General features: G+C 45.6%; 1 protein-coding gene across 1 annotated transcript; it reads right to left on the bottom strand.

The window, feature by feature from the left end:
* Positions 1 to 56044: 56044 nt before the first annotated feature.
* Positions 56045 to 285745, bottom strand: atp10b (ATPase phospholipid transporting 10B). Its single transcript, XM_070877209.1, has 22 exons — positions 285465 to 285745; positions 283214 to 283408; positions 226546 to 226750; positions 225149 to 225234; positions 221880 to 221986; positions 217526 to 217657; positions 215469 to 215596; positions 213638 to 213890; positions 212828 to 213069; positions 163670 to 163855; positions 160885 to 161488; positions 138644 to 138738; positions 124822 to 124948; positions 106656 to 106840; positions 76856 to 77171; positions 70859 to 70935; positions 68150 to 68275; positions 65687 to 65887; positions 63550 to 63630; positions 63343 to 63447; positions 57668 to 57855; positions 56045 to 56213 (listed from the first exon to the last, which is right to left on the bottom strand). Exons 1-22 carry the CDS (start codon positions 285743 to 285745, stop codon positions 56045 to 56047), a joined length of 4089 nt encoding a protein of 1362 aa, XP_070733310.1.
* Positions 285746 to 288358: the final 2613 nt, after the last annotated feature.

Below are 288358 nucleotides of genomic sequence, written 5' to 3'. Positions count from 1 at the left end.
ATTTTGCTTTTCCAAATGTCCTGCTACTGCTTCTTTAATAATGGACTCCAACATTTTCCCAACCACAGATGTTAGGCTAACTGGTCTATAGTTTCCTGCTTTTTGTCTGCCTCCTTTTTTTAAATAGGGGCGTTACATTTGCAGTTTTCCAATTTGCTGAGACCTCTCCAGAATCCAGGGAATTTTGGCAAATTACAACCAATGCATCGCATCCACTATCCATGCCGGTACTTCTCTTAAAACCCTCAGAGGCAAGCCATCAGGTCTAGAGGATTTATCTGCCTTTAGTCCCATTATTTTACTGAGTACCACCTCCTTAGTGATTGTGATTGTGTTAAATTCCTCCCCCCCTATAGCCCCTTGACTATCCACTGTTGGAATATTGTTGGTGTCCTCTACCATAAAAACTGATACAAAATATTTGTTCAAAGTTTCTGCCATTTCCATGTTCCCCATTACTAATTCCCTAGTTTCGTCCTCTAAGGGACGAACATCTACTTTAGCCACTCTTTCCTTTTTTATGGGCTCAAGTTTCGGACCCCCGCTAGAACGGCGCACATCGGAGAGGCCCGCCTAATTTGTGGAGCAGAAAATATGCCAAATACTTATCTCGCGGATCATATCCAGTTCAGCGCAGCACAGCAGGAGTTGCTGGGGGCGGGGCAAAGGCTTTGTGAGCAAGAACTGCCGGCGGGGTGGCGGGGCTTGGGCCCAGCATCATTTTGAGTGCCGGCAACGTTGCGCATATGCGTTGGAGCGTGCGCGCGTGCGCAATGGCACACAAACATTGGCAATCGGTTATCTTTAAAGGTACATGCAGAAGAGTGATTTTTGGTTTTGTGGAGCTGTGCAAAGCCTTCTGACTGATTTTTTGTGCCTGAAGGAGTGCTATTGGCAGTACTGTGGAAGAAATCAGTTGCTGGAATCAGTGAGTGCTGTTTGTTGCTGCTAAACTTCCAGAACAAGTGCTGCATAGGTGCACGCAAAATAAGGACTGTGTGTTTTGAAAAATCATTGAGTGTTGATTCAATCCAGCAATGGAACAACGTCCACCAAGAATGAAGAATTTCTTGCATGAGGAAGTGGAGACACTAGTGAATGTCATTGAGCAGAGATGGCAGGAGCTGAATACCAGCAACAGAGGTCGCACAAAAGTGCCACCCAAAGAAATGAAGAAACGCTGGAACCTAGTTGCAGAAGATTACTGTGCAGAGGTGCATACCAGGAGAGTTGGAAGCCAGTGTAAAAAGAAATGGCACTACCTTAGTCAAGTAGTTAGTGTAAGTAATATTTTCATTTTTCAATGGAATCTAAATTGTAAATGTGACCATCTGTATATGTCCCACCCTGCAGAAAGACGCATTCTGTAAAAAGTTATATTTTAATCTTTGCAGAAGAAATTGGCCCACAGTAAAAGGAAAAGAACTCGAACAGGAGGAGGCATGGTAAATCTGCATCCACTGACACCCTTGGAACAGAGGGTCGCTGCTTTGATGAGTCTTACATGGAGAAAAGCAGGGAGAGAGTAAGTCTTGAACATGCATTGTGGCCCTTCAAATCAACCTGCTGCCTGGCCTGCTATGTGTGAGAGTACTCATGCCACCCATCCTGCCCCCTCCTGTGCTGCTAACCATTTGACTGTTCTGATATATTTTGCAGAAGATGATGCCAATCCTGAAGATTCTGAACATACAGAAGAAGAACCAGAAGAACCAGATGCGAACAATCCAGATCAAGGGTGGCTGCAGGGGTTGACTGAAATATCTTCAGGGGAGACTTTAAAACTTAATATTTATGAGCCCACATCAACAGACATCAGTGTTTCAAACCCTTGCATAGGTTCTGATCCCACATTCTATGGTTTCACAGATTCCGATGTTGTGGGTCCAAATGGTGCTGGTGGTGTAATGCAGCAGTTTACACCTACTGCCCCAGCCTGCGCCTCCCACTGGAGTGGTGCCGCGAGGCAGACCCAGGCAGAGGAGAAGGAGAATCGAAACACGCTCTCCTGCGTGTGACAGATGCGGCCAGGTTGTGGCATTGGGTGTGGAGAGCAATGACCTTACCCGATCACTCGTGGGCAGCGTCAGTGCAGTGGGTGAAGAGGTGAGAAATAGCAGTAATGACACGGAAAATGAGGGAGGGAATGTCAGAGGAAGTGCAAGTGACAGCACAGGCCATCAGGGAGGTCATGCAAGTGACGGCACAGGCTGTTAGGCAGAGCCTGGGTGAGGTAGTTGCTGCAAAAAGAGTACACAGCCCGGCCAATCAAATGACACCCCCATGAAGAAGTGAACATTCACTGAGATGTGGATGAGAGATGGTTGCAGCCTTTCTTTGCTGCTTTTGTTCTTATTCTTGATGTAACTGTAGTAACTATTTTCAAATTGAAATTGTTTTCTAAGTTTTGTAACTTTACAACTTATAAGTGATTTTAGGATTTTTAAGTGATCTTATAGTGTAAATGCTCTCACATTTTGTAAGTTATTTAATTTTGCACCTAAAAAGTGATCTTGAAGTTTCAGTGATCTGAAGAGTGTAAGATTTTTCACATTGAAATTCTTTTGCAACTTTTGTAACTTTACAAGTTTATAAGTGATCTTAAAGTTTTTAAGTGATCTTAAAGAGTCATATTAAAGCAAAGTTTCATACAAGAAATATTTTATTACACTAACGTTAACTTTTCAATAAAATATTTTTACATTAGAACTGAATCATGTTCCATTAACACAACACAACATAGGAACAACTCCAAAAAATAAACATGTCCATGTGGAACAGTTGTCGCTGAGCCCTCAGGCATCAGTAATTGAAGCGTTCATGGATGAGCTGCTGGCGCAGGACTTGAGCAATCGTTAAAGGAGCACGATGGACCGCCCTCCTCCGACCTCGTGCTCCGGCATCAGGCACTTGCATGCTTTCCTGATCGTCATCATCATCCTCATCCTGCTCTTCCAAATTGCTATCATCAGGCACTCTCCCCTCATGGGGGTCTTCTGGTTCCACTACCAGCTCCTGCTGCCTCATGATGGCTAAGTTATGGAGCATGCAGCACGCAACAGTGAAGTGACTGTCAATCTGAGGAGAGTATTGCAAGTGGCCTCCGGAATGGTCCAGGCATCGGAAATGCTGTTTCAAGATGCCAATGGTCCGCTCTATGATTCTGTGCGTCGCAATGTGCGACATGTTGTATTGATGGTCAGCTTCCGTTTGTGTAACGCGTAGGGGCGTCATGAGCCAGGTGTCCAGGCCTTACCCTTTGTCTCCCAGTAGCCAGCTCTGCCCTCTGGCTGCTGCTGAAACATATCAGATATAATGCTGTCACATAGGATGAACGGATCATGCGCACTGCCAGGGTATCTTGCATCGACTGACATGATGCGCTGGTGGTCGCACACAAGCTGCACATTAATGGCGTGGAAACCTTTTCTATTCCTGTACTGCTCGGTATCCTGCACAGGTTCTCGCAAGGCGATGTGGGTACAATCAATGCAGCCCTGTACCTTTGGGAAGCCAGCAATCCTGGAGGAGCCCACAGCCCTGTCATGCATTGCTTGGCCGGTCATTGGGAACTTGATGAAGTCATTCCTCGGCATATACAGTGCAGCCGTGACCTGGTAAACGCAGGCATGTATTGGACGTTAAGAGATGGCGCACACATCTCCAGTTGTAGCTTGAAACGATCCCGAGGCATAGAAGGAAAGTGTAGCTGTAACCTTCACTTCAACGGACAAGGCAGTCGGCGTTCTGCTTCTCGGCTATAAATCTGCTCTCAGCATATCACAGATCTCAACGACAACTTCTCTGCGGAAACGCAGCCTCTTGACACAATCAGCCTCGCTCATGTCCAGGTACGAGCGCCTGGTTCGATATTGTTGATGTGGGTAAGGTCTCCTGCCCATCAGCCTACGGGCTATGACGTTCCTGGTGCGGTGAGCTCTAATCAATTCTCTCCTATGCAGCGAATTGATGGAGAACCATTGCATAATCCGTGGTGTTGATAATGCAGCACCCATCCTAGTAACTCCCCCTTTTGAAAAAAAAACTGTTCTAAAACAAAACTATTCTAACTAACTAGAATTGGAGCAAACTAAATGCCAAGAATTGCAATTTGAAGATACTCCATACTAAACTAATTGCTCCTAGCTAAAACTTGAGCCTTATATACCTATTGAAACTCTTGCTATATGTTTTTATATTTCATGCTCGTTTACTTTCATAGTCTATCTTGTCTTTCTTAATCATTTTTTTAGTCATTCTTTGCTGGCTTTTAAAAGCTTCCCAATCTTCTGTCCTCCCACTAGTTGTGGCCACTTTGTATGCCCTTGTTTTTAATTGGATACCGTCCTTTATTTCTTTAGTTAGCCACGGATGGCTATCTTTTCTTTTACACCCTTTTCTCCTCACTGGAATATATTTTTCTTGAGAGTTGTGAAATAAGGTATGCAAACTTGGCAGGAGTACTCTGCTGGGGTTTTTGCAAGTATCTCTAGTTCCTGGAATGATCAATAAAAAAGCCAGCATCTGGGATAAATATCTAGTGATGGAGAAAGGGTGTAATGAAGCAGATTTCTTCTGATTTATACTACGCAGACAGTAAGTGAAAGTTGTAGACTTCCATACTGTAGCATCTTTATAGAAAGATGATACTAAATTATAATTTCAATATAGGTTTATATATTGGATTGGATTATCTATTGAATTATTAGGAGGAAAAACAATAAATTAGCAATAACATTATTTAAGAAAACAAACTACTTCTCACTTAAGAGTAGAAAAAATTCAAGCATATCATAGAGTTATGGAATGGTTGCAGCACAGAAGGAGGCCATTTGGCCTGTGTCGGCTCTCTGCAAGGGCACTTCATCTAGTCCCGCTCCCCCACCCTTTCCCCATAGCCCTGCAACTTTTTGTGTAAATGTCATCATTTACATATACAAGTAAAACTTTGCCAATTTTTGGCAAAAATAATAAAGTAAATATCACATTAATGTCATGTTAATGGCCTGAAACTCCGATGTCCCAGGTCCATACAAAGTTCCTACAGACCCGGGAAGGTATCGGAAAAGCTGGTTTTCAGCGCACAATCCGCATGCGCTGAAAACCGGCTTTTCCCACCTGTCAAGTTTCTGGCTTGACAGATCTCGTGCATATCGAGAGCGAGGACACTTGCAGGGCAAGATTTCGATATTTATGAATATCTTGCCCTGCAAATGTCCTTTAAAATCTTGCACCTGAAAAAGCAGGCATATAGCCTACTTTTACAGACGCGTGTTTAAAAATACATAAAAACATTAAAATTAAATTAAATAAATACATATGAAAACATACTTTATTGTTAAAAACCCTCCCCACTATGGTAAGTTTATTTTAAGGCATCTTTAAAAAAGTCAGGAAAATATTATTTTTTTTATAAGAACTTTAATTTAAATGATTTCCTTAAAATATGTTGTATACTTTTCTATTTTTTATTGATTTTTTGTGTGTTTTCAGGGGGGGGGGGTTCTCATTCATAATAATGGGAACTCCAACTTACGGAGTTCCCATTATTATGAATGAGAAAATACTGTACCTTGATTGGCTGCCCAGAGCCATGTGATTACAGCTCCAGCCCTGCGCACGTCCCAACGTACACGCGCTCCGATGCGTAAATGTGAAGGCCTCAGGCTCGGAAGTGCGAGCGGGCGCAGCAGCAACAGGTAAGTGCGCAATTTTTTAATCTTTTTTCTTTAATTTGCCCATGGAAAAACCTCTAGCGGAATTTCAGGCCCATTATCTTCTTAAAGGATAGTCCGAGACATTTTGTCAAGATTACACAGAGGTGAATGAAAGTCACAATTTTTTCCAGGGCTGTAAATCACACAGATATTTGCAGCATCACAGCTTCCTTTGGAGGCATTTGAGTTAAGATTTGCGAAAGGCGCTTCTTGAAATGGAGGCTGCCTGACCTCATCTCTTTAATTTACAATTTTTCTTATTCATGACTGGTGCTACATACAATTTCAAACACTTTGCCAACATTTTAAAAGAATAGATTGCATATTTGGCCTCTTTTGGTGCTAAATTATTAACTTCCGCGTAATTTATATGTTGCATTTGATTGAGTGGCTGCAAGCTCATCTTTTATTTTCAAAATGGCGAAACGTTAGAAATAAACAGTGCTGAAAATTTCTCCAGCAATACAATTACAATTTTGGGAACAAAAAAAGCCTCTGAAAATGTAACCTACATGCTATTACTATGGTGACACTATCTCTATACAATGAAACCTTTTACTTTTACTAGCATCAGTTTATGGCATCACAGTGAATGACATGTGGTTATTTAAAAAAGAGAACTTGCAAGTTGGCATTTCCCTGGGGGCCCCTTTTAAGGAATGAATGCAGAATACACAGTATATGAATTCAAACACAATATGGCTTTATTCATTGGTTATAAAAACACTTCAGTGAGATTAGCTGTAAGGGACATCGGTTTCCATGCTCCAGTGCCAGCTGCATGGAATGCCCTTGGATTTTTCAGAAAAGGTTGTAGGGCCTTTTTATCATTCATAAAGTGCATTTTCACTTCGAATGTTGTGTTTTATTCATGTCAGCTGTTTTCAACAGAACAGTCAGAAAGTGCTTTGAATAAGAATGACAGTGTCCATTCAAATTAACTAGTTACACAGCTGGCTACACCTGAAAATGTGCTATGAAAGCATAAGTTACAAATAATTAATCAGACTGCTCAAATCTCTTCATCAGCCATGATCTTAGTGAACGGTGGAGCAGGTTTAAGGGGCCAATTGGCCTCCTCCTAATTCTTATGTTATGTTGTTATCAAGACCAAGAAAGTAACATTACACCTCACGTAATGAGAGAACGTGTTAATTTCTGCGCTTCCAGCATGAAAAGTCATATTTGAAACTGCACCACATTCATTCCCAGTTCTAGTGAGGTGCTGCAGGATGCATTGCCAGGCTCGACCTCCTGCCTCACAGGTTAATGGAGCGGCTGCCGGCAGATGACTAAATAGCTGGAGTCTGGACAGGGGAAGGCAGAGGCTGTGGCAGAGGCTAGATCTTGGGGGGGATGGGGAGGGCAGGGTGCAACTCGTCCGGTTAACCATGAACATCACCCACCTCCTCTCCCGAGGGGGGAACTGGGCCTTACCTAGAAGTTGCGGCCATACTATCTCCAGGTGAGTTGCTCGAACTACCCCCATGGGCTGCTGTCTGTCTCCAGGTGCGTCCTTCACTTACGTGCACTGCTTCATAAGGCCTCACCTTTTTTTAAACATCATGCTGCTGCTGATAGCTTCCAATTGCTGCCCACTTTCCAGTGACCACACAATACTGCCTGCACACTGTGGGCTGTGCCGATTTGAGAATGGGTGCCAACATATTTCGTTAGTGCAAAAAAATGGATTACTTTTGCGGACTCCTTGAAATCATCTCGCTGACTCCTCGGGGGGCACGGACTTCTGGTTGAGAACCTCTGTCAATTGCCGCCTGCCTGTATCATATATTAGAATGTTGTAGCTGCTGCAGGGTTAACCTGGTTCTGAATTTCCATCTTGGAGGCACCCCAACCCTGTTTACTTCATCCCAAGATGTACATTCACTAGTAGGTCATTAGGCAACTGACAAATGCAGATTTGACCCTTTGCAGGTTCAGCAACTCACAAGTGCCACGCACTGCACCATAGCTCATCGTAAAATGTGAGAATGCATTGCTACCATCATCATCATGGGCAATTCCTCGGAATCGAGGAAGACTTGCTTCCATTCTAAAAATGAATCCTTAGGTGGATGAACAGTCCAATACGAGAACTATAGTCCCTGTCACAGTTGGGACAGATAATCGTTGAGGGAAAGGGTGGGTGGGACTGGTTTGCCGCATGCTCTTTCCACTGCCTGCGCTTGGTTTCTGCATGCTCGCGGCAATGAGACTCGAGGCACTCAGTGCCCTCCCGGATGCACTTCCTCCACTTAGGGTGGTCTTTGGCCAGACTCCCAGATGTCAGTGGGGATATTGCACTTTATCAGGGAGGCTTTGAGGGTGTCCTTATAAAGTTTCCTCTGCCCACCTTTGGCTCATTTGCCGTGAAATAGTTCCAAGTAGAGCGCTTGCTTTGGGAGTCTCGTGGCTGGCATGCGAACAATGTGGCCTGCCCAGCGGAGCTGATCAAGTGTGGTCAGTGCTTCAATGCTGGGAATGTTGGCCTGGTCGAGGACGCTAAAGCTGGTGCATCTGTCTTCCCAGGGGATTTGTAAGGTCTTGCGGAGACATCATCGGTGGTATTTCGCCGGCGACTTGAGGTGTCTACTGTACATGGTCCATGGCTCTGAACCATACAGGAGGGCAGGTGTTACTACAGCCCTGTAGACCATGAGCTTGGTGGCAGATTTGAGGGCCTAGTTTTCAAACACTCATTTCCTCAACTGGGCGAAGGTTGCACTGGTGTACTGGAGACAGCGTTGAATCTTGTCGTCAATGCCTGTTCTTGTTGATAAGAGGCTCCCGAGGTTTGGGAAATGGTCCACGTTGTCCAGGGTTGCACCATGGATCTAGATGACTGGGGGGGCAGTGCTGTGCAGGGAGGTCAAGCTGGTGGAGGACCTTTGTCTTACGGATGTTTAGCGTAAGGCCCATGCTTTCGTACGCCTCAGTAAATACATTGACTATGACTTGGAATTCAGCCTCTATGTGCGCAGACACAGGCATCGTCCGCAATGAGTGCATTGCAACCATCCTCCTGACCACAATATGGACATATACCAAAGCCCATTGAATGACAGTTCCACCAGTTGGAGGTATGGAGGTTCAGCAGCAACTGTTTGCTTCTCTGCAACCAAATCATGGCAGGCACTGAGAAATGGATATATATTGAGGTTGATTTTAGTGTCCATACTGCTGCCTGAATGAGATCAGGTAACAGAATAGACTGGGAATCCAACCTGGAATCTTTCTGGTCTGTATAGCAGAGCTACTCATCTATTAAGCTTAGACAACACTTATCTTGGTACTTTTCCTGTTTGACTGACCTTGCTTTTGGTCCAATTTTTGATTTTCACTTTTTTTTTCAAAGCATGTGTCTCGAATGATTAGAATTTTTCTTTGTTCTGAAACTGGAGCATTTCCCTCTCTGCACCTTATCCCTTTTAACACTATGGGGGCAAAATTCGATAGCGCCACATTTGGGGCGTTAACTTTTAAAACTTTGAAAAGCCAGGCGCAAACAATTGCTAACTTCTGCTGAATTGGGCTTTATTGCCCCAGGAAGGAAGGGAGGCAGTAAATGGGGTGGTAAATGAGGCACTAAATACCTTAGTGGGGCGCTGTAGCGGCACTAATGGTAGAGTGCTACCCAATGTCAGGTGACTTGTATTCAGCAATCATTCTTCAATCCTTCACACTGGCTGTTTGCAGCTCTTAAAGGGGAGGTGATATCAAGCTGCACCTGCTCATTTTCAGCATTGCTGCATTTGAGGGTAACCTGTGAGCTACTGAAACAACTTTTGGGGATGGCTGCTGGAAATCTTGTTGCAAGGGAGAGGGGGCTAGGTGCTTCAATTATGTGGCATTTGAGGCATTGGTGAGGGCAGTGGAGAGAAAGGGATGTGCTGTTCCCCACATCTGGAAGGAGGCTATTGCCACAGGTCTTCAGGGCAATTTGGGGAGAAGTGGCTGAGGAGGTGTTGGCCATCAGTGTAATCGATCGAACCCTGCCACAGTGTCGGAAGAAGTTCAATGACCTCAGTCGAAAGGTCAAGGTGAGTACGTGCTTCCACACCTACATACCTGCCTCTGAACCTCTGTCTGTGCACACTGTGCAAACCACCACTTCACCACCATACATGTAGTTCCAACATTGTTCGCATGCCAGACACCCACAACAGCAACCCCCCCTCCCCCCACCCCACCATCACACACTCTCACACACATATACACACACACACACACACACACACAATCTCTCTACCGCACTCCCAGCCCCAAGTCAGCCAGTCCTGATATCCCCTTGCTCAGTACCTGTACCATCCAATTTAACGTAACCTCTTCTTGTCCATCAAAATCCATTATCTGGCATAGGCCAGGTCCCAAGGGTGCCGGATAAGAGGTTCAACCTGTATACATGTTTTTTGTTCAAAGTTACAACCGAAAATATTGAAGAACTGATTCCTTACTTTATTCAAATATTTGTTTACCATCATGAAAAATACCTGTAAACATGGGTCCATTAGAGGCAGAGACAGGAGAAATTTGAATGGACAATTAGGAAATGGCAGAGACATTGAAAACAGATAAGAAGTATTTGTTTAATGTACAAGACACAAAAACATTCTGGAAATAATGGGGAACCAAGGGTCTAGAGAGAATGATGAACTTAAAAAAAATCAGTATAAGTAAAGACATAGTACTGGAGAAATTAATGTAACAAAGTGGCGACAAATCCCCTGGACTTTACGTCCTGCATCCTCGAGTTTAATAGAGGTAGCTGCAGAGATAGTGGATGCACTAGTATTAATCTTCCAGAATTCCCTAGCTTCTACAACAATCCCCAAGGATTGGAACGTAGCAAACATAAGCCCGCTATTTAAGAAAGAAGGAAGAGAAAAAACTGAGAACTTATAGGCCAGTTATCTTGACATCAGTAGTAGGCAAACTGCTAGAATCTATTATTCAGGACATATCAGGCCACTTAGAAAATTGTAATATGATTTGACAGAGGCTACATGGTTTTATGAAAGGGAAATTGTGTTTTTTGAAGATGTAACTAATAGGATGGATAAGGGGGAACCAATGGATGTAATGTATTTGGCTTTTTAAAAAGCATTCGATAAGGTGCCACACAAGAGGCTATTACACAAAATTAAGGCATAATATATTAGCATGGATTGAGAATTGGTTAATGGACAGAAATCAGAGAGTAGGTATAAAATTGAGTTTTTCAGGTTGGCAAGCTATAACTAGTGGGGTATCACAATTTTCAGTGCTTGGGCTTCAGTTATTTACAATTTCTATTAATGACTTAGATGAAGGGACTGAGTGTAACGTATCCAAGTTTGCTGACGATATAAAGTTAGGTGGGAAAGTAAGCTGTGAGGAGGGTGCAAAGAAGCTGGAGCGAGATATAGACAGGTTGACTGAACAGGCAAGAACATGGCAAATGGAATACAATATGGCAAAGTGTGAAGTTATCCAATTTGGTAGGAAAAACAAAAAAAAAACAGAATGCACTCAGAGGGACATAGGTGTCCTTGTACATGAATTACAGAAAGTTAATGTTGTGTATGGAGAAAGAGTCAGACTGAACACTGAGCTCAAAGAAAAGTGTGACCTTAGTCTTTTATTGCAGGTCTCCACAGTGCCTCTCCAACCTGTGAAGCCTTCTTAACTACCTGTGCTGCCAAGGGATTATGGGATCCCTTGGGACTCCGGGGAATGAGCCCTCTAGTGGTTGTACAGAGTAAATACAAGTCCACATATATAACAACATTTCCCCCCCCAAAGTCAATAGTGCAACTATTTACAATGTAAGTCGATCTAGGGTCATTCTTGCCCTGGTTGATCGTCTCGGTATGAAAGCTGGTGCTGTTGAATCATTTGTTGGGCCCTCGCTGGGCTGCTGTGCAGCTGGCCTTGCTGGGCTGCCTGGTATGTTGGGCCCTGCAGGGCTGCTGTGGATGATGGGTTCTGCTTCGTGGTCAACCGTGGTGTCAGTTGCCACTGGTGAGTGTGTTGGGGGATCAAAAAAGGTAGGGTTCAAGGTGGGTTGCTCAGGGTAGTCCGTGAATCTGAGTTTAATTTGGTCCAAGTGTTTCTGGTGAATGAGTCCATTTGAAAGTTTGACCCGAAATACCCTGATCCCCTCTTTGGCCACAACAGTGCCGGGAAGTCACTTGGGACCTCGTCCATAATTTAATACAAATACAGGATCATTGACTTCAATCTCGCATGCCACATTTGCGCTATCACGGTATGCACTTTGTTGAAGCTGCCTGCTCGCCACTTGTTCATGTAGATCAGGGTGAACTAACGAGAGCCTTGTCTTAAGTGCTCTTTTAATGAGCAATTCAGCAGGTGGGATCCCAGTGAGTGAGTGTGGTCTCGTGCGGTAGCTAAGCAGATAGGTGAGTCTGCAGTGAGCCTTCAGTTAACCTCTTCAAGCCTTGCTTGATGGTTTGCACTGCTCTCTCTGCCTGACCATTGGACGCTGGATTGAACTGGGCAGAAGTGACATGTTTGATCCCATTACGGCTCATGAATTCAGCACTGGTAAAACATGGCCCGTTGTCGCTCACCAAGATATCGGCTAAGCCGTGAGTGGCAAACATGGCCCGCAGGCGTTCAGCGGTAGCAGCGGACGTGCTAGCCGACATTATCCCACATTCAATCCACTTGGAGTATGTGTCTACAACCACAAGGAACATTTTACCCAAGAACGGGCCTGCATAGTCGACGTGTACCCCAGACCATGGTTTGGAGGGCCAAGACCATAAACTTAGCGGCGCCTCCCTGGGTACATTGCTTAACTGCGAGAATGCATTACATCTGTGAATGCAAGACTCTAAGTCCACAGCGATCTGGGCCACCATACGTGGGATCTGGTTATCGCTTTCATCATTACGATGCCTGGGTGCATACTGTGGAGGTTATTGATGAAGGTGTCTCTGCCCTTCTTGGGGACCACTACTCGATTGCCCCACAGAAGGCAGTCTGCCTGTATAGACATTTCATCTTTGCGCTGCTGGAATAGCTTTATCTCTTCCTGCATTTCCACTGTGACACTGGACCAGCTCTCGTGAAGCACACAGCTTTTGACTAGAGATAATAAGGGGTCCTGGCTTGTCCAGGTTTTGATCTGCCGGGCAGTGACGGGTGATTGCTCACTCTCAAATGTTTCCATAACCACGGCTAGATCTGCGGGCTGCGCCATTTCCACTCCCATGGTGGGCAATGGCAGCCTACTGAGAGCATCGGCGCAGTTTTCTGTGCCTGGCCTGTGGCGGATGGCGTAGTTGTATGCGGACGTGAGCGCCCATCTCTGGATGCGGGCCGATGCATTGGTATTTATCCCTTTACACTCGGAAAACAGGGATATAAGTGGCTTATAGTCCGTTTCCAATTCGATTTTTAACCCAAACAGGTATTGATGCATTTTCTTTATCCCACAGACACACGCTAACGCTTCTTTCTCAATCATGCTGTACGCTCTCTTGGCCTTAGATAGGCTCCTGGATACATAAGCAACTGGTTGCAGTTTCCCGAAATCATTAGCTTGTTGCAATACACACCTGACACCATATGACGATGCATCACATGCTAGTGCCAAACGCTTACATGGATCATACAACACAAGCAATTTGTTTGAGCATAACAGTTTTCTCGCTTTTACAAAGGTATTTTCTTGGCTTTTGCCCCAAACCCATTCACTCCCTGATATGTCCTTACTATACAGTATAAATGCACACGAGGCCCATGCTTGAGAGAAGGTCAGTCTGTGACCTGTCCTTTATTCCTTAGCACTCAAGTGATGAAGGTGGGTGGAGCTTCCCCTTTTATACCTGAAGATCCAGGTTAGGAGTGTCTCCCACCTAGTGGTCAGTGTTCTCACGGTGTATAACTTAGGTCAGATTATACATGGGTTACAATGCTGGTTGAATACATGACATCACCTCCCCCCCCAAAGTATTATTGGGATCACAGGTTGAGTCTCTCTGGTGGTTTACGCTCCCTTGTAGAGCGCCTGAGTTGGGGCTCTGGTTGTTGGGCGCTGGCCTGAGTGTCTGCTGTTTGCGGTGCCTCAGGCCTGTCCGGACTTCCCACAGTGACTGGGCTCTCCTCCCTTTGGTTGCGGTGTTCGGTCACTTGTGGTGGAGTGAACTCTATATCGTGTTCTTCCTCTGCTTCTTCTATGGAGTTGCTGAACCTCCTTTTTGTTTGATCCACATGTTTGCGGCAGATTTGTCCATTGGTAAGTTTAACTACCAGAATCCTATTTCCCTCTTTGGCAACCACAGTGCCTGCGAGCCATTTGGGCCCTGCAGCGTAGTTGAGGACAAAAACAGGATCATTTACATCAATACATCGCGCCCTCGCATTCCTGTCATGGTAGTCATATTGTGACTGGCGCCTGCTCTCGACAATTTCTTTCATGGTGGGGTGTATAAGGGATAACTGGGTTTTGAGCGTCCTTTTCATTAGTAGCTTTGCGGGTGGAACCCCTGTGAGCGAGTGTGGTCGGGATCTATAGGCCAACAGGAAGCGTGATAAGCGGGTTTGTAGGGAACCCCCTTGGATTCTGAGCATCCCCTGTTTGATTATCTGCACTGCTCATTCTGCCTGGCCGTTTGAGGCCAGCTTGAACGGTGCCATTCTGACATGGTTAATTCCATTGCCTGCCATGAAGTCCAGGAATTCAGTGCTTGTGAAGCACGGGCCATTGTCGCTGATCAAGATGTCCGGTAGACCGTGGGCGGCGAACATTGCCCGTAGACTTTCTACCATGGCAGAGGATGTGCTTGAATTTAAAATGTCACACTCGATCCATTTGGAGTAGGCGTCTACTACAACCAAAAACATTTTCCCCATGAAAGGACCTGCGTAGTCCACATGGATGCGTGACCAAGGCTTGGCGGGCCATGGCCAGGGGCTAAGGGGGGCTTCCCTGGGCGCATTGCCCAGCTTGGCACACGTGTTGCACCTGCGAACACAAAGTTCCAGATCTGCATCTATCCCTGGCCACCAAACGTGTGACCTGGCAATTGCCTTCATCGTGACAATGCCCGGGTGCCCATTGTGGAGTTCTCTGATGAACACCTCTCTGCCCAGCTGGGGCATGACTACGCGGTTTCCCCACAGTAGGCAATCGGCCTGAATCGAGAGTTCATCCTTGCGCCTGTGAAATGGTTTAAATTTCTCAGGGCATGCCCTGTACGTGGCTGCCCAGTCCCCATTCAAGACACATTTCTTGACTAGAGAAAATAGCGGGTCTCTATTTGTCCAGACTTTAATCTGACGGGCTGTCACGGGTGAGCCTTCACTTCCGAAAGCTTCAACAGCCATGACCATCTCAGCAGCATGCTCGGTAGCTCCCTCAGTGGTGGCTAGTGGGAGCCTGCCGAGTGCATCGGTGCAGTTTTCGGTGCCCGGTCTGTGCCGAATTGTGTAGTCATAGGCGTCTAACATGAGTGCCCACCTCTGTATGCGGGCCGATGCGTTTGCATTTATGGCCTTGTTGTCGGCCAAAAGGGACGTTAGGGGTTTGTGATCTGTCTCCAGCTCAAATTTCCTGCCAAACAGGTACTGGTGCATTTTCTTTACCGCAAATACACATGCGAGTGCCTCCTTGTCTACCATCCCATAGCTCCTTTCTGCCTGGGACAGACTTCTGGAGGCATAAGCTACCGGCTGTAACTGACCCTTGGCATTGACATGCTGCAACACACACCCGACACCATAGGACGACGCATCGCACGTTAACACAAGTTTCTTACATGGGTCATATAGCGTTAACAGATTGTTGGAACATAACAAATTGCGTGCTCTATTAAAAGCCCTTTCCTGGCTGTCCCCCCAGACCCATTCACGACCTTTGCGTCGGAGAACGTGTAGCGGCTCTAGCAGCGTGCTCAATTTGGGAAGAAAGTTACCAAAATAGTTCAGGAGCCCCAGGAACGAACGCAGCTCCGTCGTGTTACGGGGTCTGGGTGCTCTCTAGATTGCTTCGCAGTAGGGCTGATCCCGTCTGCTGCCTACCCTCATCCCCAGGAATTCTACCTCTGGAGCTAGGAAGATGCACTTCGCCTTTTTCAGGCTCAGACCTACCCGGTCCAGTCTGCGTAGCACCTCCTCCAGGTTGTGGAGGTGTTCTTCAGTATCGTAACCTGTAATGAGGATGTCGTCCTGAAAAACCACCGTTCCTGGAATCGACTTGAGGAGGCTTTCCATATTTCGTTGGAAGATCGCGGCGGCCGAGCGAATCCCGAACGGACATCTGTTGTACTCAAACAACCCCTTGTGTGTCGTGATGGTGGTCAGCTTCTTCGACTCACTCGCCAGCTCCTGGGTCATGTAAGCTGAGATCAGGTCCAATTTTGAAAAATGTTTGCCACCGGATAGCGTCGCAAAGAGGTCCTCCGCTCTCGGTAGCGGGTACTGGTCTTGGAGTGACACCCGATTGATGGTGGCCTTGTAATCGCCACATATCCTGACCGACCCATCCGCCTTGAGCACCGGCACAATCGGGCTCGCCCAGTCACTGAATTCGACTGCCGAGATGATGCCTTCCGTCAGCAGGCGGTCCAATTCGCCTTCTATCTTTTCCCGCATCACGTACGGCACCGCTCTGGCCTTGTGGTGTACTGGCCTGGCGTCCGGGTTTATGTGAATCACTACCTTGGCCCCCATGAAAGTGCCAATGCCAGGTTGAAATAATGAGTCAAATTTGTCCAGGATCTGTGAGCATGATACTCGCTCCACAGAGGAAATTGCATTGACATCACTCCATTTCCAGTTCATGACAGCAATCCAACTCCTCCCCAGTAGTGCGGGATCGTCTCCTGGGACAATCCAGAGTGGCAGTCTGTTCTCCGAATCTTTCTGGGTCACGACTACCGTGGCGCTGCCAAGCACCGGAATGATCTGCTTTGTGTAAGTCCGTAGCTGTGCGTCAATCGGCGATAATTTTGGCCTCCTGGCCTTGGATGCCCACAACTTTTCGAACTGTTTGATACCCATCGGGGACTGGCTGGCACCCGTGTCTTACTCCATTGATACTGGGATGCCATTGAGGAGCACTTTCATCCTTATCGGTGGCGTCCTGGTGTATGAACTGTATACGTGCTCCACACGAACTCGCTGAACTTCAGCTTCCAGCGATTTCCCCCAGTGTCCATTTCTGCAATTTCTGCAGGTATTTTGCTCATCTCTGCAAACTCCGGCTGAGTGTGTGCCTCCACGCCTCCAGCATGAGTTGCAGTTTGAAATAAAAGGTCCCTTGCCAGTCGATCGTCCCTGACTGCCCCTGTTATTGTCCTTGAGTGCACCATTAACAGGTGTTAATGGCCCCATTACTGGCCGCATTGTCCCTTGCAATGGCATGAATCGCTGTTCAGCTTGCCATTGTCTCTGTCGAACTCCCCCTCTGGGTTCGACTGCATGTTGGGGCATGCCTGACTGCCCTTGTCTGCCTGGAGAACCGTGTGCTGCTTTAACAATGTTGAATCTCTGTCCCAACCATTCCTTAACACAGTACCTCTCGTCTGTTCTGCTAGTGGCCATGCTCGTGTGGTTTAAATCCCAGTTTCTTGTCACCATTGATACGTCCTTACTATACAGTATAAATGCACACGAGGCCCATGCTTGAGAGGTCAGTCTGTGACCTGTCCTTTATTCCTTAGCACTCAAGTGATGAAGGTGGGTGGAGCTTCCCCTTTTATACCTGAAGATCCAGGTTAGGAGTGTCTCCCACCTAGTGGTCAGTGTTCTCATGGTGTACAACTTAGGTCAGATTATACATGGGTTACAATGCTGGTTGAATACATGACACTCCCTTTTCGTAGTAAGACATGTAGTGGTTCTAGCAGGGTGCTGAGACCCGGTAAGAAGTTACCAAAGTAGTTCAAGAGTCCCAGAAATGACCGCAGCTCCGTCACGTTCTGTGGCCTTGGTGCGTTCTCGATTGCCTCCGTCTTCGCGTTGGTGGGTCTGCTGCCGTCCGCCGCAATCCTCCTTCCCAGGAACTCCACTTCAGGCGCCAGGAAAACGCACTTCGAGTGTTTTAACCTGAGCCTCACACGGTTGATCGACGAAGAACCTCCTCCAGGTTCTGTAGGTGCTCGACTGTGTCCCGACCTGTGACCAAGATGTTGTCCTGGAAGACCATGGTGTGCGGGACCGACTTCAGTAGACTTTCCATGTTTCTCTGGAATATCGCCGCCGCTGATCGGATTCCAAACAAACATCTGTTATAAATAAAAAGACCTTTATGCTTGTTGATGCAGGTGAGGGCCTTCGATGATTCCTCCAGTTCCTGCATCATATAGGCTGAAGTCAGATCCAGCTTCGTGAACATCTTTCCTCCCGCCAGCGTTGCAAAGAGGTTGTCAGCTTTTTGTAGTGGGTATTGGTCCTGCAAGGAGAAATGATTGACAGTTACTTTGTAATCGCCACAGATTCTGATGGTGCAATATTTGATCTTCATGAGGCCATACGTTGGTGTCCCACAGACGGTGAGGAGGATCGCTCTACATTTGGCAGCGCTCTCTTCCCCTTCTAGCTCATTGGCCACGAAGTATTGGTCGAGACGCTCCACAAAAGTTTCCCAATCATCTCCCTCTGAAAATTTCTCCAGGATGCCCACTGTTCTCTGCATCTTTGGGTTCGCTATCTGTATCTCGGCGCCAATTGTTGTGTATGGAGAAAGAGTCAGACTGAACACTGAGCTCAAAGTAAAGTGTGACCGTAGTCTTTTATTATGTTAGTTTACAGTATTCAGTCTATCGAGTTATTACAGACATAACAAATATATTATGTGACAAAATCAAAACCAGGTGGAATAAAGCATAAATATTGGATATTGTACCGAAAATCTGAATTCTTTACTTTTCACAGAAATCATATTTAACAATGCTTCCCAAAAAGTACAGTACATTTATTCCACTCATTGCTGTTTGAGGGACCTTTGTGTGCAAATTAGCTGCCACATTTCCCTACAATACAACAGTGACTACACTTTAAAAGTACTTCATTGGCTGTAAAGTGCACTGGGACTTCCTGAGGCCTTAAAAGGTATGATATAAATACAAAGTTGTTGTTTTTTTCTTTCACATTTTATAATCAGTATAACTATCTTTGGTTAATTAAAGAAGCTGCATACTTAACTTAAGCTTAACTCAGGCATCATTGGAATGCTGGCCTTTAGGCACGTTCTAGTAGCAGATTACATTTTCTTTACCAAAATGTGGAACTTGTTTTTAAATAAAAACATGGGTTCCTGTCAGCCGACATGAAATGCACAGTAAGTCAAGCTACCTATTTGGAGTCCTGACTCTGAAATGGCTGTCTTTGCAATGTTAACCAGAGATGCGGAAATAGATTTTTTTTTCAGAATGTATCCAGCTTGTCCCATGCTTTCTTAATTTAAAGACGTCTATTACATTGCCCCGAAATCTGTGCTGTTCCAACAAATAAAAAAATCAATTTCTCAAGTCTTTCTTTGTATTTGTATTTCCTCATGCCAGGCAAAATTCTGGTGAATCTGTACCCCCTCAAACTTCAATATCCTTCCCATAGTCTGGAGCAAAATACTGCACATAGTACTCTACTGGAGATTTTTAGGTTTTACATAGACTTATCATTACCACTTGACTTTCATATTCCATAGTTCAAGATGAAGTGTAGGATTTTATCAGCTGTTTTTTTATTTTAAAAAGCAGCCTGATTAACCGGAAATGCTGCCTTTAATGTTCTGTAAACTTATGGAATGAAAGTCACCTCCTTCTATCAGCTGTTGGGTCCTATTGGGGGGTGGGGGCAGGGGGTTGCGGAGCACCACCTCTCAGGAAGGACCAGTTGACGCCCAAACACAAATTTAGTACCAAAGTCACAATGTTATCTTTACATGGTTTTGGGGGTAGCATGATGTACTCTCTGGATTCACAAACAAGATGTCATGTATCTTACATTATTATATATAACTGTATCCTAACATGCTATACATGACTGTAATAAGATATGACCTGTAACCACCAGCATACCTTACCACCAGGGGTGTACTTGCAAGAGACAGGTATATAAGGACAGGTCTCAGGCAAGTGCAGCATTCCAGAGCTGTGAAATAAAGGTGCAGGTCCAGAGTGACCTTGACTTCACTACATGCCTCGTGTGAATCTGTACTGAGGGGACAGGACTTTACACAAGACAAGTTGTTTAAGAATGTTTTCTTAAGTTCCCAACACCAAAGTGTCTTTCATTCCTGGCTCTATGGCTGTATGCCATGTATTTCAATGGCAGGCAAGCATTGGCAGTATTATCCATAGACTGAGTCCTACCTACCAACCAACCCTAGCAACTGTGGGAACGTATGCATTGCCTCTCTCCAATCACTTCCCTGTTTCCGTTCATCAGATTCAACTTGCCTCAAACTCTCGGAAGTCTACTTCATCCACTCAGGTGCAAATGACCATGGGAGACTCTGAATTCCTTTCTCAGCCCACTTATGTGTGATCAAGCCAACAAGGTATAGATTCTTCACCACAGGGCGGAGGTATGGATTCTTCACCCAGCTTATTGCAAATACTTCCAGGTCACATGGGTTTTGAATTGCCATCATTCCTCAATACGATAGGCCACATTAAGGTTGGTTTCCAAAGTATCATACATTAGAAGTGACAATCACTTGTTCTGAAGTTTTTCAATGTCTATCTCTCAATGTGTAAATCAACACTTTAATATTTTTAAATACGTTTCAATTGCTATCAATTTTGCAGAGAGCATCACTTCCAACCATTCCCCAATATTGACAGCTGTGACTACGAGGCTTTATGAATTGTGAAAGGGTCAAATGACCAACTTTTGGAATTGAACCACCATTTTTCTAGGTTCAGACAGCATCGAAGCACTGACCATACTCGACCAGCTTCGTTGGGTGGGCCACATCATCCACATGCCCGACACGAGACTCCCAAAGCAAGCGCTCTACTCGGAACTCCTGCATGGCAAGCGAGCCCCAAGTGGGCAGAGGAAATGTTTCAAGGACACCCTCAAAGCCTCCTTGATAAAGTGCAACATCCCCACCGACACCTGGGAATCCCTGGCCCAAGACCGCCCTAAGTGGAGGAAGAGCATCCGGGAGAGGGCTGAGCACCTTGAGTCTTGTCGCCGAGAGCATGCAGAAACCATGCAGAAGGAAGGAGCGTGCGGCAAACCAGACTCCCCACCCACCCTTTACTTCAACCACTGTCTGTGTAGTGTATGTAGGCACCTTTAGTAATGACTCCACGAGGCAGGGTACGATACTCCAAACTGTGTAGACCGTAGTCCTTTATTTGCAGCTCCTCGAGTGAGGGCACCAAGCTCTGAGCTCCTTTATATATTGGGTTACCTGCAGTGTGCAGGTAACCCTTAGGTCTCCAACAACAGCACCCTCTGGTGTACAGGTAAGGTGTGTACAGTGTAAGGGTACATTCAGTGTTGCATAACAGTGTTACAGACATCACACAGTAAACAGGCATGCATGTACAATAACCTGTCCCACCTGTGACAGAGACTGTAATTCCCGTATTGGACTGTACAGTCACTTGAGAACTCACTTTTCGAGTGGAAGCAAGCCTTCCTCGATTTCAAGGGACTGCCTATGATGATGATAAGGTTCAGACAGACATTGAGGCCCTGATATTTACTCGGGGCCTGGAAGCGAGTAGGGCAGAGGTATTTCGGATGGGAAACCCAGAAAGAAGGGATTCCCGCAAGTCCTGCCGGAATTAATCACAGGACATCTTTTAAGCTGTTCCAACAGGTTTCCCGCCCGCCAGCCAGTCAGGTTAATAGGCTGATTGTCTGTTGTGCAGAATGCAGCTGGGGAGCAGATGTCAGATAAGCCTAACATTGTGGGGGAAGGGACAGTCTGATATCACAGGGGCGGCCGGACATTTGCAGGGAGAGGTCGGACATCAGGAGGGGTTAGCTTGTTGGGTCTTGGGGAAATCACTCCTCCTCCTCCTGGCCCACAAGCAGTGCAATAAAGGCAGTTAGCACATGGTCCCAGCACTTCTCGCCTCCTTTTACCTGTTGGGATTCCCGAGGCTCGGGAACGCTGGCCTCCTTGATTTATTATAAATCAAAATTCAGTTACAATGAAAGCACGCAGCCTCCTTAAATGATTTTAGTGACCAACCCACCTCCCGAGATAGAGTTGGGTTTGAGATTACCTCCTCACCTGCCCACTACTTACCCGTCCTTGGGGTGAAAATTTCCCCCTGGAAGTTCTGCTTCATTTACATGCTGGTTCCATCCACTCAGTATCCGGTTTACATTGACTGGTGGGACTCCGATTTTTATGCCCAGAAAACAGCCAAATCCCTGTTTCAACAATGAAATTCTCAATGGCTAATTATAAGGCCATGGGAGCAGAGGTGGTTGCAGCAGGAAACATCCATTCATGCCAGCTGTCATTTTAACTGCAATGTATTCGGCAAGCTTGGGGCCATCCATCACAGGGAGATGGGCCTAATTAATATTTAAATGTCAGTGTTCAATGATATTATTAGGTCGACGCAATTATAACTGCTGATGGCAGCAGTGGGGACCAGTGCCAGAGCTACTAGTGACAGCTGATGGCCAGAAGAGGCCCAGGGAAGTTTACATTTTTAATTATTTGAAGGTTTCCTTAAGAGTCAGGAAGAGCAGGAGTGCTCCTCTGAGCCCCATAAGGAAACCTTAGGCCCCTGCCTCCCCACCTCAAGCATTTCACCCTCCAACCGCGATCGCCTTAGAAATGTCTCCTCACCACTTTGGTTAATGTTGGTGACCCTTGGGTCCTTAGCGGAGGCTTCCTGCCATGAAAAATTCCACTCCCGCCCACCAGCCATTCCTGCTGGATTTGACTTGGAAGACGATAATGAGACCATGGAGTTAATATGGCCTGGGCCTCACGTCGGTGCTATCTTGAGCACTTTCTGCCCACCCAGGCTCCCATGCATTGCACTCGCACTGGGGATCTTTAATCCAGGCTTAAATGTTTAGGCAGTATGAACAATTTGTACTGTCCAACCAAGTAAAATAATTGCAAATAGGCCCCTACTATGGGCATATTTTACATGTGCTTTGACATCGCAGTGGAGTTACACGCCATGTGACACTACTGTGTACCAACACAACTTGCAGTGCAAGTGCACCCTGAATCTTCACCAATGTAGTTAAAAGGAGAATTTAATTTCAATAGCTTTTGAAATGACAAATGATTTGGTTGTTGAAACAGATCTGATATAATCTAGTTTTAAACAGAAATGTTGAACAGCACAATTGCATTTTGCATCCAAGGATGGTCTTGGTTTAGTTCATAAAATACCATGATGATATTGCCAGAATCCTCCAAAAGGGAACTGTAATGTATGCAGCTATGAGTATGCTCACAGGTTTGTAGAGCTGTTGCATTGTGAGTGGCTTAGCCAGTCAGGTGATGTTCACAAGTCTCAATAAAATCCCAGTCAGTTCGGTCTAGGTCATCCACCATGAGGTATGTTGTTCTGAGCCTAGTGGATGAATTGGTAATGTGTAGTGTAATTGTTAAAACTTTGGTATTAAGAACTAGTTGGTGTATTAACAATGTGTTGCTATGAACTCTTAAGCAAAGAACCCATGAAGCAAATACATTACAGGAACATTTAAATCACATTATCACACAACAGTTCAGAGAGTTCCATGACTGCCAAGCGGGAGTGCTTGGACGTAAACAAAAGTTGCACAGGCAATATTAAGATTAGTTACAAACAGCACTCTTTGTTTTTATAATTTTGCTTCTCGAATTAAGTTATTAACTTATGAATAAGTTGGCAATGTTAATTGCCTGTTCCCTAATTCTAAATTACCGACAGTGAATGGTAGGAGAGAAATCAGTTAAGAGTTCCCACACCAGTCTTCAAAAAAAGTCGGAAAACTCTCAAATGGCAAAATAATAATGCACTGTGTAAAAGAGGAAAATGAAATCTGGACAAAATAGTTTGTCCATTTGTCAGTCCAACTTGCTGTTCTTACAGTGGAGGCGTGCAGAATTCTAAGCATTATCTGATAAAGACGCCATCCTCATCACAATGTTAAGAAAAAAGTGATGGCTTCAAAATGAATTACCATGACTTGCAGCATGCACAGGGACTGATTGAGAGAGAAGGGGACAGAGTGATGCACTAGGTTTATAGCACTCTCCGAAACACCGCTGGTATCTGGGTTTGAATCGAGACTGAATCAGCATAATGTTCCTACATGAAATGAGTTTTGATGATCTAATCATGTTCCTTGTGGGATATAAACTCTCAGTACAAAAATTGTGCACAATTCAGCATAAATTGACATTTCATTCAAAAAGGGATGGTGTGGAAAGACTGTTTTCCTGATCTAAGGCCAGGGTTATTTCCCAGTAAAACCATCATCATCATTATCATCATCATAGGCAGTCCCTCGGAATCGAGGAAGACTTGCTTCCACTCTAAAAATGAGTCCTTAGGTGGCTGAACAGTCCAATACGAGAGTCACAGTCTCTGTCACAGGTGGGACAGATAGTCGTTGAGGGAAAGGATGGGTGGGACTGGTTTGCCGCACGCTCTTTCCGCTGCCTGCGCTTGATTTCTGCATGCTTTCGGCGATGAGACTCGAGTTACTCAGCGCCCTCCCAGATGCACTTCCTCCACTTAGGGCAGTCTTTTGCCAGAGACTCCCAGGTGTCGGTGGCGATGTTGCACTTTATCAGGGAGGCTTTGAGGGTGTCCTTGTAACGTTTCCTCTGCCCACTTTTGGCTTGCTTGCTGTGAGGGAGTTCCAAGTAGAGTGCTTGCTTTGGGAGCCTTGTGTCTAAAAAAGGGGACAAGTCCGACTGCGGAAACTACAGAGGAATCTCCCTGCTATTAGCCACTGGGAAATTCGTCATTAGAGTCCTCCTCGACCGTCTTTTCCCTGTGGCTGAGGAGCTCCTCTCGGAGTCAAAGTGCGGCTTTCGTCCCCTACGGGGCACAACGGACATGATTTTTACAGCGCGACAGCTGCAGGAAAAATGTAGGGAACAGCACCAGCCCTTATACAGGCAACTCTCAATTATCCGGGGTGCTCGGGGATCGGGCTATTCTGGGTAAACGATTTTGTCGCTAGGGCGAGTGCATGTACTTGCCAAGAATGTTTGGGTCCCAAATTTATATAGTAATTTGATGCTTTTCTGCTTCTGTGCACTCCAGGTCCAAGTTAATTTGATTGCTCTACAAGGATTCCTTTATGGTCGAGACAGCATTAAACTTTATTATAAAATAAAGCCCTTCCTCTGTGTGTAGTGATAATGCTGTGTGTCAGTGCAGGACTGTGTGGGGTGGGTTTAATGGTCGTGTGCAGCTGTACATGGGAGAGAATCACAATTTTTAAAAGTGCCTTTGCAGCGGGTTCTCTGTTAGATCCGTGTACGGATAATCGAGAGTTGCCTGTATATGGCCTTCTTCGACCTTACAAAGACTTTTGACTGTCAACCGCGAGGGTCTTTGGAGCATCCTCCTCCGTTTCGGAGCCCCCAAAAGTTCATCACCATCCTCCGCATGCAGGCCGTGATCCTTACCAACGGATCCATTACAGACTCAATCCAAATCCGGACCGGGATCAAACAGGGCTGTGTCATCGCCCCAACCCTCTTCTCAATCTTCCTCGCTGCCATGCTCCAACTCACAGTCAACAAGCTCCCTGCTGGAGTGGAACTAAACTACAGAACCAGTGGGAACCGGTTCAACCTTCGTCGACTCCAGGCCAGGTCCAAGACCACCCCAATGTCTGTTGTCGAGCTGCAGTACTCGGATGATGCCTGCGTCTGCGCACATACAGAGGCTGAACTCCAAGTCATAGTTAACGTATTTACTGAGGCATACAAAAGTAAAACCACCTAGTGCAACACAATACCAACATTCAAAAGAGTATGAGAGAAGATCATATAAAGCAAATGATAGTAATGATTAGTTAATGCCATGCTCAGGTTTTAAAAGCCTATAAATAAGGGAAATAGCAAAAGTGCAAGACATTTCACAGTTTTGAGTTCTTAGGAAAGAATGTGATGGAATAGATGGTGCAATTAATGAATTTCTACAAAGTGTCAATTCTCCAAGGACGAAAATTATGCAAGACAATGTTTTTGTAGTTCAAAAGATACAAGCAAGTTTGGAGTAGCTATGACAATAATTGCATCAATAAAATAAAGAAAGCCAAAGGTTGAGAGAAAGAGATCGAAAGAGTGGGAAGAGGTTGGAAACTAGAGGGGAGAATAAGATTATACAATAAGCCTATTCTTCAATCTTATCCAAGAGTGCAAGACAAGTGATTAAAACATATTCCCCTGAATCAGTATACAAGACTTGTTGCTGAGGAGAAGAATTTCCAAGTATTCCCCTAAGTTTCTCTACCGTCATCCAACTGGGTGGGACTGCACTCAACTGGTTCCATTCTTTTCTAATCATAGCCAGAGAACCACCTGCAACAGCTTCTCTTCCATTCCCGCATGATTACCTCTGGTGTCCTCCAAGGATCTATTCTTGGCCCCCTCCTAATTCTCATCTTCAGATGATGTCACCCCTTGGCAACATCATCTGAAAACACAGGTCAGTTTCCATATGTGCACTGACAACACCCAGCTCTACCTCACCACCTCTTCTCTCGACCTCTCCTCAGTCTCTAAATTATCAGACTGCTTGTCCAACATCTAGTACTGGATGAGCAGAAACTTTCTCCTGTTAATTATCAGGAAGATTGAAGCTATTGTCTTCAGTCCCTGCCACAAACTCTGTTCACTTGCCACTGACTCCATCCCTCTCCCTGGCTTCTGTCTGAGGCTGAACCAGACTGTTAGCAACTTTGGTGTCATATTTGACCCCGAAATGAGCATCCGACCACATATCCGCGCCATAACTAAGACCGCATTTTTCTACCACCTCTGCCGTTACCACCTCTACATGTGACTATTCCGAAGCACTTCTGGCTGGCCTGCCACATTCTACCCTATGTAAACTTGAGGTCATCCAAAACTTGGTTTCCCATGTCCTAACTCATACCAAGTCCTGTTCACCCATCACCCCTGTGCTCGCTGACCTACATTGGCTCCGAGAATCATAGAAATTTACACCACAGAAGGAGGACATTCAGCCCATCGTGTCCATGCTGGCCGACAAAGAGATGTCCAGCCTAATCCCACTTAAGCAATGCCTCAATTTTAAAATTCTTACCCTTGTTTTCAAATCCCTCCATGGCCTCACCTCTCCCTATCTCTATAATCTCCTCCAGCCCCACAACCCCTGCCTTCCCAGAGATATCTGCACTCTTCTAATTCTGTCATCAAGAGCATCCCTTGTTTTATTCACTCATCCATTGGTGGCCATGCCTTCAACTGCCTAGGCCCTGAGCTCTGGAATTCTTTGCCCAAACCTCTCCACCTCTCTTTCCTCCTTAAAGACACTCCTTAAAACCTACTTCTTTGACCATGCTTTTGGTCATCTGCCCTAATTTCTCCTTACGTGGCTTGGTGTCAAACCTTTTGTCTTAGAACACTCCTGGGAAGTGTCTCGGAACATTTTACTAGGTTAAAGGTGCAATTTAATACAAGTTGTTATTGTAGCTTGCTCTTCCAAAACTGTAATAGAAGATTATAGAGAGAAGCCAAATGGCACATACTTTCAGCAATAAAAATAATAGTGCATGGTGGGGGTGGTGGGGGTGGTCGGGGTGGCCTTTAGGAAGGAGAAGGAAACAAAAAGTTTTTCAACAAAAATTATTCTGTGGATTTTGGTGTTACCTGCAAGGTTGCCTCGAATACACATCCCTAATTCCCCCGAGGTGGTGATAGCGGGCTGCCTTCTTCTTGAACTGCTGCTGTCCTTACAGTAAATGTGCTAGGTAGGGAATTGCAGGATTTTGACCCACTTGATGATGAAGAAACAGCAATATGTCTATCTGGTACGGTAAGCATAGCTGTTGTTATGTTACTGGACTAATGATCTGGAGATGTGAGTTCAAATCCCACCATGGCAGCTGGGGAATTTATATTCAATTAAATAAATAAATCTGGAATAAAAAATTAGTACCTGTAAAGGTGACCATGAAACTTGTAAAAACCCATCTGGTTCACTAATGTCTTTTAGGGAAGGAAATCTGCCCTCCTTGCCCGGTCTGGCCTATATATGACTCTAGACCCAAAGCATTGTGGTTGACTCTTAACTGCCCTCTGAAATAGCCGAGCAAGCCACTCAGTTTGTACCAAACTGCTACGAAAAACAAGAATAATAAAACTGGAGGGACTACCCGGCTTCGATCGAGGCACCGACTTCGGATACGACGACATACCCAGCACTGTCGACTCTGCAAAGTCCTCCCCTCTAGCAAAGAATCATAGAATGGTTATAGCGTGGAAGGACATTCGGTCCATCGAATGTCTCTAAGAGCACCTCAGCTAGTCTCACTCCCCAGCTCTTTCCCCATAGCCCTTTGTTAGAAATAGCCAAGTTACGGCTATCTCTGGGCACCCTAATAATCCGGAACAACTGCAAACCAATATGGTTGAGTATATTCTATTTAATCAGTGTTTAAGACGGAATATAACACTAGTTATACAGCAAAAACATACGACTGTGACAAGCAGCTGATAACGGACAGATGGCTGGCGCACGTGAGCAGTTCTCTGGCTTGCAGTCTCTGTTCCTCTCGTCTAGAGCCTCCTTTGGTAAGTATGGGATCACTCTCAAAGAGTGTTCGTCTAGCCCGACTTCTGGTTCTTCCCTCCACCATGTGTGGGAATAAGCCCTCAGGGTGTTATTATTATTCTCTTTTTAAGGGTAGGCCTGGAACAGGATATTGACAATAACTTTTGGCCTATAGAGCTTCCCCTAAAAACTCAGTACCCAATGGAGATTTGGGTTCTTTGTCTCTATCCTTGAATCAAAGCCCTCCTCTAAAGGGGTCTCATGATCTCAGACAATTTGTCTTGCTGTATAAGCTTTTTGAAGATTCTTCCTTTGGAATTTGTGTCTTATCTCCCTGATCCAAACTTCCCTGGTACAATTGATCCAAGGCTTGGCCTTGTACCCTTTTAATCATGAGGCCCAAGCCAGAGCTGTCTCACTTCAACCGGACGTCATTGATATCCCAACTCCCATTCCTTCTATTCTATATTTTTTATACTAATTAACATTTAATTATCTTCAAAAGCAGTTCTGTTAAACAAACTCCAAATTCTACCATTGCATTATAATATGGTTATTAGCAATAATGGAAAAAACAGGTTGGCCTTCATTGGCCAAATTAAAGACTAAGGACTAGATTTTCCACTTTTTTTGCATGCTTTAACGCCCAGTTAACGTCCATTTTACCACTGAAATTACGTATAACGCCCAGATATCGCCCATTTAGCAACAAAATGGAAACTGACGGGCATTTTTCAGACACTTATCGCCAAGAGTTACTTTCCCCATGTGCGTAACGCCGGGAAATAACAATACCGCCCGCCCACTTTTTTTGGGTGGAATCATCAGAATGGGTGAAATCAACGCCCATAATATCACCGAGTGTTAGTTTCCGCATGGAATTAATGCCGAGATTCAATAATACCGACTGTCCACTTTTTTTTGTTGTAAAGATTACATTTGCCGAAACTAATGCCCAGGAGATCACCCAGCGTCACTTTCACCACCTCACACACATCGCCCACAATATCGCTCGCCCAAAACACCGATCCGAAAAAGTGGAACTGTTCTGAACTAATCAGAGTGGTGTGGCTGCCATTTTTTAAATCGCAGATCGCTTCATTCAAAAGGCTGCTTCAACTTCGGGAGAGTTTGGATTGACTCTGGAGTTCTTCTCAGGTGAAGTGACCATCTCAACAGACATATTTTTCAGAATTCGGATTATTGGGGGTTTACAGTAGATGTATTTTAGTGAGGAAACCATTGCTTCTGATCAATCAATATTATACTTTCATTGCAATGGGGCCAGCCATTTCTCAGCCTGCATCGATTAATACGCAGATGCTGCAGAGTGCAGATGGCTCAATGTGTTCCATCATTATGTGCCCAATTTAAAACGTGCAAGACTGAGGAGGGGGCCAGACCATAAACACCCCACACGTACAGGGAAAAGAGGTCTTACCTCGACGTGTCCTAGCACTTCTGCCTTTGGAGACTGCGCTTCCACAAGCTGGTGATCAATGAAATATGTGAGCTTATCAGGTCACATATACAGACTGCCATCAGGACATCAGTGTCGGTCAAGGTCAAGGTCACCGCAGCACTGTATTTCTATGCATCTGGTTCCTTTTGGGCCTCCGCGGTCGAGATTTCCCCTCTGTCTCACCATGCCACCCATCGCTGCATTAGACAGGTCACAGAAGCTCTGTACGCGCGAAGGATGGACTTTATCAGCTTCCCCATGACCATGGAGGCTCAGATTGACAGGGCTAGAGCATTGTACCGCGTTCCCCAGGGTGCAGAGAGCAATACAGTGCACTCACATCGCCATGCGGGCACCTTCTCAGTACCCAGAGCTTTTTCGTAACAGAAAAGGATTTCACTCCCTGAAGGTCCAACTAATTGTTGACCACAATCACGCAATGGTGTAAACTTTAACTCACGTCGCTTCACTTCAAGGTCTGCAGATGCTTGCGTGGGTGTCCGGGGGTGCTTTCCCACGAGTGATGTTGCTGGGGACTGGTAGCCCCCCCACCCGTTCGCCTCTGCACGGACGTCAATGTCGAGAGCTTCTTCTGTAAAAGGTGACATGAGATCATTGCGTGATATCATTGCTCGGTACTGTCACAGAGACTGATAACACATAACCGACAGATGTAATCATGATTATGATGATAATTATCATTCTTTACCTAAAGACGTGCACCATGACCGTAGGCTTTGACTACCACATTCCTGGTAAAAGTGAAAGACTTCACATCTGCTGATAGTCACTCGTGACTGTTACAAATCCAATTATATAGATACATAAGTACATGTAAATAAATGTAATACTTACTCTTGCGGATCTCACAAGGTGGTTCCATCATTTGCGGCATTAGTTGTCCTCACGCATCTCGTTTGTCGCCGACGAGACCACCTCTTATCTCAGCCCATATCTTCTGGTAGGCCTTTGGGGCAGGCTTCCCACGCCCTCCCTGTGTCAAATCACCCCAGCGTAACTCGACCTCCTGAAGGAGGGAGGCATTTGCGTCGTCCGAGAACCTCCTCGCTCTTTTGCGCCCTCCAATGTGCTCCTCTCCCAGCTCACTGCTCTCGCCAGTATCTGTCTCCACAGCGTGCTGTGATGCCTCCTCCTCTCCCTCCATTATAGGCCAAATTTGGGCAAATATCTGGCTAGTAACAGCTAATTTTTGTTTCCCTATTTGCTCAAAAGCCTCCCTCCTTCCTCCCGGAGCAGCCACACTACACTCACACACACTTTCAGTCCCTCTCAGCTCCCTCTCTCTCTGTCTCCTCTTCTGCGCATATCATGATGAACCTTGACTTCCTGAATCGCGGGAATCAAACATTGCCATGCCGTTGCTAAGGACGGCGACACTTTACGGCAGAAGGTCAGAGAGATTTAACGCTACCGCCCATTTCAGATCGCTCGTGATAAATGCTCAATTTCAAAAATGGAGACTAGGGGCTTTGAGAATGGGTGAGAAGCCAGCGATCTGAAAACTCATTTTTACCGCCCAAGCCAGAAATACTGCCCATTTTTGGGCGATCTGCACAAAAGTGTAAAATCTAGCCCTAAGTCTAAATCCTAAACTTACAGATGACAGGCAAGGCCATATCATGCTGTGGACCCCCATTTGGAATGTTATGCATCCTCCAATCTAATATATTAAAAACACTGTATCAATTCTAGTGCATGTCTTCCTAGGAAAACAAAACTTAAGCAGTCCCGGATAAAACATAATTTATACATTAATACTTCATTTGTCTCGAGCTGAAACATCCAATCATTTAAACACAGTATTATTAGCCTTACCATTTTGTTCACATAACTATATACATTTTGGACATCCCTGATATCTAACACCTGTAAATTCTTCTCTTTCAGGTACTTATCTAACTCCCTTTTGAAAGTAGTGATTGAATCTGCCACCACCAACCCTTCAGGCAGTGCATTCTAGATCTTAACCACTCGCTGTGTAAAAAAGTTTTTTCTTGTGTCGTCTTTGGTTCTTTTGCCAATCACCTTAAATCAATGTCCTCTGGTTCTCGACGCTTCTGCCAATCAGAACAGTTTTTCTCTATCTATTCTGTCTAGACCCCTCATGATTTTGAGCACTTCTATCAAATCTCCTCTCAATCGTTTGTGCTCTAAGAAGAGCAATTGCAGCTTCTCCAGTCTATTCATGTAACTGAAGTCCTTCCTCCCTGGAATCATTCTCGTAATGCACCCTCTCTAAGACCTTCACATCCTTTCTCAAGTACAGTGCCCAAAATTAGACACAATACTCTAGTTGAGGCCGAACCAGTCTTTTATACGGACGGGGGGGGGGGGTGTTGTCATAGTTTCCATGCTTTTGTACTCTATACCTCTATTCATGAAGCCCAGGATCCCACAAGCTTTTTTAACTACTTTGTCAACATGCTCTGGTACCTTCAATGATTTGTGCACATATACCTCTGTTTCTCTGTCGATGCACCCCCTTTGGGATTGTACCCTTTAGTTTATATTTCCTCTCCTCATTCTTTCTGCCAAAATGTATCACTTCACACTTTACTGCGTTAAATTTAATCCGTCACGTGTCCGGCCATTCCACCAGCGTGTCTATGTCCGCTTGAAGTCATTCTTCTCACCATTCACTATACTTCAAAGTTTTGTGTCATCTGCAAATTTTGAAATTGTGCTTGTAACACCCACATCCAAGTCATTAATATACATCAAAAAAAGCTGTGGTCCTAGTCCCGACCTCTGCGGAACACCACTGTATGGGCTAGATTTTCCATTATTTTTGCATGCACACCGCCCACTTAACGTCCATTTTAATGCTGAAATGAAGTGTAATGCCCATATATCGCCCATTTAGCCACAAAATGGAAAGTAACGCCCATTTCTTGGCCAGTTATCGCCGAGCATTACTTTCGGCATGTATGTAACGGTGATAAAAAATACCGCCCATTCACTTTTTTTGGGCAGAAAGATCAGAATGGGCAAAACCAACGCTCATAATATCGGCCAGCATTACTTTCAGCACATAATTAACGCCGAGATTTAATAATACCGCCGGCCACTGTTTTTTGTCGTAAAGATCACATTTGCCAAAACTAACGCCCAGAAAATCGCCCAGCGTTACTTTCAGCACCTCGCACACATCTCGCCGAAAAAACCACTGTGGAAAAAGTTGAACTGACCTGAACTAATCACAGTGGTATGGACGGCATTTTCTAAATCGCAGGTTGCATCATTTAAAAGGCTGCTCTGCTTCAACTTCGGGGAGTTTGGATGTACGCTGGTGGTCTTTTAAGGTGATGCGAACATCTGAACAAACATCTTTTCATACTGCGGATGATTGGAATTTACTTTAGGTGTCTTAGTGGGGACATTTATTGTTTGTGAACAATCGGTGTAATACTGATAGCTATTGGAATGGGGCCTGTTATTTCTCAGCCTGTCTTGATGACTACGCACATGCTGCAGACTAGAGATGGCAGAAGGTACATTCGACAGCATTATGTGCACAATGTAAGACCTGCCAGACTGATGAGGAGGACCAGACCTAACACCCCCCTGCACTTACAGGGAGAAGCAGTCTTACCTCAACTTGTCCGAAATCACCTGCCTTAGGGGATTGCGCTACCACGAGGAGGTTAGCAGTGAGATATTCCAGCTCTTCGGGGGAGATGTGCAGCCTGCCAGCACCAGCAGGATCACACTATCCTTCAAGGTCAAGGTCACCGTGGCACTTTCGTTCTACGCGTCGGATTAGTTTCAGGCCTCAGCTGGCGACATTTGCGCTATATCTCAGCATCCCACACATTGCTGCATTAGTCAGGTCACTGAAGCCCTTTACACAGGCAGGATGGACTTTAGCAGCTTCCCAAAACAAGGGAGGCTCAGACTGAGAGGGCTTTAGGATTCTGCCGAATTGCCAACTTCCCCAAGGTGCAGGGAGCAATAGACAGTACGCACATCGCGATGCAGGCAGCTTTTCAGGATGCAGAGGTTTTTAGGAATCGCAAGGGATTCCACTCCCTGAATGTGCAACTTGTTGTCGACCACCAGCAAATTATTGTGGCAGTGAATGCCAAATTTTCAGGCAGCATCCATGATGCTCATATCCTGCGTGAGAGCGCTGTATCTGACATGTTTACCAGTCAGCCACAAGATCAATGCTGGATGCTTGGTGACAAAGGATATGGGCTCACCACCTGGCTGATGAACCCCTGTGTAACACCCACACAGAAGTCGAGAAGCGATACAACAAGGGCCGCAGATCTACTCGCAATATCGTCGAGAAAACCATTGGAGTGCTTAAGCAGCGCTTTAGATGCCTGGACCTCAGGAGATGAGCTCCAATACCACCCCCCCGAGCAGGTAGCTCAATTCGTGGTGGTGCGCTCCATGCTTCACAACTTTAGGAGGCAACAAGAATTGCCAGAAGGAACTGACAATCCACCTCAGGAGAGAGAGGAAGTGGACGCTGACCTCGGGCCAGACAATCAGGCTGAAACTGAAACCATGCCCTGCCCCCCTCTAGGTATTGGAGCTCACCTCCTGAGTGGCCCAGGCATCTAAAGCGCTGCTTAAGCACTCCAATGGTTTTCTCGATGATATTGCAAGTAGATCTGCAGCTTTCGTTGTATCGCTTCTCGGATTCGGTGTGGGTGTCACGCAGGAAAGGGCCCGTGGTGGCTACATAGCTGCAAGACACTTATGTCAGCAGCTCATAAATGAGCGCTTTGCTTGAAAGAACGTTGTTGTTATGTATTTAACCCTTGGCAACCTGTATCTTACTACCACCAGAGGGCCTACCTGTTGGGAGCACTGTATATAAGCAGGCCACCCAAGAAGTACCTGCACTCTGGAGTCTAATTAAAGGAGCTAAGGTCACACTTACTCACTGCTTATGGTACTCAGTTTCATTCTTTATCATGAGTGTAAAAATTGGCGACGAGATTATGAACAACCGCATGAAAATGCAAAGAACAGTTGATATCCTGGAGAAGTTCTCAGAAGGGGACGATTGGGAGGCTTTCATGGAGAGACTCGGCCAATACTTCGTGGCCAACAAGCTGGAAGGGGACGAGAACGCTGCCAAACGAAGGGCGATCCTCCTCACCATCTGTGGGGCAACAACCTATGGCCTCATGATGAATCTTTAGTTCCGGTAAAAGCAACAACCAAATCTTATGAAGGTTTGCGTACACTAAGGAAAGTGTTTTGATGGCGAGGTATCGGTTCTACATGTGTCAACGGTCAGAGGGCCAGGAAGTGGCGAGCTATGTCGCCTAACTAAGGCGCCTTGTAGGACATTGCGAATTTGATGGATTCCTTGAACAAATGCTAAGAGACTTTTTTGTGCTTGGCATCGGCCATGAGGTAATCCTTCGCAAACTATTGACTGTTGAAACAGCGAATCTGAGCAAAGCCATAACTATAGCCAGGCATTTATGTCCACCAGCGATAACACCAAACAAATTTCGCAGCATAGAGAGGTTTCGGCCAATACTGTGCACAAAGTAATGTCGTTTTCGAGCAGGAATATACATGGCAGAATGTACACGCCGGCTGCTGCACGCCCACAGATGACCCAAAGTCCGCCATCAATCATTAATGCAAGGCAATTAACATCTTGTTGGCATTGTGGAGGTGATCATCGGGCCCATCAATGCCGCTTCAAGCACTATACGTGCAATGGCTGCAGAACAATGGGACACCTCCAGCGAATGTACAGGTGAGCTGCAAACCCTGCAAAGCACCATGTTGCAGAGGAAGATCGATCAATGGTGGATCAGGCTGAACTTGAGACTCGAACCGAGGAGGCAGAAGTGTACAGGGTACACACCTTCACCACGAAATGTCCACCAATAATGTTAAAAGTTGAACTGAACGGAATTCCAGTATCCATTGAACTGGACATGAGTGTGAGTCAGTCCATAATGAGCAAAAAGGCCTTCGGTAGGGTGCAACAAGGCATACAGGCCCAAGCTCAGCCCCATTCACACCAAGCTAAGAACTTACATCAAAGAACTGATCCCTGTAATTGGCAGTGCAGAGGTCAAAGTCTCCTATGATGGAGCAGTGCACGAACTCCCAATATGGATCGTGCCAGGGGATGGCCCCACACTGTTCGGCAGAAGCTGGCTGGGAAAAATCCGCTGGAACTGGGACGACATCCGAGCGCTTTCATCCATCGACGATGCCTCATGTGCCCAGGTTCTGAGCAGATTTCCATTGTTGTTCGAGTCAGGCATTGGAAGTTTCTCGGGAGTGAAAGTGCAGATCCATTTGGTTCCTGATACACGATCCAACCACCACAAGGCATGGGCGGTACCGTATATGATGCGAGAGAAAATGGAGATTGAGCTGGACAGGCTGCAGCAAGAAGGCATCATCTTGGTGGAATTCAACAAGTAGCCAGTCCGATTGGCCCAGTACTCAAAGGTGACGGCACGGTCAGAATTTGTGGGGACTATACAGTAACGATTAACCGTTTTTCGCTACAGGACCAGTACCAGCTACCCAAGATAGACGACCTATTTGCGACCCTAGCTGGAGGAAAGACATTCACCAAGTTGGACCTGACCTTGGCCGACATGACGCAGGAGCTAGAGGAATCTTCGAAAGGCCTCACCTGCAACAACACGCACAAAGATCTGTTCATCTATATCAGATGCCCGTTCGGGATTCGGTCTGCCGTAGCAATTTTCCAACGGAACATGGAGAGCCTGCTAAAGTCAGTTCCTTGCACCGTTGTTTTCCAGGCCGACATACTGGTCACAGGTCGGGATACCATCGAACAATTGAAGAATCTGGAAAAGGTTCTAAGTCGGCTAGATCGCGTAGGACTCAGGTTGAAACGCTCGAAGTGTGTTTTCCTGGTGCCAGAGGTCGAGTTCTTGGGAAGAAGAATCGGAGCAGATGGCATCAGACCCACCGAACGTAACGGAGCTGCGATCGTTCCTGGGACTCCTTAACTATTTCGGTAATTTCCTACCCGGGTTAAGCACTTTGCTAGAACTCCTACATGTGCTACTGCACAAGGGAGACAACTGGGTATGGGGGAATTCACAAGAGGCTGCCTTTGAGAAACCCAGAAATCTGTTATGTTCAAACAAACTGCTTGTTCTGTATAACCCATGTAAACGATTAGTGCTAGCTTGCGATGCATTGTCATATGGGATCGGATATCTGTTACAACAGGCTAACAAATCGGAGATTTTGCAACAGGTCGCTTAAGCATTCAGGAGTCTGTCAAAGGCTGAAAGAGCCTACAGCATGATTGAAAAAGAAGCTCTGGCGTGCATTTATGGGGTGAAAAAATACACCAGTTTTGTTTGGTCTCAAGTTTGAGCTTGAAACTGACCATAAGCCGCTCATATCGCTATTCTCAGAGAGCAAAGGGATTAACACCAATGCCTCTGCTTGCATTCAAAGATGGCTGCTCACGCTGTCGGCATACAACTATGTAATCCGCACAGACTGGGCACAGAGAACTGCGCTGATGCTCTCGGTCGGCTACCATTGCTCACCACTGGGGTGGAAATGGCACAGGCTGCAGACTTGCTCATGGTGATGGATGCATTCGAAAATGAAAAGTCATCCGTTACGGGGTCTGCCAGATCAGGACCTGGACCAGCTAGGGTCCTTTACTGTCCCTGGTAAAAAAAAATCTGTGTCCTCCATGGGAGCTGGTCCAGCATCCCAGCTGAGATGCAGGAAGAGATTAAGCCGTTCCACAGGCGCAAAGACAAAATGTACTTGCAGGCGGACTCTCTTTTGTGAGGTAATTGCATGGTCTTGCCCAAGAAAGGCAGAGAAACGTTCATCCGTGACCTACACAGCACCCGCCCAGGCATTGTAATGATGAAAGCCATAGCCAGATTTAGAGTCATGCATGCGCCAGTGCAACACTTACTCTCAACTGAGCAATGTACCCAGAGAGGCACCGCTAAGTTTGTGGTCGTGGCCCTCCAAACCGTTGTCTAGGATCCACATTGACTGTGCGGGCCCATTTCTAGGCAAAATGTTCTTGGTTGTCGTGGTTGCTTATTCAAAATGGATTGAATGTGTAATAATGTCTGTAAGCACGTCCACCGCCACCATTGAAAGCCTACGAGCCATGTTTGCCACATACGGCCTGCCTGATATCCTAGTCAGCGACAATGAACCGTGTTTCACCAGTGCTGAATTCAAGGAATTCATGACGCGCAATGGGATCAAGCACGTCACATCTGCCCCGTTCAAGCCCGCATCCAACGGCCAGGCAGAACGGGCAGTTCGGACTATCAAGCAAAGCTTGAAACGCGTGTCGGAAGGCTCCCTGCAAACCTGACTGTCCCGAGTTCTGCTCAGCTACCGCACCAGACCCAACTCGCTCACCAGGGTTCCCCCAGCCAAGCTGCTCATGAAAAGGGCGCTCAAAACAAGGCTCTCTCTTGTACACCCTGATCTCCATGATCACGTCAAGGGCAGGCGGCATCAACAAAGTATGTACCATGATCGCGCAAATTTGTCACACGATATTGAGGTCAAGGATCCTGTGTTTGTACTCAATTATGGACGTGGTCCCAAATAGCTCACCGGCATGGTCATAGCCAAAGAAGGGAATTGGGTGTTTCAGGTCAAATTGGCCAATGGACTAACGTGCCGAAAGCATTTGGACTAAATCAAATTGCAGTTCACTAACAGCTACAAGCAACCTGAAGAAGACACCACCAACTTCAACCCTCCAACACACACACAAGTGGCAACTGACATCATGATTGACCACGAAGCCGAACTCACCATCCCCAGCAGCCCGGCAATGCCGGCTGTCCAGCAAAGAACCAACCAACTCATCCACACCTGCATTTGTACCAAGACGATTGATAAGGGAGCGAAAAGCCCCAGATCGTCTCCCCTTGTAAATAAGTATACTATTGACTTTACGAGGGAGTGATGCTATGTATTTAACCCTTGGCCACCTGTATCACACCACCATCAGAGGGCCTACCTTTTGGAGTCCCAAGGGATCCCAGCATCCCTTGGGAGCACTGTATATAAGCAGGCCACCCACAAGGTATCTGCACTCTGGAGTCTAATTAAAGGAGCTAAGGTCACACTTACTCATTGCTTATGGTACTGTTTCATTCTTTATCATGAGCGTAACAGTTGTTATTTACAAAGCTGCAACACTGCTGGGTGTGCAGGTCATACCTCGATGGTGTGCATCACCTTGGTGACAGTTAAAATTTAAGTTGATTCAAGTTAAGTGTAATTATACACTTTCGTTTTAAGGAATCACCAGTGTGTAATGGTGCAGCTATCTGAGACAATGCGTAACAAGGTTATATTAAATAAAAAACATTTAATCTGACCATTTGTCTGAAATCATGAGTATAACTGTAAAAAACACCCCACCCCACAACAAATTTATAACAGTTACATCATTACAATGGTCCCCATTTCCAACAAAACAGAACACAAATGCAAACCAACAAGGTAGCCCCCTCGCCCCTAACCCTCCCGCTAAAATAGTACCAGCAACCTAAAAATATGCCCCAGACAACATCTGTGGCTATGCACCTCACTTTCCTTCACTCCCCGCTTCTCCTCCCCACCTCTACCCCTTCCCCCCCTGACTCCAAGCCGCCTGGCCAAGGAGCTCCTCAGGCGCTGCTTCATTGTGGAGGGATGACGGCAGAACCGCTGCTTGGACGCATACGGGAGAGGACAATCCCGAATGTGCTCCGAGCCAGAAGCAAGATCTTCCTCCTGGATCTCGTGTCGTTGGCAATGGGGTGTGGCACCTCTCTTTCTGTCTCTTCTTCTGCGCATGTAATGATGACCCATGACCTCCTGAAATGTGGGAAATGACCGTTGTCATGCCGTTGCTATGGTCAGCGACACTTTACGACAGAAGATCAAAAAATTTTAACGCTAATGCTTATTTCAGATCGCTCGCAGTAATGCCCATTTAAAAAAATGGAAAGTTAGGGTTTTGGAAATGGGCTATAATCTCAAAACCCATTTTTACCGCCCACGCTGGAACTAATGCCCATTTTTGGCCGATTTGCACAAAAGTGGAAAGTCTAGCCCTATACCTTTCTCCAGTCTGAAAAACAACTGTTCACCACTACTCTCTGTTCCCTGTCACATAGCCAATTTTGGATCTATGCTGGCAATGTTCCTTTTATTCCATGGGCTTCAACTTTGCTGGCAAGCCTATTATGTCGCATTTTATCGAACACCTTTTAGAAATCCATGTACATGTCAACTGCATTGCCCTCTTCAATTCTCTCTGGTACCTCATCAATAAACACAATCAAGTTAGTTAAACGCGATTTGCCTTTAACAGATCCATGCTGGCTTTCCTTAATTAATCCACACTTGTCCAAGTGACTGTTAATTTTGTCCCTGATTATTGTTTCTAAAAGCTGTTAAACTGAACGATGTTAAAATGACCGGTTCATAGTTGCTGTGTTTATCTTTATATCCTTTTTTGTACAATGGTATAACATTTGCAATTCTCCAGTCTTCTGGCACCATCCCTGTTTCTAAGGAGGATTGGAAGATTATGGCCTGTACATCTGCGATTTCTCTTCACTTCCCTCAGCATCCTAGGTTGCATTCCATTCGGTCCTGGTGACTTATCTACTTTAAGTACAGCCAGCCTTTCCAGTACCTCGTTTTTATCAATTCTTATCCCATCCAGTATCTCCTCTACCTCCTCCTTTAGTATGTCTATGGCAGCATCTTCTTCCTTGATGAAGGCAGATGCAAAGTACTAATTTAGTACCTCAGCCATACACTCTGCCTCCATGCGTAGCTCTCCTTTTTGGTCCTTAATCGGCCCTACCTCTTACTACCTGTTTACTATTTATATGCCTATAGAAGACTTTTGGATTAACTTTTACGTTAGCTGTCATTCTATTCTTATACCCTCTCTTTGCCCCTCTTATTTTCTTTTTCACTTCTCCTCTGAACGTTCCATGTTTAGCCTGATTCTCAGATGAATTCTTAACTTGACATCATATGCACTCTTTTTCTTCTTCATCTCACTTTCTATCTCTTTCGTCATCCAGGAAGCTCTGACTTTAGTTACCATAACTTTCCCCCTAGTGGGAATATGCCTCAACTGTACCCTAGTATCTGGGAACTAAATTGGGAGAGGTGTCCCACAGACGAGTCAAGCAACAGCCTGACAGTCATTCACACAGAATCATAACTTTCAATGTCCCAGGATCCTCCATCACTATCCTAATGGCAGGAAAGACCCAACCGAGGTGGCAGCACAGTGGTGTACAGTCAGAGGGAGTGGATCGGAGTGTCCTCAACGTTGACCCTGATCCCAATGAAATCTCATGGCTTCAGGTCAAACATGGGCAAGGAAACCTGCTGCTGATTACCACCTTCTGCCCTCCTACTGTTGATGAATGCCACTTGGAAGAAGCACTGAAGGTAGCAAGTGCACAGAATGTACTCTGAGTGGGGGACTTCAACATCCATCACCAAGAATGGTTTGGTAGCACCACTACTCACCGAGCTTGCTGAGTCCTGAAGGACATAGCTGCCATAGCCTGTGGCAGGTAGTGAGAGAACCAACACGAGAGAAAAATCTACATGACCTCGTTCTCACCAATCTACCTGTTGCAGATTCATGACTGTATTGGTAACAGTGGCCACAGCACAGTCCTTGTGGAGACAAAGTCATCTCTTCTCACTGAGGACACTCTCCATTGTGTTGTGTGGCACTACCACTGTGCTAAATGGTTCAGAACAGATCTAGTAGCTCAAAACATGAGGCGCTGTGGACCATTACCAGCAGCAGAACTGTATCCACCACAAGCTGTAAACTCATGGTCCGGCATATCCCTCACTCTACCGGTAGCATCAAGCCAGATGACCAACCCTTGTTCAATGAGGAGTATAGAAGAGCAAGCCAGGAACAGCAGCAGGCATACTAAAAATTAGGTGCCAATCTGGGGAAGCTGCAACACAGGACTACATGCATGTTAAACAAAGGAAGCAGCAGACTATGGACAGAGCTAAGCGAACCTGCAACTAACGGATCAGATCAAAGCTCGACAATCTTGCCACAACCAGTTGTGAGTGGTGGTGGATAATTAAACAATTAACTGGAGGCAGCGGCTCCATGAACATCCACATTCTCAATGATGGCAGAGCCCAGCGCGTGAGTGCAAAAGACAAGGCTGAAGCATTTGAAACCATCTTCAGCCAGAATTGCCGAATGGATGATCCATCTCGGCCTTTTCCTGAGGTCACCATTTCACAGAAGCCAGTCTTCAGCCAATTCAATTCACTTCATGTGGTGTCAAGGAACAGCTGAACGCACCGGATGCAGCAAAGGCTATGGGCCCAGACAACATCCCGGCTGTCGTGCTGAAGACTTCTGCTGCAGAACTAGCCGTGCCTCTAGCCAAGCTGTTTCAGTAGACCTGCAACACTGACATCGATCCGACAATGTGGAAAACTGCCCAGTATTTCCTGTGCACAAAAAGCAGGACAGTTCCAATCCGGCCAATTACCGCCCCAGCAGTCTACACTCAGTCATCAGCAAAGTGATGGAAGGTATCGTAGACATGCTATCAACCGGCACTTACTCAACAATACCCTGCTTACCGAAGCTCAGTTTGAGTTCCACCAGGATCACTCCCGACCTCATTACATGCTTGGTCCAAACATGGACTAAAAAGCTAAATTCCAGAGGTGAGGTGAGGCAAGAGTGACTGCCCTTGATATCAAGGCAGTATTTGACCGAGTATGGCATCAAGGAGCTCTAATAAAATTGAAGTCAATGGGAATTGGGGGAAGATTCTCCAATGGCTGGAGTCATATGTAGCACCAAGCAAGGTGGTTGTTTGAGGACAATTATCTCTGCCCTCGGACATCACTGCAGAAGTTCCTCAGAGCAGTGTCCTAGGTCCAACCATCTTCAGCTGCTTCATCAATTACCTTCCTTCCATCATAAGGTCAGAAGTGGGGATGTTCACTTATGATTGCACAGTGGTCAGTTCCATTTACAACTTCTCAGATAATGAAGCAGTTCATGCCCTCAAGCAGCAAGACCTGGTTGACATTCAGGCTTGGGGTGCAAAGTGACAATTAACATTTGCACCACACAAGTGGCAACCAATGACTATCTCCAAAAAAAAAGAGAATCTAACCACCACCCCTTGACATTCAATGGCAATAACATGGCTGAATTTACCACCATCAACATCCTGGGGGTCACTGTCATGTATTCAACTGTCATTGTAACCCATGTATAAGCTGACCTAAGTTGTATACCTTGAGAACACTGACCACAAGGGGCGAACATGTGGGGGACACTCCTAACCTGGACTTTCCGGTATAAAAGGGGAAGCTCCACCCACCGTCTGCCTCTTGAGGTCTTGGTAATAAAGGTAACTGGTCACAGATTGATCTTTTCTCAAGTATGGACCTCGTGTGCATTTATACTGTATAGTAAGGACATATTACTGGCGACGAGAAACTGGGATTTAAACCACGCGAGCATGGCCACTAGCAGCACAGAAGAGAGGTACTGTGTTGGTGATGATTGGGACAACTTTATTGGGAGACTACAGCAAACTTTTGTCACTAAGGAATGGTTGGGACAGGTTCGGCCGACAAACGCAGGGCTCATCTCCTGATGGTTTGTGGATCCAGAATGTACTCCCTGATGAAGGACCTTCTAGCGCCAGAGAAGCCGGCGGACAAGACGTTCGAAGAGCTCAGTAAGTTGATCGGGGAACACCTTAAACCGGCGAGCAGCATGCACCTGGCGAGACACCGGTTTTACATGCACCAGCAGCGAGAAGGGCAAAGTGTTCCAGACTTTGTGGCAGATCTCAGGCGACTGGCGAGCCTATGTAAGTTCCCAGATGCATGCAGAGTGGAGATGCTGCGAGACTTTTTTATTGAGGGCATTGGGCATGTTGGGGTTTTCAGGAAACTGATTGAGACCAAAGACTTGACCTTGGAAGTGGCGGCTATGATAGCCCAGATAATTATCTCAGGGGAGGAAGAGACCAGAATGATTTATGGCAAAAGATTTGGGTCAAATGCGGCAAACGACCAGGGAGTCAACATTGTTAGTGCGGCACACAGTTCTCTAGGCAGACAAGGGCAATCGGACATGTCCCAGCATGCAGTCGAACACACAGGGGGAATTCAACAGAGACAATCGCCAGCTGAACGGCGATTCATGCTATCGCAATGGCCAATGCGGCCAGTAATGGGGCCATCAACACGTTAATGGTGCGTTTAAGGACAGTTACAGAGACAGTCAGAGACAATTGACTGGTAATGGAACTTTTGTTTCCAACAATGGGGCCTCCAGCTCATGCTGGAGGTGTGGAGGCAAACACCCAGCCAGAGCTTGCAGGTTTCAGCAATATACCTGCAGAAACTGCAACGTCAGTGGTCACTTGGCGTGTATGTGCAGGACGCCTGCAGCCAGGTTGATGTACGAGGAGGACGGGCCCGATGTAAGCCCGACGAGGCCAAATGAATACTGGGGGAAATCGCTGGAAGCTGAAGTTCAGCGAGTTCATGTGGAGCACATATACAGTTCATATACCAGGACGCCACCGATAATGATGAAAGTGCTCCTCAATGGCATCCCAGTATTAATGGAGCTAGACATGGGGGCCAGCCAGTCCCTGATGAGTATCAAACAGTTCGAAAGGTTGTGGGTGTCCAAGGCCAGGAGGCCAAAATTATTGCCAATTGACGCACTGCTACGGACATATACAAAGAAGATCATTCCAGTGCTAGGCAGCTCCATGGTAGTCGTGACCCACAAAGATTCGGAGAACAGGTTGCCACTCTGGATTATCCCGGGGGATGGTCCCGCACTACTGGGGAGGAGTTAGCTTGCTGTCATGTACTGGAAATGGGGCGATGTCAATGCAATTTCTTCTGTGGAGCAAATATCATGCACACAGGTCCTGAACAAATTTGACTCATTATTTCAACCCGGCATCGGCACTTTCATGGGGACCAAGGTAGTGATTCACATAAACCCGGACACCAGGCCAGTACACCACAAGGCCAGAGCGGTGCCTTACGTGATGCGGGAAAAGATAGAATGCGAATTGGATCGCCTGCTGAGGGAAGGCATCATCTCGCCAGTCGAATTCAGTGACTGGGCGAGCCCGATCGTGCTGGTGCTCAAGGTAGAAGAGTCGGTCAGGATATGTGGTGATTACAAGGCCACCATCAATCGGGTGTCACTCCAAGACCAGTACCCGCTACCGAGAGCGGAGGACCTCTTTGCGACGCTATCCGGTGGCAAACATTTTTCAAGATTGTACCTGACCTCAGCTTACATGACCCAGGAGCTGGCGAGTGAGTCGAAGAAGCTGACCACCATCACAACACACAAGGGGTTGTTTGAGTATAACAGATGTCCGCTCAGGATTCGTTTGGCCACCGTAATCTTTCAGCGAAATATGGAAAATCTCCTCAAGTCGATTCCAAGGACGGTGGTTTTTCAAGACAACATCCCCATCACGGGTTGCAATACTAAAGAACACCTCCACAACCTGGAGAAGGTGCTGCGCACACTGGACCGGGTAGGGTTGCAACTGAAAAAGGCGAAGTGCATCTTCTTAGCTCCAGAGGTAGAATTCCTGGGGAGGAGGGTAGCAGCAGACGGGATCAGACCCACTGCATCCAATATGGAAGCGATCCAGAGAGCACCCAGATCCCGTAACATGACAGAGATGCGTTCATTCCTGGGGCTCCTGAACTATTTTGGCAACTTTCTTCCCAAATTGAGCACGCTGTTCGAGCCACTACACGCGCTCCTACGCAAAGATCACGATTGGGTTTGAGGAGACAGCCAGGAAAGGGCTTTTGATAGAGCACGCAATTTGTTATGCTCCAACAAACTGTTAACGTTATATGACCCATGTAAGAAACTAGTTTTAACGTGTGATGCATCGTCCTATGTGGTCGGGTATGTGTTGCAGCATGTGAATGCCAATGATCAGTTACAGCCAGTAGCTTATGCCTCCAGAAGTCTGTTCCAGGCAGAAAGGGGCTACGGGATGGTAGAAAAGGAAGCGCTAGCATGTGTATATGCAGTAAAAAAAAATGCACCAGTACCTGTTTGGCAGGAAATTTCAGCTGGAGACAGATCACAAACCCCTAACGTCCCTTTTGGCCGACAACAAGGCCATAAATGCGAATGCATCGGCCCGCATACAGAGGTGGGCACTTACGTTAGCTGCCTATGACTACACAATTCGGCACAGACCGGGCACTGAAAACTGTTCCGATGCATGCAGTAGGCTACCACTAGCCACCAATGAGGCATCAGCTGAGCATGCTGCTGAGATGGTCATGGCTGTTGAAGCTTTCGAAAGCGAAGGCTCACCTGTGACAGCCCGTCAGATTAAAGTCTGGACAAATAAAGACCCGCTACTGTCTTTAGTCAAGAAATGTGTCCTGAATGAGGACTGGGCAGCCACGTACGGAGTTTAAACCGTTTCATAGGCGCAAGGATGAACTCTCGATTCAGGTCAATTGCTTACTGTGGGGAAACCGAGTAGTCATGCCCCAGATGGGCAGAGAGGTGTTTATCAGAGAACTTTACAGGGAAGCCCCCCTTCGCCCCTGGTCCTGGCCCGCCAAGCCATGGTCATGCATCCATGTGAAATACGCAGGTCCTTTCATGGGAAAATTTTTTTTGATTGTAGCAGACGCCTTCTCCAAATGGATTGAGTGTGCCATTTTAAATTCAAGCACATGCTCTGCCACGGTGGAAAGTCTACGGGCAATGTTCACTGCCCATGGTCTACCGGATATCTTGGTCAGCGACAATGGCCCATGCTTCACAAGCACTGAATTCCAGGACTTCATGGCAGGCAATGAAATCAACCATTTCAGAATGTCACCGTTCAAGCCGGCCTCAAATGGCCAGGCAGAACGAGCAGTGCAGATAATCAAAAAGGGGATGCTCAGAATACAAGGGGGTTCCCTACAAAGCCGCTTATCACGCCTCCTGTTGGCCAATAGATCCCGACCACACTTGCTTACAGGGGTTCCACTCGCAGAGCTGCTAATGAAAAGGATGCTCAAAACCAGGTTATCCCTTATACACCCTGCTATGAAAGAAATTGTTGAGAGCAGGCATCAGTCACAATGTGACTACCATGACAGGAATGCGAGGGCATGATGTATTGATGTCCATGACCCTGTTTTTGTCCTTAATTATGCTACAGGGTCCAAATGGCTTGCAGGCACTGTGATTGCCAAAGAGGGAAATACAGTTTTGGTAATGAAATTTACCAATGGACAAATCTGTCGCAAACACGTGGATCAAACTAAAAGGAGGTTCAGCAATCCCATAGAAGAAGCAGAGGAAGAACACGATGTAGAGTTTACTCTACCACAGGTGACTGAACACCGGAACCAAGTGGAGGAGAGCCCAGTCACTGTGGGCAGTCCGGACAGGCTTGAGGCACCGCAAACAGCAGACACTCAGGCCAGCGCCCAAAAACCGGAGTCCCAACTCAGGTGCTCTGCAAGGGAGACTTAACCTGTGATCCCAATAAGACTTTGGGGGGGAGGTGATGTCATGTATTCAACTATCATTATAACCCATGCATAAGCTGACCTAAGTTGTCTACCTTGAGAACACTGACCACAGGGGCGAACTTGTGGGAGACATTCCTAACCTGGACTTTCCGGTGTAAAAGGGGAAGCTCCGCCCACCGTCTGCCTCTTGAGGTCTTGGTAATAAAGGTAACTGGTCACAGAGTGATTTTTTCTCAAGTATGGGCCACGTGTGCATTTATACTATATAGTAAGGACATATTAGTCACCATTGACCAGAAATTTAACTAGACAAGCCACAAAAATACTGTGACTATAAGAGTATCTCACCTCCTGACTCCCCAAAGTCTTTCCACCAACTATAAGGCAAAATTCAGGAGTGTGATGGAATGCTCTCCGCTTGCCTGGATGAGTGCAGCTCCAACAACACTCAAGTAGTTTGACACCATCCAGGACAAAGCAGCCCGCTCGATTGGCACCCCATCCACTTCATTAAACATTCACTCCCTCCACCACCGACGCACCGTGGCTGCAGTGTGTACCATTTACAAGATGCATTGCAGCAACTCACCAAGGCTTCTTCGGCAGCACCTCCCAAACCTGCAAACCTTTACCAGCTAGAAGGACAAGGGCAGCAGGTGCATGGGAACACCATCAGCGACAAGCTCCCCTCCAAGTCACACACCACCCTGACTTGGAAATATATTGGCATCCTTCATCGTTGCTCGGTCAAAATCCTGGAACTCACTCCATAATCGCACTGTGGGAGTACCCTCACCACATGGATTGCAGTGGTTCAAGGCGGCGACTCACCACCACCTTCTCAAGGGTAATTAGGGATGGGCAATAAATGCTGGCCTTGCCAGCAATTTCCACATCTCAGGAACGAATAAAATAGGTCAGAATAGGGTATGACTTGGAGAGAAACATAGATGTGGAATTTTTTTTCTCTTTAAAAAAAAAAAGTGCATTTTACCCCATTTTTGGACAAATGTTCTCCTTTTCAATAGCAGCTTGTTGGGAAGTAAACAGTTAATTTAAGAATGTAAGAACATCCTAATCACCGAATGGTAAATTGCCATCATATTTTTGGTTATTTTTTGTGCTGATGAAAGTGAAGGACACGAGTTTTGTAAAATGAAACACTGTCACATTTCAGGCACACTGCACGGGGTTAATTTTAACCAAACTCATTGGGTGGGAAACTTCTGAGATCAGGTGGAACACCCCAGCCAATGTTACTTTCCACTAACTTCAACAGAGTGTGAAATCAGGCCGAGTGTAAAACCACCATTCCACCTGTTTCAATCAGTTTCTCGACAGGCGGGTTAGATTAAATTTATACCCAGAGTGTCAGATTAAACACCCCTCGTTCAGCCAGCTGTACAAAAAATCTTTCTCTACTTTGCCCCAAAAATGTGTTTTCGTTCCAAGTTTTAATTCCTAGTACACCTGTGTAATATTTCCATTTCCTACACAAGCCATTTTATAGGCCATATGAGTGAAACCATCAAAACTCTGCTTTGGGTCTACACCTATTGGGAAACAAGTCAAATTATCCAAAAAACCCTTTTCATGTAGAACCTTACAGAAAACATTAAGGACACAGTCATGCTATCAATTGAGGATGAATTAGACCCGAGTGATGTCAGTGGAGGCTCTTATGGCTTTCATCAAATCTGGTTCTTGAAGCCTAGCCAACTCAGTCATTTTTGTACTTATATTTCTTATTTACTGGTTTACCCTTTCCAAAATTGTTGCCAGGAGATATAGAAAGGAACATTTTTAACCACTGTTGTTTCAATGTTGGCCAATAAATCCTAAGTCAGAACAGCAACATTTGTTACTATGAGCAATTTGAGATATATAATGGGAAACACAGATTTAAGTTTTATGCTTGGTCTTCGAAGTATCATGATACTTATTTGTATGTACAAAGGTAAAAGCTTGAACACCCCTGTGCTAACCCACCATACCATCTCTCTCCGGGCAACTGAAAGTTCTTGTTTGTTTGGGGGTAAAATTCAACTTTGGTAGGGGTGCAAAATGAACAATTCAGATTGGCCTCCCATGGTACATACCGCTTCATTTCCCTTTCCATTGGAGAAAAAGCAACTATCAAAAGAAGTAGCTTTGTATTTCTATGTTGAAACTAAATATTAAATCATATGTTATCAGTAAAAAGTCAATATACACTATTGTTATCCAAAGTTCACTTTTATAAAAAATAAAAATTACATTTCACATAAATCCAGTCTTTCCATTGTTAGCAAAATAATGAAAACAGTTAATGACTTGGCTTTTCGTATTCCACCTTTAATTGTGAATTGCCCAAGTCTGATTTACCCAAAAGGTGCTGTGGGTGTAGTTTTACCCTGACAACAGCCTTAAAGCACTTCTTGTATCCTGAAAGCTACTAGAATGTTAGGCCCCAAATTTCCCCAGCCGCTTAGAGCAAGGTATCTCGATGTGGTGCGCCGACTTCCTGGAGGAGAAAAAGCACCAAAAATCTACCGTAATTTGGCCGCTCCCTCGTCATCCGGATCCATTGGTGTTGCGTAGAAGAGTGGGGGGGGGGGGGGGGAGGGGGGCAGAGCTTCCATCGCGCTTGTTCAGCGCGGCCGGCAGGGGAGGCGGGGCTTGGGCCCAGCATGTCATGCAGTGCCGGCAGGGGCACGCATGACTGTTTCAGTGTGCGCACATGCGTAATGGCTGCTTCAGTCTGCGCATATGCGCAGTGTAACAGGAAGTTTGGCAATCGGCCAATTAAAGGGAGAGCGTCCTCAGAATAAGTGGCTATGGAGCATATATAAAGGTGAGGTCTAAATATTGATTTTTGTGTGGCTGAGGGAATGGAAAGGAGTGCTGGATAGGTGTAAGAGAGGTGTAAGTGTGATCTTTGAACATTACCTTTGAGTTTGAGTCCAATAGACGAATGGCGCAAGAGCGTGCAAGAAGAATCAAGAATTTCCTCCATGAGGAAGTGGAGAAATTAGTACCGGTTATTGAGGAGAAATGGCTGGAGCTGGATATCAGCAAGAGTGGTCTGTCAAAGGTCTCCCCCAAGGAAATGAGGAAAAGATAGAACCAAGTTGCCGAAGAATTCTCCGCTGGGGTCAACACTGCAAGATCTGGAAGCCAGTCCAAGAAGAAATGGCAGGACATTGGTCAAGTAGTGAGTGTAAGTAATATCTTCATCTTTAAATTGAATTGCTATGGAAAATGTGACATTCTGTATGTGTCCCACCCATCAGAAGCGCACTATGTCTGACAATTTATACCTTCACCTTTGCAGAAGAAATTGGCCCACAACAAGAGGGAGAGAACTAGAACAGAGGAGGTCCACAAAATCTGCACCAACTGACACCCCTGGAACAGAGGGTTGCTGCCTTGCTGACTCGCACTGGCAGAAAAAGAATAAGCTCTGCTCAAGCTGGACCCACACGCGAGGGTGAGGGTGAGTCATTAAAATGCATAGTGGCTCTTCAGATCAACCTGCTGACTGGCCTGCTACACGTGAAACTACTCATGCCACCCATTCTGCCCCCTCCTGTGCTGCTAACCATTTGACCGTTGTGTTGTCTTTTGCAGAAGACAACGATACTCCTCAAGATCCTGAGCATGCAGATGCGTGCGCTCCAGAACACGGCGGGTGGGGGGAGGATGGGTCCATGGAAATATGTGTTCAGGAGAATGCTGACCGCGATATTGATCAGGACATATCACAGGCATCACACAGCCAGAACCTTCCATTAGTTCTTCTGCAACCTTTCATGGGTTCACACCTTCCGAGGTCGCGGGTCTGAGTGGCGGTCGGGAAATGCATCTTGGGACACCCAGTGCCCCACCGTCCCAACCTGCGCCTCGCACTTGAGGCGTGCAACTAGGTAGACCCACAGCGAGGGGAAGGAGAAGCCGTCCAGTCTCTCCTGAGAGGCAGCCCTCAGCAGAAGTTAATCTGTTTTTTTCATTGGGTGAGGAGACCAATGCCCTCACAAGATCATCTTGGCGGCCATCAGTGGGGTGCGTGATGAAGTTGCCACACTATCGGGTGAAATCTCTGCACTAAGACGGGAAGTCAGGGCGGGCATTTCAGAGGGTGTGCAGACGATGGCAGATCCCATGAGGGAGCTGGTTTCTGCAATAAGGGCACAAAGGCCGGAGACTCAAATTTCACTCCCACTTCACTCCACGCACCAGCCGCCGGTCAGACCCAAGTCGGGCCCCCAACACCCACCACCACCATCACCGATCCTATAAGGAAGTGCACTTTCCCCAAGTGTTGGGTGAGGGATGGGTGCAGACTTTCTTTCCTGCTGTGGCTGTTGTTGTTGTTGTTGTTGTTTGTATCGTTGAAGTGCACTGTAAAATTCACAATACAAGATATTTTGCATCAAAACTGAATCATCCTCCATTAGGACCACGCAAAATTTAGGGTCAACTGTGAAAAGTAAAAATCCCTCACCCCTACAGTCATGCGTGTCTGCCACCCCTAGCCCTGCAGGAGGGCTAGCCAGTGTGTTCTGCAGTCGGCAAGGTAGGACTGCTCTATTTTCTGTAGCTGATTTATCTTTCATTTATTTGTGGTAATGTTGTGCAGCTGTTGTGCTGAAGGTGTTGTAATGTCGTAAAGGTCTTCAGAGCTTTGGAATCCTCTAACTCACCTCCACCACCCCCCCGCCCCCGCCATCTCTGGCTACCTGCACTGATTTCTTAAATGTAAGTAAGGTTTTTCTATGCCTACAAAAGTGGCCACATACACTGGCCTAAGTTAGTTTTGAGTAACTTTCAGCTGGCCAAATTTGCTTCTATGGCCAAAATAGGCATAAGTGGCTAGTCATGCCCCCTTTTGGAGAAAAAAAACTAAACTAAAAAAAAAACTGAACTAACTGACTTACACTGGAGTAAGTTAAATGGGGAAATTTGCGATTTTTAAGTTACTCCAAAAAAACCTACTTGCTCCAAAAAAAGCGGGGCAACTCCTGGGGAAATTTGAGCCCATAATGTTGGATCCAACACCTGGAAGCAAGGAGTTAGAGTGTTGAATGATTACTGTTAGGCTGCATATGAAACAAGCTGGAATATTTAATAAATATAAAAGTCTAATGCAAAATATCAAAGGTATTAAAATACCTGTTTTGGATTGATAATAATAGACCCAGGTTCGGGATCTGGATGAATAAGAGACAAGACAAATGAAGTAAAGAATAAAACACCATTTACTGAGAGAAAAGAAACATAATAATACAGTTTACGAAGAAAAGAGAAGTATAATAAGATGCAATAAGATGCCTTCAGCCCGTCGGGAACTCCACAACGACGGCTGGTCTGGAGCCTTGGGGGTCCTGGCATCGCTCGCGAATCACGGTCCAAGGTGAAGTTCGAAGAGCTACAGGACAGTGCCGCTCCTTTATACTATTAAACAAACATACTATTGAACAAAACATGGGTGCATGTGGCTCATGGCCAACTCCTAATCTGTAAGGCCCAAGCTGCCTGTCCACAAAGCATGAGATCGCGAGGTGCAGACCGTCTCATAACAAGCTGGTGTGCGTCCCAAGGTCGCTTCCCTTTCTCTCTAGAGCAACAACATTCGACAGGGCATGGGCCCGAGACACACTAAGTGTCTAAATATCATAATTAACAGTATGTGATTAACCCCATACAATACAATACCCAAGAACAGTGTCCAATGCAGAGAACCGACTGCATCTCCAACTTTCCCGTTATTTAGAACAAGGTTGTTAATCAATCTGTATAAACAATATTTCTCTACTCCAGATCTTTTAAAGAGATAAAGTGTGGTCATTTCTGATGTTGCCTTACCTATTAAGTAAAATTAACCAACAGTCATTCTAACTTTATTGTGAAAGGATTCAACAGATTACATTCCCTGCAGCAGGTAGCTATGAGAGGCTTCTCATTTAATGAGTTTTGTGCACAAAGTGAGGAACATTGGCAGTGTGAGCGGGAACATTTTCCCCATTTTGGACATCCAGTGTCACTATGAAACATTTTCAGATCAGGTATAGCACTGTTAGATGTGGAGTAACGCTCTCTCTGCATTGGTCCAAGAATAAGTCTCAGCTCAAACTTTTGTGCAGCATTCCATACTGCACCAGTATGACATTTTCCAGTTTATTGCATCGATCTAATGGCCTGGATCAGATTGCTCATTAATACTGAAATACTTGCAGTTTTGTGGTGCAAACCCATGCTCACTAAGAACTGGATAAACACTGCCCACATTTATTTCATGTGATTCCTTACTGTCCCCACATCGTGGGGACTTTTATCCAATTTATCTGGGCTGGATTTGAACCCAGATGACAAAGGCGAGAATGCTAAACACCGGTTCTGTTTTTCTTGTAACCATGGCATTGCATAGGTGAGACATTGAGATCTTCCCATACCACTTCTTCAACTTCTCAGTGTTACAGCAATTGTATTTTCTGGACTAGATGACTCATTTAAACAGCAGCGATAGTTACAGAATAAGCTTGTACCATTTGTGCAAAGCAGGTTTAGGCCTGCTGAACCATGTGTGAGCTGAATCAACTTATAGACCCCGAAGAGTCAAAAAAAAAGACTCATTAACAGACAGGCAGATTGAACCTTAGCCGAGGGTGAAATTCGCTTTGGACAGTTGTGCAAAATGGGCAATAGCGCATCGGCATTGACGTCAATGGAAAAGAAAATCGGAGTGTAAACAAGGCAGGCGATTCGCAATTGCTCATTTTGATTAACGAATTTCACTCGCATTGTGCCTAAACACTTGGCCGAACATTTCCATTCATGCAAAAAGAACAGGATCCACTCTTTTGTCTTTTAAAATAGACACATTCTGCAGGGATGTACATGGACCATGTATTGCTCTTTCAGAAACATTCCCCAGTATCTCCTGCAAATGGGGACATCTTAGCCTTTAATAAGTGACTGGAAGTGTTGTTCTGTGGCCAAGCTGCTGTCTGTTTTGAAAGCTACTAACTCACCAACATTCCCAGTTTCCGTAGCTGGTTATTAGAATCACTGAATTTTAAGAATGCAGATTCCACTAGAAAATAACGTATTTTTCGGTACTGTGCAAATATACAGCTTGTTTTGTCTTTCAATGTCTACAAAATAAATTACACAATTTAAGCAAGGTACATTCTTCACACAAATAAAAACAAGAGCTCTGCTTCCTTGAGAATTGTGTTTCTTCATTTACCGCTGGACCAATGACTGTACTCGGCTGCACAGGTTTGTTGTGAATGCATGGTTTGATTTTTGAACTTTCTTCCAGTCTGATTTGCAAACACTATTATTTTCCAATTCCAGGAGTAATGTGCAGGAATCTGAAGCACAATTACCAGTTTACCTGTCTTTATCTTTTTAGAAAAGGTTAAATAAAGAACGAAAAAAAAGTACTTTGTGAAGGTTAGCAGCTCCAGACCAGCTATGATGCTGGTCACTGCTGATCCCGAGTGATACCAACAATAACCGTGAGCACCCCAGCAGTGTTACTGAATTTGGAAGGGAACTCCTAACATCGACTGATATAGCTGACAGCAGTTAATCAAAACATGGAGCAATAGATGGGAGGAGAGAAGACAAATACTCTTATGGAAAGGAGAGTCTTGAATATCTAAAGTTGACCTTGTTCAAAGCATTTAGTCATGAAGCTTTTGTAAACATCAAACTCTCAACAAACAAATATATTTAATATCTTATTAACTGAATGATTCTGATTATTGGGTTTTATTATACACTTTATTCCCAAGCTCTTACTAAGTTAATACACAAATACTCAATTGTGTTGTGTAGTGGGTTAAATAAAAACATATTTTTCTCTCTGCTTGGAAAATCATACAAATTTACATATTTAAGATCAGCCATGATCTTATTAAATGGCAGAACATGCTCGAGGGGCCAAATGGTCTACTCCTATTTTTGCGTTCTAACTAATGGACTGTCATGAAGAGAAACAAATGCTAATAGGACAAACATTGGTAGATTGACATTTAAGCTCATATTGTCTCCTTAACATGACCAGGGAGCTTGAACAATTCTTCAGATAGTGAATACTCATCTTTCATCGGCTGGACATCAATGTGGGTTACACAATATCAGCAATGATAAATGCTCTGGAGCTCTCCTAGATATCCTTTCTCAAAGTTCACAAACTAAACTGTCTGTTCAAACTGTTATTACAGTGATAGTTGATAAATGGCTAGGTCTTTCAAAACTTTGCACAAGCACTGCAGTTTTTTGTTCAGTTAACACAGAAGTCTGTTTACCAAAGAAGTCTTTGAGCTTTTAAGGCTTTTAGGGGAGAGTTGTTTTTAATCAGTATTTAATACTGACTGATAGGAGATAGAATTTCTCTTGTTTCTGAAGCTGATCATGATTGGGTAGCTTCACTAGAGTACTCATCAATTCCATTTTGTGTCCTATTTTCCTGTGACGATGACTCCTGAATATCACATACTGTTGATGGAACTCTGTATTTTTGCTATCCCCACTGGGCCAGAAGAAATAAATTGAGGATCATGATTACTTGCCATAGTACAAGGATGGTCAACATCTTCCATTGGTCATTGATCTCCAGAGTCTGTTAAAGATGAGGTATCGTTTGTTGAGATGTCAAGGGCTTTCCAATCTTTGATGGCTTGAATGCGTTGCTCTTCGTCCAGTTTGTCTAGTTGCCGAGCTTTGAGAACACGTGATGCAAACAATGTGCCTTGCAGACTACGAAATAAATACCTGATAATATAAATAAAGGCATGAAAACTATTTCTGATACTTGCAACAGGTTAAAATAAAAACTACCAAAAAATGGTTCAGGTTTAATTGAAATGCTGTAAAGTCATAAAGTTTATACCATCAAAGTAACATATTTTTTCCATTATCAATGGAAGTTATGTTTGCTAATATAAAACTGTATAATTTTAACCCTCAAAAACAGGTGGGTTTGGGCCAGTGAGAGGTTAAAAAATAAAAAATCTGAAACAGGAACCCAACCTGCCTCAAACCTGCTCACTTCCAGTTTTAATGGAGGTAAGACAAGGGGTAGGTGACCAACCCACTTACAGGAACCTCGTCCATTGCTGAAACCTTTTAAAGGAGGCTGTGAGCTTTTATTTATTTAATATACTATTTTTTTTATTTTTTATTTTTTTAAACAATGTTTCTATTTTTAACTCAGCCGACTAGGTTTTCTGCTGGGCCTCGGGAAATCTGTCAGCTAGGTCTGGATCCATCAGGTAAGTGCCTTTACAGCACTACTTGTGAGTCAGGAGTAGTAGGAATGTTTTCTCCAGGCCCAACAAGCTTACCTGTGAAAACCACCTACACCTCCATGATTTCCCCACCCCCCACCCCGCTGAAAGTTCCCTATCATTAAACTCCCCTCTTTGATCACTGATCCTCAATCTCACCCCGAATCTCCCCCTGCAACCCCCCACCAACTCTGACTCTCCCTAAACCCCCATATCCCTGATCTCCCTCGTCTCCCCCACTCCGTGATCATCAATCCCCCGCACGACCCCCGACTCATCCCCACTCCATTTATCCCCCAGAATCTCCAGCTCTCTCCACCCTTATTCTCTTCCCCGACCTCTGCCACCCCCACGATCTCTCCCTGACATCCCTGTGATCACCCCGACCCCTGCAACCATGCTCTAGCACCACACCTTCCAACCACCTAAGATTTCTCCCCAACATCCCTGTGATCACATCTGACCCATTGTACCACACTCTAATACCACCCCTCACACTGCGCGCCCCCCCCCCCCCCCCACCCCACGCCACCACCCCACACGATCTCTACAACCAACAACCACTAAACATACTTGATCCTCGCCGGCAGCTTTTACTGGACAACTTCAATCAGGCAGACTTCGGGGCGGAGAATTTTTTTTAAATAAAAACAAGCCACTCCTCCTTCCCATGCTCCATAAGCCCGCCCCAATGAATATCAGGGCCTTAGAGTAGCTGGGATGGTTTGCAATTGCTCTTTCTATTCTATAATTGGACTTTCTATTCAATTATAAATAGCAATTTACATGTTCAGTCAGTAGGGGTGAATTTCAACTCGAATGGAGAGAAAAATCAGGCAGTGAGTATAACAGACGACCAATCCACTACCACTCATTTTTCCCCTGCTGAAATTGAATGTCATCCTCCAAGTCATTCTAAAATAACAAATATTAGATTACCTTGGTAACAGGGCTATGATTGGTGTGATGAGACAGATGAGGTAGAAGAGTGGATCAGTCATCTGATGTTGCATTATCCAGTAAGGATTTGACGGATGGTTGCAGGTCACACAGTTGGCACTGTAAACGAGTGTAACCAAAAAGTAGAGAGCAATGCTCCCAATCATTGAAACCCAGTGCAGCAGGGTCTGTCAGAGAAAAATTAAAAACTGTAAGACATAAACTAGTTTAGAAGATCTAACATGGCCACTGATTGTTCTGACCATTGTTTCTGGAGAATGCCCATTCCCTCAGATACAAAGGTCAGCAAAATGGGGCAGAGTATCATATCACTGTCTTTCTGCCCTGTAATGTTGCCCTAGAATTTCTGAAGATTTCCTGAAGTGGTTCTGGAGGGCACTCAGTGAAATGTGATGAGATGGTCTGGCCCCTGGACACTTACCTGACCAACCTCATTGAAATTTTTGAAGAGGTAACAGAGAGAGTAGACAATGGTAATGCAGTAGATTCAATTTATCTAGATTTTCAAAAGGCCTTCAAAAATGTACCCCATAATGGACTGAAGAACAAGATCAGAGAATGCGGATTCAGAGGACAAGTAGCAGAGTGGATAGCTAGCTGGCTTCAATACAGAAAGGAGAGAGTAGGGGTAAAGGGTAGGCATTCACAGTGGCAGAAGGTGGGTAGTGGTGTTCCACAAGGATCAGAGCTGGGACCGCTGTTCTTCACTGTTATGTATGTTAATTTTACCAATATTTAAGACTTGCCACCAGGGGGCACACCTGTGGGAGATCTAAGGGTCACCTGTGCACCCTGGGCAAGCAGGTATAAAAGGTAACCTACCATGCTACTTCCTCATTCTGGAGACACATTAAAGAGACCAAGGTCACATTAGTTTGAGTTTATAATACAGTCTTGTGGAATTATTCTGAACATAACATTCACAATTTACATTAATGATTTAGACATTGGAATCAAAAACACAATTTCTAAATTTGCAGCTGACACCAAATTGGTTGGGGGGGGGGGGGGGGTGCGGGGGGAACTGGTCAATACTGAAGAGAACTGCAACAAATTACAGGAGGACATTAATAAACCTGCAGAATGGGCATATAATTGGCAAATGAAGTTTAACATAGATAAATGTGAGCTATTACATTTTGGTAGGAGGAATAGGGAGGTTACTTATTACTTGGAGGGTGCGAGTCTAGGTGGGGTAGAGGAACAAAGGGATCTTGGAGTACAAATACATAAATCACTAAAGGTTGTGACACAGGTTAGCAATGCCATAAAAAAAGCAAACCAAGCGCTAGGGTTTATTTCTAGAGATATAGAATTGAATAGTAGTGAAGTTATGCTAAACCTGTATCAAACCTTGGTTGGACCACACTTAGTTCTGCGTACAGTTCTGGTCGCCATATTATAAAAGGATATAGAAGCACTGGAGAGGGTGCGGAGTAGATTTACAATGATGATATAAGAAATGCAAGGTATACATATCAGGAAAGGATGAACAGGCTGGGTCTCTTTTCTCTTGAAAAAAGAAGGCTGAGGGGTGACCTAAGTCAGGTCTTTAAAATTATGAAAGGTTTTGACAGAGTGGATACAGAGTGAGTGTTACCACTTGGGGGGAAGAGCACAACTAGAGGCCATCAATATAAGATATAGTCACCAAGAAATCCAATAGGGAATTCAGAAGAAACTTCTTTACCCAAAGAGTGGTGAGAATGTGGAACTCGCTACCACAGGGAGTGGTTGAAGTGAATAGTGTAGATGCATTTAAGGGGAGGCTAGAAAAGCATATGAGGAAGAAAGGAATAGAGGGTCATGCTGATAGATTTAGATGAGGAAAGACAGGAGGAGGCTTGAGTGGAGCATAAATGCTGGCATGGACTGGTTGGGCCGAATGACCTGTTCCTGTTCCATATATCCTATGAAATCCAATTGGTCCACAAATGTCCAGTGCCAGACCAAAATCATCGGAACAAGTGTTTTCTTTTAATTTTAACATCCTTGTATGATGTCTGGATGCAATTGAACCTTCTGGGTATTGATCTCAATCAGCAGCCAAGAAGGCCCTGATCATGGAGGCCCGACGTGTTTCAATTTGCTGTTTTACGAGTACAAAGCCCAGCCACTGGTGGGCCTATGCCTGATGTGCCACTTGTCCAGGACAGGAAATACTGGCACTCCTGGGCCTAGACAGGAGTAATGCACTTCGGGTGTTCTGTTTCTGTCAACACCACACAGGGTGGGGGCAGGAAAAGAATTGGTCCCACTGACAGAGAGCAGTGGTTCAGCAGCTATTAATGAAAATATAGTTTTGCCTTTTTAAATTTTGCAGAATTAATGTTTTCTCTGTTCATTTCAACACTATTTTCATATTTGCAAAGATTTTTGGGACAACATACGGGACAAAACATTAAAAATAAATATGTTATTCTTCACACGACTTGCATATCAATATGTAATATATAAACACGCATTTTTAAATTGTAACCTATCCCCCTTCCTTTTGAAACCATCTTGGGTTAGGAAGGTAGCATTCCTACAGATTACATCAATGGCAGCTGGCAGAAAACTGACAGGATCAGATTGGGTGAAGTCAATGGAAATTAAAATCGGGCAGAGTCTAATCTTTTTCTCTTCACATATCTATAGATACGTGAAGAGAAAAAGATTAGTGAAAACAAACATAGGTCCCTTGCAGTCAGATTCAGGTGAATTTATAATGGGGAACAAGGAAATGGCGGGCCAGTTAAACAAATACTTTGGTTCTGTTTTCACAAAGGAAGACACAAATAACCTTCCAGAAATACGGGGGGACCGAGGCTCTAGTGAGAAGGAGGAACTGAAGGATATCCTTATAAAACGGAAAATTGTGTTAGGGAAATTGATGGGATTGAAGCCCGATAAATCCCCAGGGCTCGATAGTCTGTATTCCAGAGTACTTAAGGAAGTGGCTATAGAAATGGTGGATGCATTGGTGATCATTTTCCAACAGTCTATCGACTCTGGATCAGTTCCTATGGACTGGAGGGTAGCTAATGTAACACCACTGTTTAAAAAAGGAGGGAGAGAGAAAACGAGTAATTATAGACTGGTTAGCCTGACATCAGTAGTGGGGAAAATGTTGGAATCAATTATTAAGGATGAAATAGCAGTGCATTTGGAAAACAGTGAGAGGATCGGTCCAAGTCAGCATGGATTTATGAAAGGGAAATCATGCTTGACAAATCTTCTGGAATTTTTTGAGAATGTAACTAGGAGAGTGGACAAGGGAGAACCAGTGGATGTGGTGTATTTGGACTTTCAAAAGGCTTTTGACAAGGTCCCACACAAGAGATTGGTGTGCAAAATCAAAGCACATGATATTGGGGGTAATGTACTGACGTGTATAGAAAACTGGTTGGCAGACAGGAAGCATAGAGTCGGGATAAACGGGTCCTTTTCAGAATGTCAGGCAGTGACCAGTAGGGTGCCGCAGGGTTCAGTGCTGGGACCCCAGCTATTTACAATATACATTAATGATTTAGATGAAGGAATTGAGCAGATGACACTAAACTGGGTGGCGGTATGAGCTGTGACGAGGACGCTAAGAGGCTGCAGGGTGACTTGGACCGGTTAGGTGAGTGGGCAAATGCGTGGCAGACTTTGGGGGCAAAAACACGAAGGCAGATCATTATCTGAATGGCAGCAGATTAGGAAAGGGGGAGGTGCAACGAGACTTGGGTGTCATGGTTCATCAGTCATTGAAAGTTGGCATGCAGGTACAGCAGGCGGTGAAGGCGGCAAATGGTATATTGGCCTTCATAGCTCGGGGATTTGAGTATAGGAGCAGGGAGGTCTCACTGCAGTTGTACAGGGCCTTGGTGAGGCCTCACCTGGAATATTGCATTGAGTTTTGGTCTCCTAATATGAGGATGGACGTTCTTGCTATTGAGGGAGTGCAGCGAAGGTTCACCAGACTGATTCCCGGGGTGGCGGGACTGACATATGAGGAGAGACTAGATCAACTTGGCCTTTATACATTGGAGTTTAGAAGGATGAGAGGGAATCTCATCGAAACTTATAAGATTCTGACCGGACTGGACAGGTTAGATGCGGGAAGAATGTTCCCGATGAAGGGGAAATCCAGAACCAGGGGACACAGTCTTAGGATAAGGGGTAGGCCATTTAGGACTGAGATGAGAAGAAACTTCTTCACTCAGAGAGTTGATAACCTGTGGAATTCCCTGCGGCAGAGAGTTGTTGATGCCAGTTCATTGGATATATTTAAGAGGAAGTTAGATATGGCCCTTACGGCTTAAGGGATCAAGGGGTAATGGAGAGAAAGCAGGAAAGGGGTCCTGAGGGAATGATAAGCCATGATCTTATTGAATGGTGGTGCAGGCTCGAGGGGCTGAATGGCCTACTCCTGCACCTATTTTCTATGTTTCTATGTTTCTAAAATGGATGATCGATCCAATCCTGTTAGCTTCTGGCCGGGTTGGTTAGGTTTAAATTATCCTCCAATGATATCTCAGCGCTGACTCACCAAATTCTTACTAGATCTCTTCATCCTATAATTGACAGATTTAAAATCTAAGCTCAGTGTTCCCTAATAACTAGTTCTTGATTTGTTGGCATTCACTCTTTTCAACCCAGGTGATGATCTGCAATATGCGTCTTCAGCTAGGTTTCTCAAATATACAACCCGCCATCACTTCGAGTGGGAAGGGATTGGCTTCACTCCCCACTTCACTCTTTTAGTCTATATTTCCTTTTTTTAAAATTCCTTAATGGGACCTGGCATCGCTGGCAAGGCCAGCATTTATTGCCCATCCCTAATTGCCCTTGAGAAGCTGATAAGAGACAACTGAATGGCTTGTTATGCCATTTCAGAGGGCAGTTAAGAGTCAACGACATTGCTGTGGGTCTGGAGTTTCATATAGGCCAGACTGAGTAAGGACGACAGATTTCCTCCCCTGAAGGACATTAGTGAAACAGATGGGTTTTTACAACAATCCAGTAGTTTCATGTCACGATTACTGATACTGATTCATTTAATTAACTGAATTTAAGTTCCCAGCTGGCATGGTGGGATTTGAACTCATGTCTCCAGACCACTAGTCCAGACCTCTGGATTACAATCCAGTAACATAACCACTGTGTTAGCGTTCCCCGACCATTCTTCTTAGATGATCCAACACATCAGATAAACTCACCCCATAGGAAATCCTGAGGTTTAGTAACATTTTAAGGCAGCACACTGTGCCATTATAACTAGCACACAAATTCTACTGCATTGCACATTTTATTTTAAAAAACTAACAGTGGTCATCTTCATTAGCCTATTCAATACAGCCTATTGCTAAAACCTGTTTAGGGGTCACAATAGTTAAAGTAGTTTAACATTCATTTGTTGTTTTGCTTCTTTAAAGACAGTAATACCAACAAATGGAGGATCACGTCTGTAAACCCACAATCTACCACTCCCATGGCACAAGGTAGTCAGCATTCCAACTCATTGCACTACCTCCATTCAGCTTGCCTACTCTAGTCCATACCTTGTTATATTACCACTGTTAACTGCTGTCATTATATCATAGAAGGGAGTTTTAGTGGAATATAACACTGCATTTAGTCACTGTCATATAGACTTTATAGCATGTATTTCAGAGGTCTGTACTTACCCAGGTTTTGCTTTCGATTGCTAGATGTGCTAGGATTGTGAAGAGGGACAGAGTGTTCATGGGTGTTCCAAACGAGAAGACATCAATATTTGAACCTTGATAAGTCTTAAAAAAATGATTAAAGTTTAAAAAAAACATGGTTTCCAGTGAAGGGAAAGTATAAACCTGATCAAGGTTAGCACGGAGTAGGCTGGCAGCCGTACTTACAAAGTATGGAACAAAGAAGCAGACAAGACTTTGATAAAAGGCATCCAACATGGTGATCCAAAAAGTGCTGAGATTGTAGGCCTGAAGAGGAGGTACAAAAACAACATTTTGATTGGTTGCTAGAAAGTTTCTACACGTTTATAAGCATCTCATGCTATTTGGTGATAATCAAGAACCAAAACGTTTTTTGGTGACATTGACAGTCTCCCCCACCCTACCCCCATGTATTTGTAAACATCCTTTCAACACATCTTAGCCAAGAAACTAATCAGTTAACATGCTCCAATGCACCTCTGGAAAAAAAACACTGAAGGAAGTTGGCAAGTGTATAAGAATGTTCTGAGGCAACTTTCCCTCGGATATTCTTTATCTATTTGTGAAGAGTCTGATATGCCATTCCATTTCAAAGCTCACTTCAAGTGCCATAACCTACAAAGCTATGGACCAAGAGCTGGGAAGTTAGATTAGGTTGCACAGTTCTTGGTCGGCCGTCACGGTCACGATGGGCTGAAATGGCCTCCTTCTGTGCTGTAAATTTCTATGATTTTATGATTCATCAAGACTCCAAAATTCTCCATCACCCAAATGCCCAATTAAGTACAAATTTCTAATAAAAACAAAATGACAATTAATTTGAATAATTGTTGACAGTTCCGGTGAAGGAGTTAATAACAGCCTCTCGGGTAAAGAATATATAGTTTAAACATTTAAAAGTTAAACTACAGGATGACTGAATCTAACTATCTATCATTTCACAATCTACACTTTGACAGATTGCACTCGTATTTATAAAACCCAATTCAGTTGTCTCAGTTAGAAACAGCTCAGGGACAGAGGAAACCAGCAGAAAAGTAGGCAGGAAGTCGGGGGGCTGGGGCGCAGGTAAGATTTAAATGAGGCCCAAGAGTTAAAATACCCCAGGCCTAATTTCTGGAGCAGTTGGTGAGTTTCTAACTCACACCACTACTCACACCCAAAATTGGCCCGAAATTAAAATTGGGACAGAATTTTTCGGTAACTGTTTAATGACATGAAACCTCTTGGTTTCCTTCTCTTCTAAAATACATGCAGGTATATGAATGTTATCTATCTAATCGTAGCTAGAAAATGTCCTGCAATGGCTTCTCCTGCATCGTTATCTCTGGTGTCCCCCAAGGATCTATCCTTGGCCCCCTCCTATTTCTCATCTATCTGCTGCCTCTTGCTGATATCATCCGAAAACATGGAGTCCGTTTCCACATATACGCTGACGACATCCAGCTCTACCTCTCCACCACTTCTCTCGATCCCTCCACAGTCTCTAAATTTTCAGACTGCTTGTCCAACATCCAGTACTGGATGAGCAGAAAATGTCTCCAACTAAATATTGGGAAGACCGAAGCCAGTGTCTTTGGTCCCCGCCACAAACTCCATTCCCGAGCCACCAACTCCATCCCTCTTCCGAGCATCTGTCTGAGGCTGAACCAGCCTGTACGCAACCTTGGTGTCATATTTGACCCTGAAATGAGCTTCCGACCACATATTCACCGCATAACTAAAACCCCTTATTTCCATCTCCGTAACATTGCCTGTCTCCGCCCCTATTCTCAGCTCATCTGCTGTTGAAACCCTTATCCATGCCTTTGTTACCTCTAGACTTGACTACTCCAACGCACTCCTGGCTGGCCTCTCATATTCTACCCTACGTAAACTTGAGGTCATGCAAAACTTGGCAGCCCATGTCCTAACTCGCACCAAGTCCCGTTCACCCATCAGCCCTGTGCTCGCTGACCTGCAATGGATCCCGGTTATGTAACAATTAGATTTCAAAATTCTTATCCTTGTTTATAAATCCCTCAAATGCTGCTCTCTTGAGCATTCCTCATTATAATCGCTCAACCATCAGTGGTCGTGTCTGCAGCTGCATAGGCCCTAAGCTCTCAAACTCCCTCCCTAAACCTCTCCGCCTCTCTACCTCTTTTTCCTCCTGCTAGATGCTCCTTAAAACCTACCTCTTTGACCAAGCCCTGCCCTAATGTCTCCTTATTTGGCTTGGTGTCAAATTTTTGGTCTTATAATACACCTGTGAAGCACCTTGGGATGTTTCACTTTACATTAAAGGGGCTATATAAATACAGGTTGTTGTTGTTAACTTTACCCCAGACTGTTGACCACTTCTGTACAGTTCAGGGAGCTCCAAAAGCATTTCTGCAGAAACGTCTTTATCCAGAATTCCACATATTAATGGAGGAAGGGAGGTGAAGAAAAGGTTGAAGAAAATCATCAGCCAATAGTCAATCATAGATGACCCAGTAAAGCCGCAGAAGAACTGGTACCAGAACAGTAGATTCACATAGGCCTGTGGATAAGAAAATGGGGAATAGGATCAGAATACAAACATCCCTGAGATCCTGGCTCAAAACTACTAGAGTTACAAAATGTAATTTTATGGGAAATAGGGGAAAGTGAAAAACAGCTTAACATTAGTGCTCAGTGAGGGAAAGCAATACTCAAAATAGAATATTGCCAAGTTTTTAAGGCATAAAATCCAAGTATCACAGTCTCCATCAAGATTCAAGATAAGATGCAAGGTGAAATCCTCATTATTCTATCCCAATAATTTCCCTTCAATCCAACATCTACACACTTTTTTGTATCATTCTACCATTTCTATTACTAACACCGTGTCCACCTTTCTACAATTGTTCCAGCAGTTCCTGAACTGTGTCACATTCTATAACAGCAAAATACTGCGGTTGCTGGAAATCTGAAATAAAAACAGAAAATGCTGGAAATACTCAACAGATCAGGCAGCATCTGTGGAGAGAGAAACAGAGTAACATATCAGGTCAATGGCATTTCATCAGAACTGGAACAAGTTGGAGATGTAACAGATTTTAAGCAAATGCAGGGGCAAGGAAAGGTGGGATGGGAGTAAAGAACAAAAGGGAAGGTATGTGATAGGGTGGAAGGTAGGAGTAATTCAATGACAAAAGGGATGGACCTCTGCCCCTATTTTTTTTTTACATGGCAGTTGTTGATGATTCTGCCATTCCCATTTAACACTTCCTGTGGACTCATCTTTTGTTTGTTTACATGTCCCATTACCATCTCCTTTTGCTTTGTACTATCATACCTTTTGTTCAGCTTAATGATATAAGCAGCCCAATTATTGTGTTAGCACAGAATGCAAGATGATTCTGAAAGGACCACAACATGGTAAGTCTGGCACCTGTCGAGCTAAAAGTCAAAGTCCTTTGAGTCTATGGAGCGCGAGAGTCTATGGAGCATCCTCCTCTGTTTCGGATGCCCCCAAAAATTCATCACCATCCTCTGCCTGCTCCACAACGACATGCAGGCCATGATCCTTACCACCGGTTTCATCACAGACCCAATCCATGTCCGGACCGGGGTCAAACAGGCTGCGTCATCGCCTCAACCCCCTTCTCAATCTTCCTTGCCGCCATGTTCCACCTCTCAGGAAACAAGCTCCCCGCTGGAGTGGAACTAAACTACAGAACCAGTGGGAACCTGTTCAACCTTCGCTGTCTCCAGGCCAGGTCCAAGACCACCCCAACCTCTGTCGTCGAGCTACAGTACGCGGACGACACCTGCGTCTGCACACATACAGAGGCTTAACTCCAGGATATAGTCGACATATTTACTGAGGCGTACAGAAGCATGAACCTTATGCTAAGCATCCGTAAGACAAAGGTGCTCCACCAGCCTGTCCTCGCCGCACAGCACTGCCCCCCAGTCATAAAGATCCAGGGCGCGGCCCTGGACAACGTGGACCACTTCCCATATCTCAGGAGCCTCCTATCAACAAGAGCAGGCATTGACGACGAGATCCAACACTGCCTTCAGTGCGCCAGTGAAGCCTTCGGCCGCCTGAGGAAAAGAGTGTTTGAAGACCAGACCCTCAAAACTGCCACTAAGCTCATGGTCGACAGGGCTGTAGTAATACCCGCCCTCCTGTATAGCTCAGAGGCGTGGACCATGTACAGTAGACACCTCAAGACGCTGGAGAAATACCACCAACAATGTCTCCGCAAGATCCTACAAATCCCCTGGGAGGACAGACGCACCAACATTAGCGTCCTCGACCAGGCCAACATCCCGAGCATTGAAACACTGATCATACTTGATCAGCTCCGTTGGGCAGGCCACATTGTTCGCATGCCAGACACGAGACTCCCAAAGCAAGTACTCTCCTCGGAACTCCTTCACGGCAAACGAACCAAAGGTGGGCAATGGAAACGTTACAAGGACACCCTCAAAGCCTCCCTGATAAAGTGCAACATCCCCACTGACACCTGGGAGTCCCTGGCCAAAAACTGCCCAAAGTGGAGGAAGTGCATCCGGGAGGGCGCTGAGCACCTCGAGTCTCATCGCCGAAAGCATGCAGAAATCAAGCACAGGCAGCGGAAAGAACGTGCGGCAAACCTGTCCCACCCACCCTTTCCCTCAACGACTATCTGCCCCACCCAGATTCTGTGGCTTTCGTATTGGACTGTTCAGCCACCTAAGAACTCATTTTAAGAGTGGAAGCAAGTCTTCCTTGATTCCGAGGCACTGCCTATTATGATGATGGAGCTAAAAGTTCATTTTGTCCACTTACCACATTCTTGTAAAAGAAGTAAATGATCATGTTGGCCAATCGAGTGTAGCACCAGTGACCATGTACTAGCAGCAGCTTTTTTAGGTGCTTAAAGTGAGAGATCGCAAAATCACTAGCCATCACAGCCTACGAACACAAAAGATTATACAAGTGAAAACTTTATATATTACATAAAATATACAGCCCAAAAACAGGCCATTTGGCCCAACCAGTCCATGCCAGCGTTTATGCTCCACTCGAGCCTCCTCCATCTTTCCTCATGTAAATCTATCAGCATAACCCTCTGGGCCCATGTTTTGGCTTCAGTTGCTCCTGATTTTTTGGAGCAACTGGTGTAGAACGGAGTATCTTAGAAATTCAAATTCTCGGCATTTAGTTTGCTCCAGTTCTAGTCAATTAGAACAGTTTCACTTTGGAACAGAATTTTTTTTTCAAAAGGGGGTGTGTCCGGCTACTTACGCCTGTTTTCAAAGTTTCGGCAGTGAAAACTTACTCCAAACTAACTTAGAATGGAGTAAGTGAAGATTTTTGTACGCTCGAAAAAACCTTGTCTACACTTTAGAAAATCAGGCGTAGGTTACAAATCAGGCGTAGGGAATGGTGGGAGGGGGAGGGTTTAAAGGGAAGTTTACAAACATTAAACACTTCAGTTTTACAAATAAAGAGCCATCATCAATAATAAATGATAAAAACATCGATAAATCAACCAATAAATCAATCAAAAAAAATAAATAAGAAATAATTTTTTTTTTTAAATCAACAGAATAAAACATTTTCTACTTACCGACTGCAGCACCGGGAGCCCTCCAACAGTGTGCTGGGATGGCCCCCAGTGTGTCTCTGTCAGTGTCTCTATCTCTCTGTCTGTCTGTGTGTGTCTCACTCTCTGTCTGTCAGTGTCTGTGTTTCTCACAGCGAGGGGAGGGGGTAGAGGGAGAGAGGGGGGGCAGGGGGAGGGGAGGGGGAGAAGGGGGAGGGAAGGGGGAAGGGGGAGAAGGGGGAGGGAAGAGGGAAAGAGGAGGAGGAGGAGAAAGTGGAGTGAGGAGGAGAAAGTGGGGGGAGGAGGAGGGGGGGATGAGGAGAAGGGGGGAAAGAGGAGGAGAAGGGGGGGAAAGAGGAGGAGATGGGGGGAGAGGGGAAAGGGAAAAGGGGGGAGGAGAAGGGGGGGAGGATAAGGGCGGGAAAGGAAGGGGGAAAGGAGAAGGGGGAAAGGAGAAGGGGGAAAGGAGAAGGGGGGAAAGGAGAAGGGGGGAAGGAGAGGGGGGGGGAAAGGAGAAGGGGGGAGGAGAAGGGGGGGGAGGAGAAGGGGGGGGAGGAGAAGGGGGGGAAGGAGAAGGAGAATGGGGGGGGAGGAGAAGGTGGGGGGGAGGAAGGAGAAGGTGGGGGGGGAGGCTGAAAGGGCCGGGCCCAAGACTTCGGGCAGGGCCCGTCCCCAGCACCAGATTTACAGGTAGGTGGCGTTGGGTCGGGTCAGGATCGGGAGCACGGGTCCGGTCTGGGTCGGGGGTGGTGGGGGGGCAGGATGGAGGTCGGGTTGGTTCGGGTAGGGAGGGAGCGCGGGTCGGTTCGTGTCGGGGGCGGGGGGAGGGAGGTCAGGTTGGGTCGGGAGCGCAGGTCTGGTCGGGGGGGTGGTGGGAGGGAGGTCAGTTCAGTTCGGGTCGGGGGAGAGGGAGGTCAGGTCGGGGTGGGGGGAGCGCGGGTCGGTTCGGGTCCGGTCCGGGGTGGGGGGGGGAAGCGGGAGTCAAGTCGGGTCGGGAGGAAGCAGGAGCTGGGCGTGGGAGGAGCCTTATGCACGCAGCCCCAGTGAGGCCATTCGGCCAGGGCTAGGGGGCTGCATCCTTCCAGCCCCTCCCACACAGTTTTGGGCGCCTCCCACACAGTTTTGGGCGCCTGGAGCTACTGCACATGCGCGCCCACTGTTGCGCGCATGTGCAGAGGTCCCGGCACTGTTTTCAGCGCAGGGGCCTAGCTCTGCCCCCCACAGCTCGTGCTGCGCCGCGCCGAGGGCCAGAGGACCAGCAGGGAGCCGGAGAATCTGGAAGTTTTTTTAGACGCACTTTGTGGCGCGAAAAACGGACGTCCAGGTCACGACGCGGCCCGAAACTTGGGCCCTCTATTCCTTTCTCCCTCAGATGCGTATTGATCCACCCATTAATGCATCGATACTGTTCGCCTCAACCACTCGCTGTGATAGCAAGTTCCACATTCTCACCATTCTCTTGGTAAAGAAGTTTCTTCTCAATTCCCATTTGATTTCTTGATGATTATCTTATATTGATGGCCTCCGGTTTTGCTCTTCCCCATGAGTGGAAACACTCTCTGTGTCTACGCTATCAAAATCTTTCATAATTTTAAAGACCTCTATTAGATCACCCCTCACCCTTCTCTTTTCAAGAGAAAAGAGGCCCAACCTCTTTATCCTTTCCTGATGGGTATAACCTCATACTTCTGATATCATCCTTGTAAATCTGTTTTGCACCCTCTCTATATCCTTATTATAATATGGTGACCAGAACTGTACACAGTACTCCAAGTGTATTTAAAGCAGGACAGCTCAGCATGAATGCACATATCAGTTTAAGTGGGATTTCATACCATGCTATGGAGGTGGAAGAATAGTACGCTAACTCATTGTACCACCCAGTCTTCCAGTCGTATCCATTCTTTATTTGATTAGCACAGGAAGTTAGGTTTCAGTAAGTACTGTACCTGCATTCCTTCTTGACCAGAGATTCCAATGCCCACATCAGCAGCCTGGATCATACTGACATCATTGGCCCCATCACCTGGAAGATAAAGTATATTGTTGCATGTTTTAACATGCCCTTCATCAGTTATGCACAGATTGATCACAAACAAGATTTTGCCGTTGCCCTGTGTCTCCTTTAAATACAAGCTAAGTAATGTATGGCAAATAGTGCAACTATGAAAGTACAGAGATAACAGGAACAGACCAGTTGGTCCATGAGTCCATCTCATACTGTCATGGTGCATTTAAGCATCATTATTCCCAACACGCCAACCCAGCAATAGCCATGGAATCACTTGGAAAAAGCAAAAAAGCCAATTCAGGGGGAAAAGATAATCTGGGAAATTCTTCTCCAACCCCCAAAGGCGATCAGACGAGTTCGAAGACATCACAGTGACCGTAAAATATCACCCAATATTCCACCTACCTTTTATATGCTGTGATATCAGTCAAGCCAGAAACCCATCCAGCTACCTTTGAGTGCTTGCAGAGAATCTGTGCACATTGCATGAGCAGCCAACTTGTTCTAATGGTAACTGACTCGCTGGGAAAACAAATATCTCCTGAGATCTAAACCAGTTCTATGCTTACACAACTTAATATATCAAATAATCCACCCTCATGGATTGTCTAGTCCCTTCATTATGTTCAAGACCTCAATTAAATCTTCCCGAGGTCGACACTTTTCTAGAGTAAAGACCTAGCTGTCCACGACTATGATGGTATACAAGCTATAATATTTCCTGTAAAATTTAATTAAGTCATTCACAATATCAATCCTTGTCAAATCATGTGATTCAATCACATTAGCCTTAAGTATGAGCCCATCATGGAATAACATGCTTAGTCGTGTGTTCCAAGGCAGTAACACATCTCAGATCAATATTGGTAAACTTTTATGTTGTGACATGATTTCTACCCCTTGAACTGTTATTGTCTTGTAATATTGCAGACTGTGTACAAGAGGACCAATACTGACAACGACCCTGCACTTTCAGTACTTCCTATAACAGGCAAGAACTCAGGTCTACTATAAGGCAAAAATCCTGCAAGAGGGATTGTGTTTTACATACCTTTTTTTGCTGGGTTACATGATTTAGCATAATATTAGAATATTTGTCATGATACAGCTTGCTTAGTATTCCAACATGACATGAATAAACATGGGGTAGGATGACTTCGCACACAATTAATTTCTGATCTTGATTGTAATAATGGGAGTGAGGGGCTCCTAGTGTGGGGGTGGGAAAACAAACATTTCATGGACTCTTTTCATGTTGATTAGCAAGAGATATCAAGCAGTAGCCCAGGAGCAGGTCAGTGAGCAATAGGGCATATCTATAAAAATCAAGAAGTAAAATGTAATTTTTGGGTAAATATTGCACCTTCATATTATCGTTAACGTTCATAAACAGTGGGAAGCACAGAGGGTTAAACTCTGGCTTATAATCTAGATATATGGCATGAAATATTCCGCTGCTGTTACATGGAGCAGCATAAACTCAGCTTCAACTGGGCACTGGTCCAGAATGCCAATCTATTCCCAATTCACCACTAAATGACAATCTCACTCACAGAGGCCAGAACGATTGCTGGTGTGCGAAGTGGAACAATTTATACCAGTGCAGTAAGGATGCTTCCTTGACAGGGCTAAAACATGTATTGGGGCTGAGTAGGAAGAGCTTTACTCAACAGCGTGTTGTGCTTTAATGGACTTTGGAGCACTCGATACTAATATAGGGAGCACTCGATATTAATATCGGGAGCATTCGATTCTAATATCGGGAGCACTCGATTCTAATATCAGGAGCACTCGATTCCAATATCATGCGAGAAAATGAAGAAGAGGTCCTAATCCATAGCTATGACACCCTTCACACTGATGAGCACAACAAACTCCAAAATGAGATAAATATATGTTTTTAAATTGACAAAAAAACCTCCAATATATTTTGACTCATGAATTTTAGCAAACGTGAATTAATGATTTAGATGAAGGAATTGAGTGTAATATTTCCAAGTTTGCGGATGACACTAAACTGGGTGGCAGTGTGAGCTGTGAGGAGAACGCTAAGAGGCTGCAGGGTGACTTGGACAGGTTAGGTGAGTGGGCAAATACATGGCAGATGCAGCATAATGTGGATAAATGTGAGGTTATCCATTTTGGGGGCAAAAACACAAAGGCAGAATATTATCTGGATGGCGGCAGATTAGGAAAAGGGGAGATGCAATGAGACCTGGGTGTCATGGTTCATCAGTCACTAAAAGTGGGCATGCAGGTACAGCAGGCGGTGAAGAAGGCAAATGGTATGTTGGCCTTCATAGCTAGGGGATTTGAATATAGGAGCAGGGAAGTCTTACTGCAGTTGTTCAGAGCAGTGTGGCCTCACCTGGAATATTGTGTACAGTTTTCGTCTCCTAATCTGAGGAAGGACGTTCTTGCTATTGAGGGAGTGCAGCGAAGGTTCACCAGACTGATTCCAGGGATGGCAGGACTGTTATATGAGGAGAGACTGGATCAACTGGGCCTTTAGAAGGATGAGAGGGAATCTCATAGAAACGTATAAGATTCTGACGGGACTGGACAGGTTAGGTACGGGAAGAATGTTCCCGATGTTGGGGAAGTCCAGAACCAGGGGACATAGTCTTAGGATAAGGGGTAGGCCATTTAGGACTGAGCTGAGGAGAAACTTCTTCACTCAGAAAGTTGTTAACCTATGGAATTCCCTGCCGCAGAGAGTTGTTGATGCCAGTTCATTGGATATATTCAAGAGGGAGTTAGATATGGCTCTTACGGCTAAGGGGATCAAGGGGTATGGAGAGAAAGCAGGAAAGGGGTAATGAGGGAATGATCAGCCATGATCATATTGAATGGCGGTGCAGGCTCAAAGGGTCGAATGGCCTATTCCTGCACTTATTTTCTATGTTTCTATGTTTCCACCACAACCACAGGGGAGGCATTGTGGAAATGTCATCACTGGAAAAGCCTTACATCGGCAGTTCATAATTGAACGCTTTGCTTGAAGAGTGCACGGCACATTTGACCATTGCCTGGCCATTCTATCCAACTATGTTGACTATTCCCCCTCTTATTCTGCAAATCATACACTACACAGGAATGGTTAAGGTGAACAAAAACATTTATTCAATATTGTAAACTTTGTAACCTTAATTGTGAAACTTTAATAAAATAACATAAATGAGCTGCATCAAGCAGTGTGATCATTCAACAGCAACATTATGAACAACATAAATTGGAACAAAATAATAAAATATAAAATATAGGATGCATCCAGCATCAACAATATATTGCAGCAATCCCTGCCCCACTATTTTTTACCACCGTCTTTTCCCCCTTTTCCCCTTCACCTCCCTTGCTTGCTGCTCCCAACCCAAATGTTATCACGATAGCTTGCAGCAACTTTGCCAGAGCGTTGCTGTGTTGGGGAGAGAGACAATGGAGATGCCGCCTGGAGACACACTGGACCAGCTCCTGGAGTGGAAGGACCAGCTTCTGACTGGCTAGCCTCTTCATTGGCGTTGCCAGTAACTGGTGGTTTGAGGTTGGATGTCACATTTGGAAACACAGAGAGTATGGTGGGAGGGTTTATGGACTGCCCAAGCTGAAGCAAAGCTTGTGCCTGTGATGCACCATATTCTGCAAGGCTACGTGCCACACTCTCCGGGACTCCAGTGTCACTGCTGGAGGCCACCAGCCTCGTGTGGGCACTGATGGCCTCGCACATTTCATGGCTCGCACCGACAATCTGTGACCCTACCTCCGTAATGGTCGCAGTGAGAGTCTCGATGGTCACTGGAATCCTACCCAAGACATCAAGGAGCTGACGGGTGAGGTGGATGCTCTCCCTGGGCATTCCCACCATGTCCAGTTCCACGTCTGCCTGTCTGTCAGCAGACCAACTTTGCCGACTCACCCTCCGGAGAGATTGCATATGGGATTCGATCCTAGAACTGCGTTGCTGCACTCCACTAGCCCTAGGAGCCTTGGTGTTGTCAAACCCCGAGAAGGTTACATCGTCGTTCTCAGACGAGGGGAGTGCCAGTGGTAAAAGTGGGGTGGATTGCATCTGCGCCTGAGTGGGCTGATCGGAAAACTAGTCCTCCTCTTCTTCCTCTTCCTCCACATGATGGCCTGACGCAGATGGGTGCCTTGAGGAATGCTGCGCCTATGTCTGGTCATCTAGAAGTAGAAAGCAACAGACGATTGGTTAGCAGCAGAGAAGGGGGCAGGCTGACATGAGGAAGGTCACATTGCACAGGTTCATTTGAAGGATTGCCACTACTCCATTATATCTAGTCCAGAGACACTGCATGACATTGCCCGAACCCTAGGCAGAGACACGGCATGACATTGCCCAACCCTAGACCAGAGACACCATAACATTGCACCAACCCAGCCCAGGGAGCGTGCAGGACTTACCTTCATTTTCCGAGTGGGGTATCAGTGCCCCCAGTGACAGTTGCCCGACCTGAGATGCCGATGAGGTCTACCACTCATTCTTCAATGTCAGAGAGTGGCAGGGTCTGAGGCGGACCGCCACCTGTCCGCACCTACTCGCGCCGGTTATGTGACTTCTTTGCCTGCAAAGATGAAAATAAGAATGGTTACAAGCGGGTCCATCTGTTCTTGTGGCACACACAGATAGCCACCAAAGTACTTATACCATAATGCCTGAATATAATACTGTCCTCTGTTTAATGACCTTGGAAGTTGCACGTGGTTCATCGAAGTGCAGGGACATCTTATGAAATCTCAGAAAGCAATCTTAAAAATGTGTAAAGATCATTCATGGTAAACAGGGTGCCAAACTAAGCCTATCTTTGTGTCATGCATTTTACGAGGCAACCCACAGAGTGCTGAGAGACAACAACAGCATGAGAACACCCACAGGCTGCTGACAGGCACCAAAAGCATGAGAACAAATAGTGTGTCAGATTTATAATTGAAGTAATGAAGGAGTGTATGAATTGTACTCACTCGAACGACCCTCGAAAGATCATTGAACTTTTTTCGGCACTGTTTCTCACTCCTGACCACTGTGTCTGAGGCAGAGACCTCAGCGATTTCCCTCCAAATGCATTGGAAAATGGATGGCAGTGGTCTTGATCCACCCCTACGAAGTAACTTCTTCCATTTTCTTGCCACAGCCCACACTCGAGCTTTGTTATACTCCTGGCTCAATTGCCTGGCACGCTGTCTTGCTTCCTCGTCCTCCACCATGATAATCCAAATTTAAAATGGCTGATTCAGCAGCGGGTGTACTGCGCATGCATGCTGCCATGCCCTGCATTAGCGTTGGTGATCAGACAGCAGACCAGAAGCGCGGGAAGAAAGAAAAAATAATTGCGCATGCGCAGAGTGGCCGTTTTTTTAGCGCCGGAACTTTCGGCTCTGGTGCACAAATTCTGTGGTGCAACACCAGAGTTAGTGCCAACGCTCCTTGTGAACTTTCATTTGGCGATAGTTGCGTGCTCTGGCGCTGACGCTAACCTGGCTCTAAATTTTTGATTTCACCACGAATTTTGCCTGGAAACGGGCATAAACACAAAAAACTGAAAATCCAGTCCGTAGAATGTTGGGAATCAGAGTTCAAGCTCACAATGGTTAGTATAATATTAAGTCTTGAATACTGATCACCCGAGGTAGAAATCCACACACTTCATTACTGAAGATCCTGCATTACCCAGAGAGCGACTGATTGCTAGTTTTGGCCAGATTGGCCTTATGAGAAATTTCTTGTGCATGTGATCTGATGCAATCTTAAAGCATAGTTGGGCTGAAGTTACCAAAGGATTTGGGGAGTGGAAGGGGAGGGTGGTGGGGAGAAAATATTGGCATCTAATTGTATTAAGAAAAACCCAAGTCTCAAATAACTAGTCAAGAATGAGAAGTTCTTTTCCACATATTTAAAGAATAATAGAAAAAGGATATATACCTATTGCTAGTGTCATGACCTTCAGATGATCTCGGACCAGCTTGATTACCATGCTTTTCTGCAGAGGAGTGGAACGGCAACACAGCACAGATTGGCAACACTTCGCCAGATCTAGGAACTTCTTCTGTAGGTTCCCACAGAAGATCACATTCAATGTGTTTCCGTCAATCACCAGACCAAAGCTGGGCTTAGTGGTGGGTTTGAATGCAGAGGAAACGGGTGCAAAGTTCACAGTTAATTTGGAAGTAGTGCGATTTACTCCATTGCACTCTCTCACTTCTTTCAAGATGCAATCCAGCAAAGATTCACAGGTTTCCTGTTAAATAAAAAAAAATTTAAAATTACGGTTTAGAAAATAGATATTTTTTTAAATAAGCTACAGCCAGGGATCACTCCAACTATCTGTTCATGTCTAACACTGTACAGGACATGCCTATAATATATTTACTATGAAATATAAAATCTGCCAGATTTTCACAAATAAGGATGAGACAGCCAAGCTCAGTTCAGCTTTCAATTTCAGTTTAAAAAATGTTATGGAACTCTCAAGTAGACTTCATATGCGTGATCCTAATTGCAATTTAATTTTGTAAAGGAGGCCGAGCAACGATTTCTACATATAACTGGAGTATTTAAAAAAAAGACAATTAGATAGCAGCATGCTTTCCAAAAGCTGATAGGATTTCTGCCCAGCTTCATCTCTGCCCCTCCCTATAGTTGGTTACAAAGCAGCAATGAGAGAGTTGTTAGCATTTCAGCTGAATATCCTCCCAGAACAATGCACACAGACTTAATAAAGGCAAGAAAATTATGAAAAATATCAGAACAAAAATGAATGCATGAATGTACACCCTCAGACTAACAATTGTGGGCTCGGAATCTCCATGAGGAGAGTTGCGCCTCTGTGAGACGGGTTGTGCCCATTGATGGTCTGCAGAGTTTTGTGGTCAGCTCATTTGCATATCCAATGGAGGAGTCATTAGTGTACATCATGTATGAAATGGGAGTAGTGTGCTGAGGCGTTTGGATATTAAAGCACAATTTAAAAAACATCAGTTCTAATTGAAGATTGCAAACCATCAGTTATCATGAATTTCTTCCTTGAAGAGGTTAGGCAGGGTCAAATCTTTTAAGGATGAAGGCGCCATGACAAACTCCAGCATATCACATGTTGACAACATGAAAACAACATAACATGTTATGAATAATCTCTACATTCAGGGAGTGGAAGCTGTGGTGTCCTTATACCTTACTATAGAATCACACAAGGCATGTACTGCAGACAAAGTCACTACGTGACCTGAATCTTTATTCCCAGGACCAAGAAGTGATGACCCTGCGTGGGACCTCCCTTTATATACCTGGATGACCAGGTGAGGAGTGTCTCCCACAAGTTCACCCCCTGTGGTCAAGGTGTGCATTACTCAGGTGTATACAGTGTACAGTGTTGTTACATAAGGGTTACAGTTATGTGAAGGTTACAAACATGACATCACCTCCCCCCAATGTCTTTGGGTCAAAGATTGAGTCTTTCAGGCGGTCGACGCTCTCTCGTGGAGCGCCGCAGTTGGGGCTCTGGTGGTTGGGCCTTGGCATGCGTCTCTGTCGCCTGAGGTGATTCCAGCCTGTCCGGGCTGGCCGCAGGGACTGTGCATGCAGGTGAATGTCCTTGTTGCTCGTTCACTGGCAGTGGTGTGGGTGACATCTCATGATCTTCCTCAGGTTCCTCAGTGTCCATGCTGAACCTTTTCTTTACTTGGTCCAGATGTTTGCGGCATATCTGCCCATTGTTAAGTCTGACCACTATGACCCTATTCCCCTCTTTGCCAATTACAGTACCCTCAAGCCACTTGGGTCCCAAAGCATGATTGAGAACGAATACAGGGTCATCGATTTCTATGCATCTCTCCACTGAGTTGCGATCATGGCACTCGATTTGGGACTGGCGCTTGCCCTCAACAATGTCTGACAGGGCTGGATGAATGAGGGACAGCCGCGTTTTAAGCATGCGTTTCATGAGTAGTCCCGCGGGTGGGACTCCCGTGAGCGAATGCAGCCGGGACCTATAGGCTAGCAGGAGGCGCGATAGGTGGTACTGAAGGGAGGGTCCTTGAATCCTGAGCATGCCCTGTTTTATGATTTGAACCCCACGTTCCGCCTGGCCATTGGAAGCCGGCTTGAACGGTGCTGTCCTGACGTGTTTGATACCATTACCCGACATGAACTCCTGGAATTTATAGCTAGTGAATCAGGGGCCGTTGTCGCTAACCAGGATGTCCGGCAAGCCGTGGGTCGCAAAGACCATACACAGACACTCCACGGTGGTAGATGTCGTGCACAAATTCAATATGATGCACTCGATCCATTTCGATTATGCATCGACAATTATCAGGAACATTTTTCCCACGAACGGGCCCGCGTAGTCTACGTGAATACGTGACCATGGCCTGGTGGGCCAGGGCCACGGGCTGAGTGAGGCCTCCCTGGGGGCATTTCCCAGCTGAGCACACGTCGTGCACCTGCGAACCCAGTGTTCCAGGTCTGAGTCAATTCCCGGCCACCATACACGTGACCGGGCAATGGCCTTCATTAGCACGATGCCTGGGTGCTCGCTGTGGAGTTCCCTGATGAATGCTTCCCTTCCTTTTTGGGGCAATGACTACCCGGCTGCCCCATAGCGGGCAGTCAGCTTGGATGGAGAGCTCGTCCATCCGTCTGTGAAACGGCCTGGCCTCCTCGGGGCACGCTCCGTGTGCGGGTGCCCAATCCCCGGCCAGGACACATTTCTTTATCAGGGAGAGGAGGGGATCTCTGTTGGTCCAGATTTTGATCTGGTGGGCTGTGATGGGGGAGCCTGCGGTGTTGAAAGCCTCAACGGCCATGACCATCTCCGTGCTTTGCTCCGACGCCCCCTCGGTGGTCGCCAGTGGGAGTCTGCTGAGCGCGTCAGCGCAATTTTCGGTGCCTGGCTGGTGCCGTATGGTGTAGTCATACGCAGCCAGCATGAGGGCCCACCGCTCTATACGAGCTGACGCATTGGCATTGACAGTCTTGCTGTCGGACAACAGGGATGTTAACGGTTTGTGGTCCGTTTCTAACTCGAACCTTCTGCCAAAAAGGTACTGGTGCATCTTTTTCACCCCGTAGACACATGCAAAGTGCTTCCTTTTCAACCATCCCATATCCCCGTTCTGCCTGGGAGGGCGACCTGGAGGCATAAGCCACAGGTTGGAGTTGGCCCTCATCATTACTCTGCTGCAACACGCACCCAATCCCATAGGATGATGCATCACACGTTAAAACCAGTTTCTTACAGGGGTTGTACAAGGTCAACAGCTTGTTAGAACAAAGCAGATTCCGTGTCTGATTGAAAGCCTGTTCTTGACAGTCCTCCCAAAACCACTCACAACGCTTAGGCAGGAGCAAGTGCAGCGACTCCAACAATGTACTTAAGTTCGGCAGAAAGTTCCCGAAGTAGTTCAATAGTCCCAGAAATGACCGCAACGCTGATGTGTTGCCGGGCCTGGGCGCACGACGGATCGCCTCCGTTTTGGATTTGGTAGGCCGGATCCCATCTGCGGCAACCCTCCTACCCAAACACTCGACCTCTGGGGCCAAAAACACACACTTGGACTTCTTTAGTCACAAGCCTACCCGGTCCAGTCGGCGTAGCACCTCCTCCAGGTTGTGGAGGTGTTCCTCGATGTCTCGACCCGTGATTAGAATGTCATCTTGGAATACGATTGTTCTAGGGATGGATTTAAGCAAGCTTTCCATGTTCCTCTGGAAGATGGAGGCCGCTGAACGAATGCCAAATGGACACCTGTTGTAAACGAATAGCCCCTTGTGTGTAGTGATGGTGGTCAGAAGCTTGGATTCATCAGCCAGTTCCTGAGTCATGTAGGCTGAAGTGAGGTCCAACTTGGTGAACAGCTTGCCACCTGCCAGCGTGGCAAAAAGATCCTCCGCTCTCGGAAGCGGGTATTGGTCCTGTAGTGACACTTGGTTGATGGTGGCCTTGTAGTCGCCACAAATCCTGACCAAGCCATCCACTTTAAGGACAGGAATGATGGGGCTTGTCCCATCACTGAATTCAACAGGCGAAATTATGCCCTCTCTAAGCAGCCTGTCCAACTCACTCTCAATTCTCTCACGCATCACATATGGCATGGCTCTGGCTTTGTGGTGCACTGGTCTGGCGTCTGGGGTGATGCGTATCACTACTTTTGTGCCCTTAAAAGTCCCGACACCTGGTTGAAAAAGTGGCTCGAATTTCAGTAGGACCTGTGAGCATGAACTTCGCTCCACAGATGAAATGGCGTGCACATCCAGTTCATCTCGGCTAACCAGCTCCTCCCCAAGAACGCAGGACCATTCCCCGGGACAATCCAGAGTGGCAGCCGGTTCTCCAATCCAGTGTGTGACACCAAGTTTGCACTGCCTAGTACTGGGATGATCTCTCTGGTGTACATTCATAACTGCGTGTCAATGCGTTCCAGTTTGGGCATGTTAGCTTTGAGTGGCCATAGTTTTTCAAATTGTTGGGCACTCATAAGTGACTGGCTGGCTCCTGTGTCCAGCTCCATGCATACCGGGATGCTATTTAATAGAACTTGCATCATCATAGGTGGCGTTTTGGTATACGAACTGTGGACATCTGCCACATGAACCCGCTGGACTTCAGCGTCCATAGCTTTACCCCAAGCATCACCCTGCCTTGCAGACCCCTCGTCTAGTTCCTCTGCCTCATAAACTAGCCTCGCTACGGGTTTTCTGCACATTTTGGCCAAATGTCCACTGAAGTTACAGTTTCTGCAGATAAATTGCTGAAACCTACTGGTTCTCGCAGCACGTTTGCCACCGCACCTCCAGCACGAGCTGAGATTGTTGTGAACAAAGGAACTGTTAACAGGCATTCCTCTTTGATTGTCTCTTTGATTACTCCTGAGCACTCTGTTGTTGAGTGTCAATGGTCCCATCCCAGAACACATTGTCCCTTGTGATAGCGTGAATTGCCGATCCCCCTGCCATTGTCTCTGTTGCTGGCCCACCCTAGAGCCTGTTGCTACCTGGGCGGTGTCGAATTGCCCTTGCCTGCCTGCAGGATTCTGAATCTCGTTTACAATGTTAACTCCCTGGTCCATCGCCATGTTGGAACCAGAGCTGCATGAGTAAATTATCTTTGTCTCCTCTTCCCCTGCCATGAAGGTCTGAGCTATCAATGTTGCCCTTTCCAAAGTCAAGTCTCAATAAGCTTCCTGAAAATCCCGGCATGGCCAATGCCATCAATGAAGAAATCCCTTAACATCTCCCCCCTGCAGGTGTCTGTGAACTTACAGAGGCTGGCCAAAAGCCGAAGGTCCGCAACGAAGTCCGATATGCTTTGTCCCTCCCGACACCGGTGTGTGTAAAACCGGTGCCGGGCCATGTGTTTACTGCTCGCCGGTTTGAGATGCTCACCTATCAGAGTGCTAAGCTCTTCAAAGGACTTGTTCGCCGGCTTCTCGGGCGCGAGCAGGTCTTTCATCAGCGCATATGTCTTGGATCCACAACTGGTCAGTAGATGCGCCCTCCGCTTGCCAGCTGCTTCCTCTCCCAGCCAGTCCTTCGTGACAAAGCTCTGCTGGAGCCTCTCAACAAAATCGTCCCAGTCCTCACCAACACAGTACCGTTCCTCTGTGCTACCGGTGGCCATCCTCGTGGGTCGTTGATTCCCGTTTCTCGTCGCCAAATGTAGTGTCCTTACACCTTATTATAGAATCTCACAAGGCATGTACTGCAGACAAAGTCACTACTTGACCTGAACCTTTATTCCCAGGACCACGAAGTGCTGACCCTGCATGGGACCTCCCTTTATATACCTGGATGACCAGGTGAGGAGTGTCTCCCACAAGTTCACCCCCTGTGGTCAAGGTGTGCATTACTCAGGGCTATACAGTGTACAGTGTTGTTACATAAGGGTTACAGTTATGTGAAGGTTACAAACATGACAGAAGCCTTTCCTGTTGAAGAAGTGGAGGGAACTGTCTGTAGGAGCTTAGAAAGCATCATGGATGCTATCAATTGCATCCTGGACCTTGGGACAGCCGGATCCCCATAAAAGTGAATGGTTGTATTTCACTGCTGCCTTGTTGTGAAATCAAACTGGATGAATTCTCCAGCTCTCCTCTAAAATGCATCAGACACCCAATGAATGTATGCCTATTCTGCAGCCTGGCTGATATTATAGAGATCCCCTGGGGCTGACTCAGATATTCCAGTGTCATAAAATCTGATTGCCATTACAGAGACATGGTTTGCAAGGTGACCAAGGATGGGAACTGAACATTCAGGGCGATTTGCCATTTTGTAAGGATAGGCAGAAAGGAAAAGGAGGTGAGATCAGTACAGTAGTGAAAAATGATATTGGCTCAGAAGGTCAAGATGTAGAATCAGTTTGGGTGGAGACAAGAAATAATAAGGGCAGGAAGTCACTGGTGGGAGTGGCTTACAGGCCCCCAAACAGTAGCTACACTGTAGGACAGAGTATAAATCAATAAATATTAGAGGTTTGTAAGAAAGCTACAGCAATAATCATGGGCGATTTTAATCTTCATATTGATTGGAAAAATCAATTTGGCAAAGGTAGCCTGGAGGAAGAGTTCATAGAGTGTACGTAGGATGGTTTCTTGGAACAATACGTTGTGGAAACAACTAATGAGCAGACTATTTTAGATCTGGTAATGTGTAACGAGTCTGGATTCATTAATGATCGTGTAGTGAAGGAACCTCTTGGGAAGAGTGATCATAGCATGGTAGAATTTCAAATTCAGTTTGAGGGTTAGAAAGCTAGGTCTCAAACTAGTGTCCTGAACTTAAATAAAGGCAATTGCAGAGGTATGAAGGCAGATTCGTTAAAGCGGATTGGGAAAATATATTAAAGGATAAGATTGCAGAAAATCAGTGGGAAATATTTAAGAAGATATTTCATAACTCTCAGCAAAGATTTATTCCAGTGAGAAAAAAAGATGGTAAGAGAAGGATGAAACATCCCTGGCTAACTAAGGAAGTAGAGGATGGTATCAAATTGAAAGCAAAGGCAAACAATGCTGCAAAGAACAGTGGAAGGCCAGAGGATTGGGAAATTTTCAGAAACCAGCAAAGGATGACTAACAAAATGATAGAGAAGATAGCTTATGAGAGTAAACTAGCAAGAATGATAAAAACAGACAGTAAGAGCTTCTACAGGTATATAAAAAGCAAGTGAATAGCTAAAGTAAATGTTGGTCCCTTAGAGAATGAGACTAGGGAATTAATAATGGGAAATAGAGAAATGGTGGAGATTTTGAACAAATATTTTGCATTGGTCTTCAAGGTAGAAGCATCCCAATAATTGATAATCAAGGGGCTATTGGGGTTGGTGGGGGGGGACTTAAAACAATCACTTTCACAAGAGAAAAAGTACTAGGCAAACTAATGGGATTAAAGGTGGACAAGTCCCCTGGACATGATGGCCTGCATCCTAGGGTCTTAAAAAAGGTGGCTGTAGTGATAGTGGATGCATTGGTTGTAATCTAACAAAATTCCCTGGATTTTGGAAAGGTTCCAGCGGACTGGAAAACGGCAAATGTAACGCCCCTATTTAAGAAAGGAGGAAGACAGAAAGCAGGAAACTATCGACCAGTTAGCCTGTCATTGGGAAAATGCTGGAGTACATCATTAAGGAAGTAATAACTGGACATTTAGAAAATCATAATGCAGTCAAGCAGAGTCAGCATGGTTTTATGAAAGGGAAATCATGTTTGACAAATTTGCTCGAGTTCTTTGATGATGTAACGAGCAGCGTGGATAACGGGAAACCAGTCGATGTGGTGTATTTGGATTTCTAGAAAGAATTCGATAAAGTGCCACATAAAAGGATACTGCACAAGATAAGAGCTCATGGTGTTGGGCGTAATATATTAGTGTGGATAGAGGATTGGCTAACTAACAGAAAACAGAGAGTCAGGATAAATGGGTCATTTTCAAGTTGGCAAGCTGTAACTAGTGGGGTGCCACTGGGATCAGTGCCGGGGCGTCAACTATTTACACGTTATATTTGCTGATAATACAAAGATAGCTGGGAAAAGCAAGTTGTGAGGAGGATGCAAAGAATCTACAAAGGGATGTAGATAGGCTAAGTGAATGGGCAAAAATTTGGCAGATGGAGTATAATGTGGGAAAATGTGAGGTTATCCACTTAGGTAGGAAAAACAAAAAAGCTTATTATTATTTAAATGGGGAGAGATTACAAAGTGCGGTGGTACAGAGGGACCTGGGAGTCCTTGTACATGAAAGACAAAAAGTTAGCATGCTGGTACAGCAAGTAATTAGGAAGGTAAATAGATGTTGGCCTTTATTGCAAAGGGGATGGAGTATAAAAGTAGGGAAGTCCTGGAGTACGGCGTACAGTTTTGGTCTCTTTATTTAAGGAAGGATATACTTATACTAGAGGCAGTTCAGAAAAGGTTCATGAGGTTGATTCTTGAGATAAAGGGATTGTCTTATGAAGAAAGGTTGAGCCTATACTCATTGGAGTTTAGAAGACTTAGAGGTGATCTTATTGAAACATATAGGATTCTGAGGGGACTTGATAGGGTAGATGCAGAGAGGATGTTTCCCCTCGTGGGGAAATCTAGAACTAGAGGGCATACTTTTTAGAATAAGGGGTCGCCCATTTAAAATGGATATGAGGAGGAATTTCTTTTCTCAGAGGGTCGTGAATCTTCGGAATTCTCTACCCCAGAGAATGTGGAGGCTGGGACATTGAATTTATTTTAGGTGGAGATAAACAGATTTTTGAAAGATAAGGGAATCAAGGGTTATGGGGAGTGGGTGGGAAAGTGGAGTTGAGGCCAGGATCAGATCAGCCATGATCTTATTAAATGGCGGAGCAGACTCGAGTGGCTAAATGGCCTACTCCTGCTCCTAGTTCTTATGTTCTTATGTATAAAAGTTGAGTACGGTCATTACCTTCATAGCCACAGAGATTGCAGTGCAGGCAGATGAGAGTGGCTGCAAATCTTTATGCAGCAGCTGGCAGAGCTCCCCTATTACCGCTTTGGTGAAGCGCTCTCTTCTAATTCACATGCCTTCACTAAAAGGTCCTCATCGGACTTGCATTCCCTGCACAATTTTTTTGAGGAGGGTATTATCTGGTGCGACGCATCCTCTTAAGTTATGTCTCCAAACTCAGCTACTCTAAACCAATATGTAAAAAAGCCAGCAAGTGAGGATTCGCTATTGGATCTAGTAATGGGGAATGAACAAGAGCAGATCAGAGTAGTAAAAGTTGGGAAACATCTTGGCAATAGTGACCATAATATAATAAGCTTTAAGATGATAATTGAGAAGAAAATAAGTATGACGAAAACCAGGATAATAGATTGGACAAAAGCTGATTTTGAGGGGCTGAGAATAGAACTTGGGGAAATAAAATGGGCAACAATATTGGCAAAAAAATGAAGGGCAGCAATAGGCAACATTTAAAACAGTTTTCAACAGAGTGCAGGAACAATATATTCTGCTAAAAGGAAAGAACAAACTAAACACTAATGAGACTCCATGGATGAATAAAGCCACAGGGAACAATTGAGGGTAAGGAAAGAGGCATATGTTAAGTTCACAGACAGCAGGGGAGTTCATTATAAGGGAGGAAATGAAAAAATGAGGAGAGAAGTCTAAAATACAATTAGGCAGGCAAAGAGGAACGTTGAAATTCATTTATTTAGGAACATAAAACAAAATGGTAAAATATTTTGCAGGCATAGCAATAAAAAAGGTTGGGATGGGAACAGGGCCATTAAGGGATAGACAGGATAATACCATCGGTAACGATAGAGAGATGACAGAAATATTAAATCATTATTTTGCTTCAATATTTACCAGGAGACAGAACAGGTGGACATGACGTTGGATGATGAGATTGATAATGAGATCAGTGCATTTAAAATAAAAAGAGGAATATATTAAAGGGGATATCTTAAATAAACTATTCCAAATCAGGATACAATCCTTGTCCAGAGGAATTGCATCCACGCATTTTAAAAGAAACTGGGGAAGAGATAGCATAGGCATTATTACACATATTTAATGATTCATTAGAAAAAGATGTAGTGCCAGAGGACTGGGCTGGCTAATGCAATACTTATATTTAAGAAGAGTGATAGAACATGTCCAGGGAATTCTAGACTAGTCAGATTAACATCAGTGTGAGGAAAAATAATGGAATCACTACTAAAGGAGAAAATAGAAGTGTTGTGTATCTGTAAAGCATACACTCCCATGTTCCGCCACCAGGGAGCTCATTCCCTGATGTCCCAAGAGATCCCAGCATCCCTTGGGAGCACTGTATACAAGCCGGTCACTGTAACTGAGGTCACTGTTACTTTAACCTCCCTGTGTGCGGCCTCATCTGTGTTAAGAACACAACAACTGGCGACGAGAATACGAATCCAACGCAAAGATGCAGCAAACTTTGGGCATCCTGGAGAAGATCTCAGAGGGTGAGGACTGGGAAGCCTATGTCGAATGGCTAGACCAGTACTTTGTAGCCAACAAACTGGATGGAGAAGGAAGCGCTGCAAAAAGGAGAGTGGTCCTCCTCACAGTCTGCGGAGCACCGACCTACAGCCTCATGAAGAATCTTCTGGCTTCGGTGAAACCCACAGATAAGTCATATGAGGAGCTGTGTAGACTGGTTCTGGAGCATCTTAACCCGAGGGAGAGTGTGCAGATGGCGAGCTATCGGTTCTACACGTGCCAGCGATCTGAAGGTCAGGAAGTGGTGAACTACGTCGCCGAGCGAAGGCGACTTGCAGGACAATGTGAGTTTGATGGCTACCTGGAGCAGATGCTCAGAGACTTTTTTGTACTGGGCATTGGCCACGAGACCATTCTCCGAAAACTTTTGACTGTAGAGATACCGACCCTCAGTAAGGCCATTGCGATAGCACAGGCGTTTAAGTCCACCAGTGATAACACTAAACAAATCTCTCAGCACACAAGTGCTAGCAATATTCATAAATTAACTGGAACTGTGTTTGTGAGCAGAAATGTACAGGGCAGAACCCACGAGTCTGCAACTGCCAGCAGGCCTCAGGTGACCCAGATGACTCAGACTCCCCAACAAAGGATGAATGCAAGGCAATTCACACATTGTTGGCGTTGTGGAGGCTTCCATTCAGCCTATTCATGCCGCTTCAAAGGGTATGTTTGCAAGAGCTGTGCAACAATGGGGCACCTCCAACGAGCTTTCAAACGAGCTGCTAGCTCTGCAAAACCTGCTAACCACCACGTGGCAGAGGAAGATCGGTCCATGGTGAATCAAAGCAATTTTGAGCCTCAGAGAGAGGAGGCAGATGCTGAAGTACACCGGGTGCACACATTTTTGATGAAATGTCCACCTATAATGCTAAATGTAAAATTGAATGGCTTACCTGTAGCCATAGAACTGGACACTGGCGCTAGCCAATCCATCAGGAGTAAAAAGATGTTTGAGAGACTGTGGTGCAACAAGACACACAGAACAGCCCTGAGCCCCATCCACACGAAACTGAGAACGTACACCAAAGAGCTTATCACTGTCCTGGGCAGCGCCATGGTCAAGGTCACCTACGAGGGCATGGTGCACGAACTGCCACTCTGGATTGTCCCAGGTGATGGCCCCACACTGCTTGGAAGGAGCTGGCTGGGCAAAATCCGCTGGAACTGGGATGATATCCGAGCGCTATCATATGTCGATGAGGCCTCATGTACCCAGGTTCTTAACAAATTTCCTTCCTTTTTTGAGCCAGGCATTGGAAACTTTTCTGGGGCGAAGGTGCGGATCTACTTGGTCCAAGAGGCATGACCCATTCACCACAAGGAGCAAGCGGTACCTCACATGATGAGGGAGAGAGTGGAAATCAAGCTGGACAGGCTGCAATGTGAGGGCATCATCTCCCCAGTGGAATTCAGTGAGTGGGCCAGCCAGATTGTTCCAGTACTCAAAAGCGATGGCACGGTCAGGATTTGCGGCGATTATAAAATATCTATTAATCGTTTCTTGCGACAGGACCAATACCCGCTACCTAAGGCAGACGACCTATTTGCGACGCTGGCAGGAGGCGAGATGTTCACCAAGCTCGACCTGACTTTGGCCGACATAACACAGGAGCTGGAAGAGTCTTCGAAGGGCCTCACCTGCATCAACACGCACAAGGGACTGTTCATCTACAATAGATGCCAGTTTGGAATTCGGTCGGCTGTAGCAATCTTCCAGAGAAACATGGAAAGCCGACTCAAGTCGGTACCACACACGGTGGTCTTTCAGGACGACATATTGGTCATGGGTCAGGACACCGTCGAGCACCTACAAAACCTGGATGAGGTCCTCCAGCAACTGGATCGCATAGGGCTGTGGCTGAAGTGGTCAAAATGCATCTTCATGGCAACAGAAGTGGAGTTTTTGGGGAGAAAGATTGCGGCAGATGGCATTCGGCCCACAGACGCCAAGACAGAGGCTATCAGGAACGCGCCCAGGCCACAGAACGTCACGGAGTTGCGGTCGTTCCTGGGACTCCTCAACTATTTTGGTAACTTCCTATCGGGGTTAAGCACCCTTTTAGAGCTCCGACATGTGTTATTGCTTAAAGGTGAGAACTGGGCATGCGGAAATAAGCCAAGTAATTGCTTTTGAGAAAGCAGAAACATTTTATGCTCTAACAAGCTGCTTGTGTTGTATAACCCGTGTAAAGGACTCGTGCTAGCATGTGACGCATCGTCATACGGAGTCGGGTGTGTATTACAACAAGGTAACATTGCGGGGAAGTTGCAACCTGTCGCCTATGCTTCCAGGAGCTTTTCTAAGGCCGAGAGGGCCTATAGCATGATTGAGAAAGAGGCATTAGCGTGTGTGTTCGGGGTAAAGAAAATGCATCAGTACCTGTCTGGCCTCAAATTTGAGCTGGAAACCGATCACAAGCCCTCACATCCCTGTTCGCTGAAAACAAGAGGATAAATACTAATGCCTCAACCCGCATACAAAGGTGGGCACTCACGCTATCAGCGTATAACTATACCATCCGCCACAGGCCAGGCACCGAGCACTGTGCGGATGCTCTCAGTCGGCTACTATTGCCCACCACAGGGGTGGAAATGGCGCAGCCTGCAAACTTGTTGATGGTGGCGCAGCCCGCAGACTTGTTGATGGTCATGGAAGCGTTTGAAAATGATAAATCACCAGTCACGGCCCGCCAGATAAGGACTTGGACCAGACAAGATCCTCTGCTGTCACTGGTAAAAAAACTGTGCACTGCATGGGAGCTGGGCCAGCATCCCCGTTGAAATGCAAGAGCCAATCAAGCAGTTCCAGCAGCGAAAGGACAAGCTGTCGATTCAGGCAGACTACCTGTTGTGGGGTAACCGCAGAGCTACCAAAAAAGGGCAGGGAGACGTTCATCTCGGATCTCCACAGCATACACCCGGGTATAGTAATGATGAAAGTGATAGCCAGATCCCACGTGTGGTGGCCCGGTATCGACTCTGACTTAGAGTCCTGTGTATGACAATACAGCGTATGTGCTCAGTTGAGCAACGCGCCCAGAGAGGCGCCACTAAGTTTGTGGTCCTGGCCCTCCAGACCATGGTCGAGGATCCACGTCGACTATGCGGGCCCGTTTCTTGGTTAAAATGTTCCTGGTGGTGGTGGATACTTTTTCAAAATGGATTGAATGTGAAATAATGTCGGTAAGCACCACCACCGCCACCATTGAAAGCCTGAGGGCCATGTTTGCCATCAACGGTCTGCCTGACATACTGGTCAGTGACAACGGGCCATGTTTCACCAGTGCCGAATTTAAAGAATTCATGACCCGTAATGGGATCAAACATGTCACCTCAGCCCCGTTTAAACCAGCCTCAAATGTGCAGGCAGAGCGGGCAGTACAAACCATCAAACAAAGCCTTAAATGAGTCATGGAAGGCTCACTCCAAACCCGCCTGTCCCAAGTACTGCTCAGCTACCGCATGAGACCCCACTCGCTCACAGGGGTGCCCCGGCTGAGCTACTCATGAGAAGGACACTTAAAACCAGACTCTCGCTGGTTCACCCCAACTTGCATGATCAGGTAGAGAGCAGGCAGCAGCAACAAAATGTAAACGATAGTCGCGCCACTGTGTCATGGGAAATTGATCTGAATGACCCTGTGTATGTGCTAAACTATGGACATGGTCCCAAGTGGATCAGAGGCATGGTGATAGCTAAAGAAGGGAATTAGGTGTTAGTAGTCAAACTAGACATTAGACAAATTTGCAGAAAGCACCTGGACCAAACGAGGATACGGTTCACAGACTGCCCTGAACCCACTGCCTGCTCTCTTGACCCTATTCCCACTAAACTACTGACCACTCAAGTTCCTTTTTTAGCTCCCATGTTAGCCGACATTGTAAATGATTCTGTCTGCTCAGATACTGTGCCCCTCTCCTTCAAAAGTGCAGTCATCGCCCCTCTCCTCAAAAAAATAACCCTTGACCCTACTGTGCTTGCTAGCTACTGCCCCATCTCCAACCTCCCTTTCCTCTTCAGTCCTTGAATGTGTTTTGTTGCCTCCCAAATCCTTGATCATCTTTCCCAGAAATCCATGTTTGAATCCCTTCAATCTGGTTTTCGCCCCTGCCACAGTACCGAAACAGCTCTCATAAAAGTCACAAATTACATTCTTTGCGACTGTGACAAAGGCAAACTATCCCTCCTCATCCTCCTGGACCTGTCTGCAACCTTCGGCACAGTTGACCACTCCATCTTCCTCCAACGCCTCTCTGCCATCATCCAGCTGGGTGGGGCTGCACTCGCCTGGTTCCATTCTTATCTATCTAATCGTAACCAGAAAATCTCCTGCAATGGCTTCTCTTCACACTCGTGCATCATTACCTCTGGTGTCCCTCAACGATCAATCCTTGGCCCCCTCCTATTTATCATTTATATACTGCCCCTTGCCGATATCTTCCGAAAACACGGAGTCAGTTTCCACATGTACGCTGATGACACCTAGCTCTACCTTTTCACCACTTCTCACAACTCCTGCTTGGTATCTTAATTGTCAGATTGCTTGTCCGACATCCAGTACTGGATGAACAGAAATTTTCTCCAATTAAATATTGGGAAGATGGAAGCCATTATCTCTGGTCCCCGCCACAAACTGTGTTCCTTAGCTACTGACTCCATCCCTCTCCCTGTCTGAGGCTAAACCAGACTGTTCGTAACCTAGGCATCAAATTTGACCCTGAAGTGAGCTTCCAGCCACATATCCATGGCATAACTAAAACCGCCTATTTCCACCTCCGTAACATAGCCCACCTTCGCCCCTGCCTCAGCTCTTCTGCTGTTGAAACCCTCTTTGTTTCCTTTGTTACCTCTAGACTTGACTACTCTAATGTACTCCCTACATTCTACACTACGTAAATTTGAGATCATCCAAAACTCGACAGCCCGTGTCCGAACTAGCATCAAGTCACGATCATCCATCACCCTTGTGCTCGCTAACCTACATTGGCTCCCGGTTAAGCAATGCCTCGATTTCAAAATTCTCATCATTGTTTACAAATCCCTCCATGGCCTCACCCCTCCCTATCTCTGTAATCTCTTTCAGCTTCACAACCCCATGAGATGTCTGCGCTCCTCAAATTCTGCCCTCTTGAGTATCCCTGATTATAACTGCTCAACCATTGGTGGCCATGTCTTCCACTACTTGGGCCCTCTGTCCCCAAACCACTCCATCTCTCTATCTCTTTTTCTTTCATTAGATGCTCCTTAAAACCCACCTCTATCACCAATCTTTTGGTCATCTGCTGTAATTTCTTCTTCTGTGGCTCAGTGTCAAATTTATCTGTTTTGTCTTATATCACTGCTGTGAAGCAACTTGGGATGTTTTGCTACGTTAAAGGTGCTATATAAGTAAAGATTGTTGTTGTTGTTTCCTTAAAAGGCTAATAGTGGTAAAGGACTGCCTATGCCCTATATTTGCCCTGCTCCAGTTAAGTTCCACATTTGACCCTGAAGTCGGGATAAACGGGTCCTTTTCAGAATGGTAGGCAGTGACTAGTGGGGTGCTGTAGGACTCAGTGCTGGGACCCCAGCTACTTACAATATACATCAATGATTTAGATGAAGGAATTGAGAGTAATATCTCCAAGTTTTCAGATGACACTAAGCTGCGTGGCGGTGTGAGCTGTGAGGTGGATGTTAAGAGGCTGCAGGGTGACTTGGACAGGTTAGGTGAGTGGGCAAATGCATGGCAGATGCAGTATAATGTGGATAAATGTGAGGTTATCCACTTTGGGGGCAAAAACATGAATATTATCTGAATGGCGGCTGATTAAGAAAAGGGGAGGTGCAACGAGACCTGGGTGTCATGGTACATCAGTCATTGAAGGTTGGCATGGAGGTGCAGCAGGTGGTGAAGGCGGCAAATGGTATGTTGGCCTTCTTAGCTAGGGGATTTGAGTATAGGAGCAGGGAGGTCTTACTGCAGCTGTACAGGGCCTTGGTGAGGCCTCATCTGGAATATTGTGTTCAGCTTTGGTCTCCTAATCTGAGGAAGGACATTCTTGCTATTGAGGGAGTGCAGTGAAGGTTCACCAGACTGATTCCAGGGATGGCAGGACTGACATATCAGGAGAGACTGGATCGACTGGGCCTGTATTCACTGGAGTTTAGAAGAATGAGAGCAGATCTCATAGAAACATATCAAATTCTGATGGGACTGGACAGGTTAGATGCAGGAAGAATGTTCCCGATGTTGGGGGAGTCCAGAACCAGGGGTCTGCCATTAAGGATAAGGGGTAAGCCATTTAGGACCGAGATGAGGAGGAACCTTCTTCACTCAGAGAATTATGAACCTGTGGAATTCTCTACCGCAGAGAGTTGTTGATGCCACTTTGTTAGATATATTCAAGAGGGAGTTAGATATGGCCCGTATGGCTAAAAGGAATCAAGGGGTATGGAGAGAAAGCAGGAAAGGGGTACTGAGGTGAATGATCAGCCATTATCTTATTGAATGGTGGTGCAGGCTCGAAGGGCCGAATGGCCTACTCCTGCACCTATTTTCTATGTTTCTATGTTTCTATGTTTCCACATCATCGTGCCACAAAATCTACTTTAAAAGTCAATGTATCTCCGAGAAACAAATATAATTTGCTGCTACCGTTTAAAGTTCGAGCTCCAAAGTTTTCAAATACATTTCCCCACACTGGTTTGACATTTACGAGAAACCAGGAGCCACAAATTAATCTGTAATACAGAGTGGAAAGGAAAGGTTAGAGAAATGCCAAACACTTATTTGCAAATGTCAACAATTTTTAGGTTAGAAATGACTGTTTTTTTAAAACAGGAAATGGTTGTCTGCTGCACATGCATGGTAATCTGTCACTATTTATTTCTTTGAAAGAAACAGATTTGATGGAAACAAAGATTTGGATATGTCTTCATTTGATGCAACTTCCTGCCAATCAGAAATGTGTTTTCTACGACTAATGCGGGCGGAGAGGAAGAAATTTTTGGCTCAGAGAAAGGATAGATCGGAATGAAGAAAAAATCAGACCACTTCATCCTGACATCCCAGGGTCAAACTCCCCAGGTAAAATTAGCTACAGGTCACGGATCCCTTCTACACTCTAAGTGTCATATTGATGTCCTTTCTGCAAGATGTTACATGAGTTCCAGCAGGCTAGGAACCTGAAATCATCTTGTGTATTATAGAGATGAAAGAAGCACAATTGCTCCACATAACCTTGGTATCATTTGTGTTCCTTAAGCACAGCTCAGTCCATTTTTATTTAAAACCACAGAATGGCCCATATTTACGGGGAGTAGCGGCTGGGAAACCCGGAAATGCAGGTAACGCGGAAGTCCTGGCGAATTTAACAGTAAAACCTGATTTGAATCCTTTTTCTCGGTTTCCTGGCCAGCAGCCAGCCAGGTTGAAAGACTGCATTGAAGGCAACAGCTGGGGAGCGGAGAGGAGGGAGCGAGGGAGAGTGAGTGATCACCGTGGTGGGATGGGGTCTTTGGATCGCGGGCCAGGGGATGATTGCGGGTTGATCTGGAGATCGGCTGACCGCTCCGATGATCCAATGCCTCCCCCCACCCCTCATCTCCAGGTCGACCTGCCCCTCCACAACCCGTCTCAGTCAACCCGAATGTAGGCATATTCGCGGCAGATCGGGTCGAGTTAGATTTCAGAATTGAAACCGGGGGTGCAGCTAACATTTCCCCCAATGATTCCAGTAATATCTTAGGGTCCGAGGCTATTTAAATTAATCCTGAATAAAAGGAAGGTGTAATATTATGATTAAAACTACTGGATACAAGAAAATGATTAAGTTCCAGATTTGGGCCCAGGCCTATCATTTGTACAAACTACCTTCCTAAATTCGTGTGGCATTTCATTTCCCACAGATTGTCCAGTTTGATTTTGAATTATGGGCTGTTCGTCGCCATGAGCTCTCTCTCTCCCATTCCCTTTAGGAGACCAGCCAAACTCATTTTTCATCCTAGTGTCTTCTACCGTGAAGACCGATTTAAATATTTGTTCAAAGTCTCTGCCATTTCCCTTTTTTCCATTATTAAATCCCCAGTCTCATCCTCTAAAGGACCAATGTTTACTTTAGCTACTCTCTTCATTTTTATATACCTATAGAAGCTCTTACAGTCTGTTTTTATATTTTTTGCTGGTTTATTCTCATAAGCTATCTTCCCTCACTATCATTTTTTTTTAATCGACCTTTGTTGGTTGCTGAAAATTTCCCAATCATCTTGCCTTCCTTTATTCTTTGAAACATTGTATGCCTTTGTTTTCAATTTGATACCCTCCTTTACTTCCTTAGTTAGCCATGGATGGTTCATCCTTCTCTTAGAGTCTTTCTTTCTCACTGGAATATATCCTTGCTGAGAGTTATGAAATATCTCCTTAAATGTTTGTCACTGCTTTTCTACCGTCTTACCCTTTAATCCATTTTTCCAGTCAACTTTAGCCAACTCTGCCTTCATACCTTTGTAATTGCCTTTATTTAAGTTAAGGACACTAGTTTGAGATCTAGCTTTCTCACCCTCAAACTAACTTTCATTTACAAAAACTCCCAGATCCCTCTGTACATGTGCATAGCAGCTCTTGGACTGCACTGATTTTTTTCAGGCTTGGATTAATTGAAAATAAAACCCTGCATCACTATGTATAATGTTTCTAACCAGGTTGTTGAGATGCCTTACGATGCTTCACCCAATTCATCACTTTTGAAGTACTGCGACTATTATGGATCTGCACGGTTTCCTATGGATTTACTTACTGACAGGTTGTGAGACCCGATACCAGCTCAGGGGCTCCCTTGCTGAGTGTGCAGAGACCTCAAATTATATCATCCAACAACATGGATGGGCGGCTTTTCTGGAATATTTTTAACTTGCATAAATTGATGAAAGCAGTGGTGGCTGGGGGGGCGGGGAGGGGGAGAGAAGAAAATATATTTTACATGGAAAACACTCCATTTTTCCTGCCCATGTACATGTTTAAACATGGAGGAACACAGGCACATGAGTATTGCTACAAAGTGTGTAATAATACAGGATATATTCTAAGAATTACACAAAGTAATTTTCTTTTTTTCTATATCTTTCACAATTTTAGAAAATTAGAATTTTGCAAGAATAATTTTCCCAGATATTACCTAAAGGAACAGGCTGCAATCTTTGAAAGCTGAATAGGTCAAAGTTTAATAATATCAAAAATGCGAAAGGAACAGCAATATGAAACAATTACTGATTAGTGTGCACAAAAATAACAAGCTTCTGTATTATATTAAAGAAATAAAGAACTTAAATTTATATTGTGCCTTTCATGGCCTCAGTACATCCCAAAGCACTTTACAGCCAACAAAGTACTTATTGAAGTGTAGTCACTGTTGCAATGTTAGGAAACGCAGCAGCTAATTTGTATACAGAAAGCTCCCAGATACAGCAATGAGATAAATGACCAGATAATCTGTTTTTACTGATGTTTGTGGAGGGACAAATGTTGGCCAGGACACAGGGGCTCTCCTACTCTTCTTTAAAATAGTGTTATATGATCTTTTACATCCACCTGAGAGGGAAGATGATGCCTCAATTTAATGTCTCATCCGAAAGACAGCACCTCTGACAGTGCAGCACTCCTTCAGTACTGCACTGAAGTGTCAGCCGAGATTTTTGTGCTCCAGACTCAAGTGGGACTTGAGCCCATGACCAACTGAGCCACAGCTGACAGTAAGATTTGTTTTATATCCCCGTGTAATCTAAAAGTATTATGAAGAAAAATACTTGTGTTCAAAGCTTCAATGTGTAGTCATTTTGTTTTACAAAATTATCATTTGTTAGGGAACAGATACATCTGCCAAGCTGATTGTTGCTTTCAGGAGGTCCATAAGTGAATGTTGGTCAGGTTGGCAGTTTTCTGATCTGATTAAAGGTTTAGTTATGCAAGGGACCATTGATCTGATTTTTATTGAGCGTGTTCACTGATAGTCTTTTAATGCTGGGCAAAACATCAAAGTTTGTACAGTATGAAACATCAGAAGGTGTGCTTCAATTAAGAGGAGCTTACATAGCTTCTCAGGTACTTTGTAAGCACACGTTGGCATACATTACAACCAGAATGCTACAGTGCTGGCAGTTTTAGACTACATTTAATTTGCATCACTGTTGATGAAGGCAGCCTCGAGTACTGCTGCAGAGCTACAAAAAAGAGATTTGCACGCCTTTCATGACCTCTGAACATCCCAAAGTGCGTTTCAGCTAATGAAGTACTTTTGAAGTTTAGTCACTGTCATACAAGGTAAATGACAGAGTGAGTCCAAGACCCACGTGAGGAGGATTTTTTTTTCTCCCTTGATACCTTGAACCTCAGCAGGAATACAAAACTTCTTATTAAGCTTCAGACTGCTATCTTTCCTAAGGGCTGTCAACAGACTGAGTGTTCAGACCTTGCCCAGGTGATATTTCAACATCAGAAAATAAATCCGTGAATTATGACTTCCAAAGAACTGTGTATGTTCAATTGTTTGTCTGTTGCTCCAGCACTCTAAAATTCACCTCACAATCTGCATGGAATTGATTCCACAGTACTGGCAGCCTCAGGCATTTATGATATAAAACTGCTTCTGATTGATCCGCAATAATACAGAACAGACATTTTGGAATCAAGATTTCACTCAGATTCACACAACCCTACCTATGGAACTCAGGAAAGCTGGCAAAAGCTGACAGTCTCAAAAAGCTGTCAACACAAGAATCAATGTACACGGCTTTGAATTAAGGTTTATGATCAAGTAAAATTTGTCTGACTGTCTGAATTTTCTTGTTGCTGCTCTGAATTTTGAAACTTGGGAGAAACTAGGAGAAAATTTGTACAGTTGGATATTTTTGAAGTCTATTAATTACAGCCAGTTAACATCTTTTCCATTAACATCTGGAGAGAAGGGGAGAAAACAATGGGAAGGGGAGAACAAATCATCTTGTTTGTTAACATTGAGCCAAGATTCATTTATGCTGAATATTTTAAGCAATTTGAACTTATAAATATTACAAAGAGTGATATAGTGAAACAGCTGTGGTGCAAATAACAGGACACAGATGGTTGGGATAATGAAGTTAACTGAAAAAAAGGAAGTTGGAATAGAACATAAACAGGGGCCAAAATGAAATTATAAGAAGTGTTGATTAAAACAATTCTGTTCAATATTTTGTGTGGGAAATGAATACATTATATTTAATAACATTCTAAAATAATTTTGATCCTGTTCATTTGAGGCATGTTGAGACATATCTGAGCAATAGACCTCCAGTTTTGTCTCATTTCTACTAGAGTACATAAAGAAAGAAAAAAAGACTTGCATTTATATAGTGGCTTTCATGACCACCGGACGTCTCAAAGCGCTTTACAGACAATGAAGTACTTTTAGAGTGTAGTCACTGTTGTAATGTGGAAAACACGGCAGCCAACTTGCGCACAGCAAACTCCCACAAACAGTATTGTGCTAATGACCAGATAATCTGTTTCTTGTTATGTGGATTGAGGGATAAATATTGGCCAGGACACCAGGGATAACTCCCCTGCTCTTCTTCGAAATAGTGCCATGGGATTTTTTATGTCCACCTAAGAGGGCAGACGGGGCCTCGGTTTAACATCCCATCCAAAAGACGGCACCTCCGACAGTGCAGCACTCTCTCAGCACTGCACTGGTGTGTCAGCTTAGATTTATATGCTCAAGTTCCTGGAGTGGCACTTGAACCCACAACCTTCGGAATCAGAGATGAGTGTACTATCTACTGAGCCACAGTTGGCACAAAGCTGCAAAAGCTATATGCAGCAGTTTCTGGGGCTTAAACCAGGCCTCTGCTGGTCATCCCCCCCTCCACCCCCGCCACCCCACACACACCCCAGCTACACAAGAAGCATAAAGAATGCTGCTATTCATATAATCATAGAATGATATAGCACAGAAGGAGGTCACTTGGTCCATCAAACCTGTACCAGCTTTTTGAAAGAGCTATCCAAGTAGTCCCACTCCCCTGCTCTTTTCCCTATAAGCCCTGCAAATGCTTCTCTTTTCTTCCTTTTTAAAATTTATTATTGAATCTGCTTCCACCACCCTTTCAGGCAATTTATTCCAGATCATAACAATTCAATGAAAAAAAGTTGATTCCTCAGGTCCTTTTGCCAATGCCTTAAATTTGTGTCCTCTGGTTACCAATCCTTCTGCCACTGGAAATGGTTTCTCCTTATACACTCTACCAAAACCCTTGATTTTGAACACCTCTATCAAATCTCCCCTTAACCTTATCTGCTCTAACAACCTCAGTTTCTCTAGTCTCTCCACGCAAGTGAAGTTTTTCATCCCTGGTACCATTCTAGTAAATCTCCTCTGCACTCTCTCTAAGGCTTTAACATCCTTCCTAAAGTGTGGTACCCACAGAATATTCCAGCTGTGGCCTAACCAGTGTTTTATAAAGGTTCAGTATAACTTCCTTATTTTTGTACTCTATGCCTCTATCTATAAAGCCAAGAATACTGTATGGCTGTTTAACAGCCTTCTCAACCTTTAAAATTGTACCATTTAGTTCATATTTCCTCTCCTCATTCTTCCTATCAAAATTAATCACTTCACACTTCTCTGCATTAAATTTAATCTGCCATGTCTGCCCATTTTACCAATCTGTATGTCCTCCTGAAGTCTGTTACTATCCTCCTCATAATTTGCTACATTTCTGAGTTTTATATAATTTGCGTACTTTGAAATGATGCCCTGTATACTCACGTCCAGGTCATTAATATCAATCAAAAACAGCAGTCCTAATACTGATCCCTGGGGGACACCATTGTGCCCTTCACTACACTTTCTGCTTTATGTCCCTCAGCCAATTTCGTATCCACACAGCCACTGTCCCTTTAATTCCATAGGTTTCAATTTTGATAACAAGTCTATTTTGTGGTACTTTTATCAAACATCTTTTGAAAGTCCATATGCACAACAACATCAACTGCACTACCTTCATCAACCTTTTCTGTTACTTCATCAAATAACTAGTGCATCACAACATTCTGTGGGGAAATTTGATACCTTAGCGCCTCCAGTTAGTGCCTGGCATGGGGCAGTGGTGAGGCGAATCCAGCAATGCACGGCAAATCCGGCCTTCCTTCCCTCCCATAGCACCAGCGTTACAAGTTAGCACCAGGGATTTCAGCACCAGGCAGATCATGACATCAGCGATGGCATGTACAGTACAACCGAGGCTGAATCAACTATTTTACATTTGGATTTTGATGACGGAGGACAACGATTCTAGACAGCATGCCAGGTGATTCAGACACAAGACTAATGAAGCTCTAGTGGGGACTGTGGAAAGAAGATGGCAGGAGTTGCATCTTAGGGCTGGATCCAGACAACTGCCATCCATATTTAAAAGTATCTGGAGGCAAATCGCTGAGGAGGTCTCTGCCTCAGACACTGTGGTGCAGACTGGCACACAGTGCAGAAAGAAATGTAATGATCTGACAAGGGTGGTCAGAGCGAATAAAATTTTAATTCATGCACTCCTTCATTACTTGAATTATAAATTTGACACTTTATTTGTTCTCATGCTGTTGGTGTCTGTCAGCACTCTGTGGATTGCCTCCTAAAATGCATGACACATAGGTAGGCTCAATTCGGCACCGTATCTGCCATGAATGATCGTTACACATTTTTAAGATTGCTTTCTGAGATCTCATAAGATTGCCTCCCACTTCGATGTCCTCCTGATGAACCACGTGCAGCTTCCAAGGTCATTAAAGAGAGGACTCTATTACATTCAGACATTATGGTGTGTGCTTTGGTGGCTATCTGTGCCACGGTGGCTATCTGTGCCACAAGAGCAGATGAAACCTCTTGTAACCATTCCCATTTTCATTCTTGCAGGCAAAGAAGTCGCATAATCGCTGCGAGCAAGTGCAGACAGGTGGCGGTCCGCATCAGACCCTGCCACTCACCGACATCGAGGAGAGACTGGCAGGCCTCATCGGCATCACAGGCCAGGCAGCTGCCAATGGGGGCGCTGACCCCCACTCGGATACTGAGGGTAAGTCCTGCATACTCCCTGGAATAGGTTGGGGCAATGTCATGCAGTGTCTGTGGACTAGGGGTGGGACAATGTCATGCAGCATCTCTAGACTAGATATAATGGAGTAGCAGCGGTCCTTCAAATGAGCCTGTGCTATGCGACCTTCCTCATGCCACCGTGCCTCTCCCCTTCTGCTAACTACTCATCTGTTGCTTTCTACTTCCAGATGACCAGACACAGACGGCACATCCCTCAAGGAACCACTCCACATCAAGCCATCATCTGGAGGCGGAGGAAGAGGAGTATACGGATGAGCTGATTCCTGCTCCACATCCGAAGCAGCTTCATTCCACCCCTGTTCCACCACCGGCACTCAGCTCCTCTGAAGACGACATGTTCTCGGGGTTCAATGACTCTGCGGCTCCTGGGACCAGAGGCATACAGCAACGCAGTGCTGAGGTTGAATCCCGTATTCCATCTCTCTGGAGGGTGAGTCGGCAAAGTCAGTCTGCTGACAGACAGACAGACCTGGAACTGGACATGGTGGGAATGTCCAGGGAGTATATCCAGGTCAGCCGTCTGCTCCTTGATGTCTTGGGTAGGATCCTGGTGAGTATTGACAGTCTGAAAGCAACCATTATCGAGGTAGGTTCACAGATTGTTGGTGCGAGCCATGATACCAGCGAGGCCATCAATGCCCACACAAGGCAGGAGGCCTCCAGCAGTAACAGTGGAGTCCTGGAGAGTGTGGCATGAAGCCTTGCAGAATATGGCACATCACAGGCACAGGCTCTGGTTCAGCTTTGGCAGGTGATGCAGTCCATGCCTGCCGCGATACTCTCTGTGTTCCGTACTGTCACCCCAAACCACCTGTGGCTGCTGATGAAGAGGCTAGCCAGTCAGAAGCCGGACCTTCCACACTATGAGCTCTTCCAGTGCATCCCCAGATGGCATCTCCATGGTCTCTCCCTTAAAACACAGCAGGGTAGCCTTGCTGCACGCCATCTTGGTGCCACTTTGAGCAGTAGAAGCAGGCAAGGGAGGGTGGTAAGGGGAAGGGGGGCAAAAGATGGTGGGAAAAAATAGTGGGGCAGGATTGCTGTATTATGTTGTTGAAGCTGGATGCATCATATGTTTTATGTATGTTAAAGTTTCACATTGGATTTTATTGTTAATGTTGTTGAGTGATCACATTGCTGGATGCAGCTTATTTTATTTACATCTCAAAATAAAGGTTTAAGTTTGCAATGTTACAATGTTTAATAAAGGTTACAAAGTTTACAATGTTACAATATTTAATAAAATTTTGGTTTACCTTAACCATTCCTGTGTAGTGTCATTTGCAGAATAAGAGGAAGAATAGTCAACATGGTGGGATAGAGTGGCCAGGCAACGTTCAAACGGCCGTTCATTCTTCAAGCAAAGAGTTTAATTATGAGCTGCCAACGTAAGGCTTTTGCAGCAGTGAAATCTCCAAAAGGCCTCCCCTGTGGTTGTGGTTGCGATGATGGCATGGGTTCCTCACCAGGCTCCTCTTCCTCCTCCTCTGCCCCCCGCCCCCCCCATTTTTCCTGGAGTGGTTCTGCAATCACCATTGGCAATTCCTGCCCCTCATGATGGCTAAGTTGTGTAGCAGGTAGCACAACACAATGAACTCGGAGACGTTGAGGGGAATATTGTAAGCTGCCTCCAGAGTAGTCCAGGCATTGGAAGCTGCTTGAGCACTCCAAATGTCTGTTCGACGATGTTGCGTGTGGCTATATGGGTCTCATTATAGCAATGCTCGGCTTCTGTCCGAGGGTTCTGGAGGGAGGTCATGAACCAGGAGGCGAGTCCGTAACCTTTGTCTCTGAGCATCGAGCTCTGGCCTTGTGGTTGACGCTGGAATATGCATGAGACACTGCTCTCACGCAAGATGAAAGCATCATTAACGCTCCCTGGATATTGGGCATTTGACGGCCATGATGTGCTGAGTACGATCGCGGACGATATGTACTTCATGGAGTAGAATCCCTTTCGGTTTTGGAAAACTTCTGAATTCTCGAAAGGTGCTCGCAGGGCGATGTGTGTACAGTGAAGGGTGCCCCGAGCCTTGGGGAAGCCAGCAAATTGTCCAAAATCTACAGTCCTCTCATTTTGGGTCTCCCTGATCATTGGGAAGTTTAAGAAGTCCATCCTGTGTTCGTACAGTGCAGCAGTCACCTGGCGAATGCAGCAGTGTGTAGTATGCTACGAGATGGAGCATATGTCCCCCGCTGATGCCTGAAATGAGCCAGAGGCACCTTCACCTTGACGGGCAGGGCAGTCCTGTTGCTGCTGGTAGGCTGTTTGAGCTGGCATATCTCTGTGACCAGCTCCTTTCGGAAACGTAGCCTTCTAACGCACTGTGCCTCAGAGAGCTGGAGGTATGAGCAATGTTCCCTGTAAATGATGGGGGTAAGGCCTCCTCCCCATAATCTGCGACCTATTTGATTATGTTGCAAATGATCAACAATAAGTTGCCTTCCAGCTTGAAGCCGTATGAATATAGCAGCCAGGATTACTGTCTCCCGACATGGCATGGCCCCCATAAACTTCACAATCAAAAGTATGCAGTAACGTAGCGTTCTTCTCCCAATCCTTTTAATCACTCACAACTCCAACTTTTTCCTCCGTTTTCAAGATGGTGCCATTAGCGCCTGGCGCGCCCTGGGTCCGACCTTTTTTTCTTGGCGGGTTCTTGGACAGGCGCTAAATTGGGCGAAATGCTTGAAAGTTCTGCCCAGGGCGCTAGCGCAGTGATGCAGGAAGATTTACGTTATCAAAACAGCGGCTGTGCGGGGGGTAAATTTTAGGGCCACCGCAATCCCATTGCCGAAAGTTCTGCCTGGGCGCAAAATCTTGCGCACCTCATTTTTCACCCCCAAAAAATCATTTTTGCGCCTGCCGAGGTGCTAAATGGGGCGCAAATCAATCAAAAATCCAGGCCTTAATTTTGCTTAAGGTGTGAGTCATTAGCACCTGCTGCTAAATCTCAAACTTTTCTAAAGTTACCGCCCATTCTTGGGCTATAATGAATTTCTCCCTGTCAATCAAAAAAAGTAGTCAATACCATCAACAAAAAAAATCAAAATTCCTTCAAATATTGCTTTTCCTGTCCATGGAATTTTCTGTCAGGTTACTTTGTTGCCTCAAACTTTGTCCTTTCTATGCAGAAATGTAAATGAAAGTTAGTCTCCACTGATGGCTAGGCGATAAATAGCTGATCCATACAAACCGGCCCTGAAATTCCGGTCGGAAGCTTCCCGCAGGCAATTGCTTCTGACCGGAGAATTTTCCAAAAGTACCTGGCGGTCCGGGAGGAGCATGGGATTCCGGCGGGGAGGCCTTTTTTTCCCCACGCTGTGAAGCATGCTCCCGTCCTCGAGGTTCCCACGCAGAAGTTGCAGTCACGTGTTCAACCAATCAGGTACAGTATTCTCAATTAATATCAATGAGAACTCCATATCTACAAGTTCTCATTGTTATTAATTGAGAAAAAAAACAAACACAATACGCCAATTAAAAAATAAAAAAACATAGCTCACGTAATTAAAATTAATTGAAATGAAAGTTAATAAATATCTTAGAGAAAATTTTTTTTCCAAGTTTTTAAATTTTTTTTAAAAATTATAGTTTAAAATAAATTTAACGTAGTGGGCACAGTTTTTAAAAATAAAATGTGTATTTTTAATTTTATTTTTTATGTTTTAAGTGTGTTTTAAGACTCTTACGCCTGTAAAAGTAGGCTATGTGCCTGCTTTGATCAGGCGCAAGAGTTTTGAGGACATTTACTGGGCAAGATATGGGTAAATACCGCAATCTTGCCCTTGTAAATGTCCTCGCTCCCGATATGCGTGAGATCTGTCAAGTGAAAAGCTGGTTTTCAGCGCATGCGCATTGTGCGCTGAAAATCGGCTTTTCCAAGGCCTTCCTAGATGCGTAGATACTCCATTCGGAGTCGCGGAGGCCGGAATTTCTGGGTGATTTAGTCCAATTTAGCTGGTGTTAGGTGGGCAGGAATATGGGGTGCTATCATTGGCATCAGTGCCCGAGTTAAGATTGGAACAATTAGCCCCTGATTGTGCGGTGTGCAGATGTAGCTGTCAAGTGAGGACAGCATCAGGCTCGACTGAAATGCCTTTCACAATTGATACACTTGCTCAAATTGATGATCCAGGATCAAATGTGCAGAATGCTACTTAGGTGAGTTATCAGAAGGTATGTAATGCCCTTAGAACTTTATCCCAGTAAACAGTGGTGGTGGAGTGATAGAAAGAGAATTTGTGGACAAGGAGAAGTTTTAAAAATAGAGTTAACCATTGATTACAGCAACATGTTGTGACTTGCCCGACAGCATCTCAGCACAATTTTCTCTGAATCTTTTTGTGCTCACAGGGATTATCAGGTTTAAGTTCATGAAACATCTGTCCTTGCTGTTCTCTCTGCCTACATCCTGCTATACCATCAAACATCCCCTCCCCAAAATGAAAACACGCCTAGTGACGAGTGCCAGATTAAACTATGAACATGAAATTGTAAAGTCCAATACCACAAATCCACACGAGGCACATTCTATGGACAAGGTCACTGCATGACCTGAACCTTTATTCACAGGAACAAGAAGTGATGACCCTGCGTGGGACCTCCCTTTATATACCTGGGTGACCAGGTGAGGAGTGTCTCCCACAAGTTCACCCCCTGTGGTCAAGGTGTGCATTTCTTACGTATATACAGTATTGCAGTCTTGTTACATAAAGGTTACATACATGACAGAAGTGATCCTATTTGGATCAGTTCGGAATCTGGAAATACGTAAATTTGGTTCAATTCAGATACTTCAGCTTTGGAAGATGCTCTCTATTTTGAAAATAAACCTTTCTAATTGCAGCAAAGCCCTCGGTTTTCAATATCCCATTAAGCTTTCCTCTTGTGGTTATGAGATCACCAGGATGCCTCATGTTGTTGCCTTCTTACACATTGCTTATTAACTTTTTTAATTTGTTCGAAACATTTATATATAAAAAAGCCCAAAGGACTAAGGAAGTGAGTCTGAAAGAGAATCACAACCACTAAACCTCTCTACATCATTTCGATCTATGAGGAATTTTCATACTTCAATTTAGTAGAAATAATGTAATTATTCCTTGCACTCACCTGGTTTTCACTATTTAGAGTGAAGATAAAGTCCTTTGAATTCAGAAGCTTACACGCATAGGCAATATTAACAGCAGTTTCCTGTTTATCTCCTGTTAGGACCCAGGTCAATATGCCAGCTTCACGAAGAGCTTCAATGGTGTCTGGCACTCCATCTTGCAGATGATCCTCGATACCTGTTGCACCTTTCATTACAAAAATAAATAAACTACATATTACAAAAGTTTTCTGTTCAACTGGACCTGGCAAGTAAAACAGTTAATGCAGGATTTTTAGTATTAATAAAATTTCGGGTCTCATCCAGCAACTAATTAATTATATTGCATACTAAAGAAAGAAAAGACTTGCATTTATATAGCACATTCCACAACCTCATGATGTCACAAACTGCTTTGCAGCCAATAAAGTACTTCCTTTTTTCATACAATCATAGAAATTTACAGCACAGAAGGAGGCCATTTCAGCCCATCATGTCCGTGCCGGCCAACAATAGGCTATCCAGTCTAATCCCACTTTCTAGCTCTAGATCTGTAGCCCTGCAGGTTACAGCACTTCAAGTGCACATCCAAGTACCTTTTAAATGTGATGAGGGTTTCTGCCTCTACCACCCTTTCAGGCAGCGAGCTCCAGACCTCCACAACACTCTGGGTGAAGAAATTTCCCCTCAAATACCTTCTAAACCTTCTACCAATTACATTAAATTTATGCCCCCTGGTTGTTGGCCCTTCTGCTAAGGGAAATAGGCCCTTTCTATCCACTATATCTAGGCCCCTCATAATTTTATACACCTCAATGAGGTTTCCCCTCAGCCTCCTCTGTTCCAAGGAAAACGAACCCAGTCTATCCAATCTGTCCTCATAGCTAAGATTCTCCACTCCCGGCAACATCCTCGTAAATCTCCTCTGTAGCCTCTCCAGTGCAATCACATCCTTCCTGTAATGCGGTGACCAGAACTGCATGCAGTACTCTAGCTGTGGCCTAACTAGTGTTTAAAAACGGTTCAAGCATAACTCCCCTGCTCTGGTATTCTATGCCTTGGCTAATAAAGTTAAGTCTTATAACCACATTATCTACCTGGCCTGCTACCTTCAAGGATTTGTGGACATGCATTCCAAGTTCCCTTTGTTCCTCCACACTTCTCAGTGGCCAACCATTTAATGTGCATTCCCTTTCCTCGTCAGCCCTCCCTTATTGTTTTTGAGCTGATGGATAGCCTTTTCTACCTCATGCAGGGCTGGGTTTTTGCTGAGATGTAGTCGAGGACACTCCTGTCAAAGGCAGGGTCTCGATTAAGGAGATCTTTGAAGTTCTCCTTCCAGTTGACACTGACTGCCTCGGTGTCCTTAATGAGTGTCTCCCGGTTTTTGGCCAGCAGTGGGATGGGGCCTTGCATGCTTGGGGCGTAGGTGGACTTAACTACGGTGAAGAACCCTCGCATGTCATGACCTACTAGTCGGGAGCCTACTATCAGCAAGGGCAGACATCGACGACGAGGTCCAGTGTGCCAGCGCCGCCTTCGGTCGCCTGAGGAAGAGAGTGTTTGAAGACCAGGACCTCAAATCTGGCACCAAGCTTATGGTCTACAGGGCAGTAGTAATACCCACCCTCCTATATGGATCAGAGACGTGGACCATATTCAATAGACACCTCAAAGCGCTGGAGAAGTACCACCAGTGCTGCCTCCGCAAGATCACTGGGAGAATAGACGCACCAATGGCAGTGTTCTTGATCAGGCCAACATCCCCAGCATCGAAGCACTGACCACACTCGACCAGCTCCGTTGGGTGGGCCACATTGCCCGCATGCCCGACACGAGACTCCTAAAGCAAGCGCTCTACTTGGAACTCCTACACGGCAAGCGAGCCCCAGGTGGGCAGAGGAAACATTTCAAGGACAACCTCAAAGCTTCCTTGATAAAGTGCAACATCCCCACTGGCACCTGGGAATCCCTGGCTTAAGACCGCCGTAAGTGGAGCAAGAGCGCTGAGCACCTTGAGTCTCATTGCCGAGAGCATGCACAACCCAAGCGTAGACAGCAGAAGGAGCATGCAGCAAACCAGACTCCCCACTCACACTCCCTTTCCTTCAACCACTGTCTGTCCCACCTGTGATAGAGACTGTCATTCCTGTATTGGACTGTACAGTCACCTGAGAACTCACTTTTAGAGTGGAAGCAAGTCTTCCTCGATTTCGAGGGACTGCCTATGATGATAGCCTTCCCCAAATGCATTACCTCACATTCTCCGAATTGAATTTCATTTGCCACTGTTCTGCCCATCTGACCAGTTGATTGAAATCTTCCTGCAGTCTACAGCTTTCTTCTTCATTGTCAACACAGCCGATTTTAGTATCATCTGCAAACTTCTTAATCATACCCCCTATATTCAAGTCTAGATCATTGATGTATACCACAAAAAGCAAGGGATCTAGTACTGAGCCCTGCATAACCCCATTGGAAACAGCCTTCTAATCACAAAAAAATCCATCAACCATTACGATTTACCTCATGCCTCTGAACCAATTTTGGATCCAATGGACATTTATTTTGTGACCAGTCTGCCATATGGGACCCGATCAAAAGCCTTGATAAAATCCATTTACAGTACATTAAATGCACTACCCTCATCGACCCTCCTTGTTACCTCCTCAAAAAATACATTCATGTTAGTCAGACACGACCTTCCTTTAACAAATCCACGCTGACTGTCCTTGATTAATCCGTGTCTTTCTAAATGAAGATTTATCCTGTCCTTCAGAATTCTTTCCAATAATTTTCCCACCACTGAGGTTAGGCTGACTAGTCTGTAATTATGCAGTCTATCCCTTTCTCCCTTCTTAAACAAAGATACCACATTAGCAGTCCTCTAGTACCACACCTGAAGCCAGAGAGGATTGGAAAATGATGATCAAAGCCTCTGCTATTTCCTCTTTTGCTTCACTTAACAGCCTGGGATACATTTCATCCGGGCCTGGGGACTTATCTACTTTCAAAGCTGCTAAACCCCTTAACACTTCTGTCATGTATCTCACATTACTGTATATAACTGTATCTTACCATGCTATACATGACTATAACTGGATATGACCTGTAACAATAAGCATACCATACCACCAGGGGTGCACTTGCAGGAGACACTCCATACCTGTCCCACTGATGTATATAAAGGGAAGTCTCAGGCAAGTGCAGCACTGGAGAGCTGGAATTAAAGTTGCAGGTCCTGAGTGACCTTGACGTTAGCATATGTCTGGTGTAAGTCAGTACTTTAGAGTCAGGACTTAACAGTGGCGACAAGTTACGGGATCACAGAATCCACAGAATGGCTACCAACAGCTCAGATGAGAAATACAATGCTGGAGACAATTGGGATGACTTTATAGAAAGGCTCCAGCAAAGCTTTGTGACCAAAGACTGGCTGGGCAATGATAAGGCAGGCAAGAGAAGAGCCCATCTCTTGACCAGCTGTGGTTCGAAAACATACACTTTAATGAAATACCTGCTGGCACCCGAAAAACCAGCAAGCAAGTAATTTGTGGAGTTGAGCACACTGGTGAGAGACCACCTGAAGCCAGCGAGCAGCCTACACATGGTCAGACACAGGTTCTACAACTACAGATGCTGTGTGGGCCAAAGCATACCCGACTTCGTGGCGGAACTTCGGAGGCTGGCTAGTTTATGTGAGTTCCCCAATGAACTAAGGAGAGAAGTACTGAGAGACTTTTTTTATTGAAGGAATAGGCCACGCAGGCATATTCCGAAAGCTTATAGAGACTAAAAACTTGACTCTAGAGGCAGCAGCACTGGTTGCACAGACGTTCTTGGCAGGCGAAGAAAAAACGAGGCTGATCTATACTTCGGGTATGACAACCAACGAGGCATCGGAACAAGGAGTTCACATTGTGAAACAAATCGCTACCCCCACACACAGACAAAGGCAGGAGAACAGGCCTTCAACAGCAGACAGTGGCGCCAGAAGCCATCAAAATCAAGGGCCACATGAACGGCCGATCACACCTCATCAATCCACAATGCGAGCAATCAACAACGGAGATCAGCCAGACGCAGCTCATCCTTCGGAAACAATGGAAACGGTCTGTGTTGGAGATGTGGGGGAAGGCACTTAGCCAGTGTGTGTCGATTTCAGCATGCCATTTGCAGAAACTGCAACTACACAGGGCATCTGGCTCGCATGTGCAGAAAAACAGCAGCTCGGCTGGTATACGAATCGAAAGGGTCGGAAAGTGGACCAGAAGACGGTTGGAACAGTGCACGGGACACCAAGGTACAGCGGGTTAACACGATCAATGTCCACTCTTCTTACACCAAGACGCCTCCAATTATGATGAAGGTTCTACTCAACGGGATACCCGTCAACATGGAACTGGACATGGGGGCCAGTCAATCCCTCATGAGCGTTCAACAATTTGAACAGCTGTGGCCGCACAAAAGCAACAGACCAAAACTCACAAAGATCGACACCAAACTAAGGACCTATACTAAAGAAATCGTCCCAGTCTCAGTCACACAAAGGGATGGTGCACCGACCTATTGGGGAGAAGCTGGCTAGCAGAATTTATTTGGAAATGGGATGATGTTCACGCCATGTCTTCAGAGGAACAGACCTCCTGCTCAACAGTTCTAAACCGTTTTGAACATCTCGTTTAGCCAGGTGTGGGCACCTTCAAAGGGGCTAAAGTTAGAATCTGCATCACTCAGAATGCCAGACCGGTCCATCACAAGGCTAGAGCTGTGCCTTATGTGATGGGGGAAAAGATTGAAAGCGAACTGGACCGGCTTCTACGGGAAAGCATAATTTCTCCCGTGGAATTCAGTAACTGGGCAAGCCCCATTGTCCCCGTCATGAAGCCTGATGGATCCGTGCGAATCTGTGGGGATTACAAGTCTACCACAAACAGAGTCTCCCTACAGGACCAATACCCACTGCCCAGAGCGGAGGACCTATTTGCCACGGTGGCTGGAGGAAAACTTTTCTCGAAACTTGATCTCACATTTGCGTATATGACGCAAGAACTGACCCAAGAGTCTAAGCTACTCACCACCATCAACACACATCGAGGCCTTTTTGTGTACAATCGATGCCCATTCAGCATCAGGTCAGCAGCTGCTATATTCCAGCGCAACATGGAAAGTCTGCTCAAGTCCATCCCGGGGATGGTTGTGTTTCAAGATGACATACTCATCACGAGCAGGGACACCGACTCTCATCTCCGCAATCTTGAGGAAGTACTAAGTCGATTGGATCGGATAGGCCTAAGAGTTAAGAAATCTAAGTGTCTGTTTCTCGCGCCTAAGGTTGAATTTTTGGGCAGAAGGATTGCCGCTGATGGAATCCGCCCAACTGAATCCAAAACCGAAGTGATTCGCCTCGCACCCAGGCCCCGAATGTCTTGGAACTGCGTGCCTTTCTCGGGCTACTCAATTACTTTGGGAACTTTATGTAGAACTTGAGCATGCTGCTGGAGCCTCTCCACGTGCTATTCAGAAAGGGGTGCGATTGGTTTTGGGGGACGCCCAAGAACACGCCTTCAATAAGGCACGCAACCTTCTATGTTCCAAGCCTTTTTTGACCCAGGTAAAAAGTTACTCCTTACGTGTGATGCATCAGCGTACGGGGTCAGGTGTGTTTTACAGCATGTCAATGATGCGGGTAAATTGCAGCCCGTTGTTTATTCCTCCAGGTCACTTTCACGGGCGGAGCGCGGGTACGGTATGGTTGAGAAGGAGGCGCTCGCGTGCATGTACGGTGTCAAAAAGATGCACCAATAACTTTTCGGGGCCAAGTTTGCGTTAGAAACCGACCACAAACCCCTCACATCCCTACTATCCGAGTGCAAGGCAATCAACGCCAATGCCTTGGCGCGCATTCAGCGGTGGGCACTCATGCTGGCGGCTTACGACTACACGATAAGGCACAGACCAGGCACAGACAGCTGTGCCCACGCGCTTAGCAGGCTACCCCTGGCGACCACAGGACTGTGAGATGGTCATGGCAATCAATGCCTTTGAATCCACAGGTTCGCCCATGACGGCTCGCCAAATCAGAGCCTGGACGACGAGCGACCCTACGTTATCTCTAGTTAAAAGATGCGTTTTAACCGGTGACTGGGCAGAGGCTCGCGATGCCTGCCCCGAGGAGGTCAAACCCTTCCATAGGCGCATGCATGAACTCTCACTACAGGCAGACTGCCTGAAGTGGGGCAGCCGAGTAGTTATGCCCTCACGAGGCAGGGAGGCGTTTGTTCGGGAGCTCCATCGCGAGCACCCGGGGATCGTCCTTAAGAAGGCCATAGCCAGATTTCATGTCAATGCCAGGCCACCAGACGCGGACTTGGAGCTCTGTGTCCGTCGGTGCACCATTTGTGCCCAACTCAGTAATGCCCCAGGGAGGCCCCCCTCAGCCCCTGGCCCTGGCCCACCAAACCGTGGTCGCGGGTGCATGTAGACTATGCGGGCCCATTCATGGGTAAAATGTTCCTCGTAGTCGTTGATGCATTTTCAAAATGGATCGAGTGCACCATTTTAAATTCGAGCACCACCTCCACCACTGTGGAGAGCCTTAGAACATGTTTGCAACGCACGGCATTCCTGACATATTGGTCAGTGATAATGATCCATGCTTCACCAGTGCAGAATTTCACGATTTTATAGTTGACCATGGTATAAATCACGTTAAGACGACACCTTTCAAGCCAGCCTCCAATGGCCAGGCGGAGCGAGCAGTGCAGATCATTAAACAAAGCATGCTCAGAATCCAAGGTCCCATGCTGCAGAGCTGCCTGTCGTGACTGCTGCTGGCATACAGATCTCGTCCGCATTCGTTGACTGGGGTTCCCCCCGTGCAACTACTAATGAAACGAACCTTAAAGACCAGGCTCTCATTAATCCTCCCAGACATGCATCAAATTGTTGAGGCTAAGCGTCAAAAGCTAACTGAGTAACATGACCGAAATTCGAGGGGGAGGTGGAATGAGATAGGGGACAAGGTGTTTGTGCTAAACTATGGCCGGGGTCCCAAATGGCTTGCAGAGACAGTAACAGACAAAGAGGGAAACAGGCTACTGGTTGTACAAATGGACAATGGCCAAACCTGCCGGAGGCATGCAGACCAAGTAAAAAGTAGATTCACTGATAACACTGAAGAACCAGAGGCAGACTACAATGTGGAAATCACACCACACCTGGTGGACAGGCAGGTGGAACAACCTGAGGAAAGGGCAGTCTCAACAGACAGCCCAGGCGAGATACCAGCAATCACACCGAACGAAACAGACAGCCCAGGCGAGATACCAGCAATCACACCGAACGAAAAACAGGCACCAAGGCAAACAACTGAACCATAACTAAGATGCTCCATGCGAGAGCGCAGACCACCCGAGACACTGAATCTATAAAGGCAATAAAACCTTGGGGGAGGGTGATGTCATGTATCTCACAATACTGTATATAACTGTATCTTACCATGCTGTACATGACTGTAACTGGATATGACCTGTAACAATAAGCATACCTTACCACCAGGGGTGCACTTGCAGGAGGCACTCCATACCTGTCCCACTGTGGTATATAAAGGGAAGTCTCAGGCAAGTGCAGCACTGGAGAGCTGCAATTAAAGGTGCAGGTCCTGAGTGACCTTGACTTCAGCATGTGTCTCGTGTAAGTCAGTACATTAGAGTCAGGACTTAACAACTTCCTCTCTCACTATGTTTATTTAATCTAATATTTCACACTCCTCCTTCCCGATAGCAATGTCTGCATCGCCCCTTTCTTTTGTGAAAACAGATGTAAAGTATTCATTAAGAACCATAACCACATCTCCCGCTCCACACACAGATTACCCTCATGGTCTCTAATAGGCCCTAAATTTTCTTTAGTTATCCTCTTGCTCTTAATATATTTATAAAACATCTTTGGGTTTTCCTTGCTTTTACTTGCCAATAAATTTCCATGCTCTCTCTTTGCTTTCCTAATATCCTTTTTAATTTCACCCCTGCACTTTCTATACTCCTCTAGAGATTCTGCAGTATTTAGCTCGCGTTATCTGTCATAATCTTCCTTTTTTTTATTCTACCCTGTATGTCCCTCGACATCTAAGAGGCTCTAGATTTGTTAGTCCCACCCTTTTTCTTTAAGGGCACAAATTCGGTCTGAACCCTTTGGATCTCCTTCTTGAATGCCTCCCACTGCTCTGACACTGTTTTATCTTCAAGTAGATGTTTCCAGTCCACGGCTAAATTATCTCTCAGTTTAGCAAAATTGGCTTTCCCCCAATTTAGAACTTTAATTCCTGATCTATCCTTGTCCTTTTCCATAACTATCTCAAATCTGACTGAATTATGGTCACTAGCACCTAAATGCTCTCCCACTGATAGCCCTTCCACCTACCCAGCTTCATCCTCTAAAACTAAATCCAAAACCACTCCCTACCATGTTGGGCTTGCTACATACTGGCTAAAATGGTTCTCCTGAATGCATTTTAGGAATTCTGCACCCTTTATACCATTCACACTAATTTTGTCCCAGTTAATATTAGGAGAGTTGAAATCCCCTACTAATACTGCCCTATAGTTTTTGGACTTCCAGAAATTTGCCTATATATTTGCTCTTCTATCTACCTCTCACTGTTTGGGGGTCTATAGTACACTGCCACCCCTTTTTTGTTGTTCAGTTTGACCCATATGGCCTTGTTTGATGTCCCCTCTAACATATCATCCCTCCTCACAGCTGTCATAGTTTCTTTAATCAATACCGCGACCACCGCTCCTTTTTACCCTTCCCTCTATCCCGTCTGAAAATCCTGTAACAAGGAATATTGAGCTGTCATACCTGCCCCTCGTTGAGCCATGGCTCTGTAATAGCTATAAAATCGTATACCCAATTGTCAATCTGTGCTCTCAACTCATCTGCCTTATTCGGTATACTCCTTTTATTGAAGTATATACCATTTAGTACAGCCAAACTTCCTTGTTAACTACTTTCTAGCCCTTGTTTCCTCTGTCCTTCAAATTCACTTTCTTCATTTTTGCTGGAAACTTCCCTCCCTACTGAACCTATTCTCAGGTTCCCATCTCCCTGCCAGGCTAGTTTAAACCCTCCCCAATAGCACTAGCAAACCCCTCACCCCCCCGCCCGGCAAAGATATTGGTCCCAGCTCTGTTGAGGTGCAACCTGTCCGGCTTGTACAGGTCCCACCTTCCCCAAAAGTGGTCCCAATACCTCAGGAATCTAAAGCCCTCCCTCCTGCACCATCTCTCCAGCCACGCATTTACCTGTTCTATCCTTCTATTTTTGTACTCACCAACTCGTGGCACCGGGAGTAATCCGGAGATTACTATATTTTTTCAATGTGTAGTCACTGTTGTATAGTAATACTAAAAGATGTAATGTGCACTCTAATGGATGGATCACAACTTTTCACTTTGAATTGGGCAAAGGGGAGGTAAAGGAACTGGCTGTGCCATCAAGGCCAGTGGAAGCTTTAAAGTCCTTTTAAAAGATGAATACCGAAGTCTATTGTTAAAAGTTCAGATTTTCAGTATGTCCTTCAAAACAAACTAAGTGGAACTTCCTGCTGGCAGCAACCAGCAATGGTGTATCACGGTTTTCAAAAATTGGTGAATGATAGGAAAAAAGACTTGCATTTATACAGCATGGACTCAAGATGTTCCAAAACGCTTTATAAATTAATATTTTTGAAGTGTAGTCACAGTTGTAATGTAGGAAACATAGGAGCCAATCTATGCACAGCAAGGTCCCACAAACAGCAATTAAATAAATGACCAGATAACCTGTTTTAGGTGTTGGTTTAGGAATAACTGTTGGCCAGAATACCAAGAGAATGGTCCTGCTCTAATTCAAATAGTGCCACAGTATGTTTTGCGCCCACCTGAGGGGGAAGACGGGGCCTCGGATTAACGTCTCATCCAAAAGATGGCACTTCTGACAGTGTAGCACTTTCTCAGTACTGCACTTAAGTGTTAGCCCAGATTTTGTACTCAAGTCTCTGGAGTGGGATTTGAACCCACAGCATTCTGACTCAGAGGCGAGTGCGCTATCACTCAAGGCTGACACGTCAACAGCATAGATAATGCCAGATTTTCACTTCCTGCCCTCTCTGGTACTAGAAGTAAGGAACTATTACAAATCAATTTTTGGAGTGGTGCAGTTGACTGAACTTGCTATTCACACCCCACTTTTTCTCTTCCTATGGTGCTGTAGCTCATGGCAACGATAAGTGGCTCACACCAACTGCTTGGAAGGTTTCTGCCCTCTGCACTTCACTATTGTCAGTTAGAGCCAAAATAAATGCTCAGCATAATTGCTACAATCTGATGGATGGATATTTATAGATTTAAATTTGGGAGATACTGCTGATAATTTGTCAAGGGCATAGTTAACTGCCACCGTACTGTTGTTTGAGATCCATCTCATTACCTCCCCAAAAGCTCATGTCTTCAAGTACTGTAAATCAATTCTCATCAGATTTGAATAGACACATTGCTGAGCTGATTAGGTCACAAACCAGCTGTGTCTAACTATATGCATCTAGTTTATAGGAATTTCCTAATCCTTGTGTATTCATGAAAAAAATCAGAATGGTGGGTGCTGGCAACTAAGTCTGCAAATGTCACATTCCAGGACTCATTCTTCAAAACAGCACAAAGATGATTTCATCAGAAACACAACTACAAAGTTAATTCTGTTTAAATTAAATGTGGCATTTTTTGAATGGATGATGAACAAGGTCAGAGAATGCAGGGTCAGGGGGAAAGTAGCAGAATGGATAACTAGCTGGCTTCAAGACAGAAAGCAGAGAGTAGGGGTAAAAGGTAGCTAGTCACAGCAACAGAGGGCCCAAGTTTCGGCCTCAGTTGCTCCTGATATTTTGGAGCAAATGGCGTAGAACGGAGTATCTTCGAAATTCAAATTATCGGCATTTAGTTTGCTCCAGTTCTAGTCAGTTAGAACAGTTTCACTTCGTGTCGGGAGCGGGGGGAGGGAGGTCAGGTTGGGTCGGGTCCGGTCCGGGGGGGGTGGGGGGTATGGGGGAAAGAGGGGAAGCGGGAGTCGGGTCGGTGTCAGGGGCGGGGGAAGCGGGAGTCGAGTCAGGTCGGGAGGGAAGCGGGAGTCGAGTCGGGTCGGGAGGAAGCAGGAGCTGGGCGTGGGAGACAGCCTCATGCACGCAGCCCCAGTGAGGCCAATCGGCCAGGGCTAAGGGCTGCGTGCTTCGGGCCCCTCCCACACAGTTTTGGGCGCCTGGAGCTACTGCACATGCACGCCCACTGTAGCGCGCATGTGCAGAGGTCCCGGCACTGTTTTCAGCGCAGGGACCTAGCTCCGCCCCCTATAGCTCGTGCTGCGCTGCGCTGCGCCCGGCTCCAGAGGACCAGCAGGGAGCCGGAGAATCTGTAAGTTTTTTTTTGCCGCACTTTGTGGCACGAAAAACGGGCGTCCAGGTCGGGGCTGCGCCGTTCTAGGCGCGGCCCGAAACTTGGGCCCAAAAGGTGGTCAGTGGTGTTCGACAAGGATCAGTGCTGGGACCACTGTTGTTCACAATTTATATTGATAATTTAGACTTTGGAATCAAAAACACAATTTTAAAATTTGTGCGGGGGTGGATAGTCAATACTGAGGAGGACTGCAACAAATTACAGGAGGACATTAATAAACTTGCAGAATGGGCATATAATTGGCAAATCAAATTCAACACAGATAAATATGAGCTATTACATTTTGGTAAGAGTATAGGGAGGTCATGAGTTTAGGTGCGGTAGAAGAACAAAGCGATCTCGGAGTACAAATACACAAATCACTAAAAGTTGCGACACAGGTTAGCAAGGCCATTAACATAGCAAACTAAGCACCAGGGTTTTTATATAGCGATATAGAATTGAAAAGTAGTGAGGTTATATTAAAACAGCATAATAAGATCATAAGAACATAAGAAATAGGAGCAGGAGTAGGCCATTTGGCCACTCGAGCCTGCTCCGCCATTTAATAAGATCATGGCTGATCTGATCTTAGCCTAAACTCCACTTCCCTGCCCGCTCCCCATAACCCTTGACTCCCTTATCATTCAAAAATCTTTCTATCTCCACCTTAAATATATTCAATGACCCAGCCTCCACAGCTCTCTGGGGAAGAGAATTCGAAAGATTCACGACCCTCAGAGAAGATTTCTGTTTTAATTGGGTGACCTCTTATTCTGAAATTATGGTCCCTAGTTCTAGATTCCCCCACGAGGAGAAACATACTCTCTGCATCTACCCATTCAAGCCCCTTCAAAATCTTATACGTTTCAATAAGATCCCCTCTCTTTCTTCTAAACTCCAATGAGTTTAGGCCCAACCTGTTCAACCTTTCTTCATAAGACAAACCCTTCATCTCAGGAATCAACCTTGTGAACCTTCTCTGAACTGCCTCCAATGCAAATATATCCCTCCTTAAATAAGGATACCAAAATTGTACACAGTATCCGAGGTGTGGTCTCACCATTGCCCTGTACAGTTGTAGCAGGACTTCCCTACTTTTATACTCTATCCCCCTTACAATAAAGGCCGTCCTTGTTACTTGATGTACCTGCATGTTAACTTTTTGTGTTTCATGTACAAGGTCCCCCAGGTCCCGCAGTACCTCAGCATTTTGTAATCTCTCCCCATTTAAATAATAATTTGCTCTATTATGTTTCTGACCAAAGTGTATAACCTCACATTTCCCCACATTATATTCCATCTGCCAGATTTTTGCCCACTCACTTAGCCTATCTATACCCCTTTGCAGATTCTTTGTGTCCCCTAGACAATTTGCTTTCCTACCTATTTTTGTATCACCAGAGAATTTGGCTACATTACACTCGGTCCCTTCATCCAGATCATTGATATAGATTGTAAATAGTTGAGGCCCCAGCACCAATCCCAGTGGCACCCCACTAGTTACAGTTTGCCAACCTGAAAATGACCCACTTATCCCGACTCTCTGTTTTCTGTTAGTTAGCCAATCCTCTATCCATGCTAAGATATTACCCCCAACCCCGTGAACTTTTATCTTGTGCTGTAACCTTTCATGTGGCGCCTGATTGAATGCCTTCTGGAAATCCAAATACACATCTACAGGTTCCCCTTTATCGACCCTGCTTGTTACATCCTCAAAACACTCCAGAAAATGTGTCAAACAGGATTTCCCTTTCATAAAACCATGCTGCCTCTGTTTTACTGTATTATGATTTCTAAATGTCTTGCTACCACTTCCTTAATAATAGATTCCAGCATTTTCCAAATGACAGATGTTAGGCTAACTGGACTATACTTTCCTGTCTCCCTCCTTTCTTAAATAGGGGCATTATATTTGCGGTTTTCCAGTCCGCTGGGACCTCTACAGAATCCAGGGAATTTTGGTAGATTATAACCAATGCATCCACTATCTCTGCAGCCAATTCTTTTAAGATCCTAGGATGCAGGCCATCAGGTCCAGGGGACTTGTCGACCTTTGGGCCCATTAGTTTGACTAGTACTTTTTCTCTAGTGATAGTGATTATTTTAAGCTCCCCCCTCCCAATAGCACCTTGATTTTCAATTAATGGGATGCTTTTAGTGTTTTCTACCATGAAAACTGATACAAAATATTTGTTCAAAGTCTCTTCCATTTCCCTGTTTCCTATTATTAATTTCCAAGTTTCATCCTCTAAGGGACCAACATTTACTTTAACTACTCTCTTCCTTTTTATATACTTATAGAAGCTCTTACTGTCTGTTTTTATATGTCTTGCTAATTTACTCTCGTAAGCTATTTTCTCTCTCTTAATTATATTTTTAGTTTCCTTTGCTGATTTCTACAAATTTCCCAATCCTTTGGCCTTCCTCTATTCTTTACAACATTGTATGCCTTTATTTTCAATTTGATACCATCCTTTACTTTCTTAGATAACCATGGATGGTTCAGCACCCTCACCCTCACTATTAAGTTTAAAGCCCTATCTACAGCCCTACTTAATCGATCCGCCAGAACACTGGTCCCAGCCTGGTTCAAATGAAGACCGTCCCAACAGAACCCTCTTACCCCAGTATTGGTGCCAGTGCCCTAAGAACCAAAACCAATTTCTCCCACACCAATCTTTGAATCATCTCTCTAATCTGATTTACTCTATGCAAATTTGCTCGTTGCTCAGTTAGCAATCCAGAGATTATTACCTTTGTGGTTCTGCTTTTTAATTTAACCCCTCGCTGCTATTACTCCCTCAGCAGAACCTCTTTCTTTGTCCTACCTACATCGTTGGTACCTACGTGGACCAAGACAACTGAATTTTTCCCCTCCCATTCCAAGTTCCTCTCCAGCCCAGAGGAGATGTCCTTAACCCTGGCACCGGGCAGGATACTCAGCCTTCTATATTAATGATTTGGATGAAGGGACCAAATGTAATGTTGCCAAATTTACTGATGATGCAAAGATGGGTGGGAAAGCAAATAGGTGAGGATACAAAAAATCTGCAAAGGGATACAGACAGGCTAAGTGAGTGGACAAAAAATTGGCAGATGGAGTATAATGGGGGAAAATGTGAGGTTATCCACTTTGGCAGAAATAATACAAAAAGCAAATTATAATTTAAATGGAGAACAATTGCGAAGTGCTGCAGTACAGAGAGACCTGTGGACGCTTACTCTAAACGGATTGAATGTATAATGATGTCATCATGTACGTCCACTGCCACCACTGAAAGCCTCCGGGCCATGTTCGCCCGACGTTCTTGTTAGTGACAATGGACCATGTTTCATCAACTCAGAATTCAACGAGTTCATGATCCGCAATGGCATCAAGGATGTCAGGTCTGCCCTGGTTATGCCCGCATTCAATGGTCAAGCGGAACGGGCAGTCCAAACGATCAAGCAGAGCTTGAAATGTGTGATGGACGGTTCCCTGTAGACCCGGTTACCTTAGGTTCTGCTCAGCTATTGGACGTGACTCCACTCATTTACCGGGGTTCCCCCTGCAGAATTGTTAATGAAGAGAGCACTCAAAACCAGGCTCTCCTTAGTCCACCCAGATCTCAGTGATCATGTAGAAACCCGGCGTCACCGGCATAACATGTACCACGATTACGCGGCTGTATTGAGTGACATTGAGGTTAATGACCCGGTGTTTGTTCTTAATTACGGACATGGTCCCAAATGGGTTGCTGACACTGTTTTAGCCGAGGGGAATAGAGTGTTTGTTGTCAAACTTCTGAATGGACAAACGTGCAGAAAGCATTTGGATCAGACCAAACTGCAATTCACTGACAACCAAGAACAGTTTGAAGAGGACATTACCATCATTGATCCATCAACACACACCCAACCAGCAATCAACCTCGCTGTCAACCATGAGGTTGAACCCACCATGCCCGACAGTCCGATCAGACCAGCCGCGCGGCAGTGCAGCAATGATCCGACCAACTCACCCATGCCAGGACTTCAACTCAGGCGATCAACCCGGGAACGTAGAGCCCCAGATCGCCTCAACTTGTAAATAACTTGTATCTAAGACTTTTGGGGGGGAAGTGATGTTATGTGTGTAAACCTTACTAGTGTGTAAAACTTTCCACCAGGGGGCACACCTGTTGGAGACCCAAGAGTCACCTGCACACCCCGAGCAAGCAGGTATAAAAGGCAGTCTACCATGATGCTTCCTCACTCTGGAGTTACATTAAAGAGACCAAGGTCACAACAGTTTGAGCTTACAGTATACAGTCTTGTCGAGTTATTCTGAACATAACATTTATGTTCTTTGGGACTCATGCTCTCGGCTGCAGAGAACAGTATCTCTCCCCCTAACTATACTGTCCCCTACCACTACAACATTTCTTTTTACTCCCCCAACATGAATGGCCCCCTGAACCACGGTGCTGTGGTCAGTTTGCTCATCCTCCCTGCAGTCCCTGCCCTCGTCCACACAGGGAACTAGAGCCTCAAATCTGTTGGACAAGATAAAGGGATGAGGCTCCTCAGTCACTACATTCTGGATCCCCACTCGTAGTCACACCATCCTGTCCCTGACCATGGACCAAATTTGAATTATTTAACTTATGGTGTGCAACTCTCTGCTGGAACACCACGTCCAGGTAACTCTCCCCCTCCCTGATGTTTTGAAGTGCCTAAAGCGCAGACTCCAGCTCATCAACTTGGAGCCGAAGTTCCTTGAGCAACCAACACTGAACCTTGGTTAGACCACACTGTGTACTGTTCTGATTACCATATTATAAAAAGGATATAGAGGCACTGGAGAGGGGGCAGAAAAGATTTACAAAAATGATACCAGAAATGCGAGGGTATACATATCAGGAAAGGATGAACAGGCTGGGTCTCTTTTCTCTTGAAATAAGGCAGCTGATGGGTGAGCTCAGAGAGATTTTTAAAATTATAGAGTGGATACAGAGCAAATATTTCCACTTGTGGGGAAGAGCATAATTAGCGGCCATCAATATAAGATAATCACCAAGAAATCTGATAGGGAATTCAGAAGAAACTTCTTTACCCAAAGAGTGGTGAGAATGTGGAACTCGCTACCACAGGGAGTGATTGCAGCGAATAGTATAGAGGCATTTAAAGGGAGGCTAGACAAGCATATGAGGGAGAAGGGAATAGAGGGTTATGCTGATAGATTTAGATGAGGAAAGACCAGGAGGAAGCTCGAGTGCTGCATAAACGGCAGCATGGATTGGTTGGGTCGAATGGCCTGTTGCTATGCCATATATCCTATGTAATCCAAGTGATATCCCAAAATATTCAATTGCCATTTCATTATTTGAACGAGATTATGTAGAATTCAGCATCTGGTTTAAAATGGTTGTATATTTTTTTTCTGGAAGACTAGGCGCTCTTTTTAGAGGATAAAGGGGATACAGATTGGAGGCTAATCTCATTGAGAAGGATATTAGTTCTCTCAATCAGCCAATGGTCACTGTTATTGAAACTGAAGAAGGGATACTGGTAGAAGTACATTTGAGATTGGGCTAACCCATCTAGTTGGTACAACGAAGAAGAAATTTTATCCAATCTGGCAGTCACTGGTGCTGACACCTCAAACACCACAGTTCACTTAATTTTTGTAAAGGCATGAAATTAAAAAAAAACACTTGAATAGTATTTCAGCACTGATTAATTTAGGACTTGACTGCTTTACTACTGAGTAATCTTGATGTTAAGTGAAACTAAAGAACAAAACAACTGGATTTACAATGTCTAATAAAGTGATGAGACAAATGTCTGCTACATCCATTCCTCATAGGAACATATTAGGGAAGAATGCATTCTTAGGACCACTGAAAATTTGCATTAGAACTTAACAAATTCTGTGACATGCTGCAATAAATCAAAAGAGTTCGCAATGCACTCATCCTAAGTTTTGTTAGATGAACGGGTTTCTATTTTCAGGAATAAGTTTATTCCACTGAAGTTTACAAAATAACATAAGAAATAGGAGTAGGAGTAGGCCATTTGGCCCCTCGAGCCTACTCCGCCATTCAATAAGATCATGGCTGATCTGATCTTGCGCTCAGCTCCACTTCCCTGTCCACTCCCCATAACCCTTCATTCCCTTATTGCTCAAAAATCTGTCTATCTCCACCTTACATATATTCAATGACCCAGCCTCCACAGCTCTCTGGGGCAGAGAATTCCATAGATTTACAACCCTCAGAAGAAATTTCTCCTCAGCTTTAAATGGACAGCTCTTATTCTGAGACTATGCCCCCTGGTTTTAGTTTCCCCTATCTGGAAATATCCTCTCTGCATCCAATTTGTCGAGCCCTCTCATTATCTTTTTGGTTTCGATACGATCACCTCTTTTCATTCATTTACAGTTGGAATTGTACCCTATGCTGCCTGACATTGGCAAAAATTACACTATTGTCTGTATGGACTGGTTTGACTAGGTAAAAAAAAATGATTCTTAAGGTACGCAAATCTACATTAGTGTCACAATTCCAGGGGGTTTTCTGTGGCAGCAGAATTAGATGTCATTGGCTGCGGGTTGGTTACACAAAATAAAACATAGTATTTCACTGAAGTCACTCTTGCATTTATCAGCCTTTGTAAGATTGGCTAATACAAATACAATTGTTGAACCAAACCATTAGCAGTTTCGATCCATGCGTTTAATGAAAATCATAGTAATTACCCAATAACTTTAAATTTGTTTCCAGACGTAGTGCTGTCTCCAGAATCAATGGTTCTCTGCGGTCAATACTGGTCTCTGCTTCATGCCTTAAACTAGCCCACGTTTTGTATTCACCATCACTCAAGACCTGAACAAAATTAAAAACACACAAAATACAATTAGAATCAGAATATTGAATATGTATCTAATATCTAACATCATCATAGGCAGTCCCTCGGAATCAAGGAAGACTTGCTTCCACTCTTTGAATGAGTCCTGGTGGCTGAACAGTCCAACACGAGAGCCACAGTCCCTGCCACAGGTGGGACAGGCAATTGTTGAGGGTAAGGGTGGGTGGGACAGGTTTGCCGCCATTCTTTCCGCTGCCTGCGCTTGTTTTCTGCGTGCACTCGGCGATGAGACTCGAGGCGGACAGCACCCTCCCGGATGCACTTCCTCCACTTAGGCCAGGGACTCCCAGGTGTCAATGGATATGTTGCACTTTATCAGGGAGGCTTTGAGGGTGTCCTTGTAATGATTCCTCTGTCCACGTTTGGCTCATTTGCCATGAAGGAGTTCCGAGTAGAGCGCTTGCTTTGGGAGTCTCGAGTCGGGCATGCGGACAATGTGGCCTGCCCAGCGGAGCTGATCAAGTGTGGTTAGTGCTTCAATGCTGGGGATGTTGGCCTGGTCGAAGACACTAATGTCGGTGCATCTGTCCTCCCAGGGGATTTGTAGGATCTTGCAGAGGCATTCTTGGTGGTATTTCTCCAGTTACTTGACATATCTACTGCACATGGTCCATTTCTCTGAGCCACACAGGAGGGCGGGGATTACTACGGCCCTGTAGACCATGAGCTTGGTGGTAGATTTGAGGGCCTGGTCTTCGAACACTCTTTTCCTCTCACACAACAGAGCATAAATATCAACTAGAACTTAAAAGTCTCATTAATATTTTAAATATTTCTTGCTATTTGAGAGCGATTCCTGAGAGTTAGTGGACACTGCATGCTACTCATGTCTGGCAGTGTTACACCACATAGCACTATGTAACTTCCTTTTTTTTCAAAAATATTACCTATGCATCACACAGCATTCAAGCACCTGGAAACTTTTCAACTTAGTTTTTAAAAAGAAAGTGAAGAGAAATGCATTTCAGCAAAACTAGAAGCTAACTCATCCAAATCAAAATACTGCGGATGCTAGAATCTGAAATAAAAACAGAAAATGCTGGAAATACTCAGGTCAGGCAACTTTTTTTACTGCAACGTCTCTTCCAAGAATGCCCACCTTGGCCAAGTTCAGCTACATCTCTAACTTTTTTCCAATTGTGATGAAAGGCCATTAACCTGAAACACTAACTTTGTTTCTCTCTCCACATATGCTGCCTGACCTTCTGAGTATTTCCAGCATTTTCTATTTTTTTTTCATTCTAATCAGACCAGTGGACAGTTTTTACCAACATATTTCCACGTAATCTGGATCCTCACAGTACTGAATTTCTAAAGGCCAGTGCGAGATTTCCTTCGCCATTCCTCCCAGTGCACCGCCTATTATTCTTAAGATAATTACCCTTGCTCACCTACAGAAATACAATCACCATCAGATGTGTCTCACACACACGCACAGGCATCCTGGACAGTTCTGAGGCATATGACACGCCACAGCTGCGTTATGTGAAATGTGTGGTTGGAAACAAAATCAGTTCAGCCAGAAAAAAGCTCACTGGTCAACTAAAGGGAAACAACTAAAAGCTTTTTAGGGGCGGATTTTCCAGTCATTAGTGCTTTATTTTTTGCCCTGGAGGGGCGGCGATGGAGAAGGTGAGCTCTTACATAAAAACATAATAAATAGGAGCAGGAGTAGGCCATTTGGCCACTCGAGCCTGCTCCGCCATTCAATAAGATCATGGCTGATCTGATCATAGACTCAGCTCCACTTCCCTGCCCACTCCCCATAACCTTCAACTCCCTAATCTTTCAAAAATCTGTCTATCTCCACCTTAAATAAACTCAATATTCCAGCCTCCACAACTCTCTGACGTAGCAAATTCCAAAGATTCACGACCCTCAGAGAAAATAAATTCCTCCGCATTTCCATTTTAAATGGGCAACCCCTTATTCTAAAACTATGCTCCCTAGTTCTAGATTCCCCCATGAGGGGGAACATCCTCTCTGCATCCAACCAGTCAAGCCCCCTCAGAATCTTATATGTTTCAATACGATCACCTCGAAGTCTTCTAAACTCCAATCAGTATAGGCCCAACCTGCTCAACCTTTCTCATATGACAAGCCTTTCATCTCAGGAATGAACCTTGTGAACCTTCTCTGAACTGCCTCCAATGCAAATATATCCATCCTTAGATAAGGAGATAAAAATTGTATACAGTACTCCAGGTATGGTCTTACCAATAGCCTGTACAGTTGTAGCAGGACTTCGCTACCTTTTTACTCTATCCCCCCCCGCAATAAAGGGCAATATTCCATTTGCCTTCCTAATTACTTGTTGTGCCTGCATACTCATTTTTTGTGTTTCATGTACAAGGATCCCCAGATCCCTCTGGACTGCAGCATTTTGTAATCTCTCCCCATTTAAATAATGATTTGCTTTTTTATTTTTCCAACCAAAGTGGATAACCTCACTTTTTCCCACATTATACACCATCTGCCAAATTTCTGCCCACTCACTGAGTCTATCTATATCTCTTTTTAGATTCTTTGTCTCCTCCTGACAATTTGCTTTCCCACCTATCTTTGTATCATCAGCAGATTTGGTTACATTGCACTTGGTCCCTTCATCCAAGTCATTAATATATATTGTAAATAGTTGAGGCCCCAGCAGTGATCCCAGTGGCAGCCCACCAGCTATAATTTGCCAACCTGAAAATTACCTATTTATCACGACTCTCTGCTTTCTGTTAGTAAGCCAATCCTCTATCCATCGTAATATATTACCCCCAAGCCTTTGAGCTCTTATCTTGTGCAGTAACCTTTTATACAGCACCTTATCGAATGTCTTCTGGAAATCCAAATACACGACATCTACTGGTTCCCCTCTTTCCACCCTGCTCGTTACATCCTCAAAGAACTCCAGCAAATTTGTCAAACATGATTTCCCTTTCATAAAGCCATGCTAACTCTGCTTGACTACATTATGATTTTTGAAATGTCCTGCTACTACTTCCTTAATGATGGAATCCAGCATTTTCCCAATGACAGATGTTAGGCTAACTGCTCTATAATTTCCTGCTTTCTGTCTCTCTCCTTTCTTAAATAGGGGTGTTGCATTTGCGGTTTTCCGGTCCAATAGGGCCTCTCCAGAATCCAGGTAATTTTGGTAGATTACAACCAATGCATCCACTGTCTCTGCAGTCACCTCTTAAGATCCTAGGATGCGGGCCATCAGGTCGAGGGGACTTGTCCACTTTAGTCCCATTAGTTTGCCTAGTACTTTCGCTCTAGTGACAGTGATAGTGATTGTTTTAAGTTCCTCCCCCGCCTCCCTATAGCCCCTTGATTAACAATTATTGGGATGCTATTTGTGTCTTCTACTGTGAAGACCGATACAAAATATTTGTTCAAAAGTCTCTGCTATTTCCCTGTTTCCCCTTATTAATTCTCCAGTCTTATCCTCTCAGGGACCAACATTTACTTTAGATATTCTCTTACTTTTTCTATACCTGTAAAAGCTCGGTTTTTATAGTTCTTACTAGTTTACTCTCATAAGCTATCTTCTCTCTCTTTATTGTTTTTTTTGGTTGTCCTTTGCTAGCTTCTAAAAATTTCCCAAACCTCTGACCTACCACTATTCTTCGCAACATTGTATGCTTTTGTTTTCATCTTTAACTTCCTTAGTTAGCCATGGATTGTTCATCCTTCCCTTAGAGTCTTTCTTTTTCACTGGAATATATCTTTGCTGAGCGTGATGAAATATTCTCTTTTGGGTGGGCGGTCAGTCTCCAGCAGCCTGCAGGGGTTTTCGGGGCGGGTTTTACGGCGGCGTGGAAGAGCACCACCCGGGAGAGCTACGCCGGTGTACAACGCCCCTGGGTGCGACACCAGCCTGTTTTTCTGAGTCCCGCCTGTAAATATGGGTGGTCTGACCTGTAGTGGCTGCAGAGAGGTCAGTAATGCCAACCTCAGGTAATTGTGATTGTTTTTTTCGATTAATTTGTTTAGCAATTTACGTTGTGGTGGCATGGGCTATGGTTTTGTGTGTTTTTATCAGGTTCTGTTTTTCTCCCCAGGCCTCTCGGAGTGCACCTGGGCCGACTCTTATCTCATGCTCTGCCAGCCTAACACCCTAAGAGAGGGGTACAATGCCTCCCTTAGCGCTGCGCCCCAGACTCAGGGCCCAGCTGGCCAATTTTGATGACTGATGTGCAAACTGTGCCCCGGAGCAAACTTTACCACACTACCGCCATTACCTGAAATCATCAAACCGAAAATCTAGCCCAAAAAACTAAATCAATTATCGTCTTTAGTATCTCAAGTTAAAAGTCATTTTAATTTGTCGAATAGAAGAAACACAAAAATTTATATGACATGATTTCTTCCTTTCATTGGAATTTCTCTTTTGTTGAACGCTCATGCCATGCTCAGTTTTGGTTCTACAAAACTGCCAGTTTGTGCTATTTCTTCCAAATAACCGTGCTGCATGTGTGATCTTACTAAGTGTCAGCAAAGTATTCTACACGGGAAACATCAAAACTGACCCAATGTTGCCATCAACAGTCAGTGACCCACCTTCCTCTTCCAGCAGGGGCACTGGACAGTGCTCAGGAGTGCAAACCCTGGCTCAATCTTTTTCCACACCTAGTTTCACACTGCACCATTTATATAATGTCTACTGCCAGTCAAGCAGAGATTGCCTAAATCTGTGTGTGCAATTGCCAATTCCGGCACAAATTGCACCCATTTTCAAAAGTGTTTTTCTTCCGCCTTCCCCCACCCCACCAGGGTTTCCTCTCAAACTCATTTGCATATTGCCGAACACAAAATCTGCCATGAACCAGCACATTTGGGCAGTGCTTTAAAACACTTTATTGCTTTAAAAAATATTCCTCGACATATTTACCAAACTTGGTAAAGTTTGATTGACATAACTGAAAATTGGTTTGTCACAAAAAATAAACATTTTTATTCAGTGTCCACCACCTGTAAGTAACCCGATTTAAAATTACTGAAAAGGACATGAAAAAAATATACAAAAATATTTTCTAGTTAGATTGGGCTAGAGTAGTCAGTTTCTTGGAAATGTAAAAGAAAATTAATTCAAAACCTTTCAAAACGTACCAATTAATGTCCTTCCACGCAAAAGATCCAGCTTAATTTTTGGAGCCTCCCAAAGGCCTGCAAATGAGCGCAATTAGCGGAAACTCCCAATGGTGATTAATTCCATGGAATGGCCAGTTTTGTGGGTGGGGCCTGCTTTTAAAACTAATGCAAAAGATCGCGGAATCCTGAGTTGCACTGAACACTGTGTGCGCTAAAAAAAAAGCAATCTTTTGGACCAGTTACACCGATATTGGGGGAATTGCGATGAAAATTTTTTCAGCGGGGCCTGTATAGCCTTCACCTGCAGCAAGACCTTTACTCTTTCCCATCACGGTCATCTCCTTGTTATGACCACCATCTTGACTCTCTCATGTCCAAGGGATATTGACTTGAAGAAATCTGGCACGTAACAGGCTAAGCCAAATCAAGCTCGAGCAGGCCTCACTCTCCTCTACCAAAATCATCCACTACTCCAGGATCACCCTACTGAGCAAAGTTTATTTTCTATGTGATCAGATGAGTCCTTAAATCCCTGCTCCCTTTACTTTCAATAAATTCTAGGGGTTTGTGGATTTTAGTCACGAAGACTGAGACAATCCTTTCAAGTGGTCGCTACTGCTTCCTCATCTATCCCCTGCCCACTAAGCCAAACCTCCCCTAAAGCTCGCCTCCCACCACCCATCCTAGCCCTGTATCCATGTCATTCTCCAGTTTCTCTTCAATTTGCCCTCATGCCTATTGTGTTCCTAACACAGGTGAGACTGCACTCAGGGAGGTTGAAGTAACAGTGATCTCAGTCTTTATTAAGACACTCCAGAGTGAGGAAGAGGCCTTAGGGGCCGGCTTATATACAGTGCTCCCAAGGGATGCTGGGATCCCTTGGGACTTCAGGGGATGCGCTCCCTGGTGGCGGAACATGGGAGTGCATGCTTTACAGATACACAACATCACTGCCCCACCAAAGTCAAAGTGAAAACTATTTACAAGGTGAGGCAGTCGGGAGCCTCTCTTTCCCTGGTGGACCGCCTCGGTACAAATTGTCTGTTCTGGTGTGTTGCCTGTGCCATCGCTGGGCTGGCGTGTTGTTGGCACTGCAGGGCTGCTGGGTGAGCCTGGCCTTGCTGGGCGTGATGGATTTGATTTCCTGGTCCGGCGTGATGTCGTTGATCCTTTGGGTGTGTGTTGTGGGCTTGAAAAAGGTGGTGGCTGCTGTGAATTGTTCAGGACAGTCTGTGAACTGCAGCCTCGTTTGGTCCAGGTGCTTTCTGCAAAATTATCCATTGTCTAGTTTGACTACAAGCACCCTACTCCCTTCTTCAGCTATCACCGTGCCTGTGATCCACTTGGGACCATGTCCATAATTTAGCACATACACAGGGTCATTCAGATCAATTTCCCGTGACACAGTGGCGCGATCATCGTTTACATTTTGTTGCTGCCGCTGCTCTCTACCTGATCATGCAGGTTGGGGTGAACCAGTGAGAATCTGGTTTTAAGTGTCCTTCTCATGAGTAGCTCAGCCGGGGGCACCCGTGAGCGAGTGGGGTCTCGGCGGTAGCTGAGCAGTACTCGGGACAGGTGGGTTTGGAGTGAGCCTTCTGTGACTTGTTTAAGGCTCTGTTTGATTGCTTGTGTCATGTATTCAACTATCATTGTAACCCATGTATAAGCTGACCTAAGTTGCACACCTTGAGAAAATTGACCACAAGGGGCAAACTTGTGAGAGACACTCCTAACCTGGACTTTGAGATATCAAAGGGAAAGCTCCACCCACCTTCATCACTTGAGGTTTTGGTAATAAAGGTAACTGGTCACAGAGTGACCTTCTCTCAAGTATGGGCTTCATGTGCATTTATACTGTATAGTAAGGACATATCATTGGCTACGAGAAACTGGGATTTAAACCACGCGAGCATGGCCACTAGCAGCACAGAAGAGAGGTACTGTGTTGGTGATGATTGGGATGACTTTATTGAGAGACTACAGCAAAATTTTGTCACTAAGGAATGGTTGGGACAGGATTCAGCCGACAAACACAGGGCTCATCTCCTGATGGTTTGTGGATCCCGAACGTACTCCCTAATGAAGGACCTTCTAGTGCCAGAGAAACTGGCGGACAACACATTCGAAGAGCTCAGCAAGTTGACCGGGGAACACCTTAAACCGGTGAGCAGCATGCACATGGCGAGCCACCGGTTTTACACGCACCGGCAGCGAGAAGGGCAAAGCGTTCCAGCCTTTGTGGCAGATCTCCAGCGACTGGCGAGCCTATGTAAGTTCCCAGATGCATGCAGAACAGAGATGCTGCGAGATTTTTTTATTGAGTGCATTGGGTACTCTGGGGTTTTCAGGAAACTGATTGAGACGAAAGACTTGACCTTGGAAGCGGCGGCTCTGATAGCCCAGACATTTATCTCAGGGGAGGAAGAGACCAGAATGATGTATGACAAAAATCTTAGCTCAAACGCGGCAAACGACCAGGGAGTCAACATTGTTAACGCGGCACACAGTTCTCTAGGCAGACAAGGGCAATCGAATATGCCCCAGCATGTGGTCGAACCCAAAGGGGGAATTCAACAGAGACAATGGCTAGCTGAACGGCGATTCATGCCATCGCAATGGGCAATGCGGCCAGTAATTGGATCATCAACACCTGTTAATGGTACGCTTACAGCAATGGCCTTACTGAGGGTCGGTGTCTCTACAGTCAAAAGTTTTCGTAGGATGGTCTCGTGGCCAATGCTCAGTACAAAAAAGTCTCTGAGCATCTGCTCCAGGTAGCTATCAAACTCACATTGTCCTGCAAGTCGCCTTAGCTCGGTGACGTAGCTCGCCACTTCCTGACCTTCAAATCGCTGGCAGGTGTAGAACCGATACCTTGCCATCAGCACGCTCTCCCTCAGGTTAAGATGCTCCCGAACCAGTGTACACAGCTCCTCATATGACTTATCTGTGGGTTTCACCGGAGCAAGAAGATTCTTCATGAGGCTGTAGGTCGGTGCCCCGCAGACCGTGAGGAGGACCGCTCTTCTTTTTGCAGCGCTTCCTTCTCCGTTGGCTACAAAGTACTGGTCTAGGCGTTCGACATAGGCTTCCCAGTCCTCACCCTCCGAGAACTTCTCCAGTATACCCAGTTTGCTGCATCTTTGCCTTGGATTCGTATACTCGTCACCAGTTATTGTGTTCCTTACAACGATGAGACTGCACACAGGGAGGTTAAAGTAACTGTGACCTCAGTCTTTATTAAGACACTCCAGAGTGAGGAACAGGCCTTAGAGGCCGGCTTATATACAGTGCTCCCAAGGGATGCTGGGATCCCTTGTGACTTCAGGGGATGCACTCCCTGGTGGCGGAACATGGGATTGCATGCTTGACAGATAAACAATATGTCGCAAGGTGCTTCACTGAGGCAACATTCTAAAAAATTGATGCCAAGCCAAAGAAAGATATTAAGAAGAATGTCCAAAAGCTTAATCAAATAGGGGGCTTAATGGTATAGAGGAAGCTGCAGAGGCAGTGGGTGGTAACTCCAGAATTCTTAAGTGGCTGAAGGCATGGCCACCAATGAAGGGTTGAAGGATGGATGGGAGGGAATAGGAATGCATAAGGAGCCAGAATCTTAGTAACAGAAAGCTTGTGGTGGCAGGGGATGAAGGGAAGGGGAAGGAAGAAGAGAAATTACTTGTAGGGCTGGAGATGGGGAGGGGCAAGGCCAGGAAAGGATTTCAACATAAGAGTAAGAATTTTACATTTGAGGCAATATAGGCCAGTGAGCACAGGCTGATAAGCGAGCGAGACTTAGTGTGGGGCATGCATGTTGAAGTTTATGGAAAGTGAAGGAAGGGAGTTCAGTAAGGTGAGCTTTGATCACAGTAGGCTGTAGAGCACAGAGTGATTGGTGGGTGGTACTTGGAACAGGGTAGGATATGGACAACAGAGATTTGGATGTTTATGGAGGGTGTAATTTGGAGGTTGTGGGGATAGCATTGGAATATTCTAGCCTGGTGGTGCCAAAGGCATGGATGATAGTTTCAGCAGCAGATAAGCTGAGGTAGATGAAGTATTAATGAAGTGGGCGCCAGGCAGCCTTCTTGTTAGAAGCTTAGCTCAGGGTTGAATAGGATGCCAGGTTCACAAACAGTCTTATTTAATCTGAGCTATTGGCTGGACAGAGGGATAGAATAAGTGGCAAGTGTATGGAGTTGAGGTAATTGAGTGTCAACAAGATGGGATATCGGATAAGCAGTCTGACACATGTAGACAGGGAAAGGTCAAGAGGTGGGGTTGGATGTCGTCAGCAAGTGGATGCTGAATCCATATATGCAATGATGTTGCCAAGGACCATGCAGCTGCGGAAGAGGAGGTAGTCAAGCATGGCCCTTTGGGGAACTCTGGAGGTACCAAGTGAGGACAGTCCCACTGAGCTGGATAATGGAAAAGTGGCATTGGAGGAGTATGGTGTGGTCGACTATGACAAAGGCTGCAGAGAGATCAAGGAGGATGAGAGGCACCATGTTCACAGCCACACCAGTTATTCTCAATTTCCAGGGACTGCCTATGATGAATGCCCCATGGTCACAGCCACAGGCGATGTCATTTTTGACTTTGATTAGGGCCATTTCAATTCTGTGGCGGGGCGGAAAACTAGTCAGACATGGCTCAGTGGGTAGCACTCTCACCCCTGAGTCAGAAGGGTTAAGTCCTATTCCAGAGACTTGAGCACATTGTAAATGGTTCCCTTTCTTCAGCTACTGTTTCCCCATCCCTTTCAAAACCACCATCTTCTCAAAAATCCTACCTTTGACCCTTCTGCCCTTGTAAACTACAATCCCATCACCAACCTCCCTTTCCTCTCCAAAGTCCAAAAATAGCAATGTGATAATATCCAGAATAATCTATTTTAGTGATGTTGATTGAGGGATAAATATTGGCCAGGACACCAGGAACAACACCCCTGCTTTTCTTTGAAATTGTGCCATGGGATCTTTTATATCCACTGAGAGCGCAGAAGGCACTTTGGTTTAACATCACATCCGAAAGACTGACGTGACTACTCCTTCAGTACTGCACTGGAGTGTTAGCCTAGATTTTTGTGCTCAAGTCTCGAACCTGGCAGGAGTCAAGTCATTCACCAAGCTCGACCCGACTTCAGCCTTCATGACGCAGGAGCTGGAGGAGTCTTCGAAGGGCCTCACCTGCATCAACACGCACAAGGGACAGTTCATTTACAACAGATGCCCATTTGGAATTCGGTCGGCTGCAGCGATCTTCCAGAGAAACATGGAGAGCCTACTCAAGTCGGTACCATGCACGGTGGTTTTTTCCGCACGACATATTGGTCACAGGTCGGGACACCGTCGAGCACCTACAAAACTTGGAGGAGGTCCTCCAGTGACTGGATCGCGTAGGGCTGCGGCTGAAGAGGTCGAAATGCATCTTCATGGCAACAGAAGTGAAGTTTTTAGGGAGACAGATTGTGGCGGACGGCATTCGGCCCACAGAGGCTATCAGGAACGTGCCCAGACCACAGAACGTCACGGAGCTGCGGTCGTTCCTGGGACTCCTCAACTATTTTGGTAACTTCCTACCGGGGTTAAGCACCCTCTTAGAGCCCCTACATGTGTTATTGCGTAAAGGTAAGAACTGAGAATGGGGAAAAAAACAAGTAATTGCTTTTGAGAAAGCCAAAAACATTTTATGATCCAACAAGCTGCTTGTACTGTATAACCCGTGTAAAGGACTCGTGCTAGCATGCGATGCATTGTCATACGGAGTCGGGTGTGTATTACAACAAGCTAACATTGCAAGGAAGTTGCAACCTGTCGCCTATGCCTCCAGGAGCTTGTCTAAGGTCAAGAGGGCCTATAGCATGATTGAGAAAGAGGCATTAGCGTGTGTGTTCGGGGTAAAGAAAATGCATCAGTACCTGTCTGGCCTCAAATTTGAGCTGGAAACCGATCACAAGCCCCTCATATCCCTGTTCGCTAAAAACAGGGGAATAAATATTAATGCCTCAGCCTGCATACAAAGGTGGACACTCGCACTATCAGCGTATAACTATACCATCCGCCACAGGCCAGGCACCGAGAACTATGCGGATGCTCTCAGTCGGCTACCATTGCCCACCACGGGAGTGGAAATGGCGCAGCCTGCAAACTTGTTGATGCTGGCGCAGCCCACAGACTTGTTGATGCTGGCGCAGCCCACAGACTTGTTGATGGTCATGGAAGTGTTTGAAAATGATAAATCACCTGTCACGGCCCGCCAGATTAGGACTTGGACCAGCCAAGATCCTCTGCTGTCCCTTGTAAAAAAACTGTGTACTGCATGGGAGCTGGGCCAGCATCCCCGTTGAAATGCAAGAGCTAATCAAGCCGTTCCAGCGGCGAACGGATGAGCTGTCCATTTAGGCAGTCTGCCTGTTGTGGGGTAACCGCGCAGTGCTACCCATAAAGAGCAGGGAGACGTTCATCTCGGATCTCTACCCGGGTATAGTAATGATGAAAGCAATAGCCAGAGTCCTGTGTACGGTAATGCAGCGTGTGTGCTCAGTTGAGCAACGCGCCCAGAGAGGCACCACTATGTTTGTGTAGGATCCATGTCGACTATGCGGGCCCATTTCTCGGTAAAATGTTCCTGGTGGTGGTGGATGCTTTTTCAAAATGAATTGAATGTGAAATAATGTCGGGAAGCACCGCCACCGCCACCATTGAAAGCCTGAGGGCCGTGTTTCCCACCCACGTCCTGCCTGGCGTACTGGTCAGTGACAACGGACCATGTTTCACCAGTGCCAAATTTAAACAGTTCATGACCCACAATGGGATCAAACATGTCACCTCGGCCCCGTTTAAACCAGCCTCCAATGGGCAGGCAGAGCGGGCAGTACAAACAATCAAACAGAGCCTTAAATAAGTCACAGAAGGCTCACTCCAAACCCGCCTGTCCCGAGTACTGCTCAGCTACCGCACGAGACCCCACTCGCTCACAGAGGTGCCCCCGGCTGAGCTACTCATGAAAAGGACACTTAAAACCAGACTCTCGCTAGTTCACCCCAACCTGCATGATCAGGTAAAGAGCAGGCAGCAGCAACAAAATGTAAACGATGGTTGCGCCACTGTGTTACGGGAAATTGATCTGAATGACCCTGTGTATGTGCTAAACTATGGATATGGTCCCAAGTGGATCGTTGGCATGGTGATAGCTAAAGAAGGGAGTAGGGTGTTTGTAGTCAAACTAGACAATGGACAAATTTGCAGAAAGCATCTGGACCAAACGAGGCTGTGGTTGACAGACTGCCCTGAACAACCCACAGCAAACACCACCTTTTTCAAGCCCACAACACACACCTAAAGGATCAACGACACCACCCTGGACCAGGAAATTGAACCCATCACGCCCAACAACCCAGCAAGGCCAGGCTCACCCAGCAGCCCTGCAGGGCCAACAACACGTCAGCCCAGCGAGGGCACAGCCAACACACCAGAACAGACATTTGTACCGAGGCAGTCCACCAGGGAAAGAAAGGCTCCCGACGGCCATACCTTGTACATAGTTTTCAATTTGACTTTTGGGGGGGGCGGTGTGGCGGCGGAGTGATGTTGTGTATCTGTCAAGCATGCAATCCCATGTTCCGCCACCAGGGAGTGCATCCCCTGAAGTTCCAAGGGATCCCAGCATCCCTTGGGAGCACTGTATATAAGCTGGCCCCTAAGGCATGTTCCTCACTCTGGAGTGTCTTAATAAAGACTGAGGTCACTGTTACTTTAACCTCTCTGTGTGCAGTCTCATCTGTGTTAGGAACACAATAGGACATTTTTCTACAGTAAAGGGATATAAATGCAAGTTGTTATTGTGGAGATTGTGCCCGATATGATAGTTACATTGGGAAGTCTTGCTACAACTGTACAGGGTGTTGGTAAGACCACACTGGAGTACTGTGTACAGTTTTGGTCTCCTTATTTTAGGAAGGGTATACTTACATTGAAGCAGTTCAGAGCAGGTTCACTAGGTTGATTCCTGCGATTAAGAGGTTGTCATATGAAGGTGGTTGGGGCAATACTCATTGGAGTTTGGAAGAATGAGAGGTGATCTTATTGAATCATATAAACTGCTGAGGGGATTTGACAGGGTAGATGCAGAGATGGGGGAATCGAGAACTAAGGGGCATAGTTTCAGATTAAGGGGTCGCCCATTTAAAAACGGAAATGAGGAGGAATTTCTTCTCTCGTGAATCTTAGGGAATTCTCTACCCCAGAGAGTTGTGAAGGCTGGGTCATTGAATATATTTAAGGTGGAGATAGACAGAGTTTTTGAACGATAAGGGAGTCCAGGGTTATGGGGAACGAGCGGGGCAGTGGAGTTGAGGACAGGATCAGATCTTATTGAATGGTGGAGCAAGCTCGAGGGGCCAAATGGCCTACTCCTGCTTGTATTTCTTATGTTCTTATATAAAAGACTCAACAGAGTTAGGGAAGAGAACACAAATAGATGCTGAAGTTAAAAACTTGCATTTAAAAAAAAATGTGGCACTGATAGTGAAGCTTGGTCTTTACGAGTTTATATTTTACCTTCTTTGTGATGCATAGTGTTCGCAGACCATTGCTTGCATACTGGTCCAGATACGTTTGTGTTTTTATTGCTATTTTTCTTTGCTGCTTTTCCTCTTCAAGGTTGTCTAATCAATGAGAGGCAAAAAGAAACAAAATGTCAGACAACTGTGTTCAGCATTGTCAAAGTTCACAACCGATGCTACAGCCTCAGAAAAAAAATCATTCCGCTATACCTCAATCCTTTGCAAAAGACTAACATGTTTGTACAGTCAGTTAGACTGGATACAGTCAGTTAGACAGGGAACAGTACCAGACCTGACCGAGGTTAAAAGTTGACAAGGTTAGATTGTCACAGTGGTAAAGAATAAGAAATTTTAGGATAAGGAAAATGCCATCGGACTCAAAAAGCTAATTTATTCAAAGCATCAAAGCTTTTTTTGAAAACAACTCCACCATCTTCCATCTCATTAAATTCGTCCAATACTTTCTTTATTCACAAACACATTTCATTGTTTCTGAAATATTTAGTCAGTTTCATTATCCTTCCTGCTAATTTAGTCCCCAGCTTCAAAACTGAGCTCCACTTTCCTTCTCACTGCTAACTTACAACTTCCAACCCCGAGCATTTGAACTTTTTGCCAGTGAGCAATTTGTTTGGAATTTTCCAGTTCCCTTCATAGGGGCCAAGTTTCGGCCTGAGTTGCTTCTGTTTTTTTGGAGCAACTGGTTTAGAATGGAGTATCTTAGAAATTGAAATTCTCGGCATTTAGTTTGCTCCAGTTCGAGTCAGTTAGAACAGTTTCAGTTTGGAACAGATTTTTTTTATCAAAAGGGGGCGCTTCCGGCCACTTACGCCCATTTTGAAAGTTTAGGCAGTGAAAACATACTCCAAACTAACTTAGAATGGAGTAAGTGTAGATTTTTGTACGCTCAGAAAAACCTGTCCAAACTTAGAAAATCAGGCGTAGGTTGCAAATCAGGCATAGGGAATGGGGGGGGGGGGGTTTAGAGGGAAGTTTACAAACATTAAACACTTCAGTTTTACAAATAAAGAGCCATCATCAATAATAAATGATAAATACATCAATAAATCAACCAATAAATCAATCAAAAAAAATTAATAACAAATTTAAAAAAATTTAAAAAATCAATAAATAAAACATTTTCTACTTACCGACTGCAGCACCGTGAGCCCTCCAACAGCGTGCTGGGATGCCCCCTCCCCCCCCACCACAGTGTGTCTCTGTCAGTGTCTCTATCTCTCTGTCTGTCTGTGTGTGTGTCTCTCCCTCTCTGTCTGTCAGTGTCTGTGTTTCTGACAGCGAGGGGAGGGGGAGGAGGGATGGAGGGAGAGGGAGGGAGAAGGGAGGGGAAGAGAGAGGGGGGAGGGGGGGAGAGGGGGGAGATGGGGGGGGAGAGGGGAGATGGGGGGGAGAGGGGAGATGGGGGGGAGAGGGGAGATGGGGGGGGAGAGGGGAGATGGGGGGGAGAGGGGAGATGGGGGGGAGAGGGGAGAGGGGAGAGGGAGGGAAGAGGGGAGGGGGGGAGGGAAGGGAGAGGGGAGAAGGAGGGGGAGAAAGGGGGGGGAGAAGGGGGGGAAAGAAGGGGGGAAGATGGGTCGGGTCGGGTCGGAGTCAGGGTCAGGTCTGGTCCACGGTGGGGGGAGGGGAGAGGTCAGGTCTGGGGGGAGGGGGGAGCATGGCTCAGTCCGGGTCCAGTCCGGGGGGGGGGCAGGGGGAGCGGGAGTCCGGTCCGGGGACCGGGTCCGGTCCGGGGGAGGGGGGGGGCGGAGCAGGAGTCGAGTCGAGTCAGGTCGGGTTCGGTTGGGAGGAAGCAGGAGCTGGGCGTGGGAGGCAGCCTGATCCACGCAGCCCCAGTGAGGCCATTCGGCTAGGGCTAGGAGTTGCGTGCTTTGAGCCCCTCCCACACAGTTTTGGGCGCCTGGAGCTACTGCACATGCATGCCCACTGTAGCGCGCATGTGCAGAGGTCCCGGCACTGTTTTCAGCGCAGGGACCTGGCTCCGCCCCCCACAGCTTGTGCTGCACCACGCCCAGCTCCAGAGGGCCTGCAGGGAGCCGGAGAATAGGCAAGTATATATCTTAGGCGCACTTTGTGGCGCGAAAAACGGGCGTCCAGGTCGGGGCTGCGCCGTTCTAGGCGCGGCCCGAAACTTGGGCCCATAGTCTTGAATGTTTTAATTCGATCACATTAACATCTCCTTTTCCAGTGAAAACAAGCCCAACGTTCCAAACAAGTTAAATTTCTGATAACGAATTATCTCCCAGTAGCAATAATTTCCTTTCTATGATTAGGAGACTATAATGGCATACAGTATACCAGATGAATGACTAATATATTGTGCAATATAATGTCCTATTTCTATTCCATTCCTCTATAGTGGAGATTCAATGTGCTGTGCTAGGGATGGGTGGGACATGGGCTCATAGCTTTGATTCCGAACATGGTGATTTCTTAGTTTTATAAAAGCTATTTTAGGAAAGTACTCAGCAGAACCCAGTGCTTCTCCATGGACAGAAATGACCCAAAGAGCTATATTGGCACAATTCTGGGACAAGATTTTCACTCTACATTGCATGGGAAGGAACTTAAAAAAAAAATGTAATAAAAAACGCAATCTTTATTAAAATTCCACTATGACTGTGCAAAACTGTTCAGAGGCTTTGGATCACCATAGAGTGGAGAAGCAGAGCTGTGTCATCTGCTGCTACAATGAGCACAGAATCAGGACACTGCAACCTGAGTGAGTTGCAAGCAGAGTGAGGAATTTTGTGAGCGCAGGAATCGGTGGAGAGCAGGAAGATGGTGGAGACGTCTGACTTAAAAGAGTGGAGCTACAGAACCCAAGGTCTCTAAGTTAATAGACACGGGAGCACACCTGCAGCACAATGAGAGGAGTGGCCGCAGATAAAGGTAGACCCAAGAGCCCGGAGGAGCGCGAGTGACAGGGAGCAAGGTAAGTGACGTCAGCTCAAGGGAAGGAGCCGATTGGTGAGTAGTTGGTGATTGTTCTTTTTTTAAAGTCTTAAGTTTATTTCTGTTAAGAAAATAAGTTAGTTAATACTTGAATAAATAAAGGCATGGCAGAGAAGCTTGGTCCAGTGGAATAAACATCCTGTGCCATATGGAAACCACAGGATGCTTCCTGTGTCCTGGACAACCACGGATTTCGGAGCTTGACCAGCAGCTGGTGTCACTCTGGTGCATTCGCGATGCTGAGAGCTACATGGATAACATGTTTCAGGAGGTGGTCACTCCGCAGCTAAGGAGTGTGCAGGCAGAGAAGGAATGGGTGACTGCCAGACAGAAGAGAAGGATCAGGCAGATAGGGCATGAGTCCCGAGTGCATCTCGGTCTCCAACCAGTATTCTGTTCTAAGTACTGGTGAGGGTGATGGTTTCTCTGGGGAGTACAGCCAGAGCCAAATCCATGGCACCACTGGTGTCTCAGCTGTACTGGGAGGTGGGGTCAGGATGAAGATAGGGAAAGCAAAAGTGGTAGGGGATTCAATAGTTAGAGGAGTAGACAGGTGTTTCTGCGGTCGCAGACGTGATTCCAGGCTGATATGTTGCCTCCCTGGTGCCAGGGTCAAAGATGTCATTAAGCAGCTGCAGAATATTCTGAGAGAGAAGGGTGAACATTCAAAGATCATGGTCCATATTGGTACCAACAACATAGGTAGAAAAAGTGATGAGGTCCTGCAGGCAGATGTTAGAGAGCTAGGAAAGAGTTCAAAAAGCAGGACCTCAAAGGTCATACTCCCAGTGCCACATGCAATTGAGTATAGAAATAGAAGGATAGAGCAGATGAATGCATGGCTGGAAAATGGTGCAGGAGGGAGGGCTTCAGATTCCTGGGGGAGGTGGGACCTGTACAGGCCGGACAGGTTGCACCTCAACAGAGCTACCAAGATCCTCGCAGGATGGTTTGCTAGTGCTGTTGGGGAGGATTTAAACTAAGTTGTCAGGGGGATGATTACATGGATGTAGCATTAGAAAGGAGAAACAAAGGGCACCAAGGATTGGGAGAGAAGGATAGCACTAAAGCAACAAATTGTAAGGTATTTGGTGGGGTTAGACGAAGAGAGAACACAGGATAGCTTGATAGGTTTACATTGTACGTATGTGAACGCATGAAGCATAGTAAACAAGGTTGGTAAACTGCAGGTGCAAATAGCCACATGGCAATATGATATCGTGACAATAACGGAGACCTGGCTCAAAAAAGGGCAGGAAAGATAGGGAAGAAAGAAAGGAAGAAAGAAAGACTGGCATTTATATAGCGTCTTTCATGACCACCGGACGTCTCAAAGTGCTTCACAGCCAATGAAGCAGTTTAGAAGCGTAGTCACTGTTGTAATGTGGGAAAACCAGCAGCAAATTTGCACACAGCAAACTCCCAAAAACAGTAATGTGATAAATGGGTCATTTTCCATTTGGCAAACAGCAACTAGTGGGGTGCCACAGGGATCTGTGCTGGGGCCTCAACTATTTACAATCTATATTAATGATTTGGATGAAGGGACCAAGTATAATACAAGGACACAAGAAATAGGAGCAGGAGTGTGCCATTTGACCCCTGGAGCCTGTTCTGCCATTTAATAAGATCATCGTTGATCTGATTATGGATTCAGTTCAACTTACCTGTCCACTCCCCATAACCCTTTAGTCCTCTATTGCTTAAAAATCTATCTCCGCTTTAAATATATTCAATGACAAAAAATCTACAAAGGGATTATAGACAGGCAAATATTTGGCAGCTGGAGTATAATGTGGGACAGTGTGAGGTTATCCACTTTAGCAAAAAAAAAGCAAATTATTATTTAAATAGAGAAAAATTACAAAATGCTGCAGTATAATGGGATGTGGGGGTCCTTGTGCATGAAACACAAAAAGTTAGTATGCAGGTACAGCAAGTCATCAGGAAGGCATATGGAATGTTGGCCTTTATTGCAAGGAGGATAGAGTATAAAAGCAGATAAGTCCTGCTACTAACTGTACAGGATATTGGTGAGGCCTCACCTGAAGTACTGCATGCAGTTTTGGTCCCCTTATTTAAAGGAAGGATATACATGCATTGGAGGCTGTTCAGAGAAGGATCACTAGGTTGATTCCGGAGATGAGAGGATTGACTTATGAAGCTAGGTTGAATAGGTTGGGCCTATACTCATTGGAGTTCAGAAGACTGAGAGGTGATCTTATTGAAACTTATAAGATAATGAGGGGGTTCGACAAGGTGGATGCAGAGATGATATTTCCAGTCATGGGGATACTAAAATGAGGGGGCAGACTCTCAGAATAAGGGTCTGGCCATTTAGAACGGAGATGAGGAGGAATTTCTTCTCTGAGGGTTATAAATCTGTGGATTTCTCTGCTCCAGAGAGTTGTGGAGGCTGGGTCATTGAATATATTTAAGGAGGAGATAGACAGATTTTTGAGCGATAAGGGAGTAAAGGTTTATGGGGAGCGGGCAGGGAAGTGGAACTGAATCCATGATCAGAACAGTCATGATCTTATTGAATGATGGAGCAGGCTCGAGGGGCCAAAACGCCTGCTCCTATTTCTTATGTTCTTATGATATTGATCAGATAATCTGTTTTTGTTATGTTGATTGAGGGATAAATATTGGCCAGGACACTGGGAATAACTCCCCTGCTCTTCTTCGAAGTATTGTCATGGGATCTTTTATGTCCAACTGAGGGGACAGACGGGACATCAGTTTAACGTCGCATCCGAAAGATGGCAACTCCGACAGTGCATCACTCCCTCAGCACTACACTGGAGTGTCAGCCTAGATTTTTACGTGCTCAAGTCCCTGGAGTGGGACTGGAGTACCTTCTCACTCAGAGGCGAGGGTGCTACCTACTGAGCCACAACTGACATTCAAGGAAGGAAAGCTAGGAGGAGGTGCAGCAGTATTGGTTAAGGAGAATGTTACAATGCTGGAGCGAAAAAAGGAGGGAGAGAGAAAACAGGGAATTATAGACCGGTCAGCCTGACATCGGTAGTGGGTAAAATGATGGAATCAATTATTAAGGATGTCATGGCAGTGCATTTGGAAAGAGGTGACATGATAGGTCCAAGTCAGCATGGATTTGTGAAAGGGAAATCATGCTTGACAAATCTTCTGGAATTTTTTGAGGATGTTTCCAGTGGAGTGGATAGGGGAGAACCAGTTGATGTGGTATATTTGGACTTTCAGAAGGCGTTCGACAAGGTCCCACACAAGAGATTGATGTGCAAAGTTAGAGCACATGGGATTGGGGGTAGTGTACTGACATGGATTGAGAACTGGTTGTCAGACAGGAAGCAAAGAGTAGGAGTAAATGGGTACTTTTCAGAATGGCAGGCAGTGACTAGTGGGGTACCGCAAGGTTCTGTGCTGGGGCCCCAGCTGTTTACACTGTACATTAATGATTTAGATGAGGGGATTAAATGTAGTATCTCCAAATTTGCGGATGACACTAAGTTGGGTGGCAGTGTGAGCTGCGAGGAGGATGCTGTGAGGCTGCAGAGCGACTTGGATAGGTTAGGTGAGTGGGCAAATGCATGGCAGATGAAGTATAATGTGGATAAATGTGAGGTTATCCACTTTGGTGGTAAAAACAGAGAGACAGACTATTATCTGAATGGTGACAGATTAGGAAAAGGGGAGGTGCAAAGAGACCTGGGTGTCATGGTACATCAGTCATTGAAGGTTGGCATGCAGGTGCAGCAGGCGGTTAAGAAAGCAAATGGCATGTTGGCCTTCATAGCAAGGGGATTTGAGTACAGGGGCAGGGAGGTGTTGCTACAGTTGTACAGGGCATTGGTGAGGCCACACCTTGAGTATTGTGTACAGTTTTGGTCTCCTAACCTGAGGAAGGACATTCTTGCTATTGAGGGAGTGCAGCGAAGGTTCACCAGACTGATTCCCGGGATGGCGGGACTGACCTATCAAGAAAGACTGGATCAACTGGGCTTGTATTCACTGGAGTTCAGAAGAATGAGAGGGGACCTCATAGAAACATATAAAATTCTGACGGGGTTAGACAGGTTAGATGCAGGAAGAATGTTCCCAATGTTGGGGAAGTCCAGAACCAGAGGTCACAGTCTAAGGATAAGGGGTAAGCCATTTAGGACCGAGATGCGGAGGAACTTCTTCACCCAGAGAGTGGTGAACCTGTGGAATTCTCTACCACAGAAAGTTGTTGAGGCCAATTCACTAAATATATTCAAAAAGGAGTTAGATGAGGTCCTTACTACTAGGGGGATCAAGGGGTATGGCGAGAAAGCAGGAATGGGGTACTGAAGTTGAATGTTCAGCCATGAACTCATTGAATGGCGGTGCAGGCTAGAAGGGCCGAATGGCCTACTCCTGCACCTATTTTCTATGTTTCTATGTTTCTATGAGCAGATGCCCTGGAGGGGTCAAGGACAGAATCTATTTTGTAAGAGTTATGAAATAATAGTAGGGCCATTAAACTACTAGGTGTATTGCAGATGACACTAAACTGGGTGGCGGTGTGAACTGTGAGGAGGATGCTAAGAAGCTGCAGGGTGACTTGGACAGATTAGGTGAGTGGGCAAATGCATGGCAGATGCAGTATAATGTGGATAAATGTGAGGTTATCCACTTTGGGGGCAAAAACACGAAGGCAGAATATTATCTGAATGGCGACAGATTAGGAAAAGGGGAGGTGCAATGAGACCTGGGTGTCATGGTTCATCAGTCATTGAAGGTTGGCATGCAGGTACAGCAGGCGGTGAAGAAGGCAAATAGTATGATGGCCTTCATAGCGAGGGGATTTGAGTATAGGAACAGAGAAGTCTTACTGCAGTTGTACAGGGCCTTGGTGAGGCCTCACCTGGAATATTGTGTTCAGGTTTGGTCTCCCAATCTGAGGAAGGATGTTCTTGCTATTGAGGGAGTGCAGCGAAGGTTCACCAGACTGATTCCAGGGATGGCTGGACTGACATATGAGGAGAGACTGGATCAACTGGGCCTTTATTCACTGGAGTCTAGAAGGATGAGAGGGGATCTCATAGAAATGTATAAGATTCTGACGGGACTGGACAGGTTAGATGCGGGAAGAATGTTCCCGATGTTGGGGAAGTCCAGAACCAGGGGACATGGTCTTAGGATAAGGGGTAGGCCATTTAGGACTGAGATGAGGAGAAACTTCTTCACTCAGAGAGTTGTTAATCTGTGGAATTCCCTGCCGCAGAGAGTTGTTGATGCCAGTTCATTGGATATACAAGAGGGAGTTAGATATGGCCCTTGCGGCTAAAGAGATCAAGGAGTATGGAGAGAAAGCAGGAAAGGGGTACTGAGGGAATGATCAGCCATGATCTTATTGAATGGCGGTGCAGGCTCGAAGGGCTGAATGGCCTACTCCTGCACCTATTTTCTATGTTTCTATGTAAGCTACCAACTTGTGTGAAAAATACGGAGGAGTAAATTTGCAGAGAAATTACAGAGATGCAAGAGCTATGGAGTAGTGATAATGGGGAACTTCAACTATCCGAATATAGACAGGGATAATAATAGTTTAAAGGGCAGAGAGAGGGAATAATTTCTGAAGTGTGTTCAGGAAAACTTTCTTGATCAGTATGTTTCCAGCCCAATGAGGAAGGAGGCATTGCTGGATCTGGTTCTGGGGAATGAGGTAGGATAGGTGGAGCAAGGGTCAGTTGGTGAACATGTAGTGAACAGTGATCATAGTATCATAAGGTTTAGAAGAGGTATGGAAAAAGGCAGGGAGCAATCTAGAGTAAAAAATACCTAATTGGAGGAAGGCAAATCTCAGTGGGATGAGAACAGATCTGGTCCGAGCAAATTGGAATAAAAGATTAACAGGCAAAACTGTAGTGGAACAACCGGATGCCTTTAAAGAGGAAATATTTCGTGTACAGTTGAGGTACATTCCCACAAGGTCAAAAAGTAAGGCAACTAAAGTCAGAGCTCCCTGGGTGACGAAAGAGATAGAGAGTAAGAAGAAGAAGAAAAAGAGCGCGTGTGATAGTTGTCAGGCTGAGAAAACATCTGAGAATAAGGCTAAATACAGAAAGTTCAGAGGAGAAGTGGAAAAGAAAAATAAGAGGCCAAGAGAATGAGAATACGATGGCAGCTAACATAAAAGGTAATTCAAAAGTTTTTTTATAGGCATACAATTAGTAAACCTGTACTAAGAGGAGGGGTGGGGCCGATTAGGGACCAAAAAGGAGACCTACACATGGAGGCAGAGGTTATGGCTGAGGTATTAAATGAGTACTTTGCATGTGTCATCATCAAGGAAGATGATGCTGCCATAGATAAAGTAAAGGTCAGGAGGTAGAGGAGATACTGGATGGGATAAGAATTGATAAAGGTGAGGTACTAGAAAGGTTGGCTATACTTAAAGTAGATAAGTCACCAGGACCAGATGGGATGCATCCTAGGACACTGAGGGAAGTGAAGGAAGAAATCATGGATGTACAGGCCATAATCTTCCAATCCTCCTTAAAAACGGGGGTGGTGCCAGACGACTGAAGAATTGCAAATGTTACACCATTGTTCAAAAAAAGGTGTAAAGATAAACCCAGCAACTACAAGCCGGTCAGGTTAACAGTCGTAGTGGGAAAGCGTTTAGAAACAATAATCAGGGACAAAATTAACAGTCACTTGGACAAGTGTGGATAATTAAGGAAAGTCAGCACGGATTTGTTAAAGGCAAATCGTGTTTAACCAACTTGATTGCGTTTCCTGATAAGTTAACAGAGAGGGTTCATGAGGGCAATGCAGTTGATGTGGTGTACATGAATTGTCAAAAGGCATTCAACCATGTGCCACACACAATAGGCTTGCCAGCAAAGCTGAAGCCCAAGGAATAAAAGGGACAGTGGCAGCACGGATACAAAATTGGCTAAGTGACAGGAAACAGAGTAGCTGTGAACGGTAGTTTTTTGGACTGGAAGGTATACAGTGGTGTTCCCCAGGGGACGATACAAGGACCACTGCTTTTCTTGATAGATTAATGACTTGGATGTGTGTGTAAAGAGCACAATTTTAAAATTTGCAGATGATACAAAACTTGGAAGTTTAGTTAACAGTGAAGAGGATAGTGATAGACTTCAAATGGTCATAGACAGGCTGGTGGAATGGGCGGACACGTGGCAGATGAAATTTAACACAGAAAGGTGTGAAGTGATACATTTTGGTAGAAAGAATGAGGAGAGGAAATATAAACTAAAGGGTACAATCCTAAAGAGGGCGCATGAACAGAGAGACCTGGGGGTATATACGCACAAATCATTGGTGGAGTCAGGGCAGGTTGATAAATTGATTTAAAAAGTTTATGGGATCCTGGGCTTCATGAATAGAGGTACAAAAGCATGGAAATTATGAGAAACCTGTATTCATTATAAAACTGGTTCGGCCTCAACTGGAGTATTGTGTCCAATTCTGAGCACCACACCGTGGGAAGGATGTGAAGGCCTTAGAGAGGGTGCAGAAAGGATTGACGAGAATAATTCCAGGAATGAGGTACTTCAGTTACATGGGTAGACTGGAGAAGCTGGGGTTGTTCTCCTTCAAGCAGTGAAGATTGAGAGGAGATTTGACAGAGGTTTTCAAAATCATAAGGGGTCTGGACAGAGTAGATAGAGGGAAACTGTTCCCATTGGCAGAAAGGTCGAGAACCAGAGGACATAGATTTAAGTTTATTGGCAAAAGAACCAAAGGCGACATAAGAAAAAACTTTTTCACACAGCGAAATGTTAGGATCTGGAATGCACTGCCTGAAAGGATGGTGGAGGCAGACTCAATCGCTGCTTTCAAAAGGGAGTTGGATAAGTACCTGGAAAAAAAGAATTGCAGGGCTACAGCGAAAAGGCGGGGAAGTGGGACTAGCTGAGGTGATCCTGCAGAGAGCCGTCATGGGCTCGATGGGCTGAATGGCTGCCTTCTGTGCTGTAACTAATCAATGATTCTAATGCAACATAGGACTTTCATGGGCAAGTCATACCCAAAATCTACCTCCAGTTCCTTTCAAGCGTGCTGCAATGGTTACCTATGGCATAGTCCCAAAGTGTGTATCTGTAAAGCATGCAATCCCACGTTCCGCCACCAGGGAGTACATCGCCTGAAGTCCCAAGGGATCACAACATTCCTTGGGAGCCCTGTATATAAGCCGGCCCCTAAGGCCTGTTACTCACTCTTAATAGACTGAGGTCACTGTTACTTTAACCTTCCTGTGTGCAGCCTTATCTGTGTTAGGATGACAAGTACACGAATCCAACGCAAAGATGCAACAAACTGTGGGCATCCTGGAGAAGTTCTCGGAGGGTGAGGACTGGGAAGCCTATGTCGAGCGGTTAGACCAGTAATTTGTAACCAACGAGCTGGACGGAGAAGGAAGCGCTGCAAAAAGGAGCTGGCTGGGCAAAATCCGCTGGAACTGGGATGACATCCGAGCGCTATCACATGTCGATGAGGCCTCATGTACCCAGGTTCTTAACAAATTTCCTTCCCTTTTTGAGCCAGGCATTGGAAACTTTTCTGGGGCGAAGGTACGGATCCACTTGGTCCCAGAGGCACGACCCATTCACCACAAGGTGCGAGCGGTACCTCACATGGGAGTGTGGAAATCGAGCTGGACAGGCTGCAAGGCGAGGGCATCATCTCTCCAGTGGAATTCAGTGAGTGAGCCAGCCCGATTGTTCCAGTACTCAAAAATGATGACACGGTCAGGATTTGCTGTGATTATAAAGTAACTATTAATAGTTTCTCGCTACAGGACCAATACCCGCTACCTAAGGCAGACGACCTATTTGCGATGCTGGCAGGAGGCAAGAAGTTCACCAAGCTCGACCTGACTTTGGCCTACACGACACAGGAGCTGGAGGAGTCTTCGAAGGTCCTCACCTGCATCAACACGCACAAGGGCCTGTTCATCTACAACAGATACCCATTTGGAATTCGGTCGGCTGCAGCGATCTGCCAGAGAAACATAGACTACCTACTCAAGTCGGTACCACGCACGGTGGTTTTTCAGGACGACTTATTGGTCACAGGTTGGGACACCGTCGAGCACCTACAAAACCTGGAGAAGGTCCTTCAGCGACTGGACCGCATAGGGCTGCGGCTGAAGAGGTCGAAATGCGTCTCCATGATAACAGAAGTGGAGTTTTGGGGAGAAAGATCGCAGCGGACGGCATTCGGCCCACAGACGCCAAGACAGAGGCTATCAGTAATGCACCCAGGCCACAGAATGTCACGGCGTTGCGGTCATTCCTGGGACTCCTCAACTATTTTGGTAACTTCCTACTGGGGTTAAGCACCCTTTTAGAGCCCCTACATGTGCTATTGCATAAAGGTGAGAACTGGGTATGGGGAGAAAAATTGTTTTTGAGAAAGCCAGAAACATTTTATGCTCCAACAAGCTGCTTGTATGGTATAACCCATGTAAAAGACTTGTGCTAGCATGCGATGCGTCGTCGTACAGAGTCGGGTGTGTATTACAACAAGCTAACGTTGCGGGGAATTGCAACCTGTCGCCTATGCTTCCAGGAGCTTGTCTGAGGCCGACAGGGCTACAGCATGATTGAGAAAGAGGCATTAGCGTGTGTGTTTGGGGTAAATAAAATGCATCAGTATCTGTTTGGCCTCAAATTTGAGTTGGAAACTGATCACAAGCCCCTCATATCCCTGTTCGCTGAAAACAAGGGGATAAATACTAATGCCTCAGCCCGCATACAAAGGTGGGCACTCGCGCTATCAGCGTATAACTATACCATCTATGCCACAGGCCAGGCACCGAGAACTGTGCAGATTCTCTCAGTCAGCTACCATTGCCCACCACGGGAATGGAAATGGTGCAGCCTGCAAAGTTGTTGATGGTGGCGCAGCCCACAGACCTGTTGATGGTCATGGGAGCGTTTGAAAATGATAAATCACCTGTCACAGCCCGCCAGATTAGGACTTGCACCAGTCAAGATCCTCTGCTGTCCCTAGTCAAAAAACTGTGTACTGCATGGGAGCTGGGCCAGCATCCCCGTTGAAATGCAAGAGCTAATCAAGCCGTTCCAGCGGCGAAAGGACGAGCTGTCCATTCAGGTAGACTGCCTGTTGTGGGGTAACCGCATAGTGTTACCCAAAAAGGGCAGGGAGACGTTCATCTCGGATCTCCACGGCACACACCCAGGTATAGTAATGATGAAAGCGATAGCTAGATCCCAAGTGTGGTGGCCCGGTATCGACTCTGACTTAAGAGTCCTGTGTGTGGCAATGCAGCGTGTGTGCTCAGTTGAGCAACGCGCCCAGAGAGGCACCACTAAGTTTGTGATCAAGACTCTCCAGACCATGGTCGAGGATCCATGTCGACTATGCGGGCCGTTTCTCGGTAAAATGATCCTGGTGGTGGTGGTGGATGCTTTTTCAAAATGGATTGAATGTGAAATAATTTTGGGAAGCACCGCCACCATTGAAAGCCTGAGGGCCATGTTTCCCAACCACGGCCTGCCTGACATATTGGTCAGTGACAATGGGCCATGTTTCACCAGTGCCGAACTTAAAGATTTCATGACCCGCAATGGGATCAAACATGTCACCTCGGCCCCATTTAAACCAGCCTCCAATGGGCAGGCAGAATGGGCAGTACAAACAATCAAACAGAGCCTCAAACGAGTCACAGAAGGCTCACTCCAAACCCGCCTGTCCCGAGTACTGCTCAGCTACCGCACGAGACCCCACTCGCTCACAGGGGTGCCCCCGGCTGAGCTACTCATGAAAAGGACACTTAAAACCAGACTCTCGCTGGTTCACCCCAACCTGCATGATCAGGTAGAGAGCAGGTGGCAGCAACAAAATGTAAACTATGGTTGCACCACTGTGTTACAGGAAATTGATCTGAATTACCCTGTGTATGTGCTAAACTATGGACATGGTCCCAAGTGGATCGCGGGCAAGGTGATGGCTAAAGAAGGGAGTAGGGTGTTTGTCGTCAAACTAGACAATGGACAAATTTGCAGAAAGCACCTGGACCAAACGAGGCTATGGTTCACAGACTGCACAACCCACAGCAGACACCACCTTTTTCAAGCCCACAACACACACTCAAAGGATCAACGACACCACGCCGGATCAGGAAATTGAACCCATCACGCCCAACAGCCCAGCAAGGCCAGGCTCATCCAGCAGCCCTGCAGGGCCAACAACACGCCAGCCCAGCGAGGGCACAGCCAACACACCAGAACAGACATTTGTACCGAGGCGGTCCACCAGGGAAAGAAAGACTCCCGACCGCCTCACCTTGTAAATAGTTTTCACTTTGACTTTGCGGGGGAGTGATGTTGTGTATCTGTAAAGCATGCAATCCTATGCTCTGCCACCAGGGAGCGTATCCCCTGAAGTCCCAAGGGATCCCAGCATCCCTTGGGAGCATTGTACATAAGCCGGCCCCTAAGGCCTGTTACTCACTCTGGAGTGTCTTCATAAAGACTGAGGTCACTGTTACTTTAACGTCCCGATGTACAGTCTCATCTGTGTTCGGAACACAACAAGTGTGACAAACCAGAAATGGCTGTCGAAAGAATTTGAAATCAATAAGATGGGGCGGGGGGTGGCGGCAGAGAGGGCTCAGACAGAAGTAAAATTAAAAATAGATTTAAAATTTTAAAAAGGGATTCGAGCACTTCACGTTCAGAAAAAATATAGAAAATAACAAACTAATGATCAAATCACAACAGAAGTCAAAGAAAAACAATGAATGTGATAAGTTAAAATATGCATTAGAAACATCATCAGGGCTTTAGGGCAGGGCAGGGTTTATTGCCAAATTAAAAGTTCTATACCTTATTGCACAAAGCACAAGAAATAAAACAAGTTAATTCGAAATGCAAATTCAGCCAAAAGGTTATGACATTTGCAAGATTCCAACATTCATGGAAACCTCCAGTGTTTGGACTCATTGAAAAGGAAATTCGATTTGGGACTATTAAGCAGAAAGTTTGGGATCCTAAAATGCTTATGGAAGAAATCTACAAGTTTTAACCAAGTTTGGGATTTTCAAAAGGTGAATGTTGGGTCTGCAAGAAAAGGGGTGGGGTCAATCTTTAAAAGGCCAGTTTGGACATTGGAGCTAATAAAATTGTCTGGGAACCCTTGAAACCTGCCCCTGGAAGACATTTACATTTCAACAATCGATCCAAGGAAGTACAATTTCAACTCAAGCACAAAAACCCATCCAACACATGCATAATGCTAATCACCTTTCCGGCCTGCATTGACAAGAGCTCATCAGCTCAGAAAAGTCTATCAGCGCCAGATTAAAACCACTTAATCAAGTTTCAGTTAGCTGGGCTGCAAAACTTAAACAAAGACCCAAGGTTGATTTGGGGCGCAGATAAGGAAGTCTCTCAAAGTATAAATAAGGCCTGTTTTTACACCCAGGAGAACACTTTGCTTCTACACCAGCTTTGTATGCTTCAGACCTGGCAGTCTTCAAGATCAGCACACCATTTATCATTAACCTGGTTCTTCAGAACATCAACCAAGACAGCGTCGCAAATGACCAGGACACAAAGCACATCGCGGCAGCAAGAGGCTCACAAAACAACCACCAAGGTATTATCAGCAACCAAATTGATAATATTGAGCCACCGCGACCAACGATTTCCAAACCGAAGTCAACTTGACGAAAACCCAAAAATTCGCAAGCTGTTTCCACTCTACAAGCTATTCCTGAGCTACCAACGGGTAAAACATTACCTAAAAGAACTTTAAAACCTACTGCTGAAGGAAGAAAGTGGGTACCTACCCCATAAATCCAATACACACCCTACTACATCAGCGGACACCACCTAACTGAGGAACACGCAACAAGAAGTCCTCTCCTACGTTCGGGGTATGGCTAGCAGAATCGACAAAATCCAACGCACCCCGAAACCGTGACCCATTACCGACTGTCAAGGAAGGATTGGTGAGCATAGTCCCTGAAGCCCCAGAGCCTAACCTGGTTAGATAGGGGAATTGGGAGGTGGGAGGGATTGTACTGCTGTGTATTCTCTTGTGTTTGAGTAAAGGATTCCCCATTAGAGTGGTAAGTTTTCTCTCATTTAAAGTGATACGTTTTCTCTCATCTAAAGTGATAAGTTTTCTCAGTTTTAATAAAAGGTGTCTTCATTCTTCTTGAATAAAAACCATTCATTTCTTTGTACACAACAGTTGTCTGCTGCACTTTATCACACCCTGATTAATAAATCCAGGCTCGCAGACCAGGGAGTGGGAGCAACTCACAACTGCTCTGGGTCAGGGAAGGCAAACTAATCCCCCACACCACCCCCTACACGTGACCATCACTGAGACTTGGCTACAAGCTGGGCATGGCTGGGAGATAAATATTTCAGGTTATAAGGGGCTCAAATTTACCCAACCCCTTTTTCTGGTGCCCTCACCTGAGGTGCATTGCTTTTGTCCGCCTCCAAACGTGCCAAAAATCTTTCTCCCGATTCTGGCTGCTTCCCAGCCTCTCCTCGGTGGTGGCATAGCGTGGTCCAGTGGATTGCGGGTGGAGCCTGCTCCCGGTGCTGAAAACAGTGCCGGGAGCTCTGCACATGCGCGCTAGAGTCTGTGAGCATGTGCAGTAGCTCCTGGCAGGCCGAATCTGTCAGTGCACGCTGCAGGCTGTGTGGGAGGGGCCCGAAGCACATCGTCCCAAGCCCTGGCTGAATGGGCTCCCTTATCGGCAGCCTGCTGCGTTCCCTAGGGTAGGACTTCTATTTTTTATTTGTTATTTACTGATTGATTGATTGCTTATTACTTTGGTCTTGGTGCTTTAGGTGCAGGGTTCCTTCTATTTTTTATTTGTTAATTAATTGCTCATTACTTTTTGTGCTTGGTGCAAATGTACTGATTTGTTCCGTGGCCACCGCCGGCCCCCCCGTTCCCTTCCCTCCCCTATCCCTGCCCTAATGTCCGCCGATGTACTAATGTCCGCTGCTTTCTTCACTGCCTGCAAGGTTTTTCAGAGCTGGCCACATACGTTGACCTAAGTCGATTTGGAATAAGTTTTAGCTGGCCAAAGTGGCATAAATGGCTAAAACTGGTGTAAGTGGCTGAGAACACCCCCTTTTGAAAATAAAAGCGAACTTAAAAAAAAAAGGTACCTAACTAAGTTACTCTGGAGCAAGTTTATTGGAGAAAACGGCGTTTTTCTAATAACGCCAGAAAAACAAACTTACTCAAAAAAAATTGCAGCAAGTCATTTCCAAAATTGGGCCCAGTGTACAGGGCAATTGGAAATGATGGGGAAGTAGCAATATTGATAAGGGACACTATTATAGCATTAGAATATCAGTAACGGTGAGCAGGCAGTTGAAAAGCTATATGTAGAATTGAGGAATAGAAAGGATGCAAGACTTTGGTGGGAGTTGTTTATAGGCCTCCAGATAGCAGTGATAAAGTAGCAGGATACATAAACGTGGAGAATACAGAAGATTGGTGCAAAAACAGAGTAGTTATAATGGGAGATTAACTTTCACAGACTCGGGGAAGCAGAGCAGCTCGAGAGCAAATTTTGAGTGTTTTCGGGACAGATTTCTGGAATAATGGACAGATGAGCAGTGAGAGATCATGACGGAGGAGCGGCGAGAGATTGTGGCGGAGGAGCGGCGAGAGATTGTGGCAGATGAGCAGCGAGAGATTGTGGCGGAGGAGTGACGAGAGATTGTGGCGTAGAAGCGGTGAGAGATCCTGGCGGCGGTGCGATTAATGTTTTTGTGGTGGAGGAGTGGCGAGAGATCATGGTGGAGGAGCGGCGAGAGATCATGGCGGCAGTGCTGTGAATATTTGTGGTGGAGGAGCGGCGAGAGATCATGGCGGCGGTGTGGTGAATGTTTGTGGTGGAGGAGCGGCGAGAGATCATGGCAGAGGTGCGGTGAATGTTTGTCGCGGAGGAGTGGCGAGAGATCGTGGCGGAGGTGTGGCAAATAAAAGTACGAGGCCCAGAAAAGCCACTCCTCTACCACAAAAACATTCACCCCACCGCCGCCACGATCTCTCACAGCTCCTACTCCACAATCTCTCGGCACTACTCCGTCACAATCTCTCGCTGCTCATCCGCCACGATCTCTCGTCACTCCTCCGCCACGATCTCTCACTGCTCATCCGCCCATTATTCCAGAAATCTGTCCCGAATACACTAGGTCCGTGCAGCAGAGCAGGTCTCCAATCGTCCTGGTTTACCCTTGCCACTGGATAAAGGCCTAGCTCTGTCAAGCCCGTGTGGTGGCTGGTGTGCAACGGCCACTACATGTTAAAAAATTCCACGCACAGGCATCTTCCACTTCTTCAATTGGAGTTCAGAACTGGAATATCGGGTCCTTCATTGAAACATCTGTGAACTCATGTGGAAACGAGTCATCTTCATTCGAGGGACCGCCTGTGATGATTGCTTTCAGCCATTCATTGCCAGTCTTACTATGGGATTTTCATTGGAATGTACTGTAAATTAAAGCAGCAACATGGCATAGCGCCCTCTACAGGGAATCTGGGGCCTGTGTGAACAGGGAAAGCAACTGTGTATTTCCTTAACCAACCAGACTGAAGAATTGTTACAGAGCAACACAATTTGAACCAGGATGTGCAAGTTACAATATTTAATTCAAAGTCAAATCAGGAAAAAAAAGAAAAATAAAGAGAGGGAAAGAAAGCTAGGATTGAGAGAGAAGATAAGAGACAGAAAGAAAAAAAATCTAAAAAGTTTAATTTAATTTAAAAAAAATCTCCAACAATAATTAAATCTGAAAGAATGAGACTCCACACTAAGTCATGTCCAATGAGCCTAGCTGATTTTTTTTTGATGAGGTAACTAACATTGTAGATAAAGGAGTGTCTATGGATGTTATTTTTATGGACTTTCAGAAGGCATTCAACAAGTTTCCACATAGGAGACTATTAAGACAAACATGGAATTTGAAGCAACCTATTGGCTTGGATAGGGAATTGGTTAGGAAGCAGGAGACAGAGTAGGGATAATGGGTATGTACTCAAATTGGCAGGATCTGACTAGTGGTGTCCCCCAGGGATCTGTACTAGGGCCAGTTTTTCACTAAATTTATAAATGACTTGGATGAAAGAGAGCACTATATATCTAAGTTTGCTGATGACATGAAGTTAGGTGACATAGTAAATAGGATATACCAATAGAAAATGCTGCAAATCTAAGTGGGTCAGGCAGCATCTGTGGACAGAAAGAGAGTTAACGTTTCAGGTCGATGACCTTTCGTCAGAACTGGCAAAAGTTTTAAATGAACAGATTTCTTAAGGAAGTGCAAGGGGCATTGAAATAGAGAGGAGGGGACAGAACAAAAGGGAAGGTCTGTGATAGGGTGGAAGACAGGAGAGATTTGAGACACAAAAGGGATGATGGGCCAAATTGAGAGAGTAATGGCACAAGTTAGGACTCAAAAGATGAGTCTGAATGGGACCTGAATGGCGGAATAATTACCAGCTGTCATAGGAAACAGATAAAAAAATAAAAATAAAAATGTCGTGGGGGTGGGGTGGGGGTTGTAAAAAAAAGGGAGGAAAGGGAACAAAATATGGGCAGAAGTTATGATCTGAAATTGTTGAAATCTATGTTGAGTCCAGAAGGCTGTAAGGTGCCAAACGAAAGATGAGGTGCTGTTCCTCATGTTTGCGTTGAGCTTCATTGGAACAGTGTAGGAGGCCGAGGACAGAGAGGTCAAGGTGGGAGTGCAGCGGAGAATTAAGGCGACCGGAAGCTTGGGGTCACGCTTTTGGACTGAATGAAGGTGTTCTGCAAAGCCATCACCCAATCTGTGTTTGGGCTCCCCAAATGTAGAGATCACCACATTGTGAGCAGTGAATACAGTATACTAAATTGAAAGAGGTACAAGTAAATTGCGAGTTCACCGGGAAGGAGTGTTTGGGGCCCTAGTAAATAAGGTAGTTGGAAGCAGCAAGTTGCAGAGGGACATTGATAGACTAAGTGAGTGGGGAGAACTGTGGCCAATGGAGTTCAAGATGGGAATGTGTGAGGTCATCCACTTGGACCCAAGAATGATAGATGAGTATTTACTAAATGGTGTGAAGCTAGGAACAGAAGGTGAGCAGACAGATTTAGGGGACCACTCAAAAGGTGGACAGGTACAAAAAATAATTAACAAGGCTAGTGGAATGTTAGCCTTCATCCCAAGAGGGCTGTAATACAAAGCGATGGCAGTTATGTTACAGCGGTACAGAGCTCTGGTTGGACCCCAGCTGGAGTTACTGCCTTCAGTCTGGGCACTGCACCTCAGGAAGGATATATTGGCTTTGGCATGGATCAGTACTGATTCACCAGAATGATACCAGGCTAAAAGGGTTAAATTATGATGACAGGTTACATAGACATACTAGTTAGTATTCCCTTGAATACAGAATATTAAGGCGTGATCTAATTGAGGTGTTTAAGATGATTCAAAGATTTAATAGGGTAGATAGAGAGAAACTATTTCCTCTGGTGGTGTCTAAAACAAGGAGGAATAACCTTAAAATGAGAGCTAGAACATTCAGGAGTGATGTCAGGAAGCAATTCTTCACACAAAGGGTAGTGGAAATCTGAAACTTTCTCAGCCAAAAAGCTGTTGAGGCTGGGTCAATTGAACATTTCAAAATGGAGATTGATAGATTTTTGTCAGACAAGGGTGACATGACCAAGGGTTACATGGCGGGTAGATGAAGTTAAGATACTGATTAGCCATGATCTAATTGAATGGTGGTACAGGCTCTAGTGGCTGAATGGCACAATCCTTTTCCTGTGTTCCACTTCAGCAATTGAGTTGCATAGTCACTCGCCTAAAGACTCATGCCTTCACCTTGGGCTTCCTTTCCCGGTATTTTTGCCCACCAATTTTTAAACTGCTCCTTCGGTCTTAGCAAATGCTGCTTACGGGGCTGAAATACCTTCTGAGTCTTTCCGAATGTCATCAGGATTTCTGTCCCCCTATTTTAATATTTTACTTTCATTGTGTACATTGCTTTAAATTTCACGAGCATACAATTTTCTGCTTCCACCATCCTTGCACATGTCCAAATCGGCAGCAAAGCTATGCATAATTACAATAACAAACTGACCACAATGCAAACAGGACACTTCATTTCAGGTCAGTCTATCACTGACCAGTTTCAAATCATTCAGTTGTACCTATACTCACATTGGACCCAATATGCTTCTATTTCTAAGTCATCATTCCGTTTGTAATCGTAAGAACATAAGAAATAAGAGCAGGAGTAGGCCATACAGCCCGTCGAGCCTGCTCCGTCATTCAATAAGATCATGGCTGATCTTCTATATCAGCTCTACTTTACCGCCCTATCACCATATCCCTTGATTCCCTTAGTGCCCAAAAATCTATCGATCTCAGCCTTGAATATACTCAACGACTGAGCATCCACAGCCCTCTGGGGTCAAGAATTCCAAAGATTCGTAACCATCTGATTGAAGAAATTTCTTCTCATTTCAGTCCTAAATAGCCGACCCCTTATCCTGAGACCAGGACCCCTAGTTCTAGACTCTCCAACCAGGGGAAACAGCCTCTCAGCATCTACCCTGACAAGCCATCTAAGCATTTTATACATTTCAATACGATCAACCTCTTATTCTTTTAAATGCCAGAAAGTATAGGCTCAATCACTCCTCAGACGACAATCCTTTCATACCAGGAATCAATCTAGTGAATTTTCATTGCACTGCCTCCAAGGCAAGTATATCCTTCGTCAGGTACGGAGACCAAAACTGTACACAGTACTCCAGGTGTGGTCTCACCAAAGCCTCGTACAATTGCAGCAAGAATTCTTTAGAGAAGATCCCACAAAACTCTTTTTTTCATAATTCAAAAGATAAAAGTCCCTCTTTTTCTCTCAAATTAGGCATAACACTGCAGGATCCAGGTCATTAATCCACCCAAAAACAGCATGAGCTGGGAGACTGAAAGAGGTCCAAAAAAGTAAAAACGAAAGTAATTTATTAAAATGTGTTATTTGCAGCACTGGTGGGTAGACTACCCCCACCGCCTCAACTTTACTGAGTGCGACTACGGGCAACATTAGAGAATGAGTACTTGCTGAGCTAGTGATGTGCATCTTAGGAATAGCTCGAAGGCACTGGAAGCCTGAGTGAAGATCTGGTGCTCTCCTTGGCTCAGGTAAGGTCAAAAGGAAGGCTGAAGAGCAAGTAGAGGTATTATAGGAGAGAAGGGAAGATGAAAATTCTGTTACCTTTGGCTGGTTCTTCTAATAAATCCATAATAACAGAATCTGCTCCCTTTGTGTACACAATAATCTCTTTAGTGAGGGGGTGCTTGACAATTACAGACATCCTCTTCCTTGTTGAATCAAATGCTAAGGTGTGCAACAGTTCAAAAGTTAGGAGGTCTCCTTGAGGTAGCTTTACAGTCACTTGGTCTGAGGTCCGAGACAATAACGTGAAATTGTAAGCTCGAGCAGCGTGCACAAGGGCTGCCTCATCTGGGCTTTCAGCTTCATAGCAGAACTCTGAATTTCCTTGTTTTTCAGCAGCTTCTTCAATAATATCATAATCTTCTCGACCAATGTTATTGCCAACTTCACCATTTTCATGTCCATTATTGATGCTGCCAGCCCCAGAACCAGCATCATCTGTTACACTCTCAGCACCGTATGAAGAACTTGGACGAACTTTCGAGGACAGCAATGCTTTATTGCACAAACTCCCTGCTACATCGGAGCCAGATTGACTTGGTATGGAAAGGGAACTTGTGCCTGCCAGCTTAAGCTTCTGAAATAGCTGGCGTAGCTTCTCCAAGGAATTTGTTGACGTTTTTGACAAAGATGAAGGTAACACCTAGAATTATTAAAACAACTGATCAGAATTTGCCCTCTGACAGCATGATCTACTTCGACAATTAAAACTGCCTGTCTCAATCCTGGATAACTGTATAATCTACAATAATTTGTGTTTAATATTTTCTCCTCAGGCCATGAGCTTATACCACAGCTAAATGTGCAGACAGGTGACCTACTTCCTAGTCTCTGTTGCTGGAAAAATCACTGTGTGGGGAGCTGTAAATGTGAGCCTGTGATTCCAACAGTGTGCTCCCCATTTGGGGCTTTTTGAATTGCTCAGCATCTTGGTTCACAGCACGAGCATCTGAAAATGGCTGCTAAGAGGTGCACCGCAATGATACAAGGTGACAACACTGTATTTGAGATCAGGAAGTCGTGGTTTCGAAAATTACAGTACAAAAAAAACATGCATCATAGAAACTTGCAGCACAGTGGTTTGTAGTGCCCCCACTCTGGTTCCCAAGATAGATGTTAAACCAAAGCACTGAGAGAGGCTGTGGCTTTGCAGCAATGTGCAAATAATGTGCAAGAAAATAAAAATAATCTGAATGATTTAACACACACATGTAGTTAAAAACATCCTCAGGGTTCAACAAAATATCAAGGTAGTCAGTGGTGGTGGTGGAGTCGGTGCCAGCAGCATAAGTGTAAGTTGGCCCCCACGCTTGTGGATGATATCACTGAAAGGTAACAGGAGACAATGAATAGGAGGGAATGACTGGCTATGACCATGTAGGCACAAGAGGATAAACTGCTGGAGGTGGTGTGGTAACCATGCCGGGGCAGACAAAAGTGCAAAGATAAAAGGTGAATTACATTTTCTATGCGGGGTCATTGACTACAAACTTTCTGATCTGCTCCATGTCAACCAAGGCAGTTTGAAAGGTGCCAGATGAATTCATGCAGTCATGAGTTTCATTGTTATAGGGCAAGCTCACAGTCCTGGATAAAGCTTACAGGTCATACTGTAGGAGACAGCGAAATTCCAAACTGCCTCCCCCTGGCTAAGAGACAGCAGACCTGCTTCGACATGGCATTGTGGCTCTGCCTGGGTCTAAAGAGCTGCCCCCTTGGGTAACAACAGATGTCCTTCTGCTGTAAGCACGACTAATTCTGTGCATTCCTGTGAAAGTTATCAACTAGCTCACTGAGGCCAAAAGAAATTCCAAAAGGAATGGCCATCCGTGAAGGATGATTAAATTGAGAGTCGAGCTTCCTTTAGTAGTAGGGGGTGGATAAAGAGCAAAATAAGCTGAAACATGTAAATTCTAAATGGGAAAACGTACAACAAACTTACCACAAAACAATGCATAAAGCTAAAAATAATAATAGGTCATATTCAGTCAGAAATCAGCACTATATGCCTTTAAGAAGCTTGCTCTGCAAGGCCAGGAAGGGAGTTTGAAAATGTGCCCAGTTTTATACAGGTCTTCAAGGATGCCGTTACAATTTTGGGGCAAACTGCTTTCAATTTACATGATTTCTAACCCTTAATGTAGCTCAAGCAAGGCACATGTGACACCAGTGCAGCTGGCTAGGGGGAAAAATGAGCATTGAGATCCTGCCACTGAGCAGGGAAAAGGCCATTGTCTAAAGATTTCTGACTAGTGCAAACCAGCAGAAAATTTACCCTCTAGTTTAAAGTGATCAAATATTTTAAAAGCACTGCAAAATTCAGAATACATCACAAACTGGTGAGAGAGAATTCAGATGTCAAACTGCAAAATAGAAGCTTGAACCATTAATGCCATGATCTGAACCAAGATCTCTGATGTCCTTGAAATGCACCAGTCTGTGTTTCTGCATAAAAAAGAGTTGAACTTAAAGTTGGAAAAAAAGTGGCTAATTTTACTCATCTTTTTGCGAGCAGTGAGTTTTACAATAGACAGTAATGAGTGCAGGCTTCCGCAACATAATCAGGTGACTCAAAATGAAGTGCTATTTGATCCTGTGATTTGAACTGTAATGACATTAGGTTTAATTTTATTGGCCGTACTCAGTACATTTTATACTGGGACGTGTACCATTAAAATTGATCTAATCTTCAATTTTTAACAGAATATTCAGGTTATGTCACCGGAGCTTCCACAGAAACTTGTAAACCACATATCTTTTTCCTTCTGCTACACATGTCTATAGAATAAATTTGAACAAATTATCCAAAATAGCATCGACTTACTCGTTGCCTTGGTTGTGTTACTGTGGAAACCACAACTGTGTTACACAATGCTAAAGCCAGAAAGAAATCAATGATGCATGCACTTTCCAACCCAATACCAGCTTTTAGTTGAGTCAACGAGTCCATATGGACAACAGCATCTCGAATTCTCTTCAACAAGACTTCATCAGGACTGATATCTTTCTCCTAAGACGCAAGCACACAATAAAAAACGTGAACAGCATTTTCTTTTAATATGAATTGAATCATTGGGACCTGGGGCTAGATCCTGTGTTTATTTACTCAGTATAACTTAATTACTTGCTTCACTCAGTTATTCCGTTTAGTTCTAACATAAATGCATTTTGCAGACTTTCAATTAACCACATTTGCAATAGCTTGATCATTGAAAATGAGTAAGTAACTTGTGTTCACAGCGAAGCTCATGTCTATAAATCTCACATGGTCTCACTGCTCACTTCCCTTATGTAATTTTATTCCACTGCAGTACATACTCATGCTTTCTTACATGTGCCACTGCTATCTTGGCACAGTGCCATTTCCCCAGCAGGTGCTGACAAGCTTAACATCTAACAATCACTACGATTATTGTGACATACACATTACCAGCAACTGCTGCTACATCCATTTATGCTACAGCACGGTGTTATATAAAACTATTTTAAAATTCCACAGCTTTGTCATTAAGTTTGTCTCGAGGCTGGGATAGAGTTTATCAGAGGGGAGGTAGAATAGACACTTCTGATTGTGACTTAATTGAAAATATTCATATTATAGCAGAGAATGATGAGCAGAAGAATACCTTTCACAGTTACATAGAAACATAGAAAATAGGTGCAGGAGTAGGCCATTCGGCCCTTCGAGCCTGCACCACCATTCAATGAGTTCATGGCTGAACATACAACTTCAGTACCCCATTCCTGCTTTTGCATTTGATTTTGCACCCCCCGCCGCTTCCCCTTTTGACAGTCTTGTTTCCATACCATTGCTTGAAATCCCAGTTTTAGCCATTTGGTTCCCAATTTTCACAATTGAGAAATAGTTTTTTAAAAAAGGAAGCACCTATGTGTCTTGTAATTTTTTTTATTTTGCAGCAATTCAATGCTAGATAAAATATATATAATTATAAAATAAACATATGAAAGATATATATCACACACACACACACACACACACACACACACAAACTCACACACAGGTACAACGTCATGAATCCGGAATTCCAAAAACCAGAATTGTCCAAAAACCAGACATTTTTTAGGCGGCCAAGGTGGTGACACCGGGCAGCGAGGGTCGAGTAAACCGGTAGAAAAACGCAACGCCGGGGGGCCTCGAGAAGCGGCGGTCGGCGAGGAGCGCCAACTGTGAAGTCCGAAATCCGGCAAAATTGAAAGCCGGCACGGATTTGATCCAGAGGTTGCCGGGTTTCAAACTATTGATTTTCTTGTCCGAAATCCGGCAAAACCCAAAAACTGGCAGAGACTCATTCCCGAGGTTGCTGGATTTCGGATGTTGTACCTGTATATACACACACATACACATATATATTATATTTATAAAAACTTGCACCTCGATAGCACCATGCCATATTTCCCCCCCCAATATAACGTGTAATTATTCTCTGCTATAAAAATTCCACAGATAACAATGAGATAAATGACCAGATTTTCTGCTATGATAATATTGGTTGAAGGAACAATACTGGCTAGGATGTCTTTGAAATACTTTTCTCTAAATTGTGCTATGGATTTTTAAAATCCACCTGAACCATAACAAGTAGATGGGACGTTGTTTATCCACAGGAACTTAGGAAAGTACCAAACCGGAATGTCTATCTGACCAGGCCCCGAAAACTAATACTTGTTAATTGCCCACTCTCAGATGTTACCCTCATTTTCCTTTAACTGTTTTTTACACCAACAGACTTCACCGTCACCCATATTAGTCCATTCTACACATCCACCACCCACAAGTAAAGTAGTTGGCGTTGTGCTTCCACTTTGGGCCCAAATCGTCAAATTGCCACCAAATAAAATTCAAATTGCACTGCTTTTCCAATTTGAAGTTATGCTTCAACATTCAGCCCAAAGACATTTACATAATCCCAAATGTAAAATTTCCCACAAATCAACACAACGGAGCACTGTAAATGATTTGTGACTGGAAACAGAACCAATGAGGCCTCAAGTATCTGGGAAGGAGTTCTATAAAAGTCACAGATTTTATTTTTTCCTTGAGAATGAGGCGGAAGATCAATAGGTAAGGACAATTTCTATCCCTCCGCAAACTTTTTATTGCCATATGCCCTGCCTTTATAGTTTTAAGAGCATTGATCTGATTAAAAACATTTAAATTAATTTAAATCTATTAATGCACAAGTTTGAATAGTAGAGCCAAAAAAAGCAAGCACAAGTTGATGACCCCTTCCGAACCGTGCAATTGGCTGTAACTCGTCATCCGTACTATTGCAACCTGGGGTGTGGTCAGTTTTGTGGGTGGGACCTGCTTCGGGAAAAGTAAGTTTTGATCCAGCGTAAAAGATTGTGGTAAATACAAGCGCAAGTGGTTTGGGGTGAAACTCACCAATTTTAAATTCTGCGATCCTTTATGCCGATCCTGCCCAGATTGCGCTGATATAATGAACAGAAACAAGACAGCCTAAAATGTTAACTGTCTGGGCACATTTCCTCTTCTAAACCTCTCCAGAGTGAACAATCCCATCTCTTCAGTTTGTGAACATATACGAAGGGTTGGAAAACACCATGAGGAAGCTCTCCTCAATACCTTAAGGTAGGTGTCAGTTGCTTTTTTTCCATACTAGCTTCAGTGCCTGCTTCATTTGGACAGAATTGTACACAATATTCCACTGCCTGGTACTTTTGCTCTATTCTTCTGGCTATATGCCTGTCGATCTTTACTGATGTGGCACAGTGCACTGTTAGTTTCAATGAGCTATCCACCAGTACCCCTCAATTCCCTTCCTGCATTGTGTTCTGTAGCGTAGAGTATTTTCATTTATAGCTGTACTATTTATTTCCCTTCCTTAGTCTCATTATTTTATATTTCTTCATATTAAATACCACCTATCATTCATCACCACACTTTGCTAACATATCAAGATCATGCTGTTACTTGGTTCTCCGGTCTCCGATTGTTTGAACATGTCCCTCTCAAAATATTGTGTCATCTGTCTCTGTCCTCAGCTCCAAATCATTTACATACATTTTAACCAGCAATGGCCCCAGCATTGAGTTCCTGTGGTATCCTGCCAGTGATCCCCTTGCCATGCCAACACAGCTCCATTCATAGCCTCCCTTTGCTTTATCTAGATTAGCCAAGTTTCAATCAGAAGTTTGTCTCTTGTTCCAGGCCTTCCTACCTCGTGTACAAAATGTTCATCTGGCATGGTATCAAAAGCTAAGTATATTACATCCACAGAATCTCCATGGCTATCCAGGTCTGTCATTTTGTTGAAGAACTCAGTAAATGTGTTAGGTTGGACTTTCCTCCCATAAATCTTTGCTGATCCTTTTACCATACCATGCCTATACCATCTTTCAGGATACCTTTTAATGTTTCATCTATAACAGATGTTAGGCTCACTGGCCTGTCATTCCACTCCAGAGCACAAAGATCAAGGCTGACACTCTATTGCAATACTGCACTGTCAGAGGTGCTGTCTTTTGGATGAGATGTTAAATCAAGGCCCCGTCTGCTCTCTCAGGACATAAAAGATCCCACTATTTTGAATCAGAGCAGGGGAGTTATTGCCGGTGTCCCGGCCAATATTTATCCCTCAATCAAATCATAAAAATCTGACTATCTGGTCATTATCACATTGTCGTTTGTGGGACCTTGCTGTGCACAAATTTATTGCCATGTTTCCTACATTACAACAGTGACTACATTTCAAAAAAGTATTTAATTGGCTGTAAAGCACTTTGGGACAGCCTGAGGCTGTGAAAGGCAGTAAATAAGTGCAAGCCTTGTTTTTTTTAAATCTTTCTGGATGATCCCTATGCCCTATTTTTAAGATTGACGTCAAATACTTGTTGCTAATGATTTTCTAAAGATAATAGGAGTGTGATCGATTTCACTAGCCATCAAGTCCAGCTGGGTCTGATGCCTTTTCTTCCTTTAACATTCACAAGCTAATCAATGACGGTCTCATCTGAAATTTCTATTTCCTTTCTTACCTCCTGTACCACTCCCAGAAATTCAACATCCATGCTGGGAAGACTCATTGGTATCTCAACACAAAAAATTATTCATTTGGTATATTTGCTATCCTTGGTCACTTGATTCCATGTCACCTTTGGGATATTTCAATGGCTCCAACATTTTCTTTTCACCTACTTGTTGCAAGTTAAAATTTGTGACATTTATTTTAATTTTCCTCACTATTCACTTTTTCTATTTCAGCTTTCCTATAACTTTTTGAACATTCTTAACTTTATTTTTATATGCGTCTCAGTCCATGGTGCTAACTGTAACTTTATACCTTAGGGGACAATTTTTTTTCAATTTTGCCCTTATTCTCCATATTGCTTCTATTGTTTCCCTGCTTTCCTACTGGTTTGTACCTTTTCTGTGCTCTGTACTTTTTTTTTAATTTGTTCATGGGATGTGGGCATCGCTGGCAAGGCCAGCATTTATTACCCAACCCTAATTGCCACTTGAGAAGATGGCCACCTTCTTGAACTGCTGCAGTCCGTGTAGTCAAGGTACTCCCATAGTGCTGTTAGGGAGGGAGTTCCAGGATTTTGACCCAGAAACGACGAAGGAATGGCGATATACTTCCAAATGAGAATGATGTGTGACTTGGAGGGAAAGGTGGAGGTGATGGTGTTCCAATGCACCTGTTGCCCTTGTCCTTCTAGGTGGTAGAAGTTGTGGGTTTGTGAGGTACTGCCGAAGAAGCCGTGGTGAGTTGCTGCAATGCCTGTTGTAGATGGTGCACCCTACAGCCACGGTACGCTGGTGGTGGAGGGAGTGAACGTTTAAGGTGGTGGATGGGATGCCAATCAAACAGGCTGTTTTTAAATATGTTCCAGGCTTTTCTCCCCCTCTAACTGTTGTTCAGTCCAGTTTCATTGGCTCACCCCTCAAATCTGCTTTTCTGAAGTTGAATGCTCTGTTGTACCCATGGAGACAGATTCGCCTGTTTCTGCACCTGGGTGCAGTAAATAGAAAAAACCTGGGTGGGAAGGATCACATCGTAAGGGAGCCAGTCCAATTAAAATTAGTGTATGGAAATTCAGATAGGCTTCATTATGGGCATGTGATCCTCCCCACCAGATTTTCCTTTGTTCATTGCCCTAAAGTGTTCCTATATGCCCAGGTACAAGAACATGAAAACTTGCTCCGTTCTCTTTTTCATCATAAGTCTAACCTTAAAATCTACATATTGTGATCACTCTCGTCAAGGTGTTTTCTGACTCAAATCTGCTGTACTATCGCCTAGATTATACTTAATACCAAATGCTGGCAGTGTGGGTTGCGTGAACAATTGTTTCATGTTATAATATAAAAATAGAAAAAATAATATTGTAAGATAATCGGTATCTTTGTATGTTTGCCAAACAAGTCATTATTGAACCAAGTCTTTTATGGACAAGATACTGTGGCCTCCCTCTCAGCAAGGATCTCAGTCATTTTATTCCTAAGACTTCTAGTGTAAGCTACATAAGTTTAACGCATAGGATTTGAAATACATGTACTTGTGTTTGTTAATTTCAAAGCTTTCTAATCAGGCTTCTGTCCTGCCCATTGTAATAAGATCTGCTGTACTATCTCCTGGGTAAAGCCACCAATGATATGATTGACTCACTTCTCTTTTCATCCTCCTCTTCAATCTCTCCTTTGGCTTTGACATTGTCAATCACTCCATTTTCCATAGAGTTCTCTTCTCCATAGTCCATCTCTATAGCTCTGTTTGCTCCTGGTTACACTCCTACCCATCACAGCACGATATAATATCACTGCCAAAGATTTCCCTCCTCATATCCAGACAATTACCTCCAATGAACATCATGGTTCCATCTTTGGCACCCTACTTTGCATCTTTTATATGCTACTGGTCAGGAAAATGATCCGGGGCCAACTTTCATAAGTATGTTGATAATACTCAGTTCCATGGTGTCACCCCACAGCTGCCACTAGCTGTAGAAACATAGAAACATAGAAAATAGATGCCAGAGTAGGCCATTTGGCCCTTCGCGCCTGCACCACCATTCAATATGATCATGGCTGATCAAACAACTTCAGCACCCCACTCCTGCCTTCTCTCCATACCCCCTGATCCCTTTAACGGTAAGGGCCAAATCTAACTCCCTTTTGAATATATCCAACAAACTGGACTTACCCAACTTTCTGTGGTAGAGAATTCCATAGGTTCACAATTCTCTGCGTGAAAAAGTTTCTCCTCATCTCGGTCCTAGATGGCTTACCCCTTATCCTTAGACTGTGATCCCTGGTTCTGGACTTCCCCAACATGGGGAACATTCTTCCTGCATCTAACCTGTTCAATCTTGTCAGAATTTTATATGCTTCGATGAGATCCTCTCTCATTCTTCTAAATTCCAGTGAATATAAGCCTAGTCAATCCAATCTATCCAACAGCAAGACTTGAATGAGCCAAAACTTTCTAAAATCAAAGCCATCATTTTAGATTCTCAAAGATCCACATGTCTTCAGCCGCAATCTCCATCTACTTCCCCAGCTACCGTCTCAGGCTAAGCTGCAAAGTGTAGAACTTTGGTGTACTTCTCCACCCAAGCTTGAATTCCTCCTCTACATCCAATACATTACCAAGATCTCTTACTTTCACCTCCTTGATACTGCCTATCACTGAAATCCTAACCTATGGTTCCATCATCTTGAGGGCTGTACTTCTCCAGAGTCCTCCTTGCAGTCTTCCCTGTTTCTACCATTCTTAAACGGCAACTCATCCAAAATGCTGCAGTTTGCATTCTCATCTACAATAAGGCCCACTTTCCATGACCTCTTCATCTATCAAGCTCTACTGGCTTCCCATTACCCAGAAAAATTGACTCCAAGATTGTCATTTCCTTCAATCCCTCCATGGCCTCATCTATCTCTACTTCCACAAGCTTCTGCAGCCTTATATCCACATATGTATTGCCCAGTTCTCTGATACTGTTCTATTTCTCATTCACTGCCCCCTTTGACTGACAAAGGCACAACAAAAACAACTCTAACTGACTTCCAGATTTCAAAAAAAAGGAAAGTCTAATCTCGAACTGACCTTAGCATCTGCTAAGATAATAGGGCTCTAATTAACCTGGGCAAGGCACAGCAATTAAATCTTGTGGTTTTCAAGGGATACACCAAACAGCTATTCTTAAGCTGCAGGATAAATACATTTTGCATTACTTTGTATAATGCGCCTGTCCTTCTAAATCACAGCTAGTGACAAACACCAAACACTCTTCAAAAAAGGAAGCCAATCTCATGAAGCCTGAAAGTTACAGGCAGTTACAATTGCCTTCTAAATGATCCAAGTAGCTATAATGAAGACCACCACTTCCACTGTTCCCTCCCAAATTAGGGGAACAGGACAATCTGAGATTCAGAAACCTCCAAAGATGCCATCAAAACCATCCATTGTCATCCAAGGGGAGACACATTCGGAGTGTCGTGCATTAAAATGTCATTATGTCGCTTTAAAAACCCATAATTGTTAAACATTAGGAATGAACTAAAAATTAAAATTGAGAAATAAGAGAAATGAAGTAGAACTTTTTCACTTAAATTGTATTGTACTTGAGAAATACATTACCAGGGAAGGCAATTCAAGCAAGCAGTATAAATGGGTTGAAAACATAATTCGATGTGTACTTGGAAAGAAAGAATTGGAGGGTATGGGGAGGAGGTGGATAGGTTTGATCAAAAAGCAACTGGCTTTTTGAACCTGGCCTTTTTCTGTACGTAAAGGCTTCCATGATAGAAAACACCAAAGAACAAGCGACAATCAACTCTTCAAGGGGTGTACATACTGGCTGTTTGGTGAGGGCAGTAATTCACACACCATAGATTGCATCACATTTATTGTTGTTAATAAGAGATGGATCTATTCATCTTAGCAAAATTATAACAGCCTGTCCCTTTTCTGACACAGATGAATGTTGTTCCACAACAGTACATGCTATTATTTTTCACTCCATTAATCTGTCAGGTGCAGGTGCTTTAACTTTGTATTAGTTGCTTTATTATGCCTCCAGTTAGTCCATCTGTTGTAAAGATCTTAAGTATTTAGTACTAAATCAGGCTTATTTCTTATCATGAACATGACAACTGCAATAAAGAAAACATATTAAAGAATGAGTGGCCTACTGTCGTAAATTTAATTGCTTTAATTAATATCTTAAGAGAATATCTTGAGATAAACTATTTGAACCATTCAATTAGATCACACCCTTAAACACCCTCCATTATATTACAATTTGTAATCATGTTCAGGTATCCATTTATTTCAGTAATGTTTGAGGTGACTATGTAAAATATAGCATTATGTCAAGTGCTATGGAACTTTCCCATTTTAATTGGTGAATAAAAGGATTAGTGCCTTTATATGTCCCATTGACATTGCCAATCTTTTAATGAAAGCTATTTTGCGATGTAATGTGGCTCCCTTGCATTCTGGGTAGATTTGGAAACAACAGACCAAGAGGACAAGTGCAAGATTTGTTCTTGTGCAATTGATGCAAAGTCCCAAATTAATAATAAAATTGAGCATGTATGAATATTATACACCCACAGTTAGTACAAAGATGCAAACATGACTACTATTCTGGTCAGAGACTGTTAGAAGAAGGTCCATTCAAACAATTAGTGATGAAGGTTCATTGTTAAATAGAATATTTTTCTGTTATTGGCCTGCATAGATGGACTCAGAGGTCAAGATGGTGGAACTTGAAGGTGTCGGCAGTAGCAAGAACTTACCTTTGCTACGAGTGGCAATGTCCATGGAGGAATTTGAAAATGAGGATAAGAATTTTGAAATCAAAGCTCGAGAAGATCAAGAACAAACAGAGGCTAATAAGGACAGCAGTAATAGGTATACAGGACTTAGTAGAGGATAGCATAGGGGTGGCAGACCTCTGGAGTTGAGGTTTATGTAGGGTAGAGCCAGCAAAGATTGCACTGAAGAAGTCAAACACTAAGGTGACAAAATATGGACAAAGATTTTAAGTAAGGGTGGGGGAGGGGCGGGAAGCAGGCAGGCAATGTCATGCCGGTCGGTATAAGTAGGCAGTTTTCATTGATGATCAGATGTGGGCATTGACGTTCAGCTCAGGATGAAGTAGAAAATGTAGGTTGTATACAGTTGAGTTAAATTCAAGCAATCAGCTGGAAAAGAAGAAGGGATTGGCATCGAAGGCACAAGGTTTCTGGCCGAAGAAGAGCAGAATGACAACGAACAGAGACTGTGTTGCTCAAATATATAATTTGTTGAAAGTGCGAGTGCAGGTGGATTAAAGCATAAGAAAGGCCACAACATTTTGGATTTTATGAACATGAACATAAAATATAAGTAATGATAAATTTACACAAGGCATTGCTTAGGACACAGCTAGAGTGGTGTTCAATTTTGTCCAAACCCATTAAGGATAATAAGGCCAGAGAGACAATAACAGATTCACCTGAATCATACCAGGGATGGTAAACTATTATGAGGACAGACTATTTCTGTTGGGAAAGAGAAGGCCAAGAAGACATTTAATAGCGGTTTTGAAAATTATAAAGGGTTTTGACAAACATTTCTAATGGTTAGGGGGTCAGTGACAAAGCGTCAATTTAAAATTGCCACCAAGATGAAGGAGAGAGGTTAAAAGAAAATTCTTTATTCAAAAGTTTGATGGAATATGAAATACTTTGCCACAGAGAGTGGTTGATGTAGAGACCACTGCATCTTTTAAGGGACCAGTAGACAAAGATTTGAAGCCAAGAAAGATAGAGGGCTATGGGGAGAAAACTGCTACAACAGAGACAGAAAGATATACGAGGCAGAATGTTCTCCTCCTGTGCTGTAAGTTTCTGTAGTTCTATGGGAAGTTCTGGCCCATTCACAATTTGATGTCCAACAGGGAGCTCAACACAGTTGCTGTTATTAAGTGAAGGGTGGCAGCAGGGAGGTGAAGTAAGATTTCATTGGTGTACCTTTGAAGGTTGACTCCATGCTTAATGATCTTGTGAAGCATACAGCATCAGAAGAACACTCCCTACTGTATTTTTTTCCTTGTAACATGTTGAATGTGGCTTTTTATGGACAGTTTATGTTGTGGACTTTAAAGGAATGTGTTTCTGTTAGCCCCAACTTATTGCAGAGACAACAGAGAGAGGATACCTGTAACTCATCTGGCTTTGCTCAGATTATAGCATTACCTTTTAGAGGTTTATAGCAGTATGATAATGGTTCAAACAAGAGAAAAATAAACTTTAAAAGAACCTATTATTTTGTTCTGGCCTTTGATGGGAAAAAAATAATGTTGTGCATTTTTTCCCTGTGAACATTTCATACTGCAGGACTTGTAATATGACATTTCAATATACAGTGGATGTGGGGGTCAAAACTAGCCCTTTCCGAAAGGCCCGTTAGCAACTCCGGGAGGCGCTAACGGGGCAATAAGGACTTTTCGTCCGGGGGCAGGCGGTGGAAGCGACCCTCTCGGAATTGATCCTGGGATGGCGACAGCAAAAATGGCTTTGCACCGCGCCCGTAGTTTTCACCCTGGGCAATGGCCCACAAGGCGATGATGGCTGGGAAATTGCCCCGAGGGAGTGAGGTTGGCATGCAGCAATGCCACTGATAACTTTGTTCGTCCAAAGCTGTGGTGCCCCATCCACCCTTAAAGGGGAGGGCTATGTGCCACAGCTGCCATTTTTTTTTTGTCGGTTGACTTTGCAGTCGGCACGACAATGGCAGCCTTTGGTTCGGCTGGGCTGCCAACAGGCAACCCGGCATCCCATCTTGGCCATGGAAGCGGCTGCAGAGTCCGCAGCGGCCCTCCCCTTTAAGAGAAGAGGGTGGAGATGTTGTGACGTGTCATGCTGACATTATCAGTGCGGCACTAAGTGACATCCTCCCACTACTGCCCTGCGGCGGTGCAGTGTGCCTCTGATACTGCCCGAATGGTTTTTCATTCACCAAGACCCCAATTCCGGGTCATTTAGGTTCTGCTTTCGCTGGGCAATAAATTTTTATTTAATTCGAATTGTGCACTCCAAACGTGGCGCCGGGCAATTTTGCCCCCATGATATTTGGAAACTCCAGCCTGAGCTGTACCCGCATATCCTAGATGGTAGGGACAAGCATTTAGATCATTCGCAGTTTCAGTTTCCACTTTGTATCTTGTGTAGACTTCCATGAAACCCAGAAAATGTAGTTACCCATCTCATATTAGAAATATTTAATTCAATATTGGTGCTCTGCAAAAGGATTCCCCCAAAACTCAGAATTAATCCCATTGCCATTTTGTCACTGCAAAAGCAGCGACGCTGCATACTGATTAAAACATAAAATCAGGACAATGCTTTAAGTAAGAAGGATATTTTCTCTCTTAGCCCTTTCTTGTTGAGCCTGTCGTTTCCAAACACCATCCAAAGATTACCACACTCAGGCTTTTGCTGATACCACTTTGATAGCTCCCGATGTGTGCATGGGCAGCCTGAGACTATTATCTGAATGGTGACAGATTAGGAAAAGGGAAGTTGCAACGAGACTTGGGTGTCATGGTACATCAGTCATTGAAGGTTAGCATGCAGGTACAGCAGGCGGTTAAGAAAGCAAATGGCATGTTGGCCTTCATAGCGAGGGGATTTGAGTACAGGGGCAGGGAGGTGTTGCTACAGTTGTACAGGGGCTTGGTGAGGCCACACCTGGAGTATTGTGTACAGTTTTGGTCTCCTAACGTGAGGAAGGACATTCTTGCTATTGAGGGAGTGCAGCGAAGATTCACCAGACTGATTCCCGGGATGGTGGGACTGACCTATCAAGAAAGACTGGATCAACTGGGCTTGTATTCACTGGAGTTCAGAAGAATGAGAGGGGGCCTCATAGAAACATTTAAAATTCTGACGGGTTTAGACAGGTTAGATGCAGGAAGAATGTTCCCGATGTTGGGGAAGTCCAGAACCAGGGGTCACAGTCTAAGGATAAGGGGTAAGCCATTTAGGACCGAGATGAGGAGAAACTTCTTCACCCAGAGAGTGGTGAACCTGTGGAATTCTCGACCACAGAAAGTAGTTGAGGCCAATTCACTAAATATATTCAAAAGGGAGTTAGATGAAGTCCTTACTACTCGGGGGATCAAGGGGTATGGCGAGAAAGCAGGAAGGGGGTACTGAAGTTTCATGTTCAGCCATGAACTCATTGAATGGCGGTGCAGGCTAGAAGGGCTGAATGGCCTGCTCCTGCACCTATTTTCTATGTTTCTATGAGGCAAGACTCTCTCTCTCTCTCTCTGTAGGGGGAAGTACTTCCACTCCGCATCTCCCACAGCTGCCCAGCTGAGATTAGTCATGCAGCATGTGGACAACAACGACAGGTGAAAACCACTGTAGTGTCACTATGCATTGGTTTCAAAAGTAGCATTGGCAATTGTGACATAAGAACATAATAGGAGCAGGAGTAGGTTTATATGGCACCTTGAGCCTGCTCCGCCATTCAATAAGATCATGGCTGAACTTCTCCATCAACTGCACTTTCCTGTCCTATCCTCATATCTCTAGAGTCCCAAAAATATTGATTTCAGTGTTGAATATACTCATCAACTGAGCATTCCACAGCCCTCTGGGGTAAAGAATTTCAAAGATTCACAACCATCTAAGTGAAGAAATTTCTCCTCATCTCAGTTCTAAATGACTGGCCCCTTAACTTATGATCCCTAATTCTAGACTCTCCAGACAGGGGAAACAGCCCCTCAGCATCTACTTTATCAAACCCTCTAGAAATGTTATACGTTTCATTGAGGTCACCTCTTATTCTTCTAAACTCCAGAGAATATAGGCCCATTCTGCTCAATCGCACCTCAAAGAACAGCCCTCTCAATAATGCCTTTCATGACCACTGGACATCTCAAAGTGCTTTATAGCCGATGAAGTACTTTGAGTGTAGTCACTGTTGTGATGTGGGAAACACAGCAGCCAATTTGCTCACAGCAAGCTCCCACAAACAGCAATGTGATAATGACCAGATAATCTGTTTTTTTTATGTTGATTGAGGGATAAATATTGGTCAGGACACCAGGGATAACTCCCCTGCTCTACTTCAAAATAGTGCCATGGGATCTTTTACGTTCACCTAAGAGTGCAGACGGCCTCAGTTTAGCATCTCATCCAAAAGATGACCCCTCCAACAGTGCAGCACTCCCTCAGCATAGCACTAGAGTGTCATGTGCTCAAGTCTCTGGAGATCTAGCGAACCTTTATTGCACCCAGTCTAAGGCAAGTATATCCTTCCTTAGATAAGGAGATCAAAACTGTGCACAGTACTCTGGGTGTGGTCTCACCAAAGCCCTATATAATTGCAGTAAGATTTCCTTACTTTGCTCCAACCTCCTTGCAATAAAGGTCAACATACCATTTGCCTTCCTTAATGCTTGCTGTACCTGCATGTTAACTTTCTGTGATTCAGGTACAAGGATATCCAAATCCCTCTGAATACCAACATTTACTAGTATCTTAACGGTTAAAAAAAATATTCTGCATTACCATTCTTCCTACCGAAGTGGATAATTTCCCACTTCCCCACATTATACTCAATTGGCCACCTTCATTCCCAATCACTTAACCGGTCTATATCCCTTTGCAGCCTCTTTTGTGTCCTCCTCACAGCTTATTTTCCCACCTAGCTTTATATGGTTAACAATCTTGGATATATTGCACTCAGATCCCGCATCGAAGTCATTGATATAGATTGTAAATAGCTGAGGCCCAAGCACTGATCCTTGTGGCACTCCACGAGGTATACCCTGCCATGCCAAAAATTGAACCATTTATTCCTACACTGTTTTCTGTCCGTTAACCAATCTTCAATCCATGCTAACATATTACCCCAAATTCCATGAGCCCTAATCATGTGCATCAACCTCTTGTGTGCCATCTTATCGCATGCCTTCTGAAAATCCAAATATACCACATTCACTGGTTTTCCCTTATCTACCCTACTAGTTATACCCCCAAAAACTTGTCAAACATGATTTCCCTTTTATAAAACGGCGCTGACTCTGCCTAATCATAGTGATTTTCCAATTGCCCTGTTACCACATCCCTTATAATAGATCCTAGCATTTTCCCTATTACTGATGTCAGGCTAACTGGCCTATAGTTTCCTGTTTCTCTCTCCCTCCTTTCTTGAACAGCAGGATTATATTTACTACCATCCAATCCACAGGGCCCATTCTGGAATCTAGGGAATTCTGGAAGATTGAAACCAACCCATTCACTATTTCTGCAGCCACCTCTTTAAAACCCGAGGATGGAGGTCATCAGGTTATGGGGATTTGTCGGCTTTTAGTCGTATTGATTCCTCCAGTACTTTTCCTTCACTGATATTAACTGTTTTAAGTTCCTCATTCTCATTAGACTATTGGTTCTCCACTATGTTCTCTGTATCTTCCATTGTGAAGACAGATACAAAATATTTGTATAACATCTCTGCCATTTCCTTATTCTCCATTATAATTTCTCCTGTCTCTGCCTATAAGGGACGCACGTTCACTTTCACTAATCTCTTCCTTTTTACATACTTGTAAAAGCTCTTACAATTTGTTTTATATTTCTTGCTAGTTTACTCTCATTTTATTTTCTCCCTCTTTATCAATTTATTTATCATCCTTTTCTGCCATACAATTTGAGGCATCAGCCCTTCACTGTGATAGGTGACACTGAGGTCAATCGAATATCACACATTTGTTCCTTAACTGTTGGTGGATGATGAACAATGAAGATGTCAGTCTAAAGAAGAATTAAAAAAAAATTTTTTTTTTTAAGTGTAATCATAGGAATTGTCACAATATTAAATATTACAAAAGATATTACTTGTATACTTACTGCGCCTCTTGGTGTTCCTTTGTTTCTATGCTTTAAACCATTGATTACAGATAATCCGGAAATAGTTTTTTTTTGACAATTCCCTCTTATGTGGCATGATCCTGCTCTCTGGATGTTGATCATAAGATAGCTATAGGGGGCTTTTGGACAGCAATCCCGATCAAAGTCACTGGATGCAATTTTTATGAAAAAAAGATTCTAAAAAATAGATCTGCTCCCAAACAGGTTTAAAGCATAAGACACAGACACAAGGCTGATCAAGAGGCACCAACAAATGAACTAATTTCTTCATCAGCAATGTTTAGGAGAATGTAACAATTCAGTAGAACAGACTTCCCTTTCAATTTATTATATTCCGTGGTAAATCTGACAATATAAATGAAACAGTATTATTTTTGAAGTGGTAATGGAGCCGTTTGATTGAATGGTAATCAAATTTCCAGGGTGAGAAAGAATATGGGCTGGATTTTCGACTTTTGAGATTTCGGGGTGGTAATGGCGGCAGGGTGGTCCTGATACCGCCTGGAAAATGTTTGCATCCTCGTCTGAAAATTTCACCAAAAAAATGAGGTTCCATGATTGGGGACGCTAAATCAAGCATTACACAAGGAAGTTTGAGCCCGAGCTGAAAATCGCGGTGTTAAAAAAGGTTGCCATTTTGCGCATGTGCAGACACGTTTCAATTTTCTCAGGCACAGTCGGAACTTTAAGGCACGGTGGTTTCCTGCGCACATGCGCAGATGACCCGGCCCACATCTGAGACGTCGGGAGAGATGGTGCACAGCAAGAGGGCAGGCAGTGTGCCAGAAGATTCTCTTCAGTAGCTGCAGAGGCCTTGGTGCAGGCCGTTGAAAGGAGGTGGTCTGCACGCCATCTGGTTAGGGGAGGGAGGCCATTGCCCAGCATTTTTAAGAGAATCTGGCAGGAGATCGCACAGGTGGTTTCAGCAGCAGAAATGGTGCACAGACTGGCACACAATGCTGCAGGAAGTTCAACAACCTCACGAGGGTTGTTAGGGTGAGTACCCTTCACATTTATGTAGGCCTGCCATGCTTCCAAGATCAATGTCTCACACAATGTTAAGTCTTTGATGGAACTGCCCCTTCTCAATTTGTTGCAGGCCATGGTATGGGTTGTAAAATGCAACAGAAAGCTGAAGGCTCACTTCTCCAGTCATTGCCTCTGCACTCAGGATGCACGTATCCTCATCATTGTCAAGTCTCCTTGCTCTCCACTCCCACTGCTGATACGCATTTCATAAATGTCACCCTGAGCTGCTATTTCCCTTTCATAAAATCATGCTGATTGAATTATGCTTTTCCCACTACGGCTTCCTTATTAATGGACTCCAGTATTTTCCCAACAACAGATGTCTCTCACCTACTCCTAATCTTTGAAAAACCTCACTCAACAGCCACACAGATTGAAGTGAGGACATTTGCACATCCACACAGTGGCAACTATTGAACTATGGAAGGCATATTCATTCAAATTCAATCTGTGGTCAGGGCCAGATGGTCAGTGAGGAAGGTATGGGGACTCAGGATGGAGTGATGGAGGAGCCTCAGCCCTTGCTCGTGTCCAACAGGTTTGAGGCTCTTATTCCCTGTATGGGTGAGAGCAGGGACTGCAGGGAGGATGAGCAAACTGACCACAGCACCATGGTGCAGGGGGCCATTCAAGTGTGGGGGAGGGGGGGGGGCGGGTAAAACTAAATGTTATAGTGGTCGGGGATAGTATCATTAGGGGGATAGATAAGGTTCTTTGCAGCTGAGAGCGTGAGTCCCAAAGGCTGTGTTGCCTGCCCCCTGCCTAGGTTGGAGAGGAACTTGGAGTGAGAGGGGGAAGATCCAGTTGTCATGATCCACGTGGGTACCAATGACATAGATAGGACAAAGGAAGAGGTTCTGCTGAGGGAGCAGCTAGGGGCCAAATTAAAAAGCAGAACCACGAAGGCAATAATCTCTGGATTACTAACTGAGCCACGAGCAAATTTGCATAGGGTTAATAAGATCAGAGAGTTAAACACGGCTCAAAGACTGGTGTGGGAGAAATGGGCTTTCGTTCATGGGACACTGGCATCTGTACTGGGGTAAGAGGGATTTGTACCGTTGGGACAGGCTCCACTTAGACCGTGCTGGGACTAGGGTCCTGGCAAATCAAATAACTAGGGCTTTAGAAAGGGCTTTAAACAAATTAGTGGGGGGCAAGGATTCAGGTGAGTGAAAATTTAAAAAGTCAAAGTATAAGGAGAAGGCAATAGAGCAGGGTAGCACTGGAGGAAATGAAAACCAGAGGGTGCCAGGAAGGGACAGAATGTATAAACATAAAAGTGAATCAGAAAGCGGGATCAAAGCAGGAAAAAATGGTAAAAAAACAAATTTAAAAGCTCTTTTTCTGAATGCACGTAGCATTCGTAACAAAATAGATGAGTTGACGGCACAAATAAATACAAATGGGTATGATCTGATAACCATTACAGAGATGTGGTTGCAAGGTGACCAGGACTGGGAACTAAATATTCAGGGGTATTTGACAATTTGGAAGGACAGACAGAAAGGAAAAGGAGGTGGGGTAGCACACAGGATGAGATCAGTGCGTTAGTGAGAAACTATATTGGCTCAGAAGATCAAGATGTTGAGTCAGTTTGGGTGGAGATAAGGAATAATAAGGGGAAAAAGTCACTGGTGAGTGTAGTCTATACGTCCCCCCAACAGGAGCTACTCTGTTGGATGGAGTATAAATTAAGAAATAAAGGAGGCTTGTAAAAAAGGAACGGCAATAAAGCATTGGCGATTTTAAGCTTCATATTGATTGGCCAAAGCAAATTGGCCAGGGTAGCTTTGAGGAAGAGTTCATACAGTGTATCCAAGATAGTTTCATTGAACAGTTTCATTGAGTAGGTTGTGGAACCAACCAGAGAGCAGGCTATCTTAGATCTGGTACTGTGTAATGAGACAGGATTAATAAATGATCGCCTAGTAAAGGATCCTTTAGGGATGAGTGACATAACATGGTTGAATTTCAAATTCAGTTGGAGGGTGAGAAAGTTGGATCACAAACCAGTGTCTGAAGCTTAAATAAAGGAGACTACAAAGGTATGAAGGCAGATTTGGCTAAAGTGGACTGGGAAAATAGACTAAAGTATGGGATGGTTGATTTAAGAAGAGTTTCTACAGGTACATAAAAAGGAAGAGTGGCTAAAGTAAATGGTGGTCCCCTAGAAGATGAGACTGGGGAATTAATAATGGAGAACAGGGAAATGGCAGAGATGTTGAACAAATATTTTGTATCGGTCTTCACGATAGAAGACACTAAAAATCTCCCAATAATGGATAATCAAGGGACTATAGGTAGGGAGGAACTGAATACAATCACTATTACTAAAGAAGTAGTACTCGGTAAAGTAAAGACAGACAAGTCCCCTGAACCTGATGGCTTACATGCTAGGGTCTTAAAAGAAGTGGCTGTAGAGATAGTGGATGCTTTGGTTGTAATCTACCAAAATTCCCTGGATTCTGAGACGGTCCCAGCGGATTGGAAAACCGCAAATGTAATGCCCCTATTTAAAAAAGGAGGCAGACAAAAAGCAGGAACGATAGACCTAACACCTGTTGTTGGGAAAATGCTGGAGTCCATTATTAAGGAAGCAGTAGCAGGATATTTGGAAAAGCATAATTCAATTAAGCAGAGTCAGCATGGTTTTATGAAAGGGAAATCATGTTTGACAAATTTGCTGGAGTTCTTTGAGGATGTAATGAGCAGCATGGATGTGGTGTATTTGGATTTCCAGAAGGCATTCGATAAGGTACCACATAAGAGGTTACTGCACAAAATAAAAGTTCACAGGGTTGGGGTAATATATTAGCGTGGATAGAGGATTGGCTAACTAACAGAAAACAGAGAGTTGGGACAAATGGGTAATTTTCTGGTTGGCAAACAGTAAGTAGTGGGGTGCCACAGGGATCAATATTGGGGCCTCAACTATTTACAATCTATATTAATGACTTGGAGGAAGGGACCGAGTGTAATGTAGCCAAGTTTGCTGATGATACAAAGATAGGTGGGAAAGCAAATGGTGAGGAGGACACAAAAAATCTGCAAAGAGAAATAGACAGGCGAAGTGAGTGGACAAACATTGGGCAGATGGAGTATAATGTGGGAAAATGTGAGGTTATCCACTTTGGCAGAAAAAAAGAGAAAATAAAATTATAATTGAAATGGAGAAAAATTGCAAAGTGCTGCAGTACAGAGGGACCTGGGGGCCCTTGTGCATGAAACACAAAAAGTGAGTATGCAGGTACAGCATGTAATCCAGAAGGCAAATGGAATATTGGCCTTTATTGCAAGGGGGCTAGAGTATAAAAGCAGAGAAGTTCTGCTACAACTGTACAGGGTATTGATGAGGCCGCACCTGGAGTACTGCGTACAGTTTTGGTCTCCGTATTTAAGGAAGGATATACTTGCATTGGAGGCTTTTCAGAGAAGGTTCACTAGGTTGATTCCAGAAATGAGGTGGTTGACTTATGAAGATAGGTTGAGTAGGTTGGGCCTATTCTCACTGGAGTTCAGAAGAATGAGAGGTAATCTTATCGAAACATGTAAGATAATGAGGGGGCTCGACAAGGTGGATAGAGAGAGAATATCTCCAATCATAGGGGAAACTAAAACTAGGGGACATAGACTCAGAATAAGAGGCCGCCCATTAAACTGAGATGAGGAGGAATTTCTTCTCTCAGAGGATTGTAAATCTATGGAATTCTCTGCCCCAGAGAGCTGTGGAGGTTGGGTCATTGAATATATTTAAGGTGGAGATACACAGATTTTTGAGTAATAAGAGAATAAAGGGTTATGGGGAGCGGGCAGTGAAGTGCAACTGAGTCCATGATCTTATTGAATGATGGAGCAGGCTTGAGGGATCAGGTGGCCTACTCCTGCTACTATTTCTTATGTTCTTATATGTGGCACAACACTACAGGGGAAGCTCAGAGGCCAGCTCCCCAGAGGGTGAGTTGGCACAGTCGTTCTGCTGAAGAACAGGCAGACATAGAAACATAGACATAGAAACATCGAAAGTAGGTGCAGGAGTAGGGCATCCGGCCCTTCGAGCCTACACCACAATTCAACAAGATCATGGCTGATCATTCCTTCAGCACCCCGTTCCTTCTTTCTCTCCATATCCCTTGATCCCTTTAGCCACAATGGCCATATCTAACTCCCTCTTGAATATATCCAATGAACTGGCATCAACAACTCTCTGCGGTAGAGAATTCCATAGGTTAACAACTCTCTGAGTGAAGAAGTTCCTCCTCATCTCAGTCCTAAATGGCTTACCCCTTATCCTAAGACTATGTCCCCTGGTTCTGGACTTCCCCAACATCAGGAACATTCTTCCTGCAGCTAAATGTCCAGTCCAGCCAGAATTTTATATGTTTCTATGAGATCCCCTCTCATCCTTCTAAACTCCAGTAAATACAGGCCCAGTTGATCCAGTCTCTCCTCATATGTCAGTCCTGCCATCCCAGGAATCAGTCTGGTGAACCTTCGCTGCACTCCCTCAATAGCAAGAAGGTCCTTCCTCAGATTAGGAGACCAAAACTGAACACAGTATTCCAGGTGGGGCCTCACCAAGGCCCTGTACAACTGCAGTAAGACTTCTCTGTTCCTATCCCTTTGCTATGAAGGCCAACATACCATTTGCCTTCTTCACCGCCTGCTGTACCTGCATGCCAACCTTCAATGACTGATGAATCATGACACCCAGGTCTTGCTGCACCTCCACTTTTCCTAATCTGCTGCCATTCAGATAATATTCTGTCTTCGTGTTTTTGCCCCCAAAGTGGATACCCTCACATTTATCCACATTATACTGCATCTGCCATGTATTTGCCCACTCACCTAACCTGTTGAAATCATCCTGCAGCCTCTTAGCGTCCTCCTCACAGCTCACACCGCCACTCAGTTTAGTGTCATCTGCAAACTTGAAGATATTACACTCCATTCCATCATCCAAATCATTAATATATATTGTAAAGAGCTGGGGTCCCAGCCCCAGCACCGAGCCCTGCGGCACTCCACTAGTCACTGCCTGCCATTCTGAAAAGGACCCGTTAATCCTGACTCTCTGCTTCCTGTCTGCCAATTAGTTCTCTATCCACGTCAGTACATTACCCCCAATACCATGTGCTTTGATTTTGCACACCAATCTCTTGTGTGGGACCTTGTCAAAAGCCTTTTCAAAGTCCAAATACACCACATCCACTGGTTCTCCCCTGTCCACTCGACTAGTTACATCCTCAAAAAATTCCAGAAGATTTGTGAAGCATCATTTCTCCTTCATAAATCCATGCTGACTTGGACCAATCCTATCACTGTTTTCCAAATGTGCTGCTATTTCATCCTTAATGATTGATTCCAACATTTTCCCCACTACTGATGTCAGGCTAACTGGTCTATAATTACCCGTTTTTTCTCTCTCCCTCCTTTTTTAAAAAGTGGTGTTACATTAGCAACCCTCCAGTCCATAGGAACTGATCCAGAGTCGATAGACTGTTGGAAAATTATCACCAATGCATCCACTATTTCTAGGGCCACTTCCTTAAGTACTCTGGGATGTAGACTATCAGGCCCTGGGGATTTATCGGCCTTCAATCCCGTCAATTTCCCCAACACAATTTCCAGCCTAATAAGAATATCCTTCAGTTCCTCCTTCTCACTAGACCTTCGGACCCCTAGTACATCCGGAAGGTTATTTGTGTCATCCTTTGTGAAGACAGAACCAAATTACTTATTCAATTGGTCTGCCAATTCTTTGTTCCCCATTATAAATTCACCCGAATCCGACTGCAAGGGATCTACGTTTGACTTCACTAATCTTTTTCTCTTCACATATCTATCAAAGCTTTTGCAGTCATTTTTTATGTTTCCGGCAAGTTTCCTTTCATACTCTATTTCCCCCTTCTTAATTAATCCCTTTGTCCTCCTCTGCTGTATTCTAAATTTCTCCCAGTCCTCCGGCTTGCTACTTTTTCTGGCTAATTTGTATGCCTCTTCCTTGGATTTAACATTATCCTTAATTTCCCTTGTTAGTCACAGTTGAGCCACCTTCCCCGTTTTATTTTTTCTCCAGACAGGGATGTACAATTGCTGAAGTTCGTCCATATGATCTTTAAAGGTTTGCCATTGCCTATCCCTCGTCAACCCTTTAAGTATCATTCGCCAGTCTATCCTAGCCAATTCGCACCTCATACCATCAAAGTTACCTTTCCTTAAGTTCAGGACCCTAGTTTCTGAATTAACTTTGTCACTCTCCATCTTAATAAAGAATTCTACCATATTATGGTCACTCTTCCCCAAGGGGCCTCACACAACAAGATTGCTTATTAGTCCCTTCTCATTACACATCACCCAGTCTAGGATGGCCAGCTCTCTAGTTGGTTCCTCTACATATTGGTCTGGAAAACCATCCCTAATACACTCCAGGAAATCCTCCTCCACCGCATTGCTACCAGTTAGGTAGCCCAATCAATATGGAGATTAAAGTCACCCATGATTACTGCTGTACCTTTATTGCACACATCCCTTATTTCTTGTTTGATGCTGTCCCCAACCTCACTACTACTATTTGGTGGCCTGTACACAACTTTCACTAGCGTTTTCTGCCCTTTGGTATTCCGTAGCTCCACCCATCCAAGCTAATTTCCTTCCTTCCAATTGCATTAATTTCCTCTTTAACCAGCAATGCCACCCTGCCTCCTTTTCCTCTCTGTCTATCCTTCCTAAATGCTGTATACCCCTGGATGTTGAGTTCCCAGCCTTGGTCACCCTGGAGCCATGTCTCCGTGATGCCAATCACATCATACCCATTAACTGCTATCTGCGCAGTTAATTCGTCCACCTTATTCTGAATACTCCTTGCATTGAGGCACAGAGCCTTCAGGCTTGTCTTTTTAAACACACTTTGACCTTTTAGAATTCTGCTGTAAAGTGGCCCTTTTTGTTTTTTGCCTTGGGTTTCTCTGCCCTCCACTTTTACTATTCTCCTTTCTATTTTTTGCTTCTGTCTCCATTTTATTCCCCGCTGTCTCCCTGCATAGGTTCCCATCCCTCTGCCATATTAATTTAACTCCTCCCAAACAGCACTAGAAAACACACCTCCTCGGACATTGGTTCCGGCTCTGCCCAAGTGCAGACCATCCGGTTTGCACTGGTCCCACCTCCCCCAGAACTGGTTCCAATGTCCCAGGAATTTGAATCCCTCCCTTCTGCACCACTGCTCAAGGACCTGGACTTGGACCTAGACTTGGTGGCAATGTCCAAGCAGAACACACAGATTCACCACAAGCTCACGGGTGCATTGGGTAGGATCCCCCGGAGCACAGACAAGCTTGCTGTGAGTGTTATGGAGGCTGCCTCTTGCATCTTAGGACTCCAATAAGGTATCCAGCCTCTGCGTGGGCAAGGATGGTGTTCTCCAGCAGCGACAGTGGCGTGCCAGAATATGTGGCGTGTGCCATTTAACATGTTTCAACAGCGATCCCATCACAGGCACAAGCTACGCTGCAGCATGGTGATCTCATGTGGTCGCTGATTGCGCCATCCTTTCGGTCTTTCCCACTGTCCAACGGGGAAGTGACGGTGCTGAAGCAGGCTGGCAAGTTGTGGTGACACATCGTGCTCCGGCTGCTGAGGCCCAGCCCCATCTGCGTATCAGTGGTTCCCAGGAAATGGAAGGTGCTGTCCTTCCTCAGGATGACAGCATGCTGGCACCAACCACTGACTCTCCCACCATGCGCCTTGCATGGTCCACACCCGAGACTGCTTCTGCCGATACTGAGGCGCAGTGGTACATAGCCGGGCCTTCCAGGCCCACAACTGGTTCAGGGTATTATTCTACGCCATCTGCACTGTTGATCTCCCTAACACAGCAGCCCCCAAGCAGCCTTGCTGTAGACACTGAGGCCTCATTGAGGAGGAGCAGGTGTGGGAGGGGCAGGGCAGGGGGGAAATCTCAGGGGGAGTCCCATAAAGGGGTGGGACAAACTTGTGCAGATGCCTTGTTATATTGTATGAGTATGCCTGTATGAGTTGTTTTTAAAAAATGCACTTGTTCAGTTACTTGCAGCAAAATGCCATTTATTGTATCATTTGGTTTTGTTGGTTTATTGTATTGTTTGGTTTTGTTGGGGGAGATTGTTTGTTACTTGTTTTGATAAAAATGTCACTTTGCCCCTTTGCCGTTGCTGTCGTGTGTATCATTCCAAAGCTCAGCATAGATGTGCCTTTATGGTGGGACATAGTGTGGCCAGTATTAAATGCATCCCTCAGCTTCCTCCACTCAAGCAAACTGGTCCATTATGAGCTGGCGAGGTGCGGCTCTTGCTCGGGCAGCATGTCCATGCCACCTCCCCCGTGGATGGGGTGGCTGTGCAATCAGCGCCTTACCAGACTCCTCTTCATCGTCTTCCTCCTCCTGAGATGTGCCCACAAACCCTACTGACAATGCCTGGCCCCTCATGTTGGCCAAGTTGTGTAGCATGCAGCACACCACAATGAATTCAGGAGACCTGTTGAGGGCAGTGTTGAAGGCTGCCTCCAGAGCAGTCCGGACATCAGCAGCGCTGCTTGAGCACCCCAATTGTCTGTTCGATGATGTTGCGGGTGATTGCATGGCTCTCATTGTAGTGCTGCTCGGCATCTGTGGTGGGGTTGCGGAGAGTTGTCATGAGCCAGGTGGCTAGGCCATAACCTTTGTCCCCAACCAGTCAGTAGTCCCATTTCCTTTGTCACTGAAACATGCGTGAGACACTGCTCTCACGCAAGATGAAAGCATCATGTGCGCTCCGTTGATAGCAGGCAGTCACTACGAGTATGCGCTGTATGTGGGCGCACACCATGCTGGATGTTTAGGGAGTGGTATCCCTCTTCGCTTTCTGAATAACTCTGCGTTATGGAATGGTGCTTACAAGGCCACGTGTGCAGTCAATGGCTCCTTGAATCCTCGGGAAACCCGCAATTCTGCTAAAGCCACATGCCCGCTCATGGGGAACTTTATAAAATCCATTCTGCAGGTGTACAGAACCATTGGGACGTGGTGAATGCGGCGATGTGCAGTGTACTGAGAGATGCTTCATATGTCCCCTGCTGCTGGCTGGAAGGAGCCGGAAGCATGGAAGGCCAGCGCCATCGTGACCTTAACTGACGGGCAGCACAGTCCTGTGCCAATGTGAGGCTGCAAGTCTGCCTATAGGAGATGGCATATCTCTGTCAGCACTTCCTTTCAGAAGCGCAACCTTCTCACACACTGCTCCTCAGAGAGCTGGAGTTATGAGCATTGCTGCCTGTAAACCCATGGGGGTAAGCCCTTCTCCAATGACGTCTTTGGTCTCTCCTGATGTGTGGCCCGACATGGCCAGCAGCCATTCTTCCAGCTTGATGCCGCCTAGCAATAACATACAGCATGATATGCTAGCGAACTAGTTTTGCCCCCATTAAATTCTCTCACTGACCTTGTAAGCACACAAATAGCAGATAAAAGTGCCGTTTGCAAGCCGGAGCTTCACGCAGCATGATGTGCGTAACCATTTCAGTCAATGTGACCTGCGACATAGGTGTTGTGTATCTGTAAAGCATGCACTCCCATGTTCTGCCACCAGGGAGCTCATCCCCTGAAGTCCCAAGGGATCCCAGTATATAAGCTGGCCCCTGAGACCTGTTCCTCACTCTGGAGTGTCTTGTTAAAGACTGAGGTCACTGTTACTTTAACCTCCCTGTGTGCAGCCTCATCTGTGTTAGAAACACAATAACTGGCGATGAGAATATGAATCCAACGCAAAGATGCAGCAAACTGTGGGCATCCTGGAGAAGTTCTCGGAGGGTGAGGACTGGGAAGCCTATGTCGAATGGCTAGACAAGTACTTTGTAGCCAACGAGCTGGACAGAGAAGGAAGCGCTGAAAAAAGGAGAGCGGTCCTCCTCACAGTCTGCGGGGCACCGACCTACAGCGTCATGAAGAATCTTCTGGCTCCGGTGAAACCCACAGATAAGTCTTATGAGAAGCTGTGTACACTGGTTCGGGAGCATCTTAACCCGAGGGAGAGCGTGCTGATGGCGAGGTATCGGTTCTACACATGCCAGCATCTGAAGGTCAGGACGTGGTGAGCTACGTCGCCGAGCTAAGGCGACTTGCAGGACAATGTGAGTTTGATGGCTACGTGGAGCAAATGCTCAGAGACTTTTTTGTACTGGGCATTGGCCACGAGACCATCCTACGAAAACTTTTGACTGCAGAGACACCGACCCTCAGTAAGGCCATTGTGATAGCACCAGCGTTTATGTCCACCAGTGATAACACCAAACAAATCTCTCAGCACACAAGTGCTAGCAATGTTCATAAATTAACAGGAACTGTGTTTGCGAGCAGAAATGTACAGGGCAGAACCCACGAGTCTGCAACTGCCAGCAGGCCTCAGGTGACCCAGATGACTCAGAGTCCCCAACAAAGGATGAATGCAAGGCAATTCACACCTTGTTGGCGTTGTGGAGGCTTCCATTCAGCCTATTCATGCCACTTCAAAGGATATGTTTGCAAGAGCTGTGGAACAATGGGGCACCTCCAACGAGCAGCTAACCACCACGTGGCAGAGGAAGATGGGTCCATGGTGGATCAAAGCAATTTCGAGCCTGAGAGAGTGGAGGCAGATGCTGAAGTACACGGGGTGCACACATTTTCGACGAAATGTCCACCTATAATGCTAAATGTAAAATTGAATGGCTTACCTGTAACCATGGAACTGGACATTGGCGCTAGCCAATCCACCAATAGTAAAAAGATGTTTGAGAGACTGTGGTGCAACAAGGCACTCAGACCAGCCCTGAGCCCCATCCACACGAAACTGAGGACGTACACCAAAGAGCTTATCACTGTCCTGGGCAGCGCCATGGTCAAGGTCAACTACGAGGGCACGGTGCACGAACTGCCACTCTGGATTGTCCCGAGCGATGGCCCCACACTGCTTGGAAGGAGCTGGCTGGGCAAAATCTGCTGGAACTGGGATGACATCCAAGCGCTATCACATGTCGATGAGGACTCATGTACCCAGGTTCTGAACAAATTTCCTTCCCTTTTTGAGCCAGGCATTGGAAACTTTTACGGGGCGAAGGTGCGGATCCACTTGGTCCCAGAGGCGCGACCCATTCACAACAAGGCGCGAGCGGTACCTCACATGATGAGGGAGAGAGTGGAAATTGAGCTGGACAGGCTGCAACGTGAGGGCATCATCTCTCCAGTGGAATTCACCGAGTGGGCCAGCCCGATTGTTCCAGTACTCAAAAGTGATGGCACGGTCTGGATATGCGGTGATTATAAAGTAACTATTAATTGTTTCTCGCTACACCCGTTACCTAAGGCAGACGCTGGCAGGAGGCAAGACGTTCACCAAGCTCGACCTGACTTCGGCCTACATGACGCAGGAGCTGGAGGAGTCTTTGAAGGGCTTCACCTGCATCAACTCGCACAATGGATTGTTCATCTGCAACAGATGCTCGTTTGGAATTCGGTCGGCTGCAGCGATCTTCCAGAGAAACATAGAGAGCCTACTCAAGTCGGTACCACACACAGTGGTCTTTCAGGACAACATATTGGTCACGTGTCGGGACACTGCCGAGGACCTACAAAACCTGGAGGAGGTCCTCCAGCGACTGGATCGCATAGAGCTGCGGCTGAAGAGGTCGAAATGCGTCTTCATGGCAACAAAAGTGGAGTTTTTGGGGAGAAAGATCGCGGCAGATGGCATTCGGCCCACAGATGCCAAGACAGAGGCTATCAAGAATGCGCCCAGGCCACAGAACGTCACGGAGCTGCGGTCATTCCTGGGACTCAACTATTTTGGTAACTTCCTACCGGGGTTAAGCACCCTTTTCGAGCCCCTACATGTTTTATTGCGCAAATGTGAGAACTGGGTATGGGGGGAAAAAACAAGTAATTGCTTTTGAGAAAGCCAGAAACATTTTATGCTCCAAAAAACTGCTTGTATTGTATAACCCGTCTAAAAGACTTGTGCTAGCATGTGACGCATCGTCGTATGGAGGCGGGTGTGTATTACAACAAGCTAACGTTGCGGGGAAGTTGCAACTTGTCGCCTATGCTTCCAGGAGCTTGTCTAAGGCCGACAGGGCCGACAACATGATTGAGAAAGAGGCATTAGCGTGTGTGTTCGGGGTAAAGAAAATGCATCAGTACCTGTTTGGCCTCAAATTTGAGCTGGAAACTGATCACAAGCCCCTCATATCTCTGTTCGCTGAAAACAAGGGGATAAATACTAATGCCTCAGCCCGCATACAAAGATGGGCACTCACGCTATCAGCGTATAACTATACCATCCGCCACAGGCCTGGCACTGCGAACTGTGTGGATGCTCTCAGTTGGCTACCATTGCCCAACCCAGGGGTGGAAATGGCGCAGCCTGCAAACTTGTTGATGGTGGCGCAGCAAGCAGACATGTTGATGGTCATGGAAGCGTTTGAAAATTATAAATCACCTGTCACGGCCTGCCAGATTCGGACTTGGACCAGCCAAGATCCTCTGATGTCCCTAATAAAAATCTGTGTACTGCATGGGAGCTGGGCCAGCAAGAGCCAATCAAGCCGTTCCAGCGGCGAAAGGACGAGTTGTCCATTCAGGCAGACCGCCTGTTGTGGGGTAACCACGTAGTGCTACCAAAAAAGGGCAGTAAAACGTTCATCTCGGATCTCCACAGCACACAGCTGGGTAAGGTAATGATGAAAGCGATAGCCAGATCCCACGTGTGGTGGCCCGGTATCGACTCTGAATTTGAGTCCTGTGTACGGCAATGCAGCGTATGTGCTCGGGTTGAGCAACGTGCCCAGAGAGGCACCACTAAGTTTGTGGTCCTGGCCCTCCAGACCATGGTCGAGGATCCATGTCGACTATGCGGGCCCGTTTCTCAGTAAAATGTTCCTGGTGGTGGTGGATGCTTTTTCAAAATGGATTGAATGTGAAATAATATCGGGAAGCACCGCCACCGCCACCATTGAAAGCCTGAGGGCCATGTTTGCCACCAACGGCCTGCCTTACATACTGGTCAGTGACAACGGGCCATGTTTCACCAGTGCCGAATTTAAAGAATTCATGACCCGCAATGGGATCAAATATGTCACCTCAGCCCTGTTTAAACCAGCCTCCAATGGGCGGACAGTACAAACCATCAAACAAAGCCTTAAACGAGTCACAGAAGACTCACTCCAAACCCACCTGTCCAGAGTACTGCTCAGCTACCGCATGAGACCCCACTCGCTCACAGGGGTGCCCCCGGCTGAGCTACTCATGAAAAGGACACTCAAAACCAGACTCTCGCTGGTTCACCCCAACCTGCATGATCAGGTAGAGAGCAGGCGGCAGCAACAAATGTAAATGATGGTTGCGCCACTGTGTCATGGGAAATTGATCTGAATGACGCTGTGTATGTGCTAAACCATGGATATGGTCCCAAGTGGATCGCGGGCACGGTGATAGCTAAAGAAGAGAATAGGGTGTTTGTAGTCAAACTAGACAATGGACAAATTTGCAGAAAGCATCTGGACCAAACGAGGCTGCGGTTCATAGACTGCCCTGGACAACCCACAGCAGACACCACCTTTTTCGAGCCCACAACACACACCCAAAGGATCAACGACATCACGCCGGACCAGGAAATCGAACCCATCATATCCAACTGCCCAGCAAGGCCAGGTTCACCTAGCAACCCTGCAGGGCCAACAACACGCCAGCCCAGCGAGGGCACAGCCAACACACCAGAACAGACATTTGTACTGAGGCGGTCCACCAGGGAAAGAAAGGCTCCCAACCGCCTCACCTTGTAAATAGTTTTCACTTCGATTTTGGGGGGGGGGGGAAAAGAGGGGGGGAGTGATGTTGTTTATCTATAAAGCATGCACTCCCATGTTCCGCCACCAGGGAGCTCATCCCCTGAAGTCCCAAGGGATCCCAGCAACCCTTGGGAGCACTGTATATAAGCCGGCCCCTAAGGCCTGTTCCTCACTCTGGAGTGTCTTATTAAAGACTGAGGTCACTGTTACTTGAACCTCCCTGTGTGCAGCCTCATCTGTGTTAGGAACACAATAGTAGGATCCTGCTCCTTCCATTTAAATACACCAGCAATACCACCTGCTGCATCCTGGGACACTTGTTTTTTCAGACGTTTCCTGGGGCGGGCGTTAAATGAGGCCTAATTTTGCATGCGGGGCGCTGGCGGAGCATTTCATAATGACTGACGTCATGATCTGAGTGAAACTAGAGGGCAGGGCAGTAAGTTTTTGCACTGCTGCAAATCATAAGCCGAATTTTCCAGCTGGGTGGTAAAAGCTGGACGCCTGCTATTAAGCCTAGAAACACCATTTACCGCCCCTCCCGGGTGCAACTGAGCTGAAAATCCTGCCTTATAAACACAGAAAGATGTCACTAAGGCCCAACATATTGACTGTCAAAATGTTACATTTTTCTCTTGCAAATGGCAGGCACCATAATTCTCCAAGTCACTGCCAAGCTAATTGTATTAATTAGAGGTACCTGCTGCTGCACCCTTGGTGGTCATTGCGACCCTGGGATTTGAAGCACAGTGGTGGGTTTATTCGGCAGTTTCAGCCAGAAGTGTTGAAAGCTATAAATTGATTTTACCCTCCACTGTAATTGAAATCTATGTGTACGTGATCTGAATTACATCTTTTCATTAAAAAAACTTGTTACAAATTAATTTTATGTATCACAATGAAAGATGACAGTCTGACTCCAATTTTCTTTCACCCAATATGCAGTGGAGGGAGACTAAGAATGTGAAAAGGAAAGTAGATGCAATCAATTTCCTCAATTAGGGAATACTAAAATGCTATGCAAATGAGCAGGCTTCAATTCTTTATGGGATGTCACCCTTACTGCCCAAGGCACAATGTCGCACAGTTGGAATGGACATATCAGAAACAGCTGTCAACTGCAGAATATCCATCAAATTAATGGTATAGATTAGTGGGTTATTAAGTTAACTTGCATAGAATGAGCTGGGTTATTGAACACATACATCAGAACTAATGAATTGCTCCTAGCGTTTTGTATTCAAAGATGTGATGTTATTTAATATCACAAACCACAAGCAGTTTATGGTTTGGCAGAGCAGTATATACTGACTGTGCTGTTCCTTGATTATCAGCTGCTGAGTAGCAATCAATATTGTTTCAGGAATGACACGACAATCATTAAGCCTTCCCTGTGGTGTCATCACATATCAATGACATGGAATGCATTAGTAACTGTTATTGGTAAAAGGTCTCTCACACATTGGTCTTTCTCCTCCCAATAGTTCCAGTGATTTGGAAAACACTGCCTGAAAGAACGGTGGAAGCAAATTCAAAAGTAACATTCAAAAGAGAGTTAGATAAGTACTTGTCGAGAAAAACATTACACAGCTATGGCGAAAGTGCAGGGGATTGGGATTAACTGGATAGCTCTACAAAGAGCCAGCACAGGCACAATGGGCCGAATAGCCTCCTTCTGGGCTGTATCAATTTATGATTCTATGAAAATCCCACTCTCACATTCACCTTCAAAATCATCTATCAGGCCAGTAAGTCTAATGCAGCGAACCAATGTAATCCGCAGACATCGCCATCAATGATGCCAGCACTATTCCCAAATCAGTTTGAAAGGAAAGTGAATCATCTGGCATTATCTCGCAACAGCCTCGAACAGGGGGGCTTTTTGGGCAGCAATCCCCATCAATGTCACTGAATAGCAATTTTATGATGTTACTGAATGAAAGATTTAAAATATTACAAAGGAGAAACTGAAAAGATAAAGAAAGGAGCACCCTTACTGGCTTGGTAGATTTATGCACTGCTTGGTATGGTGCAAACGGCTTGATCCCGTGTGTCTGGTTTGATCCCAAGTCTTTATGGTTATTTGATCTGTATATCAGTGGTGCTCTATAGTTAGCTTCAGCTTCCCTGGATTAGAAGGGAGGAAAAAAAATCATCCAAGATTCTTGCTATCCTGCAATCCCTACTATCATCTTTAGAACTGTATCTCAACATGAGTTACAGCTTCCCAGAGAGAAGAACACATTTTAGGGGAAAAAAGGTAAAAAAAACCAAAAGTATTAAATATTCCAAAACCTTGTGCACAACAATTTAATTTGCTTATGGCAGAAAAAAGAATCGGTAACCTGGTTTGGTTAACATGCTCCTGACGTATCAAAGTTTACCTTTTGTTAATACTAGAGCTTCAAGCCACCCTTGTCAAAGGACTATCATTGCAACTAGTTCTTCTTCCTCCCCCCGCCCCCACCACCCAACACACACACAAAGCCCAAAAGCTCCACAATGTTCACTTAACTGTAGACCTAAAGGAAAGATTGCCTCTCATGATCTCCGTGCTCATTTTGTCCATTAAACCTACTTCTTACTCCCTCGACCCTATTCCTACAAAACTTCTGACCACCCAACTTCCTTTTCTGGCTCGCAGGTTAGCTGGCATTGTTAACGGTACTCTCTCCTCAGATATTGTCCCCCTCTCCCTCAAATCTGCTGTCTTCACCCCTCTCCTCAAAAAAACAACCCATGATCCCTCCGTCCTTGTTAACTGCCGCTCCATCTCCAACCTTCCTTTCCTCTCCAAAGTCCTTGAACATGCCGTTGCCTTCCAAATCCATGGCCATCTTTCCCGCAACTCCAATTTGAATCCCTCCAATCAGGTTTCCGCGCCTGCCACAGTACCAAAATGACTCTCATCAAAGTCACAAATGATATCCTTTGTGACTGTGAAAAAGGTAAACTATCCCTCCTCGTCTTATCTGCAGCTTGATTTATCTTGACATGGTTGACCACGTCATCCTTCTCCAACACCTCTCCACCGTCATCTAGCTGGGTGGGTATAAGGGGGTAAAAATACAGACAGATTGTATGTAAAACTCACTTATAAATGATAGAAAATGGCCGTATAACATAAAATAAAAACTTTAGCTATTCAAGATTTTGAGGGAACTACATAGAATCAGGCTAAAGGCTTGCGTGCTTATCTTTTAAAGATTGCAGAACAGGCTGAAAAGGCCAGAGCAAGGTCAAAACTGTAGAAACAACACATTCCAAAAGGCTGAGATCAGTTCCATATACTATGGGAGTTGGAGAGGTTGCAGACCACTCAGCAGCCAGTCTTCTGATAAGGGTTAACAAATCAATGTCGCTCCAATGATTAGTTGTTGATCAATCGGTGGTTGTAGTCTAGTGCTCACAAGGCCACCATGCTTCAAAAACTGTATAACTGTGTGTGGAACCTTTGTTCTTTGAAGATCCTGTCTTAGGCTGCTAGGACTGAGAGCTTCCCCTGCATAAGCTGGAAAAAAGATCGTTCCGAACCTATCTCTGGAGTCTGTCATCAATCGGGCGTCGATCCTCTATTTCAGTGGGAGCGAACAGGAGAAAGGAAGATTTCTGCACAACAGTGGGACTGCACTCGCCTGGTTCCATTCTTTTCTGTCTAATTGTAGCCAGAGAATCATATGCAATGGCTTTTCTTCCCACTCCTGCATCATTACCTCTGGTGTCTCCCAAGGATCTATCCTTGGCCCCCTCCTATTTCTCATCTACATGTGGCCCTTTGGCGACATCATCTGAAAGCACAGCATCAGTTTCCACATGTATGCTGATGACACCCAGCTCCAGCTCACTACCACTTCTCTCGACTCCTCCACGGTCTCTAGATTGTCAGACTGCTTCTCCGACATCCAGTTCTGGATAACCAGAAATTTTCTGCACTTAAATATTGGGAAGACCGAAGCCATTGCTTCTGGTCCCCGCCACAAGCTCTGTTCCCTAGTCACTGACTCCATCCATCTGCCCAACATCTGCCTGAGGCTGAACTTCATTGTTCGCCACTTTGGTATCATATTTAACCCTTAACTAAGCTTCTGACCATATATCCACAGCATAACTAAGACCGCTTATTTCCACCTCTAACATCGCCCGTCTCTCCCCTTACCTAAAAATTCTCATCCTCGTTTTCAAATCGCTCCATGGCCTCACCCCTCCCGATCTCTAATCTCCTTCAGCCGCACAACTGCACCCCACAGCCCTCGAGATATCTGCCCTCTTGAGCACCTCTAATTATAATCACTCAACCATTAGTGGTCATGCCTTCTGTTGTCTAAGCCCTAATCTCTTGAATTCCCTGCCTAAACCTCTCCACCTCTCTATCCTCTTTTAAGATGCTCCTAAATCCTATGTCTTTGACCAAGCTTTTGCTCACCTGCCATAATTTCTCCCGATGTGGCTCGGTGTCAAACGTTTTGTCTTATAATACTCCTGTAAAGCACCTTGGGATGTTTTATTACGTTAAAGGCGCTATATAAATACAAGTTGTTGTTATTTAAGAATAAAGCCTACTCTTTCTGTTAAACAGAATTGGAATTCAATTTTGCTTCAGTATTTACCAGGGAGATGGATCAAGTGTATATGATATTGGAAGATGAAATTAGACTCATAGAAAATAGGAGCAGTAGTAGGCCATTCGGCTCTTCGAGTCTTCACCGCCATTCAATATGATCATGGCTGATCCTCTATCTCAACACCATATTTCCGCTTTTTCTCCATACCCGTTAATGTCTTTTGTTTCTAGAAATCTATCTATCTCCCTCTTAAATATATTCAGTGATTTGGCCTCCACAGCATTCTGTGGTAGAGAATTCCACAGGTTCACCACCCTCTGAGTGAAAAAAATTTTCCTCATCTCGGTCCTAAATTTCCTACCCCGTATCCTGAGACTGTGACCCCTTGTTCTAGACTTTCCAGCCAGGGGAAACCTCCTCCCCGCATCCAGTCTATCCAACCCAGTCAGAATTTTATATGTTTCAATGAGATCCTCTCTCATTCTTCGAAATAAACTCTTGTGAATATAGGTCTAGTCAACCCAATCCCCTCATACGACAGTCCTGCCATGTCAGGAATCAGTCTGGTGAACCTTTGTTGCACTCCCTTCGATGGCAAGTATATCCTTTTTTAGAAAATATTAAATAAACTAATCAAACCCCTGGTCCAGACGAATTGCTTCTGTGCATTCTGAAAGAATTTAGGGAAGAGGATAGCAGAGGCTCTTTTACACATATTTAATAATTCAGTGGCTGACAGTGTAGTGCCAGAGGACTAGCAGATAGCTAAAACTATACCATTTAAGAAGGAAGATAGAACATTTCCAGGGAACTATAGACCAGTCAGCTTAACGTCGGTAGTAGGAAAAATAATGCAATCCCCACGAAAGGAGAAAATATAAAAACATCTAGAAACCAAAAATAATGCAATGAATAGTCAACATGAATTTCAAAAGGGATTGATTTGCTTGACCAACCTCATTGAATTCTTTGTAGAAGTAACAGAGTAGACAAGCTTAATGTAGTAGATGTACTCCCAGAGCCCTTTGTGCCTCTAACTCATTTAGGGCGTAGTTGAGGCAAATAAATAGATCCATTCAAGGGGAGGCTAGATAAACATATGTGGGAGAAAGGACAAGAGGGTTATTCTGCTAGAGTTAATTGAGGAAGGACGGGAGCAGTTTCGAGTTGAGCATAAACGCCGCCATGGACTGGTTGGGCCGAACAGTCGGTTTGAGTGCTGTATATTCTATGTAATTATGAGAAAAGAAAGACTTGCATTTATATAGCGCCTTTCATGACTACCAGATGTCCCAAAGTGCTTTACAGACAATGGAATACTTGTTGAGGTGTCATCATCATAGGCAGTCCCTCGGAAACGAGGAAGACTTGCTTCCACTCCTGAAGTGAGTTCTTTGGTGGCTGAACAGTCCAATACGAGAGCCACAGACTCTGTCACAGGTGAGACAGATAGTTGTTGAGGGAAGGGGTAGGTGGGACTAGTTTGCTGCATGGTCTTTCCGCTGTCTGCGCTTGATTTCTGCATGCTCTCGGCGTTGAGACTAGGAGGTGCTCAGCGCCCTCTCGGATGCACTTCTTCCAATTAGGGTGGTCTTGGGCCAGAAACTCCCAGTTGTCAGTGGGGATGTCGCACTTTATCAGGGAGGCTTTGAGGGTGTCCTTGTAACGTTTCCGCTGCCCACCTTTGGCTCGTTTGCTGTGAAAGAGCTCCGAGTAGAGCACTTGCTTTGGGAGTCTCGTGTCTGGCATGCAGACTATGTGACCTGCCCAGCGGAGCTGATCAAGTGTGGTCAATGCTTCAATGCTGGGGATGTTAGCCTGAATAAGGGCACTGATGTTGGTGCGCCTGTCCTCCCAAGGGATTTGTAGAATCTTGTGGAGACATCGTTGGTGATATTTCTCCAGCAACTTGAGGTGTCTACTGTACATGGTCCATGTCTCTGAGCCATACAGGGGGGCAGGTATTACTTCAGCCCGGTAGACCATGAGCTTGGTGGCAGTTTTGAGGGCCTGGTCTTCAAACACTCTTTTCCTCAGGCGGCCGAAGGCTGCACTGGCGCACTGGAGGCAGTGTTGGATAGAAACATAGAAAATAGGTGCAGGAATAGGCCATTCAGACCTTCGAGCCTGAACCACCATTCAATAAGATCATGGCTGATCATTCACCTCAGTACCCCTTTTCTGCTTTCTCTCCATACCCCTTGATCCCTTTAGCAGTAAGGGCCATATCTAACTTCCTCTTGAATATATCCAATGAACTGGCATCAACAACTCTCTGTGGTAGGGAATTCCACAAATCTGAGTGAAGAAGTTTCTCCTCATCTCAGTCCTAAATGGCTTACCCCTTATCCTTAGCCTATGTCCCCTGGTTCTGGACTTCCCCAACATCGGGAACATTCTTCCTGCATCTAACCTGTCCAGTCCCATCAGAATCTTAAACGTTTCTGTGAGATCCCCTCTCATCCTTCTAAACTCCAGTGAATACAGGCCCAGTCGATCCAGTCTTTCCTCATATGTCAGTCCTGTCATCCCAGGAATCAATCTGGTGAACCTTCGTTGCACTCCCTCAATAGCAAGAATGTCCTTCCTCAGATTAGGACTCAGTAAGGCCCTGTACAACTGCAGTAAGACTTCCCTGCTCCTATACTCAAATTCCCTAGCTATGAAGGCCAACATATCATTTTGCCTTCTTCACCGCCTGCTGTACCTGCATGCCAACTTTCAATGACTGATATACAAAGACACCCAGGTCTTGTTGCACCTCCCCTTTTTTCTAATCTGCCGCCATTCAGATAATATTGTGCCCTCATGTTTTTGCCCCCAAAGTGGATAACCTCACATTTATTCACATTATATTGCATCTGCCATGCATTTGCCCACTCATCCAACCTGTCCAAGTCACCCTGCAGCCTCTTATCGTCCTCCTCACAGCTCACACCTCCACCCAGCTTAGTGTCATCTGCAAACTTGGAGATATTACACTCAATTCCTTCATCCAAATCATTGATATATATATTGTAAATAGCTGGGGTCCCAGCACTGAGCCCTGCGGCACCCCACTAGTCACTGCCTGCCATTCTAAAAAGGGCCCGTTTATTCCGACTCTCTGCTTCCTGTCTGCCAACCAGTTCTCTATCCACGTCAGTACATTACCCCCAATACCATGTGCTTTAATTTTGCACACCAATCTCTTGTATGGGACCTTGTCAAAAGCCTTTTCAAAGTCCAAATACACCACATCCACTGGTTCTCCCTTGTCTACTCTACCAGTTACATCCTCAAAAAATTCTAGAAGATTTGTCAAGCATGATTTCCCTTTCATAAATCCATGGTGACTTGGACCGATCCTGTCACTGCTTTCCAAATGAGCTGCTATTTCATCTCTAATAATTGATTCCAACATTTTCCCCACTACTGATGTCAGGCTAACCAGTTTATAATTACACATTTTCTCTCTCCCTCCTTTTTTAAAAAGTGGTGTTACATTAGCTACCCTGCAGTCCATGGGAACTGATCCAGAATCGATCGACTGTTGGAAAATGATCACCAATGCATCCACTATTTCTAGGGCCACTTCCTTAAGTACTCTGGGATGCAGACTATCAGGCCCCGGGATTTATCGGCCTTCAATCCCATCAATTTCCCGAACACAATTTCCCGCCTAATAAGGATTTCCTTCAGTTTCCCCTTCTTACTAGATCCTCGGTCCCCTAGTATTTCCAGAAAGTTATTTGTGTCTTCCTTCGATAAGACAGAACCAAAGTATTTTTTCAACTGGTCCGCCATTTCTTTGTTCCCCATTATAAATTCACCTGAATCTGACTGCAAGGGACCTACGTTTGTCTTCACTAATCACATATCTATAGAAGTTTTTGCAGTTAGTTTTTATGTTCCCAGCAAGCTTCCTCTCATACTCTATTTTCTCCCTCCTAATTAAACCCTTTGTCCTCCTCTGCTGAATTATAAAATTCTCCCAGTCCTCAGGTTTGCTGCTTTTTCTCATTGTCGATGCCTGCTCTTGTTGATAGGAGGCTTCCGAGATATGGGAAGTGGTCCACGGTGTCCAGGGCCGCGCCGTGGATCTTGATGATTGGGGGGCAGTGCTGTGCGGTGAGGACAGGCTGGTGGAGGACCTTTGTCTTATGGATGTTTAGCGTAAGGCCCACGCTTTCGTACGCCTCAGTAAGTACATCGTCTATGTCCTGGAGTGCAACCTCTGTATGTGCGCAGATGCAGGAGTCGTCCGCATACTGTCGTTTGACAACACAGGTTGGTGTGGTCTTGGATCTGGCCTGGAGACGGTTCAGGTTGAACAGGTTCCCACTGGTTCTGTAGTTTAGTTCCACTCCAGCGGAGAGCTTGTTGACTGTGAGGTGGAGCATGGCAGCAAGAAAGATTGAGAAGAGGGTTGGGGCGATAACACAGCCCTGTTTGACCCTGGTTCGGAAGTGGATTGGGTCTGTGATGGATCCGTTGGTGAGGATCATGGCCTGCATGTCACCGTGGTGCAGGCGGAGGATGGCGCCAAACTTTTTGGGGGCATCCGAAATGGAGGAGGACGCTCCATAGACCCTCGCAGTTGACAGTGTCAAAGGCCTTTGTAAGGTCGACGGCGGCCATGTACAATGGCTGCCACTGTTGTGCTGCGAAAATCATGTACGTTGTGCCCCATAGGGGACGAAATCCGCACTGCGACTCCAGGTGGAGCTCCTCGGCCACGGAAGAAGACGGTTGAGGAGGACTCTAGCGACGACTTTCCCAGTGGCTGATAGCAGGGAGATTCCTCTGTAGTTGCCGCAGTCCGTCATGTCCCCTTTTTTAAAGATGGTCACGATTACTGCATCTCTGAGGTCCCCGGCATACTCTCCTGCCTCCAGATGAGAGAGATGAGGTCCATGTTGACTGTGAGGTGAAGCATGGCGGCAAGAAAGAGGCCAGCAGTACCTCTCCGCCATACTTCAATGCCTCAGCAGGGATTCTGGCCACACCTGTAGCCTTGTTTTTAAGCTGGCTTATGGATTTTTCTACCTCATGCAGTGTTGGGGTCTCATTGAGGTGATGGCAGATAGCATACTGTGGGATGGAGTCGAGAACACTCGAGTCAAAGGCAGAGTCTCGATTGAGGAGATCTTCGAAGTGCTCCTTCCAGCAAGCCCTGACTGCCTCGGTGTCCTTGATGAGTGTTTCCCCATTCTTGGCCAGCAGTGGGGTGGGTACTTGGGTGTTTGGCCCATAGGTGGCCTTGACTGCGATGAAGAATCCTCGCACATCATGGTTGTCGGCCAGCTGCTGTATCTCTTGCGTTTTCTCCATCCACCACCTGTTCTTTAGGTGCCGGGTTTTTTGTTGGACCTCAGCCTTGAGCTGTCTGTAATGCTGCTTTGCTGCTCCTGCGTTGGGTTGTTATTTAAGGCTCAGAAATGTCCTGCGCTAGCAATCTATTAGCTCTTGCATCTCCTGTTCATTCTTATCAAACCAGTCCTGGTGTTTCCTGGTTGAGTAACCGAGTGTCTCTTTGCAGGCCTGGAGGGCAGACCAAGCGCTGTGGGCATTCTGCATTTTGGGGTCGTCAAGGCACACCTGGTTAGTTGTGAGTCGTTTGGTGTATAGGGCTCTCTTAGCTGGGTCCTTAAGTGTTCTGGCATTGACTTTTTTGCAGCACTGGTTCGGTTGCCCCCTCCGCTTTGGGGCTTTGTTGTCGATGAAGTGTAGTCACTGCTGTAATGTAGGAAACGCGGCAGCCAAATTGCCCACAAACTGCAGTGTGATAATGACCAGATAATCCGTTTTTGTTATGTTGATTGAGGGATAAATATTGGCCAGGACACCAGGAATAACTCCTCTGCTCTTCTTCGAAATAGTGCCATGGGATCTTTTATGTCCACCTGAAAGAGCAGGTATGGCCTCTGTTTAACGTCATATCTGAAAGACGGCACCTCCAACAGTTCAGCACTCCCCCACTACTGCACTGGAGGCGTGTCAGCCTAGATTTTTGTGCTCCATTAATCAATCTGCTCAGTCCACTTTATTCATTCTTCACTGAAGCCCTGAAACAATGAGAGAGAAATTGGCCTGGTTTGTGCCTCTTGTTAGCGCCTGTGGGGGCGGTAACATGGCGCGAAATGGTTACCGACCAGGCACGGTGAATTCACCAAAGCCCGCGAACTTCCCTGGCAGTTTTGTGCTGGCCACCTCGCTCTCTTGCGTCCGGTAGATCTTGACATCATCCGGTGGGCAGCGCCCTATTACTGCTCCAGATGCAATATTCGCTCCCACCCCCTGCAGCATCGCCAAGTGTCAGCAACAGCAGCTGCAGGAGGCGATGCCACCTCGGCTGGCTGCTTGGGGAGCGCTAATTAAAGGCAGTGGTGGTCAGGTAGGCCTAAATTTATTAATCTTCCTGGTCTGCTGTCTTTTGCTTTTTTTGGACTCCGCGATTCATCAGCCCTGCTCTCGGAGTGCTTGGGGCTGTAATGCACCTAGCGCAGGTCCCGTGGCCCCACAGAGATATGGTGAAAATTGAATGAAAGCAACATTGGCCTTTTCTTTTAAGCGAGTGAAGCAGCCTCCATTGTGCAGCGCTCTGCCATTACCATCCCTCTCACTCCCTTTAGCGCTCAAAGGTAAGTGATGGAGCGCTAAATACTCCACTTCCCTCTTGGAGCTAAAGCGGAAGTTCCCATCAGCTGAAAATCTTTTTCTTCCGCAAAGTTAGCACCCCAAATGGGGCGCTACGCAAATTCTAGCCCAATACTTTTTAAACAACATACTCCATCTTTAACAAATATCCGTGCTATCCTTCTCTCTCAGCTCTATAATATTCAGGTTAATGATTGGTCATTATTAATCCAACAGTCTTCCCCATTCACATCATGATTATTTTTTTATTTTAGTAAACATTTACCATATTTAAACTCAGAGTATTCACTGTTCCGATTCATAATCCCTCTCTGAAAACTTCCACTAACAATGAGGGCAGAAAGAAAAGGACCTATCTACAGCATAGATAAATATGCATGGTCTGCCAAAAGTGCCAATTTTAAACTAACTCGACCGGTAGGAACAGGCGGGTTCAGATCAGTTGCCCATTTTACACCCCATCTGATTTCAATGGAACGTAAAACGATTTATGACCCGCAGGTTAGATTAAAATCAGTGTTTAGTTACTGATTTCTGCAAGAGGGAGCTGCTTAGAAAAGGACATGTTCTTCACCATTTTTGGAGTGGGGGGGTGTGGGGGGGAGATATTGAAAGTAAAGTGACCCTGTATTCTCTCTTTCACATCTCGGAGAAATATTCAGGGTAATTTTAGACTGGATCTCCTGTCCACCTCAGTACAGTGCAGTAGAGAGAGAGAAAATACCTTAAAAGAGGAATCAATTTAAATTGCAGCATTTGATTGGAGTGGAAAAAATGTTAAATGTATTAATGTTGATTGATTGCTAATAATGAAATGCAGCTCTTATTTTGGAATTCTAGCCTTCAATTATTGCTCAAAAATCTCCACTCAGTCTCATCCATACAATTATGATACTTGAACTCACTGTTTATGCATCTTCCTGCGCCTATGATCGTTGGATATGGACAGACTGTGTTTTTGCCCATCACAAATGTGCATTTCTTCTCTTCTCTTCCCACCCCCATCCACAGGCCCCCATCCCCCCACCCCCCCTGTCCAGGTAAGGCAGAGTGAGAAAAGAAGTTGGTCCATATTGGCTAACCCTCATCTCCACATAATATTCCAACAATCTTTCCGTGCCTGTGGATGTGCACAATGCAATTTGGAATGTAATATAGGTTCAGTAAAGGGAAACAAAATTATGTTTACTTTAAACAACTGATGGCAAGTTCTGAAAAATAATTCCTCTGTTTGAGAACCAGGAATGGCTAAAGAAATTGGAGCAAGGTAGAGGATACTTTGACCAGAGAGAGAATGAAAGACAAACTTTGCTTTTTCTTATAATGTAATTTTATGGACACCTACCGTTTGATTTGGTACTAGACTTTAAATTTTAATTATGTGAACTAAAAGGTTGTGGCTAATTTAATTATTCCACTTGCCATGCGTCATTCCGATTAGCTGCTTGTAACTGAATGTGCAGGAGCTTTTGGCTCTTGGGCAAATGAATAAATGAAGCTTCATGAAAGGCCCAGAGATAGAATAAAAGAAAATCTGATCCTCAAGCATTATCTATAAAATAAACCCCACTACTTGTCTCACAACCATATAATAGAAACTTTCTTTAGGATGGCTGACATTCCAATCAGGGTTGCTGAATTGCTGAGGCTCAGCAATCTTTAACAGCCAGCACTCCACCACACTGAATTCTCCCCCAACATTGCCCAAGCATTACATTCAACATATAGCAACTGATGCTGAAAGCTAGATGTCAGAGACTGAATCCTACATCGTGATGCTAGAATTTTGAAAATACAGTGAAGGTGGCAGTTCCAATTGTGAGGCCAGTTTGTGGATTGTTAAACTTAAAAAAAATTACTTGCAGGAGGGTCTTTTACAGCCTCCTGTAGGTTGGCATGGCAAATCCATAAATATGAAAACATCTGATCACTGACAGCTTAAATTATTAAAAACCTACAATGAAGTGAAGTCAACCCAAAAAGATTTGAAGGAGGCACTTGAGAGTCGACCAATGCTATTGACCCAGATTTTCCTGTAGCAGAGCATCTAATGGCGTTGGTTAGACTTGCCCTTGCACATTTAGGTTTTTACATTTTTGCGCGGCAAGTTGCTGAAAGTGCGGGCTAATAATGCTGCAGCGAGGGAAACTGCACATTATGGGCTCAAGTTTCGGCCTGAGTTGCTACTATTTTTTTGGAGCAACTAGTTTAGAATGGAGCATCTTAGAAATTGCAATTCTCGGCATTTAGTTTGCTCCAGTTCTAGTGAGTTAGAATAGTTTCATTTTAGACCAGATTTTTTTTTCAATAGGGGACGTGTCCAGCCACTTACGCCTGTTTTGCAAGTTTAGGCAGCGAAAACCTACTCCAAACTAACTTAGAATGGAGTAAGTGTAGATTTTTGTATGCTCAGAAAAACCTTGTCTACACTTAGAAAATTAGGCGCAGGGAACGAGAGATGGGGGTGGCAGAGGAGAGGGGTTTACAAACATTAAACACTTCACTTTTACAAATAAAGAGCTATCATAAATAATAAATGATAAATAAATCATTAAATCAACCAATAAATCATCAAAAAAAATTTAAAAAGTAAAAATAAAAACAAAATAAATCAATCAAAAATTAAGTTTCTACTCACCTACAGCAGCAACGGGAGCCCTCCAACAGCATGCTGAGATGCCCCCCTGCCCCCCCCCAAAACTATCTGTCAGTGTCTCTCTCTCTCTGTATCTGTCAGTGTCTCTGTGTTTCTGACAGCGAGGGGTGGGGGAGAGAGGGTGGATGGGGGGAAGGGAGGGAGGGAGGATGGGGGAGGGAGAGGAGGAGCGGGGGAGGGAGGAAGGGAGAGAGGGAGAGGAGGAAGACGAGGGGGAGGGAGAGAGAGGAGGAAGGGAGAGAAGGGGAGGGAGGGAGGGGGGAGAGGAGGGGTGAGGAAGGGAAAGGAGAGAGAGGGGAGGGGAGAGGAGGGGGGAGGGGGAGGGGTTAGAGGAGGAGAGGAGGGGGGAGAGGATGGGGAGAGAAGAGTGGGGAAGGAGGTGAGGTGGGAGGGGAGGTGAGGTGGGAGGGGAGGTGAGGTGGGAGGGGAGGTGAGGTGGGAGGGGAGGTGAGGTGGGAGGGGAGGTGAGGTGGGAGGGGAGGTGAGGTGAGGTGGGAGGTGAGGTGGGAGGTGAGGTGAGGTGAGGTGGGAGGTGAGGTGAGGTGGGAGGTGGGAGGTGAGGTGGGAGGTGAGGTGGGAGGTGAGGTGGGAGGTGAGGTGAGGTGGGAGGTGAGGTGAGGTGGGAGGTGAGGTGAGGTGGGAGGTGAGGTGAGGTGGGAGGTGAGGTGAGGTGGGAGGTGAGGTGAGGTGGGAGGTGAGGTGAGGTGGGAGGTGAGGTGAGGTGGGAGGTGAGGTGAGGTGGGAGGTGAGGTGAGGTGGGAGGTGAGGTGAGGTGGGAGGTGAGGTGAGGTGGGAGGTGAGGTGAGGTGGGAGGTGAGGTGAGGTGGGAGGTGAGGTGAGGTGGGAGGTGAGGTGAGGTGGGAGGTGAGGTGAGGTGAGGTGGGAGGTGAGGTGGGAGGTGAGGTGGGAGGGGAGGTGGGAGGGGAGGTGGGAGGGGAGGTGGGAGGGGAGGTGGGAGGGGAGGTGGGAGGGGAGGTGGGAGGGGAGGTGGGTGGGGAGGTGGGTGGGGAGGTGGGTGGGGAGGTGAGGTGGGAGGGGAGGTGAGGTGAGGTGGGAGGTGAGGTGAGGTGGGAGGTGAGGTGAGGTGGGAGGGGAGGTGAGGTGGGAGGTGAGGTGAGGTGAGGTGAGGTGAGGTGAGGTGAGGTGGGAGGTGAGGTGAGGTGAGGTGGGAGGTGAGGTGAGGTGGGAGGTGAGGTGAGGTGGGAGGTGAGGTGAGGTGAGGTGGGAGGTGAGGTGAGGTGAGGTGGGAGGTGAGGTGAGGTGAGGTGGGAGGTGAGGTGAGGTGGGAGGTGAGGTGAGGTGAGGTGGGAGGTGGGAGGTGAGGTGAGGTGGGAGGTGAGGTGAGGTGGGAGGTGAGGTGAGGTGGGAGGTGAGGTGGGAGGTGAGGTGGGAGGTGAGGTGGGAGGGGAGGTGGGAGGGGAGGTGGGAAGGGAGGTGGGAGGGGAGGTGGGAGGGGAGGTGGGAGGGGAGGTGGGAGGGGAGGTGGGTGGGGAGGTGGGTGGGGAGGTGGGTGGGGAGGTGGGTGGGGAGGTGGGTGGGGAGGTGGGTGGGGAGGTGAGGTGGGAGGGGAGGTGAGGTGAGGTGGGAGGTGAGGTGAGGTGGGAGGTGAGGTGAGGTGGGAGGGGAGGTGAGGTGGGAGGTGAGGTGAGGTGAGGTGAGGTGGGAGGTGAGGTGAGGTGAGGTGAGGTGAGGTGAGGTGGGAGGTGAGGTGAGGTGAGGTGGGAGGTGAGGTGAGGTGAGGTGGGAGGTGAGGTGAGGTGGGAGGTGAGGTGAGGTGAGGTGGGAGGTGAGGTGAGGTTGGAGGTGAGGTGAGGTGGGAGGTGAGGTGAGGTGGGAGGGGAGGTGAGGTGAGGTGGGAGGTGAGGTGGGAGGTGAGGTGAGGTGAGGTGGGAGGTGAGGTGAGGTGGGAGGTGTGAGGTGAGGTGGGAGGTGAGGTGGGAGGTGAGGTGAGGTGGGAGGTGAGGTGAGGTGGGAGGTGAGGTGAGGTGGGAGGTGAGGTGAGGTGGGAGGTGAGGTGAGGTGGGAGGTGAGGTGAGGTGGGAGGTGAGGTGAGGTGGGAGGTGAGGTGAGGTGGGAGGTGAGGTGGGAGGTGAGGTGGGAGGTGAGGTGGGAGGGGAGGTGGGAGGGGAGGTGGGAGGGGAGGTGGGAGGGGAGGTGGGAGGGGAGGTGGGAGCGGAGGTGGGAGGGGAGGTGGGGAGGGGAGGTGGGAGGGGAGGTGGGTGGGGAGGTGGGTGGGGAGGTGGGTGGGGAGGTGGGTGGGGAGGTGGGTGGGGAGGTGGGTGGGGAGGTGAGGTGGGAGGGGAGGTGAGGTGAGGTGAGGTGGGAGGTGAGGTGAGGTGAGGTGAGGTGAGGTGAGGTGGGAGGTGAGGTGGGAGGTGAGGTGAGGTGAGGTGGGAGGTGAGGTGAGGTGGGAGGTGTGAGGTGAGGTGGGAGGTGAGGTGGGAGGTGAGGTGAGGTGGGAGGTGAGGTGAGGTGGGAGGTGAGGTGAGGTGGGAGGTGAGGTGAGGTGGGAGGTGAGGTGAGGTGGGAGGTGAGGTGAGGTGGGAGGTGAGGTGAGGTGGGAGGTGAGGTGAGGTGGGAGGTGAGGTGAGGTGGGAGGTGAGGTGGGAGGTGAGGTGGGAGGTGAGGTGGGAGGGGAGGTGGGAGGGGAGGTGGGAGGGAGGTGGGAGGGGAGGTGGGAGGGGAGGTGGGAGCGGAGGTGGGAGGGGAGGTGGGAGGGGAGGTGGGAGGGGAGGTGGGTGGGGAGGTGGGTGGGGAGGTGGGTGGGGAGGTGGGTGGGGAGGTGGGTGGGGGAGGTGGGTGGGGAGGTGGGTGGGGAGGTGAGGTGGGAGGGGAGGTGAGGTGAGGTGGGAGGTGAGGTGAGGTGGGAGGTGAGGTGAGGTGGGAGGGGAGGTGAGGTGGGAGGGGAGGTGAGGTGAGGTGAGGTGGGTGGTGAGGTGAGGTGGGAGGGGAGGTGAGGTGAGGTGGGAGGTGAGGTGAGGTGGGAGGTGAGGTGAGGTGAGGTGGGAGGTGAGGTGAGGTGGGAGGGGAGGTGAGGTGGGAGGGGAGGTGAGGTGAGGTGGGGAGGTGAGGTGAGGTGGGAGGTGAGGTGAGGTGGGAGGTGAGGTGAGGTGGGAGGGGAGGTGAGGTGAGGTGGGAGGTGAGGTGAGGTTGGAGGTGAGGTGAGGTGGGAGGTGAGGTGAGGTGGGGAGGTGAGGTGAGGTGGGAGGTGAGGTGAGGTGGGAGGTGAGGTGGGAGGGGAGGTGGGAGGGGAGGTGGGAGGGGAGGTGGGAGGGGAGGTGGGAGGGGAGGTGGGAGGGAGGGGAGGTGGGAGGGGGAGGGGAGGTGGGAGGGGAGGGGAGGTGGGAGGGGAGGGGAGGTGGGAGGGGAGGGGAGGTGGGAGAGGAGGGGGAGAGGAGGGGGGAGAGGAGGGGGGAGAGGAGGGGGGGAGAGGAGGGGGGAGAGGAGGGGGGAGAGGAGGGGGGAGAGGAGGGGGGAGAGGAGGGGGGAGAGGAGGGGGGAGAAGGAGGGGGGAGAGGAGGGGGGAGAGGAGGGGGGAGAGGAGGGGGAGAGGAGGGGGGAAAGAGAGGAGGGGGAAAGAGAGGAGGGGGGAAAGAGAGGAGGGGGGAAAGAGAGGAGGGGGAAAGAGAGGAGGGGGGAAAGAGAGGAGGGGGGAAAGAGAGGAGGGGGGAAAGAGAGGAGGGGGGAAAGAGAGGAGGGGGGAAAGAGAGGAGGGGGAAAGAGAGGAGGGGGGAAGAGAGAGGAGGGGAAAGAGAGGAGGGGGAAAGAGAGGAGGGAAAGAGAGGAGGGGGGAAAGAGAGGAGGGGGGAAAGAGAGGAGGGGGGAAAGAGAAGGAGGGGGAAAGAGAGGAGGGGGGAAAGAGAGGAGGGGGAAGAGAGGAGGGGGAAAGAGAGGAGGGGGGAAAGAGAGGAGGGGGAAAGAGAGGAGGGGGGAAAGAGAGGAGGGGGGAAAGAGAGGAGGGGGGAAAGAGAGGAGGGGGGAAAGAGAGGAGGGGGGAAAGAGAGGAGGGGGAGAGGAGGAGGGAGGGAGGGGGAGGGGAGGGGGAAGAGGAGGGGGGAAGGAGAGGAGGGGGGAGAGGAGGCTGAACGGGCCGGACCGCCGCCGCCAACACTTCGGGCGGGATCCGACCCAGCGAGATGCCGGCCTCGCTGATGTCGTGGAGAGAGGTGCGGGGGGGGGGAGGCTGAACGGGAGGGAGGGAGTGGGGGAGCTGAACGGGAGGAAGGCCGAGTCCCGATCTTCACCTGGGGAGCCCATTTGGCCAGGGCTAGGGGCCGGCATGCTTCGGGCCCCTCCCACGCAGCCTCGGGGGCGAGGAGCTACTGTACATGCACGCACACTCCAGCGCACATGTGCAGAGTTCCCGGCACTGTTTCCAGCGCCGGGACCTGGCTCCGCCCCCGACCCCTTGTGCTGCGCTACGCCGAGCACGAAGACGTCCTGAGGAGACCAGAGAATCACAAGGTATGTTTTTGGCGCCCTTTTTATTCCAGAAAGTCGGCGCACCTTGTGGAGGTGTGCCGTTTTTCCAGAGGGCGGAAACCTGGGCCCCTAGAATCTGAGTGAACAGGGAAACCAACCATGTAGCCTTTTAACCAATCAGATTAAAGGACGCTGAAATAACAGTGCAAGGATTGAGAAGGAAGTGTAACTTAGAGTGGGTAAATGCAATGTCAAATCAGGTACAGAAAGGGAAATAAGAGAGAGAGACAGGAAGATTATATTTAGTGAGAAAAAGACAGAGCGGGAAAGAAAAAAAAATGTAACATTTAATATGTAACATTTTTAAATTTGAAGACTCTAAACGGTGACTCCACATCCCAGAACTCTTGTGGTACAAACTGAGTGGCAAGTTGTACATTTGTACCTTTTTTCTGAAAATCAGTATTACTTCTATCCTCTCTGGAAGGCACTGACGGTTTGCAAGGGAATCATCCCATCATCACTGGTTACTTTCTGGTACCTCAGGTACAAGTCTTAAAAATGAGTGCCAGGTGGCCAATTGACCACTGGGGTTGTCACAGGAAAGTCTGATTCCACTTAACATTGATACATACGTAGTTTCAGCAGGAATTATTAGATAACGATCAAGTACAGGAACCCTAAGAACTTCCTCCTCCCTAAACCAGGAGCTCTAAGGCCACTTACAACACCCCGACTGCTGCCATGGCTCAGACTAGCTCACTCAGTGCAGATACTCACGGAACAAAATCATTTGTAGTTTTAATCTAAAGTATTGTTTCTCACAGGACTTAGACTGTAAAGCATGCCCAGGATGGAAGAACAATGTGAAGAATTTGCTCCAACCAGAATGTACGCAAATACTGCTCCTCTACTTACTATTGAGCTGCTGAATGCCACTCCCTGAGAGGAGAGGCTACCACAATGCCTCACTGACATCTTACGACTTTCGGTGAACTGCTGCTGGGAAGAGATGCTTTGCGATCGCTGCATAGGCCTTTTGCTCTTCTGCCTCAGGTGGGATGTATTACTCTGGAGGTTGGTTAAAGAGGCTGTGCTCTGCAACAGTTGCTCTTCTTCGCCATAAGAGTCCAGCTGTGTGTATGTAAATAATCGCTTTGCTAAATGAAAAGACATTCAGGAAAATGATCAGAAATTGCTCATGCTAGTTAAACTGTAGTCTATTCACTTTGATTAAACACTATAGGCTATGGAATCAGTGGAGTAGCAGACTAACACACTGTCCTTTCACCACTGAGACATGTGTCTATCCAGATGGATGGGATGAAAGCTTTTCTGTCTACAATTAGCTGTATGGTGTTAAGTGAGGGTCAATCTTAACTTTGTTCATAATGGCTTGGGTCAACGGCACAGAACTTGTCACAATGCGATCTATGTGGCACTGAATTGGTAATATCACCTGGACATACCACAAGGCTGACTGCTGCGTGAACTAGAAATGCCACACTGGTGCAGTTCATCAGAAATTAAAACAACGCACACTATTATTAATAATTGGCTTAACCCATCAAATTGTATCCACAGTTCATGTACAGACTGCTCTATCTTGAATTATTTGCAAACCAGTTAATTTCCTGACGAACAGCATTTAAATCAAAAAATTGTGTACTTTTAATCTTTGTTCTAGTTCATTTAATATGTTAATGTTCATACGGCTGTAATCCTCACTATTTTCATCATGTTGGAACTCTGTGCCCATGATGGTGCAACGACGGAAGACCATTTTGTTTTCGGTGAGAGTTCCTGTCTTGTCAGAGAAGATGTACTGTATCTGACCGAGGTCCTCAGTGATATTCAAAGCTCGACACTGCAGGCGTGTGTCGGTACTTTCATCGTACAGATCAACATCGTTGTGTATGAAGAATATCTGACCCAACTTTACAAGTTCAATGGAAACGTATAAAGAAATGGGGATTAAGATCTGCCAATAGAAGCAAAAATAACTCAGAGATCAGAAGTTTCATATAGATTTGACATAGCTAAAGGGAACAATACAAATATTCTCATAAGGGCTATAAATTCGCCGATGTTGTGACCGGGTTTTTGGCGATATTTCACCATATTGGAAAAACCGGTCGGCAGGAACATCAGGCACATTTTTGCAGTGGCGCTTTCCACGTGCCACTGGGGAGAGGAGCAAGACCCGAAATAATGTTTTTACCCGAAATTTGGCTCTCTCCGCACCTGTATTCTGCGTCCAGAATACCGACAGGGAAAACCTGCCGGTGCAGCCCTGCCAGCAGTGGTAAGTATGAAGACCTGCAAAAAGGTAAGTTAAAAGTTTTTATTTTTTCTAATTATTTTTCAGCGATTTAATCGGTAAGGATTTTGTGAATGTTTTATGAATTTTTTTTCCCCCGATTCTTTCGGGGGGGGGGGGGTGTTTTTCCCCCTCCCAAGGCCTCTCTCGCACCGCTATAGGACTCGGACTAAGTTGCCAAGGCAGATAGGTAAAAATCCTCCTGCAATGCCGATTTTCACCGCTGCACAAATTAAAAGCTGAATATCTGGCCTGCGAACAGTAGCAAAGCAAAAACTGTAATTTTGACGAAAAAAGTACCGTTTTCGCTGAAAACCCAAATTCTAGCCCGAATAATCCTATTTGGGAAGGTAATGCATATGTTACACTTTCTACCATTTGTACCCCATTGGATCTCCTAAATTCACAGTTGAGGAAGCAACTTGGTAACCTACTTTTAAACCACTGTCAGTACCATTCTGAAATCAGCTGGGAGCTCACAGCCTTCTGGTTCCAAGTGGCTAAGCAAGGCAATGGTCTTGGTATGACTATTTCACCTTCCTTGTGGGGAAATGCCCAATGGTCTGTGCACTCCTGCAAACACATGCCTAACCTCTACTCCATGTTTCTCATAGAGACATGTGCCTGACAGTTTATCGCACTGGTTTTAAGTACACACTACATAATATGCAGTAAATTATTTGCTGTATTTATATGAATACATTTGCACTGCAACAGTAACCAGCTGGTCTTACAGACAACATGGGCTGTGCTCTGGTCATCAGAATTTCAATTCAGACTCTTACTTCAAAATGTATTGTTCAGGTCCTAATTAAAATTGAAGTGTCAGTCAGCAGAGAAAGTGATGCCTTAAGTGTATAGTATATTTTGTGCAACCAGGGACCTAAATCTGCATGTGTGTGAGTGTGTGTGTGTTTAAGCCAAGGGTCCACTGTCATGCAATATATATTGTATCCTTAAGCTACCGTATTTATCAATGTGCCCCCTCACAATTCAACCCTGATTTTATATAATTACTAATTTAGATCATAGCTTGAATTTAGATTCAGATTGTATCTACACATTGCAATCATTTAATCAAGACTATCAAAAACATAACCAAATATGTGGAAGTTTTGAATCTTAAGAAAGTGACTATTGTTTGGTTGAGCACCCTCAGGATTCAAATGTTCCTGAACAGCATGTCAAGCATACAAGCAGATTCAGGCAAAATAGCAGCCAGTGATTGATCTGATTTACCTGCAGTAGTATCACCATTGTCAGGAAGGTGGAGATTCCAGATTCAGCGGCTGAAATGAAGTTGCCTTTCTTGTCTGGGAGTTCAAATGGAGGCCAAATAGTGAAGGTTCCTACCCAAATACTGTGGCCTGGGGTAAAGTATAAAAACACTCCATTGCAGAAAACAAATCTCTAAATAAAGTGGTGTGTTGAGAAGATACAATATTGATTTTTGGGTAAAAGCAATAAAATAGATAAAAACAGTGGATAGTAGAAGATGGAACACACACTTTGGCGTGAACATTAGCAATACAAGATAACTTTTAGTACTATGGAAAATGAAAATAAACAAGTCACAACAGATGATGTCAACACTATCCATATCACATTGACTGTTCTCTCTTGCTGTATCATAACATTATCCACAATGTGCCCTAGAACTGTCAATGTGATGTTATTGCATCTGCTGCCATGGTTTGCTTTCTACTTCAAATCAAATTCCCTGAGAGTCAGGGTAAGTATAGTGAATGATATGCATTCACGTCAGTCTCCAGTGTCAGGGTGAGTACAATGAATCTTCCACACAATGAAAGCAGTGTCTCAGGTTTTATTTCTCTTAAACGAGACTCATTTCTATTTTCTGAAGATTTGAACCAAATGTTGTACAACCTGTTCCATTCAACAAGTTTTTTGCGCCATCATGGCTAAATAAGCAAATTTTATTCAGTTCAGTAGATTTTACATTCTGTCTCTGTTAATAAACACAGATCTACTTATTTGAATAGGTCTGGAATCTGCCTCACTGTAAACAAACAGACCCATTAATTTCTATAGGTTTTGCAATCCTTCTCGCTGGTTGTTCTCTTTAAAACTTATCATTGTCAATGGTGTGGAGCTTGACAATTGTGAAAGGCAATGGAAGAATGTAAACTGTAAAAGATGCAAACAAAAAGATGCAAGAATGCCTTGCCAAATCAACACAAGAATGATGCAGCAAATAAGGCAGCGGACGGGATGGGTGGCGGGTCAGCTGTGAAATTTTAAATGATCGATATCGGGCCAGGAACACGCTGTCAAAACGTGCACAATTGCATTTCCCGATGTTGGGTCTGCCAGTGCTGAGCAGGCCTGTCAGGCAGTGGCGGGGGACCCAATTCAAATCATTAGTGGCTTGCTTACAGACACTTAATGATGCTTTCCTTCCCAGCTTTTTGAATTTGACAGGTCGCCCACTGGTTTCCCACTGTGCCTAGACCTCGTCTGTGAAGCTGAGGCGGGAGATCGGTGGCCATTGAATCAGCTGATGAGCTGATAGCTTCAAATGTCAAGTCAAAGCTCTCAGATGATTGAGAAATGTTCCCTTAACCACGAGCTTCTCTAAAATGCATTTCCACTACAGATTTAAAATACTGTAAGTCTTTACACAGGTCTCCATCCAGTCTCTCTCACCATTGACAGATTGCTTCCGTCATCTCTATTTCACTTTCCATCTATTCCATCAGCATGACTGCACTTTATTCTCTCTCACCTTGGTCCTCAGAATATCACCATGATCAGCCCCAACACCAACATCAGCAGGCACACCATGAACCACACCAACCTTCTCCCCAATCACCTGATGCTGCATAGGACAGAGGGCATCAGCACCGGACCACATTGCTGCCAGGGATGGCCTCACCATGGTCAGACTTACAACAATAACAACTTTTATTTATATAGCACCTTTAATGTAGTAAAACATCCCAAGGCACTTCACAGCAGTGTTATAAGACAAAACAGATAAATTTGTTATAAGACAAAACAGCCACATAAGAAGAAATTATGGCAGATGATCAAAAGCTTGGTTGAAGAGGTAGGTTTTAAGGAATTCTTAAATGTGGAAAGGTAGAGAGGTGGAGAGGTTTAGGGAGGAAGTTCCAGAGCTTAGGGCCCAAGCCGCTGAAGACACGGTCACTGATGGTTGAGCAGTTATAATCAGGGATGCTCAAGAGGGCAGAATTTGAGGAGCGCAGACATCTCAATTGCACCTTTCCAACTACAGCAACTAACTTGAAGATTGCTACCCTCGCACATCTTACCCAGTGCTCCTACAAGACACATAACCACCAGCAGGCCCACACAGCACAGGACATCAGTGTTCATTCTCCTCTCCATCTTACTCCGCTTGTAGCGAGGTCCATTATTATTAAGCATTGCTTTGGTCTCATGACCTGAAAATTAAAGAATTGTTGATAATCGTCACACATTTCATCATACCTCTGGCAGTAAATCAGCTGAAATCTGTACATTGGATATTATTTTAAGGTTTCAGATTGGTCTAAACTTACAAGTCTCCATTAATGCTAGCTACAGATTCAGTCAATGGGTACATGCATAAAAACACATAGAAACACGAAACTCCCAAAGAAAGCGCTCTACTCGGAACTCTTTCACGGCAAACGAGCCAAACGTGGGCAGAGGAAATGTTACAGGGACACCCTCACAGCCTCCCTGAAAAAGTGCAACATCCCTACTGACACCTGGAAGTCCCTGGCCAAAGACCGCCCTAAGTGGAGGAAGTGCATCCAGGAGGGCGCTGAGCACTCAAGCCTCATCACCAAGAGCATGCAGAAATCAAGCGCAGGCAGCGAAAAGAGCGTGCGGCAAACCTGTCCCACCCACCCTTTCCCTCAACGACTACTTGTCCCACCTGTGACAGGGACTGTGGATCTCGTATTGGACTGTTCAGCCACCTAAGGACTCATTTTAAGAGTGGAAGCAAGTCTTTCTCGATTCCAAGGGACTGTCTATGATGATGAAAAACACAAGTCATTGGCATTTTTAGCCCATATACAGCTTTAACAGTGTTGTCAATCACTAACACAGTACTTGGCTTAAGTACTGTTGTGTCATTTTCTTGGTCTTTGCAAAGTGTTTTGCATTCTCCCCAGAGGTACTGGGCCGAAATTGCCCTGCGACCGAAAGGGGCCACACTCACTGATCTTGAAGATTTTTCTCTGCCCAATCCATGAGGTGGAGTGTAAAGCGAAATCCAGCCCTTTAAATTTTTTTTTTTTTCCATGCTGTGTTCGGGACAGAAGTCGGCGTGGAGTAGGGCGGACGTTGGTTGATGTCATCAACGCCGCGTTGATGATGCCTCGTCGCGCTAACACGTCACAATGTCCCACCCCTTCAGTTAAAGGGGAGGGCTGCTGCGAACTCTGCAGTTAGTTTAGTTTGACCCACTGGGCCACCAGGGAGGGTTGCAGCCGGGCCAAGAGGGGGTGCCGGGCTGCCTGTTGGAAGTCCGATCGATCCCGTGGACGCCATTGTCAGACCGACCTCGGAGTTGGCCGACAATTAAAATAAAATGCCGGCCACGGCAGAGCACCCTTCTCTATAAGTGTGGACACACTACCCAGCCACAAGCAGCTTCCCGCAGGGAAAAGCTGTCTGGGGCAGCGAGCGGCAGCCAATCCGCTCTGGTGGGGCTATTTCCCACGCGGGGCGGAAAGGGGTAGTACTGGTTGTTCGGTGTGTGCCCAATGGGGCGGCACATGGGCGCGCAGTGACGAACACCGCTGGCAAAAAAATGGAGGGCAATTTATGAAATGTCGGCAACTCCACGGCTCTTATAGAAAGGGGCAATTTTGGCCCCAATGTCTCCTTGCAGTGGCCACAGCTGAAGCAGTACTCTGACCTCAGCTAAAACATGTCCACCGCTATAGCAGATAATATGTTGAAGTAAAACTTCATCCAACAGCTGGGTTCCTGCCAATAGGGAAGAATGTGCCAAAGGGCATTTAAACCACTGTCACTCTTGAAAAGACAGGTTAAGTTTGGACGTGGACTCTCCATCAGAGCACAGGAAGGGTATACACCCAAAACTTCAACTTGTATTTTCTCTTGACTGACCAGCTGTGTATTTCTAACACTTTCTGATTTTCGACACTGCATACCATTGTATTGATGACCCATCATAAAACAGCTAATAGGTTTTTCATGATGAGCTCATGGATAGGTTGTAAAATACAACTTTCATAGCTCACACAGTCAGCTTTATAGAATGAATCGGTTTCTTAATATTAAAGACGCGGCATTGCAGCGGTGAAATGAAATACAAAAATCAGCTTCCAATAGCTCATTTTTAAAAATTCATTCTCAGGATGTGCGTGTCGTTGGCAAGGCTGGCATTTGTTGTCCATCTCTAGTTATCCTGCTGTATCATAGTCAACAAGTTGGCATGGGTCTGGATTCATATACAGGCCAGACTGGGTAAGGACAGCAGCTTTCCTTCCCTGAAGGACATTATTGAACCAGTTGGGATTTTATGACAATCTGACAGCTTTGTGATCAATTTTACTGATACAGTTGTATCTCTCCAGTCCGGATGCCTTGGGACCTGACTGGTGCTGGACCAGAGAATTTTCCAGACCACGCGAGGTCCTGCCGACTCTAGCGTTGTCAGCAGTATCCTAAACTTACCGGGTACTGCTGACAACGCTGCTGACAATGACCTGGCCACATTCTGCGCATGCGCTGCGCAGAAGCCTACTGTGCAGCGTTTCTCAGGCTCAGTTTCAGCACCTCAGTCAGCTGCCACATTCCTCGCTTCGTCTCCACGCCGACCTGGAGGGAACACCAGAGACAACGAGGCGAAGAGGAGCAGCAAGCCCCAGGACACAGCGTAGGTCACGACCCCTGCCGGGAACGATGGCAGACCAGGGATGCTGCCGGACCAGAGTCCCGGACTGGAGAGGTACAACCTGTACAAGCTCTTTGATTCCAGATTTTTTTTTAAAAAGCACAGATGTTGACAAGTCTTCCATCGGTTAGGTTAAAATTATTGGCCTGGAATTTGCGGACAGCAATGAAGCGAAGGGGTTCACCAGTGGCCCCAAAGTAAGCTTTGCACAAAGATCTCGCGATCTCTGTGTCGAGATGTTCGGGTTTTCCGACGCTCATTTTAAAACAAAGGAGTATAGTGGGGATCCCCTAGTGTGAGCTGCCGTGATGTCAACAAGCTGCCTAATCAGCCAATCAAAAGACAGAATTCTCAGAAAGCGAACAAGGAAGTGGGTAAGCCCTTAAAATTTTAAACTTTTAAAATATGCTAGAGCGAGCAAAACAAAGATTGGGGCTGTCACATAGGGAAAAGGCAAACCTGAAATAAAGATGGACAAACCTCAAAAAAATTACATTTTTAAAAAATGTTTCTTAACATTTTTGGGCCAGAATTTGGGGGACTGACCGCCAGCTGCGGGCGAGTTTTCTCAGCAGTCTCCCTGTGTTTTGGGCGCTCTCCCCTCCAAACAAGTTTGGTGAGGTCCTCACGCCGGCAGGGAGGGAAGACTGCTGGGGAGCGTCCGCTGGCGTGCAATGCCGACAAAAGTCCCCCCGCCTGCTGAGTCCCGAGACTGGTCCGGGCGGTCCTCCGCTCCAGCAGCAGAAGAGATCACCGCGTGGAGGCAGGTCTTACCTAAACGGTAAGTATGAAGACCTGCAAGAAAAGGTTAGTGCACTTGTTTTCTTCATTTCTTTTGCAGCGATTTTGTTAGATTATGTCCTCTAAAGGATTTGTAATTTTTTTTTTCATTTGTTGAAAATGATTTTTTTCCCCATACCCCCTCCCTGGGCCCGACTCTATCCTCAACATTACGTTGTCGAGGATCGCATTTGCCGCCCAGAATCGCACCTACCGCCCGCTGCCACACTGAAATCGGTGTGTAAGGCCCATTTTTTTCTGCCGGGTGTTATTTTTTTTCCCCCATTTTTCCACCAAACTTCCGCCCAAAGTACCGTCAGGATCTTAGCGGTCCATGGGCGGAACGTAGATTATTATTAACACCCCAGTTACACCAAATCCCTTTGGGTCTAATTTTTCGTGTGTAATTTATCATAATGACTGTGGAAGAACCACAGTTTTTATCAGTTTCCCTGATTTGAGAGATTACAGATTGTCGTCTGTGTGTGGGGGAGGGGGAAGGCACAGCGCAGCCTGTGTCGGAGCAGTGCCTAACAAACCGCAACTTCAGGATTTCCACCTATGCATACCCCAAAATAAGAGGTTGTGGTCAGTTTCAAAAGCAGAATGACGGTGAACTCTGCCAGTTCAACATCATCCGGACCGCAAATTCCGGGCCAATCAAACTCTCAAACTACTGGTGGGATTTGAACTCCCATTCTCTGGATTATTAATTTGTACGTTTCAAGGTTGCAAAAGGCACTATATAAATGCAAGAACTTCTCTCTCTTTTGATTTAGCAATTTTGCAATAAGAATCCACAGATACTTGTTCAAATTCTCATAGCTGGAAGAGGTCTGGTTCCACTGAATAAACTAGGCCACAGTAGTCTCCGTGCAGCTGTTTTCTGATTAATGTTGATTCCACCTCCTCCTTATGAACCCAAGGGATTAACTTCAAAGGAATAATTAATAACATGCACTACATACCTGCATATACAACTATTCCCACAGTAACTTTGGTATTCCGGATGGTGCAGCCTCGAAGTAAGAGGCTGTCTTTATCGAAGCCAATCTTCTTTTTTTCAGGTTTTTCCCTGCAAAGCCAAACCGCCCACAATTAATATTATACTGACCATTTTTTTTTTTTACTCCTTTGAAACAAAAAGTCAACTGCAAAACTATTTCTAAGAGAAAATCTGACATCAGTTTTTAAAAGCATGGTCTATTGAGATCTATCTCCTGGATTTGGACTATTTTTAAAGATATTTTTTCATCTCATCGATGTTATACGCTGCCTGCAGTGTTGAGAGTAGGTAAGCAGTTTGCACCACAGTGACCTGACTGCTAAAATATGAATGAAAGTCACCCAGGATTGGCTCTCTTGCAATATCCCTTCCTTTCATGTGGATAAGTGTTCAGTGATGTGGCTGCCTTAAAAACTCAAGCACAATCAGATATTAGAGGTGTGAATAAAGCTCCACAAGTAGTTGAGCACTGAATATGAGCTGGTCTAAAGCCTCTGCCAATGACACTCTCAGGTCATGCCACAAGAAATCAATTATCCTTCCTCCCTCCCTTTGAGGAGGAAAATGCTTCCTCTTTGAACTCAGAGCAGCACAGTGAGAATCAGGAACTTGCTGCCTGCAGAATCCTAGAGTCAAACCTGCATCCTATTGCTCCCTATTGACAATGTATTGACTGCCAATCGCCACAAGGTGATCGTAAAGCCATCATTCCTAAATAGAATCTCACCAGACCCAGAAATTAGCAGGATGCTCTCAGACTCACAACTGCCATGAACAAGCTGCGGCCTCCACTATTTACAATCTATATTAATGACTTGGAGGAAGGGACCGAGTGTAATGTAGCCAAGTTTGCTGATGATACAAAGATGGTTGGGAAAGCAAATTGTGAGGAGGACACAACAAATCTGCAAAGGGATATAGACAGGCTAAGTGAGTGGGCAGAAATTTGGCAGATGGAGTATAATGTGGGAAAATGTGAGGTTATCCACTTTGGCAGAAATAATAGAAAAGAAAATTATAATTTAAATGGAGAAATATTGCAAAGTACTGCAATACAGAGAGACCTGGGGGTCTTTGTGCATGAAACACAAAATGTTAGTATGCAGGTAGAGCAAGTAATCAGGAAGGCAATTGGAATGTTGGCCTTTATTGCAAGGGGGATAGAGTATAAAAGCAGAGAATTCCTGCTACAACTGTACAAGGTATTGGTGAGGCCACACTTGGAGTACTGTGTACAGTTTTGGTCCATTGGGCCTACACTCATTGGAATTCAGAAGAATGAGAGGTGATCTTATTGAAAGTTAAGATAAGTTTCCATCCTCTGGAAAAATGGCGTATCTCCATAAGGTGCGCCGACTTTCTGGAATAAAAAGGGCGCCGAAAACTTACCTTGTGATTCTCCGGTCTCCTCAGGACATCTTCGTGCTCGGCGTGGCGCAGCACAAGGAGTCAGGGGCGGAGCCAGGTCCCGGCGCTGAAAACAGTGCTGGGATCTCTGCACATGTGCGCTAGAATGCGCGTGCATGTGCAGTAGCTCCTCGCCCCTGAGGCTGCATGGGAGGGGCCCGACCCTAGCCCTGGCTGAATGGGCTCCCCGGGCGAAGATCGGGACTTGGACCTCTCTCCCATTCAGCTCCCTCCCCCCCCTTCCCTCCCTCCCATTCAGTTCCCGCCCCCCCTCTCGTTCAGCCTTCCCCCCCCTCCCGCCCCCCTCTTCTCCCCCCCACCCCGTCGGCGGCAGGGCCCGCCCACCCGCCCGGCATCTTGCTGGGGGCGGGCCCCGCCCGAAGTGTCAGTGGTGGCGTCCCGTCCCGTTCAGCCTCTCGCCTCCTCCCTCCCATTCAGCCTTCCCCCCCCTCCCTACGCCCCCTTCTCTCCCCACCCACTTTTCTCCCCCCACCCCCACCCCTCCCTTCCCATTGTCGTCAGGGTCCGCCGGTCCGGCATCTCGCTGGGAGCAGGCCCCGCCCAAAGTGTCGTTGGCGGCCCGGTCTGTTCAGCCTCCCCCCCCCTCCTTCCACTCTCTCCTTCCTCCCTCCATGCCCCTTCCTCTTCCTCCCCCTTCCCTCCATTCCCCCTCCCCCTCCCTTCCTCTCCTCTCCTCTCCCTCCCCCCACCCCTCGCTGTCAGAAACACAGAGACACTGACAGAGACAGAGAAAGACACTGAGAGAGAGAGAGAGAGAGAGAGAGAGAGACACTGTGGGGGGCATCCCAGCACGCTATTGGAGGGCTCCCGGTGCTGCAGAAGGTGAATAGAAACTAAATCTTTCATTGATTGATTGATTTTTTTTATTTTTTATTTTTTTTGGATTGATTTTTTGGTTGATTTATTGATTTATTTATCATTTACTATTGATGATGGCTCTTTATTTGTAAAAGTGAAGTGTTTAATGTTTGTAAACCCCCTTCCCCATGCACCCCTCCTCCCTCATCTCTCATTCCCTACGCCTGATTTATAAGTGTAGGCAAGGTTTTTCTGAGCATACAAAAATCTACACTTACTCCATTCTAAGTTAGTTTGGAGTAAGTTTTCACGCCTAAACTTGCAAACCTGGCGTAAGTGGCTGGACACGCCCCCTTTTGAAAAAAAAAATCTGTTCTAAAATAAAACTATTCTAACTCACTAGAACTAGAGCAAACTAAATGCCGGGAATTGCAATTTCTAAGATGCTCCATTCTAAACTAGTTGCTCCAAAAAAATAGGAACTCAGACCGAAACTTGAGCCCAATGACGGGGCTCGACAAGGTGGGTATTTCCACTCATAGGGGAAACTAAAACTAAGGGACATAGTCTCAGAATAAGGGCCCGCCCATTTAAAACTGAGATGAGGAGGAATTTCTTCTCTGAGGGTTGTAAATCTGTGAAAGACTCTGCCCCAGAGAGCTATGGAAGCTGGGTCATTGAATATATTTATGACGAAGACAGACAGATTTTTGAGTGATAAGGGAATAAAGGGTTATGGGGAGCAGGCAGGGAAGTGGAGCTAAGTCCATGATCAGATCAGCCATGATCTTATTAAATGGTGGAGCAGGCTCGAGGGGTCAAATGGCCTACTCCTGTTCCTATTTCTTATGTTCTTATATAACAATCCTGGTCAGATCTCTAAGTTCTGTATCAACCCAGTGAAGTCTGAAAAACCTAAAATGTTGCTTGTTTGTATTAACACAAAATCAGATTGAAAAACAATAGGAAAAAATATTGGTGCAATAAAAGAAGTTCGATACTTACACAAAGCCCTTAAATTTGCTGAGCTCATTGTTAGGACTTTCACAGGTTATAGTGCTGCTGAAGTTCTCTGGTTCAAACTCAGAATCCTGGAAAATAGTTAGCATTATAATTATGGGTGGTGTGCTAAATGACAGATTCAAAATCACAACTCACTTTTCTTGCAGCAACATTTTACAATGGTCAAGTAACAAATTAATTTCAAATTGTTCAAATTGGGAATAACTTTTATTTCTGCCATGTTGTTTTAATGTGAAGAGGTTTCAGTACCACGCTGTAAATGTTGTAATCACACTACATTTGTAAACATAAGAAACATAAGAAATAGGAACAGGAGTCGGCCACCTGGCCCCTCGAGCCTGCTCTGCCATGCAATAAGATCATAGCTGATCTGATCATGGGCTCAGCTCCACTTTACTGCCCGCTCCCCATAACCCTTTACTCCCTTATCGCTCAAAAATCTGTCTATCTCTGCCTTAAAGATATTCAATGACCCAGCCTCCACAGCTCTCTGGGACAGAGAAGTCTACAGATTTACAACCCTCAGAAGAAATTCCTCCTCATCTGTTTCAAATGAGCAGCCCCTTACTCGGAGACTATTTCCCCTAGTTTTAGTTTCCCCTATGAATGTAAATATCCTCTCTGCATCCACCTTGTTGAACCCCCTCATTATCTTATATGTTTCGATAAGATCACCTCTCATTCTTCTGAACTACAATGTGTATAGGCCCAACCTACTCAACCTATCTTCATAAGTCAACCCACTCATCTCCGGAATCAACCTAGTGAACCTTCTCTGAGCAGCCTCCAATGCAAGTATATCCTTCTTTAAATACGGAGACCAAAACTGTACACAGTACTCTAGTTGTGGCCTCACTAACACCCTGTACAGTTGTAGCAGGACTTCTCTGCTTTTACACTCCATCCCCCTTGCAATAAAGGCCAACATTCCATTTGCCTTCTTGATTACTTGCTGTACCTGTATACTAACTTTTTGTGTTTCATGCATAAGGACCCCCAGGTCCCGCTGTACTGCAGTACTTTGTTTTTCTATTTTTTCTGCCAAAATGGATAACCTCATATTTTCCCACATTATACTCCATTTGACAAATTTTTGCCCACTCACTTAGCCTGTCTATATCCCGTTGCAGATATTTTGTATCCTCCTCACAATTTGCTTTCCCACCCATCTTTGCATCATCAGCAAACTTGGCTACATTACACTCGGTCCCTTCATCCACGTCATTAATATAGATTGTAAATATCTAAGGACCCAGCACCAATCCCTGCGACCTGCCACTAAAAGCAAATCTTAGGTGCCTTCCTACCAACTTCACACAAAATGCTCCTACTGATGTTCCGTTTGAGCAACAATCGAAGAAAGGAAAGCAGCATCTTACGGGATTAGAAACTCCTTTCACCACCTGTCTCTGCTTGAGGTTAGTTTCTCCATCGATGTTAGAGGTTTCAATGTGGCAGATTCCATTTTGTTCTGACGAATGCAATAGGAGCATATCAGCTGGAATAATTTCATTGCATAATAACTGTACAAAATCACCTACTCGAACATCTTTCCAGCATTTCCCAACATATTGCTTCTGTTTCCTGTCAAAAAACAAAATATTTGGATAATATTGTGAATTGCTTTAACACAAAATAACTTCTCCCCCACACCCCAGAGTTACTGTTTTCTTTCTCCCTTTACAGACTCAAGACTTTGCACAGCGCATCATAACCAGAGGGCAAACTGGGGACAAGCGTATGGCAATTTGTAGGAGGCTACTTATAAACTTAATCCACCTGGAAGGATATTCCTGGGATTGTTTTATCTCCCACCCGATTTTAGTTTCTGACTGATCCAATCCAATTAGTTTCCTACTGGGAGAGATAGGTTAAAATGACCCCCTCTGTCATTGCTCTAGCAAGTTACACATTTGAGTGAAACACAATGGACAAGGCTAATAATAATTACTGTGATTTTGAGTAAGAATAAGAGAGACAATGGGAAAATGATCTCATTAGAAAAGAAAGCAGACAAATGAACAGTTTTACGCGTCAGATTAGCTCAGCTGGTAGCAGATGCGATTTGGAATCAATAGGTTGTGGATTCAACTCCTCCTACAAATTTGAGCATGTAGTCTAGGTAACACTTCAATGCAGTACTGAAGGAATATTGCACTTTTTGAGGTGCTGTAAAAGATCCCATGGTACTATTCAAAGAAAGCCATGGAATTCACCTTATATTCTGGTCAATATTCTTTCCTCAACCAACACCAACCTCCACCCCCCCCCCCCCCACAACACTATTAACTAGTCAATCATCCAATTATTTGTGGGATCCTGCTATGCGCAAATCGTTGTCGCTTTTGCTTACATAACAACAGCTGTTCTTCAAAAAAAAAATGTATTAGCTGTAAAGTGCTCTGGAACATGCTAAGAACTTGATACAGCACTACAGAAATGTCAGTGAAAGTAAAAATGTCCTCTGAACTTTAGAAACTATAAACTGAGAAAAGGACATTTGATCTATTCAATCCATGGTATTCCCGAGGGAGGAAGCAGCTAACCACAGGCAAACCTCGGACACAGAGCTCTGTAAGCCTCCGCTCCAAGTGCTGAAGGTAATGGGAAATCCTCCATGATAGGAATTCCACAGCTACACACTTTCCTACCCTGACCAGCTGCAATCCACAAATCCACATAGTCCTAGCAGCCCAAGAGCTACTAAATTCATGCAGACAATTTGATCATAGTTTTCACTCCTATAACCTTTAATCTTATTTTTAACTAAAGTTATCCAGCTCTTATTTTAAAGTCATTGGGGGCGACACCAGTCAACAGGCGTAGGCCTATAGTGAATCGGCAGCCTGTTTTACACAGCGACAGCTTTTCTTTTCCTTTGATTTATAGAAGGGCTGCACTGTCAGGAGATGCCAGCTTTCGGATTTAACATTTATCCCTCAACCAACATCTGTTAAAAAAAAAATAATATAGTCATTTATCTCATTGCTGTTTGTGGGATCTTGCTGTGTGCAATTTGGCTGCCACATTTCCAGACATTACACCGCAACTACACTTCAAAAGTGGCTGTGAAGTATTTTGGGATGCCTGCGGTCATGAGAGAGATGCTATATAAATGCAAATTATTGTTCTTTTTAAAGATTGGTCTCCTTTATTGGAAGAATAAATGTGTGCTTATATTATGTCATTCATTTACCAATAACACTTCATGGTTTAATGGTATGTAATTGAATCTATTTCACAGGGGCCTCGAGTTTAATTACAGGTCACCTTAGAAACAGAAAACAAGGTATTAATATAAGATTATTTTTCGTTGACAAGATATTACTATCAGAGTCTCCAAAGAGGTTTAGGACTCTTATGTTGCCAGCTTGCGGCCTCAAGAACATGTTTTGATGGAAGGTCCCATTATTTTTTTTAATATCTTTTACAGATCTGACATTGTTGTATTCAGCAGTTGCACTAATGACAAAAATAATAATTTTATTGTCACTGAAAGAAATGGGTTGGCACTGAGTCAGGACTGCCCTTGCTGCTCAAATGCATAAATCTTTGGACTGCCAGCCAATACTGCTTTGTTAGGCAGTCTCATTTACTTGTCTGATGCATTTGCAACATACTAAAGCCCAGTGCTTTATATAAATTAAAGGCGCATTTGCTGCTCTAAATGCAATTTGTTAGTTTGGTAATTACAAGCGAGCATCATAATGCAACAATATCACTGAGTCATGAACGGTGTCTGCTCCTTACAAGCAAACTATAAAAGGATAAAACACGACAGAAGGATACAGGGATCATTCCATAAACACAGCTGATAGAACAGCAGCCCACATATGCAGGACCCTGATCTCAATATTGTTGTTGTGAGGAAGGAAAATGAGGGCGAGGAAAGAATGCACTTGAAAATGCCCTAGCACAAAAATAAACTTAGACAGAGGTTTTCAGGGCAGTGAGCACTTTGTCTTCCCACACCTCGAAATTAATGACACCTATATACAGGAAATGGGGAATCCTGGACAACATGGACCATTTCCCATAACTTGGGAGCCTCTTATCAACAAGGGCAGACATTGACGACGAGATTCAACACCGCCTCCAGTGCGTAAGAGTGTTTGAAGATCAGGCCCACAAATCTGCCACCAAGCTCATGGTCTACAGGGCTGTAGTAATACCCGCCCGCCTGTATGGCTCAGAGACATGGACCATGTACAGTAGACACCTCAAGTTGCTGGAGAAATACCAACAACGATGTCTTCGCAAGATCCTGCAAATCCCCTGGGAGGACAGATGCACCAACATTAGCATCCTCGACTAGGCCAACATCCTCAGCATTGAAGCACTGACCACACTCGATCAGCTCCGCTGGGCAGGCCACTTTGTTCGCATGCCTGACACGAGACTCCCAAAGCAAGCGCTCTACTCGGAACTCGTTCACGGCAAATGAGCCAAAGGTGGGCAGAGGAAACGTTTCAAGAACACCCTCAAAGCCTCCCTGATGAAGTGCAACATCCCCACTGACACCTGGGAGTCCCTGGCCAAAGACCGCCCTAAGTGGAGGAAGTGCACTCAGGAGGGTGCTGCGCACCTCGAGTCTCATTGCCGAGAGCATGCAGAAATCAAGTGCAGGCAGCGGAAAGAGCGTGTGGCAAACTAGTCCCACCCACCTTTTCCCTCAATGACTTCTGTCCCACCTGTGACAGGGACTGTGTTTCTCGTATTGGACTGTTCAGTCACCCAAGAACTCATTTTTAGAGTGGAAGCAAGTCTTCCTCGATTCCAAGGGACTGCCTATGATGATAATGGTGACTTGACTGAGAAGGGAAAAGTTGGGAAATTCTTGACCACTGAACATATTACTTTTCGCAATCACCACAGTAACACTTAGTGGAGAACTTAAAAGAGAAAAAGAAAGCAAGTAAATCCGATCCCCATCCATGAGCCTGCAAGCAATTGCTGTAAACAATAACATTCAAATGCATAAAAGTTTCAATGATTCATATATAAATGGGTTGGTTTTTGCCCAGAGCTGTGAAAATAAAGAACCAGATACATTTAATGTAATCAACTGTGGAATTATTTAAATGCATTTAATGAGATGGATTTTTAAGTTTATCATTGTCTGAATCCTGAGATACATTGGGCTGAAATTTAACGGGGGAGATGGGTTGAGGGCAGGGGGGGCTCTGAGGCGGTCGGGAAACCCGGGAGAATGGCAGGGCCTTATTTGCATGGGTAGCTTTTGTTTCCCACTCGCAGCCAGCCAGATGGAGAGGCTGGATGGCTGTGGGCAGATAGGCCCGCGACACTAAGCCACACAGAGGAGGGAGCAAAGGATCGGGTGGGAGTCGGGATCGGCAGGAGGAGGATTGGGGCCGGACTCCTGAGCATCGGGGAGGAGGGGGGGATGGAGAGACAAACGGGGCCAGAGCCCTGAGAATTGCATGTGTGGGAGGGAAGTATTGGGGCAGAGCATGAGGGGGCAAGGGAGGAAAGCATTGGGGCGAAGGATCGGAAGGGGACAGGGAAGTATTGGCACCGGAGCTTGGGGGGGGGGGGGGGGGAGGGAGGCAATGATAGGGGCTGGAGCTTCGAAAGAGGGGGGGTGGGTGGAGAGAATCGGGGACGGCCTGAGGATCATCAGTTGGATGGGGGGGGGGGGGGGAGGGAGGGGAATGGTCTGCGAAGGAGATCGGAGACCTCGTGGTGGGGGTTGTCTCCGAACATGGGGAGTGGGTTAGGCAGGGACCCGGAAACCAGGAAATAGGTATAAAGGCACTTGCCTCCTGGATGTAGCAGTACTCACCTTGCTGTAGCTGGCGAATATTACAAAGTGTGCAAAACCCAACCAGCTACAGTTAAAAACAAAATGGAGGTTAAAGAGGCTTCAAGCCTCATTATAATATTTAAATAGACAGCTCGCCTCCTGGCAGTGGGTTAGCTGCCTGCCCCGTTCCGCATTCCATCCCAACTCCGTTAAATCCGGAAGTGGGCGGGTTGAAGACAGTCTCAGGTCAGGATTCATGTTTTCAACACTGACTATCCCAGCGCTCCATATTCACCCGTTTTTTTAGGTGATAATTCCCCCCATTATATCTACTCTGCTCTGCATAACTCTACAATATGTAGACAAAGAACTTTTATTTTTAAAAGACAATATGAATCCTTGCAAATAAGGCCCCAATATTAAAAGACATTGGTCCCAAGTTTCCACATGATTTGCTCCTGATTTTTAGGAGCAACTGGTGTAGAACGGAGTATCTTAGAAATCGGAATTCTCGACATTTAGTTGCTCCAGTTCTAGTCAGTTAGAACAGTTTCACTTTCGAACAGAATTTTTTTTTCCAAAAGGGTGCGTGTCCGGCCACTTACGCCTGATTTCAAAGTTTCGTGAGTGAAAACTTACTCCAAACTAACTTAGAATGGAGTAAGTGAAGATTTTTGTACGCTCGAAAAAACCTTGTCTACACTTTAGAAAATCAGGCGTAGGTTACAAATTAGGCGTAGGGAATGGTGTGGGGGGGAGGAGGGGGGAAGGGAAGTCATTAAATTCTACAATCAATCCTTAGTTATACTTATACAAATATTATACAAATAAATCCAACCTGAATAAAAATTTATAAGCAAAGAAAAGATTAAATAAACCATGTTCCTACCTGTGTGAAATAGCATCAGCCTTCGAGCTGCTGTGCTTCAGGCAGGCCTTTCATGTTGGAGACAGGCAGGGTGTGGCGTCAGTATCTCGACGGCAGTGGCAGCAAGCTTCGAGCTGAGCTGCAGTGCTTGAGGCAGGCCTTCATTCTCTTCGTGGCTGGCTGCGAAGAAGCAACACCGGATGGACCCGAGGTCATTCGGCCATGAGATATCAGCGGCGTCAGTGGCTGGCCGGCAGCCGAAGAATCAACACCTGACACACGCAGCTCTTTGTGGTGCTTGAGGCCATTCGGCCACGCTTTAGGGGCGGCGTCAGTGGCTCGATGGCAGCTGAAGATACAGCAGCAGCCTTCGAGCTGTGAGGGGGACTGAGGCCATTTGGACAGGGAGAGGCAGCCACATCGACAGTTTTATATTTAAATTTGCAGAATGGGTGCTGCATTGTCAACACCACGTATTATGCAATGGTTCGCCATCAATTCACTGCATAGGAGAGAATTGATTAGAGCTCACCACACCAGGAACGTCGTAGCCCGTAGGTTGATGGGCAGGAGACCTTACCCACGTCAACAATATCGAACCAGGCGCTCGTACCTGGACATGAGTGAGGCTGATTGTGTGAAAAGACTGCGTTTTCGCAGAGAAGTTGTCACTGAGATCTGTGATATGGTGAGAGCAGATTTGCGGCCCAGAAGCAGAAGGACAACTGCCTTGTCTGTTGAAGTGAAGGTAATAGCTGCACTTTCTTTCTATGCCTCGGGATCGTTTCAGGCTACAACTGGAGATGTGTGTGTCATCTCTCAACGTGCAATACATGCCTGCGTTTACCAGGTCACGGCTGCATTTTATGCACGAAGGAATGACTTCATCAATTTCCCAATGACCGCACAAGCGATCCATGAGAGGGCTGTGGGCTTCTTCAGGATTGCCGGCTTCCCAAAGGTACAGGGCTGCATTGATTGTACCCACATAGCCTTGCGAGCACCTGTGGAGGAATCTGAGCAGTACCGAAATAGGAAAGGTTTCCACTCTATCAATGTGCAGCTCGTGTGTGATGACAAGCAGCGCATCATGTCAGTTGATGCGAGATACCCTGGCAGCACCCACGATGCGTTCATCCTACGCGACAGCGTTCTATCTGACATGTTTGAGCAGCAGCCAGAAGGGCAGAGCTGGCTACTGGGAGACAAAGGGTACGGCCTGACCACCTGGCTCATGACACCTCTACGCGTGACACGGACAGAAGCTGACCGTCAATACAACATGGCGCACATTGCAATGCGCAGCATCATTGAGAGGACCATTGGCATATTGAAACAGCGATTCCGATGCCTGGACCATTCCGGAGGACAGTTGCTATACTCTCCTCAGATTGTCGGTCACTTCACTGTTGTGTGCTGCATGCTTCATAACTTAGCCATCATGAGGCAGCAGGAGCTGGTAGTGGAATCCGAAGACCGACGTGAGGGTCCAGTGCATGATGATAGTATTACGGAAGACCAGGATGTGGATGATAACGACAATCAGGAAAGCATGCAAGTGCCTGATGCCGAAGCACGAGGTCGGAGGAGGGCCGTCCATCGTGCCCCTTTAACGATTGCTCGAGACTTGCGCCAGCAGCTCATCCGTGAACGCTTCAACTACTGATGCCAGAGGGCTCTGCGACCATTTTTGCGCATGGACATGCTTATTCTTTGCAGTTGTTCCTACGTTGTGTTGTGTTAATGGAAAAATATTTTATTGAAAAGTTAACGTCACTCTAATAAAATATTTGTTGCATCAAACTATACTTTTTAATATGACTCTTGAAGATCACTTAAAAACTTTAAGATCACTTATAAACTTGTAAAGTTACAAAAGTTACAAAACACTTTCAATGTGAAAAATTTTACACTCTAAGATCACTTACACTTCAAGATCACTTTTTAGATGCAAAATTAAATAATTTACAGAATGTGAGAGCATTTACACTATAAGATCACTTGAAAACCCTGAGATCACTTATATGTTGTAAAGTTACAAAACTTACAAAGCAGTTTCATTGTGAAAAATCTTACACTCTGAAGAACACTTAAACTTCAGGATCACTTTTTAGGTGCAAAATTAAATAAGATACAAAAAAATGAGAGCGCATTTACACTATAAGATCACTTAAAAACCATAAGATCCCTTATAAGTTGTAAAGTTACAAAACTTACAAAACAGTTTCATTGTGAAAAACGCTACTACAGCTACATCAAGAACAAGAACAAAAGCAGCAAAGAAAGGCTGCAACCATTTCTCATCCTTATCTCAGTGAATGTTCACTTCCTCATGGGGGTATCATTTGATTGGCTGGGCTGTGTGCCCTTATTGCAGCAGCTACCTCAACCAGGCCCACCCGGACGGCCTGTGTCGACACTTACATGCCCTCCCTGACGGCCTGTGCCGACACTTGCATGTCCTCCCTGATGGCCTGTGCCGTCGATTGCACTCCCTCGGACATTCCATCCCTAAGTTCCCGTGTCATTACTGCTATTTCTCCCGTCAGGACCGTCAACTCTTCACCTACTGCATTGACGCCACCGATGAGTGAGTGGGTAAGCTCATTGGTCTCCATACCCAATGCCACAACCTGAGTCGCATCTGTTGCACGCTGCATCTCAGGAGAGCGTGTCTCCAATCTCCTTCTCCTCTGCCTGGGTCTGCCTTGTGGCACCACGACACTGGGAGGCGCGGGCACGGACGGTGGGATGCTCGGTGTTGCAAGCGGCACCACTACACAGGGAGGCGCGGGCTGGGACTGTGGGACACTCTGTGTTCCAGACGGCTGAACTGGAGGGAGAAGCTCGGGCTGGAATGGTGGGATGCTCTGTGTTGCAGACGGCAGAACTAGAGGGAGAGGCTCGGGCTGGAACGGTAGGACGCTCGGTGTTCCAGACGACAGCACTCGAGTGCGAGCCATGGGCTGGGATGTTGGACAAATGGGTGTAAACTGCTCCATGATATCAGCAGCAACACTGGGACCCGAAGCGTCGGAATTAAAACCATAGTAGGTGGAACCAGAACCTATGCGAGAGGGAGGCGCAGGCTCAGATGGTAGTGCACTGACTGTAGAATGCTGCATTATACCAGCAGCACCACTGGGACCCGCAACATCGGAAGCGAAACCATGGAAGGTGGAACCAAGACCTATATGCTCGGGGTTGAAACTCTCTGATGCCCCTTGATGGGGGCTCATAAACATTAAATTGGAAGCTCTCCCCTGCAGACATTTCAGTCATCGCTACCATCATCCAGTCTGGATCGTCCGCAGCTGGTTGTACTGGTCCTTGTTCTGTACCCTCAGGATCCTCAGGGTTGGCAGCAGCAGCATCATCATCATCATCATGTTCTGCAAAATACATCAGAACAGTCAAATGTTTAACAGCAAGGGAGGGGGCCGGATGGGTGGCATGATTACTCTCACACATAGCAGGCCAGGCAGCAGGTTGATTTAAAGGGCCATGATGCATTTTCAGGACTTACCCTCTTCCTCGCGTGCGGGCCCAGCTTGTGCTGTACCGATTGCTTTTCTCCATGTACGACTCATCATAGCAGCTACCCTTTGTTCCAAGGGTGTCAGTGGATGCAGATTGGGCACGCCCCCTCCTGTCTGAGTTGCCTCCCTTTTGTTGTGGGCCAATTTCTTCTGCAAAGAGTAAAATATAACTTTTTACAGAGTGTGTCAGTCTGCAAGGTGGGACATACAGATAGCCAGGTTACAATTACGATTAAATTAAAAATGGGAAATATTACTTACACTAACTACTTGACCAAGGTCATGCCATTTCTTTTTACACTGACTTCCAGATCTCCTGGTATGCACCACTGCGCAGTAATCTTCTGCAACTTGGTTCCAGCGTTTCTTCATTTCTTCATTTCTTTTGGTGGCACTTTTATGCGACCTCTGTTGCTGGTATCTAGCTCCTGCCATCTCTGCTCAATTGCGTTGACTAATATCTCCACTTCCTCATGCAAGAAATTCTTTGTTTTTGGTGGACATTGATCCATTGCAAAGTTGAATTGGCACTCTTATTTCTCCAAACACACAGTCCTTAATTTGCATGCACCAATGCAGCACCGGTACTGCAAGTTTAGCAGTGAAAAGCTGAACTCACTGATTTCAGCAGGTGATTTATTCAGCAGTGCTGCTAAAAGCACTCCCTCACACACAGAAATATCAAAAAAAATTAAATTACAAGCCTTTGCAGGGGTCCAATAAACAAATCTTCACTTTTTCTGCAGTATTTTTAAAAATGGCCGAGTGCCAATGTTTGTGTGAGACTGCGCGTGTGCGCACGCTCCAACGTGCACGCGCAGGGTTGCCAGCACCACGAAGGCTAATTTAAATTGTACCCGCCCCCTGCTACTTAGAAAATAGGCACGAGTGTTAGGCTCCGCCCCCTGCTGCGAAGAGCGCGCCGCGCCGCGCCAAGCAGACATCGAGCTCCAAGGAGCTCGAGAATATCGGACTTTTTTTTAGGTGCAGTTTTCGGTGCGAAAAACAGGCGCCCAGCTCGGAGATGTGCCGTTTTCGCTGCGGCACGAAACTTGGGGCCATAAAGGGGAGCAGGCAGGGAAGTCGAGTTGAGGCCCAGATCAGATCAGCCATGATCTTATTGAATGGCGGAGCAGGCTCGAGGGGCCGTATGGGCTATTCCTGCTCATATTTCTTATGTTCTTATGAATCAAAAAAAGAAAACAGCCAATTTAAAGGAAGCAGTTCCATTTTAGGCTGATGAAAGACTTCTGTATTTATAAGATGTGCTGTACTGTTCCAACAGGGTTTCATAGAACATTACAGGAAAACATGCCACATAAGAAATAAATGCTGTATAAATAATGCAAGTCATCAAGTAAACTTGTTCAATTGACAAAGATTAGTCTGCTACTTTAAGGAACCTCTACATCATCCACTTCAATATAATTTGCATCGATTTTGCCAGTTTGCAACAGGTTTTATGTTGAAGGTATTTAATGAGGTATAACGTCTTCAGGTCCTGGTGGTACAGTTTGATGACGTCCCAACATGTGCTCTGGAGGAGGAGGATTCAGGCTTGCATCTGGAATACACCCACAGCCTATGTTTCCAATCTCAGCTGAACTGTAATTAACAAACCGAGCAGAGGCCAGATGTTTTCCCTTAGGATGGGGATATTAAGAGCAGGAATATGGAAGATGGAAGGGGAGTCATGAGAGATTTGTTCCTGCCAAATCCCAGTACCTGTTTACAGAGAATCAGGGATGAGACACCTGGGATTAGATAGGCCTGCCCATTCAGTCAGACAGTAGAAAGAGGGAGAACGCAAGAGATAGGAGGAGGAGAAATTGTCTGCAAAGTAATATATTTCTTCCTCAAACACAAAAGATGTGCCCACAAAATTATTTTCTCACTCATCTTACCCACACCGCAAAACTCAGAGTAAAAGACTGTGCTCTGTTGGATATTTACAGTGGGCATTGCTTGGAATTTTAGTAGTTTTATTTCTGGTGCCCAGGATCTGTGAACTCATAGCTCTGACCTCTATTCTTACTGCTTGGTTCTATAATTGAGCAGGACCTTGGGGATAAATGATAGGTTACGAGCATATGTATACAATGCATCAAGTATTCCAACAACTGACCTCACCTTTGAACAAATGGTGCTCAGAAAACAACTTATTTAACCACAATTTTAAGAAAGGAGTTACCGTTTTAACTTTTCTACATCAGAAAAACAAAGCAACAGTTGTAGGCTTTGTGACTTTAATTGGATGTTGAGAAGATCAGCATTGAAAGGGACAATGGAGTTGCCTGCATTATGAACACATTTTAGTTAAGGCCTAACCCACTTTTTGTGCTGAGGGTGAAACTCACTTTAGAAAAAATAAATACATTTTCACCTTTATTCTCTCTTGGGTCTTTTCCCCATACCATCCCCAGCTGATGTGCTTGCAATATGCTACCATGACATTTTGAAACAGGCCATGAGGGTTATCCAAGAGGCACTACCCCTCTCCATAGAATTATATGACTGGGCTCCTTCACGCGACTCCAATTTATCAAAAATACAAGTAGTTTTCCACCATGTTTCACACCACTTGAACTATTTGAATGATGGAAACGGGGCTGCAACTTTGGCCTAGGAATCCAGCTTTCAATACTCAATGGTGGGAAGGGGGAGGGCACAAAATCGATGCAGCCAGTGCTTTTACAAGTACCCCAAAGCTGCGAACATCCCCAAGGCCAACTATATCAAACTCCATGCTGTTTTCGGTGGAACCCTGTTGCAAAGTTCAGAAAGCCACCTCAAATTTAACAACAATCTTGAGGCCAAAGTTCAGCTGGGAACAGAGAGGCATCTCTGAGGCAGGTAGAGGTTCTGCCCTGCTGAAGATCCTCTCTAATCAGGGAGCAGTGCAGACAGAAATCTTAGGGACACAAGTTTATTGTCAATGTGAAACCAAATCTAACGAGTACCAATACGGAACTTTTGGCATGAACAAAGTATAAACAAACAATTTTCACCTTTAACGATCATCAAGTTAATTTTGTGAAATGAAAATTGCAAACAGTCTTAACACAACTGTCCTTGGTAGTCTTGATGGCATTAGTCTTTCCTCTTTAAATCTTCAAAGAGTAAACTGGAAACCACAGAGATTGGCCCCTTTGTTTTGTTTTATCGATCTCTTGATTTCATTATTACTTTCTGGCATTACCAAAGCCATTATTCCAATTCATATATACTTTCCCCCTTTAGACCTTGTCCTCTTTACATCCGAAGCCCCTCCTGTTTGTTTTTTTTCCCTTTCTTCTCCATGTGTATCACGTGATCCACATAGTAGGGAAAATGTTAAGAACTATTATTAGGGACGTGGTAACAGGGCACTGAGAAAACAATAAAATGATTGGGCAGCGAAAACATGGCTAACAGAAAGCAGAGAATCGGGATAAATGGATCCTTTTCGGGTTGGAAATCGGTGGTTAGTGGTGTGCCACAGGGATCGGTGCTAGGACCACAACTGTTTACAATATACATAGATGACCTGGAAGAGGAGATAGAGTGTAGTGTAACAAAATTTGCAGATGATACAAAGATTAGTGGGAAAGCGGGTTGTGTAGAGGACACAGAAAGGCTGCAAAGAGATTTAGATAGGTTAAGCGAATGGGCTAAGGTTTGGCAGATGGAATACAATGTCGGAAAATGTGAGGTCATCCACCTCGGGAAAAAAACAGTAATAGGGATTATTATTTGAATGGGGAGAAATTACAACATGCTGCGGTGCAGAGGGACCTGGGGGTCCTTGTGTATGAAACTCTTTTGAGTTTACCTGCGAAAACATAAAACATGTATCCGTGCCACCCGACCTGGATGACACACACAAGACATTTACAAGGCCCTTTTTTGGTTTTTTTTGGGGGTTTTTTTTTTGTGGTTTTTTTTTTTGGGCACTAAAATCAAAAATTTTTCTTTGTCCAGTGCCCCCTATAAAAGGAGAGGGGGACACTAAAAGCACCGGCAATTAAAACAAATTAACTTTAAAACGTAAAATCAAATTAAAATTTGGTTGCCGGGCGTGATGATGCACTCCAGTCCCTCCGGTGCCCACCTCTCGCGGAAGGCCGCGAGCGTACCGGTGGACACCGCGTGCTCCATCTCCAAGGACACCCTGGACCGGATGTAAGAGCGGAAGAGAGGCAGGCAGTCAGGTTGAACGACCCCCTCGACCGCCCGCTGCCTGGACCGGCTGATGGCACCCTTGGCCGTGCCCAGGAGCAGTCCTACGAGGAGGCCTTCGGACCTACCCGCTCCCCTCCGCACAGGGTGCCCAAAGATCAGGAGAGTGGGACTGAAGTGCAGCCAGAATTTCAGGAGCAGCCCCTTCAAATAGTGGAACAGGGGCTGCAACCTTGTGCATTCAATAAAAACATGGAACACGGACTCCTCCAGACCGCAGAAATTGCAGGCGGCCTGGGAGTCCGTGAACCGGCTTAAAAATTTGTTGCACGGCACTGCTCCGTGCACCACCCTCCAGGCCAAGTCCCCGATGAATAGTGGGAGGACCCCTGCGTAGAGTGCCCTCCATCGGGGACCCCCGCCTCCTCCGGACGGCAAGATGGTACGCCATGGCGTGTCCGGACGGCCGGCGAGGATGGCAAAGTTGAGGGTGTGCAGGAGCAGCCCGTACAGGAAACCCCTCCGCGCGGAACTGAAAGGCACGGAGGGGATTTCCCCGAGGCGGCTCAAGTTGTGAGGCGCCGGCCCCCGAGGGAGGTTCCGGGGTTTGGCGCCGATGAGGAATTCCGTCCGGACGGGGGTCAGTTCGGACGGGATCTCCCCACGTGCTTGAGCCTCCTCGATGCACCTAACGGAGTCAGGGCCCAGAGCTGTTTTTAGCGACTCGATGGCATCGGCCGCGTGGCGGACGTTGGCAGAATTTAGGCGCCGTGCCAGCGTGTCTGGCGCCATCCAGCCCGCTCCTCCGCCATCGAGCAGGTCCCTGACCCTGGTCACCTCACCAGCCACAGCCCTCTCTTCCGACCGCCACATAAAACCTCGGCCGTGGAGGTACGGATTCCCGAGCAGCGGTTCCTGCAGGACGGCCGCCACTCCAGCCGGCGGAGAGCTGCGCTTGGTGGAGACTTTGTTCCAGACCCTGATGAGTTCCCTGTAAAAGACAGGCAGCTCCCGGAGGGCGGTCCTGGCACCCCCCAAGTTCACAAACAGGAGCTGCGTGTCATAATTGAGGTCGAGCTGCTGGCGGAAGAAATACCTCGCCAGAGCACACCACCTAGGAGGGGGCTCGACGTAAAGGTATCTCTGCAGGGTCTGAAGACGGAAAGTCGCGAGCTGGGCGCTGACGCACACCAACGACTGACCGCCCTCCTCAAGCGGGAGACTCAGGACCGCGGCAGAGACCCAGTGCTTCCTGTTGTTCCAGAAGAAGTCCACCAGCTTCTTCTGTATCTTGGCGACAAACGCAGGGGGAGGGGTCAAAGTGACCAGCCGGTACCACAACATTGCGGCCACCAGCTGGTTTATGACTAGCGCTCGACCCCTGTAGGACAGCACTCGGAGCAGTCCTGTCCAGCGCCCTAGGCGAGCGGCGACCTTGGCCTCCAGCTCCTGCCAGTTCGCCGGCCAGGCTCCCTCGTCGGGGCTAAGGTAGACTCCCAGATAGAGGAGATGGGTCGTGCTCCAGGCAAAAGGCCTGAGCTCCTCTGGCAGGGAGTCCACCCGCCACTGACCCACCAGGAGTCCGGAACATTTCTCCCAGTTGATCCTGGCGGTCCTTGTGTATGAATCCCAAAAAGTTAGTTTGCAGGTGCAGCAGGTAATCAGGAAGGCGAATGGAATGTTGGCCTTCATTGCGAGAGGGATGGAGTACAAAAGCAGGGAGGTCCTGCTGCAACTGTACAGAGTATTGGTGAGGCCGCACCTGGAGTACTGCGTGCAGTTTTAGTCACCTTACTTAAGGAAGGATATACTAGCTTTGGAGGGGGTGCAGAGATGATTCACTCGGCTGATTCCGGAGATGATGGGGTTACCTTATGATGATAGATTGAGTAGACTGGGTCTTTACTAGTTGGAGTTCAGAAGGATGAGGGGTGATCTTATAGAAACATTTAAAATAATGAAAGGGACAAGATAGAGGCAGAGAGGTTGTTTCCACTGGTCGGGGAGACTAGAACTAGGGGGCACAGCCTCAAAATATGGGGGAGCCAATTTAAAACAGAGTTGAGAAGGAATTTCATCTCCCAGAGGGTTGTGAATCTGTGGAATTCTCTGCCCAAGGAAGCAGTTGAGGCTAGCTCATTGAATGTATTCAAATCACAGATAGATAGATTTTTAACCAATAAGGGAATTAAGGGTTATGGGGAGCGGGCGGGTAAGTGGAGCTGAGCTCACGGCCAGATCAGCCATGATCTTGTTGAATGGCGGAGCAGGCTCGAGGAGCTAGATGGCCTACTCCTGTTCCTAATTCTTATGTTCTTAAGATAGATTATGAATGTAAACTAGCACGAAATATAAAAAGAGATAGCAAGAGTTTCTGCAGGTATATAAAAAGGAAAAGAGTGGCTAAAGTAAATGTTGGTCCTGTTATGTATGTAAACATTGTAACTGTGTCAGGCTTGCCACCAGAGGGCGCAACTGTTGGAGGTCCAAGGGTTACCTGCACACCTCGTGCAAGGGAGTATAAAAGGTTGCCTGCCATGCTGCTGAGGCACTCTGGAGTTGTATTAAAGAGACTAAGGTCACAACAATTTTAGCTCATTGTACTCAGTCTTGTGGAGTTCTTCCATACTTAACAATTGGCGACGAGTAACAGATTACAAACTTTCACGCTGTCATGGCTGCCATTGGTATTTTAGAGAGATTTGTCGAGGGTGATGATTGGGAAGTCTTCGTTGAGCGTCTCGACCAGTACTTCGTGGCCAATGAGCTGGATGGGAATGATAAAGCGATCAAGCGCAGGACGATTCTGCTCACCGTGTGCGAGTCCACAATAATACGGCCTCATCAAGAATCTGCTAGTACCGGAGAAACTAGTGGAGAAGACATATACAGAGTTGTGTATGCCAGTTTGGAACCACTTCAAGCTGAAGGAGAGCATTTTATTGGCCAGGTATCGCTTCTACACGCACCATCGCTTCGAGGGCCAGGATGTGGCGAGTTATGTCGCCGACCTGAAACGCCTTGCGGGAACTTGCGAATTTGCTGGAATTTTGGGGGATTTGCTGCGGGACTTTTTTGTGCTTGGCATCGGCCACGAGGTCATTCTTCGCAAGCTGCTGTCCGCCGAAACCCCAGACCTGAGCAAAGCCATCATGATAGCCCAGGCATTCATATCCACGAGCGATAATACCAGACAGATATCTTCCCAGCATCGAAGCTCACCGGCAAGTGCTGTGCATAAAATAACGTCACTAGCAGGCAAAACTGCATTTGGCAGGGCCTACACGTCTGCAGCTGCAAGACCTAGAATGACGTCATCGGGTGTGAATGCCAATTCATTAGCACTATGTTGGCGCTGCGGGGGTAATCATCGAGCTCATCAATGTTGATTCAAGCACTACGTGCGCAAAGGCTGCGAAACAATGGGGCACTTCCAGCGAATGTGCAAGAGTGCTGCGACTCACCACGTGGCAGAGTCTGCAGTGGATGATCGATCCGATGTGGATCACGCAGAACAAACAAGAGAGGCAACTCAACCTGAGGAAGAAGTGTATGGGGTACACACCTTCACCACAAAAAGAGTCCTCCTATCATGCTGAAAGTCAAATTGAATGGTATTCCGGTATCAATGGAGTTGGACATGGGGGCGAGTCAGTCAATTATGAGCCAGAAGGCTTTTGAGAAACTGTGGGGCAACAAGGCACAAAGACCCAAACTGAGCACGATTCAGACAAAGCTGCACATCTACACCAAATAGCTCATATCAGTCATTGGCAGTGCAGCAGTTAAGGTATCGTACGATGGAATTGTGCATGATTTGTCACTGTGGATTATACCAGGCGATGGCCCAACACTATTTGGCAGAAGCTGGCTGGGAAAGATTCGATGGAACTGGGACAACATCAAAGCACTATCTTCAGTGGATGATGCCTCGTGCGCCCAAGTGCCGAGCAAGTTTCCGTCGCTATTTAAACCAGGCATCGGCAACTTCACAGGTGCCAAGGTGCAGATCCATCTAGTCCCCGATGCAAGGTCCATTCATCACAGGACTCAAGCGGTTCCATTATGAGGGAGAAAGTCGTGATCGAACTGGACAGACTTCAACGAGTGGGAATCATATCGCCAGTCGAGTTCAACGAGTGGGACAGTCCAATTGTTCTGGTGTTGAAAAGCAATGGCACGGTCAGAATCTACAACGCTCCAAGTGTGTTTTCCTGATGCCAGAGGTCGAATTTTTGGGGAGAAAGATTGCGGCAGACGGCATCAGACCCACGGATTCAAAGACAGAGGCCATCAAGAATGCACCCAGACCACAGAATATGGTGGGGCTGCATTCGTTCCTGGGAGTCCTCAACTATTTTGGTAACTTTCTACCTGGGTTAAGCACTTTGCTGGAACCGTTGCACATGTTGCTACATAAGGGTGATGACTGGGTTTGGGGTAAATCTCAAGAGACAGTCTTTGAGAAGGCCAGAAACCTACTTTGTTCTAATAAGTTACTTGTACTGTGTGACCCGTGTGAATGATTAGTGCTAGCTTGTGATGCATCTTTGTCCAGGGTCGGCTACGTGTTACAGCAAACCAATGTATCAGGCAAACTTCAACTGGTTGCATACGCATCTAGAAGTCTGTCTAAGGCTGAAAGAGCCTACAGTATGGTCGAGAAATGGCATTAGCATGTGTATATGGTGTGAAGAAAATGCACCAAATACCTATTTGGACTTCGGTTTGAGCTTGAAACCGACCACAAACAGCTCATTTCGTTATTTTCAGAAAGCAAAGGTATAAACACCAATGCTTCATCTCGCATTCAAAGATGGGCACTAACATTGTCCGCCTATGACTATGTTATCCGCCACAGACCAGGCACGGAGAACTGTGCTGATACCCTTAGTCGGCTACCATTGCCCACTACTGGGGTGGAAATGGTGCAGCCCGCAGACTTGCTTCTGGTCATGGATGCGTTTGAGAGTGAGGGGTCACCCATCACTGCTTGCCAGATCAGGACCTGGACAACCCAGGATCCGGTGCTATCACTTGTAAAATGTTGTGTCCTCAATAGGAGCTGGTCGGCCGTTCCCGGGGAAATGCAAGATGAAATTAAGCTGTTTCACTGACGCAAAGGTGAAATGTCCATCCAGTCGGATTGTCTCTTATGTGGTAATCGTGTGGTTTTGCCAAAAAAAAGGCAGTGAAAGGTTTATACACGACCTACACAATATGCACCCAGGCATAGTCATGATTAAGACTATTGCCAGGTCACATATTTGGTGACCCAGCATTGACTTGGATTTAGTCATGCGTACACCAGTGCAACATGTGCTCACAATTGAGCAATGCACCAAGGGAGGCTCCATTGAGTCTGTGGTCATGGCCCTCCAAACCATGGTCCAGGATCCGCATAGATTTTGCTGGCCCCTTTCTCGGAAAGATGGTTTTAGTTGTAGTGGACGCTTACTCTAAATGGATTGAATGCGTAATCATGTCATCCAGCACACCCACTGCCACCATTGAAAGCCTCCGGGCTATGTTCGCCACCCATGGCTTGCCCGATGACCTGGTCAGTGAAAATGGACCGTGTTTCACCAGCTGGGAATTCAACAAGTTTATGACCTGCAATGGCATCAAGCATGTCAGGTCTGCCCCATTTAAGCCCACATCCAATGGTCAAGCGGAACGGGCAGTCGAAACTATCAAGCAGAGCTTGAAATGCGTGACGGAAGGCTCCTTGCAGACCCGTTTATCTCGGGTTCTGCCGGACGTGACCCCACTCGCTCACTGGGGTTCCCCCTGCAGAATTGTTAATGAAGAGAGCACTCAAAACCAGGCTTTCCCTAGTCCACCCGGATCTAAATGATCATGTGGAAACCCGGCGTCACCGGCAAAACATATACCACAGTCACACGGCTGTATCGCGTGACATTGATGTTAACGATCCTGTGTTTGTCCTTAATTATAGTCATGGCCCTAAATGGGTCACTGGCACTGTCTTGGCCAAGGCGGGGAATAGAGTGTTTATAGACAAACTATTGAATGGACAAACGTGCAGAAAGTATTTGGATCAGACCAAACTGCGATTCACTGACAACCAGGAATAACCTGAATAGGACATGAGGACATCACTATCATCGATCCACCAACACACACCCAACCAGAAATCGACCTCGCTGTCAATCAAGAGGATGAACCCACCATTCCCAACAGTCCGGTCAGACCAGCCGCGTCGCAGTGCATCACTGGTCCGACCAACTTACCCATGCCAGAGTTTGAATTCAGACAATCAACCAGGGAGCGTAGGGCCCCGGATCGTCTCAACTTGTAAATAATTTGTATCAAAGACTTTGAGGGGAGTGATGTTATGTATGTAAACATTGTAACTGTGTAAGACTTGCCACCAGACCTGCACACCCCGTGCAAGGGAATATAAAAGGTTATCTGCCACGCTGCTTCGACACTCTGGAGTTGTATTAAAAAGACTAAGGTCACATCAGTTTTAGCTCACAATACTCAGTATTGTGGAGTTCTTCCATACTTCGGGTCCCTTAGAGGATGAGGATGGGGAATTAATAATGGGGGAACAGGGAAATGGCAGAGACGTTGAACAAATATTTTGTATCGGTCTTCACGGTAGAAGACACTAAAAACATTGCAATCCTTCTCGAGGATGACTTGCTTCCATACCAAAAAGGGATGAGTTCACAGAAGTTTCAATGAAGGACCTGATATTCAAGGTCCCAAACTACATGTTGAACGGTGGATGATGCCTGTGCGTGGATTTTTTTAATGTGTGGTGGCCGTTACACACCAGCCACCACACGGGCTTGACAGAGCTAGGTCTTGGTCCATTGGCAATGATTAACCAAGACGACTGGAGACCAGCTCTGCTGCATGGACCTACAATGCACACATATCGCAGTGTGGGCTGGCCTGTGCTACCCCAAGGCCCTTGCCTCAGCTGGGCCCCGAACTCATGCCTCTCCTGGGCCTGGATCACGTCGCTCTGCAATCTCTCGCCGCTCTGCAATCTCTCGCCATTCCTTCGCCCTGACCTCACTGCTCCTGCTGTACCTGCCTATGCTCCAATCACCAACCTGGATTATGGTAACGTTCAATCCAGTCACCCTCTTCATTGCCGTCATCCTCTTGCACCAGCTGACGTTGCTCCCTGAAGTGGTATGGCCCCAACCTGCTGCTGGTGTTTTCACGCAGGTTGGGCCGCCATGGTGGTTCCAGCGCCGCTTGCCGTTCACCTTTTATGGCCCAACCTGCTGCTGGTGTTCTCACGCAAGTGAGAAAAGTGAGCAGCGAGCAGCCCTGGAGCCAGCACTAAGCAGAAAATCAAGGGGCTATGGGGAAGGAGGTACTAAAAACAATCACCATCACTAAAGTAGTACAGATAGTATTTGGTAAAATAATGGGACTAAAGGCGCACAAGTCCCCTGGACCTGATGGCCTGCATCCTAAGGTCTTAAAAGAAGTGGCTGCAGAGATAATGGATGCAATGGTTGTAACGACTTGGAAGAAGGGACCGAGTGCAACGTAGCCAAGTGTGCTGATGATACAAAGATGGGTGGGAAAGCAAACTATGGGGAGCATACAAAAAATCTGCAAAGGGATATAGACAGGCTAAGTGAATGGGCAAAAATTTGGCAGGTGGAGTATAATGTGGGAAAATGTGAAGTTATCCACTTTGGCAGAAAAAATGGAAAAGCAAATTATTATTTAAATGGGGAAAATTACAAAGTGCTGCAGTACAGAGGGACCTGGGAGTCCTTGTACATGTACCACAAAAGGTTTGTATGCAGGTACAGCAAGTAATCAGGAAGACAACTGGAATGTTGGCCTTTATTGCAAGGGGGATGCACAATAAAAGCAGAGCAGTCCTGCTACAACTGTACAGGGTATTGGTGAGGCCACACCTAGAGTACTGCATTCAGTTTTGGGCTCCGTATTTAAGGAAGGATATACTTACATTGGAGGAAGTTCAGAGAAAGTTCACTAGGTTGAATCTGGAGATGAGGAGGTTGACATGAAGATAGGTTGAGTAGGTTGGGCCTATATTCATTGGAGTTCAGAAGCATGAGAGGTGATCTTATCGAAACAATAAGATAATAAGGGGTCTCGACAAGGTGGATGCAGAGAAGATATTTCCATTCATCGGTGAAACTAGAACTAGGGGGCATAGTCTCAGAGTAAGGGGCCGCCCTTTTAAAATTGAGATGAGGAGGAATTTCTTATCTCAGAGGGTTGTAAATCTGTGGCATTCTCTTCCCCACAGAGCTGTGGAGGCTGGGTCATTGAATATATTTAAGGCAGAGATAGACAGATTTTTTGAGTGATAAGGGAATAAAGGATTACACGGAGCGGGCAGTGAAGTGGTGCAGAGTCCATGATCAGATCAGCCATGATCTTATTAAATGGTGGAGCAGGCTCGAGGGGCCAAATGGCCTACTCCTGCTCCTATTTCTTATGTTCTTATGTAGGACACTGGGGATAACTCCCTTGCTCTTCTTCAAAATAGTGCCAAGAGGTCTTTTATATCCAACTGTGAGTGCAAACGGAGCTTCAGTTTAGCGTCTCATCTGAAAGATGGCACCCTAGACAGTGCAGCACTCGCTCAGTATTGCACTGGATTGTTAGCGTAGATTTGTGTGATCGAGTTTCTGGAGTGAGACTTAAACCCACAATCTTCTGACTCAAGAGGCAAGAGTGCTACTCACTGAGCCACAGCCGACATCATCACTACAGGCACGATGCACACTTATGTTTCCAGGGAATATCAACTGAGCCCGTAAAAGCTATGAACGACCTTCCAAGCAAAACCAGCACAAGTTTTAATTTACCGTAAATGTAGATCAAAAATTATCCAAAAGCCAAAGCTTTGCAATAAATCAGAATCATCGAATGTACAGCACAGGACATCATTTGGCCAGTGTGCCTGGGAGAGTATTAGACCTTCAACTGGAGTGTCAAGCTCTAAGCTCATTCCCTCTTCCCTTTTCCATGATTCATAGAATCATATATATTTACTGGACATGAGGCAGCAATTTAGTCCTTCCAGTCTGTGCAAACTCGTTGCTCGAGTATTCCAGAACTAATCCCATTGCTCTCATCTCACCCTTTAGTCCTGTATTTTCCTTTGCTTCAAGTATTTATCCAATTTTCTCAAGATATAATGGTGCCTGTCTCAATTATTCCTTGTGACAAAGCATCTCATGCTCCAATAGCATTTGGTATATATAAGCTTCTCTTAACCATTCTTCTCACTCTCAGCGGAGAGTTTGTCACTAGGGGATCATCAATTTAAACTCCAGAAGAATTGGCCTTTCCCTATTCATATTTTTTTTAAACTGTATTAAATCTCTTCCTAGCCTTCTCAGTTCCCGTGAAAATAGTTTCAGTATTTCAAGTCTCTCTTCATCACTCTTTCTCATCCTTGATATAATTTTGGTGAATCTGTACTGTATGCTCTCTATGGTTTGAATATCCTTCTTATAATTGAGGGAACAGTGCCAAAATCCATGCAATACTCTATTATGGCCTAGCCAACTCTTGTACATATTCAGCATTATTTCTCTGCTTTATATTCAAACTATGTAGAAGAGCAACTACCTGCATACCCATTTTTAAAGATTGATGCATTTGCACCCATAGGTCGCTCTGTTCCTCCACTGTTAACAATTGTACTGGATAGGATATACTTCCCAAAATATAATGGCCTGGAAATTCCACATGGTGAGATGCGCTTCATTTACACCAACAGAAAATGAACTGTGCCTGCCCCTGGTATGGAGAAGTATTTACACCATAATTTCCTTGGTCAGCTCATTGGCATATGATTAAAATAACAATTGGTGCAAAATGGGATTAATCTGCTGGGATGCATGGAGGCATTGAGGCATTATAAAGGCAGTTCCTGCTGAAGATGGCCACACCAGGTTGGGGAAGCAGTAGGTAAGGAAAGAATAGTGCTCAGCTCAGCCAGCCAACATTACTGCATGTCTCCTGACTACCTTTGTGCCATTTTTCAAGAATGCCTATTACAAGAGCAGCTGATGGGGCAGTCAAACAAGGAGCAAGGACATGGCACAGAGGCCAAAAAGATGCCACAATTTCATGGAAGCAGATCTGTAAATTTTCCTGGATGAAACAGAGCTCAGGAGAGACAAACCATCGAGTGTCCATGACAGAAATGTTACACATGCCTTGTGGAGGGAGAAGGCACTGGTATGGAGTAGCAACTCTCTTACTCCCAGGGCGGCAGACCAGTGCTACAAGTAGTTCAGTGACCTAATGCTCTCCTCCATGTACTTCTACCTCCAAATCAGCTGGGGCCATCTTCCAGCAATGTTCAAGTCAGAATTGTTTTGTATTACAAAGTTGTGCAGAGCAAAGCAGGCTACAATTGCACGTGACACAGGATCTGCAGCATACTGCAGAGCCCTGCCCAACCTGTCTATGCAGCAAAAGCATCCCCTTAAGAACCCAATGCTTGTCTCTTTGACTTGTGGGGGCATGTGCTTCATTGTACAGTTTGTCTGCTGCTGTTCAGGTCACTCTGTGGGTTCATTATCTATCAGGGCAGGCAGTAGATTTTGTCACCCACGGCCACCCATTGACGTGATTTTATTCCCTAAAGATATCAGGGAGGCCGAATTTTTGAAGGATGACTGCATCGTGACAACTTTCAACATATCTCACATTGAAATTGTTGAGGGGGTTTACTGTAGGAGGATCGCAAAATAACTTGGGTACCATTAATTGCATCCTAGACCTTAGGAAAATCAGCTACCCTGTAAAACTGGATGATTCTATGCTGCTGCTGCCTTGCTGTGATAACAAAGGTGATGAATTCCTCACCTCTCCCGTAATGTGTGCCAGTCACTTGCTGAATACATTCCCACACTGCAGCTGGCTTAATATTAGAGATCCCTGTTATGTATGTAAACCTGTAAATACTATGTATAACCACCAAAGGGCTTATCCCCTGGAATCCCAAGGGATCCTACAATCCCTTGGGAGCAACTGTATATAAGAAGACCTCACAGGCTGGAGAGTCACTCTGAGATCTGTAATAAAGGACTATGGTCACACCTTACTTTGAGCTTGCAGTATCTAGTTGACTCTTTATTCAAGACATAACAACTGGTGATGAGATACAGATGCCGAACCCCACCGCAACAATGCAGAGAACCATGGGCATCCTGGAGAAATTTTCGGAGGGAGATGATTGGGAAACCTTCGTGGAGTGACTCGATCAATTATTCGTGGCCAATGAGCTGGAAGGAGAAGTGAACACTGCTAAACGAAGGGCAATCCTCCTCACTGTTTGCAGGACACCAATGTATGGCCTCATGAAAAATCTGCTCGCTCCAGCGAAACCCACAGAAAAGTCGTACGATGGTCCGGGAGCATCTAAACCCAAAGAAAAGCGTTCTGATGGCAAGGTACCGGTTCTACACATACAAGAGGTCTGAAAGCCAGGAAGTGGCGAGCTACGTCGCCGAGCTAAGGTGCCTTGCAGGACATTGCAAACTTGAAGGGCATTTGGAGCAGATACTCAGGGACTTCTTTGTACTTGGCATTGGCCATGAAGTAATACTTGGCAAACTTTTGACTGTCAAGACCCCAACCTTGAGTAAAGCCAGAGCAATAGCCCAGGCGTTTATCGCCACCAATGACAATACTAAACAAATTTCTCAGCACACTAGTGCTGCTGCAAGTACTGTGAACAAAGTAACGTTGTTTTCGAATCGAAACGTACAGGGCAGGACTCACGCGCCTGCAGCTGCATGTCTGCAGATGACTCAGAATCCACCATCAAGGGTGGTGAATACAAGGCCATTAACACCTTGTTGGCGCTGCCGGGGTGATCATCGTTTCATTCATACTGCTTCAAAGGATACATTTGCAAGGGCTGTGGAACAATGGGACACCTCCAATGCATGTGCAGGCGAGCTGCAAACCGTGCTAATCCTGCAAACCTCCATGTTGCAGAGGAGGACAGATCCACGGTGGATCACAACGAACCAGAGCCTCAGACCGAGGAGGCAGTGGTATACGGGGTGTACACATTTACCACAAAGTGTCCCCCGGTAATGCTGAAGATTGAATTAAATGGATTCTCGGTGTCCATGGAGCTGGACATGGGCACAAGCCAGTCCATAATGAGCAAAAAGACTTTCGATAAATTGTGGTGCAGCAAGCCTCAAAGACAGTCCTGACTCCATTTGTACGAAACTGAGAAAGTATACAAAGGAACTGATTCCCGCAATCGGTAGTGCCATCGTAAAAGTCTCCGACGATGGAGCGATGCATGAGTTACCACTCTGGCTGGTACCGGGCGATGGCACCACGCTGTTCGGCAGGAGCTAGCTGGGAAAGATACGCTGGAACTGGGACGACGTCTGAGCGCTTTCATCCGTCGACGACTCCTCATGTGCCCAGGTCCTAACAAGTTCCCCTCGCTGTTCGAACCAGGCATCGGGAAGTTCCAAGGAGCAAAAGTGCAAATCCATTTGATTCCGGGGGCGCGACCCATCCATCACAAGGCGAGAGCGTTACCTTACATGATGAGAGAGAGGGTGGAGATTGAGCTGGACAGGCTGCAATGAGAGGGCATCATTGCGCTGATCGAATTCAATGAGTGGGCCAGTCCAATTGTTCCTGTCCTCAAGGGAGACAGCACCATAAGAATCTGTGGTGATTACAAAGTAACTATCAATTGTTTCACACTTCAGGATCAATACCCCCTACCAAAAGAAGACGACCTATTTGCGACGCTGGCGGGAGGGAAAACATTCATGAAGCTGGACTTGACCTCGGCCTACATGGCGCAGGAACTGGAGGAATCATCGAAAGGCCTCACCTGCATCAACACGCACAAAGGTCTCTTCATTTACAACAGATGCCTGTTTGGGATTTGATCAGCCGCGGCGATATTCCAGAAGTACATGGAAAGCTTACTGAAGTCAGTCCCGCGCACCGTGGTCTTCCAGGACAACATCTTGGTTACAGGTTGGGACAGCATTGAGCACCTGCAGAACCTGGAGGAGGTCCTTAGTCGGCTTAATCGTGTGGGACTCTGGCTAAAACACTTGAAGTGCATTTTTCTGGCACATGAAGGGGAGTTCCTGGGGAGAAAAATCATGCCAGACGGCATCAGGCCCACCAATTCGAAGACGGAGGCAATCAAGAATGCACCGAGGCCACAGAACGTGACAGAGCTGTGGTCGTTTCGCGGACTCCTAAACTATTTTGGTAACTTCTTACCGGGTCTTGGCAAATTGTTAGAACCCCTGCACTCTTTACTGCATAAAAGGAGATAATTGGATATGGAGTAAAAGCTAAGAAAATGCCTTTGAGAAAGCTGGGAAGCTGTCATGTTCAAACAACTTGCTTGTGTTGTACGATCCATGTAAGCATTTGGTACTAGCATGTGATGCGTCGTCGTACGGGGTCGGGTGTGTATTACAACAAGCTAATGAATTTGGGGAATTGCAACCGGTTGCTTATGAATCCAGAAGTCTGTCTAAGGCCAAGAGGGCCGACAGTATGATTGAAAAAGAAGCATTAGTGTGTGTTTATGGGGTTCAGGCCCAAATTTGAATTAGAAACTGACCATAAGCCACTTGTATCCCTCTTTTCTGAAAGGGGATAAACACAAATGCATCGGCCCGCATCCAGGGATGGGCTCTCACGGTGTCCGCATACAATTACGCCATCCGCCACAGGCCAGGCACAGAAAACTGTGCCGATGCTCTCAGTAGGCTGCCACTGTCCACCACAGGGGTGGAGATGGCACAGCCCGCAGATTTAGTTATGGTAATGAAAGCATTCGAGAGTGAGCAATCACCTGTGACCGCCCGACAGATTAGAACCTGGACAAGCCAGGACCCCTTACTGTCCTTAGTAAAAAGGAGTGTGTGTTCCACGGGAGTTGGTCTAGTGTCCCGTTAGAGATGCAGGAAGAAATAAAGCCGTACCAGCGGCGCAGATATGAAATGTCTATACAGACAGACTGCCTCCGATGGGGAAATCGGGTAGTGGTACCAAAAAAGGGCAGGGACACCTTCATTAGTGATCTCCACAGCACTCACCCAGGCATCATAATGATGAAAGCGATAGCCAGATCCCATATATGGTGGCCGGGTATCGATGCAGACTTAGAGTACTGCGTGCACAAATTTATATATGTTCACAGTTAAGCAATGCGCCACTAAGTTTATGGCCCTGGATCTCAAAACCGTGGTCCAGGGTCCATGTGGACTAGGCATGCCCATTCTTGGGAAAAATGTTCTTAGTGGTCATAGATGCATACTCCAAATGGATTGAATGTGTGATAATGTTGGCAAGCATGTCCACTGCCACCATTGAAAGCCTACGGGCCATATTGGCTACGCACGGCGTGCCTGATGTCCTCGGGAGTGACAATGGGCTGTGCTTTACCAGTGCCGCGATCGAGGAGCTCATGAATGCAATGGGATCAAACATAGAAACATAGAAAATAGGTGCAGGAGTAGGCCATTCGGCCGTTCAAGCCTGCACTACCATTCAATAAGGTCATGGCTGATCATTTACCTCAGTGCCCCTTTCCTGCTTTCTCTCCATATCCCTTGATCCCTTTAGCCACAAGGGCTTTATCTAACTCCCTCTTGAATATATCCAATGAACTGGCATCAACAACTCTCTTGCGGTAGGGAATTCTACAGATTAATAACTCTCTGAGTGAAGAAGTTTCTCCTCATTTCATTCCTAAATGACTTACCCCTTAGCCTTAGACTGTGTCCCCTGGTACTGGACTGCCCCAACATCGGGAACATTCTTCCTCCATCTAACCTGTCCAGTCCCGTCTGAATTTTATATGCTTCTATGAAATCCCCTCTCATCCTTCTAAACTCCAGTGAATACAAGCCCAGTTGATCCAGTCTCTCCTCATATGTCAGTCCAGCCATCCCAGGAATCAGTCTGGTGAACCTTCGCTGCTCTCCCTCAATAGCAAGAATGTCCTTCCTCAGATTAGGAGACCAAAACTGAACACAATATTCCAGGTGAGGCCTCACTAAGGCCCTGTACAACTGCAGTAAGACTTCCCTGCTCCTATACTCAAATCCCCTAGCTATGAAGGCCAACATACCATTTGCCTTCTTCACTGCCTGCTGTACCTGCATGCCAACTTTCAATGACTGATGTACCATGACAGCCAGGTCTCGTTGCACCTCCCCTTTTCCTAATCCGCCACCATTCAGATAATATTCTGCCTGCGTGTTTTTGCCCCCAAAGTGGATAAACTCACATTTATCCACATTATCCTGCATCTGCCATGCAAAAGCCCACTCACCTAACCTGTCCAAGTCACCCTGCATTCTCCTCACAGCTCACATCACCCAGCTTAGTGTCGTCTGCAAACTTGGATATATTACACTCAATTCCTTCATCTAAATCATTAATGTATATTGTAAATAGCTGGAGTTCCAGCACTGAGCCCTGCGGCACCCCACTAGTCACTGCCTGCCATTCTGAAAAGGACCCGTTTATCCCAACTCTCTGCTTCCTGTCTGCCAACCAGTTCTCTATCCACGCCAGTACATGACCCCCAATGCCAAGTGCTTTAATTTTGCACACCAATCTCTTGTGTGGGACCTTGCCAAAAGCCTTTTGAAAGTCAAAATACACCACACATCTACTGGTTCTCCCTTGTCCACTCTACTCGTTATATCCTCAAAAAATTCCAGGTGATTTGTCAAGCATGATATCCGTTTCATAAATCCATGCTGACTTGGACCGATTCGGTCACTGCTTTCCAAATGCGCTTCTATTTCATCTTTAGTAATTGATTCCAACATTTTCCCCACTACTGATGTCAGGCTAACAGGTCTATAATTACACATTTTCTCTCTCCCTTCTTTTTTAAAAAGTGGTGTTACATTAACTACCCTCCAGTCCATAGGAACTGATCCAGAGTCGATAGACTGTTGGAAAATGATCACCAATGCATCCACTATTTCTAGGGCCACTTCCTCAAGTACTCTGGGGTGCAGACTATCAGGCCCCGGTGATTTATCGGCCTTCAATCCCATCAATTTCCCTAACACATTTTCCCGCCTAATAAGGATTTCCTTCAGTTCCTCCTTCTCACGAGACCCTCGGTCCCCTAATATTTCCGGAAGGTTATTTGTGTCTTTTGTGAAGACAGAACCAAAGTATTGGTTCAACTGGTCTGTCATTTCTTTGTTCCCCATTATAAATTCACCTGAATCTGACTGCACGGGACCTACGTTTGTCTTCACTAATCTTTTTCTCTTCACATATCTATAGAAGCTTTTGTAGTCAGTTTTTATGTTCCCTGCAAGCTTCCTGTCATACTCTATTTTCCCCTTCCTAATTAAACCCTTTTGTCCTCCACTGCTGAATTCTAAATTTCTCCCAGTCCTCAGGTTTGCTGCTTCTTCTGGCCAATTTATATGTCGCTTCCTTGGATTTAACACTATCCTTAATTTTCCATGTTAGCCACGGTTGAGTCACCTTCCCCGTTTCATTTTTACTCCAGACAGGGATGTACAATTGTTGAAGTTCATCCAAGTGATCTTTAAATGTTTTCCATTGTCTATCCACTGTCAACCCTTTAAGTATAATTTGCCAGTCTGTTCTAGCCAATTCACGTCTCATACCATCGTTTCACATGTCACATCTGCCCTGTTTAAACCAGCGTCCAACGGTCAGGCAGAACGAGCAGTTCAAACAATCAAGCAGAGCTTGAAAAGGGTAACTGAAGGCTCACTGCAGACTCGCTTATCCCGAGTCCTGCTTAGTTACTGCACAAGACCTCACTCGCTCACTGGGGTCCCTCCCACTGAACTGCTCATGAAAAGGGCACTCAAAACAAGGCTCTCATTAGTCCACCCTGATCTACACGAACAGGTAGAGAGCGGGCGGCTTCAACAGAATACATATCATGATCGCGCCAATTTGTCATGAGAAATTGAGATAAATTATCCTATATTTTTGTTGAACTATGGACAAGGTCCCAAGTGGCTTCCTGGCACTGTTTTGGCCAAAGAGGGGAGTAGGGTGTTTGTGGTCAAACTCTCAAATGGACTCGCCTGCAGGAAACACTTGGACCAAACCAAACTCAGATTTACAGACTATCCAGAACAACCCACAATAGACGCTACCTTTTTCGACCATCCAACACACACACAAGTAGCAACCGACCCAGCAGTTAACCACGAAGCAGAACCCATCACCCGCAGCAGCCCAGGAGGACTCACCACCCTCAGCAGCCCAGCGAGGGCCCAACAAACGACTCGCCAAAACCAGCATTTGCACCGAGACGATCAACCAGGGAAAGGAAGGCCCCAGATTGACTCATATTGTAGTTACACTATTGACTTTGGGGCGGGAGCTGGGGGGGGGAGGCGGGGTGGGGGAGTGTTATGTATGTAAACCTGTAAATACCATGTCTAACCACCAGACGGCTTATCCCCTGGAGTCCCAAGGGATCCCACAATCCCTTGGGAGCACCTGTATATAAGGAGGCCTCACAGGCTGGAGAGGCACTATGAGATCTGTAATAAAGGACTACAATCACACCTTACTTTGAGCTTGCAGTATCTAGTCTGACTCTTTATTCAAGACATAACACCTGTGACTGCCAGAAATGAGCCTCTGCCATAAAATTTGAATCTGGGAGTCATCGTTACAGGCACAGAGAGCAGAGTATAGGCAGATGAGCAAGGGTGCAAGTCCTCATGCACTAGTGGCAGAGATGTCCTATTTGCTAAAGAGCACACACTCATCTCCTCACAAAGACCTCGTATGAACTGCGTTGCATATTCTTTAGTTGTGGGGCGGGGGGTGGGAAGAGAGGGAGGGGGAAGGCAACAAATGGATATCTGATGGAGTCCATTCTCATTAAATGCTACAGACTCTTTTTTTGCTCCAACCTGTGCTGCTGCTCCACCATGATAATGGCACATGAAAAGCCCTTTAGTGAGGTAGAAATCTCCCCATGGTATCACACTTACCAGAAGCAACAAGAACCAAGTTCAAGACTGTGCAAGCAGAACATCAAAAAAAGTTGTCAATATTGCTCGCTTGCACTTCAGGATCAGAAACTCTGGACTTGCACCTGCATCAGCCCATTCTGGCAACAGCTGCATTTTCCAATTCTCATTCTAACTTACCAAGAGCATTACGAGTTAAAAGTAGGAAACTCAGTGTTTGAGCATCATTGAACCTCATTATAATATATTGAAATGAACATACTTGGGTGTATTGCGGGAGGCGCCAAAATGCACAAGGGAATTTTGTTGGGGGGAGGAAAGAATCGATTTTGAGTTCGAAAACCAGCAAAAATAGCTGCCACATAATGTTAGTTATCCTGATTATATACTCAAATTATGCTTAAAAAATGGTGTGGAAATTCTTCACCAATATTTCACATTTCTCTGCCGACTGCTAATCGGTCAATGACCTCCTGAAATCACTTGCATTTTTTCTCTATCAGCAAACTGCAACTTTATTTTTCTTGTGCCTATGTGCAAATAATTTAGATAAATGGGAAAAAAAGTCCCAGCATACATCCCTGGGTCAACGAACCACGCCCAGCCAATCCAAAAAAAACATGTATTTACCCTTGTTTAATTTGTCACGTGGACAACCCTCTATCTAAGCAATTACTTTCCCTTTAATACTATCTGCCCTAACCTTCAAACAAGTCAATTATGTGGTGATTAATCAAACACATCATGAAATCCAAATATACAACATCCAATATTCCCTTTATCAATACACTGATATTCTCAAAAACTAAATTAGTTGAGCACAATGGAGCAGAAATTGCTTTGGGTATGACAGCATACGCACTGAGTACACGGTCATACGGCCTTTGAAATGGACAGGACATTCGGGATTTCTGCCTGTGCTAAATCCCGAATTTGTGATCTGTCAAGTTCCGACTTGACAGATGATCCACACAGATGGGGGAATCCTCATTGCTGGTGCAGAGTTGGGCTAATTGCCCACCAACTGCCCAGCAATTACACACGAACATTTTCCGGCTGATGCAAACAGATCTAGGGCCCACCTCAAAAGATCCAAAGCATTGTTCAACCTGGAGGTCCTTGTGCATGAAACACAAAAAGTTAGTATGCAGCTACAGCAAGTAATCAGGAAGGCAAATGGAATGTTGGCCTTTATTGCAAAGGGGATGGAGTATAAAAGCAGGGAAGTCCTGCTACAACTGTACAGGGTATTGGTGAGGCCACACCTAGAGTACTGCGTACAGTTTTGGTCTCCGTATTTAAGAAGGGATATACTTGCATTGGAGGCAGCTCAGAGAAGGTTCACTAGGTTGATTCCTGAGATAAGAACATAAGAAGATAAGAAATAGGAACAGGAGTAGGCCTATACGGCCCTCGAGCCTGCTCCGCTATTCAATAAGATCATGGCTGATCTGATCATGGACTCAGCTCCAGATGAAGGAGTTGACTTATGAAGAAAGGTTGAGCAGGTTGGGCCTTTATTCATTGGAGTCCAGAAGAATGAAAGGTGATCTTATCAAAACATATAAGATACTGAGGGGGTTTGACTTGATAGATGCAGAGAGGATGTTTCCCCTCTTGGGGGAATCTAGAACTGCTGGCTTATTTTCAGAATAAGGGGTCGCCCATTTAGATGAGGAGGAATTTCTTCTCTCAGAGGGTCGTAAATCTGTGGAATTTTCTGCCCCAGAGAGCTGTGGAGGCTGGGTCATTGAATATATTTAAGATGGAGATAGACAGAGTTTTGAGCGATATGGTAGTGAAGAGTTGTGGGGAAAGGGCAGGGAAGTGGAGCTGAGCCCAAGATCAGATCAAATCAGTCACAATATTATTGAATGGCTTGAGGGGCCAAATGGCTTACTCCTGCTCTTGTTTATGTTCTTATGTTATGTTTGAAACTTCCAAGAGATCGATTAGATCAGAACAGACTTTCGCAGTGGGAAGAAATTTAAAAAAAATCAGTCAATGTGAATTTGAAAGGGTTAATATCGTACTTCAGAGTTTAAACCCATTTATTACCTTTCCACTTGAGGCATTGGGCTGGTTCTTGGGCTGGTAAAATAACAGTGTGTTAATGACGCACACCATTATTCACGTACAAATCAGCCAGCAAGTTCAGGGGAATAAGAATAAAACAGAAAACGCTGGAAATACTCAACAGATCAGGCACCATCTGTGAGGAGAGAAACATTTCAGATTGGCATTATTCTGTTTTTATCTCAGGTTTCCAGCATTCGCAATATTTTGCTTTTGTATCAAAGGATTCAGAGATACTGCGTGAGTTGTGAATCTCCAGAACTTGCTGGTCCATTAACGTCGCTCCATCTCTTTGCTTTGCACAAACAGCATTATTTTTAAGAATTTTCTGGATTTTAACATGTAATTGCCCATTAAACTCGCCACAGAAAGGAAAGTCTGGTAATTAAGAGCGCAAGTACCTTTAACACGTGATAATTGTTAAAGACGGCCAATCAACCTTTCGGTCCAGAAATTGAACATTTTAAACTGTAGAGTCTCATTATTTCAAGTGTATTAGGTTCAATTTTCCCCAAAGATGTTTTTTGGTGTATTTAAAGAGTAACACCCTGTTTTTTTGGGGTCCAAGTACGCCCAAAAAAATCATCCAAGTTTCCCCGTTTGAATTCTTCATTTTGGCGCCGCCTAGCCTGTCGTTTAGTTTTGGGGATGGAGCCCAAGATCTGCGCCATAAAGATCGGGTTGCCACAGTAACCAGGGACACAATGCGGGCTGAGGCTGGAAAGTGACACATATACAGCCAGCTCACAGCAACCTGCACAAGCACATTAAACATTGCAGCAACTTACCTCCATTGAATTACTAAAGTCCCCCACCTCCCACCCAGATGCCGATCGTGGTCCCCACACCTATCCCTGCCCGAATGGCCTCCCGATGCCGGTCGTCGCACTTATCCCTGGCCGAATGGCCTCCCAGACTCTGCACCTATCCCTGCCCGAATGGTCTCCCGATGCCGGTCGTCGCACTTATCCCTTGCCGAATGGCCTCCCAGTCCCTGCACCTATCCCTGCCCGAATGGCCTCCCGATGCCGGTCGTCGCACTTATCCCTGGCCAAAAGGCCTCCCGGTCCCCGCACCTATCCCAGGCCAAACGGCCTCCTCCCTCCCCGTCCCTTCCCAAAAGGCTTCCCTCCCACCTCCCCTCTCCTATCTCTCCCACTCCCTCTTACCTCTCCCTTTTACCTCTATTGCTGCTGTCCGGGTATCTGCTGTCGCGCCGATTTTTCCAGAAGGTTTTTCCACATACACCGGCTTAAGAAGAATTGGAGTAAATCGGAGCTGGCCAAACTTTCTTAAATGGCCAGAGTTGGAGTGGGTGGCAGGGTACAACCCCTACGACCCCCAAAAAAACTAAGCTAAAAAAAATTGTAACTAACTGAGTACACATTGATTGGGGAAATTTGTATTTTTTTTTTTAAACTTGGGCCAAAAAAAAAACAGCGCACACCAAAACAACGATGCAAATCACTGGGGAAAATGAGCCCAAAGTGTTTAGTGATTTTAAACATGTCAAATTTTTAAAACACATACTTTTCAGTTCAGTCTCTTTTTTCCTCTCTCCAAATCCAATCTTTCTTTCCCTGTCTTAAATTCTCCTTCTGTACCTGACTCTAATTCACAAACCTTCTCAGTCATTCCTGTTTCTTTGTCAATCACTAAACCTCATTAGTTAAAAAAATAGACTATTGGTCCCACCATTCACTGTGGTCCCAGATGCCCCTTTGCCATCGCTGCACCATTATCAGCTCAAACTTGCAGCATGTTATGGCACAAAAGTTTTTTTGATCTGAAAGGTGCAAAAAAAAAATCTAACTAATGGGGTATGCTGCACGATGCCCTGCTCCAGCCATTTAAAGGATTTCTAATGCACATAACTGTTAGATAGCTTACTTATCAGTTCATTTGTATTTTATTGAATAAACAAACATAATATTTGTTTTAAAACCAGCTCCATTTGCTCATCACTGCCTTGCCCTAATATAGTTGTGCCTCTCCAGTCCGGCAACCTCGGGACCTGACCGGTGCCGGAACAGGGAGTTTCCTGAACCATGGAAAGTCTCGCTTACCGGTATTGGTGGATAGCGCCCAGTCTCCTGTATGTGCGAGTGCGTGCCACGGCAGCCTGTGGACAGTTGCCTCAGCACCCATGCACGCACTCAATGACTAATGGGCGCTCCCAGCCGATCGTCCAACACACTGACTGTCGTCCAACACACTGACTGATCAGCCATTGCAGCCGAACAAAACTTAAAAAAAAAAAATAAACTCTCCTCTCCCACAGGCCCAACAAATGCCGTACCACCGATGTTTCCAATGAAAGAGTGCCGGACTAGAGAGGTACAACCTGTAAATGTATTTAAAGGACTTATGGGCTGAAATTGATTGCCTTACCGCCCACTGCTGCCGACATTCCTCCTCGAGTTGCGCCCAGTGCCAGTTTCAATTTGGGCTGGAACAGGCGGGAGGGGAGAACTGCCGGGAACCGCCCGCTGACGTCAGCGGATGGCCAAGTGGTGCAACTGACCTCCCGCCCACCGAGATGCCAGATTGGTGCAGGCAGGAGTCGGCGCCAGAACGGGGGTGGACTACTGTAAGGAGGCCGTTTTGAGTACTGTTGAGGGAGGTGGCTCATCAGGGGAAGGCAGCAGCAGCCAAGTCCATGGCACCAGGGTAGCTCTGCTGCACAGGAGGGCAGGAAAAAGAGTGGGAGAGCTATAGTGATAAGGGATTCCACTGTAAAGGGAACAGATAGGCGTTTCTGCAGCCGCAAATGAGACTCCAGGATGGTATGTTGCCTCCCTGGTGCAAGGGTCAAGGATGTCTCGGAGCAGCTGCAGCACATTCTGGAGGGGGAGGGTGAACAGCCAATTGTCGTGGTGCTTATAGGTACCAACGATACAGGTAAAAAACAGAATGAGGTTCTACAAGCTGAATTTAGGGAGCTAGGAGTTAAATTAAAAGGTAGGACCTCAAAGGTAGTAATCTCAGGATTGTTGCCAATGCCATGTGCTAGTCAGAGTAGAAATAGCAGGATAGCTCAGATGAATACATGGCTTGAGGAATGGTGCAAGAGGGAGGGATTCAAATTCCTGGGGCATTGGAACCGGTTCTGGGGGAGGTGGGGCCAGTACAAACCGGACAGTCTGCACCTGGGCAAGACCGGAACCTATGTCCTAGGCAGAGTGTTTGCGAGTGCTGTTGGGGAGGAGTTAAACTAAAATGGCAGGGTGATGGGAATCAATGCAGGGAGGCAGAGGGAAGTAAAAAGGGGGCAGAAGCAAAAGGTAGGAAGGAGAAAAACAAGAGTAGAGAGCAGAGAAATCAAGGGCAAAAATCAAAAAGGGCCACATTACAACATAATTCTAAAATGCCAAAGAGTGTTAAAAAAACAAGCCTGAAGGCTCTGTGTCATAATGCGAGGAGCATTCGTAATAAGGTGGATGAATTAACTGTGCAGATAGCTGTTAACGGATATGATGTAATTGGGATTACGGAGACATGGCTCCAGGGTAACCAAGGCTGGGAACTAAACATCCAGGGGTGTTCAATATTCAGGAAGGATAGACAGAAAGGATTGGAGGTGGGGTAGCATTACTGGTTAAAGAGGAGATTAACGCAATAGTAAGGAAGGACATTAACGTGGATGACGTGGAATCTATATGGGTAGAGCTATGAAACACCAAAGGGCAGAAAACATTAGTGGGAGTTGTGTACAGACCACTAAACAGTAGAAGGGAGGTTGGGGACAGGAAATTAGGGACGTGTGCAATAAGGGTACAGCAGTTATCATGGGTGACTGTAATCTACATATTGATTGGGCTAACCAAACTGGTAGCAATATTGTGGCAGAGGAGTTCCTGGAGTGTATAAGGGATGGTTTTCTAGACCAATATGTCGAGGAACCAACTAGTGAGCAGGCCATCCTAGACTGGGTCTTGTGTAACGAGAGAGGATTAATTAGTAATCTGGTCGTGCGAGGTCCCTTGGGGAAGAGTGACCATAATATGGTAGAATTCTTCATTAAGATGGAGAGTGACACAGTTAATTCAGAGACTAGGGTCCTGAACTTAAAGAAAGGAAACTTCGACGGTATGAGACGTGAATCGGTTAGGATATACTGGAGAACGATACTTAAAGGGTTGATGGTGGATAGGCAATGGCAAACATTTAAAGATCACATGGATGAACTATAACAATTGTACATCCCTGAGTGGCATAAAAATAAAAAAGGGAAGGTGGCTCAACCGTGGCTAACAAGGGAAATAAGGGAAAGTGTTAAATCCAAGGAAGAGGCATCTAAATTGGCCAGAAAAAGCAGCAAACCTGAGGACTGGGAGAAATTCAGAATTTAGCAGAGGAGGACTAAGGGTTTAATTAGGAAGGGGAAAATTGAGTATGAGAGTAAACTTGCATGGAACATAAAAACTGACTGCAAAAGCTTCTATAGATATGTGAAAAGAAAAAGATTAGTGAAGACTAATGTGAATCCCTTGCAGTCTGAATCAGGTGAATTCATAATGGGGAACAAGGAAATGGCAGACCAACTGAACAAATATTTTGGTTCTGTCTTCATTAAGGAAGACACAAATAACCTCCTGAAAATTCTAGGAGACCGCGGGTCTAGCGAGAAGGAGGAACTGAGGGAAATCCTTATTAGTCAGGAAATGGTGTTAGGGAAATTGAAAGGACTGAAGGCCGATAAATCCCCAGGGCCTGATAGTCTGCATTCCAGAGTATTTAAGGAAGTGGCCCTAGAAATAGTAGATGCATTGGTGGTCATTTTCCAACATTCCTTGGACTCTGGATCAGTTCTTATGGATTGGAGGGTAGCTAATGTAACCCCACTTTTAAAAAGAGGGAGGGAGAGAGAAAACAGGGAATTATAGACCGGTTAGCTTGACATCGGTGGTGGAGAAAATGCTGGAGAAAATTATTAAAGATGTAATAGCAGCGCATTTGGAAAGTAGTGACAGGATTGGTCCAAGTCAACATTGATTTATGGAAGGGAAATCATGCTTGACAAATCTTCGAGAGTTTTTTGAGAATGTAACTAGTAGAGTGGATAAAGGAGAACCAGTAGATGTGGTGTATTTGGACTTTCAAAAGGCTTTTGACAAAGTCCCATACAAGAGATTAGTGTGCAAAATTAAAGCACATGGTATTGGAGGTAATGTATTGACGTGGATAGAGAAATGGTTGGCAGACAGGAAGCTAAGAGTGGATATAAATGGGTCCTTTTCAAAATGGCAGGCAGTGACTAGTGAGTTGTCGCAAGGTTCTGTTCTGTGACCCCAGCTATTTACAATATATATTAATGATTTAGTCGAAGGAATTGAATGTAATATCTCCAAGTTTGCATATGACACTAAGCTGGGTGGCAGTGCGAGCTGCAAGGAGGATGCTAAGAGGCTGCAGGGGGACTTGGACAGGTTAGGTGAATGGGAAAATGCATGGAAGATGCAGTATAATGTGGATAAATGTGAGTTTATCCACTTTGGTGACAAAAACAGGAAGGCAGATTATTATCTGAATGGTGACAGATTAGTAAAAGGGGAGTGCAACGAGACCTGGGTGTCATGGTACATCAGTCATTGAAGGTTGGCATGCAGGTACAGCAGGCAGTAAAGAAATCAAATGGCATGCTAGCCTTCATAGCTAGGGGATTTGAGTATAGGAGCAGAGAGGTCTTGCTGCAGTTGTACAGGCCTTGGTGAGACCACACCTTGAGTATTGTGTGCAGTTTTGGTCTCCTAATCTGAGAAAGAATTTGCTTGCTATTGAGGGAGTGCAGCAATTCCCAGGATGGCAGGACTGACATATGAGGAAAGACTGGATCGGCTAGGCTTATACTCACTGGAATTTAGAAGAATGAGAGGGGATCTCATAGAAACTTATAAAATTCTGATGGGACTGGACAGGTTAGATGCAGGAAGAATGTTCCTGATGTTGGGGAAGTCCAGACACAGTCTAAGGATAAGGGGTAAGCCATATAGGACTGAGGTGAGGTGAAACTTTTTCACCCAGGGAGTTTTGAACCTGTGGAATTCTCTGCCATAGAAAGTTGTTGAGTCCAGTTCGTTGGACATATTCAAAAGGGTGTTAGATGTGGCCCTTGTGGCTAAAGGGATCGGGGGTATGGAGAGAAGGCTGGGGTGGGATACTGAGGTTGAATGATCAGCCATGATCATATTGAATGGTGGTGCAGGCTCAAAGGGCCAAATGGCCTGCTCCTGCACCTATTTTCTATGTTTCTATGTTTCTGTGTCTATCCCCGACGGTGAGTATGAAGAGCTGAAAAAAAAGGTTAGGAAACAATTTTAATATTTTTTCTTTACAGCGACTTCCCTTGATGGGGTCCCCTGAAGGTTCTCTGATGTTTTTTTTTGCTGCTTTTTACTTGCAGCTCTTTGACCCTCCGTGGGCCCGACTCCATCCTCGGTGGTACTTGGGTGGCAAGCGCCCTTGTCACCGAGAATGAGAGCTCACGCCCACTTCTGCACAGATTGACGGCGTAAGTCCCTCTTTTGCCGCCGGCCACTCTTTCAAGGACCTTTTGTGTCGAAAACCCCACCCAGAGTATCATCAGGTACCTCGGCGGCCCTTTGGGCGGCACTTGAGCAGCCCTTGCTCTTCACCAATTTCGGCCCCTTAGAAACTTAAGTAACTGAAAGTAAATTTAACCCAATTAAAACTTAATGCCAAATTTCAGTGGAGGCCAAATTCCCTCTACTTGTTCAACTACTTAATCATTCTGCTTGTCTCTCTCCACTTTTTCCTCAAAGGTGGATTTGACATCGTTTTGGAACTGAGATTAGGCAAAGCAAGTAACATTTTAATTGCTGCATGTGAAATTATTTGTGATTTAAACAAAGCCAAACTAAGTGCAAATGGGGTGAAGGATGCACCCATCTGTTCATTGCTAGATTGAGAAAGAAAGAAATGATTTGCATTTATATAGTGCCTTTCATGTCCTCAAGATAACCCGAAGCAATTTACAATTGATCAGAGGCATAATTATCGGAATTGGAGAAGGTTCATACAGTCACCAGAAATTCAGCTGTAATGTCATCATATTGGTCACCAGTGAAAGTTCATGCTTCAAGTGCTGCACTGTGAACATTTTCAATCCCATTTTTACAAGTTTAAAAAAAAGGTGAAATATTACATCTGTTACAGTTCTGAATAAAGCCCAATACTTCTTGTGAAAGCTCATTATTAATGATGTCATATTACCAGTGCAGACTCAAATACTGCCAACCCAAATCTGCTTGTATTTTAAGTCCTGCAGAGTGGCCCTGTTTATGCCGTTAAGCCAAGTGCAATGTCTCCAGCATTAGATGCTAAGTCTCCGATGATCAGGTGTGTGCAAAGCATTCAGCACAAAGGGATTTCCTCTGTGCACTGGTGTAACAAAATCATAAACCTGCTTATAAAGGGCATCGACACAATTTTGCCACACCCAACTTGAAGGCATCTCTCCCCAACATACTCTCCAATAATAAAAAGAAAATGCTGGAAATACTCAGCAGGTCAGATCTCTGGAGAGAGAAACAAAGTTAACGTTTCTGGTCGATGACCTTTTTTCAGAATTGAAAAAGGTTAAAGATGTTGCAGATTTTTTAAGCAAGTGCAGAGAAAGGGTATGAAATAACAAAAAGGAAAGGTCTGTGATAGAGTGGAAGTTAGGAGAGATTAAAAGACAAAAGGGATGATGGTGCAAGGCAAAAAGGGGGTGGTAATGGAACAAGTAAAGAAACAAAAGATAGATCCAGATGAGATGTAAATGGCAACAGCAGAATCATTACCAGCACCTGCTATCTGAACAAATGGGAGCGGTGGTTTATGATCTGAAGCTGTTAAACTCAATGTGGAAAGTTGCAAAGTGCCTAATCAAAAGATGAGGTGCTGTTCCTCGGGCTTCATAGGAACAGAGCACTGGCCAAGCAAAGAGAGTCTAGAGTCTGAGTAGGACAGAATATTAAAATGCTAAGCGACCAGGTGCTCAGGGTCACACTTGAAGAATAAATAGAGGTGTTCAGCAAAGCGATCACCCAATCTGCGTTTGGTCTCCCCAATGTAGAGGAGACCGCATCATGAGCAGCAAATGCAGTATAGACCCGTTGGCTGGTCTGGGGGCAGGGGCCGTGCCCCATTGGCTGGTCTGGGGGCAGGGGCCGCGCCCCATTGGCTGGTCTGGGGGCAGGGGCCGCGCCCCATTGGCTGGTCTGGGGGCAGGGGCCGCGCCCCATTGGCTGGTCCGGGGGCAGGGGCCGCGCCCCATTGGCTGGTCCAGGGGAAGGGGCCTTTTGCAGATTGTTTGTGTCCCCCTCACACATCGCTTTTCCTCCCATCTTTGTATCATCAGCAAACTTGGCTACGTTACACTCAATCCCTTCTTCCAAGTCGTTAATATAGATTGTAAATAGTTGGGATCCCAGCACTGATCCCTGCAGCACTCCACTAATTACTGATTGCCAACCCGAGAATGAACCATTTATCCCGATTCACTGTTTTATGTTAGTTAGCCAATCCTCTATCCATGCTAATATATTACCCACAACCCCGTGAACTTTTATCTTGTGCAGTAACCTTTTATGTGGCACCTTGTCAAATGCCTTTTGGAAGTCCAAATACACCACATCCACTGGTTCCCCTTTATCCACCCTGTTCGTTACATCCTCAAAGAATTCCAGCAAATTTGTCAAACATGACTTCCCCTTCATAAATCCATGCCGACTCTGTCTGACCGAATTTTGCTTTTCCAAATGTCCTGCTACTGCTTCTTTAATAATGGACTCCAACATTTTCCCAACCACAGATGTTAGGCTAACTGGTCTATAGTTTCCTGCTTTTTGTCTGCCTCCTTTTTTTAAAATAGGGGTGTTACATTTGCAATTTTCCAATCTGCTGGGATCTCCCCAGAATCCAGGGAATTTTGGTAAATTACAACCAACGCATCCACAATCCCTGCCGCTACTTCTCTTAAGATCCTCGGATGCAAGCCATCAGGTCCAGGGGATTTATCCGCCTTTAGTCCCATTATCTTACTGAGTACCACCTCCTTAGTGATTGTGATTGTATTAAGTTCCTCCCCCCCTATAGCCCCTTGACTATCCACTGTTGGGATATTGCTTGTGCCCTCTACCGTAAAGGCTGATACAAAATATTTGTTCAGAGTTTCTGCCATCTTCATGTTCCCCCATTACTAATTCTCCGGTCTCGTCCTCAAAAGGACCAACATTTACTTTAGCCACTCTTTTCCTTTTTATATACCTATAGAAACTCTTGCTATCTGTTTTTTATATTTCGTACTAGTTTACTTTCATAGGGCTCAAATTTGCCCAGGAGTTGCTCTGTTTTTTTTGGAGCAACTTGATTTTTCTGGAGTATTTTAAAAATCCACATTTTGCACATTCAATTTGCGCCACTGTAAGTGAGTTAGTTCGGATTTTTTAGTTTAAGTTTTTTTTCCAAATGGAAGCATTACCAGCCACCTACGCTCGTTTTGGCCATTTAAACTACTTTGGACAGCTAACTTAGGCCAACATATGTGGGCACTTGTGGCTGCACAGAAAACCCTTGTGGAGAGTTAAGAAATCAGCGCAGGTAGGTACATCTGAGACCATTCGGCCAGAGATAGGGGCGGGAAGGGAAGCGGAGAGGACCTTGCAAAGCACAACAGCATTCAAGAGCATAAAAACATTCAAGAAGAAATAAAAAATAAAACTTAAGTCCGACCTTCCTATCAAAACTCGGCCCGGGAAGTCAGCAGGCCGGCGAGTGTGGGGAGAGGTGCAGGACAACCAGGGAGAGCACAGGGAACTGGCCACAGGCTCGCAGAAGACACAGGCCAGCTGGGCTGGGCTGGGCTGGCAGAAGTCACAGGCTGGCTAGCTGGGCTGCAGGAATCAACCTCACTGATGGATACGGGCCAGTGCGGCAGGCCACTCAGCCCGGGATAGGGACTGGGCGCATCGGCTCACATGCTGCAGCATGCACACAGAGGCTGGGGGCAGCAGCTACTGTGCATGCACACATACTCCAACGTGCATGTGCAGAGCTGCCGTCACTCTTTCTGGCGCAGGGTCCTAGCTCCGCTCCCCAATCAACTGGCCACACCACGCCAAGCCCAAGGAGAGGCAACACAGCCAGAATTGGGGGAGATTTTTTTAGGCGCTGTTTTCAGCCCGCAATGTCGGTGCATCTCTGGTGAGTGCGCGGTAAAAACGGGTGGGCCAAATTTGAGCCTATAGTCTATCTTCCCTTTCTTAATCATTTTTTTAGTCATTCTTTGCTGGCTTTTAAAAGTTCCCAATCTCCTGCCCCCCACTAGTTTTGGCCACTTTGTATGTACTTGTTTTTAATTGGATACCGTCCTTTATTTCTTTGGTTAGCCATGGATCTTTTCTTTTACACACTTTTCTCCTCACTGGAATATATTTTTCTTGAGTTTCTTAAATGTACGCCACTGATCATCAACCGTCCTACACTTTAATCTATTTTCCCAGTCCACATGAGTTAACTCTGCCCTCATACCCACATAATCTCCTTTATTTAAGCTTAGTACGCTGGTTTGAGATTCAACTTTCTCGCCCTCCATTTGAATTTGAAATTCAACCATGCTATGATCATTCATTCCAAGAGGATCCTTTTACTAGGATATTGTGTATTAATCCTGCTACAACTGTACAACTGTTGGTAAGACCACACCTGAAGTACTGTGTACAGTTTTGGTCTCCTTATTTAAGGAGGGATATACTTGCATTGGAGGCAGTTCAGAGAAATTTCACTAGATCGATTCCCGAGATGAAGGGTTTGTCTTATGAAAAGAAATTGAGCAGGTCTGGCCTATACTCATTGGAATTTAGATCAATGAGAAGTGATCTTATTGAAATATATCAGTTTCTGACGGGACTTGACAGGGTAGGTATAGATAGGATGTTTCCCTTTGTGGGGTAATCTAGAACTAGGAGGCATAGTTTAAGAATAAGTGGTTGCCCATTTAAAACCGAGATGAGGAGGAATTTCTTCTCTCAGAGGGTCATGAATATTTGAAATTCTGTACCCCAAAGAGCTGAGGAGGCTAGTTCATTGAATATATATAATTTGGAGCTAGTCAGATTTTTGAACAATAGGGGAGTCAAGGGTTATGGGGAGTGGGCAGGAAAATGGAGTTGAGGCCAAGATCAGATCAGCCATGATCTTATTGAATGGCGTAGCAGGCTCGAGGGGCCAAATGGCCTACTCCTGCTCCTATTTCTTATATTCTTATACTAAATTGCAAGAACTACAAGTAAATCGCTGTTCACCTGGTAGGTGTATTTGGGGCCATGGATGGTGAGAAGGGAGGAGGTGAAAGGGTAGGTGTTGATTCTCCGGTGCTTTCATGGGAAAGTGCCGTAGGAAGGGGAGCTGGTATGGGGGGTGATGGAAGAGTTGGCCAGGATATCGTGGAGGGAGCGGCTCCTTTGGAATGCTGGAAGGGGAGGGGAAGATATATGAGGTGGCAGAAATGGCAGAGGATGATCCGTTGAATGTGGAGGCTTGTGGGGCGTAAGGTCAAGCGCCATAGAGAGACCATGTAGGTCATTTTCCATTTTAATGCCGGATCTGTAAAAATAATTTGGGCGGAGTGTAAAATGGGTGGTGGATTCTTTATCGCCCATTATTAGCCCGGTGATGAAAGTTAAAATCATCCTCATGTTCAATTATTGGTAATCATACATGGCCTCTGAATGGAGCCATCTTGATGGACCAAATGACCTTTTCTAACTCTGGACTTTCTAATGGTTATCTGAGTTATGTTATTGTACAAGTCTGTAACTCTCTTTCAGGGAGCACATAGCTTCGTTTCTTTTTCATCAGAACAGGAAGTATTAAGGACACTTCCAATAAATGTCTTATTTCAAGATTTTATTAAAGAAAATGGAGATATTCTAAGCTGTTGTAAATCCATTGCACACACTGGCGATGTGGTCCATTGAAATACTGACTTCCTGGTACTCAGTGAAACGTTGGTGCTGCTGGTGTGTGATCAAGTTAAATGGCATCCACTCTTCAATAACTAACAAGCACAAGATGTAGGCTATCATTTTGAGTTACTTAAACAAACAGTTAAATATTCCCTTAAGCTCCATAATTTCAGAAGCCTGAGGGCCGATTTTAACACCCTCCACCCAGTGTCAATGGGATGGTAGTGATCCAAAAATGGCAATGGGTCACGTATCTCCCCATTTATCTGGACTCTCTGGCTGCCACCTTTTTGGGACTAAGGTCAGAATGCTCCCCCACCAGCCAGAAGTGAGCATCAGGACAGGCTGTTTGGGAGTTGGTACAACACGTGCAGGAGATGGAGAAGCTTTAGTGCTGAAGATGGGGGTGGGGGGAGGATGGGGGGGTGGGTGGTGGTGGAGGCATAAATCCAGGAGAAATCGTGGTTGTAAGCATGAATTGATGCACGGGATAAAGTGGGTGGAAGGAGGCCCGAGGTGAGGTTGGTGCCTTGGAGCTTGGGATATGGAAGCAGAACAAGCTGCTCTGGTAACACATGGTGGAGGAGGAGAGATCAGAATGTGCTGGCTACAGAAAGAATATTGAGATCGGGGAGCAGCAGAATCCAGACTCGGCACTAACTGCATATATATGTAGGGTAAAGAAAAAAGAAATTCCACTAAGGTCGCACAAGCATTGTCTTTAAAGTACTCTAACACATGATTTTGGCGAATGGCTTAAGCTATGAGCATGAGACAACCCACTGGTGTCAGAGAAAGGGCAGATCTGTGTGGGTGAAAGTTGTTCTAAATATTGTAAAATGGGAAAGGTACCTTTTTTAAGTTTTGTGAATTTGTTGTTATATAAACTAACTTTTCGGGGCATAATAGTAGGATGGATGAAGAACCAACATGTCTACTCCTCTAAGGGCTTGGGGGGAGGGCAGTGGGGCAGGGGCTTCGGCGGAGATGCTTTTGTGGTATTTGCTGGTCCCCTTTTAGTGATTTAAAAAAAAGGTTTTTAGCACCTAGTATTCATGATTGCTCAAATATCCCATTCACTAAAAATCAATTCATCAACATATGAACACATGAAAAAGATAAACAGAAAAAGACCAATCTGGTCCATTGAGTCTATCCCATTCAGCTGTATTGCAACAAAGCAATACAACCTTCAATAATCTCCTCCCACCAACAGCCATGGGAGAGAGGGAAAAAAAACAGATTAAAATAGATCCCTATGCCAATTCAGGCAAAAAAGAATTCTGGAAAATTAATCTCCGATTCCTGAAGACAATCATAATGCATACATAGCTCCTGATGGAAAGCATGCACACAGGCCTCTCAGACAGCCGGAGAGTGATGCCATAGCAAATCTGCTGGTGCCTTATTAACTGCAATAATTTTGCTAACTAATCACAAAGTAGTTTTAAAAGTTATGGCTTCATATATGCCAAAGGTAATAAAATAGTGTGCCGCAGCAATACTTCACTTGCAAACATTCTTTGCATGCTGTCTGAAGCCAATCGGCCCCTGCTGTGTTTCAAATATTATTGAAGAAACATAAACTTAATTAATTCCAGATTCCCAAGGAAGCCTACATATCAATATCTTTGTAGCGATCTCATTTGCCTCGACAGACAATGCTGTAAAAATATCTCATTAGCAAAGTGTTCCATTTAGACTTTATAAAATTACATTTTCTTTCATGTTCTCATGTTCTTCGTAATGAGGGACATCAATGCTCAGAATAGAATTTGTTTTTACTTTTTGCAACCAACTCCAAACACTCTTCGGTCAGGTATTATACGAGGTCACACACGACTAAAAGGTCTTTTACGCTGTCCCAACAATGCACTTTAATCTCAGATGTAAAACTCTATTTGACTAGTATGACATTTTGCATTTCCCACATCAGCTATTGTTATATGCTGTCTGAGTGAAACTGCCAAATAATGTGGTTTGTGCTGAATTATGGAGGTTTTGTTTTAGACCTGCAGCCAATAGAAATAAATTTAGATGAATGCACTTTCCTTAATTTTATAAAAATAGCTGCTCTCTGGAATCTGGGAGGGGGTGATTTTAACCCTACTTGCTCAGCAGAAATCTGGCAGGTGGGCAGTTAAAATATTCCTAGCTCTTACCATATCCATGTTGCGGTCCAATGGCATCATTGAGACCCAACTGTCATTTTAACTCAGACTTGAGCAGCGAAACCACCTGGAGCTAAAATTGGGGCCATGGGGTTGTGATAAGTAGCTGCTAAAGTGGAGTTGTGCTTAATCTGGCCTGTCCTTTTAAAGTTACTCCGTATAGGGAAAGTGGTCCAAATAGGCATTTCCTGAGACCAATTAGAGACCAAGGGGGAGAAATTCAGGAACGCCCCGTTTTTAAAGTTTGAAAAATTAGCACCAGGCTTTAAAAAAATTTGGTGTTTACACTCTAAAATCGGGCGCTCCACTTCCCTCCTGGAGCACAAGAGGCAGCAGGCGGGGCAAAAGGTGTGCAGCGCTGCACAATGGACCGGGCAGTGCTGCTGCGTTGGAAAGCTCCTTCCCTACCTTAAATGGAAGGGCCATTGTTGCAGGCTCTGAAAAAGACGTACCTTCTCCTCGACGGCAGCTGTGACCTGGCTCGATCAGCCCGATACACTGCAGCAGAGTGCCGGGCTGATCGATCACAGGCAGGAAACAAGGAAAAACATTGAAAGAAAGATTTCACATTTTTTATACTTACCTCGGCCACCTCACCTTTAAGCATTGTCCCTGAAGCGCCCGGCCTCCCGATGAATGCCTCCCGCAGCTGCCGGTGTTTTCACCCGGCACTGCCTGCAGGGGGCGGACCACAAGTTCGGGTCTGGGATGCTACCGGGGCGATGCACACGGCAATGACATCACAATCTCCGTGCAAAGGAGATCGGGGCAAAACACCGTACGGTCGCCGCAAACCTCCCGCTGAATATGGTGGAAGTCGATCTTCTCGCCGCGCCCGGTTGGTAAGTCGTTAACGCCACAGTGGGACTTTGTTATCGCCCAGTTATCGCACCCTGGAGACAGGAACAGGAGGCACTAGGGCGGCCAATTTCTCGGCCTAATTGTTCAGAAAAGATTCTGTCGATTGGCAGCTGCTTCCTTGGTTCTTGCCATTTGGAAGAAACCAGGGAGCTAATCCTCGTCTGCTGGCATAACTTTGGTGGAAACCCCTCATCATCATCAGAGGCAGTCCCTCGGAATCGAGGAAGACTTGCTTCCACTCTAAAAATGAGTCTTTAGGTGGCTGAACAGTCCCTATCACAGGTGGGACAGATAGCCGTTGTGGGAAAGGGTGGGTGGGACAGGTTTGCCGCACGCTCTTTCCGCTGCCTGCGCTTGATTTCTGCATGTTCTCGGTGATGAGACTCGAGTTGCTCAGCGCCCTCCCAGATGCACTTCCTTCACTTAGGGCAGTCTTTGGCCAGGGACTCCCAAGTGTCAGCGGGGATGTTGCACTTTATCAGGGAGGCTTTGAGGGTGTCCTTGTAACATTTCCTCTGCCCACCTTTGGCTCGTTTGCCGTGAAGGAGTTCCAAGTAGAGCGCTTGTTTTAGGAGTCTCGTGTCTGGCATGTGAGCAATGTGGCCTGCCCAGCGGGGCTGATCAAGTCTGGTCAGTGCTTCAATGCTGGGAATGTTGGCCTGGTTGAGGATGCTAATGTTGGTGCGTCTGTCCACCCAGGGGATTTGCAGGATCTTGCAAAACCCCATTTATGTTATTAATAGCAGTAACTTCTTTTTGATATGTATTTTTTTTTTAAAGTGTGGTGGATGTACACTAGATGACTATACCTAATGGATTGTCAATGGTGAGGTTCAGAGTAAGTGAGAGAATATTCTGTTTCATAAAGGCAGGATGAATGCACAATATATTGTCCATCTGATAAGCTGAAGCCATGCCATTTTAAGGTTACTTAGTCTAATTGTTAAGTATTGTGAAGTGTGCCGGTTGAGGTCAGTCTTTAATTGCTGTTCAGCTGCAAGTCACGATAAAATGTTTGGCTTTTTTTTTTACAAAAAGGCGATTGCCGGTGCCTTTTTTTTAAAAAAACGTCACATGCTACAGCCACTCTGACAACATTAATAACTTGCATGTATATAGTGTCTTTAATGTAGTAGAAGGTCCCTATGAGCTTCTGTGTTTTAAAAAAAGCTTTTTATTTTGGTGAATGAATTTTGTTCTAAATTCCAAATGGCGGTCTTTTGTTTCTTTTGAAAGGAAGAAATATATATTAGCTGATTATTTGTAGAAAATGTTCTTAGAATGCACAGACCCAAGGTGCTAGGTTAGCCACTATACTACCAAGGATATGAAGAGGTGGGAGGGGATTTTCCTTCTCTTCTTAGGCAGTCCCCCGGAGTCAAGGATGACTTGCTTCCACACAAAATGAGTTCCAAGGTAACTGATGAGACCAATGCGGGATCTACAGTATCTTTCACAGGAGGGGCAGACGGTGGTTGTAGGGACGGGTGGGTGGGGTGCTTGATTTGTCGTACGCTCCTTCTGCTGTTTGTGCTTAGCTTCCGAGTGCTCCCGGCGAAGAGATTCTAAGTGTTTGATGCCTTCTCGGATGCTCCTCCTCCACTTTGAGCTACTTGGACCAAGGATTCCCAAGAGTTGGTGGGGATGTTGCATCTTTTACAAGGAGGCTTTGAGACTGTCCTTAAAGCGTTTTCTCTGCCCTCCTGGGGCTTGCCTGCCGTGATGTAGCTCGGAGTAGAGTGCTTGTTTCAGGAGCCTAGCATTGGGCATGCGGACAATGTGGCGCTGGCTGAACGTCCTCAATGCCTCGATGCTGGGGATGTTGGCCTGAGAGAGAACTCTGACATTGGCAGGATAGGTGCACCAATGAATTTACAGGATTTTGCAGAGCCAGCGTTGGTGCTACATCTCCAATGCTTTGAGGTGCCTGCTGTACATGTCTCTGAAGCATATAGGAGGGGGTACAGTCACAATGGCAATCCAGTGGCTAGAAATAGGTCAAGCAGGTGGGCCTGGGTTCAAGGACTACATATTGGGGGAAGAATTCCTTTGGTGCATTACGTGCAACAAAACCATAAGCTGTTTATAAAGAATAATCTAGTTTTGTTACACACAGTGCAAAGAGCCAATAGTCTCCTTTGCTATGGGTTGCCCAGGAAATGGGATTCAATGGCACTTAGGCAAAAGCACAAGTCTACCTCCTATAATCACTGCAATGAAAATAGCAGCTGTGATAGGATGAAAGAACAATTCCTTTAAATGAAGATTTAATTAAAAAGCTTATTTTTCTAAAAAGTATCTTAATTTAGCAGATTGTTAACATTAACAATTCTATTGACATTAAATTAAAAGCCATTCAAACTTGAGCATGTCCGTTTAATGAGTGATAATGAGTGATAATGCACTTACAAAAAGGTGTCATTCTTTTCTAGTTTCCAGCTGTTTGAATACAGGCATATCTCTTTCACAGGCCAAAAATACACAGATAACCAAAATGTTAACATGCAATATTCTGATCAGGCTGCAGCAATCAAACTTTTTTCAGCAACATTAGTTTGGTATCTCTTTAAGTCTGTTGCACACTAATCTTATTCTTCAAGGAGCCTCTTGGTTCTTCTGCATCAGGGAGAGGCAGAGCAGAAATCCTTATTTATAAACACCACTTCTTCCAAATTGCCTCTTAATGTTTGATTAGAGTCCCATTTGTAACTTACTCAAGTGGTCATTCTCCATGCATCGGCCTAAACAATGAATGGCAGCAGTTTCTTCTTCTTTACAGGACATTACAGTTGAACCTAAACTTATCCTCACCAGGCAAACATTCCCATATCTGTATTCGCCAGCAGGGCTCATGAAACAGCAATCAGAAGCAGAATTCCTTAGGCTGAATTCCTTCCTTCCTGTCTGCAACCCCTCCCCAGTCCCTAGGCTGGAGACACTAATGTTGGAACACTTAAAGACCCAGCTAAGAGAGCCCTATACAGCCAGCACACCCAGCTAACCTGGCGTGCCTTGATGACCCTGAGATGCTGAATGCCCATAGTGCTTGGTCTGCCCTCCAAGGCCTCCATAACCAGTGCCTGTGAAGAGACACTTGGTCACTCAACCAGAAAACACCTGAACTGGTTTGATGAGAATGATCAGGAGATCCAAGAACTAATAGATCGCAAGCGCAGAGCATTTCTGATCCTCAAGCAACAACCCAACTCAGGAGCAGCAAAGCAACACTACAGGCGGCTCAAGGCTGAGGTCCAACAAAAAACCCGGGACCTAAAGAACAGGTGGTAGATGGAGAAAGCACAGGAGATACAACAACTGGCCGACAGCTGCGATAAGCAAGGATTCTTCGTTGCAGTCAAGGTCACCGACAGTCCAACTCCCAAGGCCCCACCCCACTGCTGGCCAAGAACGGGAAAACACTCATCAAGGACTCCGAGGCTGTCAGGGCCCGCTGGAAGGAGCACTTCAAAGATCTCCTCAATCGAGAATCTGCCTTTGACTCGAGTGTTCTCGACTCCATCCCGCAGCATGCGACCTGCCACCACCTCAGTGAAACCGCAACATTGCACGAGGTACGAAACGCCATAAAACAGCTCAAGAACAACCAGGCTATGGGAGCGGATGGAATCCCCGCTGAGGCGCTAAAGTATGGCGGAGAGGCGCTGTTGGCGTGGATACAGGACCTCATCTCTCTCATCTGGAGGGAGGAGAGCATGCCGGGAGATCTCAGAGATGCAGTAATCATGACCATCTTTAAAAAGGGCGACAAGTCTGACTGTGGCAATTACTGGGGAATCTCTCTGTATCAGCCACTGGGAAAGTTGCCGTGAGAGTTCTCCTCAACCGTCTTCTCACTGTGGCTGAGGAGCTCCTCCCGGAGTCACAATGTGAATTTCGTCTCCTATGGGGCACAACGGACATGATCTTTGCAGCACGACAGCTGCATGAAAAATGCAGGGAACAGTGCCAGCTCTTATACATGGTCTTTTTCGACCTTACAAAGGCCTTTGACACTGTCAACCGCAAGGGTCTATGAAGCGTCCTCCTCCGTTTCGGATGGCCCCAAAAGTTCGTCAACATCTTTCGCCTGCTCCACGATGACATGCAGGCCGCGTTCCTTACCAATGGATCCATTACAGATCCAATCCACATTCGGACCGGGGTCAAACAGGGCTGCATCAGCGCCCCAACCCTCTTCTCAATCTTCCTCGCTGCCATGCTCCACCTCACAGTCAACAAGCTCCTTGCTGGAGTGGAACTAAACTACAGAACCAGTGGGAAGCTGTTCAACCTTCGCCATCTCCAGGCCATGTGTAGGCATGCCTGTTTACTGTGTGATGTCTGTAACACTATCATGCAACATTGAATGTACCCTTGTACTGTACACACCTTACCGGTACACTAGAGGGTGCTGTTGCTGGAGACCTAGGGGTTGCCTGCACACGGCAGGTAACCCAGTATAAAAAGGAATACACAGTTTGTTGTCAGCACTCAGGAGTTGCTAATAAATGACTGCAGGTCTGCACAGTTTAAGTACCATACCCTGCCTCGTGGAGTCATTACTAAAGGTGCCTACATAAACTACAACTGGCGACGGGAATACGGGATCACGAACTACAAGCTCAACATGTCTAACCTCAGCAACTTTCAGTATTTTACAGAGGGGGAAGATTGGGATGCTTTTGTGGAAAGATTGGAACACTTCTTTATAGCCAATGACCTGGACGGGGACACACTGGCCACACTACCGAAAAAACGCAGGGCCATCCTGCTTAGCAGTTGTGGGCCCACCATCTACGGTCTCGTCAGAGACTTACTAGCCCCGGAGAAGACAACCACCGAGAGCTATGAGGAACTTGTAACAATCATACAGGAACAACTAAAACTGAAAGACAGCATATCCTCACCGCCAGGCACCGGTTCTATACTTACCGGCAACCTGAGGGCCAAGAAATTGCCAAGTATGCTGCACACTTAAGATGACTAGCTGCACCGTGTGAGTTTGGCAACCACCTTAATGAAGCACTAAGGGACATATTCGTCATCGGAATCGGCCACGAAGGCCTCCGACACAAATTGCTCTCGGCTGACATCATGGTCACCCTGCAGAAAGCAATTCAAGTGAGCCAGGCCTACATGGTTTCGGCCAGCGATGCCAGGTGAATACTGACCCAGGACTCTAAACCGGCGAGTGCAGTTCACCGCATGGACACTTCTAAAGGCAGAAATGCTGCCCCGAGTCCCGCAACTCTGAGTCCGCCACATGGGGCAAACCAGATGGTCCCGTGCTGGCGCTCTGGAGGAAACCACAGGGCCCACCAGTGCCGCTACAACGACTATGCATGCAAAGGCTGCAAAGAGAAAGGGCACCTTCAGAGAATGTGCAGAAAAGGCTATACTCACTGGGTCTCTGATGAGTTGGCTAATCACCGGGGCTCTGACACAGATGAAGATGAAACTGCTCTAACCCTGGGAGAGGAGTATGAAATCTTTATCTGCTCCACCGGAAGTTCTCCATGGATGATCGAAGTGGACATCGACAGGGTCCCAGTCTCCATGGAGATTGACACAGGGGCGAGCCAGTCTGTGATGAGCCAAAAGACCTTTGAAGAAACTTGGAGGAATCCTGCCACTCGACCAAAACTGTCTCCTGTCCGGGCAAAGCTGCTCACCTATACCAAAGGTAAAATCGAAATCGTTGGCAGTGTAGACGTCCAGGTCTCCCAGGGCGGCGTGTTGCACAAACTCCCCCTGTGGATTGTAGCCGGCGACGGTCCCACGCTGCTGGGCAGGGATTGGATGAACCGGGTCCACATCAGGCGAAGTGGTGCTGTGGAAGAAGAGAGCACCACAGCCTGCCTGCAGCAAGACCACAGAATGGCTGCAGCACCACAAGCATGTGGAAAAAAAGAGCACCACAGCCTGCCTACAATAAGACCACAACATGGCTGCAGCACCACAAGCATGTGGAAGAAACGAGCACCACAAAATGGCTGCAGCACCACAAGCAGCAGACCTGCATTCAAAATGGCCTCCTCCATGCCACAAGTCAACATGGAGGAGCATCATAGGACATCAAGCAGCCAATCGGATTTGAAAGCTCCATTAAAGGAGACTGGTAACCAAAACAATTTAAAGGGGAAGTTTCAACTATTTGAGTACACAGACTTTAAAGCTAAAGATGCAATTAAAGGGTGCAAGTATGAAAATGTATGCAATGTAACCATGAATTGTGATGCTGGTTTAACTAATGTGACTAATGAGATGAATGCAGGTGCCAGTAAGGTTAAGAACAAGTTTATTGTGCTTAACAATAATGATAGAGATTGTGAAATGCCTAATGTAACCATGTCTGTTGAAACCAGGACACCCAAAAGTGATGCAAGTGATAGAATGTATAATGCAGGCTCGACTATGTGTGATCAGAGCCAAGGTGTCATGTATACCGGTAGGACACTGCCAGAGGACATTGGGTCCTACAGGGACCAGGCTAATGCCAATGGAATCCCCCTGTGGGAGACTCCCAGGTCCAGCAGGCTACCTGATCATGTACAGGGACAGTGGTCAATGGGCAGCCCAGCCACCACCAATGGCAACCGGCACCAGACCAGCCCTACAGCCCCTGGCCACCAGGGCCAACACCAGGAGCATGAGGCCAATACCCTCCAGCTTCCCTGGGATGACCTGACCCTTATCCCAATTGGTGGACAAGGAGCCCACCCAGTCTTGTGGCCCTGCCCACCACCCCACAACTACCCACATCACAGTGTATACACACCATCCACTGCTGCCGTGGCTACCTCCCTGAGGGATCCCACAACAGTGACACCCACTTGGTTTGTGTGTGAGGGAGGGGAAACATACGAGGCCAGCCTGAAGCACAGGGGTCACACCTGGCAAATCACACAACCCTCACCACAACCTCCCATAGCCCACCACTGATCACCTCCCCTGGTCATGACAACTCGGATATGAAAAATGCTCAGGGGGGAGTATTGTTGTGTAGGCATGCCTGTTCACTGTGTGATGTCTGTAACATTGTCCTGCAACATTGAATGTACCCTTGTACTGTACACACCTTACCGGTACACTAGAGGGTGCTGTTGCTGGAGACCTAGGGGTTGCCTGCACATGGCAGGTAACCCAGTATAAAAAGGAACACACAGCTTGTTGTCAGCACTCAGGAGCTGCTAATAAAGGACTGCATGTCTGCACAGTTTAAGTACCATACCCTGCCTTGTGGAGTCATTACTAAAGGTGCCTACATACACTACAACCCCAACCTCTGTCATTGAGCTACATACACGGACGATGCCTGCGCACATTCTGAGGCTGAACTCCAGGATATAGTCCTTACTGAGGCATACAAAAGCATGGGCCTTACGCTAAACATCCGTAAAACAAAGGTCCTCCACCAGCCTGTCCTCACCGCACAGCACAGTCCCCCAGTCATCAAGATTCACGGCGTGGCCCTCAACAATGTGGACCCTTTCCCATACCTCGGGAGCCTCTCATCAACAAAAGCAGCCATTGATGCAAAGTTTCAACACCACCTCCAGTGCACCAGTGCAGCCTTCGGTCGCCTGAGAAAAAAAAAAAGAGTGTTCGAAGACCGGGCCCTCAAATCTATCACCAAGCTCACGGTCTACAGGGCTGTAGTAATACCCGCCCTCCTGTATGGCTCAGAGGCATGGATGATGTACAGAAGACATCGCAAGTCACTGGAGATATATCACCAAAGATATATCTACAAGATCCTACAAACCCCCTGGGCAGACAGGCACACCAACATCAGTGTCCTCATCCAGGCTAACATCCCCAGCATTGAAGCTCTGACCACACTCAATCAGCTCCGCTGGGCAGGCCACATAGTTCACATGCCAGACACGAGACTCCCAAAGCAAGTGCTCTATGTGGAGCTCCTTCACGGCAAACGAGCCAAAGGTGGGCAGCGGAAACGTTACAAGGATACCTTCAAAGCCTCCCTGAAAAAGTGCGACATCATCACTGACACGCTCTAAGTGGAGAAAGTGCATCCGGGAGGGTGTTGAGAACTTGGAGTCTCAACGCCAAGAGCATGCAGAAATCAAGCGCAGACAGCGAAAAGAGCGTGCGGCAAACCAGTCCCACCCACCCCTTCCCTCAACGACTATCTGTCCCACCTGTGACAGAGTCTGTGGCTTTCGATTTATTCAGCCATCAAAGAACTCACTTCAGGAGTGGAAGCAAGTCTTCCTCGATTCTGAGGGATTGCCTATGATGATTATATCATCTCCACCATTTTCCTACAAAGTCTCCATTTTAATCCAAGTAATCCTTTTAAGTCTCAATTCCTAATTAAGAGAACGTCAATTGACTTGTTCCTAGACTTCTAAAATGCTATTCCTGGGCTGTCTGTTAGTTACTCCAGACTGGCATAGGCATGACTCAATCTCTCAGATCCTCATCCCTTACTTTGGAGGTAACAAGCTGCAGGGTTCTGTGCCTTTCCTTTTCCCTCATATAACAGCCAACTATTAAACTCACATTCTGCCACTCTTCAATGCGCAGTGCAAAGAACCAGCAGATTGTGTCTTGTAACGATTTTCTACTAAACTAGAGACTTTTCTTGTATTTGTTCACAAGTGACTTACCAGTCAAATACCTGTGTCCTGGCTTGGTTTATCTTTTTATCAAATCTGTGTCGCTTGTAGTCTTCAACACCATCTTTAATTGCAGTGATGGACATCACAACGACCAAGGGCAACATGGTTATCTCTTTATGGAAAACTTCAATGGATGGGAACCAGTTCAGAACAGCCAGGAACAAGAAGTAAATATTGGCAAACCTGGGATGCAAGAAAAGGGGGGGTGGGGTGGGTGGGGTGGGGGGAAAGACACTTTATATTTCTTCTTTACTGGGGTCTTTGCCAAAACATGTCTGAGAAAGCAGATCAACCTGTTACCAGGTCTCTGCCAATGAGAGGCAACAAGAAGATAAGCAAATGAATGACCTCTCCTGGGATGAGTCATCCTCAGATTTTCACTCTCCACACTGTGAACTTCTGTTACATTTGCCTTGGCATCTTTCTCTCTTATTATAATGCATTTGCTTCATGGGTTCTTTGCTTAAGAATTCATAGCAACATATTGCTCTTAAGAATGAGTTGGTTTATTAGCAAAGGTTAAACAATCACACTACACATTACCAGTTCATCCACCAGGCTCACAACCACCTGCCTCATCGTGGATCCCCTGAACCCAACTGGCTGGGGTTTTATTGAGTCTTGTGAACATCACGTGACTGGCTAAGCCACTCCCAACTCAACAGCTCCTCAAACCTGTGAGCATTCTCACAGGTGTATACATTATACCTGTCACCCCTCAATCCTTCCCCGTGAATATTAAATATAGATCTGAGAATGCTATTGAATTATTTAGAGTGGTGGGGGGGTGGAGAGGGAGGGGAGAATTGGTTAACCCCTGCAGCACAAAATGGGCCGATAGCGAATTGGCAGCCCGTTGCATACTGCACCAATTTTTTTTCCCATTAATTCGCTCCCCGCCCAACTGACCTATCAGCTGCCAGCCAGAGCCAACTGGCTGACCGGGGCACTGGTTTATTGCCTGCAGCCTGATGGCCAAATTCTAATAAGGTTAGGCCTATAAAATGGACTGGGTGTCCCCCCGCAGGGACTATTGGGTTGGCTTGCTCGGCTGACTGGCTACCTGCCCAAAGTCCACACTGGGGGAAACCTACTCCATTGCAAAAACTGGCTGCAGAGCTGCTGAATTCATTTCAATGTTTTACCAGGTAAGGTCAAATGCTCTTGGAATCTGCAGATCAGGAGACCCAGCTAAATTCTGGGTTTCTGCTGCTGTCCAATTTATAAAATGAAATATGTTCGTCTTTAGTGGCAGTACCACCACAAGGTTAAAAACACCTGACGCTTTTGACAGGATCTTGATTTACATGAACTGTAGGTTAAAACAGCCAATTGGGCAAACTTAGTATCAAACCTCAATAAATAAAAACAAAATTCAGTAGCCTAATCAGCACCAAAATAGTGACATTCAACACCATAATGGTTATTTCCAAAATGTGCTCTCTCTGGGTAAAAGCTAGTCAGCAGAATGAAAACTAGAAAAATCAGGAGTTTTATGCTTGTATTTGGAATCCTACTCCACGATTTGTAACTTTACGCTTGGAGATCAGCATAGTTTGAAACATATAGGTAGCTATCAGAAATCCAATTCTAAATTGTAAGTAGATGGGAAAGAATTTGATGCACTGGTATTCTGAACAATAGAAACTAGTGGGAAGGGGCTTGCACCACTAGAGGTCAATGTTAAGATTTTATATATATTCTGGAGTCAAATATATTTAAAAAAATGCAATTCATTTCAATTCTATCAAGCCTTTTCCCATCTGAATGGTGGGTACCAATGATCACCATGTATTTGAAATATTTCCTCAATCGCTGAAAACTAAAATCTTTATATGGACAGAATCAAAATCAAGAGTTCACAAGAAGCAGATGGAGGGACAACCAAGGAAAGCAGGTGCTAAGCTAGATAAAGCAGAACAGAGTGGGTGCCAAACTCGACAAAACAGCAAAATAAGCCATTCGTGATACATTTGAATATTCAAAAAAGCATAACTATCACTTTCATCTGGGAAGAGTGGGATGTTAACCAGACATAAGGGGATAAGGGGTTACGGGGAGTGGGCGGGGAAGTGGAGCTGAATCCATGATCAGATCGGCCATGATCTTATTGAATGGCGGAGCAGGCTCGAGGGGTCATATGGCCTACTCTGTTCCTAGTTCTTATGTTGTTATGTTAAACGCTCTTTAAAGAAACAGATGTTTTTACAAAGAAAGAACAACCAAATATGGTGCTTACCTATAAAACTGCTCAAACAAGTTCTTTGGAAGAAAGTTGATGAAGGTATATTTTGTAGTTCTTATTTTGTTGCTCAAATAGTCTTTCATTAACCTTTCTGAGGCATTGGCAAACATTCTATTGTTTGGAATGATAATTCTTTGGTTGCTTAAAATGGATGACCATTGCTCCTTGGCTGGAGAATTCTGTGATGAAGGTGATAACAATGGTGTTGTCTCAGAGATGCTGCCAGTTCTCGGCCGCAGGAAGCGGAATCGAATCCAGTCTATAGAGTGTGCCATTTTTCATTCATTAGATCGTGTTTCCTCTTCAGTTGTATAGTCTGGTCTGATATTGAACTGTGAACAACTATCACCTTTTGTTAAAATAGAAACCATATTAGATAATCAGCATGAACGAAGCCACAACTGATGCGAAAAAGACTTGCATTTATATAGCGCCTTTCACGATCACCAGATGTCACAAAGTGCTTTACAGCCAATAAAGTACTTTTGAAGTATAATCATTGTTGTAATGTAGGAAATGCGGCAGCCAATTTGCACACAAGCAAGCTCCCACAACAATGTGATAATGACCAGATAATCTGTTTTTTGTTATGTTGATTGAGGGATAAATATTGGTCAGGACACCGGGGATAACCCGGGGATAACTCTGCTGCTTTTCTTTGAAATAGTGCCATGGGAACTTTTACATCCACCCAAGAGCGCAGAGGGGGCCTCGGTTTAACGTCTCATCTGAAAGACGGCACCTCTGACAGTACATCACTCCTTCAGCACTGCTCTGAAGCGTCAGCCTAGATTTTTATGCTCAGCCCACAACCTTCTGAGTCACAGGCGAGATTGCTACCTAACCACTGAGCCACAGCTGACACTGTGGGAGTACAGTAAGATGTAACCGAGAACAGCAAAACAATTGAAAGACAGTCAGATTATTATTCGGATTATAGCTGTAAAAATACTTGAGTTAATACAATAAATTCTTATTATAATCTTTATACAGCTGAGATCTAGTGGGGTTGCAGGCAGGCCTAGCCAAACTAATATTTAAGCATGCACTACCTCAAATTTTGTTCAATCAATCCTGTATTATTTTTAAAGTGTATTTGTTAGGCCCCTTAATCTTTTCTTCCTTCATCAAGCTGGGAGATGACAGTGCTGCAAATGGAATATTTTCTCGCTCCAGGTTTGTACTGAAGCATTCTAAGATTAGGGTTAGGTGCAGTGTCAAATTCTTTATCATAACCCAGCTTCAAAGCTGCACTGTATTTTTGCACCAGTGAGACATTTTATATTATTTAATTGTTCCTGAAGTGAAACTGAAAATAACAACTAATATTAAGATAAAAACAGAAAAGCTGGAAATCTCAGCGGGTCAGGCAGCACTTGTAGAGAGAAACAGAGTTAAAGTTTCAGGACGATGACTCTTCTTCAGAACTGGCAAAAGTTCGAAATGTAACAGGTTCTTAAAGAAATGCAGAGGACTGAAAGGGGGAGGGGAGGAAAGAACAAAAGGGAAGGTCTGTGATAGGGTTATCCCCAATGCCCTTGCATTTTTGTTACATTACTAATCTGTTACATTTCAAAATTTTACCAGTTCTGACAAAGGGTCATCGACCTGAAATGTTAACTCAGTTCCTCTCCACAGATGCTGCTTGACCCACGAAGATTTCCAGCATTTTCTGTTTTTATTCCAGATTTCAGCAACTGCAGTATTTTGCTTTTGAACTAATATTAAGAGGTAGTTTATTGCCTTGGACTTGTGTCTGTTTAGAACTAAGTTCCCATTACACTAGTGATCATAATTCAGTAAGATTTAGGGTAGCTATGGAAAAGGACAAAGGTGGACCAGGAAAAAAAGTTCTCAATTGGGGTAAAGCCAATTTTGTTGAGCTGAGATGAGATTTGGCCAAAGTGGACTGCAAACAGCGACTTGATGGTAAATCAGTGTCAGATCAGGGGGAGGCATACAAGGAGGAGATCCTGAGGGTATAGAGCAAGTATGTTCCCTTAAAAAAAAAGGGTGGGGCTAACAAATCTAGAGTCCCCTGGATGTACAGGGTAAGATAAAGAAAAAAAGGGAAGCTTATGACAGATACTGAGAACTCAATACTGCAGAGACTCTAGAGGAGAATAAGAAGTGCAGGGGTGCAATTAAAAAAGATATCAGGAAAGGAAAGAGACAGCATGAAAGAATGTTGGCAAGTAAAATCAGGGAAAACCAAAGATGTTTTATAAATACATTAAGAACAAAAAGATAACTAGAGAAAGAATGGGGCCTTTTCGAGAGCACAAAGGACATTTGTGTATGGAGGCAGAAGATGTGGGTATGATTCTTAATGAATCCTTTGCATCTGTTTTCTCAAAAGAGAGGGGCGATGAAGACTTTGCAATGAGAGAGGAGGAGTGTGAAATATTAGAAAAGATAAACATAGTAAGAGAGGAAGTATAAAGGGACTTAGCAGCTTTGAAAATGGATAAATCCCCAGGCACGGATGAAATGTATCCCAGGCTGTTCAGAGAAGCAAAAGAGGAAATAGCAGAGGCTCTGACCATCATTTTTCAGTTCTCTCTGGCTACAGGTGTGTGGCCAGAAGACTGGAGGACTGCTAATGTTGTACCTTTGCTTAAAAAGTGAGAAAGGGATAGACTGAGTAATTACAGGCCAGTCTGCCTAACCTCAGTGGTGGGAAAATTATTGGAAAAAAAGAGACAGGATAAATCTTAATTTGCCAAGACATGGATTAATCAAGGATAGTCAGCATGGATTTGTTAAGGGAAGGTCGTATCTGATTAATTTGATTGAATTTTGAGAGGAGGTAACCAGGAGGGTCGATGAGGGCAGTGCATATGATGTAGTGAATATGGATTTTAACAAAGCTTTTGATAAGGTCCCAC

This window comes from Pristiophorus japonicus, chromosome 4 (genome assembly GCF_044704955.1).
Source record: "Pristiophorus japonicus isolate sPriJap1 chromosome 4, sPriJap1.hap1, whole genome shotgun sequence".
Classification (NCBI taxonomy): Eukaryota; Metazoa; Chordata; class Chondrichthyes; family Pristiophoridae; genus Pristiophorus; species Pristiophorus japonicus.
Note: the sequence above shows the minus strand (reverse complement) of the source record. Positions and strands in the feature narration are given on the sequence as shown.

Bases quoted from the DNA above. Each gene is read 5' to 3' on its own strand.
- atp10b (XM_070877209.1), bottom strand. From the start codon at position 285,745: ATGGCACACTCTATAGACTGGATTCGATTCCGCTTCCTGCGGCCGAGA. The intron at 106,841-124,821 runs GTAATTACTATG...TTGTAATGAAAG, and splicing joins AACAAATTTAAAGTTATTGG to GTGCAACAGGTATCGAGGAT. The intron at 70,936-76,855 runs GTATATATCCTT...TTTATCTTCCAG, and splicing joins GGTCATGACACTAGCAATAG to GTGATGGGGCCAATGATGTC.